Genomic DNA, 288,358 nt, shown 5'->3' with positions numbered 1-288,358 from the left:
ATATATACATCTCACTTCGTACACAAAACTGCATGCAGTTTACAAATATTGATAGTAGAATGATAGTACCGGTATCAGTACTTAGTATGGAACCACATTCTGATAGTTTAGCTTAGTCCCAAAAAAATACCAACTCAGAAACAGAAAAAAATCCCCGCGGACTTATTTGACTTGCTTGCTCTTTACATCCAAGAATATCATCCCAACCGTAATCAATGCAAGATTTACGAATGATTTCTTTTCAAAAAATCTAAGGTTAGTCATTCCTATGCGTAAGCTTCAACGGCCTTTAGTCGGCCTTTACAGTGACTGCTTTCCATACCTCTACCCAACAACAAATCCTCCGGGTAATTAGAATTGATGTTAGCCGTCTACATTATAGCCAAAATACAGTTGGATGTTCTATCTTACGATGGCAGTTCAAACTTTCTCCTTACAGTTCATGGTTTTATTGACAGAAGACTATGAAACTCTATTCATATTTTGTGCAAAGGTACCTCTAAAGTGCAAAGTAAGTCTTACGGTATATTTTAAGTGAGTGCAATAAAGTTAGGAAATATTATGGTTATTTTATTGTTAAATTCTTCTTGCAATAAATTTAGCTATATTTCATATTTTTATTTCAACAAATTTCTTGATATAGGCTGCGATGCCAATTTCCTTGGAATAGCACAAAATCTATAACAATGGGAAAGAAATTGGAAGTTATAGAGTATACTTACAACTACTACCCTGGGTTCGCCGACTGGACTTGAGGAAAACCTACCATAATGACCAACTACTTGATTCGAAGCCGGGACCTCCCAATTACAAAACCAAAGCTAACGGCTAGATTATATTTCCCATTTTAGCAGGATTTTGTGACTTATATAACTACCTTGTAAAGGTTCCTTTCGTTACTGTTACAACAAATATTCTTATTTTTACATACTATATATGTGTCAGTATGTAGATACCACTACCATTCCTTTTCTCAAAAAGTTATAATAATAAACCACAAGTTATATATTGTCCAGCTAGCCGACGCTAGCTACTATCCGAAGAGGGTTACGCCCTCTGTAGGGGAAGAGATGTGAGAAAATTTAGTATGTTGTACAGGAAGCAGTGGTGGGGATATGGGTATATCCAAAAACTTTATTTGTACACACTTTAACGGTCATTATGGCCTTTAACCATAAACATGAGATAAGGTAGGTACATAAACTTCAGTGAAGGAAGTAATAACTGCTAATGATATCATGTAAGATGATGAAATGAAGTGCAAAACTCATCACAAGACACAGGTTCTGTTAGGGGAACAAATGCAAGTTATCTTCTCGCCTAGAGGCGTCGCTAGGCATTAATGAAGACACAGGAGCCCTGCTAGTACAGAAGGTGTTACTGTGCGTATGATGGCCATATGTTAGGTAGATGAGGGGCTGTAGTGTAGGGCTCGTAGTAGACGGCGTCAGGGTGGTCTGGAGGTAGAGGGTAACGGTACAAAGTGAATAGTAATGAGAGCGGAGGGAACAGAGCAGCAACAGGGGAGGTACTTCGGGCATGGTCGGCAAAAGTTTGCTGAAGAAGTGGATGATTGTTGTGCTGGCGCTCGGTGATATATTTAGTGCGTAGTGTTTCCAGATGATATAAGATGTGCAGAAATGTAAGTCTATGATAGAGATCTTGAGTGGGACTAGGTAATTTGATACGAAAAGCGATGCGCAAGGCATGACTTTCCAGGATGAGTAATTTCTCATAGTATGAGGTCGGAGCAGATATCCAAGCTGTAAATCCGTACGTCAGAATAGGGTGGAGAAAAACTTTGTATGTACTCAGAATTGTATGAGTATGGAGCCCCCAGATAGTTATAGCAAGACTTTTCAGAAGATTGATGAGAGAGTACGCTTACTTGGAGATATCTTTCAGATGTGCTGTCCAGGAAAATGATGATCGAAGGTTACTCCTAGATATTTGGCACAGCGAGTAGGTTTTAAAGGTACATTTTGTACAGTAAGGTTCAAGAGTGTTGGGTTGCAATGTCCACGAGAGCGATGTATCGGAGCAAGAAATACAACAGATTGAGTTCTTGCTGGGTTTATTTTCAGTCTCCAGTGGGAGCACCAATCAACAAAGGTATTGATAGCATCCTGGAGAGCCAAATTGAGCTGATGAATTGTTTTTAACGTAGTAAAAAGTGCAGTGTCATCGGCATACTGAAAGAGCTTAACAGAATCTGGGATTGCTGGGAAGTCAGAAACGAATAGAATATATATCATAGGGTGACAAAGCCGATCCTTGGGAAACTCCAGAATGAAGAAAAATAGGAAATGAAAAACTAGTGTTGATACGGACGTAAGCCAGTCGACACCTAAGAAAATTAAAGATGAATCGAAGGTAAGCAATAGGCAGGCGGAGCTGTTTGAGTTTATAGATGAGAGCGGGATGCCAGACCTTGTCGAATGCCTTCTCGAGATCAAACAGAACCAAGCAGGACGGGTTGCTTGTGTTAAAGTGATTATAGATGGAATTTAAGAGGCGGAGCAATTGATCATTAATGTTGAAAGAAGGTCTGAAACCAGCTTGCTCGAATGGAATGACGTCTTGATGTGCCAGGTATGAATGAAGACGTTTGACGATGATGCGTTCCAGTATTTTACTGAAGGTCAATATTAGTTGAATAGAACGGTATGAGCAAACAGAAGCAACAGGTTTATGTGGTTTGAGGAACATAAGAGTTTTCGAAGTTTTCCAGTCAGAAGGTACAAAGCCAGTGCGAAGAATAAAGGTAAAGATGTGACAAAGCAGATATAAGACTACGTACGGACTTTCTTTAATATGTCTGTATGAAACAGAATCCATGCCAGGGCTGTATTACGTCTGTGAGCTACAACTGAATTGATGTGAGATATAGAGATCGGTGCAGTAAGAGGATTGTTTTCAGGCAGAGTATGATTAAAGTTAGGCTGGAGATGAGGAGAATCCAGATTGAGTTTGTCGACGGGATGAGAGCGATGTGGAATTTCAGGTGCGAGAGGCGTAAAGATGTCCTGGAGATATCTTGCAAATTCATTGGCCTTATCTGTATCAGTGTGCAGCGGAGTATTGTTGTCGATAAGAGGATATGTTGTGCGAGTATTTTGACCTGTAAGCTGTCGGAATCTTTTCCAATACTGAGTGGGATGTGAAAGTGAGCCGAGATTGTTGCAAGCTTTGACCCAGCATCGCAATTTGTAAGTCTTAAGATCGGTGTGCACCGTTCGTTGCTACTGCCTGTAATGATGAAGAGAGTCAAGGTTTCCAGTGGCAGCATAATCTCTATAAAACTGTGGGGACCGTTTGATCAGTTGTAAGTGTTGAGGAGGTAAAGAGGGTCGAAAATTCGAAACTGTTGACTTAGAGATATATTCGTCTGTGGCGTTATGCATAGCATTAACTAGAGAATCCAGAGTTTCAGAAAGTTCTGATTCTGTAGCTGGTGGATGTAAATGATGAAGATGATCCTGAAGATACGATCTGTAAGCTGGCCAACTTGCTTTATCGTAATGATAGACAGTATGGGGAGGAGAAGACTGAGAAGTGGTAGTTACATGGGTCTGAAAGTCTAGTTTGATTTGAGCATGATCACTACCAATGAGATCAAGAACGTTAACACAGCTACGATGTGATATGTTGCTCGAAACAATAACAATATCTGGAGTAGTGTGACTCGCGGGACGAATCGGTTTCGGAAGTGGCAGAGTCACTCCAGTATTATGAATGGTGATGTAGTTGAGGAAACGGTCCCGTTGCGTGTGTGTCAGGCTATGTAAATTCATATCTGCCATAATTACGTGGGTGCGTAAGGTATTGGAGATATACTGAAAGAAGCTGAACGGAATATCATGCCCAGGACGGATGTATATAGTTGCTACAGTCACATACAATTCCTGATAATATGATGATGTGATAAGGTATTCAGGAAGATTAGACAGAGTCAGAGTGTGACTACGAAATGGGATACAAGGTAAAAACCCAATCGCTACTCCCCCGTTGGCTCGCCTAACAGGGAAAGTTCTATCTTGGCGTAACAGTTGGAAGCGAGGTATGCGGCATGAGAGGGTGTGAGATGTGTCTCATTAAGGAAAAAGGAATTGATTTTTTCTTCGAGTAAAAGTGCTTCGAAGAGCGGCTTATGCTGTGGTAAAGAACGGATGTTTAAGAACAAAAAGGAGAGCGCCATAATGCAGAGAATGGTGAGAGGATAGCTGTTAAACCTCCGTTTCGAGTGCATTTGGGTGATAATAGACATTATTGCCAGAATATGTTGGACAGATATTGGCGTGGAAATTTGCCTTAGCCGCGATTTGAATTTGTTAGGCGATGTGATCTCGAAGGAATGGATGGATACTTTGCAGCGAGAAAGTAAGAAATGTGAGAAGCTGAGGGACAGTTACAGGTTGCTGTAAAACTGGATTGGCGGGTGGTTGGGTTTGGTCCGATATGCGTAATGGTGCCACAGTCACTGCCTTTGTTGGTTCGGGAGCTGATTTGGATCGGCATTTGTAACTGTATGTAGGGTGAGAATGATAATGACATGTGGAGCAGGTTGGAGGTGATTGTAAATTTGTACAGCTTCTTGTAGGGTGAGGGCCGGAACAATAACCACATTTGAACGAATTTTACATTGGGAAGTAGAGTGCTGACCATAGACCTGACACCGTTCACATCGAATGGGTAAAGGAGCGGATGTGTGTGATGGTTCGTCACTATGGCGTTGTTTATAAATAATGGCGCCACGGGTGAGCAATTCATCGAGAGTCTGTTGAGTGTTTGTGAGAACCCGCACCATGTAGGTCAACCCATGGTCGTTTTTGATTCGGATACAGTTTATGATATTGTGCCCTTCCAGTTTAAGTTCTTCAAAGACCTCCTCATCACTATAGATCGGATCCACCCCGCGTATAACAACAGACAATGTTGGTGATTTCCTCGGTGGTGGCGGCTGTTTCGAGCGTTGGTCGCTAATTTGTCATCGTTGATTTGAGGCCAAAGATCTCAAAACTACACTTGTTCCGTGTCGTACGGAGAAACTCTAGATCCATCGTCTTAATAATCATGCCATTCCTAGTCTAGACTATTTGAGTGACGTTCACCCGCGGTATGTATTTTGTGTTCTTTACTAATAGTAGTTTTGGATTTGAAAATTTAGGATCGAAGTTCTGAAGCAAGAAACAATGGATGGTTGGTCGACTAGGATGAGGCAGGTTTGGAAACTGACAGTCATCCTGAATGTCAATGATCATGGCGCTAAGCCAGAATGTTGCTCAATGACAGGTTGAAATTAGGGAAGGCCAAAAATTTTCGGATCCGGACCAAGTCCCGGATCTCGGATCCGAATCTCAGATACGGATCTCGGATACGAAATTCGGATTTCGGATCTGGGTCCGAATCTCGGATCTGGATCCGAAATTCGGAACTCAGACCTGGATCCGGATCTCGGATCTGGATCCGAAATTCGGATCTCGGACCTGGATCCGGATCTCGGATCTGGATCCGAAATTCGAATCTCAGATCTTGATTCGTATCCAAATCTACATCTGAAATTGTGATGATAAAATGGAATATCTAAAATTCGTTAAAACTTTTTTTTAGAATTCACTAATATAGTAGGTTGCTGTGCTTTTAAATGTTTCCATAACACGTTTGTGTTACCTTTGTTCTTTATTTTATTTTAACCTTGCAATATTTACATGTTGCACTTTCTGTCGAAGTCTCTTTAGAAAATGTTTCCCAGTTTGATTTCTTCCCATTTCACAGTATAGTGAACTGTCTGAAAACTGATGTAAATGGTAACAAATTCTTCTGTTTAGCCCCTCTTCGAAACTTAATGTTAGCTTCACATTGAAAATATTTATTTTATTCTTAGAAAATAAACTTTCTTCTTTTCTCATATACAATGAAATATCTTTTAGATAAGGCCCTTCTAATCGCAGGGATAGTAGACAAAACAAACTCTTTATTAATAGTAGTTTCTGACTCACGAGTCCAACCACCAACAAATGTAATAATGAATATCTTTCACTTCGAAGGTATATATAACAAAAAATATAGACTGGTTGGCGTGGAACAACAGTAGATTTTTAAACATACACAGGAGAATTTCTGGAGAGCGATATGGTTGTGTTCGTTGTATGACTTTATTACCTAACTTATGGCTTGCCCTTCTGAGGTCGGGAGTTTGTTGAAGGAGTAAATATAAAAGAGATTTCTGTTATTTTTTTCTTCACCCTCCTGGCTTCTTTAATCATACATTGAAGGACGTAACCAAAACATATCCATGCATCGTATCATTGAAGCGTTTTGTGTTTTGTATATTAAAGTGTTCAAAAATATTTAACACATTCGCATTTGTTCATGTAATCTCAGGTTCAATTCTCGGTGGGAACATACATGAGAAAATTGAAAGCTGAAACAATATGAAAATAGTATATAAAAGTCAGGAAATTGATATTAAAACTTTAGCTATCTATTGGGACTGTAAGGCTGTAGTTAAATTAACCCACACGTTTCGTGAAGATATATTACGTCGTTATTGTTTATTTACTATAAGCTACCAGATACATCCTCAGAGGCCATTTTACACTGTAGTAATCAACAGATGAAAACATTGGAAAAGGAATGAAAGGAAGATCTCCAGAGCCTTAGATCAAGGTACTAACCTAGCATTTGCCCAGTATAACTGAGGAACAACCCTGGAAAATCCTGTTAGGATGGCTGGTCGAATTCGAACCCGGTATTATCCAATTGCGAAGCAAGAATCCTAACAAGTAGCCTGAGCTCGCTCCGTATTATTATTATTATTATTTATTTAACGTAATGTTTTAAAATTAATGTAAATTAAACCGTACTTTCTTTATTGCTGATGTTATAGTTAACAAGCCTACATGAGACATTAGTCCCCCATTAAGAAAGAATACTAGAACTGGAATTCAGGAAGCAGGGGTGAAGAGATTAATAAGGATGAGGAAACTATGTACGATGCAAAAACTGAGTAATGATGACTTCGTCACAGATATATTCACTTACATACGTCAATTAATATTTCTCTGATACAGTGCACTCTTACTTTCTATAGTGGCAGGAAAATGGCCCGCTTTTGTAAACGAACACACTGGCGCAATGTCCATGCAAAGAAACATAGGTAAAACTAGAAAAAAGAATAGGGTAAGCGAGGGGAAAATGATAAACCGCCCTTCAACTTGAAAAAAAAAAAAACTAAAAATAACTAAACTTAAAGCTACGAAAGACGCGAGGCGAATTTTATTGAAAAGATTGTTTTTCCTTAGTGATTAGTTGTGCTAACTATGAACATGAATTAAAAAGAAAACAAGTAGCTAGCTCTGAGTTTCCCAAACTAGTTGAAAAAAAATATCGGATAAAATTTAATAATAAAGAAGCCATTTATGATAATTAAAACAAACTAAATTCTTGGCACGACAGTTCCTACCAGCTTTGGTTCCTACCAGCGGGCTTACGTTGAAAGTGGGGATGTGTAGTCGACGCATCGACACCCGAAGTCCCTAATGCCGGCTTTCTAGACTGAAGTCCGCTACCTCTTACTTAAGATAACTCCCCAATTGTCCTCACGATGCTGGGTCAACATCGAAATTGTTGAGTGCCTCTCCGGGAATTGAACCCATGATCACGGGCACCTAAGGCACGCTCTCTGTCTTCTATAGACGAAAAGCTATAGTTACCCACATTGTCTAATACAGAAATAAGTTCTGATTCTCTAATAGCTGCTGATGGTGATAGTCAAGGTTCACCGAAGCATGATCCCAAACCCAAACTGAGATATTGATGTCACTGGAATGCCTGAAAAGTCATTGTGGGTAAGTGAATTGCCCACTTGTCAGATGAAGGGCGATGGTGATGTGAAATGCGGGGCTGTCAGAGGTACTACTTATGATAATTGGATTTATAATATTCTATGTTGCCATAAACCCTCTTCAGGAACAAAACTGTTAATCTTAGCTTTGAAAATGTTACATAAGAAGTTTTATTGCTATCATTAGGTTGCATTAGGAATTATCGGATTTATTTTAACGCTTAACTTTTACATCTCTTCTGATTTACGAATATTTAAATCGCGATTATCCCCTTAAGGTCAATTAGTGATATTTTAAATCATTTCGAACCAACTTTATATATGGTTAGTCTTTTTATATGGGAATAATTGAGACCAGAAGCAGTCTACAGGCTAAGTCCAAAAGAATCTTGGCCGACCTCCTGATAAACCACGTCTTTCAGTAAGGTGAATTGTGGCAATCCGATACCCACATGAGGAAATCTTCGGTTCAGTGTGAAAGCTTCCATAAGAACCGGCACTCTAATCAGTGAAATGTGCTTTGCTAATTTTTATTCAATGTGAAAGTACCTAACTTTATTGCTAAAAAAGAAAAGGCATTTATTTCAAACAAGTCGCCATTACAGTTTTCGTATTTGAACACAACACTCATAAAAAGTCATGTTAAAGCGCAACTTGCCCCTGAAAAAGAATATTTATCTGTTTTAAGTTTCTCGTGTTCCCCAAAGTACCGGTACATGCGGAATTACTGCTCGCCTTCCGCTCGCATTACCTAGGTAAAACGGCTACGATCTTGGTACTAGCACTTGTTTCGGTGTCCAGATCTCAAATATTTATCTTTCAGCCTGATTCTATGTATGAATCCGAAATTTCAAATCTAGATAAGGGGCACCAAAATTCATAGTTTATTCTCGGTGCTCATATTGTGATTTGCTAAATAATTATTAAATCTAATTGTAAGGTATACATTTGATATTTAGAGCAGACTGAGCAAGATAACTTGTCTTAACTGTTTGTTTTCTTAACTGTCAATGAAATAGGTGTATTGAGGAATTTTAAATATTCGAGTTTTGTATTCCGGTTTCAAATATAAATATGTGTGTATTTCATCTCGGTCCTGCAACCGAGTGGGCCTAGATTCGACATTCGAATTCTCATCCGGGTCAAATCAGATTATTTTTAGTAAGGCAAGCATTTGATCTTTAGTGTAGAATGAAGGAGACAAATAGACTTGTCAATATCCGTCTTAATTTTCTGCTTTCTTCTTCAGTCAGGACTTCGTGAAATTACTTTCGGTGAATTTTTTATATTCGAGTTTATCACAATTTGGATGGGATGTGAGTTTGGATAAGAATCAAGATCTGAGATCCGGATTTCGGATGCAGATCCGAATTTCGAACCCAGATCCGAGATCTGGATCCAGATCCGAGATTTGTAATCCTGATCCAGATCCGAAATCCGAGATCCGGATCCAGATCCGAATTCCGAGAGCCGGACCCAGATCCGAAATCCGGATCCGAGATTCGAGATCCGGACCCAGATCCGAGATCCGGATCCAGATGCGAAATCCGAGATCCTGATCCAGATCCGAGATTCGAGATCCGGATCCAGATGCGATATCCGGATCCAAAGGATCCGGATCCAGCCATCCCTAGTTGGAATGCCATAATTTCCGTTCAAGTTGGTGGTGCAATATATCGAGATGAAAAGATGAAAATGAATGAATGATGAAGCTAAACTTCCAAAAATATGTACACTAATGTGTACGGTAACGCAGTCTCCACTCGGGTGAAACCCTGAATCTCTCCCACTCTCTCGTCCTTTGCTGAGATTTCCCGTACTTACGTCCTCAAATACGTAATAATCACAGCCTGGACTTGACACTGAGAACAATGCCTCCAATGGGAAAGCTGGAAACCAGCGAAGTATGATGCAGCTTACACGGTCACGGTCACGGTAATGTTGAAGTTTTGTGAAGAGTATCGGGCCGAAGCCCCTGACTCCATGAGTAAGATGAAATAAAGAAGGTATATAGATGTGCAGATGGCTTGTTGGGTATTACTATTGTTTTATTATGTCTGGAAGGCTTCATATGCAACTGTCGCAGAGGAGCTGATAATGTTATTACGAGCTAGGGAATGATATTAAATACGTGGCGTGCGATGAACATTCCGTAGAGCGCATTCTTTGCCGATGGTGGCTATAGCTGGATTAACATGTCTTGGTAATGGATGAGATGCCGTAGAACGTCTCAAACAGGGGGCAGCTCTAAATCTTCCAGAATTTGGCTGTTGCGTGTATATCTATCGTGACAAGTGATGATGCGACCGGCTCTCGTATGCACACTTTCGACTGTTTGAAGATGGCTATTAGAAGCATGTTGCCAGGCAGGGCATGCATAAGAAAGTGTGGACAGAACTATCATCTTGAATATATGCACGCGGACCTCATGAGAGATTGAACTGCAGCGAAAAATGTGGTACAGTGCCGAGATTTTCCGTAATACTAGTTGCTTTATATCTTTGATGTGTTGAGCGAACGTGAGCCCACGATCTAAAGTCACACCCAACTATTTCGCATGCGTGGCGTGAGGAATATTTGCGTTCTCACAGATTAGATTTCGAGGGGCGCGGATGCGTCTTCTACTGTGGATGACAGCGCAACTTTTGTCGTCATTTACTATAATTGTCCAACGCCTGGCCCATTCCTGAAAACTGTGTAGTTGACGTTGCATATAGATGTAGCACTGTGCAAGTGAACTACTTGTTGTGAAAAAGGCGGTATCATCGGCATAACTTGCAAAAAAGCAGTTTGGTAGAGTCGGAAGATCAGCTGTATAGAGATTATATAAAAGCGGTGAAAGTACAGCGCCTTGTCGGACACCTGCTTTAATTGACCTAGACGAGGATTTGACACCATCAACCGACACATGAAACGTTCTGCCAATGAGATAGGAACGAAGTAAATGCAGAAAACGTTCCGGAAAACATTGAGTGTGTAATCTGGTTAGCTGGATTATTATATAAGCTATACAGTCAAGGTTTTGCGGATCATTTTCTGCAGCTTCTACCCGTGGCACTAAAAATATGAGATTATTAATGAGAACGCATGAGCGATAGAATTTTTTACTTACTTAAGACTGTTGCATAGTTACAAGAGACAATTTCCGAAACCGATTTTTATTTTGTTTATGAATTACCATATACAATATTATAATTATTTGCGGTGAAAGCGGTAGCAATAACAGTTTGCTTGAAAATACGTGGGGCCATCTATTGTATAATATGAAAAATCACGATTTTGGCTGCACTCGATAAAACCAGTCGGTAAAGAATTACACATTTGCTGCGTTTGTGAAAACAACATAACATCTTATGAGAACGAGTTGATACCGCGCGTGTGTGAGACTTGCATTATATACAGAGTAGATTTATGTTTTATTAGGATAAAGGTTTACATATTTTAATTTAATACTGATACAGATTTAATTATTTTTATTTTATGCATTATAGAGAAGAATCCTTACACATGCCTTAGTTGTGGAAAAACAGAAATGTACGAACGTAGGAAAACTTGCATTAGTATCTGAAAAGATACACATAATATTGATGTTAGTGCACCTCATACCCGTGATACTTAAAATATGAAATTATATATGAGAATGTATATGCGATTTCGTTTGTAGACAGAACCATTTTTACTTATTTAAAACTGCTGTATAGTTACAAGAGAGAATTTTGGACACCAATTTTTATTTGGTTTATGAATTACCACACACAATATTATAAGTGTTCGCGGTGAAAGTGGTAGCAATACAGGGTTGCATGAAAATATGTGAAGACATCTATAGTACAATATGAAATACATGATTTGCAATGTAGATACTGCGTTTATGTACTTATTTACAGAGAATATACATAGGTATTTGGTTATAGTGTTCCGTTTACATAGAGAGAGTCTGCACTAGAAATAACCACATAATTGAAACAACACATCTTTATTTCGATTTGAATGAACACCGAATATCTATATAGGTATACAAAAATTCACATATTTCTTTACTGATATTTGGCTTTAACGATATTATTATATGTAAAAACTATGGGTTATTCATTATTTCCATTATATATTACACTAAATTAAATTAGCGGATATATATAATTACGGATCACAATTATGATATAAGAATTCACGAAGTGTATAAGATTTCGATAATAGCAGGAAATATTACAAACACTCTTGATGGTATTTTGTTTAATACGCCATTATATATAGTGTACATGTAGCTGGCACCCAATAAGCTAATATCTATAGATAATGAGCTCTGGATATTCACAATGATACGATTTAAGCGATATTTCTTATTAACAGCTAGCAAATAATTGTTTAGATCTCAATGCATTGCATTTTTCAGACACACAAATATTCTTCAAGAAACTTTAATTATGCCATTATTTCACCTAGTAATATAATGAAGAAGCATTGAAATTATTTGAAGGTGACTATCAAACTAATATAACCTCGTATATATAGACATTTCATTTACTCAAAGTCTTATTCGATTAGACATACCGGTATTGGGTATTTAATACTGACTTGTTACTGGGAAACATAGCTTATTATTTGAAACTACACATAACATTGATAGCAATGAACTTGATGCAAGCATTGATTTTTCTGTGAAATTGTTATATATTATTTTCTGGGAGTCCTATTACAGTACAACAGGTTATTGTACAGGTTCATATTTATTATTTTATGAACGGAACTAACTCCTATTTTACACATTTTCTGTTTTGTTAATACTACCCAAACACTTTAACTTGTAAATACCTTGAGTAATGCCATCGATTGTTTTTTGACACATTTTTACCTAATTATGAGACATTAATAGCCGGTAGTCAATACTGTTTGCACTCTATTTTAGTTTTAGTACGTACGGCAAATTTGGTATGACACTAATTTGATTATGGTAGGTAGTGAAGAGTTTTCATGAACGCAGTTATGAACCTTTGAGGATTTATATAACACAGAATTAGTTAACCAGACTTTTCTTTACATACATTTTACATAAAAATGTATTGAGCTATATTTTACCAGCAAACAATAAATCTAACTAATGACTGTTGATTATGATTATTAAAAGATACCCTTTATGAACATGTTATTGTATATCAGTGTGTTTTGGCAATTGCATTAAGAAAGAAATTAGACACACTAGCCCCTAACTGAAGAATGGAGCACGCATGCTTGAATAGAGTTTTGCGGCGCAAGGCATACTATGGATACATTGTTTAAACAATTTATACCCTGGCGGTACATGTCATGTTATGGATACACTGTTTAGGCAATATATAGTGTTTTACACTACAAAATGTACTTTTTTCTAGTGTTTGTATTACATTGCATACACTTGTTGATACTTCTATTATATAGGGATGCTACAAGCTGAGTAGCAACATATTTTGCGCCACATGATATAAGGAAAGTATAATTATTTAGACAAGAGATGCATTTAAACAGTACCTGAATTTACTTTTATGTATGAAATTTGGACTGTTATGGTTTTGAGGGCTAGGGATATAGAGTTGTCACTCTTTTTTTTATTAATAAAGATCTGTTATATGTAATGTTGAATATACGGTTTGATAGTACAGATACTTCTATTGGTGAGGCACACAGAACATTTTCGTTGAATAGATATGGATAATTCGAACATATTTTAATAATTAAACATTTATTTACAAGAGGAGGCATTATAGATGTGTGTTAGATATATGAACACAACTTTAATTCTCTATTATTAACAATAGTTTAAATTTATTTATTCCGGTTGAGTGAAATTAACGTTAAAAATTTCTTACCGATAAACTTAATAGGTGTAATTGGTACCCTTTGGAAACCAACATTCTTTATTTATATAGGTAAAGTTTATATATATTATGATTATTTGAAAACTGTTATTATGCTAAACAGAATAAATCCTTATTTTAAGACAATTATTGTTTTACAGACGAGTGGGTAGCAGCACAAAACGAATAATATGTTTTTACAGAAATAATTGATTCCAGATTGTTTCATCAAGAATTGAATTTTGAAATTAATGTATCAGAAGTAGACTCGATTAATAAAATTATCTAGTTTGGCGTTACAGGAATATGTTTAGGTGATACGGAGATGAATGCTGAAGGGACAACTGCCATCCGTTACAAATTAACTTCGGAATCAGCATTGATTTAAATACTGCAGACGGAACAGAAACGAATGCTTACCAACTAGTCAAGAGTAAAGGATATCCAAGTGCTTGAACAGAATTCAACAAGAAATTAGTGATAGTAATATTTACTAAATAGTAGTCTGGCTGGATAGATAATACGATGATGATTTTTTTTTGTTTTCTACAGCCTCAACACACTGCCATTGTAACCAAAATGTTTCAGCATGTCGCATTTTGACGATACAGAATGTTTTAATATGAAAATAAGAAAGTTTCTAAAATGCTCCTAAACACAAAGATGCAGTAGTGCTAGTACAACTAATGTTACTATTTATGGAATGTTATATTGTGAATATGTATACATAGAACCATGTGTTGACAACACAGTAAGTTTGTACTATGACATATACTTGGAACACGCTTTGACAAACAAGGGTCATTTTCTTTATATTTTGTATTTGCTTACAAAATATCCAACAACATACCTTCCCAACAGTAGCAAAGTTTTGATTTAGATACTGCTAAGTCATTTTATAAAATCTGACGTTGGCATAGCTTCCACGTTTAACAGCCACTAGCTTTAACTTGTGAAGGAAGTAGTTGAACTGTCAATGAACGAAGTGTAATTTTAATAACATAGAGCTTTTTAATAAGCCATCATTTGTACCATGATATATGGTTACTTTGTAGGTACCAGCATGGCTGTCCCCTGGAAGTCGTTTATTATACGTTTGAATACTTGTTATATAACACATACAGTACGATCTATTTTCTGCAGGAGAACAAGATACTGCAAATTCCTTCAGAACGGTGTTATGAAAGCCCATCCTTTAACATGACCTCCAAACACTAAAGATCTATATTATCCTTATATTTCTATGGTAGTACACATTTCTTTACATATGCCATGTTTATAGTATTTCGTGGTACCACAACTGTTTTACAACTTATCATTTCCAACAATAATGTATATGACGGGAACCTTATGTATTTTAGCTATTAATGTTGTATCGAACTGAATCATCCATTCCTCATCACTTTTACCAAATTTTATTGGAGCAGTGTAATTACACAGCGGAAAGTTATCCACTTTATATGAAAGATTAAGCTGTGGAACTAATTACAATGATCGAACTTCAAACTTAGAATTATTACGGTAGTACAATTATTACTTTAGACATATATTATAGCCATTGAATGTATAGAAAAAGTGTGCGATTATAACTTATTGAGGATGATCACATTATTACAACTACGAAGTAATAATTCAAGGATATTTAAACATGTCCCAGAAAGCGAATAGACTTATTAGCTTTACGAGTTTTTAGCTGTGCGCATTACTTGAATGTTTATTCTTATTGTACTTACCAGTACTGTATTGCATATGCTTTGAATCGTTTATAACCATTTAAAATATTTTACTAGAAAAACAACAGGTAAAAATGTATTTTGCTTGAAACAGTCATGATATTTGTTTCGATTTTTTTGAAATGGCATGCCATTTATTTTCCTGCATTGACGCAAATCATAAGGGTTGTTACTAAAGAGATTACACTTATGTTTAAGATTGGAATATATTCTTTATGATAGATTATAGGTCATGCGTTTAATTGAAATGGAGACAAAGATTGACATAGTAGGAAGCATTATATATACAATTACCACATTGAAGTAGTTTATTTATATATTTGTGGTGGCTAATATAACATTTACATTTATTTAGATTTGTGCGGTAGGAGACATTACAGCTAATTATTGCTAGCTACTAAGTTTACGATTTTACTTTGATACACTTTAGCAGTTTATACTTAGGAGTTGACATCAAGAAAGATATGGTAGAGAACTTTCATTATCGATAGATGCAGTACATTATAATTAACAATAAACATTTATATGTTATGAAATATAGGGAATTTAGTTGACATGCTAGTATGTTTTTGGTTCTAGTAAGTATTGTTTAATATATAATTCCACAGAACAGTAATTGATTGGTATATTAGTGTTATTCATATGCAATAGATGCAACATATCATATCTAGTATCAATGACTATATTATTTGAATTATGACAAGTACAAATGATAGTTGATAATTTAACTTCTATAATAAGATATGGTTTATGAATTCTTGTAGATTAATATTTGATTACTACAGAACCATTATGTATCAATATTTAATATTAAGCATCATAACAATTGACAAATATTACCATAGTCGAAATTTTAATTGGATGATTTTCGGACTGAAATGTTTAGTTTCGTAAACGTCACTTGCATTACAATATTAAATCAATAGTAATCAGTGTTAAACAAATTTTAAAAAAATGTAAAACTGAAAATAAAAAAGTGCAGATCTAAAACAAAAAGTACAACTTGAAAACCAAAAATGTAAAACTAAAAATTAAAGAGTGCAGAACTAAAATTAAAAGTGCAATTTGAAAAACCAAAAATTAAAACTAAAAATGAAAAAGTGCAGAACTAAAATTAAAAATGCAACTTGAAAAACAAAAATGTAAAACTAAAAATGAGAGAGTGTAGAACTAAAATCAGAAGAGCAACTTGAAAAACAAAATATGTAAGACTGAAAATAAAAATGGAGAAATAAAATTAAAAGTGAAACTTTGAAAAAACAATAATGTAAAATCGAAATAAAAACTGAAACAATATTCATAATGTATGTCTTGCAATGTGTGCGCATTGCAAAATTTATTTTTGAATTTTTTCCAGTTTTTATTTCGATTTTACATTGTTTTGTTTTCAAAATTTCACTTTTAGTTTTGTTCCTGCATTTCTATTTTCAGTTTTATACTTTTGTTTCTCAAGTTGCACTTTCGATTTTAGTTCTAGACTTTTCATTTTCAGTTTTGCATTTTATGTTCTTCAAGTGAGACTTAATTTTAGTTCTGCACTTTTTGATTTTCAGTTTCAATTTCTTTTCTTTTTCAAGTTGCACTTTTAATTTTACTTCTGCACTCTTTCATTTTTAGTTTTACATTTTTGTTCTTCAAGTTGTACTTTTGTTATAGTTTTGCAATTTTTTATGTTTAGTTTTACATTTTTTGTTTAAATTAGTACAATACTGATTACTATTGATTTAATATTGTAATGCAAGTAACTTTTATGAAACTAAACATTTCAGTCTGATAATCATGGAATTAAAATTTCGAATATGGTAATATTTGTCAATTGTTATGATGCTTCATATTTAATGTTGATACATAATGGTTCTGTAGTAATCAAATATTAATCCACAACAATTCGTAAACTATATATTATTATAGAATTTAAATTAGCAACTATCATGTGTATTTGTCATATTTCAAATAATATAGTTATTGATAGTAGATATGATATGCTGGATCTTTTTATATGCATAACACTAATATACCATTCAAATATTGTCCTATAATACTATGAAACATAAACTTATTAGAACCCAAAACACACTAGCATGTCAATTAAACTCTCCATATTTCATAACGTATCAATGTTTATCGTTAATTATAATGTGCTGCATCTATCGATAATAAAAATTCTCTACCATATCTTTCTTGATGTCAACTCCTAAGTATAAACTGTCAAAGTGTATCAAAGTAAAATCGTAAACTTAGTAGCTAGCAATAATTAGCTGTAATGTCTCCTACCGCACAAATCTAAATAAATGTAAATGTTATATTAGCCACCACAAATATATAAATAAACTACTTCAATGTGGTAATTGTATATATAATGCTTCCTACTATGTCAATCTTTGTCTCCATTTCAATTAAACGCATGACCTATAATCTATCATAAAGAATATATTCCAATCTTAAACATAAGTATAATCTCTTTAGTAACAACCCTTATGATTTGCGCCAATGGAGGAAAATAAATGGCATGCCATTTCAAAAAAAATCGAAACAAATATCATGACTGTTTCAAGCAAAATACATTTTTACCTGTTGTTTTTCTAGTAAAATATTTTAAATGGTTATAAACGATTCAAAGCATATGCAATACAGTACTGGTAAGTACAATAAGAATAAACATTCAAGTAATGCGCACAGCTAAAAACTCGTAAAGCTAATAAGTCTATTCGCTTTCTGGGACATGTTTAAATATCCTTGAATTATTACTTCGTAGTTGTAATAATGTGATCATCCTCAATAAGTTATAATCGCACACTTTTTCTATACATTCAATGGCTATAATATATGTCTAAAGTAATAATTGTACTACCGTAATAATTCTAAGTTTGAAGTTCGATCATTGTAATTAGTTCCACAGCTTAATCTTTCATATAAAGTGGATAACTTTCCGCTGTGTAATTACACTGCTCCAATAAAATTTGGTAAAAGTGATGAGGAATGGATGATTCAGTTCGATACAACATTAATAGCTAAAATACATAAGGTTCCAGTCATATACATTATTGTTGGAAATGATAAGTTGTAAAACAGTTGTGGTACCACGAAATACTATAAACATGGCATAACACACCGTTCTGAAGGAATTTGCAGTATCTTGTTCTCCTGCAGAAAATAGATCGTACTGTATGTGTTATATAACAAGTATTCAAACGTATAATAAACGACTTCCAGGGGACAGCCATGCTGGTACCTACAAAGTAACCATATATCATGGTACAAATGATGGCTTATTAAAAAGCTCTATGTTATTAAAATTACACTTCGTTCATTGACAGTTCAACTACTTCCTTCACAAGTTAAAGCTAGTGGCTGTTAAACGTGGAAGCTATGCCAACGTCAGATTTTATAAAATGACTTAGCAGTATCTAAATCAAAACTTTGCTACTGTTGGGGAGGTATGTTGTTGGATATTTTGTAAGCAAATACAAAATATAGAGAAAATGACCCTTGTTTGTCAAAGCATGTTCCAAGTATATGTCATAGTACAAACTTACTGTGTTGTCAACACATGGTTCTATGTATACATATTCACAATATAACATTCCATAAATAGTAACATTAGTTGTACTAGCACTACTGCATCTTTGTGTTTAGGAGCATTTTAGAAACTTTGTTATTTTCATAATATTAAAACATTCTGTATCGTCAAAATGCGACATGCTGAAACATTTTGATTACAATGACAGAGTCTTGAGGGTAAATCAATGATAGAGATCTTGAGTGGGGCTTGGTAATTTGATACGGAAAGCGATTCGCAAGGCAGGACGTTCCAGGATGTGTAATATGTCATAGTATGCCAAATATCAAGCTGGAGGTCAGACCAGATATCCAAGCTGTAAATCCTTACTTGAGAATAGGGCGGAGAAAAACTTCGTATATGTTAAGAATTGTATTACTTTTATAGCTAATGGTTTCTCTTATATATAATAATCTTTTGTATCATTAGTGTTGTGAACGCAAAAAAAATTATGTAAATCACTTAGAATTAATAGATTATATTTAATATATCCGTTCTCTATCAAAATGAATATTTTTCACCAGCATTCTGAAAGGAACGTCATTATATTTTCTGTCCCAGAGAAACGACACGGCAAATTACAGATTCAGTGTTTCTGTGATTTACTGACCATAAAATAACTACAGTCCAGGGGCGGATCCAGGACCGACTTCTGGGGAGGGCGGTGGGTTGTCATACTGCTACTTTTAAGGGTTCCAAACTTTAGGATGGGTTTTATATATATATATATATATATATATATATATATATATATATGTAATAAGAAAGTTTCCTCTTTTATGGGGGCGATCGCCCCGATCGCTCCCCTTGGATCCGCCCCTGCTACTGACAGGAATAAATATTTCACTATTATAGATAATGATGATGTTTACTGAAAAGATCTGATTTGGTCCTTCTATCATTGTATTTGGGCTGTATTTGTGACATATTTTATTGTTTCAATTAGTTATTGTCACTATAAGCTATATTGATCATTAAAATTGTAACGGATAAATTTAGCTGGACTATTATATTTTGTACCAACCTGATAAAAGCAAAGAAATGACATTTTAACTAAGAATTTCCGTACCATTTTGTACTACTTAAATAAACGAAAGAATAAATTTGGGTGCCCTACTTTTTAACACCAACGAAGAAAGGCAAAAAAGGACCATTTTAACTAGTTCAGTGTTTTATACTTCTTTGGACTATTCAAATGAAAGAATCAATTGAGGGACTTAAATTTTGACTACTCAAATAAACGAAGGAATAAATTTGAGTGTCCTATTCAATTTTGTACAAAGCAGAAAAACGTGAAGAATGAGTAAAATTTGGGTGTCCTATTTCCTTTTGTAACAAACCGAAAAAGGAATGAAATGCCATTTTAACGAACTGAGAATTTTATAAGTTTTCTGCTATTTAAATAACGAAGGAATAAATTCGTACCAATGAGCGAAAAGTGAAGAGGGGCCTTTTTAACTAGCTCGGTATTTCTGTACCATTTTCTACTACTCAAATAAACGAACGAATAAATTTGGGTGTCCTACTTTTAATATCAACGAGAAAAAGCAAAGAAGGACCATATTAACTAGATCAGCGTTTTTCCCTTTTTGTACTACTCTAATAAACAAAGGAATGAATTTGACTGACATATTTACTTTTGTACCAACGAACAAAAAGTGAAGAAGTTTCATTTTAACTGACTTAATATTTTTGCACCATTTTATACTATTCAAATAAATGAAGAAATAAATTTGGATGGAGTATTTTGTTTTGTACCAAAAAGGTCAAGCTTGCTCAGATTTTAACTAGCTGACAAACGCACCGCCACAGTGGGTGCAGTGGGTAGAGCTGCACCCACATTAATTCGATTTTCAGTTATCGTAAAATAATCCTTTCTATTTTGTATATTTCTAATTTCCTATGTTTGGATATGTTTGAGATACTTCTTAAATCTCTCATAAGTTACTTGCTATCATATCGTGTTTTCCTAGGTTAAGTAAAACTTAGAGTTTATTTTTGAGATCTTAAGCCTGAATAATCAGAGCACTCTGGGAAGAATGTTAGGATGTGTTGTCCCTCCTAGCCTGGACTCATATTTCCAAAGCCGTGGCGCCACCTATGCTAGTTGAGTACTTTATACCATTTTCTACTATTTAAATAAACAAAGAAATAAATTTGTATCAACCAGAAAAGTGGAAAAGTGCCATTTTAACTAGCTCAGAATTTCTGTACCTTCCGTACTACTCAAATAAACGAAGGAATAAGTTTGAGAGACTTATTTACTTTAGTACCAACGAGCAAAATCCGAAGATGCACCATTTAACTAGCTCAGAATTGCTGTACCATTTTATACTATTCAAATAAGCGAAGAAGTAAATTTGGATGGAGTATTTGGTACCAAAAGAAGCAAAGCTAGCTCAGACTAACTCAGATTTTAACTAGCTCAGAATTTCTGTACCTTTTTGTACTACTCCAATAAACGAAGGAATATATTTGGATGTCCTATTTAATTTTGTACCAACTCGGTCCATTTTAAAGGCGAAGGCAAAGAAGGTCCATTTTAACTAGCTCAGTATTTCTGTAACATTTGAAAAAAGGCGAAGAAGGTCCATTTTAACTAGCTCAGTATTTCTGTAACATTTGAGGTTGTTCAAATAAATGAAGGAATAAATTTGAGTGGCCTATTTTTTGTGCCAACAAGAAAGAGGACCCTTTTAACTAACTCAGCATTTCATACCTTTCTTGGGGGGATTCAAATAAACGTAGGAATAAATTAGAGTGCCCTATGTTATATTAAAAACATATTTGCGTTCAATAGACTGTACCTGAGGACGCTAATAAAAATACAAATGTTAGGTAACGCATCTGTAACGTTCCTTTTTTATTTTATTTGAAGTGCATTCATATTGAGAAGCTTAAATATCTGCAGTGAATTTTTCTTATACAGAAAATAATAGAAAAACTTAGTTTTGAGTGTTGAATAAAACTGTTCATAGCTAATAATTGGGCTCTTTTAATAGATGGTGGGTAACATGGAACTTTGAAAACTTTTATCTTCCTGGATGAGCTGATTTTTACTTTGATATGATCTCTTCTTCGTAAGTGCATCCAATTATTCTATCCTGGTTTTCCTTCTGCCTTTTCCTCTATCAACACAGTGATCCAATCGGAGTACTCAATAAAATGGCCAAGTATGCTGTTTCTTCTTTTTTCTAATATCGCCATAATTCATCGTCCTTCATTAGTTTTCTTTAGTACGTCTTCATCCCTTAGTAGCGCTAATTGCTATGGAATCTGTTCTACAGAATTAAGTTAAAATTCAATGTATGACGTTACCTTCTTTAATATTTTTTTTAATCTGTAACCAATGGCAGCTCATGTGGGTTATATCTTACGTTCAAATATTTTGTTAGTGGTCGGGAAACTTTGGACTTTAGCGTCCCCGTTGGTATTTTGTCAACCTATAACTAAACGTAAGAGTTAATTCACTAAACGCACAACCATTAATCATATAACAATGAGCCTTACTTAGTGACGGGAGAGGCAATTAAAATTTATTTAGCAATGCAACTTTGTTTAGCATTTTGGTCTATGACAATATAATTTTACCACACACGAAGTATCACAACAATGTGTTGCTTATTTAAACGGAATATTTTTCTGTTGATACAAAAGATTCGACTCTAAAAATGTACAATAATTTAATGGCCCTTCTTCGTTTAATTTGAATGGTATACAGAAAGTGAGCAAACATAGTAATATGGCTACATGTTGAATTACAAATTTGCATCACAACAATTAGTCTGCAAAACTTTATAATGGCCCTTTCTCCGGGTGATGCAAAAGTTAAGTAACATCCTCATGTCGCAAACGTCGCCAACACCTAGTGGCCCACTTGCAGCTAAATGTCGTTAGTCGATATAGTGGTGTATCGAAGGATTGCCGATAGTGTGTCACTGGCGGCAGGGTTTCTGTCGAGTCAAAAAGATATCTAAAGTCGGGGTGTTGAAGTTACAACCGCGTAGCCGCGAGGACATTTTGGTCAATGCTTCTTCGATTCGTCGCGGAGAATCGCGAAGGGATCAACACGAACTATCGCCAGTCATGTATATGGGGTTATTAAACATTATTTTCTCCTGACGAATAGTTCCTAAAGTGAGCTCCGGGGGTAAAGAATAACCGCTGCCTCTACATCATGAAGTGAAAAATATTGAGATGAGTGTATATAATTGTATGAATTTAGATGGCAACTGTCGCTGATCATTAGAAAGAGAAAATGGGGGAGAACTCTGAAATGAACTAGATAGTTGTTGTAAAAATAAAATAGATAGATTTTGTTATAAAAACTATATGGCAAACGCACTTTATCTGATACCAAACGGTTATTGTCGAATAGGCACGGTTAGAAAAGCATTCTAATGGCCAAATTAAAAAATCCTCAATGATTTATCCTTTACAAATGAGTTTTTCTTCATCGCCTTCGTGGGATAGTCGGAAGAAGAACGAGCTAGTAATCAACAAGGTTGATGTTTCGCACCTACCCCACGATGCTTTTTGTAAGGTTTTTAGACTCACCTTAATGGAAACAAATAACGCAGTCTCTGCTGCTGGTGGTATAATTTTCAAAATAGAAGTGGGACCACCCTGGATCTCGTTGCGGGGATCTGACTCAAATTCTTGACCTACCCTGACATTTCTTAATTTCTCTTGACATTGTGTTCAATTTCTTGAATTTTTCTTGACCTGTAGACATCCTGCTAAGTTACATAGGTCATTAGAACTATCAGAATTATCCGCCAAATCAACAAGCAATACATGCTCTCCATGATAATCTGAATAAGGCACTACATCTAGTGCTCTCAACGGGTGGGGTCGGGTCGGGTTGAAGACCGACCCGACCCATGACCCGAATTGAGTGACCCGACCCGACTGACCCGAACCGTGATTCGATCTGATTGACCTGACCAGATAACCCGACCTGGTTGACCCGACCCGACAAGCCGACCCGAGCTGACCCGATTGACCCAACCCGAGCTGACCCGATTGACTCGACCCGACAACCTGACCCGAGCTGACCCGATTGACTCGATCCGACAACCCGACCCGACCCGTTTGAGAACCTGTTTTACCTCGAAATGCTTAATTACAATTTTATTTACACAAAGACAATTCTAACATACAAGATGATATTAACGATGCTATTTGCATATACGAGTTACTTGTCACAAAAACTAATTACGCTAGGAAACTAAAACTATGCTCAAACTGTCTTTCTTAGCTAAGTTTTACAAGTGGTGGCAATTGAAACTCACATGAGTATATGGTAACCTCTCACCCGAAGTCCAAGGTTAATCTCTTTGCACATGGCTAAAAAAAAACATCTCTGTTGCCTCTGTTTTCACTCTCCCCCTCTGCCAACCTGAATCCCCATTATATTACCAAATTTTATCAATCTTTAATTTCAAATTAAGTGCTTTATGATTTATTTGCAATTATAAAGTCTCATTAGTTTCTATCACCGTTGTCTCTTAGGACAAGTTATTATAACAAAGGAAAAACATATTAATGGTTCCTCTTGATTACTTTTCAAGGCTTTTTCTTATAATTCACTTAAGCACTATCACTTTTTTTACAAGTTATATCTATTTATCCTTTTTTTCATAAAATCTGTTTTCAACACATTATATTATCATGCGGTATTAAAACAAATCTGGAACTTCTGATATTTATTTACCTCCATCATTCCATCCGGAAAATTAGTGTGATTTGTACACGAGGGAATGTTTTCGGGCTGCTAAAATTAAGATTACTGGTGCCATGCTATAACTTTGAGTTTCGCCTTATCTCAAGTAGATGCAGACGTGTCAGAAGGTTTGATCCTTGTAGATACACTAGTTCTAACGCTGTCCAAGATGAGGTCTGGTAACTATGACTCTCAACGAACAATATTCGAACAAATTTATCAATAATGTTTGGAGATGTGCAAAGAAAATGGTCTCGAATTCCAGAGCCGGAAACAAATAGAATATAGGGTTTCCTCGTGGAAACGAACTAGACATCCGCCATCGAAATATCACATATTCATTTTGGATGAATCTTTTCCTTCACTGGATGCAGAAAACGAATTTTCTAAAGATAATATATCTATCAAGAGACATTTTTCTCCCTACTATTGATAGACAATCTCTGATATGGAAAACCGCTTTGTTTAATGTTGCAAAATCATCAGATCAATCACCACTCTACATCCAAAAAACAAAAACTTTTTTAAATTACAACATTGTCGAGCCATTATGGAGTGATCTGCAAACATTAAAGTGAGAACTCAAAATCCTCCCAAACACAATTAATATAGCAACCCAAAAGCATATAAAGCATAACAGCAATTTACACATATGGTTTGTACCTTGAACATGATTGTGATTGTCTAAGGTCCAGAAGAAACTATTTTTAAAAGCATAATTTTAGAAAATAAAGCATAAAGCATAATTTAAAATATATAGCACGATTCTTGGAAAATTCTCTTTAACTGAAAGTTTAACATAATGTGTTAATATTTTTTAAAACCTATATTTACAATGCAAAATCATTGAGAACATAACAATGCAACAATGAAAAGCGTATTTTCATTTCTGTAAACTTTTCGGTGTAATCCTTTGATGTGGAGAAAAGAAAAAAAGTAAAAGAAGAATTTTTTCCGCCAACAATGAATAGTATGCAAGAACTCCATACTATATTGTTATGTTGACTTTTTGAACTTAAGCACTTTCTGTATTTTTTCCTGGCATCTTTTACTTTCCCTTTCTGTATATATGTACCTGTAAGGCGCACACAAATGATAGAAAAAAATTATTCGAGCAAAGCACATCTCTTTACAATGAATGAAGTACAAAGTTCTATAAATATGAGAGAAACTACTTGCAAAAAAATAACAATAAATAGATCAAGATATTTAGAATATTTAATGTATAATAAATACTATACATTATACACGATTAATGTAAAATAATTATTGAAATTAACAATAAAGCATAATTTAAAAAAAGCATAATTAAACAAGAAATAAAGCATAATGGGGGTTGCTCTAACAATTAAGTTGTATGAAGACGAGAAGAAAACCAAAGCTGATTCCTTAACGAATTTCGTTGATCTTTGTGTCTACAAAAACGCATTCCTAGAAACCTACAAGCTAGGTATCATCTCTGTGATTATATCAGTTTCTAGTGTTACATGTGAAAGGTCATTCTCTTCTTTGAAAAGATTAAAGACTTGTATACGCAAGTCAATGACTCATGATAGGTTGAAAAACTTAGTGTTACTTTTTATTGAGAAGAAAATTGCTAAATCGTTAGATCTTTAACAAGTTGTGGATATGTTTGCTGTTGCCCACACGAATAGAAAGATCCTCTTCAAGTAGAGGCATGAACCTATAAGTTATTTTCTTTACCTGTAAAAGTGTGTTTCCACTTAAGTCAACCAGCTACACATATTTTAAACGCCATGATTAAATAACTATTTACTTATATTAGAAATGAATTGCATTAATGAATCGTAGTTGTTTGAGGTACTAAATTTTTATATTGTTCCAAAGAGTAAAATCATGAACAACAAAGATGGAAACATTCACCTTGAATACACACACACACACACACACACACATATATATATATATATATATATATATATATATATATATATATATATATATATATATATATATATATATATATATATATATATAACTAACTCTATGGCTTATGGAACCCGGGGGTTCAATGCCGCGCTCACAAAAGCTCTCCACTGACTTCTATCTTTAGCTAACTGCATCCAGTTTCTACTTTGTGTTCCAATCTCTTCGAGATCCATCTTAATATTGTCCTCTTATCTGCGCCTAGGTCTTCCTAATGGTCGTTTTCCGAGTGGTCTTCCTGTCAAGACTTTGAAAGCGTTTCTACTTTCTTCCATTCTATAGCTACATGACCCGCCCACCTAAGCCTCCTAGAGTTCACGACCCTAACAATGTTGGGTAAACCATATAAATTATGTAGTTCCTCGTTATGAAGTTTCCGCCATTCCCCATTCCCATTCCTCTTGGGTCCGAATATTCGTCTCAGGATCTTGTTTTCAAATACTTTCAGTCTATGTTCTTCCCTCAGAGTAAGTGACCATGTTTCGCAGCCATACAAAACAACAGGCATGATTACTGTTTTGTATATTTTAAGCTTCAAATTTCTCGACAGAATTCGCGACGACAAGAGATTTTGAACCGAAAAGTAACACGAATTCCCTGCTTTTAGTCGACATTTAATTTCTCCGTGAATATGATTTTCCTCTGTTAATATTGATCCTAGGTATTTGAAACTATCCACTTTATCAAAAGTATTATTTAATATTTTAACGCATCCATAATTTGCTGTATTCCGGTCCCGACGCACTTCCATGTATTTAGTTTTCTCTATATAAATTGGAGTTTAGTATATAAATTTATATTGGAGATGGCCCCCTCAAAATCCTCTTGGGCCCTTCATTGCCCCCCCTGAAAAAAAACTCTAGCTACGCTACTGGACACTATGCACCAGAGATGAATTCTCTACCACTGAGCCACCGCGGCCCTGCTTGGGCTTGGTCGTCCATATCCAATATCTCTTTTGGTGTTGCTTAAACAACTTCTAGTTTTGTTCTAAATTCAGACTCCATATTGGCGTAGATATTAATATTACAGTCGATTGATAAAATCAATCTTCCACATTTAAAAATTAAAGTACACACAAGTACAAAAATAAGCATTTACCATAAAAACACTAGCTGCAAGTGTTCAAAATAGATTTATGGTTTCTATAAAATCAATAGAAAATTGCTATTTTTAATTAGGCAGCTAGTGAAAAACAGCAGCTTTCGACTCCAGCCGAGTTTAAACTCAACCTAAACTCAGTTGACCAGTGAACTGACCCGACCCGACAACCCGACCGAGCTGACCCGATTGACCCGACCCGAGTTGACCTGACCCGACCCGACCCGTAACCCGACTCGAGCTGACCCGACCCGACAACCCGACCCGAGTTGACCTGACCCGACCCGTTTGAGAGCACTAACTACATCATTAGTACTAGGTAGAATTTGTTCACATATTTTAATTAATTTCACGTATATGATCTTACATATGAAATCCATTTCTATGCTAAGAACCTGGTCATTCATTAAATCATTATAAGGTATCATTCGAAGGAGTTTCACGTCTCTACCTAATTGAGAAGTACCTAATGAATGTGATGAGTGAATTAGTGAGCTTGAAAACTGCATATTTTAGGGCTCAAATATGTTTGAAGCTAGGAATGTGAATTTTGGCAGATGAACACATCTCATATATCTGCTTAAATTCTAAACCTCATATTTCTACTTGTAACAGAATGTTTTTACGGAGCCTCGAAATCGCCGATTTTGCATATAACTCGTGTTCCTGTATAACTTCCGGCAGAGAGAGACAGTTTTCTTTGCGGAATTTAGCTGCCACACACTGCCGTATATGTTGATACAAATTAAGAAAATCATCTAATATCAATAAAATAAGTTGTGTATTTATCTTCAGCTATTTGCCATAAAGAGGTTACTTCTCGATATTGTCACTACAGCATATGATTTACGTCCTCGAAATATAATCAGAGGCGTAAAGGCGTATGCAGGTATAAACAGAGAAATTGGATCGTGGTTCCAGACAGAAAACTCACCAACCCCAAATCCTCCCAAGAAATCACGATATCATCAGGTAACTTTAAGGGAATAAATTGCGCTTTAGTAAGGAAGACAGAACTGATTTTCTTTACTTAGGTTTTCAATTCAACACTCTGAAATAGTATCGTACATGGAAGTCATGATTGCTCTCTTGCTGTCTCTCTCACTATATATATGGGGTGGTTCGCAACAAAAGAGCGCAAAATGGGGCATCTGGAGCAAAGTTATATTTTGTTAAATGGAACGATATACATTAACATGCATAATATAAAAGAGCACACGCAGAGAAACAACGTCGTTGGTCCCATATGTATACTGCACATAGGAACGAAGTTATGACCATGTAAATAGGTGTAAACAAAATAACAAGTGGCCCACTTGACCATCAGTACCACGGCATGTATGTATGAGCTCTCAGAACAAATCGGACAAGATGAAGAAAGAGCGTGATAATAGAGAAGGAAAAATAGAAGAGACATCATTAACACCATTTATGTGACAGTGCTACAGCATAATAACAATGGCCATTACAGTAAGTGGCTGAACCATTGTGTAATAAGCAATAACCTGTCAAAGTATATGTTCAAAATGGTGACCGTCAGCTACGATACAGGCATCTGAGACGTCTTACATGCCGTGGTACTGACGGTCAAGTGGGCCATTTTTTATTTTTACACCTATTCGCATGGCCATATCTTCGTTCCTATGTGCAGTACACACACGGGACCAACGGCGTTCTGTTTCTCTGCGTGTGTTCTTTTATATTATGCATGTTAATGTATATCGTTCCATTTAACAAAATATAACTTTTCTCCAATGTCCATTTGTCGCTCTTTTTCGAACCACTCCATTTTACGAGCCCCTACTGCTATTATTGTTTCTCGCAAAACTTACATTGCTAGTGTTTCTAGTTTCTTTGCTATTTCAGGTGGTACTTTTCGCTGCCTCACGCTATATATATATATATATATATATATATATATATATATATATATATATATATATATATATATATATATATATATATATGTGTGTGTGTTCCAACATAACTGGTATGCTTGAAGAAATTTTAACTTCATACACATGTTGCAGTCTGCCGGGGTAAGCTCTAGCACACCTATGGGGAGTAGGAGGGGGAATATGTATAAAAATAATAGAAAATGATTGATATTTGTGTCGAATCCATAGTTGTCGCGGTCGTTTAGATAAATAGTGTCACTTCTGATTCCGTTTAACTCACATTTAAGGTTCAATTTTCACCCAGGGGATGAAGTGGAGACGTAAACATATCAAAATCGACCAATATTAATGTCAAATCATAAGTTTTCAGTTTTCCTAAGTTACTTGGTATCAGTATTGATGCCATTTAAGTCCAAGTTCAGCCCCAGTGGTGGCAAGACCCCCTTAGTCTTGCTAGGGGAATGGCAATGGCAGGCATAAACATGATAATAACGACCGACATTGAATCCATAATTTGGGGATCGCTTAGATAAAGTGACACTCCAGCTGCCATTTAAGTTCAAGTTCATAACCAATAGTATCCCAAAGGAGTGTGTGATATTGTGACATGTAAACATAATTAAAATGGCCGATAGTAGTGTCTGGTTTCCCATGTTTATTGAGAGCAGTTCCGATTACCTTCAAGTTCAGCTTCCAGTAGGAATTAAAAAAAGCCCAGCACACCTTGGGAGAGTGGAAGTGATCGATAGAAAGTAACTGAAAACGACTGATAGTGTAGAGTACATAGTTTCGGAGTCGCTGTGACGGAGGGCAACATTTCTATGCAGTTTAAGTCAAAGTTACTACTGATGCAGTTTATTTAATTCAAAGTTACAACCCTTAGTACTACTGGTGTTGGGAAAAATGGTAACATGGAAAATCTTAAAAACGACCGAACCGAATTCAGAGTTTTCGGGGCCTCTAAGTTGATTGTCGACACTCCTTATACCATTTAAGTCTTTACGTTTAGCTCCCATTAGTACCCTGGATTGGTGGAAAGGGTTTGGCATAAAAGAAAATAAACAGTTATCAATATTAGTGTCGAATCCATAGTTCTCGATGACGTGAAGATTAATAATTACAATGCTGATAGCATTAAAGTTCAATTTCAGTTCGATCGGCATGGAGTGAGGGAAGGGGTGAAAAATGTCTCAAATGACAGATTCATAAAAGTGGTCGAATCTTGAATTCGGGTTTGTCAAGCTATTAGATTACAATTGCAATGATATTTAATGACAAGTTTAGGCATAAACGAGAATGTCGATATTTATGAAGGCGTTTCTCGCACAGCTATAAATATATGGATAAATATAAATACGTGTATAAATGTATATTCCAACGTAAGTCCGAAACTTCTGGAGCAAATTTAAACAAACGTGCTAGATGTAGGACTTCCAATCTGGAAAAAGATACTGTGGTAGTAAGACACCCAACGGATGGAAATTGGAAGGAGTGACAAATAAATATAATGCAAGATGACGAATATTAGTGTGTAGCTATAGTTTTAGGGGTACCCTCAACTGGCAGGGATCGGCAGGGATTGAGGTCAAAATGTCAAAAACTACAGAAACTTCTCTCGAATTTATAGTTTTCGGTTGTCGGAAAAGCGTTTGATCCATTCTTAACAATTTTTAGGTTTTTTGTACCTACTTCAATCTGGGCTTTTTAATTATATCAATTTGATTAAAGGCGTATTTTGTGGTTATGTAGGCAGTGGCGAAATGTGGGAAGAGGCCCGGCCTATCCATTTACTTTCAGAAATTATAATTTATAATTAATTCATTTCCTTGCACAGAGTACGATAATTTTCTAAGTTGAAAAATATTTTATTATTCGATAAAGAAATCGTGGTTAGCACCACTGCTCACAGACCAGTGTATCAGGTGGCAGTAGAATTACCACGAAGCTACTCAGAAACTCCCGCGGGAGAAAGTGTTTTTAATAACCTGCGAAAGAGACCGGCCTCAGCACTCGTCGACTTTCGTTTCTACATAAAGCGTTTCTCTCGAAACCTTCGATTTCGATTCGATATGTCAAACAAATAAAGAGCAAGTAAACGTGTGCCCCATTGCGTACCAACTTTGCTTAATTTTGCGGACTCTAGCTTAAAAGATAGAAGAAGCAATTCTAAAGGTCCTACGCCTATTACCGCAAACTAATTCCCCTTTATTCCGTTACGTTGACGCAAACTCATACGAAATAAGACTCGTGTTCATTAAAATTGAGTAGGGGCTGGGTTTTTGAGGTGTTGTGACATTTTTCTTACATTTGCAAAATGAATGAGAGAAGACGCTAGTAAATGGAAAATATAAACAATTTCTATTAAAGAGTCCTCTATGTCAGTGATCTTTGGAAAATTAATGTGTTATTAACATCATAAAATGCACTGCTCATTATTTGAAAGGTTATGATGGACACATCATAAAGACCATGATTGAGAAGATCAACTGGACTGCAGAAGTGATCATGAATGGGGCGAAAATTCTAAGGTAATGTAACTTTCATAGGTTCACTAATTTTTCTACCTATGCCATGAAGTTAATTAAGTGGCGCGTTTGGTCTTCAATCCTACAAAGAGTATTTCCCTACTTTTTAAATCGACGTGAGAACGAGACGTATAAAAGTACACTTCCAGACATTAAGTGTTATGGAGCAGATACCATGAAAGTACGCGAAAGAATGAATTTTCTGGAATGGTATAATGAACATCGCAACAACTTTAAAATGAAAGAACTGATACAGGAAAGTATTCTGTACAGAATGTAGAAGTTTTACACCAAGCATGTATTTCCTTTATGAATACATTTGAGTCAAAAGCAAATGATTTGAATGTATTACAATCGCTAGTGCATTCAACTTGGTGTATCGAAGAAACTTCTTAAAGGAAAATACTATTGATATCATACCAAAGAACTGACCTTGATGTAGATATACAATCAATTGAAGCAGTACAATGGTTGGCTTGGGAAGAAAAAAGATTCAAATTACGAATGCTGCGGGTAGTAAGGAAAAAAAGAATCGCATCAATGAAAGTGGATGGTGAATGGAAAGACGACGATAGAGGAAGATTACACAAGAAGGAATATGAAGGATGCTTTGCCCACGGTTGAATTTTTGTTACCCTAATGACCGAGATAAACCCATATAACAATGCTACAGACACCATGGAATTTTGATATGAAGCAACAAAGATTAAAAAATTAAAGGATTTTGGATGTGAAGTTCACGAAATATGGGGTTGTGATTTTTTTTAAAAGTTGGCAAGAAATGAAGAGATGAAGAAAATAGTTATAAATCATCCATACATAGAAAACACCACTGAATCCTCGTGACGCTTTCTATGGAGGACGTCTGAATGCCATACGTTTGTATCATAAAGCACAAGAATGAAGAAAAACTGTGTTACGAATATGTTAGTAGTTTGTACCCGTTCGTATGCAAAACTAAGAAATTACCAACTCGTCACTCAACTATTTGCCTGGAATTTCAAATTTTCCCAGCATTGAAGAGGTAGAAAGATTAGTTAAGCTTCTTCCTGCAAATAGTCTTTCATCCGTTTTCGCCGTACACATCAAATGACAGACTAATGTATGCACTTGTGCGTACATGTTGTGATGAATTAAACCAGTCAACTTATAATCACAGTGTTGAACGATTTTTGCATATACGTGGGTAGCAGATGAAATATGAAAAGCAATGGAAAAGGGATACAAAATAGTGGATATTCATTAGATTTGGGATTATGATGTTGTTCAATATGATGAAACAAAAAGAGACGGATTATTTGCAAACATAAATACCTTTTTGAAAGCAAAAACGGAAGAAAGTGGATGCCCATCATGGTGTGAAACAGATGAGCTAAAGGAGTACGTAAAAATGTTTATGAAAAAGAAGAAATACGTCTAGATGTACAGAAAATTAAACATAATCCAGCATTTAGGAGTATAGCGAAGCTAATGTTAAATTCATTTTGGGGAAAATTTGGCTAACGTGAGAACATGGGACATGTAAGCACTATGAATGACCCCAAAGAATTATATGATAAATTAACGTCACATGATATAGATGTTCATCAAATATTTCCAGTAAATGATGTTATTTGTATATTGGCAATATACAGACCAAGTAAACGCCGTCATAGCCGCATACACCACAGCACAAGCTAGATTGGAATTGTACAATCATTTAGAACAGCTACAAGAAAGAGTACCATATTTTGATACCGATTGAGTAATTTATACACAAAAACCTGGTGAAAGAACAATTCCAGCGTGACTTTTAGGTATGTAAAATACGAGGATTTTCATTAAATTATGCCTTTTCCAAACACTTAAATTTTGATGTGATGAAGAAAATGATAGTAGATAATGAAGTTGAGGAAGAAGAGTAGTCTCAAACCACAGAAATCAAAAATACAAATGAGAACAAAACTGCCGAAAAAAGATCATACTATCGTCAACATGCCAGAAATAATGCTGTATAAGGAGAGTTACAAAAAACGACGCAGAATTCCAAATTCGTATGATACACTACCATATGGATATACACCTTCAATCAAAAGAAGACAAACAGTAATACAGTCATTTATAAATGTATGATTGAAGAGAGAATTATCATACTCCTTAACATGGATACGACATGGAAACATCCCTTTTCATGTATTGCTGCAGGAGTAAATGGATGTGGAAATACTTCATACGATTACTTTCTGATTTATGACGTATAATTAATACATCGCTTCGTAATATTTGTTGGTACTATGAAGAGTAGCAAAATGCATAGAGAAATTTCAATGAAAGTACAATTTATTGAAGGATTACCTCGAACAAAATACTTTCTACCTAAAACTGGACCTCATCTTATTATTATTGATGATCACATGTGTGAATAGTAATATAGTTGATTTCCTTACAAAGGGCTCTCATCATAGAAATCTTACAAGGAACCCCTTGAGTGCGAGGTCGAAGGTGCAATCTCTAGTAAGGCTCATTTGAAAGTGCAGTGTGAACAATGACAGGAAAAATATTAGCGCTAATGAGTCACCATGCGTATCAGGAGGAGAACAGAAAATACGTGTCGGAAAGGTGCAGAGATCAACCTTGTGGAATGTATGTGTAATACTTCACAAAATGGACACCGTCGACATTCACGAAATGTTCAAAACAAACCATGAACTTGCACCATTAATACCGAATGAAAAAGGACGCGCCACAGTGATCACAAACGTTCGCACCATCAAGATCGAAGGCGAACTTGGGAGTTAGAAACCGTTCTGTATATTCAGCTAAGTATTCACTTTTAACGAATGCATATAGAATCATGTTGGTATAACGGAGATATGAGAACTGATGGAATGTGATGGTACCCGTTACACCAATATGATTTTATAGGCACGCGTCTTCGATATTGATAGTGTGATCATTTGTGATCACTGTGGCGCGTCATTTTTCATTCGTTGTTCATGATGGAAGTTAATGGTTTGTTTTGAACATTCCGTGAATGTCGATGATGCCCATTTTGAGAAATGTGTTACATACATCCCAAAGAAGATTGATCTTGCACCTCCCGGACACGTATTTTCTGTCGCCTTCCTGATGCACATGTTGAGCCATTAGCAGCTAATATTTTTCCTGTCATCATTTCACTACACTTTCAAATAACCCTTTCTAGAGATTGCACTTTCTACCTCGCAGTCAAGGGGTTCCTTGTTACTGTAATATTTATTACATAAAACAATTTCATCAGGGAAAAGGAAGCAGAAATATGAGTTTCAATTGTTCTTAAGTTTCAACAACGAACAAAGTTAATATATGGATATTTATTTATTTAAAACAGGATACGCCAGAAGAAATAAGGTTTCTAATATATTTCCTGATTATGTTCATCATTACGTTTGTGTTCCAACGAGATAAGAGATGATGATCATGTTGTGTTTATAATGCTAGTTTTAAACTGTGTTCCTTCATTCTATCAATATGTATCCAAGACTAAAACTATAGGGATCTTCTGCGTACGTTGTGCAAAGCAAATCCTAAACTACGTAAAGCTATAGTGGTAAATGCACTCTTCAGTGATTCGTAGTATTCGCAAATGTTGTTATGATGTATTAAAAGGTAATGTACATCTTACAAAGACCGCAGAAAGGAAGATTAAGGCGATATAAAAGGACGCTTCGATATCTTGTGAAAAAAGGAAGCTCCATCGAAAAGTAGAAGCATTTATTAGTGCAACAAGTGGATCCTTGCCGGCACTATTAGCTCCTATTTTAAGTGGTGCATTACCAAATTTACTATTCCGTTAGTGAAATAGAACATGCATAGAAATTGATTTTGGTTCCACTTGAAGTTCTTAATCGTATACAATCAACATCATCATCAGCCCTGGAGAAACGTGAATCTAGTTTGGATCAAGAAATGCAAAAAAAAAAAAAAATTATCCTAAGTGATGAATAAAAATGGAATAAATATAATACTGTTCTTCAAAAATATTTACATTTAATGAGAAAACAAGAACATGTGAAACTTTCGATTACGTCAACTAAATTAGAGAAGCCTGTAGTAGAAAAAATATTGTTATCTATACGCAAAATGTATCGTAAAAAAGAGCAGAATTACCACTACGTAGAATGATACAAGATGACAACATCACGCGGGATAATAAAGGAACTGTATACATCAAAGGTGATAAACTAGAAGGATCTCACATTGTAGATTTAATTTGTGATATGTCGCGACCATGGAAACACACAAATTCACCTGGATGGGAGAAATTTTGTAATTACTTATCTTCTAATAACACCACAAAAAAGTTACTGGAAATTCAAAATGTTTTACAACGAAACAAACCATCATCAGTAGCATCATCATCAAGGGAAAAACCTGTGAAATCATTTGTAGAAGAAGGAGCAAAAGAATAGGAAAAATATTATCTCCTATAAGTAAAAGGAAAGAGCGTGTAAACGTCCAGTATGGTCCAGATGGAAACTATAAACAAACAGTTAAACAAAATTTATTACAACCCCTCACATCCTGCTTCGTTTTCAACTGCTGAAAATTTGTGGATTGCTACAAAAAATTCCGATACGCTGTATAAGAAAATGGTTACTGAAACAATCAACATATATAGTACACAAACCAGTATGTCGTCGTATTAAGAGAGATTACTATGGAGTGATTAACATTGATGATGAGTGGGAAAGTGATATTAATAATCTTCAATGTCTTGTAGGATGCGAATTACCAGGGAGCACGAGGGGGATTTTCCCCCTCAATCTCATTTTGTTCTCCACAAAGAAGTCAGCTGAAGTATCCCCACCGGGGATGCTCGCTTTCCCCCCTAACTATCCTCAGTATAATTCCAAATTTCACTGATTTTTGTAAGTTTAATCTAGCTGTATTTCGAAGTGATCTAGTAAACCATTCAGTTCTGGTCATTTCTACTTACCACCTAATTACCCACTATTTTCAACGTTGTTTAGTTGAACTATATTATTATGACTACGGTTGTTACTTGCAACTCTGCCTTCGTACCCTTCAGTTCGTCATCGTTCGTGAATTTGAATGTACTAATTGCGTATAACAAAGCCATATACGGATTTATAAATGTTCTTAGCGGTTGGCAAAGAAGTAAACAAATAGCTTCTTGCAACACACTTGGCGAAGTTCAGACATGTCATATTCATCCTCTACATTTGTAACGATTATCATCTTATTTTAAGTTTTGTTATAACATGTTATTCATTTTCCAGTGTATTCTTTGTTAGCACATTTTCTTCATTCCCTAGTAGTTTGCGTGCATACAACTCAAAAGTTGCATTTAATTTGTAATAATTAGCGTAGTAATCACTGCCTTTTACAGTTTACGGAAATGAACTTTTGAAACTGTAAAACTCAAAATCTGAAATATAGGTATTCTCTTGCAACTATATGTTAACGTACACGCTGAGGATACGCTCCTAGTAAGCAGACGTGTAAGTGAAGGTGACTTTTAGGTGAATAAGCGCATAATTGAAGATTTGCTTCAGCATTTGCTAATACGACTGGTTCTCCATGTCATTGTCCGTGTCTGTATAAGCATTTCAACTGCAGCGGTTTTTTTAAAAAAAGTTAACCCCTTCATTTTTCCATCTTTCTTTTCGCTGCACAGTTTGCTGTCCACGCCAGTGTTGGGTAAGTTACTTGTAAAAATGTAACGCGTTACAATTTACTTTACTTTCTCCTAAAATGTAACGCGTTACTTGCCCCAAAAAGTAACTGTTACTTTCCTTCGAAACTAACGCGTTACTTTTAGATCCGAAACTTTGAATATGTGAAATTTTTTTTATTACTTCAATTTTCCATACTACTATTACTTCCGCTGTTATTATTATTATTATAGCACGTTCTGAATCTCTTTATATAAATGCAAGAACAAATTTTTACTTGATAGTTATATGAACATTTTCATATAATGTAACATTGACTAAAATGCCATACTGCATTACTCGTAGGGATGGGCACAAGCGAGTTTTCTTTGAAACTCGATTCGACTAGAAACAGACATCTTTGGCTCGAAAAGTTTCCTCCAACTCAACTCGAATTCGGGTCTAGTTTCGAGTCGAGTCGAGCCAAATCCGGTGTGTAGTTTCGAGTACTCTCTTCAAGTATCTTACATAGACAATATAATTATTATCAATGATACTACTACTGCTACTACTAATTATTATTATTATTATTATTATTATTATTATTATTAATAATAATAATAACAATAACACTGTGTTGAAAACGGCTTGGGCGTGATAACTAACATCGTGGTTGAAGGAGGAGCAATTTAGCAAAAGAGTGATAATGAAATATCTACTATTAATTGAAATCTATATATATAAAAGAGAACGTACAAAATCCTTTGTTCCCTCATCACGCTAATACGGCTGAACCAATTTCTTTTATTTTTGGGGGGTTATTAGGATTTGGACCCTAGATGGTTTTTATCATATCACTTTAATTTTTAATTACCAGTGTCTTGAGATAATTGACCATTCAAGTGTCCATAACGTACAAATCCTTTGTTATTAGTTCATCATAGGTAAAAATAAACGTATTTATATGCAACCCGCATGACCGTGTCACTCGGCGGGTTAACATAAATGACAGGCGATATACAGCGGAAAATAGCTTGAATCTTCTGTTTAAAATTTTTTAATTGATTTGCTTATTTTTACAGACACTTTTACAATATGCCAGCACCGGGATGACCGCAGCGAAGCGGGGCGGGTTAACATAAATGACAGGCGATATAATGTTAAGATTTACTGCAATCTTCTATGGTTTTTATCATATCACTTGAAAGCGAAAAAGTAAAAATTATCTAAGTAACAAAGTTTATTGCGTTCCGGGGTGACCGCAGCGAAGCGGGGTGAACGCTGCTAGTTATAAATATTTTCTAATAAAGTAAATTTTGAATAAATTATATTATTATTCTTAGTCTTTCTGTATATATTCATTTTAGAGGTAATTATCCCACATCGGACTTCCGAAGAAACTTATCGAAACAAATTTATTGATCGTGCTGATAGCGACTACTCCCAGTCACGACCCCGTTTTCAGTTTTGTTAGAAATAAGAAAAGAAAGAGTGAAAAGGAAAAGGAGGGGAAGGAAGTAGGAAGAAGAAGAAAAGCAAAGAAAAGGGAAAGGAAAGATTGAGGATTTTAAAGGAGAATGGATTACTGGATGATTTAGGAGATATAGTAATGAACTCGAATGGTTATTATCCGGTAAATCATTCCAAATACTATTACAGCGAAACCTCTCTAAAGCGGACAGCCGTGGGGAATCAAAAATTGTCCGCTATAGAGAGGTGTCTGCCTTAGAGAGGTGTCAATATTTCCTTACGTAAATTAGTAAACAATGTAATATCCAATTAGAAAAAAATATTTGCATGAATCATGTATTTACGAATATTACTAAAATGATCCAGAACCAGCATTATCCTCTGCAATTCAATAATCTATGTTCTAGACAGAGCATGGGTTGAGTTGATTTTAGTTTAGCGTCCCTTTCAGCAGCGAGGCTATATGAGACGTGGACCTACTGATTAACGTGGAATCCGAACCACATGAGCTCCCGCCGGGAATCGAACCCGGGTCTCCCACGCCAAGGGCGCGTACGCTAACCGCTTAGCCACGGAGGAGCTCTAGACAGAGCATGGAAATAAGATGTTATAGTATTCTGCACTTTACACTTATCACTACTTACTACGTTTACAGTATGTTCCTTTAATTTGGGAGTTAATTGCAGTCCAGTAGCGTCTTTTTAGACAATATGCGTACCCGAGGGCAGAAGATACTAAATTTATCTTTGTCAGAGATTCCAGAGGGACAGTAGAATAACGTGTCATCTCAGACGGCAGGCAACTGTCAATCACTTTTATGTCTAAAACAGGTTGCGTGGGAGTGAAATGCAAGCAAAGAACATAAGGGTGTTGTTAAACAGATAATGCTTCGTCTGGATTGCTGAGTAGACAGTTGAGGAGGCAAAATGTTGTCACATTGCTTCCTTGGTGACATATGTATGAATTACTAAAAATGTATTTTCACTTTATTTTTCAATTTGTTGCTTGGTGTCCGTAATACAGAGGTAAATAATACCTATAAAAGACAGAAAATACTGTCCGTGTCCGTACTAGAGAGTGTCCGTTTTAGAGAGGTATGCCAATATGATTTTTCCTATTACAGTATTTGGAGATTACAAAATATGTCCGTTACGGGAGGTGTCCGCTTTATAGAGGTGTCCGTTAGTAGAGGTTTCACTGTAGTGGAAAATCAATTTTGAAGTGATTTGGAAGAGACACATGTTCATACATACAGCCCCGACCTGAATCCAAGCAACCGCTCCGATCGATTGCCCAAACCCAGTCCAGGTGTGGAGAAAAATGGAATTTAATTCTTTGTAATTTAATCTCAAAAAATAATTGATAACTATCCAGTATCTGAACTCCATGATCTGAGATCGATCCCACATATGAATTAGCCGAAGAAAAAAATCAAAGTTATCAACTCAATATATGGATATATTGCATTAATAGGAGTTTCAATTTCTCTGAAAGAAAAATGTCGTTTTCTGGCTCATCCTGTTATTTTGGTTTCACTCCTAGAGCCGACTTTAAATTTGTTAGTAGCAGTCTTTCATGACCTCGGTTATTTACCTTAACACACATATTAAATCATGACACATATGTTATAAACGTTAATACGACAAGACAGTATAACTTAAACTAAATTCTATCATACATTCACACGCTCACTCACACAGGACAGTGTATATATCGTTAAAGAAAACCATCTAGCTACGATTTTACATAATATTTATTACATTAATGGAGGAAAAGAATAAAGAATAAACAAAAAAAAAATATTAAAAGAACAATTTCTTAGTTATGTGTCAACGGAATACATAAGTTATACGTTCATAAGTCATTTCTTGGAATTTAGCTTCATATATTTAATTACATTGACGAAAGAAAGAAAAAAAAGTTAATATAATTACATATACCACGTTTTAGGCATGCTAAATCAAATTTATACTTCACAACATAAACGAAGAAGACATTCATATTTATATTAAAAAAATTGAAGAAAGAGGAAAGCAAAAAAAAACTTTTATATATAATGAAAATCTTTATGAGTCTCTATCTCATGTCGAGGCATTAAAAAGAATATCCTTATACGTCCTGTAGCGTATATCAAACTCGAGCATTCAAGATCACTGTTAATGCACTAAAGGTAGTGTCCAACACATTTCGCTCGATTTAATTTAGTTTATATTTATACGCATATATATATTGATTTAGAATAATAATTTTTCAAGTATACACGAACTACCAGTTTGTAGCTGTATTTACGTACTGAAAATTCCACCCATCTAGGGATTTCAACAACAACATTTGGTCAGAGGAGGATTCTCCTCTTGGTCCAGTCCATTTTTGAATTCAATATTTAATAACTCCAGGTTACTAGTTAGTCATTCATCACTGGGACACATCATAACACTTTATCGTGAATTACGTATAACTTTTACGCATAGTATTCATATTTGAGATCTTTAATAGTTGGGAGGATTATGGTGATTTATATCGTGGCAAACACTGGTTAAGTTATAGGATACACACTGGAAAACAGGGGGATTCTAGGTACACTTTCAAAAAAAGAAATTTTTGGTTGATCACTAAAGGATAATTCTTGTTGATGGATTGGATTACGTTTTAGACCTGCCGTTATTTTGAAATACATACCATTGAAACTGTTTACATTACTGATCACTAGTTACATTTATTCAGAACAAAGGAAATCTTTTAAGTTCGCAGCGGTATTCTTAAAAAGAAAATTAGGCTACATCATTCCATTCGTCGGAAAACGTTACTTAAAAACCCATGACAACCAATAAACGTATGGGGCAGATGCGGTGCTCTTACATATATCCATATTATAAGTTTAACATTTTACATTTCACTTTAATATTCTATATTTCATACATATCTACATTTCGACGTGTATATATATATATATATATATATATATATATATATATATATATATATATATATATTTAATACACGCGCACACATTTAATTACATAACCCCAACAATAATTTGTCCAAGAAGGTTGCAACATTACACCAAGAAACAAAACTTCCGACATATCATAATAAAACATTATTTTCCTTTATACCGCACGTCTATTAATTTTAAATTCTCACATATTTAATTGGAGAGTAGATCAAAGAAAGAAAAAAAATTGTGAGGCAGGCACATAACACAGAACATTCTTGAATACATGAACATGTATAAACAAAACAATTTTTATCTTAACTTTGGGCCCAATATTACAACATTCACGGAAATAAAATAAATGGAAAGTGACCACTGGATCAAAAAAGAATCCCAGACGGACAATGGTGAAGGAATGAAAGTGGAAATTACGGTGTACTGAATCGTTATCCACTTCAGCGATGGGTCAAATATAATGTAAACCCAGTCCCTAACTATTTCATCAAACGAATCGTGTCCCGAGATGTCTCAGCTGGTCATTTCGGGAAAAAATTTATATTAATTCATTGATATATTATATTTTCAAAATCGGGGGGGGGGGGAGATTGAAAATTAAAAAAAAACCTTTAGAGGAGTAGAAGAATAAGTGTAAGAGAGGAGACAGAACACTACAACTACGAAAGATAAGTGGTCGACAGGGTGTCTAGCAAATTTCTCTCAGCAATTTCCTGACATTTTCCCGACCATTTCCATATTTTTTCCGACCTAAGAAAAAATCGTAAAGTTAAGAAAGGTTAAAATGTAATGAAAAAAAGTGTGCAAAATCATACCCAATCAAATACTTTCTCCTTATTCATGTATACAATGATGTAATTTAATCACGCAACTTCTTCCTTTCTTCTATAGTAGCGACTTCTTCTGATAACTGATTCACGATTTTCTGTTTCTTTGCTTCAAGTTACTTTAATCTCTGTTGTGCTCTTCTTTTTTCAGCGGCTCTGCGATTTTTTTTTCTGCCATCACTTTCCTACGATGTTCTTCGGCTTCCTTGAATCGCACGTATGCATTTCTCATTGATAGTATCATCTGGTTTGGGATAGGTAGGAACCAGCTACATTAACAGCACACACACTATACGCTGCGCCACTAAAGAAACTTCTGACAAATTTTATATTATTTTCTCGTTTACGAAAAAACTCCTTTCTAAGGCTGCATTGCCATGGGAAAGAATTAGGCACATCTTTACAATATTGCAGTGTACATCATTTGGTGTAAGACACTCATCCAAAAGTCATCAAGTCTGCGTTCACTTCTTTTTTAAGACTCCATTTTCTATCGCACATGTATCTGACCTACTAGAGCCTTGCATTCTCTGTCTGCCTTTTCTGCGTCGAATGCTGAGACAATATACTCTGCACCAAAATTTCGAACGTTGCTCTCATTTGTTCAACAGCTTCTTCCTGTGAATAGCAACGGGGAAGGGATTAAAAAACGTCAGTGCCTTTGTAAGGGAGTACTTTAGCAGAGACTTCTGCTGTAATTTGGAAACAAAAAGCTGATAGCATTCACGAACTTGTTTACAAAAACACAGTATTTTCTTTTCACTAACCTCTGTACATTTCCTTTCCGTACTAAATTAACATAGATGTTTTCATTTTTCTCCATAACATCAATCTCACCGTTTCCATCGTTTCTTTTGTAACGAAGCGTGACATCAATAATTTTAATAACTGAGTGAGGATGCCATGTGCAAATGGAGTCATAGAGGTGTCTGACTGATATTCGGTCAAGAAATATCAGAGTCCTCAGCTAGGAATTGAAAGAAAGCTAATTTTGCAATGAGCAACTTTTCGTTCAAACTTTCAGCTACTATTCTGAAGCTGCTACAGTTGAGTTCTTTGTCTGTTCCTTTAACGGTTTCAATATACTTTCTCACATCCGGTTATATTTCTTGGCTTCGCTTTGCTACTTTAGCATTTTCTATTCACCAAATGTGGCAAAATGGAAGAGGAAATAATGACGAACCTTATATTTCAGAATACTAAGCACGCCCTGCTGGTACCATTTCGAACAAGTTATACAAGGCTCTAACAAAAGAAATCAAATCCATCCAGTTTTTTTGTATGTCAGTCTTAAAACCACCGTGAACAACGTGAAGACTACACGAACCAAGTTCAAGAAGTCGCGAAGCATCTGTACAAGGGTGGCACAACGTTTCTCTTTAATTAGTCTTAAAAGTGCCAAGTTTATGTTTGGCCCATCCTTGAAACTTGCAGAAGCTTAGATGGCATAAGCAACTGCAATACTTTCTGCAAACCATACAGTACGTCTGTAGATGCACTATAGTCCATAAAAACAGAATTTAAATACAATGTTCTGACTCTGTTGTTGCTGTCGTCCCAGAAGTATACACTCACATCCATTTGAGTACTTTGCGCAACAGGATTTAAACTTTCATCAAATCCAATGACATAATGTTCGCATTCTTGCAACAAGGATTTAAGTTCATGTTGAAAATATGGACACAATCCACACACGATGATATATGACATTTTGTCCTTGTGCAATTTCATGCCACTAGCAATTGCACTGTCTGGAAACATCCTAGTAAAAAAGAACACTATTTTCAGCACTGCGTAAAAAGTTGTGATTCATCACCGCGTTTATACACCACAAAATCTCTGCCTGTGTAACATTATCCTTCACTTTATATTTGTCCAGAGTCGAAGTACTAGTGGAAGAGCATGTAAGAGGATCAATGCTGGTGCCAGGTACGTCTATGTGTGATGCTGCCATAGGAACAACTGAACTTTCTTTAGGTTTTGTTGGGAAATGATATGTCATTGCAAAAGTCTTGTTGAGTTGCTGCAAGGTTTTAACAGTTATCCGCCAGATTTTCAAAAGTATTTTTATTCTTTTTCTTCTAATTAAAAAAAAAAAACTCGAATCCTGAGATTATTATAGACAGATGTTATATTTTACGAATGGAAATTATGTTTAATAAAACAAACTTATCTGCCTCCTACATCATAGATACAACCATTTTCAATCTAACGTATACTACAAACAAATGACTGACGAGTTGCGTTCTTAATAAAAGAATGGCAAAATGCGATTTTGTGAATGATTATATTGGAATTTTCAAATCTAAGTGCGGTGACATAAAGTGTTCACATCAAGCAAATAAGCACAATAATTGCCAAAAATGTAAATTCAAATTTCCCGATTTTTTCGCGAATTCCCGACAAATTCCCGATTTCCCGACCATTTTTTTAATTTAAGACGAATTCCCGACTTTACCGATTTTCCCGACTGCTAGATACCCTGGGTCGAATTTGCGTATACAACATACTATAACCAAATATTCTCTTTTATGCCAAAAGGGGTTCGGCTTACCAAATAAATAGCCGAAAAAAGATGTCTGCAAAGTCGAGAAGAGTCTGTGTCCTCGGTGGGATTTTCGGAAAGACAAAGGCTTTAGGGAAATCCCACCACTCACCGTATCCGGTCAACGCCCTTGCAGATCCCGGAATCAACCGGAAGGTTGGAGTAAAGTGTTAACTTGGAATTTCAAAAAGAAAAAAAAAACATCCGACCTCTTAGAAGAACTAAGAAGGTTCAAGGACAGTAACGACAGTAACGAAACTAGAGTAAAAGTAATAGCTAAGATATCCCTAACTACTGATTTGCCAAAATTAAAAAAAATAAATAAACTAAATTTTGGATCGATGATTTTCAATGACCAAACATCACCGATGGCTACCCTGCGCAGACATGCCAAAGTCTGGGACGTCGTTAATTTCCATCAACTAATTAAACTGAGAAAAGAAACGAAAATACTCAAGAGGGTCATGGGTCGACGTCCGGGTACGCGATTGACCTAGATATTAATTTGATTTGCCCCGTCTGTCCTATTCACTCTACAAACATTGTATGGTAGCGTAATGTGAAGAAAAAAATCTCAGAGTCATAGGATCTTTTCTTTCATAACCGACTGAAAACATAATTCACAACAGCCCAAAACGCCAACTATTTGGTATCGTGATCAATGAGCAATTACATTTAGTTAGCCATTATATGATGCTATATCTACCCTGCTGACAGACGAAATTGTTATAAATAAATACTACTGTTATAGCATACTCAACTACGAAGCAATAATATATTCTGACATTTAACTCGCCTACCTTGTCGAGTGATGTCTCGGCGTGGGGGTCAGAACTCGAAACGATTCTCACCACGCATTTACGTTTCATCTATATATCAACATATGGCTAAAATACACTGGGCCCATGTATACACTATACGGGTGTCCTATCATCTATTCTCTTTTACTACACTACATTTATATATAACTTATTTTATCATTTTATTCATATATTTATTAATTTCTGACAACGCAGTATTCTTTTTAGACACCCTGTTTCTTCTATCTATGCCCGGACTATACATTCATTTCATCATATACTTTGAAAATCTATAAGTCGCGTCCCGACCAACACGCAAGAAACATTACTCGAACCCAAGACTTCTTTGCCACACAAACCATCCTATATCTTACTTCGCAGCTGTTTTAAAACAATTCTCTATATAGAAATATTCACAAAAAATAAAATATGCGCGATAATATTGCTGAATGTGATAACATTCTGACAGCAACAATGAAAATTATTCTTCAACTACAAGAAAAGAATTGGAATTCCATATCATAATTTCAGAACGGAAATAGCATCACATTGGCTGACTTTGGTTAAGAATCTATGCATAGTTTATTTACTTAAATATTTTCATTACTGGATTACACAGAATGTCGCAGTTTTCAGAATATTAAAGTGTCAAATCACATTATCTAACTATCTGTTCATAATTATGTTTACTCGGTTTTAATTCGAAAATAAAGGTCAATTTTGTGGAACCTAAATCACTAACTGGGTTCAATGGTAAAATATGCACGACTGATAGTACTGAATTTCGACACAAGGGCGCTAGTAACTATTTGATCGAACTGTAAACCACGAAATGTGACCTTGTACACTGAATTATTGTACCATATTACGCTCACTTTCAGATATGGATTATAATGAGTTCATTTAATGACGAAATGCGAAAATCGAATAGTAAATACCACACTGTCCATATTTAATTATCTCAAGCTCCCAATCACTCACTATCACAATTACTACTACAAGAAAATGTTTACTACATTACGAATACACACATACTACTTAAACTACAAGACATATGCTAATACATACTAATCATCACTACCATTAATTTTATTATCTATTTGACACAAATAAAACTCATCAGAGTTTACCATTTTTTTAAAAATCGGCTCTAGTTGATGTAGAGGAAGAAAATGGACAGTGAAAACTGAACCAATTGGTCCTGATTAACTCATGATATTCTGTAAGATACTGGTCAAAACGTGTCCCAAGAAACATACCAAAGCTATTAATTTAGAGGTTCCCCTCCCTAAAAGGGACGGAAACCTAGAGAATTAAATATTTAACCCATCCCTACTGGAAGCTATCTCAATTCGGGATTAAAACAGGAGCCCTTAAAGTGGACTTAAGCAATCACTCTAAATGTTACAGAGACTGCTAAACTTAGAATACTGCCATGTGGGTTAGTAAAAAAAATCACTTACTATCTGTATCAACAAATTGCTACACGGACAGGTCTTGTATTTATATGATATTGGGAGGGGTGAAAAGGATAATCACTGTATTGAAATTTCTTAGTCAAAGCAAATGAAAAGTTTATCACACCAAATTTAATGCACCTAAATGCCGAACCTGTCCACACTAATTGTTTAAGTCCAGCATGGAGTCCTGTGTTGACAGCTACATTTTACTGAATTTTAGTCTGTTTTAACTATGGAGATTTTCTAAATTTTAGCTCCTTTGCTTCCGGGTAGTGTAGTTTCGACCTTGAGATACAATTTACCTGCTTTAATCGGCTATTCTGCTACAAATCCTCTCAATTCGCTGACAGATCAGACACGCATCTTGACTATTCTGCTGGGCGATGTAGAGTCAAGACGATCGCGCCTTAATATGTAGCGTGGGTAACTGCACCAAAGTAAAGCTTTTTTGGCGGTGGAGTATTTAAAACGAATAAAAAATGGTAAAATCTGGATTGAACCGGATCTTTAGATGAACATTGGTACCAAAAGAGGGGTGAGGAGAGTCTAAAATATTATGCCAAAATTTAGATTGGTTAATTATTCTAAAACTTCCATCCAATGGTAGGCCTATATTTCCGAATAGCACTGACACCGTGAGATTTGTAATCGTCCATTTAAAATATGCATATATGAGATTTATAATTAGTTAATATATAAATAAAGATATGAATCCCCAAAATATGATTCCTAAAGATTTTTTTACCGTCTTCCATGTTAATTTGGAATAAAATAACGAACAATTAAATAACTTATATGGATCGAAAGAAATTTTTGCTAAATAGGAAGTACAGTCGGTGCAAAAATTTCTGGGACCCTCCCATCAAAATATCATTACATTAAATTGTAATGTTCCATTACAGTGTATAAACATGAAAGATAGGCGGTTTGTATTTGAATACTAAAAAACTAGTTGAATGCCAACCTCGGTAGTCGTGAAGTCTAGGAGTCAAGGACATTGTTCACGAGCTTCTGAATTTGGGTTGAGGGTCTAGGTTGAGTATTCGGGTTCGTGCTAAACATTGTTAAAAGTTATAGGGCACTGGCCAAATATATTCAAAACTGCTCTATCCGGGTTTAGAATTGTCAAGGACTCCAACAGCTCGGCTCACAGCTCATTCACTATCGACCCGAACCGAGAAGTGAGCCGAGCCAACAGCTCACCCAACCAAGTCGGCTAGAGCCCTCGGCTCAGTTTACCCGAACCGAGCAGATGGTTCATCCCAACCAAGCCAGTTCGAGTCGATGGATCACCCCAAGGAAGCCGGCTCGAACCATCGACTCAGTTGAGCCGAGCTGAGCTTGTTATAAAAAAATTCTTGTGGTCTCGTTATCGAGGCGAGACGAGATGCGAGCAATGTCTCCTCTCGTGAGCAACACTAAAAATATTCTATGTTACTGCTTAGCTTACATTTCTCATGGCTTTCGCTTTCCAGTGTAATCAGGCTATGATTTCAAAACGAGTTAAAACGAGTGAACCAGTTATCAAATTCGACTCGACTCGAAACTCGACGCCAAAAACTGTGAATCGGCTCGGAACTCAACTCGAGAATATTACTTTTGACTCAATTCGAAACTCGACTTGAATTCGAGTCGAATTTTAGCTTGACTCGCGCCCATGCCTATGAATTAGAAAAAATTGTTACTTAATATTATTATGCTAAACTAATTATATAATAATAACAACGTTAGGTAAAATTAAAAATACAGAATATAGAGAAACATTACACTACATAAAATGAAAACACATGAACAGGAGGTGAATCAAAACTTGTCAGTAACTCTGAAATCGATACATGCTTTTTAAAGCTAGTTGTTCCAAACTATAATCAACGGGACTTTAGGATGAGCAAACTGATCTAAAAGAACTCTAATATTACATACCATCAACATTACATCAATAAAATAGGCCTGCTCATCAGAACACAGTTTATTCGTATTAACCCGTTACTGTATATCGTTAGTTATGACCCCCTAGTTGTTGATAAATATTTTCCGCCGGGGCACCACTTTACTTTTTAATTCTGTCCACTATCATCTTCAGATTTTAAGAAAAGGTATTCTTTCAAATGTTCGAACAATAAAGTATTTCCGTTCTCCATCTTCATAAAAACATCAAAGTAAAATAGACTACCGGTACCATTGCACTCGTAGTTCACTCACTGAATGTATCGATTTGGAGCTGTCAAAATCTACGACAAAATCTTCCAAGTGCTTTCAATCAGTACACGTGATTTCCCTGAGGCTGTCCTCATCTTCCAAAAACAGCAAGTGGAACTGTCTGTTTCTTTGTGTGTCAGTGACTGACTGTCGGTCACTGTCATACGTAGTTCATGCTCCATTGTTCCATTCTGAGAAATTCACTTACAGGAAAGAAACATTTGTTTCCGAATTTTTTTTTTACATATATTGTAGTTACTCATCCTAAATGTAACGCGAAAAAAGTAACGCAAACTAGGTACGTTACTTAAAAATTTGTAACGCGTTACCGTTACAGTTATTTTTGAAAAAATGTAAGCGCTACTAGGAAACGTTACTTTAAAAGTAACGGGTTACGTTAATTCCCAAGACTGGTCCACGCTAATAATGTCTGAAAAACTTCAATGTAATGTTTTACTTTATTTGATTTACTAACGTAGCCCATTGTGAATCAACTCATCTGTAACAACAGTAATCAAGTGTTGACTTCCTGAGCCGCATCACGGAATCGATATTTCGAGAAAAAAAGTCGTGAAGAGCGCAGCTTTAGCGGGGAGTAGAAGCACACGCTCGAAATTTGAATCGAGGGATTTTAAATATTTGGCCTTCGATTTGATCTTGATGTCAGAAATCGGGACTAGCAACAATGTATTACTTGTTTGATATGCTAAAAAAGTATGCCTGGTTTAACTGATAATTTTAGTAGTTTTCATAAGACTGAACTAGGTTTTTTTGCAACCTGTATGTAATAACGCAGTGGAAGATTTCAATATGAGTGGAAAAATTAAGATAGGCTTGTGATCATGACTATCGCTCGGGTCAAATTATTAACTAAGTAAACCTTGGAGAGCTACTGGGACAAGAGCGAGTACAACATTAAACACGTTCAGAAAGGTTCGGTCGGTGGGGTGTGTATATGTCAGACAATATATACGTACATAGTTATTGTCAGTAGATTTATTAAATTAATAAATCTCTTATTTATAACAGATGTCATATATATATATATATATATATATATATATATATATATATATATATATATATATATATATATAGATAGATAGATAGATAGATAGATAGATAGATATAGATATATAGATAGATATGGGGGTAAGGCATTATTGTCTCATTTTGAAATTTGCACCTTCAGATTTTGTCTTGATGGCCTAATTTTATCCCCCCCAATATAGATTATCTAATTCGCATACTGGTCTCTTCATAATCTTAATGATGAGTATCGTTATATTCTTAGTGATAGATATGTTCAGTTGATATGCCTGGGCTCTGCCCATAAAATCTAAAAGTACAAATAATGTCTTAAAAGCATTAAAAGACAAAACCAATTACATTCCGAACAGACAAAGGAAGTGAGTTTACTAATAAAACATACTGAAGTACTTGAAGGAGAACAAAAAATATTACAACTAAAAATCCTGATATAAAGACTAGTATTGTAGACCGTTCTAACAGAACTCTAAAAGCAAAAAGTGTGAAAGTATTACACGAAGCATCAAACCTATTATTATGTAAATGTAATACCTATTCTTGTGAAATCATACAATGAAGGTTATCAATCAAGCATTAAAGCGTCACCTGCAAACGTTTTTCAAAATAACCTATTACAAGTATGGCATAATCAGTATGATAGTAAAATGAAAATAATAATCCGGATTTTTCAAAACATCTTAAGATTGGTGATACAGTACGAATTAGTGAAACTAATCGTACATTTGATAAACGATACATGCAAAACTGGACTTGGGAAATATTTAAGGTGAAGAAGATAATACCTATAGATCCACCTGTTTATGAAATAGACAATTTAAACAAGGAACCACTGGGTGGATTATTTTATAGAATTACAACCTGTGACGTTATCAAGAACGTTTTACATATATAAAATCATATGCACAAGAAAAGATAACGGAAAATATATTGTTCATTGGAATGGATATCGTTTCGACTCTTGGATACCTGTATCATCCCTAAAGATCAGGAAGTACAATGGAACCTGATGGAGATTTTTATGTTACGCTTCGCAGTAAGAGTTTTATGGAATATTTTCCTAATAACACCTTAACATTATACACTACTAAACCTCATCGAAGAATGGAATTTTGTGAAAAATGGGAAGTGTCTATTGTTGAGATTCATTATCCTCATTCTTATTAAATATTAATGAAAAAATAATAATTTGTTTTACAAACAGTGATGAATGGAAGTTTGTAACTATTCCTGTTATATTAGAGCTGATAAAGATAATTAATACACACAACATATTCACAAATTTACATATTTCCTACATTCGTGAAAGTAATACGTTTTGTATGACGTCTTCATAGATGTGGAAGTTGTATTATCACCAAGTGTTAGTGCGATGTTGGGATTTGATCCGAACGTTGATTTAAAGGATATGCAATACGGCCAAAGAGTTCCAAAATTACGTTTAGGACTTCCATCTACAATGTATGTATATTGTAATAAAATTCAATCCGTATTTCTTGGAGATACAATAGCAACATTATTACGTATCATAAATATGAATACTGTGAATCATACATTTGGAAGCAATGGATATAACGTATTTACCATCATTTTTCTTCTCTCTCGTGTAAATATTATTGTTATTATCGTCAATAAATAGTTTGCATTCTTCTTTGATTTAAAGAAATGTTTTATTTGTTTATCCATTTCCTACATTTTATGATCAAATATATGATCAAATATATTTTATATACATATTTTGTACCTTTTAAAAAATCGTTGCATTAAAGAATTTCATACTATTAAAAAATCCAGGACTTTTTTACTTCAATGACGTAATCATATAACTAATAATAATGAATTCAAATACTTAATAAGTCTTTCTTCCTTAAAATTATGTGAATTCAATACTATAGTTGTAGTTGTAATAACATAAGATTGTTTTAAAACAATATTAAATATTTTAAAAAGTTTTCTTTCAAAATACAAAATTGTAATATCATACTTAAGATTTCTATAATAAAGAATTCAAACACGAACTTTTTTCATTTAAAAACAACTCAAGTATGTGAATTCATTATTATAAATAAGACTTATAGTATACAAGGAAATGATAGGATTTTTCACAAAACATGAAAACAGAGCTCCTTCGTGGCTAAGCGTTTAGCGTACGTGCCTTTGGCGTGGGAGACGTGGGTTCGATTCCCGGCAGGAGCTCATGTGGTTCAGATTCCACGTTAAGTCAGTAGGTCCACGTTTCATATAGCCTCGCTGCTGAACGGGACGTTAAACTCAGAATCAACTCCACTCAAAACGTAAAAACAATAGTAAACTAGTAAAACAAAAAATCCTATCATATTTAAGGATATTAAACGAACACAAAACACAAATTTTCTTGTAAATAAAACATTTTAATTTCACTTTTTGTTCTATTAAATGCACTAAATTTATTACTACACTGATCAGTATAAATGAAAAATCCATTTTCTTCTCTACTAACAGAAGTACACATCATCAATACCTTCCAACGGTTGAGTATCGGTTTCCCCCACCATGGCTGTGTTTGTACACTATCAAATAATTCATCCCTAATTGATTCTATGAGTTTTTGTGTTTGCAGAATATTTTGATTTGCAATTTTAATCTTACACCATCAATGTTTACATAACCATTCTTATTATCAAGAGAGACACTTAGAAAACTGACGTTCATTCCATTAATAATACTCTGATCACCCACACATGTGTGAAATCCAGCAAATCCTCTACATGTAAGACTGCGATTGTACATAATTGCGAATAGCATCTGTACAAAAGTCAAATCATTCACGTAGCAGAACATTGCAAGCGTTTACTGTTTTCACAGCATGTTCAATACACGGTAAAATTTACGAGAAATAAAGCCAATTACTTGAGTTTAAGTACACATTTGTTTCGAGGAGCATGGAGTGTTTTTCTTCTCTAACATCACTAATTTTTCACCCATTAGTTTTTACACCATCAGTTCGTTATTCAGTTCAAGAGATTTTATAAATGTAATTTCCACTTAAGAATTTAAATAATCCGAAACAAACGGGGTCAAATGTACAAGTTTCTCCCATTCTGCCAAATATAACCTCAATCCAAACACAAGCCCTTTACCAATAGGAATTACTGGCTCAAATGTCACTATCCAGTCCAAAATAAATTAATTCGGTTTTCATTGAATTAAGACCATATTCAACATTTAATAAGTACTCTTTCTCAGTATCCATAGTTGATGCACAAGCACTCATGTTACTACAGTAGCTGATCAACACAGAATAACGTCACTATGCATACAGATATCTGTGCACACATGAAGGGAAGGAAGAGGAGAGTGCGGAAGAAAAGGAGGAACAATCCTGTTTCATCTTGTTTGTACATATCCCATACACTTACGAAGATGCAAACTCAGTAAAGTCAAGATCGTGCATGTTACATCCAGATAAATTAATATTGATTCCTTTATATGTTAAACATACATTTCCACTTTGCAAATGCGATAATAATGCACCGTTATCTGCTAATTTTTAGTAGACCGTCCTGGTAAAATAACTTTTTCGCCTCCTTTAAATGTCACACAGGCATTCCTTCCATATATCGCTGTAACTATCTTACAGTTTACAATACAAAATGGTACGCCAATCTCGAAATCACGCATCTTTGTAAATGGTTCCAATGATGGCATATTAAGCTTATCTAATAAATTCATTGACGATGATATCTTTAATTTGATGTATCTTCCTTCACAACAGCTGCTAACACATTGATCTACACATACACATACGTCCCGTCTATGACGTCATCATCCTATTATCCGCTACTTTTCATCACGTGATCCTACATCAGGTATACGTTCTAAAACACAGGCAAACACACACATCACGTGAATCATTACTTCCGTTAAGAGAATAGCTATGAAACGCTATATTCCCTTAGCAACAAATCTATTTCACTATGGATCATAAGGCTAAATTCGACGGAGTCACACACACACCTCTTTCACAATTATACACTAGAATTCCTAGCACGTGGGAACCGAAGGCCAAATTCGATGGAGTCGAGTAACAAATCCAGTTCCAATGGGAACTTCCGGTTTTTCGTAAATCACAGGCGTCTACGAAATGTGCGGGTCCTAACACTTAGCAACAAACTGGTCAGAACTGTCCGAAGTTCCTGGATTCTACTGGTGTTAACTAAAAATAGTAAAATTTTAACATACGACGTATCATTTCCTTGATACATGAGTATTTTATTTTTATTAGTTTATTTCTTTAAACCTGTTAATACCTATATGTCACTTTATATTATAATCTCTCTCTTTCTCACCACTCGCACACACATAGCTATATATATCCAGGAAATCTGGTGAGATAATGTATTTCCGGTGTTGGTATACACTATGTTATAGTCCCCCTATCTTTTTGATAACAGTGTATTCCGGATATAGATAATGATAAATGTTAGTTGGATGTAGTGAAAGAGGAGTATCATATAAATAATAATAAATAATACACAAGATCGGTGTCGGAAAACTCGGCGTGGCGCCGAAGCGCGAACGGAAAATATCCGCGGGCGCGTGACGTCATTGAAAATTTTTCTTTAAATATTACTGTTAAAATTTGAGTATATGGTTTTTTTAGCCATGGGCAAGCATTAGTTGGTTGAAAAACTTGTTGTGAAGTGAAAGTCTGACGATGAGAATGATACATCTTGTAAAAAGAAAACAAAGACAGAAGGCCATCCAGATTCTCCGGATTCATTATTTAATGAAACCCTATTAGAAAGATATGCAAATTAGATACTGGAGAAACTGACGGTTTACCTGATGACGAAGTGTACGAGTTTTCGGAGGATCTGTTGGAGTATGAGGCGGAATCACACGAAGCCGTGGTATCAAATGTGAATACGTCGGCACCATCACCTGTTGCATCGGAATTAGCTTGGAACTGTAAATGTCGTGAAAACTATGTGGATGTAAACTGTGTTAGGGATTGTATTGTGAAATGGATTCCCAATGGTAATGTGATATGTTATGCATGTTATTGGAATGATACATTTCAGTGGGCTCATGGTTTTATTTTGACGATGATATTTTAGGTATACGTGCATGGTCTGTGTTGGTGAGTTCTTGTGTACAGGTCGAATCGTTTTATATTTATGGATTAACTCATGCTATTGGTCCATTAACAAAAGACTATTTTAATATTACATATGGTGAACTGGGATTGATATAAATGCAATATCTCATACGCATATTACTTGAAAAAGACCGATTTAATCCTCAGTCAATGTGACTGAACTGTGTTAACAAAATGTCTTGTGAAAATAGTATGTGTATTTTGTAGATCAAATTAGTGAACTGTGTGTTTTGAAAACTATAAACATATACTTACTCTTTAATCCAATTGTAGTGCATCCTCAGAACATTGGCGATTATGCAGTGCAGTAATTATCCAATGAAATAACTTATTCATTTGTTTGACGTGTTTGAAGAAAGACATAGTAAAACCCCAAGTATAAACTTTATACGAAAGACGCGTGAATGTTTAAAGAACACTGAATTTCTGGACAAATTATTCCATTTTTTGCAACGTAAACATGAAATATCATCATGTGTTAATGAATACATTATTGACATACAGAATTTTTAAGATTTTAAAAAATGAATTTATTATTCGTGAATTTTGTTTAACTGCATGCGATGATACATGCATTGCTTAATAAAATCACCAGTTGAATATAATTTACTACCGTTAGGTTGCAAAAACAAATTGATTGGTTAACATTAAACTAATACGGACTAAGTTGGAATGATAAAATCGGTTACACTGTATCACATATAAGTAACCTTGTATATCAACTATGTAAACAAGATGCAACCCTTTATTGCAAAGGTGCAGAAAAGTCAGTTTGGATTAAAAGGATTTTTGCATTAGATAACGTTATTGATTTAGAAAATAAAATATGTCCATCATTAAACACATTGCATGCGAATATATTTAATGATTTGTGTTAGTTTCATGAACAAAATATCAAACTTAAGAAAAAATTAGGATGTGCGTTTCGTAATGCACAATTGTTGTTGCCGGAAACATGTAGGATGTACAGCATTAACTAATGCATTTGGAAGAATGTAGTTTTTTGCTGCTGTTGTAAATAGACAAGATTTAAAATTATAAATAAAAAATTTTGTTAATCTAATTTACTTGTTTTTTCTACTTTAAGATATTGGTTACATGATTATATACAATTTTATCATTTAGTTTAATTATTTTTATTGAATAAATTTAAACATGCTTCAAAACCTTTCTTGCGTACAATATGATGAATAAAGTATAAAACAAAATATCCATACAAGATTGAATTTCCATCTCGATATGCGGAACTGTTTGTATAATGTATTTTACAATTTTTATATAAAACGTTCTTATTTATTTTGCAATTGGTAATGCCAGTCTATGAAATGGCCTTTTCCATCAATGAATACACACACGCAATGTGAACCAGTAGAAGTAGAACTGTCCAAGTTCATTGCAGGTCTACCCGGTCGTTGCACATTTTTAATTATTCTATCAATTGCATTAATTCCAGTAACACTTGCACCAGTGAGTTTATCATGAAGTAACACTTATTATATAGTCCGTGTACATGAGTTTTCTTTCTTGAAACACATCACATTTTATACACACGTACGTATGTTGGGAGACAGTGACGTATATGAAATATTCTCATAAATTCAAATAACATGTTGAAAATATTATTGAGATATTTTTAAACTTACTAATAATCATCAATGGTGCTAACGCCAGGAAAATACTTTTGATACACTTCATGGTATGACACCTTGCAACTCAACAATCAGGCAGTATATTACAATATAAAATGTCTAACGCACATTTTGTACCAGTAGAACACATGTAATTTAAATGATTAGAAGTTTACACTTATACTTCTTTTAGTAAAATGATTTTAAAAAGTATTATCGGTATATTCCTATCTTTATGCATTTGAATTAGGGAATCGAACTGTGCATAATAAAGTTATAGGTTCAGTTACATTTTCAGAAAAACAAACTGACATTTACAGGTTCATCATGCACAAGGTCCCAAGTGCAATCATCTAATGTTGCTGTACGTGATAGGATAAATGCATAAAGAGTATAGCAGTGTGGATATTCTTAAGGAGTAATATTATGTGCATCATCTTTATAATATAAACTAGTACCGGAAAACAGAGTAGTAACTTATAAGGTACAAATCATTTTTAAAATCGGGGAAAGGGGATTGGGAGGAAAAGATTTTGATCCGACCTGTAGCTGCAGTTTGTTAACGTTAGTCTTGAAAATGAAATGGATTTAGTTCAGATTTTCCATTAAATGGCGAATTAGAAACGAAACCAATAACAAGGCTTTTAGGTACGCTACCCAGGAAAATATTATTAAGATTGTATGAATTAACATTTGGAGGAGTAGTATAAGATGTAGTTTGAAGTCTTGTGAGGACATTTCCTTCTTTCACGAATCATTTTAGTATTAAATTCCATTGCTAAATGGGGTGCAACATCTATACGTCGAATAGCATCTTGAAAAGCATCTTCAGTACGATGTAATTTTATACAGACCTACTTTATATGCAAGTGCTCGTGGCAATCCAGCAATATCTGTATACAGTCGACCATACATTTCAAACGATTTACTATTTTTAATATAATTAGCACGTTGAAAATTTGTATTATCAGCAGTTAATGTATCGAATTGTTTAGCAGTATCTGTAACACATACCTAATTTCAAATGTGTATTAGTAGCATCACGGGAATAATTTAATATTTTAAGGTATGCACGATAAGGATAAAATCCTGATGAAGAAGTAATTAATTTATCATTTAATGAAATGTCAATTTGACTAAATAATGAATGTAAAAAATTGTTGGTGCTACTACATCATTTTCACCTAGAGACTTACCATCGGGTTTTGTAATTTTACAACGAATATAAAGATATATATATAATTGCAATAGTGTATGAATAAATTCAACTGTTTCACCCGGAATAAAAATTCAATATGACCATCAGAAGTTAATGTGGAAATTGGACGATATAGAGAATTGATTGAAGACTCAATTGCAGTTTGTCGTTGGAGTACTAAATAAATCAAAATCATTGGTGCAACATTCTGCACTGCTTGAATTAAGTAATGCTATTATGAAATATCTCTAACACGAGTTTTCCCTTTTGCTTTTACTTTTGTTTGTGGGCTGATGTTTTGTTGTAGGTCCAAAGGAAAGAATTGGCGGAGCTTTACGTTTGCGTGCACGTCTCTTAACACTTCCAGTTAATAACTGACAAACTTTCTTAACAGCTTTTGTCTTTAACGTGTCACGACCTTCTTTTGCACGTACGCGAACAGATTCCTTAAACGGTTTATCTTCTAATACATCACCCGCTACTTGTATTCCCGTTTGTAATGCTTGACGACCTAAAGTTTTTGCACCTTGTTTACGAAATCATAATACTAAAAGAAATAAGCCTTGGAAAAAGCTACCTACACCGTGTCTCACTTGATATACAGGTCCTGAAAAGTATGGGATACCGTGTCGGTAATGTCGTATAAATTGAATGTTTTAATTAAATAAATTATATTTTATTAGGAGAGCGCTTAAAATGAAGTGTTATACTCAGTGTCCCATAACTGAATGGCAAATTTTGCCCTGCATGATCTTTTAACAGTATTGCAATAGTGTTGATTGAAAATTTTGCAAGTTGCAAATAATGAATATATTGAAATGTTAATGTTCGCACTTTACGGTATTTAATATTTGATATTGTTGCAATTCGTAATAATGGTGCTTTTGTATCATCTAAAAACTGATATTGTATGATATCAGTATAAGTAAAAATTTGATGTGGATAACCAATATCAACGTACGATTGTTTAATTCCGCGAGAATGAATAACATTTTTATGGAATGAATAACATGTCGAGGAAAACCTAATTGTAAAGCTAATGTTGATGACAATGTAACCGATACAACGCGTTCACTACAATCTACTTGCACAATAGTTAATCGAGAAAATTTTATCTTTTGATAATTTAATTCAATATGATGTACAGACGGATAATATCCACTTACAATTCTACTTTTTTGCAGTTCACCATTCTTTAGTTGATACCAAGTACTATTTTCACCATCGTTATTATAACATGTTAAATAAACATGTAATTCACTTAATCTTACATATCAATTGGTTTCTGATAATTGAATATTATTTTTTAGCGGATTTATAAAATGTAACGGATTATTTTTAGGATACAATCGGTAGTAGCATTTGAAACTAGTGTGATGTAAAAACTATCATTTATACTTTGAGAAATCATTTTCCTTTAAAGTGAAGTGTCAAGTATGAAGTTCCAATTTTAAACCGTGTTCATCTTTTAAGTTTATTTCAATCGTGTTAAAATATGATTTTTCAACTCTTACATACTGTGGCGTGTGAAATAGAAAATATTTTACATGCCCATGTTCATTATACGCACTAACTTTACGAGGTATCGGATCAATATTTTCTTGCTGTTTACACTATCAACACAAACAATAATGTTTGGTATATTATACTCTAAATTACATGGACATTTTGCGCGTGTTATTAATGGAACTTCTACATTAGAAGGTTTTACAAAAATAGTATCGTGAAGCTCGGTTGTATTTTCATTTATGAATCCAAGTAAATGCAATCCGTATGTTACGCCAATTATACATTGATCTTTTAATTTTAAAGAATTCTTAATGTTAATTTGATTTTTATTTTTATATTTTATTATGCGTACATGTTTCGGAATCATATCTAAAATAGATTGAACGGAACAATAATATCCTGCTGTTATATCAATATCACTAATTTCATCACCAATGACGCTTTGAATTACAATTCTTCGTTTTCCGGAACATTATAAATGCTAAATGGTATATTAAGTTGTGTTAGTGCAACATACCATTCAGCTTCACCTAAATGAATAGGTTGTGCAAGCTTTACTATAAGTGATGACTATTATTACTAAAAATCTCTCTACTAGCATTTGAAGGTAGAGAAACAGAAATGTTTTATTGTTGAACTCATTTTGAAGACCGAACAGAACTTGTTTTAATCCACCAATTCATACTTGACGGATAACCTAACCATTTTACATACATTATATCTTTCTTTCGTTATACGTTTTCAATTAAACATGTTTTTTAATTAAGACTTACTTTTTGTTATTCTTGGGTTCAAAATATACCTTTAATTTCTTCCTCATTCAAATATTTTAAATCACACGTAAGAGAATTTGTCGGAATACATTTATCAATGATAGAAATTTCCTGTGACCATTTTGGTAGATACGCTTTTTCAAACTTATGTTTATATTTACTAACACGTACATAATTATCAGGATGAAATTTACACGTAAATTTCTTTTTATTCATTTTATCTCCGTATAACGTATTCCAAACTTGATCTACATTAGAATCATTTACATTTGCAGGTGCCATTTTAATACTACTATGATACGTGTGCTTATATTTTTTTACAAATTGATCTAAAACATCTATATAACGATATGTATTTCTAGCAGTAAAATAACGGTACAATTTTTCTTTTAATGTACTTATAAACCGTTCTACTAATGCACATTTAATTTCCGAATGCACACTATAGTGGTTAATTTCATATTCTTTAAATAAGTTTTACATGCCGATTATAAAATTCTGTACATAAAGCAGTTTGTAGATTAAAGACGGGTAGTTTAAAACTTAAAAATTTTTGAGATTGCTTTTACCATTTCTGGCCCTGTTTTGGTTTTTAAGGGAACACCATACGCGTATCGTGAAACAATATCTATGGAACAAAATATATTTATAATTTTCACAATTTTACCATTTTCACATTTTATAATCTTTCCCATTTTTAAATATATTTGCTGCTATTAACGGAACTTCGTGATTTTTTAACTTTACTGTGTGATTTTTAGTACATGGGTAGAAATAAATTCTCGCTGTACATTAAGATCATCTAATAAACTTTAAAATTCATGAATGCCTATTGGGTTTCTAGATTATTTCCGTGTACGTACATCATTTATTAAATCTATAACATTAGAACCCGGTATTGTTTTTCCTTGAATACGTACTGTTCCGGATTGATCCCAATGAATTTTGTTGAAATTTGTTAACTGTTATAATAGATGTTTCCTTCGTTGTTTTCGGTACTGATTGTAAAATATTAGATACAAAGGGTAAAATAGAATTATTCTTTTCTTCAGTTGTTGTTTCAAGAACATCTTTTTCAATAATGCGTAATGTGATAGGATTTTGTGAAACAGTGGAATTAATATTTAAGTACTGTTGCAATGCTTGTTGATACAATTTCCATTTTTTATCAATACTAAGATCATTACGTTTTAAAACATTCATTTCTTCATCTAAACGAGCTTGATATGAATCTATTGATTTCATATTTGCATACATTGGTTGCATAGAATTTTCAGGAACTGATATCATTTTACGAAATTGCAACATAACTACCTTCCCAATAAACTACTTGCTACTGCACCAAGTAATGATTCTAAGATTAATAGTAAATTGCTCCACCTTTTTGTAATTTTCTTTTTCTTCTTAAGTGATGTGCGTTAAGCAGATAAAGCACGCAAGATCTTTTTATGTCTACGTAAACATTGCTTCTGACGCGAATTCAACGGATTTCCCTTTAATTGTATTTTAGCAACTTGTGAATTAGTACGCATTAAATCACCAGACGCATGTTAAGTCATTTGTTTTCGCTTTGCACTTTTGCATTTGCACAAAGCAAGGAGACTACCAATGTGTTGTTTCACCGTCAACATCTTGAACTAAACTAAACGTAAACTACTGAATTACTGTCCTACATTAGCATACACATGTAGTGTTTCATCAGGAAAAATATTTGTACGCAATCGTAATGCATCACTTATTTTTTGCGTTAAATCAAATAACAAATAAACGATTCACAAAACAGGTTTTACCTGTACCTGAAGAACCAGCTATTAAAATAATAGTAGGACGTCGAAACTTTAACATTCTGTTTTAAACTGAATGCATACAACAAATACTTTACTTGATATACATACTCATTCAGACCAAATAAATTAAGGAAATAAATTAAGATAATAAATAAATAAATTTTTATTAATTTACACCAATAGAATGTATTATAGTCTGCACAGCAAACGGTCCAACTAAAATTCCTTAGGAATTTTAATATGATCACATTCACAGTGTTCGGTTAAGAATGTTACTACGTTCACACAGTATGTGTTTTTATGAGTTTCTGCAAGAAACGAACAAACAAAATAATCACAACGTAACTGCTTTTATGAGCTTCTATAAGAAGCGCTCCGTTAAAGAAACTTACGAATAATTAACACATTGCCACTTACAAGTCACTAAAATTACTGTACATACTGCGCATACGTAAAATTGCTAACCATAAGGTAAATTTCGTGTCTTAAATATAGGTCCAGTATAATGTAGGTCGTCAATTGGTTTTCGTTTTTTGCTTACCTCTTGGTGAGTTTTCGTCTCTTTACGTGAAAAGATCCTGAACCCCTGTTTTCGTATAATACTATTTGGATTCTCTATAGTTGTTGAATTCATTTCACCACTGACAAGTGTATAGAAACTCTCGAAGTTTATTTTTTGAGAAGTTCTATCATTTAGTGTAATTCCACTAATTTTATGTATATATCGGAATTCCCCAGAGGCGTTTTTTAGCCTAATACTGTAATTTTTCGGCCCTAATTCAATAAATGTTACAAACTCCCACGCTTCTTGTATTTCATCAGTCAGATCACCCAAATAGTTTCCAAGTTTTAACGGAGGTTCTTTATCTTTTCTGCACGTAAACATAATACTGTCAGTGTCGTAGTAAATAGCGTCATCAGGTTCTACAGGTACAAGCAAGTCATAATTCTAGCCTGGCCCATGAGGTAATAAACTCGGCAAGTATGACGTTGGAAAATTCCAGAGGCACATTCTGTTTCCAGGTCTTTATAAGTGAGAATAATATGTTCGTCACCAACTGGAATAACACTGAAGCTCATAGCGCCGTGTTGTAAGATATCTATGGAGCTCTGCCCCACTATCAACAATCACACACTGCGTCATATCTGTACGTTATCCCCATTTTCCGTATAAGGAAATGAAGTACAACTTTCCGCATTGCCTAACTCCAGGTTTCGTCCTAATATTTTCTTTATTTTATTTGACGCATAATAATCGGCAATGTATTTTTGTCGCCAGTTTTGCACCAAGCAGGGTAGCCTGAAAATTCCTGCTTCATTTGAAGAAACGTATTCACATAGTTCCGGAATAAACTACGTGAATTCCGATCTTCAGAACGCATAAGTACCAATTCCCAGATTTCATATATTTTGACGATTTGATAACAGCTTTCAAGAGCACGTTGAAGCTCTGGTGTACAAAAAGTTCCAGTCATTGCGCGCTCAGAATCGCTATGTGTGCAATTGTGAATAATTTCTTCTTCTATACATGAGCTACAAAGTCCAAATAGTAATCGACCTTGTGCCACGTACGGGAGAACGGTAAAAAAGTTGTTTTGGAGCCAATACGGTATATTTTATAATCCCATTTGTTTTTCCCATATCTGGGAAAACGCCCCTTATGTACCTTAGGTGGTCCCACCGGAAGAGATTTCCTTGCCAACACATGGAGTATAACGATGTAATATCGTAATATTTTATCGTTTCATTGTCCGTACAATCCACATACAAACGAGACATGTACGTCCTGCGTTGTAGCAACTCTTAGGAATAAGAAAGTCCCTTGCATTAATGCAATGTTCTAAGGAACTTTTGGAATTCTACATCTGTGCGTCCTTTAGCATCTCAAGAGCACTCCGATATCTCATACAAATTCATTTTTAGAATTTCTGTGAAATATTTACGACGGAGTTCCATATGTTTGTACCTTTTTTCGAATGTGTTATATGGACCATGCGCATTATCTACTACATTACGTTTATACGGGAAAGAAACCTTACAGTCATGCTAGAAACAACCCATGAATTCAAAACAGCGTTAAGCCCTGCGTGGTATCCGTCAATATTTTACCTTCCAAAACATTGTTCTCCATTTCGTACAGCATGCTGGATTTTTATACCCAATTCGTGTTTAATATATATTCAGTTTATTTCTTTTTCACTGGTTTTTGTTTTATGCTGGAACGCAAAAGGTGGTATAACAAAGATACTTTCTTCTGGAAGATGTGATGTACGATACGTTTGCGTGGCTAAACTTGCAATCGTTGATGAAACAAGAAAACATTGTAATCTATCCGTTTTCTTTTCTATAATATTATTAAATTTAAAAGCAGTTGTAAGAATTCTCACATCGTTTTCACAGTATTCCAGCATTTACTTTTGAAAATTAAATTGCTCTCCCAATCCCACATGTTGTTTGTGCCATGCCTCCAACCCTGTTTTTCGTCAGTACTTCGCGATTCAGGGTCATAGTATTCTATTCCGGATAGGGTCCTACATAATTTTGATTCTCCAAAGTATTAGACAATTATGGGATATCCCTTTAAATTTCCAGAAAGGCCTAATGGGATATCGCTTCGGGATTTTTGACAGCTTCACCCCGAGGAAAAGGAAAGGATCTCTAAAAATCGTGGGACTCAATGCGAGATTTCAAACAGAAGATGCTATTAAAGCGCGAAGCATTATGTGCCACTACGTAAATCATAATAGAGGTCCATCTAACAAAATATGCGTAATAAACTCATCCATGGTTCTATAGGAAAACTATTACCGTTTTCATCACCCCATGTTTTGCAGGGTTCATCAATGTTTTTCTTTATGCATTCATGGCAAACATCTTTAAGGCCAACTAGGGAAACTTCATGTTCCCGCTCCCCACGTTTATTTTCCGGCTTGAGCATGGTTTCTACGTTATAAACAATATAAAGAAACCCATTGATATGAGTTGATTTCAGTTTCTCACCTAACATATGTGACCTTCCTGTACATGTTCACATGTACTACAAAAGTATTCATCACATGTATGATCCGATTTCCAGCTTAAATCATAAATTGCATTACAGTTGGTGCAAACTTTAACATATTCACACACACTTTTGCCAACTTTATTACCTTTTAAGTGATTCTCAAAACATTCACCCCTAGTAAAGTATCTGTTGCATGCATAACATTTCATTTTATATATGTTAATATCTTGTTGATGACAATGTTCACAAGATGAACACACTACTTCACAGTTGTGTACGCCTTCTTTCATCATAACCAACTAAACAATGTAAACAATACTTTCTACTTAAAAATGAAGTAATGGTTCTAATCGGTTAAAATGACCAATGGTTCCACTTTCGTCATAATAGATATAAATGGGTTTTGCCCCCTGCATATCTGCTCGTTGTACTTCTGTTTTTGGGTAACGTACTCTAAATTTCAGTAGTTTCCGGAACTTTCTCATAAATAATTTGATAGTTCGGACTCAAATGTTTTTTGAAATAATTCATCATTAAAATCACACCCATTTTTCGCTTTAAAGCTAACATCTGCACGTGTACAGAGGGCAATAGCTCTTTCTTTTAATGTGTTTCAATCTGGGTGTGTTAAATTGCTTAAATTTTGGCGGCTTTCAGTATGTTTAGCTATGCCCCAAGCAATACTCTGGCAAACAAAGTTTCTCCGTATTGATTCCCCGAAAATCTACTAAATGCTGAACTAAAAATTCGTTCAGAGGTAAATATTTGCTCAGTGAGTAATTATTACTTCTACTTTTTCCAGCACCAAACATCACGTTTACTATGTGAGAACGAAACAGGATATGTTCACCTAAAAGGAAGTCTTTATAACTATTTAACACTAGTAATGTAAGATAATATGGATTGTGCAGAAATATCTTTGCGGCGTCTCCATGGAACATACATTGCCTTGTTATCCTTACTATTCGAGGAATCAATGTACATTCCAACAAAATCATTAGGTCTCGTATCAATAAGCACATTATTTAATGCGAAGTTCATTAGGTTTCGAATAGAAACCGCGGGATTTATGATGTCTTGATTTCCCCTTGGCCTTACCGCAATTTCATGTCCCACGAAGTTAAACTTAGTGAAATTTTTCTGCAGCACTTCGAAGTTAGCTTCCCCTCTATTTTGAAGATATCTTTGTGCGCTACGTTGCACCATAGTGACAGAGCCAGACTCCCGGGGTGTGGAGACCTAATGCCATAACCCCGAGTATCGCGTGAACATTGTACACTTAATTGTTCTACTTCTTCAGCTACAACATTTACTTGATTTTGTCCAATTTTAGATAGTTCATTAAACAAGGTTTCCACATGGTCTGATGTTCCGTATTCATCACGATTCAGAACAGTGGAATTTTTATTTATATGTGTACCATCTGCCTCGTTAATTGTTCATTAAGAATTCCATCAATTAAATTAAAATGTTTTTGAAGTATATTTTCCAAGGGTTGACTTTCTTGGTGGACCGAAGTTATGGGATTCTAAACAACTGATGGCATTACATTATTAACCGAAATAAATCGCGAAACATACTTACAAAATTCAGCTATCTCCACTACATTTATCCTATTAAGTTATCCCTGATTAAATTATTTTAAGTGTACAAATTTATCATGTGACCACTGGTACACGATTTGTTCACGGAAAAAATCATGTGTGAGCAAATCAACAATATCGTCACTAGACATTACATATTGTAAGACTACCGCCTGATTGTTTTGATAAAACTGAAAAAGAGTCGAAAGCAAGGTATCATACCTTTTAGTTCCCCGTACTCCCTGGCGTTGCTTATCCATGATTCGCAACCAAGTCTCCAACACGCGTTCCTTAGTGTGCAGGTCTTGAATAACAGCACCCAGGTAAATCCCATCAATTTCATTGAGGTCGTTTACCATCGATTCACCGAGAAATTCCATCTGTAAATATACATAAAATAATTTAAGTATTTTACAAACAAAATAAATAAATGCAATATATGTAATAGAATTTTGTTGAAAAAATCATCATAGCTATGCTGTACAGATATTAAAATTCATTCATTCTTTTAAAAAATTTCTTAGTTTACATGAGCTCAATAATTAAACTTGAAAAATATGAATGAAAAATAATAATACATTTGTTCGCTAAAATCGTATACATAAATGAACTAAGTACAAATAATTTTATTTCATTCTTAATACCTTATTTCATTCTTCTTTTAATTGTTCAAAATACTTGCATACATGCAAAATCTAATAAGTATAATTTTCAAAAAAGCACTTCGTTAACATTAAATATTTCTTTCAAAATCATCGTTAATAACAATTCAATGTTAAATGATCAATTATGTATAATATAAATGTACTTACGATCTTCCAATTTAATATACTCTCTGGTGGGTCTCAAATTTTTTTCTGCCTTTGGCGCTTTCTATCACTGCCTCTTGGCTCTCTGCCGTTAAAAATCTTTATGTATGTACAACTGCAAAAATACAGTTGATATTATTACTAATTTTTATGTATTAACTCTGACAACTTGTTTTATAATACTAAAAATATTAACTTAAATTTGCACAAGCAACAAAATACGTCATGCAGCTGTCCTCACCAGCAAATATATAACATTCCCTTAATAATGCGGTATATATACACAAGATAATAAACTGCATCAAACCAGTTTCAACATGTTTTAACAGCTGTGCTAACACAAATTACTTGTTTCACTGATAAAACACTTTTTACAACAGTGGGGTAGGAAAACAAAAGGAATACCACGCCAATGAAAATACTTTACTGACAATAAGGGGAGGAATACCGCATACAATCTTTATGCCGGCAATTAAACCTTTAATAATGGTAGGGAAAACAATATTTATTCGCAATTTTTTTAATATTTTCGAAACAGTTTCTCATTATGAGCCTCTTCAGAAGAGAAAATATAAATAAGGTGAGATTCCAAAATGATTTTGACTATTATCACACATTTTAGTATTTTCGAAACAGTTTCTTTTTATGAGATTCTTTACAAGCGAAAATGTGAATAAGATGAGCTTCTACAAGAAGCGAAATGTTAAAGACAAGAAACGAATAAAATAATCTCAGCATGCCTGCTCTTAGGAGTTTATATAGTAAAATAATTTTTTGAAAAGTTCACATTCATATTGTTCAGAGCTTCTATAAGAAGCGATCCACCAAAAAATAGGAAACAAATTATTTGTAGATTCATAATCTTTTACTATTTTGGGAATAATTCCTCTGAATTTTCTTTGAAAACGATTCAATTAAAAATTGCTACGGAAGCGATCCGTCAGATAATTATATTAATTAACGAGTGGTATTTTAAACAACGAAAAAATAAATAGTGAGCTTCTATAACAAGTGATCCGTTAAAGATAAACGATAGAATACAAAAGCAAAGTATACTTGGCATATGAGGTAACTAAATTTTAAAAAATAAAACATGGGTGATTTCCACATTATGTGTCTTGTCTTACAGAGCTTACCTTACATCATGGCTAGTAGTGGTTAGTATATTGCTTGGCAATTTTAATCGGTTTATAAAAGTTGTATAACATATGTGCGGTGCATAGTATACTTAGTCCACAAAAGTTAGTAAATGTGAAAATATCCTACCTTATATATGTAGTACATGTATTGCCAATGATTTATTTACCTTATGATTCAAATTTAATAATCCCTGTAAATGTTTTAGGGCAACTCAGAAAAATACGTTGACGATGATAAACTATTGTTATCCGATAAACTAAAAGGTTAATTTTTCCGCTAGTATTAAAATTTTATCGTTTAAGATTAGAATATTTTGTTTTCTAATTTTCTAGTCTCTATGAATCTTTTCAGCATACTATGTTAATATTCTTATTATGGATGTCCAAATGAATGTGTTAACTTTCTTCCCTTATAATTTTATTGCAGGTGGCATAACTTTAAATTCCTTTCACAATAAAACGGTGAACCTTATTTTCCCTTCCCACTGCAGGGGACATAACCTTGTTTTCCTCTCCCAATGCAGTCGGCATGACTGAATTCCTCTCCCACTTAAGCGGTCTAACTTTGAATTCCTTTCCCACTGAAGTGGCATTATTCTTTTCCCTTAGAATTCTTTTTTTTGACTTTCTTCCCTTATAATGTTATTGAAAGCTCTTTTACCTTATTCTTCCCCCAGTATTCATAAGACAATTCCGTGAACTAAGAATTCTTTTCATTTTTTTTATTTTCTTTAACGTCAACAGGAATGTTGTTAGTTTTCGAAATGCCTTTCTTTTCTTTTCTCCCCTACCGGTAGCAGTTTTTTCTTTCACATCAACATAAATGTAATTTGCCTCCGGAATTTCTTTGATAACTCCACCATTGTTTTAAAATTCCTTTTATCTGCAATTCTTTAGTTTTCTTTTTACCATACCATCAATAGTCTTTTTTCTTACCGTCTTAAAATTCTTTAGAATTCTTTCCAAAAGCTATCTTAAAAATATCTCAAGGAAATATGCTGATTTTAAAGAGAAAATCTCTTAGTATGTGTACTCCATTACAAGAAAAAATAATGTTATACGTATTGTAAACGAATGTACAAGGTCTGTTTAACTAAGCGAAAACTTGTGTAACAATACTTAAAGTTAATGAGTAGTTAAAAATCTTTCAACTTGTTAGTAAAGGAATGATTTGTACATTCACACTTTTTAGTAGGATCACAACTTTAGTATTTTCTGTACGTAGTTCCTCGGAATGTTCTTTAAAAACGATCGTATAAATATTCACTCATTGAGTGTTCTCTTAAGAAAAATTAAATGAGATACCAACAGGAATCGAACCAACTAAAGTTAACAATGAGTTTCCAAAGGAATTTTAATATTCTCGCAATTATTTTTAACAATGAGTTTCCAGAAGGAAACGATCCAATGAATAAACAGAGCTTCTACAAGAACTTTAATATTCTCGCAACTATGTTGCTCGCAGAGCTTCCTATGGAAGCGAACGAATAAAATTATCGCACTGTATATGTTCTTATGAGTTTCTACAAGAAAACGAATGTGTTTGTTACAATGTAATATAGTTAACACTCTTCGTAATATTTCTATTACTTTAAAAATATTTTTTGAAAACATAGTGTCATTTCTTACATTATCAAAGCATTCTTTGCATAGAAAAACTTTGGTATCCAATTAAAGTTAATTTAATACAATTAACGTCAATACCTGATTTCTCACATGCACAATTCATACTTTTAGTAATACAGTCTTCAAACAACAAAATGTTCTCACCAAATAACACGCAGTATAAAAGCTGTCTTTTCGTTACAACTGCTGCTCTCTAGGAACAAACACGTATTTTGCCTTCTAAACAGCATCTCACTCTACCGGATATTTCAAGTTCAAATGCTGTGTAACTTATACAATCTGTTTCTTCTCTTCAGAAATATTTCGCAGGTCTTTTTGTTCATGTATAAATAATTTCTTGAAATGTAAAAAGACAATAAAAAATTAAAATAATGCATACATATGAAACAATACTAGACAACAAGTAATATATGCAAATGCAAAAGAAAATTATAAAACATGTATTATTTGCCATCATTTTACCTATTAATATTTTTTCTATATACAAATGGTGAAAAACAACACAATTATCTAAAATAATTAACTAAATAATAATTTTTGCTTTATATACAAAATTATTTAATAATAAAAGTATTTACAAACGTAAAACTGTATTACAAGGTTGTAAAAGTAAAAGTTAATGCTGTTTACCAGAAACAAATTGTTGTGCGTTGCGAAATGCTCACCCTAATTTTTTCTCAAGTTTGATATTTTGTTCATAAAACAAACACAAATCATTAAATACGTTCGCATGCAATGTGTTTAATGACGGACATTGTTTACTCTCTAAATCAATAACATAATCTAATGCAAATTTATTTTTTCTGCACCTTTACAATGAAAGGTTGCATCTTGTTTACATAGTTGATATACAAGGTTACGTATATGTGATACAATATAATATTACACGAAGTTAACATAGTTAAATGAAAGTACTAAAAATTATTCCAACTTAGTCCATGTAAGTTTAATGTTCAATTTGTTTTTGACAACCTAACGGTAGTAAATTGTATTCTACTGGTGATTTTATTAAACAATGCAAATTTACTGTATCATCGCATGTAGTTAAATAAAATTCACGAATAATAATTTGAAATCTTAAAATCTTTTATGTCAATGTATTCATTAAGACATGTTTACGTTGCAAGAAAAATGGAATAATTTGTCCAACAAATTCAGTGTTCACGCGTTTTTCCTATAAAGTTTATACTTGAGATTTCACTCTGTCTTTCTTCAAATAAATCAACAAGTTATTTCATTGGATAAACTACACTGCCTAATCGCCAATGTTCTCAGGATTCACTAGAATTGGATTAAAGAGTAAAACAAACTGCAATATTATACTGTTCATTATATCATAAATATATTCACCATCCACTAATAAAAAACATTTTGTACGTATTTACAGTCACTTCACATATGGTTTTATCAGGAGTTTAAAAAAAACGTTATCTACTCACTAAAGTGTATATGCAAATTTAACACAATATTTACACGCTCACTTCACATATGCTTTCTTTTTATCTTTATTTTCAAAAATGTCAATCAGTTCACTGATAAATTTTTCTTTTTCTTGAAGTCAGTCAAAATAAGCCTCATAAAAAATTTCTTGTGTGCAAATGGCAATTACGTGCGATTTCGCATACGTATAAAAAATTTCATCAATATCACATTCCATCAAAATCCTCACTGCTCTTTCTTCTAATTCTTCTCTCGCCATAAACAAACAGTCATGTCCCATCTGGTTCTCGACCCCTTCAGCACAAGCACTGCAAATTAAAATTTTGCCTGTCTCCCACTCTTTAATCGATTTCAGAATACACTTCACATCCACTTTATAATTAGTACAACAGCAATTCCATCTCCAAAACCTTGATGTTCTCGATAACGATGCAGATGAGGGTGGTGTCCGTGAAAAGAATTCTTCAATATCTGTTTCATCTGATGATGCATGTTCTGCTTCATCCGAAGATGACAGGTATACAACTTCTACACACTTTTCTTTCTTTTCCATTGATTCTGCGCTCTCATCATCAGAAGAGTCCAAACTGCTGGACTTCATCGGGGATTCAGTCTTCGATTTCTTCCGCGCCAATAGCAGACAAAGCAAAGTTTCTTCATCGTCGTCAAACATTATTTTTCGTATTGCTGCCATAGCGAAATACATACAAAATAGTCCTAACACCGAGTATTTATACGTTTACGTCAAAACGAAATGGCGTCCATTGAATAAACAGAGCTTCCTATGAAAGGGATCCAATTAAAATAATCACATTCCACTCAAGGTTCACAATCAATCACTTCTTATCAAAAAGAAAAAATCCTAGAATTGTAATCATGTATACGTGCCATCAAGGAAGGTCAACATTTGTGTAAACACTCATGGGCACCCCCCGCGCAGCGTTTTCCGGCACTTATCTTGTGTATAGTTTATTATTATCATTATCTATATGATACTCACTCCTCTTTCACTACATCCTGTTCCTATTTAACGTTTTCTAGTTATCTACAACATACGATTCATCCCCTCCCACTACATCCAATTAACATTTATCATTATCTATATCCGGAATACAGTGTTATCAAAAAGATAAGGGGGCCTATAACATAGTGTATACCAACGTCGGAAATACATTATCTCACCGGATTTCCTGGATATATCCTAGTCCATAACTACTCAATTCTGGCGATATCAAATATTTTTAATTGTAGAATTTACAAGCAGCAGCCTATAACACTCACTGAAGACGCATATTTGATAGGAAGTTGTGTTTGTTATTCTGTGACTATGTGGGAATCTGCAGCACCAAGCAGCATTGGAACAATACCAAATCGTGCTCTTCGCTAAAGTTCAATTGAGAAAGAACTTAAAGAAGTTTTAAATGAATTTGGAATAGAAGGTGGTAAGCTCGAAGATAGCGAAGTGGAAATAAACCTGTCAGATTTTCATGCAAAAGACAGTGATTTGAACATTTTATTTTATAATGCAAATGGAACAAATGGAAGCAGTGGTACGTTTGTTGCAGTGAATACCTTCTAATATTCTTCATGCTGGAGTGGAGTTAGTTTGCAAAACTGGCAGATAAGTAGTATCTTGTTTGCTTACGTTTTACATGTATTCCACAAGTGTAAAAACTTGATGTTTTGCAAATAGAAAAATTGCAACTTTATGTTGGGTTGGCAGCACTGCTCCTCTGATGACATCCCCTATAGTGCCCAATAAAGGTTCCTCACACTATCTATCTTTTCGTGGAAACAAAATTTAAAAGAATTTCGACATTCCAAGAATAACCGGGATGGAAAGTAAAAAAGGTTAACCCTGAATTCATTGGAATACTGAAATACCTAGGTATACCCCTCTCTTCCCCATTCCACCCCACTCTACCGTACTACCACCATAATGCATTTAGAAACAGCCTTTGTACACATACTACACTGTACTAAGTTACTACTGATTTGTATGATAGTTTTTCTGTAGAAAGAAATAAAATAAATAAGTCATAGACATAAATAAAAAAATAGTAACTTAAACAATTACACACATATAGGTGGCGACACTGTATTTAGAAACCTACTAATTATAAAGAATAAAAATGTACGATGTCAGACATCACAAGTCCATATCAGACAATATGAATTAATACCCGTGAGAAATAATGAGGTTTAAGTTGTGGGCCTTAGAGGCTACTCGTTGATTCCATGTAACCCAAAAATACCTTGGTGTTTCTACGGTTAAAACTGAAAACTAACAAAAGAGAAGGTAACGTTGAAGCAAATAATGTAGAACATCCAGAGATTTTACAAAATATTGTATCCTGTGAAGCAAAATGAAAGTTTGAACAACATTGATTTTTTCTTGGTTTGTCTAAGGTTAAATACGATCACTCATGATATCAATCGCTCTGCAGATACTAAATGATATGCTCTTGCTGACTGTTTATTCGCTTCAGAGCCATGAATTTTCTTCTACTTCTTTTTTCAGTTTGCTACACTGACATCTGTTGAATAAACGGCATTGTTGGTTGTAGCGGGTGATACTTAGGAAACATGCTACAAGACGATAAACAGGAACCAGTCAAGGTCTATTTAAATCTTTATGTTTATGAACCTTACTTTACTCTCACAGCTAATTTCGCGCGATGAATAAGTGCTAGAAATCTTTCTTATACTCACTCTGATCTTAATGTCTAGATATGACGCACTTCATGAACATAGAAAATTTAGATAGATGACCTAGGGCGCTTAACTTTCTGCAGCCTCGAATTCTGAAGAGAAGAGTTTCTAAATCCATGCTTATTACATTTTTTCTCCTCCCTAGTTTGATATCATAGCCTCATGAAGTTTAATGGACCTGTTTCTTTACAGGAAGTATACTCAGTGTTATTTAGCTCCTGAGCGAAAGTAGGTAGTATATATATATATATATATATATATATAGATAGATAGATAGATAGATAGATAGATAGACAGATACTGTATATATAGTGTGTCCATAAAGTCTGGGTACATAGGGAATTCTAATAATTTGTTTTTGTTTTTCCAGATTGAATGATGGCTCTGTCTAAAGAAGAACGAGTTGAGTTGATACTCTTAAGTGGACGAGAAGGATGGTCGTATCGCAAAATTGCGGAAGAATTTAACCTTCGACACCCTCATCGTCAACCTATTTGTTTTACAACCGTCGCGAAATTATCACCAAGTTTAAAGAAACAGGCAGTGTGTTGGACAAACCCCGTTCCGGACGACGAAACGAAAGAGACTATCTTGGCTAATGTTTATGCTAGCCCAAAGAAATCGCTTCGTCGGACATCCATGGAGTTGGGTGTTCCAAGTTCAACCATCCACAAAATCCTGGCAGAGGAGAAGTTTCATCCGTACAAGTTACAGATGACCACCACTTAAATCAAGATGACCCCGATAAACGCATGCAGATTTGTGAATGGTTTCCACATAAATTGGATGAAAATCGATCAACTATCGACCAAATATTTACCATTCGCCAAATACTCGAAAAGAAGTGGGAATACAATACCCCGGTACATCAACTATTTATTGATTTTAGAAAGGCTTACGACTCGGTTAGGAGAGAAACATTATACAACGTTCTTACAGAGCTTGGAATACCGAGAAAGCTAATTAGATTAATTAAGATATGTTTAAGTGAATCCCAAAGTAAAGTCCGGGTAGGAAAATTTTTGTCCACGAGCTTCCACGTCGAAAATGGCCTGAAACAAGGAGATGCGTTGTCGCCATTATTATTTAACTTTGTGCTGGAATACGCCATAAGGAAAATCAAAGATAGCAACCAGGGCCTAGAGTTGAACGGCATTCACCAGGTTATGGCATATGCTGATGATGTAAATTTAATAGGGGATGATAGGAGAACAGTAGAAATAAATGCAGAGATATTATTAAACGCTTGCAGGGACATGGGTTTAGAAGTAAATGCAGAGAAAACTAAATACATGGAAGTGCGTCGGGACCGTAATACGGCAACTTATGGAGGCGTTAAGATATTAAATAATGCTTTTGATAAAGTGGATACTTTCAAATATTTAGGATCAATATTAACAGACGAAAATCATATTCACGAAGAAATTAAATGTCGACTAAAAGCAGGGAATTCGTGTTACTATTCGGTTCAAAATCTCTTGTCGTCGCGAATTCTGTCGAGGAATTTGAAGCTTAAAATATATAAAACGATAATCATGCCTGTTGTTCTGTATGGTTGCGAAACATGGTCGCTTACTCTGAGGGAAGAACATAGACTGAAAGTATTTGAGAACAGGATCCTGAGAAGAATATTCGGACCCAAGAGGAACGAGAATGGGGAATGGCGGAAGCTTCATAACGAGGAACTACATAGTTTATACGGTTTACCCAACATTGTTAGGGTCGTCAAGTCTAGGAGGCTTAGGTGGGCAGGTCATGTAGCTAGAATGGAAAAAAGTAGAAACGCTTTCAAAGTCTTGACTGGTAGACCCATAGGAAAACGACCATTAGGAAGACCTAGGCGCAGATGGGAGGATAATATTAAGATGGATCTCGCAGAGATAGGAATACAAAGTAGAAACTGGATCCAATTAGCTAAGGATAGAAGTCAGTGGAGAGCTTTTGTGAACGCGGCACTGAACCTCCGGGTTCCATAGACCATAGAGTTAGTTAGTTAGTTATTGGATGAAAATATCAATTTTACTAAAGACTGTGTGTTGTCTTCTCCCCTTGATTTCTTTTTTTGGAGTATGCTGAAAAAGAAAGTTTACTCGATAATTAGAAATTTAAACCACCTGACAGAACACATTACCAGTCAGTGTGCTGAAATCGACGGCAATTCAGACCTACTCCATCGAGTTCACCTTAATATTGCAAAGCGCATCAAATTATACATTGTATAGCACGGAAATCATATTGAAAATATTATTCATTAACATTAAATTGACTAAAATGTGCTTTTCACCATGTACACAGACTTTATGGACACCCTGTACGTATCAGCGTTGTTTTTAGAATTTACGCTTTTTAGCAAATTGCGATAGAAATGTCAATTTGCATCGCTATTTGTAAATTTTGTATCGCCTTCTCTGTAGTATAATGAGTAATCATAGATTCATAAAAGAAGTCCAATAGATATGGAAGTACAGTAGAACTCCAATTATCCGAATCAATTTGGACCGGACCCCATTCGGATAATCAAAAATTCGGATAATTGGGTTTTTTTCCGAAAAAAGAGTATATTTTTATTAAGTACTATATATATACAGAGAGAGAGAGAGAGACCCTTTGGTCGGGATGTTTTTTGAGACAGATTCGTCTAGAAACCTAAGGTCTGGAGGATAACCCACTAGCTACAAACCGACAAAGGGAAGAAAAGACAGACTGGAAAACTGTTTTGTAACCCAAAGTCGAGGCATTGTTTCTTGCAGCAACCGACCATTCAAAGAAAAGTTTCTTGAAATAATAGTAATTTTTTTCAGCTTGCTCCTTATTTTAGCTTCCGTGGTAATAACGAAAGATGCAAAGATGCATCGCAATTTGTGATATACATTTTTCAATTTATATGGCATTTCCATGTTTTCGTATTGCAAACTGCGATGACATTCCACCTTAAAAAATGCTGATATATATATAATTTTCTATTATTTTACAGAATTGATGTTTTGTACAGTACTGTATTCCTAGACTGGTTATAGTTATAGCTACGATTGACTAGCATTCATATACTACAACATAGTAAGTAATAATAATAAACCCTCCAAAATAATTTCACTCCTGCTATACTTGTAAAAATATTTTAATAACACGATTACATGCATTACAAGTATAAAACATTAAAACTTCTTTCAATAGCGATTATTATAATAAAAAAGGCCTTTGGTTGTACTTTCCAATACGGAATATTTGTACGCAAAAACAAATATCTTTCACAGTATTCTATGCTAATACTATGATTAAAAATAGTAACACACTGCTTCACTTCCAACTCACTAGGGAAAGTCGCGAGTTGTTACTCTGACTTCATATCGATACTATGCTCAATCCACTCCTTTTCACATAAGCGTGTTTGAATTACGAGCGTTAAAAGTTCAAAATTGAACACATTTTGCAAAAAGTTTGAATTAACTACTTTTTGATATAGACTCTTCATTTTTGGTATCAGGGAGTTTTCTTCGGCACTCACACAGGGGTGAGGTCAAAACATACGCAATTTGTAAGATAGGAGCACATATTAGGGAGGAAGTGAAGGGCAATAGCGTCTTACAACTTGCAAATTGCCTTCTGTTTGGCACACTGGATCGATTATTACCCCTATTTGGCTGTATTGTCATACAAATTCATTTTCAGGTGGCCATCTTCAAATTGAACAATGATTTATTTCCGAAACGCTTTGCGGGCGGGCGAAATTTAATGAAGAACGTTGTGTTATTTATAATAAATCTTATGATAATCTATATTGTGATGTTCTTGCCTGCTGTAGGTAGGAGTGAGACCAATATTATCATAGAAGGCTCTGTCACCAATATGGTCTTTTGCCCGGATCAGCTGTCTGGCAAAAATTTTGCACTTTCCGCACTACAACATAGTATCATATGTGGAAAACAAAAGTCAGTTTATTGTTGAAATGAAGTTAAACCAAATAAATTATCCATCACAGGCTAACACTGACAGTGAATACGAATATCAGTTTACACCACCGGCAGTAAATTGAAAGGAATTGGCGCTTGAAACAGATCGCGCAGCGCCAGAGCAGCCGGCCGCGGAACTATCTTGAGCGGTACTCCGAACCCTGTCGGCCTATGCTTATGCATTGCGAAAGACGGTGTTTCAATACATCATCGCTTTTTTTTCCAACGTACTGAAGTGCCAATTATAGGAAAATATTGGTCAAACTTCAGGAATATTTGAAGATATTCAGCGATAAAATAGGCCGAAAAATAAATACATAAATAATAATAATAATAATAAAAAAGATTGGCGGAAATGAGCGCTTAAAGCTGTGAACAAGGTGGCTTTTTTCTATAGAAAAAACCGATGTTTGCATACATCGTCGTTAGCCGATTGTGTTTGTTTTCTGGCCACATTTATCGCCGAATATTGTAAAATAATCCCTGAAGTTTGGCCACTATTTTCCAACAATCAACATTAAAATCCGTTGAAAATTGAAAAACTAGCGATGAGATACTGAGCCACCGTCTTCCACAATGCATAAGCAGAGGCCGACTGGATTCGGCCAACCATTTCGGAGACAAATGTCGTTGTTTAATTTGAAGTTGGTCATACAGGAAAGTGACATTTGAATAACAGTACAGTCGAATAGGGGTGGGAAATACATTTTATCAGCCTATCAACCCGATGTACCAAACAGAAGGCAATCTGCAAGTTTAAGACGCTATTACCCTTCCCCTCCTTCCTAGTAAGTGCCCTCATCTTGCAAAATGCGTACGTTTTGACCTCACCACTATGTTGGGCACCCAAGGAAACCTCCGATATCAAAACTGGAACGTCTATCTCAAAAACAGTTACTTCAAACTTTTTTGCAAAATCTGTTCAATTTTGAATTTTAACGCTCGTAATTCAAAGACGCTTTCTCTGTTTGCGTAATAGTTTCATATGTAAAAAGAGTCAATTGAGCATAGTATCGATATGAAGTCACAATAAAACCTCGCGACATTCCCTAGTCAGTGAATCGCATTCAACTGCAGTGAACATCTTGATATCACAGTAGCTTAAGTCATTCAAAACAAACAATGTTCTTTACTTGAACTTACGAACTCTGGTTCACTACACTAAATTCAACTTTCACATATTTATAATAAACATTGTTCTTTACTTAAACTGACAAACTCCGTGGTCACTACACTAGATCCAACTTGTCACAGTTATTCATCTTCGTTGTTTTCATCTCTTGGATTTTTCAGCCTGAAAAACAGAACATTTATAAACAAATTAATACTTAATATACTAAGATTTCTTCATATGAAAGATATGTGTTACTCGCTATACCTTGGAAGATGATGTGAGTTATGTTTATCCAGCCCGTATTTAAGTAAGTGCTATTCTGTGCTCGAGAACAGGCCGACAGATTTTAGGGGGCGGCAAAATTTTGGATTTTTAAAATAAAATTAATGAAATCTTAAAGTTTTACGTCCCACGTTTATACCGACGAGGCTAAAGGAGACGGTGATGATGAGGATGAATGAAATGGTGGAATGAAGAAAGTGGGAGCAAACGGGAGAACCCCGAGAAAACTTACGTACGCGGTGTTTGTTCACCACAAAATTCACTTGGCGCGAGCTGGGATCGAAACAAGGACCCCATGCACCAGAGGTGAACGCTCTACCACTGAAACACCGCGACCTTCATGATTTTTTAAAAGATTCAAAATAAAGTAATAGCAACTAGCAACCCGTAGAGTCCCGCCCAAGCATGAGAAAATATGTTAATGTGTTTAATTCCCTCTAATTACAGTAGTTACTAATTAGCTACTTTATCTGATTATTTTTAAAAAGTCATCCTCTCTTACCCCCACCCAAAGGGGTGAGGATGAACTTGAACATCATGAAAACTAATACCCTTAATCTAAGCGACCTCGAAAACTATGAATTCAACACTAATATCTGTCTTTCTTTTTCGATTAATTTTAAAATCTCGCCCCTTCCCTGGGGACTGGAGTATGACCCTGAAGTTGAATTAGATTAAAACGGTCACTATTCATCTCAGCGACCTTAAAAACTATGAATTTAACTCTAATATTGGTCGTTTTCGGGAGGGGAGGAAGGGGGCAAATTTTGTCTGGGGGCAGCAAATTATTTGGAGCACATGGGTGCACAATATATAAATACGGGCCTGTGTTTATCAATTCAAAAAGTTTCTGCATATGTTATGCACGTCCGCAGGCAGTACCACAAGGCAACGATTAACAAAGCTATGACAACGATGTGCTCGCCTTAATCCTTAGATAATGAAATGAGGCTGGAATACTGGAACAAAATGGAACAATCTCAGTTCATTTCCTCAATCTTTGATATTATTGTGTGTGTGTCGCATTACATGTGGCACGTTTTCAGGCTTAACAATGCGGTAAAATACGTCTACGGTTTCTACCTAAAATTAAAATATATCTAGGACTTTCCAGAATTCTATATAAAACATCACTGTAGCGTGTACAATCGATTTCACAAATTTACTTTTGACTTATTTCAACTCTAACAAACAGAGTAAATACTAAAATTCTTGATTTCCTTAACTTTCGCATATAACAATTTCAAGTTACAGACTCTACTAGGAAGTCTCAAACAAAACATACGCTGTTTCATGAAATCTGATAAATTTTACGAAAGTTATCTTTAGCTTTATTTTAAAGGTGGGTGAGTTTTTGCCTACTGACTGATTTTTATCCGCAAGCAATTAGTCTCACTGAAAAAACCTTGGTGTTTTGCACATTATTGGTAAACATGCTTTTCAGTACGGGAGTCAATTCAGTTGCTTGACTGACTAATTTCCAAGCACTAAATATGAAATGGAAGCTTCGAAGAAAGTATAACCCCGCAATTCATCAACAGCTAACAAGATTTACGAAAGCGTTTTCTTTTATCACATTATGAAAATAACGAAATGTTCACTTTGCGGTACATTTTTATACCCGTTACCCCTTATCCTTGATGGATTTTAACCTCCATGCAATTTGCTTATTTCCAATTTTGACAAGGGTTAGTATAATGGAATAAATTTTATACAACTTCTCGTTGGAAAACAGATTTCCGAATGGATATTAAGTCGAGTGGTTATACACAGTTATGCTTGCTTCAATTACTGCTCTAGGGTTGGCCGATTTTTTTTTTTTTTTTTTTTAATTTCGATTAGTCGGGTTGTGGAAAAGTTGCCTCGTGTTAGTGGTAGTCAACACAGAAAATTAGGATTATTTGGTCAACCCTTCCTTTGCCTCATGGGACTTGAATATTTTTATAGTTATGGCTATGTAACCCACATGACACTACGAAGAAAATTGTGCTGTGTAGCTATAACCTTTGTCTCTTTTTCCGACTGAAGCATTCTGAGGCTGAAAATAAAACGGAAGAGAAAAGTGAGGTGCGATATTGTTCCTATGGGTTAAAAATTATAATCAATTAGATGAAAAAATTGTATTGGATGTTTTCAAAACATATTACAAATATACAGTAGGGTCATGTAAAATTGTTAATAAACTTTCCCTTGCAGCTCTTAGCTCGTTTCGGCACATGCACTCTGAAACTCCCCAGAACCCACCACGAGAAGGTGGCTGCAAATCGAGTTCCACCCACCTGCTTTTTTTTTATTTCCTTTTTTTTTTTTTTTTCATTTACATTTGATAGTCCTGCTTGAAGTCGAAGTTTTGCGTTTTCATTTGAGCCTAATTTTGCCCTGATAAAGCCATCTCTTCGATCCGCTCCATACACTGATGCTGATGCTTGCATAACTACTTTTATCATTCTCTCCACAGCTTGCGTATGGCACGGAAAACATCGAACTTCCTCAGAAGCTGTAGAAGCAATTCTAATATTTTCATTTATCTGGCTCGAGTAAAGTTCTCTTCTTAATGGTGGTGGCTCAGTGACGTTCGTTGAGAACCAATCGATCATCTCGTAATATTTACTTGCGTCTTTCTTAACATCGAATTCACGTAGACTTGATCTCTCTCTCTACCGAAACTTTTTTATTCTTCTCCATTCTAAAATTCGGATGTCCTGGCTTTAGTCGATGATCATTGCCAACAACAAGTTTTCCGGATGACCAAAGTAAGCGTTAGAACTAGTGTAAAATTTCCGGAAATTTTGAACCCGTTGGTAAAAAACCGTTTTTTCCGGTTTCTTTCCGGTAAATTTGGAAAAATTGGGAAAATAACAAAAATCTTTCTATTAGTTTAATTTTACTAGTAATGGAACCGTTTTTTTTTTTTTTTTTTTTCAAATGCGTGAAAGTGTAAGTTGAGAAACTTCAATATTGCGAATATTTAAAAAAGAAGCAATCGAAAATAAAACTGTTGTAATTATACTTGAAACTTAATAGTCTGCACTGATTTCCTTTATATTCTTTTTAGTCGTTTACTCGTGGTTGTGCATTAATTACAGGACTTTTAACACCTGCATTCACATCTACCATCATGAAGCGTTTCTGTTGCAACAAATAGGACTCTTGAATGAAACTAAGTTCTTAATGTGCTCTTTGTTCTGGAGAAATTTTATTAATTTTAACCAAATTACTTCTTAAAAGAGACAGCAGTAGTCAAATTTCACTAATACTCATGAACTAAAACATATAATTACTATTATTTAATACTGTAATATAGATTTTTATATAAACTTTATGCACAAAATTTTGTATGAAAACAAACACCTGTTTTCTAGTGTGACAAATTATATAAAAATGAAAGTGACTATATTTGTAACTTAACAAATTTTGAACCACCAGAGTGATCTTGATAAAATTTTTAACATAGATGGGGTTCGGCCCTAGGATGGTTTTTATCATTTCACTTTGAAGATGCAACTTGGAGGAAGGAAGGGGGATATATATTGAAAACAACCGATATTAGAGTCGAATTCATAGTTTTCGAGGTTGCTGAGATGAACATTGACACTTCCGATGACGTTTAAATCCAAATTCAGCGCCGCAACTTGGGGGAGAGAGAAGGGATAGGTACATAAAAATGATTGAAAATAGCCTATATTAGTGTCGAATCCATAGTTTTTGGGTCGCTGAGATGAAGAGTAACACTTCCGATGCTGTTTAAATCCAAATTCAGCGCCATAAGTTGGGGGTGAGGAGGGGAAAATATATAAAAATGATCGAAAATGACCGACATTAGTGTCGAATTCATAGTTTTTGGAGTTGCTGAGATGAACAGTAACACTTCCGATGCCGTTCAAATTCAAATTCAGCGCTGGAACTTGGGGGAGGGAGAAGGGATAGATACATTAAAATGATCGAAAATGGCCTCTATTAGTGTCGAATCCATAGTTTTCGGGATCTCTGAGATGAACAGTGACATTTGCTGTTTAAATCCAAATTCAGCCCCCATCAGTACTCCTAAAGGGGGAGGGTGGCATGTAATAGTAATTGAAAATGACTGATACTAGTGTCGAATTCATAGTTTTTGGGGTCCCAGTTCATTGGTGACAATTTTGGTGCCCTTTGTCAAAAATGAAACATAATTTCCCCGTACGAATTTAATTTTGCTAGTATTTAATAATAACGAACGGAAGTTTCACGTGTTAAAATCTTTAATATATTTCTCGCTGATCAAATTTACACTTGTGCGGTGCATATGTACCTGTAAATAAGATCATCTCTCTTTCAGAGTTTTTCAAAAAATATACAAATAATAAAGAGGAATTTTTACCAGAAATCAGAAAACTAAAATGTAAAATTAAAACCTTTGCTTTAAGTACTTTTCCTGCTAGCGAAATACATTGTATATACGATGCAGACAGGTTACAACAACTAAGATTAACATCAGGCGAAGAAATAGTTTTTAATTATATCTTCCGGTTTTTACCGATATTTCCGAAAGATTTTTTAATGAGGTCAAAATTTCCGGAAATTTTACACAGCACAAGTAAAATACGTATCTCCATAAATATATATATATTTGATTTTAACATACCAGTAGTAACTAAAATGATTCAGGTCCTGTTATTTTAATACTTCCCTGGCATAAAGCGGGAACTTCATAAGATTGGTTAAGAAAAATGCATCTATCTTAATTTTATTTTAGTATGTTTTGTAGCTATAACTGTATCCTATCACGGTGCTAACACTAAAGGAGTGGTACACATATATTTGTTGATAAAAATTTTCCCTGTTCTAATACAAGAAACATAAGCACTCATTGATCTTAACTGTAAACTAGTAAATATAAAATATTTTTCATTTTTAAAAGCATAATGTAGTAAAGTATTCGAAAAGTTAAATTTTCCCAAATTTTCCGTTTTTTTTCCAAGTTCGGGGAAAAAACGGTAAAAAACTGTTTTTTTACCCAAAATTTCTGTTTTTTTCCAGGCCTTCAAAACACTAGTTGGAACAAATCACAGTATAAACGATTCTTCTTAATTCCACTGGAAGAGAGGATGTAGATCGAGCAAGTTTCCACAAGTGTCGCATATTGTTGGTGAGAGAAGAATTTCACTTTATTTCAAACCAAACTCGTGCATATACTTTGCTGACATACTATGCAAGTCAACGAAGTGCTTCTTCGGGATTTGCGGTACTAATATACAATCGGAGAATGCGAGAAGCTGTCGTCAACCATCGGGACATGGCTTTTTCTTCAGAAGGTATGGCGAACAGAAACTTCTGAACCCTACTCGGCAAATGTCCCTAAGTTATTGCTGATCGTTACTGGACTGTGTATAAAATTACAATGTTTCCGACTTCTTATAAAACAATGCTTTACATATTATTATTGTCGTATACAATGTTGTAGGTAAATATATATTTTCTATTATTGCTCGGCCGATTTCAAAATTACTTGATATCAGAATACCTGATTAAAATTTTCTTTCTAATATAAACAGGTCTAAAAGAAATTGTTCACGATATACGTGAAAAACGCTACAATGTAAAGGCTGTCAACATATTTTTCACGCTATATATGAAGAACATGAAACATAAACGTACAGTTTTTTGTCTAATTGATTACAATTTTTAACCACATAGGAAAAATATCGCATCTCACTTTTCTCTTGCGATTTGTTTTCAGCCTCAGAGTGCTTCAGTGCTAAAAGGAACCAAAGATTATAGTTATGCAGCACATTTTTTTTCCTTAGTGTCCTGCGGGTTGCATAGCCGTAGCTATAAAAATATTCAAGTCCCATGAGCCAAAGGAAGGGAGTGACCAAAAGAATCCAAATTTTCTATATTGATTATCATTAACACGAAGCAACTTTTCCGCAACCGGGCCAATCGAAAAAGAAGAAAAAATCGGCCTCCTCTAATGCTCTTGTACCCTAACATTTGCTTCTCTCCACAGCTTTCTGTACTAATTATGTTGTGCATACCAGAAGTAAAGGATTATTATTCATTGTTATTTAATTTGAAGAAATACACCCTCTCATCCACAACTTAACCAATAAAACTAAGTCTTAAATCTTAGAAGGAAAGAATTTATTATTAATATTATTATTATTATTATTATTATTATTATTATTATTATTATTATTCACAAAGTCTATCTTTTAAAAAGTTGCATTTCCTTACAACTTGAGAGTCAACCCACGCAATACGCCTCCTTGAATAGCCTGACCGAAAGCACATATGTTTCATTATATCGGGTAATTTTTAGAAAAGTTGTCCATTTTTTCTTTCTTTCTTTTCCAATGAAGTCAATTTTCCTATTTGCCCTTTTCTCATTTCAAATATATGATGTTACAGTAACACTAAAGTACACAAAAGATATACATTTACAAATAAACTAAGAATTTAAATATATTACTTACACAAATATACACAATACAAAGTAAATGCGCAAACCTAACACTGAAAACACACTATGGATGAGACAAGTAATTTCGTTCCTTCTAGTGAGAACAAAAGCGCAAGGTAGCCAAAATTCCATTTTCAGTTCCAAACACCATGGCTGCTAGGTAAAGAAAATATAAGTAGTACACGACTCTCATTTATTTTCACGCAAAGCGTCTTTTTACTTCACTGAACTCTGACCTATTTAGAGTGTCTGGTTTTGGAAATTTAGACAAAAACTACGCCTGTCTTTTTTTATTATAACATTTATAGGTCAACACGAAACATAATCACTCCAGCGTATTTCTTTGAAACCCAGCGGGGACAAATGATGCCGGAAATGCGACATGCTAAACACATCCATTACGACAATACTTTAGCCAATTCATATTTCATTTGAGAGAACGTCACACTAAAACTAAACTATCTGTATGGCCTATGGAACCCGGATGTTCAATGCCGCGTTCACAAAAGCTTTCCAATAACCTTTATCCTTAGCCAATTCGATCCAGTTTTTACTTTGTATTCCTATTTCTGCGAGATTCATCTTAATATTGTTCTCCCATCAGCGCCTACATCTTCCTAATGATAGTTTTCCGATTGGTCTTCCTGTTAAGACTTTGAAAGCTTTCCTACTTTCTTCCATTCTGGCTACATGACCTCTCCACCTGAGCCTCCTGGACTTGATGACCCTAACAATGTTTGGTAAACCGTATAAATTATGTAGTTCCTCGTTATGAAATTTCCGTCATTCTCCATTCTCGTTCCTTTTGAGTCCGAATATTTGTCTCAGTATCTTGTTCTCAAATACTATCAGTTTATGTTCTTCCCTTAGAGTAAGCGACCATGTTTCGCAACCATACAGAACAACAGGCATGATTATCGTTTTATATATATTTTAAGCTTCGAATTTCTCGACAGAATTCGCGACAACAAGAGAACGTCACACTACTACACTTTAATGTTTTAAGCTGGTCAAAGCTCGTACTTTTTGTAAGGAAGATGTGGATAAGATTTCTGGAAATATATTTTATGCATCTCAAGTTAAAAGTACATATAACACACAATCTCTGCGCTTAAATCAACGTTAAACTCGACTCAACCACACCAGTGAAAAATTCTATAGAAAGAAATCAATACTATTCATCATCATATTCTAATTAAAATACGTCTGTTATTCTTAGAATTAAATAAAGAGATCACAGTGACATTGATTTACTTATTTTTTCCTCTAACAATGTGCCACCCATGTCTTCTTAAGGGGCTAGGGTAATAAAGTGGGCTCTGTAGTGAACAAACACTGTATGGGTACGTTCTCGGGTTTTTCCCGCTTCCTCCCACATATTACCCTAGACCCTTAAGAGTTTCCTCATATATCCCTAATCTTTCTAATTTCTTTCATATTTTTCTTTGCTTAACTCTTCCCTTAAAATTTACATTTAATTATGTTATTTTTCAATAAAACAATTGATATATATGAAGATAAATACTCAAATGATGACTCACCTATGAATAGTCAGGTACTTCTGTGCTGTTATAGATCCTACATCTAAAGGAGTGAAGAAGGCGTACTGGAATCCAAATTTGTCTCTCGCATGACTTAGTAGAAGGTCCATAGTCATCCTTCTGTTTACTTTGTCCTGAAAAACGAAGTATTCTTGCTTATTACAGAGAATCAAATTTGGAAACTCAGACTATATACAGAAAAGGCAAACAAAACACTTCTTACACACCATTAAACACGCTTAAATTAATTGTAAACTGAGTAATGAATTAAAACGAAGACTTTGTAGTCAACTGGTAGATACATGAAATAAAAGTGAAATACACGAAAATATCTACGAAAAGGCAACATCAGCATGTGAAAGTTCTTTGGCCTATTAATTCGAAGAAATATGGGAAAGTCATACCTTCTATGTTTTGTTTTCTTTGTGTAAGAGATAATTTCCTTTTCTAATTGTATACTTATTAGTAAAAGTAATCATCTGTACCCACTGAAGCATCCAAACGTTAAAACGGTGTAGCAACACTACGTTTCAACGACTTCCTCTCATGTTCATCAGGTATGCTTTAAAAAAAAAAAAAAAAAAAAAAAAGTTGCTACTAGTACTAGATATAATCACTATTCTCCTCCACCTACAAGACTGTGAGCCGACCTCACTGTAACTTCTTTTCGGTTAAAATTATGGGATCAATCAATTATAGAGTTGGGACTAGTGTAAAAAAACAAATGTTTTTTTCTGTAATTTTTTCAATAAAAAGCATCGTTCTTTCATGTTTTTCCAAATGTCTGTTTTTTGCTGGCAATTATTATTTATTGATTTATGTTGCAAATAAGTGAAATAATCAGGAGAACTCGAGTCCAAGCCCTCGTAACTTAGAAATCCTTTGTTTCTTTGTACCTATACGAGCAAAATTATGTGATTATTGTACATTTGATTACATTTTTTCACTAGTTACTCGGGTTGTTATAGTAGTTACAGTCTCGACCAGTAATAATCTCGTTGTTGTAAACAATAACTTCATAACAAAAATTTTCTCTTCTTTTTGCATCTTAGTTCCAACGTTGCATCTTAGTGTTGCTGAGAAATACAGGGTGTTTCAAAATGAATATCAGGGTTTTAAGACTTTGTAGAATTTATTACATTTAATGTACAATTATAAACAATACATCGATTAAAAGAGAACTCAAACATTTTTTGCTACAAGTGTTCAATGTGGGCACCATTCATCACACAGCACACATCGAGTCAATAGGCGAGAAAGGCCCATAAATTTTCCGCCTGGATATGGCATAAAACACACTCAATTTACGGGAGTCTCGTTGCAATTGTATCACATCGTAAGGATTTGCTGACCCCCAGATGCAAACATTATGAGTGTTCACATTAGCACTTATGTGAAATGTCGATTTGTCACTGAAGACGAAACGATCCAGAAAATCTTCATTTGCAAAATTGCACGTAAACCGTAGTCTGCAAGCTTTAGACCTTGTAGTAACTGCAAACGATAAGGATGTAGTTGCAAACGTCTCCTTAAAATTCTTCACACAGACGGTTGCAATGTAACTACAGATTCAGTCTTTGCAAAATTAAAACACAAAAGGCTTTCTGCCCTCAAGTCGCCATCTTTGCTACTAGCTCTTTCTAACGGCAGAGGAAACAGTGCATGTGCATGCGTGCGTGCAAAACTATTTGAGTTGCTTTTTCATTTGATATTATTTATAATTGTAAGTTAATTGTAATATATACTACAAAGTTTCAAAACCACAATATTTATTTTGAAACATCCTGCATTGCTTCAAATTATGCCATCCTATATTCATATCTTGTACGTACATATCATTACGACCGGCCCTAGGCAATTTGATACCCCTTGCAATGGCATCATTTGCCGCCTCCCCCTTTCTCCAGAAAGAACAAATCTTAAAAGCCACGGTTGAAAAATCCCTAAAAATGAATGCGGTGTCTGCATTCGAAACGTAGGATGTTAATACTTTCACCTAGGTTAGGCTTTTTTTTTCTTTCTTTTTTTTACGTGGTTGCTCAACCGCCGAACTACAATGAATCAAATGGTTGCTTTTATCCACAACGGTGTGCATCTCCAATCAGCGCTGTCTGAAAATCAGCCCAAATATAGTTAGAATTCGTAGCAGTTGAGTGGATTCTATTTATATTGTATCATATGGGACCTTTTATGCACAGTGGTTCGGATTGCGCTGAAGTCTCATTTGATTAAATGTCGTTAGAAAACGCAGCGGTTGAGTAACCGCGGGAGGGATAAAAGGGGCTACTGAGGACACTAGTCGAAATTATCACCTGCAAATATAACTATGAGCTCTACAAAGTTCATTGACATTTATTTTGAATGCATCCTCTAATATAAACGCAATGGCGCTTATTACTGCTCTTTACTTTCCTCTACGTAATGTCAGACGGACCTTCAACTATACTCCCTTCATGCATATCTCTGCATATGAACTTCTAGCAATTAGATACAATATTAAGATATATACTTCCCCACCAATTTTATCTAATGCATCTTGTCATACATTTTATCCAAATTATAGTCAGAGCACCGATCAGTTTATTAATTTCCTTACTTACCATGAAGACATCGAATTCATCCAGCATATAAAACGGGAACTCCATTACTTCCCATAATGCCATCATAAAGGCCATAGTTGAGTACGAACGTTCTCCTCCAGACAGGGACTTTGTGTCGGAATTTTGACGTTTGCTTCCGCTAACCGAGGCGACCTTTATAACCAATGTTTGCTCTTTGTGGTTCAACACTATATCACCCTGCAATGATATATTCTTGCATAAATTTACACTGAACATACAATGGTCACTTAGAAACATTTAACACTCAACACAAACGAAGGATAACTTTCTGAGATGAGGAGCGGCAGACATTCAGTCGACAGAAGTGACTGTGAAATATCTTACCAGAGGCAAGATTGGAATCCAAAGTCAAGTAGTAAGTGGAAAGTGGTCAGAGTTTACTGGAAGAAGATAAAATTAACGGAAAGGGTTTTTCAGCAAGAGAACAGGGACGGAAAGGATTAATGAAGAGAAACTTATACTGAAAATAAACAAATAAATAAATAAATACAACAATTGTTAGGAAAGTGTTAAGCCTAACTAAGAAATGTTATAACTATACACGTAAAACTTTTAGGACATACTTGCAAAATCTTCATTGGATTTCACATTGAAGTTGGTGTTAGCTTTCCTGTGTTTTTGCAGATAAAAGAACAGTGAAGAAAATAAAATCTTTCAGTTTTGTGTCCCACGATTATGCCATGCAGACTAAAGGGGACGATGTTGATAAGAATGAAGAAATAGTGAGATGAAGAAAGTGGGAGAACCCGGAAAAAACTCACGGTGTCTGTCCACCACAAAGCCCACTTGGCGCGAGTTGAAATTAACCAGACTCTCCCCCATGCACTAAAGGTGAACGCTCTACCACTGAGCTACCGGGCAGAACAGTGAACAATGTGACTTGTGACCAAAAGTAGAAACTGAATGTAAAAGCTGCAAGTGAGTATCTCCATAAATAGACGTTAACGCCGCAAGATACCTATTTGCACATAGTTACTATATTAGGCGATAGCGGTCTTTCTTATACCACCTTGAAGAAATGCGTAGTTGAATTTAGAAAAGGCAAAACCAATACTAAAGTTGGCCCCTAACATGGAATGCTCATTAAAGCAGTAACCCAGGAAACACCGATAAAATCAATGAAAGAATCACAAATAACTGTCGCTTGACCATCAAACAGACTACTGAGGCAGTGGGCTTATCAACTGAAAGTGTTGATAATTAAGGGGCTTAGAAGAATAAGGGCTCATCTCAATTCATGTGTGGTCTTTAATTCTATACAGAGTCGGTATCTTAAAATCATTCTGTTAACATGTAAAAGCTTGTAGTTCTATCTTCGCTCAATAGACAGCACCAGAGACTTTATGAAGAAGATAAGAGGCTCGTCTTACATACTTTATTTATTTTATTTTATTTATTTTGTCATTTTATTTATTGAGTTTAACGATCCATGATTATGCACCGAGGCTGCGAAAGATGATAGTGATGAGATAGATGACGATGGTAAAATGACAAAAGTTGGAGGAAACCGGAGAAGCCCGAGAAAAGCTACGCCCACCGCAAAGCCCACTTGGCGGAAGCTGAGATCGAACCAAGAACCCCATGCGCCTGAGGTGAGCGCTCTATCACTGAGTCACCGCGGCCTTATACCGTACTTGAATTATTATAGACATACTAAAACTATTTTTCTCCGAACTTAGTCTAGATGCGATGGGTCCTTATTTGTCTACTCAGCCCTTTATGCGTCACTTAGTATCTGAGAATGAGGAAAGTTTCAGCGAGATAGGTACCCAAACTTTGAACCCTTGACCAAAAGATAACTACAAGCAATTTCAAATGATAATTTTCAGCTTTTCTGAACAAATCCAAATTTCTTCGTCTCAATTTATAACAGAGGACGAGTCATGATTCCACAATTGCCAACCTGAGTCAAAACCATGTTCCAAGCAGTGGAAATACCCTTCATCCTCACTTCCAAAGAAGGTTAAATTAGTGCCCTCTGTAGGAAAGGTGATGGCTACTCTTTTATGGGATTCAGAGGGAGTAATGATGGTAGATCCTGTTCCAAAGAAGACAACAGTAACTGGAGTTAAGTATGCACATCTCCTACGAAACCTGCGTGATCATATTCAGCAAAAGTATCGTGTGAAACTAACAAAAAGCATCCTTTTCCATCAGACAACACTTCCAACCACAAGTCATGGTCACCATGGCCCTTCCACACTTTGGCTTCTTTCATCTATTTTTAAACCTCCGCCCCAAAAAGTTAGATGATGTCCGTTTTGATATTGCAGATACGATACGTTATACGTGCCGTAGATGATTTCCTGGACTGTTTTGATAAAGCCCTTTTTTCCCAGCGGATATGTGCACTTGAACTTCGATGGACCAAGTGCTTTCAATTGTGAAAGAACTATGTTGAGAAGTAATACTATACTTAAATTCTCCGCTGCATATTTGATAATTAGAGTTAGAATCTTTGTAACAATCCTCGTATATATATATATATATAAAAATTGTAAAATAAAGTACAAACTGATATATAAAATATCATATTGAATATAATCAACTTCCAGATATAAACTATGATGGCAATTTACATCGAGTTGAATACAACGAAAAGTAACAACACTAATAGTAAAATGTTGAGACTGAGGCGTGGTCTCGTAATGCAGGGATGCAAACTACTTTTGAGGTAAAAATTACTGACTTTAAATCTGAAAAATACTGAACATATACTGATCAAATACTGAAAATACTAACTCTATATATATATATATATATTTAATTGGCCACCCTACCCCCCACTGAACAGCTGTAAGTATATGTTAACTCAGTTATTAACAAATCTTGCAATATAATATGATAAAAAGTATATTAAATTCACGAGATGAAAAAATACCAAGATTGTCTTTGTAAAACTGTCAAAGCAAAACCAAGTATATAGAAAACTGAATTGCAATAAACTCATTAAAAATAATTACAGCTGATCAGGCCAATTTCCCTTGCCTCCTTTTACTCATGCAAGAACCTTATTATGATGTTCCCTTCTTTTTGGGTTTTTCTTGAAAAAGGTAGTAATTAACGAAGATTTTCGTTGTTCTACACTTTTCTGAATTTTATCAGCCTTTTGTTTCTTTTCATCAGCTTCTTTATTCACATTTGTGGCACTGTCAAGCATTACTTGTGCTACATCAGCTCCAACAAGATCTTTGTTCTTAACGGCCTCTCTCAACCGTTAACTTGCTTCTTTTCAGTAACCTGTCAGATGTTTGTGTCTTTTCTTCTTCAGCATTTAGACGCTTTAAAGTACATTCTTTTTCTTCAATTGTTTTCCTCTCAAGTTTTTTTTTTTTTTTTTTTAAAATTCTTTAGCTGCCTGCTGTTTTTCCTTTGTTTCTCTTTCCTGTTGTTGTTGTTCCTTCAATTTCCTCTGCTGCTCACAGAACTCTCTATAATTCTTGTAAGCAGTATATGCCAGATCTAAAAGCTCTTTCCATATACTATATATAAACAAGAGTGCCTTCCCATCATATATCTCATGCAGAGCTCCCTTAATATGCAAATGAGCATTGAAAAGCCTCTCTGACATGTTAGCCCTATCAGAAGTCACAATGCGTAGGGAGCTTGAAAACTCTCTTTCAACTTCAGCTGAGCCATATAAAAATGAGGGGGGCCTGCTTTCACAATTTTTAACACCGTTGGAAATTTATGTTTTCGTAAAATGTTTCTTTTGGAAAAATTGGTTCCAATAAACTTTTTTTTTTTTTTTTTTTTTTTACTAGTTGTGATCTCATCGTCTTCTAACCTTAATAGCATCCACTCGTACACAAGTATCTTCTTTGTAAGGAACAGGCAAAGCTTCAGCTATTTTGACAATTTTCTCACAATTTTCTTCCAGCTGTCCTCCTGCTTTCTTGAGGATTCAAACACTCCAGATGTTTTAACAGAGGCTTAGAAACCACAGATGACTTATTGAAAATAAGCTTACAACTAGCAACATAGTATTTTCTTGCTTGAAATTTTTGCTTAACTTTCCAAAGAGCCTAAAATTCTGACTTGATTGACTTATTTTAAAAATATTGACTTTTACTGACCAATTCACTTTCCTGCGTAATGCAGCTTTCTTAGAGGAGAGTGTGTAGTGAAAAACGGCCTATACTATGAAGGTCAATTTTGCATAATGGAATATCCACCTGCTAACTGCACCGGACTGAAGTCCCGCTTATGTTTCAAAGTCCACATTAATATTTTATTTTATGGTTTTCGATTAACGTCCCATGGTTATGCATAGTGTTGTAAAATTTCCGGAAATTTTGAACCCGTTGGTAAAAAACCGTTTTTTTACGGTTTCTTTCCGGAAAAATTGGGAAAATAACAAAAATATTTGTATTAGGTAATTTTACTAATGGTAATGAAACCGTTTTTTCTCGAACGTGTGAAAAATGTAAATTGAGAAATTTCAATGTTTCGAAAATTTCAAAAAGAAGCATTCGAAAATAAAACTGTTGTAATTATACTTGAAAATTAATAGTCTGCACTCATTTCCTTTATATGCTTTTTAGTTGTTTATTCGTGGTTGTGCATTAATTACAGGACTTGAACAGCTGCATACACATCTACCATCATGAAGCGTTTCTGTTGCAACAAATAGAGCTCTTGAATGAAACTGAGTTCTTAATGTGCTCTTTGATCTGGTGAAATTTTATTAATTTTAACCAAATTACTTCTTAAAAGAGAGAGCAGTAACAAATTTCACTAATACTCATGCACTAAAACATATAATTACTATTATGGTCTATTGAATATTCTAATATAGACTTTTATATAAACTTTATATACAAAATTTTGTATGTAAACAAATACCTGTTTTCTAGTGCGATAAATTATATATATATATACCAGTATATAAAAATGAAAGTGACTATATTTGTAACTTAACAACTCTTGGAACACCAGACCGATCTAGATAAAATTTTCAACATAGATGTGGTTTGGGCCTGGGATGTGTTTTATCATTTCACTTTAAAGATACGACTTGGGGGGAGGAAGGGGAGATATATCGAAAATGACGAATTAGTGTCGAATCCATAGTTTTCGGGGTCGCTGAGATGAACAGCAACACTTTCGTTGGCGTTTAAATCAAAATTCATCCCTTCAAATCAGGAGAAGGGGAGATATACAAAAATGATAGAAAATGATCGATATTAGTACCAAATCCATAGTTTTCGGGACCGCTGAAATGAACAGTGATACTTTCGATCAGTTTAAATCCTAATTCCGACCCCAGACTTAGGGAGAAAGACATATGTAAAATGATTCAAAATGGCCAATATTAGTGTCGAATCCATAGTTTTCGGGGACGCTGAGACGAACAGTGACATTTCCGATGCCGTTTAAATCCAAACCCATCCCCGCAATTTGGGGCGGTGCAGAGAGGATATATATATATATATAAGAATGATCGAAAATGTCCGACATTTGTGTCGAATCCATAGTTTTTGGGTCGCTGAGATGGACAGTGGCACTTCCAATGCCGTATAAATCCAAATTCAGCGCCATAAATTCAGGGAAGGTGAAGCGGGTGATATATAAAAATAATTGAAAATGGCCAATATTAATGTCGAACCCATAGTTTTTGGGGTCGCTGAAATGAGCAGTAACACTTCGGATGCCGTTTAGATACAAATTCATCCCCGCAACTTGGGAGAGAGGAGATCTATAAAAAATGATAGAAAATGACCGATATTAGTGTTGAATCCATAGTTTTTGGGGTCGCTGAGATGAACAGTAACACTTCCGGTGTTATGTAAATCCAAATTTAGCCCCATTAGTACTCCTAAACAGGGAGGGTGACATTAAAAGTAATTGAAAATGACCGATACTACTGTCGAATTCATAGTCTTTGAGGTCCCTGAGTTCATTGGTGACAGTTTTAGTGTCCCTTATGTCCAAAATGAAACGTATTCACCCGGTGCGAATACGGTTACTCTGCTTGTCTTTAATAATAACGAACGGAAGTTTCACATGTTAAATTCTTTAATATATTTCTGGCTGCTCAAATTTACGCACTTGTGCTGTGTATGTATGTAGGCTATGTGTAAGTACGATCACCTCTCATTTTGTTGTTCGAAAAATATACAACTAATAAAGAGGGATTTTTATCAGAAATCAGATAACTGAAAAAGTAAAATTAAAACCTATTGCTTTAAGTATTTTTTCTGCTAGTGAAATACATTGTACATATGCTGCAGACACTACGTTACAGCAAATCAGATTAGCATAAGGCGAAGAAATAGTTTTTAAATTATATTTTCCGGTTTTTGTCAATATTTCCGAACAAAGATTTTTTAATGGGTTCGAAATTTCCGGAAATTTTACACAGCGCAAGGAAGATACATATCTCCGTAACATATATATTTAATTTTAACATGTTAACTAAATGACCCCGTTGTGACCCCGTTGTTTTAACACTTCCCGCCATCAAGCAGGAACGTCATAAGATTGATTAAGATAATTTAAATTCGTCTATTTTAATGAATCTAACTAGGATTATATTTCCGAATCTTTTGTAGCCATAACTCCATTCTGTCATGGTGCTAACTTTAAAGGAGTGGTGCACATATATTTGTTGCCACAAATTTTCCTTATTCTAATACAAGAAACATAAATACTCAATGATCCTAACTAGTAAATATAAAATAGTTTTCGTTTTAAAAGCACAACGTAGTAAAATATTCGAAAATTTCAATTTTTCCTAAATTTTCCGTTTTTTTTTTGTTTTTTTTGCAAGCTCGGGGAAAAACGGTAAAAAAGGTTTTTTTACCCAAAATTTTCGTTTATTTTCCAGGCCTTCACAACACTAGTCATGCACCGAGGTTAAGGAACACACTGATTTATGAGAATGAACGAATTGGAGACGAAAGTGGGAAGAAAGAAGAGAACTTCGAGAAAATTGTTGCTCACGGTGTTTGTCTATCACAAAGCCTATTTGGCGCGTCCATGTTAATAGTAGGACCCATCCTTCCTAAAGTCAGTGTTACGTAAGGACGCACACCACAAAAACTTAAGTAGTACGAATATGAAATGAAAGTCAGCGAGATCCTAAATTTAAAGGTATCGTCGCGGTATTCGGCTGATAGGACAGTTAAACTGAAGGATTATCATCCACCGAATTCGACCCAGGAACCTCCTCTTTGAAGCGCAACTATAACCATTAGCCTGTCCCGTATCTTTTGGGAAGCGTGGAAAAACATGGGGAAAGGATTTTGAGGCTACTTACATAGAAAGTGTAGTTGAATGCACTATAATGAAGGGTTGTTTAATTGGAAAAGAAGATGAGAAATTCAAGCATTGTACAAGCGTGAGTGACTGTGTACGAGTATCTACAAAGTAGTCAAAAAAAAAAAAAAAAAAAAAAAAAAAAAAAAAAAAAAATCGCCCACAGAAGACGGAAGACAAATGCGTTATAGTCTAGGCATCAACTTGACAAAAGTGCTCTCCTTTTCGAGTTTAAGGGCAAATCATAACAATTTGGCATCCGATATTTTTTGAATATATACCAATCACTGATCACAAAAATGTCGGATGCCAGTCGAATTCGGAAAAATGTTTCCTATAAACGTTTTTTGTCATTTTATGCTCTTTCAAAAATGTATACTTATATTAGTGTATGACTAATAGTGCCTGAGTTATAAGCGACTTTATTCTGTCATGTGCGAAACTTATCACGGCGTAGCCCAAGAGTTACCTTTCCACAAACGGTAGATATTAGCAGCTGACGATGATTAATATTTATATATAATCTTGTCTCCCTTTAAGTGTATAATCCTGATTATGTCTGTCTATAATCTAATTACAAATATCCATTTTTAATATCAATTGAGGGGCTTTTTGGAAAATAACACTTGTCAAAACACAAAATTTCTCTGAAGAATGAAAGAGAGAGCTTTCTCTAGTACACACTATGAGAAACTCTGCAAATCTGTTTCCTTATACGTGTCTCTGATACCTTCTAAAACATGCACAAACATGCAGCTTTCTATTCATTTTTCCGAATATATATATATATAGTTTCGACAAGGGCTGTTTTTGTTACAAGTCCTTCGATTTATATACGACAATGGTACTAAGCGAAATAGAGCAGGAACCAGATTTCAAAATTGCCTTCAAGAGAGAATCATGAACAATTTGCCATCCACGTTATTTACATACTACCACCTTCCCCTCATAATACTTACTGTAACGGTAAGAAAAAAAAAAAAAAAAAAACTAAAAATAAGATATACCTAACACATTTTATAAATGATCAGTTTTTAAACTGTTAAATCTTATTTACAGAAGAAGCACTTGTCTATTAATGTGTTCAGTTTGCTATAATACAATAAATCTATAATAAGAAACATAATAGAAGGGAACCATATGCTTAAGAAATCTCAACACAAGAGAACTAATTATTTGATTTCTAGAATTAGTTCTCGATAATGTTATGTCATTCTTATATCCTAAAAAGATAAAGAAATTTGTGAGTCTTTAATGGACCATTCAGTCTTCATCACTGTTCATGAACTGATATTGAATTTTTATACTCGCTCGAACAACTACACATTGGAGTACACAAGAAATCGCGATTCTTACATTTGCATTTCAAACTTACACTCTCAAGTTTCTGACAGCCCAAAATTGTCCAAAATTGTTGTCGCACTACACTCATGTCCAAAATTGTTGTCGCACGTCTATAAGTGTGTTGTTGTAGGAATATAATTTGATAACGAATTCGCCTGGTATTTCTTATAATGTTAGTATAATCGGTAGAGACATGTTATGTGGCAAATTTCATGTTAAAAGAGCAGTAAATAAGAATAATAAAACGAAAAAAAACTTTATTGTCTATTTAGCAACATTTTGTTTTAATCATCCTAATTTTCGTATTTATAATTCTTTTCCTATGAAATTTACCACAAATATACATTTCCCGATTATACACATTGTATCAGTATTAAAAGTACCCTGCAAAGTAATTATCAAATTATATTCTTAAAAGAAGACAGTTATAAATATGCGACAATTATTTTGGACATGAGTGTGCATATCTGTGGTATGAATAATTCTTGACCGCATAGTAACGAAACTATATATAGCACTATTCTTATTCTTCTGATAGTACCCAATTGCTTATGTGTTGCTACTGTAGTACACATAAGAACATTAAAAGAAAACCACAAGCTTTATACAGCAGTAAGTGACCTTATTATCCACAAATTCAATGCAATGCATATCAGGATTGTTCTCAGTAGTGCATTTTTGTGCTTGACTATATATATATATATATATATATATATATATATATATCAGTCGTCACGACGTTGCAGCAGAATGATACTTGCATTTGGCGTTCGCTCTGCGCTCCCGTGGTTCTTTGGTCTCTTGCGCATGTCTGCTAACGTAACGGTAATTCAGAGACTGTAAGGATTGGCCGAAGCAAAGAACAGGGGTTACTTTCAAGAATCTACGGGCCGTGAGAACAGTAAATGATAGATGTCCCCCGCTAAGTCTTACAAGACAGAACAAAGAGTTTATAGCACCGTAGAAAGAAATTTATAATCTTTCTTTTCTTAAGGTTCACTTTTCAACTTTGTCCGTAAGAAAAAATATGGTGAATAAAGTTTATTACGTACAGACTATATATAGCTTTAATTAACGTCTTCCTTAGTAAAGAAAACTTAAGTCATATGTTTTGATTTCCTTTACATGCAGGTAAATTTCTCCACCTAAATAACTTATATTTATTTTATTTTAGTTTTAGTTTTTATTCTCTTTATTTCGGAAATACAACCATTAAGTGCAATTCTCTTTCACTAAAATATTTACCAGTATAGAGGGACATAGAACAAAACTATCACTGTTAACTTCCGTATGCTACATGCTTATTTGGAATTCACCTTGCAAGTCAGATATTTAAACCCCATCATTTAAACTTTTTATTTTTCGAAGGTACGTCTTTTAACACTATCCTAGTATCAAGTACGCTATATTACTGCAAGTTTTGTGTCTTTTTTTCACTTACCTTTAACTGTCGTTGAGACAAAAGCATTCGAAATATAATTTGCACTCTCACAGACAATAGTCGCTGGAGATTAAAATATATTTTTTTTCTATTTTCTAGGAGAAGCTCCAGTTTCTGTGGAAACAAGCATAGATTAAAATTGCAAGAACTAAAGCACCTATAAGCAAATTATATTATTATAAAAATAATATACGAGATACAAATGATCTATTACGAAAATTGCTTCGAAATACACAGTGTGGCCCAAAAGTAGGTATACAGAACCGTACTGATCAGCTTGTATTTTATATCATTTTTTATTTTTATCCATCAGGTAGACTTAATTTCTTTATTATTTGTTCTTAATGTGTTTTTACTTATATCTTAAGCTCGGAAAACCCGAAGTAAATAAACCCATAAATTAAAATATAATACTTGATGATGCAGGGGTATATATCTACTTTGGGCCACCCTGTATATAACTAATTATAATCCAAGCCGCGCATATTTTCTAAGTGAAACATGTATGTTACTAGATTTAAAACTCATCATTGACATATATTCTTTCATATTTTAGAGGTGTAAATAAATCTTTTTTTTTTTTTTTTTTTTACCTATATAGCACTTTGTAGCAAGTACAATCTGGAACTTCATAATAGGTACAACCTTCTCCATTTTCATCCACAACCACAACTGCAGCATAATTTTCCTCCAAAGATTATCTCAGAAAACTTATTTTCTACGAGTAAATACCAAGCTTTCACATTCATTTAATACGACGACAAAACCTTGCGTTTCTTGACTGTCAATTCCAATTTCTTTGAGAAATGTCGCGAAAACACGCGCTTTTATTTCTAAGTAATACCATACTACAACCTTTGTCCGTATAACTGAGAACCACGATGTACAAAGCAAAAATTTCAATTTACCAACTAATGATTTCTGTTTGCTTCAAAATTTTTTCTTTCTTTCTTTTTTTTTTATATAGCCAATACACCACTACTACAATGGTCTCACAGCTTCGATGTTAAAAAGGGATGATAAAAGGACGGATAGGTCATCAATTTTGAGTGGAAATAAATAAATAACATATAAGGTAATCGGAGAAATGTGAAATCATAGTTTCACGTAAGGATTAAAAAAAAAAAAAAAAAAAAAAAAAAAAAAAAAAAAAAAAAAAAAAAAAAAAAAACGGTACACACAACTTGTGTGCGAAGTTTCAATCTGATATCTTGAAAACTACAGTCGTGAAAAATTTTTGAAATCTTCCTCAAGGAAGAAGAAACAATTCACGCTCCTCCGCCCTCACTTGGAGCCGCCAAGTTGACCATGCGGTTTCAAAGCGCATCTGGGGTGTTCTTTGGTCCATCCTTGACTTGACTAATAGGAAAAACTTGGCTTAAATACCTGTTATAGAACCTAAATAAGCGGTCAGAAACGATACTACGACATGGTAACAAAAGTTACCAAAAATTCTAAAAGAGTTAATAGATAATTTATAAGCCGATATCCTTACCTGTATTCCTCCTTCAAGAGCTTTGATTTCTTTAACTATTTTTTCAAGTTTCTGTTTCTTTTGATGGAAAATTAAACCAACCCTTTCTCTCGGTCCCACATTATGTTCTACTTGCTCCAAATGCTTATGGATGTGATGTAATTCGCTCTTAATAGATTCAGGGTCCCTTAAATAATAATAATAATAATGATAATAATATTAATAACTAAAATAAAACGACGCATGCTACACACATCCTATAAAGTTTATATACTTTCTAGACAAAAAGATTAATGAAAATGTATCCATCAACTATCATGTAAGTTAAATTCTGAAAATTAAATTTTTTAACTTTCATTTTTTAAATGATAAATGAGTCTAATTTGATGTCATGTCTCGCAGGTATAATCGCAGCCGATATCAATTTATAACAGGCAACTCACGCCCATAGCTATTCTGGAAGTTTTTAAATCCTCCCCTTATTTTTTCACTGCAATTCATTTGAATCTAGACAAAATATAAAAAGCTATGAAATAAAAACACGCTTTTCTGATAGCGTTTCTTTACCTTCGTTTATCTGTCATCTCTGAACAATTTTGAAAATACTTGTAGTTAACAGACATAGTGATTCGTTTACGTCGTTATTTTAAAACACTTTTAAAAAAAAAAAAAAAAAAAAAAAAAAAAGAGAAAAAGAAAAGCAAAAAAGACTAATACTCACCGCAAAAGATATATAGCAGGATTTCTTCTACATGTACGAGGTAGCGCTTTCGGAAGAAGCTACTTCCATCTTCGGCCTGTTAAAGACTCAAAAAGGATTTAAAAACATGAAGGAAGCGTAAAAAATGGTTGAAAGGTATGTACAAAACAAATCATCTGGCAAATACTAAACACATGAGAATGGACACTCACTGTCACTGTACTGGAGTAAATGGCCGAAGAAGGAAGAAGTTTCATCCGAAAGCCCTACCTCTTACATGTAGAAGAAATTCTGCTATATATCTTTTGCGGTGAGTATTAGCCTTTTTTGCTTTTCTCATTGAATATCATCACCGCTCACAATATTGTGATATTTTCCCTGGCGTATTTCTAAAGTCTTCATTTATAGCATTCGCCTCCTTTAGCCTATAGAAGATTGACGTACATTAGTTTCATTTTTATACCTCGAGTGTCGTTTTCATCATATGCACGATCTACTTAAAACACGACACAAATAAAATATTTCGAATGACTCCACATTTAAGTTATTCAAACCAACTAGGGATCATGCATGATTACTATTGTAAAGGCCTGGGAAAAAATCCGGAAATTTTGGGTAAAAAAGTCTTTTCTACAGTTTTTCCCGAGCTTGGAAAAAAACGGAAAATTTGGGAAAAACTGAAATTTTCGAATATTTTACTATATTATACTTTAAAAATGAAAACTATTTTATATTTACTAGTTAAGATCATTGAGTACTCATGTTTCTTCTATTAGAATAGGGAAAATTTTTGGCAACAAATATATGTGCACCACTCCTTTAAAGTTAGCACCGTGACAGAATGAAGTTATGGCTACAAAAGATACTGAAATATAATCCTAGTTAGATTAATTAAAATAGACGCACTTAAATTATCTTAGCCAATCTTATGACGTTCCTGCTTGATGGCAGTGAAGTGTTAAAACAACGGGGTCACAATCATTTTAGTTAATATATTACAATTAAATATATATGTTATGGAGATATGTATCTTCCTTGTGCTGTGTAAAATTTCCGGAAATTTTGAATCCATTAAAAAATCTTTGTTCGGAAATATTGACAAAAACCGGAAAATATAATTTAAAAACTATTTCTTCGCCTTATGCTAATCTGATTTGCTGTAACGTAGTATCTGCAGCATATGTACAATGTATTTCACTAGCAGAAAAAAAAATACTTAAAGCAACAGGTTTTAATTTTACTTTTTCAGTTGTCTGATTTCTGGTAAAAATCCCTCTTTATTAGCTGTATATTTTTCGAACAACAAAATGAGAGATGATCTTATTTACACATAGTCTACATACATACACAGCACAAGTGCGTAAATTTGAGCAGCCAGAAATATATTAAAGAATTTAACATGTGAAACTTCCGTTCCTTACTATTAAAGACAAACAGAATAACCGTATTCGCACCAGGTGAATTCGTTTCATATTGGACATAAAGGGCACCAAAAATGTCACCAATGAACTTAGGGACGGCAAAAACTATGAATTCGACAGTAGTATCGGTCATTTCCAATTACTTTTAATGTCATCCTCCCCGTTTAGGAGTACTAATGGAGCTAAATTTGGATTTAAACGACATCGGAAGCGTTACTCTTCATCTCAGCGACCTCAAAAACTATGGAATATCGGTCATTTTCTATCATTTTTATATATCTCCCCTCTCCCAAGTTGCGGGGAGTAATTTGGGTTTGAACGGCATCGGAAGTGTTACTGCTCATTTCAGCGGTTCCGAAAACTATTGATTCGACACTAATATCGATCATTTTTGTATATCTACCTCTTCTCCCTCCCCCAAGTTGCGGCGATGAATTTGGATTTAGACGGCATCGGAAGTGCCACTATTCATCCCAAGACCCTAAAAACTTTGGATTCGACACTAATATCCGTCATTTTCAGTCATTTTTACATCTCTCTTCCTACCCAAGCTATGGGTCTGAATTTGGATTTAGACGGCATCGGAAGTGCCACTGTTCATCCCAATGACCCCGAAAACTACGGATTCGACACTAATATTGGTCATTTTCGAATATTTTATATATACAGGGTGTTTCAAAAGTCCCCTGACATAGAGTGACTATCTTATTATCAGATTTACAACAAAATGTAAGAGAAAAAAGCATATCCAAATATGATGTTTTCAATCTAAAATGAAGGAATTTTTAAAATCGGATGAGCCGTTTGGAGTGTACACTCTTTATGCGCCCGATGTTAAATGAAAATGCAACGTGGCCATTTATTTGGACCCACAACATAAGTGAATGAAGTTACTGTCTTTCACGCAAACATGTCGATGGCCAGCCCCCGTTTCAAACAGTAAATTCATTTACCTACGTTGTGGGTCCAGGTAAATGGCAACGTTGCATTTTCATTTAACACTGGGCGCGCAAAGAGTTTACATCCCCAACGGCTCGTCCGATTTTTAAAAAATCCTTCACTTTAGATTCAAAACATCATATTTGGAGATGGTTTTTCCTCTTACAGTTTGTTGTAACTCTGATAATAAGAGTTATCCTATGACAGGGGACTTTTGGAATACCATGTATATATCTCCTCCTCCCCGCCCCCAAGTTACGGCGCTGAGTTTGGAGTTAAACGACATCCGAAGTGTTACTCTTTATCTCAGCGAAACAAAAAATACGGATTCCACACTAATATCGGGCATTTTCGACCATATATATATATATATATATATATATATATATATATATATATATATATATATATATATATATATATATATATCTCCCCGCCTTCAAGTTGCGGGGATGAATTTGGATTTAAACGGCATCGGAAATGTCAGCGACCCCGAAATCTATGGATTCGACACTAATATAGGTCATTTATATATATGTATGTATGTATGTATGTGTGTGTGCCCCTTTCCTTCTTCCAAGTTGCATCTTCAAAGTGAAATGATAAATACCATCCCAGGTCCAAACCTCATCTATGCTGAAAATTTTATCGAGATCGATCTGGTGAAAATTTTATCGAGATCGATCTGGTGGTTCAAAAGTTGTTAAAATATAGTCACTTTCATTATTAATTTGTCGAACTAGAAAACAAGTATGTGTTTACATACAAAATTTTGCACATAAAGTTTGTACAACAGTTCTTAAATAACAGTAATTATATGTTTTAGTGCATGAGTATTAGTGAAATTTGCCTACTGCTCTCTCTCTCTTTTAAGAAGTAATTTGGTTAAAATTAATAAAATTCCACCAGATCAAAGAGCACATTAAGAACTCAGTTTCATTCAAGAAATCTATTTGTTGAAAGAGAAACGCTTCATGATAGATGTGTGTGCAACTATAAGTTCTGTAATTAATGTACAACCAAGAATAAACAGCTAAAAAACAAAGAAAATGAGTGCAGACTATTAATTTTCAAGAATAATTACAACAATTTTATTTTCGAATGCTTCTTTTTTTTAAATATTTGCAACATTGAAATTTCTCAACTTACATTTTTCACGCGTTCGAGAAAAAATGGTTCCATTACTAATAAAATTAACCTAATACAAAGATTTTTGTTTTTTTTCCCGAATTTTTCCAAATCTTCCGGAAAGAAACCGAAAAAAAACGGTTTTTTACCAACAGGTTCAAAATTTCCGGAAATTTTACAACACAAGGCATGATACACCACTAAAAATGGCAAATGATCTTTCAATCTCCTTGCAAGATTGAGAGACATATAGTGAAGAGTTTCTCTTCACAATATCTTCGGGCAGATCATTTGAGAGTGTAAATACTACATTTTAGATGTACGAGCGGAGATCCGAAAAAAACGGACTGAAAGCGCGCGGCCGTTCCTAGGCATAGTAGAGAGTTCTTCCGCTAGGTAGGTCTAGTAGAGACCTTCTCAAATCAATTGCCCAAGCGGCGTCTGCGTAGGAGATTGATGTTTGATTGTAGTGTTGTTTTTATCAACTGTTCTCGTTTGCCGTCTGCGAAATCGTTATGTGAGATTTAAAGGAACAAAAACTATATTTAAAAATTTGCTTCTTGCTTGCTACGGCAGCTTACCAAATGCTTTAACAGGCTTTTAAGATGGATGCTATGAGCCCACACAAGTTTTCCAGTGGTTTGAGCGGTTTAAACATGATGAGGTCAATGTTGAAGACCACGCTCGTTCTGAGCGCTCTTCGTCATCCCAAAACGACGAAAACATTGAAAAAAATCCTCCAAACAATCAAGAAGGATCGTTGTTTCACGATCGACGGAATTTCAGAACAGGCAGGGGTGAGCTGGAGCTCGTGCTAGCGGATTTTCACTGAGGATTTGCAAAAGAGACGCGTTGCCGCTAAGTTTGTTCCTCGCTTGCTCACACAGGATCTCGATATTTGGACTCTCATGAATAGGCTATCGTTCCCTGTGCTCCGTATTTGCCAAGCCTAGCCCCGTGAGACTTTTCTTCTATTCCCGAGATGAAAAAAATCTAAAAGAGAGGCATTTTGATGATGTGGAGGGCGTAAAAGGAGCTTAGCAGAGGACACGGACGATATCAAAGTTTAAGAGTTCCAAAGATGCTTCAAACAATGAGAAAGAAGACTGGAGAGCTGCACCACATCTAATGCAGATTACTTTGAAGGAGACTGAAAGTATTTTGTAGAAAACTTAATAAATTATTTTTTACAACAAAGGCTTCAAATATATCCATACAAACAAAGGGAAACAATATACTGTCCAATAGCAATAAATAAATATATAAATAAAACTATTTAAAAATGAAGATCTCAAAATTTGAATGTTCATAGTAACCAAAAAAGTTCTTGCCGTTCAAGAGCAGTGATAACCAAAGAGTAATACAGTGTGTTCGGGCTGCGTTCGAAAATAGACCTCACGTAAACTTTTGACACGAGATTATAGAAAAAAGTAAATCTCTATATTGTAATTGATATTACTTGTCCTTTCTGACAGCTCGCTGCGCGCACGTGGTGCTCAATGCTGTGTTGCTAGCTTTTGTGTCGAGTATTGAAACACGAAATTATTCACTGCAAGTAAATCTCAGTTTTATAAAATTAAATGACACAAAAGAGAACTAAATCCTCTCAATAACCAGCAAGTTGACATTCCACTGTGCATTTCTTTACATTCAAATTGGCAATGTGCGTAAAGGGTGGAATATTTACCATTGCAGAGCAAGAGAAATGAGCTACTATAATTGGCTGAACGTGCCGCTGCCATAAAAAGCGTTCTTCTAGCCTGATTATTGTGACCACGTGAGAAGAAAAAAACAAAGGAAATCAACTATCAGAAAGGAAAAGTTGTATCTAATGGACTGTAATATAGGCCACATTACTAAATTTATGAAAGTTTAATTAGACAGTACTTTGAGTTACATCTCTCTCCCTCCCCTTCTTCAACTCCTGCATAATGAAGAGTGACTCATCATCAACGGGACAGGTTTTGTGTATTGGGAGGTTTGGTGACGTGACTAATTCAAGCGACAGTGTAAGGAAGTTCAAAGTTGATTTATTCAAGAAAAAATGATCATTTGGTTTGTGAATGACAATGGGAAAGGAGCGTACTAATTATTTAGCGAAATTTAAACTTCAAGTTATCAGCTATGCTAAAGAACATGGAAAGCGGGTAGCGGGACGCAGATTTGATGTTGATTAAAAAAAAAAAAAAAAAAAAAAAAAAAAAAACGTTCGTCTGTGGTGTGCAAGTGAAGAGAAAATCTTAAATAGTTCGAAAAGTCGATGTTCATTTCGAGGGCAAAAGTGTAAATATCCAGATGTGGAAAAGGATTGCTTGATTTTGTAGTTCAAAACAGGAAATGTGGATTTGCAGTTACAATGAAATTATTTAAATTGAAGGCTGCAAAATAGCATGTAAAAGAAACATTTCGCCAGTGGAATTTAAAGTTTCGTGTGGGTGGGTTATGCGATGAAATGGTATTTGTTCGTCGCAAAAACTACACCTGCGCAAAAGCTGCCTCAAGCTTACGAAAACAGTTTGTTATCTTTTCAATCGTGATCTAACTTCGACGCACATTTTTTTTATGTACATTCCGAAATTAGGAATGCAGACCAAACAGCGATTACTTTGGTATGCCAAACAGCAGTACCGTAAATAATGTATGGGAACGGAGTGTGCAAATAACTTTACATACAAGTGATGCTGAAAAGCAGCGGTGCACAGTGATATTGAGCATTACAGCTGATGGAAGAAAATTACTACCGTATGTGGTTTTTAATCGGTAAGCCCTCCCCAAAGGAGAAAGCGTCCCAGCTGGTATTATTGTAAGAACTCGTGACGGTGTGTGGATGACAAAGGAACTGGTCCTAGACTGAATTTCTGCATTATGACATGACCAGGAGCTATTCTTCGATCAAAATCAATGCTTTTGTTGGATAGTTTACGCGGGTATACTGGTGACCGAGTGAAACAAAAACTGAAAGAAGGAAAGTGTGACCCAGTGATTACCTCTGGCGGCATGATAAGTGTTTTGCAGCCTTTGTATGTATCAATCATCCATTGCATCATGATGTATAAAAATTGCATCCTGAACAAAGCAACTTCGACGCCAGGAGGCTGTTTGCAACGTACGTTTGTGTCAGGAGTGTGCCGTTGGATTTTGGGTGCTTGGAGGTCAATACCGGAAGAACTTGTCATGAAAAGTTTCAAAAAACTGGAATTTCCAATAATTTTGATGAGACTGAAGATGATCTTCCTTGTAATAGTGACCCGGAGCAGCATTCTGGATCGTCTAGCAAGGGTGAAGAATCAGACGCTGGTGATGCTGAAATGGTAGGAAGTGGATGCAGGGGCGCATTCAGGACGGATTGGAAGGGGGGGGGCTGTAATACTGCTACTTAGAACTACTTTTAAGAGTTCCAAGCTCTGGAATGGGTTTTATTTATATATAAAATAAGAAAGTTTCCTCTTCTGGGGGGATTGCCCCCCCCCCTGGATCTGCCCCTGAGTGAATGTGCTTGATTTGGGCGGGTACAAACAAGCTGACTCAGTTCTGCGAACCAAAGTTACTTTACTTGTTTCAAGAACAGCTACTGTATATAAATATATCGTATATATTGCATACACTGTATAACAAAGATACTTATTCCTGTTAATAAAGGTGTTATTAAGGCTTAAATATTTGACCTTCGACCGGATGGTCAATACATTTGAGACATGTAGTACTTGATAACCTATTGTTAAATGTGGAAACACTACCTCAATATGTGGCTCCGTTAACGAGTTATTCGGGTTTAAATATTTGACCTTTGACCTCGATGGTCAGTACTTTTGGGACAGGTAGTACGGTATGAATGCGTGTGTAATTTCTGCTATGTTACATAGGGGTTAATAAAAGGTACACCCCTGCTATTGGTTCATTCTCTGCTGTGTTAAATATGAGCTGGAAAATGTGTTCAGTCTTACGTATTCTGTGCTATGCTACATAGGGGTTGACAAAAGATACAACCCTGCTATTGGTTCATTCTCTGCTGTGTTAAATAGGGGTTGAAGAAAGCAGTCGTAAAAGAGAACGAGTACACCCTTAGGCTATGTTACATAAGAATGTTGCTAAAATAGATGTTCGTAGTCTTTGTGTTCGTAGTCTTACGTAATTTCTTCTATGTTACATAGGGGTATTCGTAGTCTTATGTAATTTCTGCTATGTTAAAATAGGGGTGGAAAAATAAGTCAAATTCTTTTATTAGCTCTGCTACGTGTTCGTAGTCTTATGTAATTTCTGCTATGTTACATAGAAGTTGGAAAATGTGTTCATGGTCTTATTAGCTCTGCTATGTTAGTAGTCTCTGTGTAATTTCTGATTGGATTATGTGTTCATTGTATTGTGTAATTTCTGCTGTTAAAATAGGGGTCACAAAAGAGAACGAATACACCCCCATTATTCTCTGCTATGTGTTCATAGTCATGTATTCTCTGCTATGTTATATAGGAGTTAGAAAATAAGTTGTACTCTTTTATCAGCTCTACTATGTTAAAAAATGCTTGTACCCTTTCTCGTGTAATCTCTGCTATGTTATATAAGGGTTGATGAAAGTGCTCATAAAAGGGAACGAATACACCCTTAAAAAGGGACAATAAAAGAGAACGAGTTTTCGGGGTGTTCGATTTTCCATGGTTGGACGGTACGTGGGTCATGGTGTATCGTGCGACACTGGACTATAGAGTACTTCGGATCAGGCGGGACCTGGATTGGCCTAGTATGGTCCAGGTATGTCCCAGATCGGTAATTTTTCCACTACTAGTGTTAAGTTTACAAGTGTTTTTTGTGCCAGTCTAAGGTGTTACCGGTACCCAATGAAGATGCCAATTTTTGCGAACAAGATAAGTTTTTCTGTAACTTCTTCCATGTTGACTCTGGAATTATTACTTAAATAATCAATATTTTTCTGACCAGAATATGCACTTCTTTATTAAAATTAAATTAATTTGTAACAGTTTTCATAAGGCAACGTTATCTTCCTCAGCCGTTAATTGGCATACGTATATTCAATATGAACATACATATGCCAATTAACGTCTGAGGAAGATATCGTTACGTTATGAAAACTGTTACGAATTAATTTATTTTAATAATGAAGTACATATTCCGGTCAGAAAAATATTAATTTTAAGTTTTTCTGTTATTTTTTTCTTAAGTCTTTGATGTTTTACGAAAGTAACTGTAGTAACTTGTAATGGTAATAATTTCAACCCACAAGATACGTGGAAATGTAATTTTGAAATTAACGATTTACGATCCGAGGGGAAAAATTTTGATTATGGGCCGCACCATGATTTTTCAATCCAAAATTTAGGAAATGCGCGGCCTATATTCGCGCAAATACGGCACCTTTATAAAATTCGTTGAGTTGTGAAGCAATATATTACACACTATTACAAGACATGACACTATCATTGTCTTACATACGTAGTAACCAACTATTTTGTGACGTATTTACCGTATTAAGGGTCTTAAGTTTTATTGAAACATAACTCTTGATAATTTTTTCCAATACGTCCAGTCATACTTTTAGAAGTCTGGCTAGTGGCTACCCATCTTACATACTTAAAGTCTTGTAGTTGCCCACGGATAAAATTATATCAATGGTCTCCATGATGGAGAAATGTTTAGTTCAAGTAACAACCAAAGACTTAAATATGAAATATAAACTTTATACAACGTGTTTTAATCAATTTCTTACCCAGGAAAGAGAGTAGTAAGAATCAGAAATAATAAGGGAGGTTTAAAATAATTACTGAATTGAGGTAACCTGCAAACAGAATGTATCCTTTTTACTGTATCAACCCTTAAGCCTAAAAATTAATATGACAAACCCGCTTTTATGAGTAGCAGGTTTTTTTAAAAGGGAGCAACTATGGGTTTTCTGTTTTTCTTTTAATTAATTCAACAAAACTATGAATCAATTAATGGCTGAATAATACTACCATACCAACAACATATACAACGCTTTGAAATGCAGAGAATTATTACTTTTTTACTTTACTAGTTTAAGCTCGTAATTTGATCTATATATGCTTATTGCGTAGCATATTTCTCTGAATAAGATGAAAAATAAAAATTATTAATACTGAAAAAAAAATGGTGAAAGAGAGAACTCCTGCTTTTTAAAATTATTTATTTCTTTATTATTAGCGTTTCATGTTTACGCTCTGTAGAGTAAATGGATTGGGTGTTCGTTTGAAGTTAAACGTCCCTTTCACCACCATGGTTATATGTGATGTAGACCAGTAGTTTAACGTGGGATGAACTTCTACTGGGAGATGAACCCGAAACTTTCTCGCCAAAGACGTGTACGTTAGTCATATAATTATAATCAAACTCTGTAGGGTATATGGGAAAATAAGAAATGATCACAACAATAGCAGCCAATATAGCTTGTTATACGAATACTTCTTCCTTATCAAACAAAGGAACTCGTGACTCCGTTTTGCACTCGACAACCAACATCTCAAGGACATTTAACTAATCACGATGCAGTTTCTGAGAATTGAGAAAGTTGTGGACAATTATTTTGCCCTTAAGGTTACTCTTGGAAATGCATGAAGACGTACAAAATATTTGGAGCAATATTTTTAAATAACACTCTAAATTAGTTGGAAACATTTGCTATTTTTACACTTGTCAGCTGGTTCTCCGCCAACTATATGCTATTGACTGGCTTGCACGCTTGTTCCACACTAAGCGAGTAAAGGTAGCGCCAGCGAGCAGCTTCCTGATGTACACTGGTCTAGAACAAGAATATTTGGATGGGACAACCGCTTTTGTGAGAGTATGGAGTCTTTGGAGAACGGACGTTCAAGCATACGACGAGATGACAAAACTGTGACTCCATGACAACGACAATTATCTCAGCTTTCGGAAAAAAAATCCTCGGCATTAGTTAAAACAATTAAACGTATCATCCATGAAAATTTGAAAACAAGGAAACTGTGCACCCGTTCGATAGCGAACATTCGAAGACTCCGTCATGACATGGATTCCTCGCCAATTTCCTCAAAACTGTTATCACCAGGAAAGGAAGATGGTGTTTCAAATGAAGTCATCTTATTAAACATTCGTCGGTGTAGGTCTCGGCCTGAGAAGCCAAGATTAAAAAAGGTTCCATGTTGAATCACAAGATTTTGTTGATTGTCTGTTTTGATGCCACGGCTCTCATTTTTCATCGCATTTTAATCAGACCATCAATAGCAGCTTCTACCTAGAGTTCATGAAGTGACTCCCCTACACAGGGTGTCTACTAATATTCCAAGATGAGTTTTCGTGACTTACCAAACCATAAAATTTCGTAAAATTGAAAAACTCAGTACCTATACTCTTTAGTATTCTAAGATCTCTACTTTCAAAGGCCGTTCCTTGGAGCGATAGAAACTTGGTGTCTTTTCACAGCTGAATAAACTGGTTAGATGCGTAGATGGTTTCGGCGATGCGATAGAATTGTGCTTTGCTTGGTAGCGTATAAAGCCGACCATTGACATTTTTGGCAGTGAATTCTGACGCTTTATAGAATAGAACATTTTTCAGTCGCTACTTATATTTAAAAAAAAAAATCGTTACCCCAAACTTAAATTTCTTGACTTTCATGACCATTTTCTGAATGCATAACTTTTTCATGACTCTCGTGACCGATAGACACCCTGCTAGAGAATGACCCATGTTCGAGTCATAATTACTAACACTGTCAGGTTATATATATATGTATATGTATGTATGTGTGTGTGTGTCACTGTCATCGACTATTGTGCTAGCCATATTTGGTTCCAACGGACTATCCCTTTTTCTCAAGGTCCCGAGTCTTACCTATTATGCGCTATGGTGAGTCTAATATCTGGAATTGCGCAACGGAATTTTCGTACCGAATACAGTAAACATCCTCCCAGTAGGCTTACCATTTATGAATGGCGTTAAGTGTTTCTTAGTAAGGCATAAGAAACCCTCAGGGCGTCCCTTGTGTGTCTGATGCTGATGTAGAGGAAGAGCGGTCAAGCATTGTGAACAGTCCTACAAAATGAAACCTGTGTGCTTCTAGTGAGGTTAAAACTTATTTTGCTACAAAATGACACCAAAAACGATTTCTGTGAGTGGTCTGAATATTTTTTTTATGAATTTACAAAGTTACAGGGGTACTTTAAAAAGGATTTTACAACTATAGTGCTATAACGTAATTTATACATTCTTGTAGCGTAACGGAAGTTGTATGTGTGTGTGTTTTCTTTCTTTCTTCTATAAAACAAGTGAACGTGAAGCAACGCTCTGGTTATTGCTGTGGTGGGGGATAGAGTGGAATAGACTTCTGTTCCCTCCCCTTTCTCTTCTATGAATAGGAACTAACTAGATACCTGACTCACTGGATAGATGCTGAACTTATTTTGTCACATCTATTTAGTATTATTAAAATTAGATTTCTGGACTTTCAGCATTTATGGCTATGTTAGCCCGTCACGTGTGAGGGATGACGTCCCTCGGCGATCGCACTATCCGGGGAAAGGGAATGAAGAAAGGATTGGGGAAGGAAGGAAGTGGCTTGGGATCTGTGTGTTAAGTACCATCCCGGCATTTGCCTGGTGTGAATGAGGAAAATCTCACTCAGGATGGCTGGCTGGCGTTTTCGATCGAGTGTCCCACCGGAATCGAACCCGGGACCACTCGCACCAAAAACAGGAGCGTTAGCGACTACGATACGCGGGGTCACTACACGTCTCTTTGGTATAGTTCCTCAGGTTGGAGGAGAGAAGGGTGGCAACTAAAGGCTATTCCATTTTCCCTCGCATCACAGTAATAACCACAGTACTGCTTCACGTTCTTAGGGTCTTCACTACTGTGAAATTAAACTACCGCTAATTTTAATGTTTTTATGTATTATCTTCAAAACAAATAAAAGTATTTGAAAAGCTAAAACGTAGTGAACTAGACAATACGATTTTGCATGTGATACCGTTATCACAACTCGCCTATTTACTTTCGATTTGCAACTGTCGATAGATTTAGCATTTTTTGCGGGTTCTGTAAATAGCGGCATACCAAAAGCAGATAGGTGAATTATGGTAAAGGTATCACATCAAAATCGTATTGGGTAGTTCACTATATTTTTTGTTTTTTGAATATTTTTATTTGCCTTGATGATATTACAGAGAAACTCCAAAATTAGCGGTAGTTTAATTTCGCTGTAGTAAAGACCTTTTATTGAGAAGAGATTGGTTTACAAAAGCACAAAAACTCGTTACGCAACAAGAATGTATGATTTATGTTATAGGATTACAGTTAATTAAATACAACTTCCTTTATCATTCAATATGCAAATATTTTTGCTTTTTTTAATACGTGTTACACAACCTTTTAAGCGGGAAACTGTTAAAAGAATAATTATTAAGGAAAATAAAACATTTTAAGAATTGTTATAATGTTCAATATGATGATGCATCATGAGCACATCAGCATATCATTACTAATACCATTATTTCTAACTTTCTTGACCCAATATCCTAACCTCTTGGCTGGCTCCCCATTGTCTTAAGACGCTGTGACACCACCTAAAGACATATGCCTTGAATGAAAAAGCGAAAACGGGGCTCGACATACACACAAAGAGCACGCACGCTAACTAGGGCCTATTCAGTTACACGGAACTCTTTTTATAACATGAATAAACAAAACCTGGGTCTAGATAATTCTACAGCGGTTTCCTATATATATGTATATGTATATATATATAAACTCATACACTACCTTTTTGTAACTATTCTTTCACATAATTTTTCAGCCTCTGAAACTACTTTAGTGATCATTTCACGTTGAGATTTCATTTCTTTCTCGACTTCTTTTAATCTTTTTTCTTTGGCTGATAAATTATTTCTGGATACTTGAAGACGTTGTGAAATCACTCGAACTTCATCTCTGATTTGCTGCAGTTCATTCTAAAAATAGCAAGTTATCTATTAAAATAAATATATATATCAATCACCTTCTAAGGTTCTTTAGCACTATCCCCATTCCTTTCTTTGATTTCTATTAACAAATTAACTATAATGACCATATGACCATAATGACCAATTTTAAAAAGTATCCTGTTTAACATTTACTAAATGCAACTATTAAAATGGTCCGTAAATTTGAATGCTCAATAATTATGTTGTCAAAAATGTACCGCGAAATTCACGAAAATAATAATAATAATAATAATAATAATAATAATAATAATAATAATAATAATAATAATAATAATAATAATCTAAAAAATAATAAATTAATAAATATTGTAACTAATTTATTTAATAACATATTGTAAAACTAAATAGCGTACTTCCCAAAATTTGAAATTGTTAATTGAATCAATCGATTGTGAGCAGGTTTACACACACACACACACACACACACACACACATATATATATATATATATATATATATATATATATATACACTGTATATATATATATATATATATATATATATATATATATATATATATATATATATATATATATATTATCTCAAGACTTGATATACTGGAAATTTTATTCCAACTAAACCGATTTGAGAGAAAATAATTGAAATGCTAGGAGATAATCAGCGATGAGCCTCATGTGTTGTTTTTCGTTTTCTCGACAAGTTGAATTCTCAAACGACTGATTAAATCGTGTGTTGCACGTAGCATGTGATGAAGAACCTTGTGGAATAGATGTAAATAAAAATCCATATCAAAGTATCAGTATCAGCAAGATACAACAAAATAATATAGTAATAATTAAATAACACATCCTTTCTCTTCAATAAATGATAATGCTAAAACTAATACCATTTACTAAATAAATAAATAATAATGCTTTCTCCTTTCCCTGGTCGGCTCTTGGTCATCGCATCGGTTACCAACGTCAATGTTTTCAATTTTATCTGACTCTCAATCTTTGCTGCGTCTCAATTCAAATAGTATCCCAACTGTTGCAAAGCTGAACCACGAACTACGCACAAAAAGGGATGCAAGCCAACTATTCGATACAGGGAAAAACATAAAACTCATAAATTCATTCTATAATCTGATAGGATAGATACCGAACATTATTAACACGTTCTACACGGGCCCATATTTAGGTAAGTGCTATTCTGTACTCGAGCACAGGGGAGCAGAATTTAGGGGGCGGCAAAATTTTTGGAATTCTTTTAAGACTCACAATAAAGTAATATTTAAAGCTAGTAACCCGTAGAGTCCCGCGCAAGCGCGAGAAAATATGTTAACGTGTTTAATTCGCTCTAATTACCGTAGCTACTAATTAGCTAACTTATCTGATTAGTTTTAAAAAGTCATCCTCTCCCACCTCCACTCCAAGGGGTAAGAATGAACTTGAACATCATGAAAACTGATACCGTTAAATTTAGCGATCTCGAAAACTATGAATTCAACACTAATAGCTGTCGTTTTCTATTACAGGGCTCATAGTGGTCTGGCCTCTTGAGATTAGTTGAAAAATGACCAAAAGCATACCAAAAAAGTGACCAAAAGCACACGAAAAAGTGACCAAAATCTCATCATGCCCCTTTTTTCCTTTGTCAATTTCTCCATCACCTCTCTCTTTGTTGTTTTGTTTCAACTTTTTTTCTTTACTTCTTTTTGAGCTTTCTTCATTCTTAGGTTTTCGAAGTATGCCTTGTAGTTACGGTAAGCAGACTTAGCAGATGTAAGAAGCTTCTGAGTAAGTGGAACCAGTTCTGGCCTATGTCCGAATTTCTTCATTCCAGACATTATATATAAACTTAGCATTGAGAGTTCTCAAAGGCATGAAATATTCAAATTCATCACCTACTCTTAAGAAGAACATACAAGAAGCGTAACACAAGACGAACATGATGAACCACACACACACACACACAACGTTGAGCGGAGCGTTAACTATTACGAAAGAAAACTAAAAGACTATTATGATAGAAGAAAGAATAGACACAAAAGGGTTCTCAACCCCACCTTAAGAGCTTCCACCAACCATCTACTGTGCTTTAGAAAGAATAAATGCTGAAGTAAAAATAAAGTTGACTGTTTCACATGAAGCGGCAAGTGCTGAAGCTTTCAGAAGAGTAATGAGTAACAAGTTTCTGCCTTTTTTCATTTATTTTTATATTTTTCTTAGAAAACTGCTAATGCAAAACATAAATCACACGAAAAAGTCACTTTACCTCCTAAAAATGTAACTTTTAGTGATAAACTTTTTTAAAAATGTAACTTTTAGTTAAAAAAAAAAAAAAAGCGACTCGCAATGAGCCCTGCTATTAGTTTTAAAATCTCGCCCCTGCCCTGGGGAGTGGAGTATGACCTTGAAGTTGAATCGGATTAAAATTTACTAGTCATCTCAGCGATCCCACAAACTATGAATTCAACTCTAATATTGGTTGTCTTTGGGGCGGGGAAATTCTGTGCGGGAGCGGCAAATTATTTACAGCACAGAGGCGCGTAATATATAAATACGGGCCTGGTTCTTCAAAATAAGATAATTAATGTAACGCAGTTGGAAAAGCGTTACCTTTACAAAAGACCGACATTCAAATATCAGGGAATTTTCGGGTTTCTATGAAGCAATCTATTCTAAGGAGCCTCTTTGGACATAAAATACTATTATTCTGAAATCTTCACGTATTTGGATTCGTGTGCCTGAATATTAGGTAGTTTGATGAATACCTGCATGCTGGCATTACTTGTCAGAGTTGGAGGAGTAATATTATTTGTACATTCCCATACATATTTTATAGTATAAAAGATGTTATACTAATCACACTTCATATACTATAAATATCATGTTTACGAGGTCCGATAATAAAGTACTGAGATTTTTTTTTCTTTTTTTTTTTTTTTTAAATAGCTGATGCTGGCTAGCCTGCAGACTGAAACCGCCGTCAGCGTATGATCTTGGGCCTGCTACACTAGCACAGCACGTGGCACTCACGAAATATTATTCATTGTGGAGTTAGATGTTGAAGAGTGTGGTCATGTGTTGGACCCCCGTCACAACATTGGAAGCACGTATATTGAGCAGCGCTATGCAAACTCCTTCTGTGTGAAACTTGGTGAAACTGCCGCGGTAACGTACCAGAAGCTTCAGCAGGTCTTTGAAAATGAAGTGTTATCAATGGCACAGGTGTATCGTTGGCACAAAATGTTTGCGGAAGGCAGAACAAAAATCGAATATGAACACCGCAGTGGGCGATCCACAAGAACACGAACGGAAAAGAACACAGATAGGGTGAGGGAACCTGTGCGAGCGGATAGACGATTAACTATGAAAAAGATTGCGAATGAATTGAACATGAATCGAGAAACAGTGCGTCTGATATTAACAGAAAATTTGGGAATGCGAAAAGTGTGTGCCAAACTGGTTCCGAAAAATCTCACACAGCAACAAAAAGACGACTGTGGCGGCTGACTTGTTGGAACAAGTAGAGTCTAACCCGGATTTACTGAACAGATACCGAGACATATAAAAGTAATCTAAAATGACCGATATTAGTGTCAAATCCATAGTTTTCCCGGTCACTGAAATCAATGGTAACACTTCCATTAACGATGACTTGCAAATTTAGTTACAATTGTATGCGGGCCGGGAGTCAGTAGGGGGGAGGGGTATACCGAGACAGGTAAAAAGTAGCTCAAAATGACCGATATTAGTATTAAATCCATAGTTTTCGCGGTCGCTGAAATCAATGGTAATACTCCCACAGGCGTTGACTTCCAAATACAGCTCCGTGCGAAGCATGGGTATATTCAACTAGTTAATAATACAATAAGCTGTCTGTCTATAGCGCTTTTCAACTCGAGAACCATGATAGATAAAAACATGAAATCTTAATGTTTTAAAGCTCTAAGAGAAATGATCCAAATAGCCCGTTGCAGGTCCGTAGGTCACACCCGAGCTGAGATATGGGGTGCAAAATCTCCATAAGAATAACATGTGGCATTTTAAAAAATAATCGAGAACGATCAATATTAGAGGTGAATTCATAGTTTTTGGAGTCGCTGAGATGAATAGTGATAGTTTCAATCCAATTCAACTTCAAAGCCATACTCCACTCCCCAGGGAGGGGCGAGATTTTAAAAGTAGTCGAAAACGACACATAGTGTTGAATTCATAGTTTTCGAAATCGCTGAGTTTAACTATATCAGTTTTCAGGATGTTAAAGTTCATCCTCATCCCTTGGAGTGAGGGTGGAGGAGGATGATTTTTTTAAAATAACCAGATAAGCTAGCTAATTAGTGACTCCTATAATTAAAGCGAATTAAACATATTAACATATTTTCTCGCGCTTGCGCAGACTCTGCGGGTTGCTAGTTTTAAATATTACTTTATTTTGAATCTTTAAAAAAAAAATACAAAATTTTGCCGCCTCCTAAATTCTGCCACCCTGTGCTCGAGAACAACATAGCACTTATCTAAATACGGGCCTGAGCTGTAGGTCCACGTCTCATACAGTCTCGCTGCTGAAAGGGACGATAAACTCCAAATCCAATAATAATTACGAAAAATAGTAGTATCTTTCTTCTGATTTTCACAAAATTTTCACAAGATTTTAGAGCATCAGCTTAGAGTGTAGTTATCTATTGTCTCTAAATTTTATTTTACTCTTACATGGGCATCTATGACGTAACTAAGATATTTTAGGGGGTGGGAGGCACGGCTCTTTATTTCTGAGAATTGAAAAAACGACTAGTTTCAGTCTGTAGTCCAAAGGTATTCTAGGGAGGGTGGCCTAATCCCTTTCAGTTACCTATTTTAGGCACTGTGAACAATAGTTGGAATTCAGCCTTTAGCGTTGTAACGAACAATACAAAGATAACTTAAGACTTTATACTGTGAAAACCTGCACTGGTCGCCTCAAGGTGTTCAAAAGTCATATTATATTAAGTGTTCAGGTTACCAGTGCAATTAATTCTCACCCATTGTATCTAAATACATTTTTTTAAATAAACCTATGTTTTGATAATGCTGGTTTCCTATACAGTCGCGGAAATTCCAAGGTTCTTTTCTTCCTCTTTAATGAATCCACCTGGAAAAGTAAGCAAGATGAGTAATTTTGGAAGTTAATACTTTAAAACAAAACAGTCACCAGGAACGTTAAAATAACACTGCGAACAAACACTTCAACTACTACATACCGTGCTGTACATTGGTGTGTGTTCGTTCAGATACGAATATTTGTATTGGATGCATTTTTTCTTAAACCTATTTTAAAAATTCTAACCTGGGATGGCTGCTGGCTCTCTTCAGCACTTTCTATCTTAGCCCGTAATTCCTTGGAAGCATTTATCGACTTATCCAGTTCACACTTCGATTCACTGTACTCCGATTCCAGTTCACTCTCAATCTTCGTCATCTCTTCCAGTTCCTTGTCATGATGTTTAATTTCTTCTTCCTAATAATAATAGCGAAATGAATAAATATAATGAAGATCACTACGCAGAATTCCATTATCTCCTACCTTGAATATACTATAGCAAGCACAAGTACATATCTTCAATTACTTACGAATAACGTGGAAACAAATAGTTCATTGGGAGTGTAGTTTTATGGAGGACTACCGCCTCCCAAGCAAAAGGAAATATGTACTCAAATTGATCCATTCTTCCTGAAGTTACTAATATAATACAAAAATATGTACCATGCTTCTTCTCTCCCTCCGAACGTACAAAAATATGTTAGATTAAAAAAAATCTTCAAAATCCAGGTATATATGCAGTAACATGTTCGTGTGGTGGAATATACAGCGTGGTCCATAAAAATACTATCGTACTTTAAAGTGATATGTTGCTTTGAATAACCATATTTAAATGAAATTGATCACATTTGAAAGAAAATCTCAAATATTTTTTACTATACCTCATAGACATTGAGTGTGGGCCTCCCGTGTGTCGATGCAAATATCAAGACAAATTCTCATTCACGCCACACACGCTCCAACATACCTGATGAAATGGACTGGATGACAGCACTGATACGAACTTGCACTTCTTTCAGGTTTTGAGGCAATGGAGGAACACAGACGTGTGTGTAGGAGCCTGATGTTGAAACCTTCACCTAAAAGTCCGTTGAAACCTGCACCAGACTCTGCGTGCTGTAATATTCCAAAACACACCAACTTCGTTCTTGTGGGGTCGCCACAACTCCTTAAAACTTATTGTTTAATAACACAACACAACACAACACAACGAAAGGAAATAATTTTACGTTAGCACATTACGGCATAATAATACAGAAACATACAAGCTTTCCAAGTGACCTCTAGCACAAACAGCAACTGCCTGCTAAATATCCAACAATGAACGCATATCGACTAATCACAAAGTAAACATGAGTGAATTTACTTCTTCTGTGCTTGATTCCATCCATTATTAACATTGTTGTCCATTGTTGACATATGACCAATTCCATGTAAAATTCCATCATTATCCAAAGCGACGTAATATCACTTTAAAGTATGACAGTATTTTTATGGACACACTGTATAGACAAACAAACAAAATTACGCTTGAAGAATAAAGAAACATTTGAAGGACGTTAAACACGCCGAAAGAAAAACTTCATTATTAACATTTAAATGAGTCTAGCAAGTCAACAACAAAATTGAAACTAATCATTGATTAAAAGCTTAACGAACAATTTAGATGCTGAGGCCTTATTCATTCTTAAAAGAAGAGTTCAGCCTAGGCTTTGATGGTAGCAATCTTTCTAAGAAACTTGTTCCGATCATCAAAAAGTATATATCTAATTCTGTACAATAGTAGTGTTACTTACAGTGAAGAAACTTGAAAATTTGGCTGTTCACAGTGTAATAGGACAAGAAACGCTACATATTCTGAATTTAGGTTAAACATATATCATTAAAATAAATAAATTACGTAGGCTGAATAAAAAGTAGTGGCAATATTCTTCTTACGTCAAAAGTGTGTATCTCAGAACTACAAGATTCCCGTAGCTCATAAGAGAATGTAAGACGAAGTGTGGCGAGTGGTAATGATTTTGGGTTAATTAGTCAAAAGTAGCATTACCGGAACGTATAGGAGGAAAGTGGAAGCGTCATAACTAGGGATGGCCAAAATTTTTCGGAATCCGGATAATTTATTTTTCGGAATCCGGATAATTTATTTTCCGGAAGAGGAAATTTCACTTTCCGGTTTTTGGAAAAAATCCGGAAATCGGAAAATCCAGAATTTAGACAATTCCGGATTCCGGAATTTTTCCGATTTTACTTTCCGGATTCCGGAATTTTTCCGATTTTACTTTCCGGATTCCGGAAAGTAGAAATTCCGGAATTGGTCATCCCTAATCCTAACAACATGTTTTGGAAGACGAATAACGCTCGTGAATTAAGATTGAGGTAGCACGTGGACGCAATGCACAACCATGTTTTCAGGGACTTCATGACAACTTCTTCGCCAAATTGAAGGAACTAGGCCTACTTCGAGGGAAACACTACTACACACGAGAAGCTTATCCGTACAATATGGATGTTCCTGTGGGACGTCGACAAAGACTGAGGCGCTGACGGCCTACGACGCCTTCCACATGTGTGATAGAAGGTGATAGAGATGGGATACGGTTACATTGAAGTAATGAAACAAGTATTATTCTGTGCACAAAGCCAGGTACGAATTATGATGCTGCGACTAACTTTCATCTATCCTTTGTATTTTGATTACGTTCACATATATTTCATGTTTTCGTTTGCAACTACAGTAATATCATCTGTTAATAATGTACATTATCGTGTGTTATCGGAGTTTGTGTTGTTAGTAGGTTGAAAAAGAGCTTCATTGATGAATGTACAAATATTAAATAATTCATTTGGGGACAAAAATTGATGCTTTTTAAAAATATGTTTCTTCCTTCTTCTGTACTATCATATTATCTGCCCTCTCACGCCCTTTCAATATTAGTGAAAATTGTGTATACTTCATCTTAATCTTTATTCCTGTGCTTGATGTATAGAAGGAACACATTTCACCATTAACTAAGGTAGTCTTTAAGGTACAATCCGCGGCAAAAAACCTGCAACATGAGCATATAAGTTTATTGTGAAATGACGAAGTGTTTTGCTCCAAAATAAGTGTGCACGGTAGGAGGCCGAGGTTTATCCTGGCGTGATTCGTTCCACTTAGAGGTTATGTTCATTCCCTGTGCTGTTAGGCGTAGTTTCACAATAAACTTACATCCTCATGTTGCAGGTTTTTTGCCGCGGATTGTACATTACCATGATAAAATATTATTTCACAAATTAAGAAAATTTAAAGGCAAATTTAAAGTTGTCTTTTCAGAATTGCCAAAGCTAACTCTAATTTCGTGCATTTAAATTCATCTACATATATCTTCAAGTGAACTGATCTAATCAAGAAACTCACCAAACAAAACTGTACGTACAAGAGTACAAAATTGTTCGAAAATTGAACCATTGACTGTGAAATTCCTACTTTTTTTTTTTCAACGGATTTTTTAAGAGGCCAATTCAAACATAGTTTTGAGAATTGAGAATTTACTTTTTTTTTGTTTGTTTGTTTCTGAAAGGTCTTACTAATAGGCAGGAACTCACATACATGACGCTATATTAGGACAATACAGAAGTTACTGACGAAAGTATCAGTGAATACCGAAACAGTCTGAATTATACTCTAATTCTCTGGATGAAAGGAAAGATTTTTTTTTTATTTCAGTTATTCAATATGCATCCTATAGCATAGTGTACAAGCATAAGTCATAAATCTTGCAACATTTCCATAAGGCAAACAGAAGACGCGTGTATACGCCGTGATCGACCGTAAGTACAAGGCCAAAGAGGTACTGTGGCAAGTGAACTATTTAACACAAAAGCCACCACTCTGTCAGCATCTTCAGACAGTTTTTAGCGGTAGTGACGATAAGTGCTCAACAATGCTTGATATGTGAACTGTTATTGTATGAGTTCGAACTCCGGTATAACGCTATGCCAGCAACCCAAAACATGTCATGCGAAAGGGGAAAACGCAGTGACCCACAACACAAGAGACTCGTTGGTTCCAGAAATTTTGTGCAGGTTGCAAAAAATGTCGAAGATCAGCCAAAGTCTGGCCACCCCAGTGTAACATATTCTGAGGTCATACCACACGCCATTGACGAAAATCCATCCATCAGCACACGACGACTGTCAAACTAACTAAGCATGCCTCAGTTCACTGTAATGCGTCACCTTCACGAACTTCGGGAAAACTATCAGTAGCTGCTGCACTGTGCCCAGCTCAAACCCAGAGGAGAGTGGATATGTACCAACAACTGCTGCAAATTCCGCATGATGTTTGTTTCCTAAAATGGATTTGTCACGTGCGACGAAAAGTGGGCGTTTTGTCCGAAATCCGAATGTGCAAAAACAATGACTGAGTAAGGACCAACTTTCAGAACTGGTAGTCAAATGGGGCCGTTTGGAGAATAAAGTCCACCTATGTGTGTAGCGGGATTACAAAGGAGTAATTCACTTCCGAGTTCATTCCTAACGGTCGCACCACCAATGCCGACCTTTACTCCGAACCGTTGGAGTGAATGTATGCTGCACTATGTTGAAAAGTTCGACTCGCAAAACGCAACAAAAAATAAATGAACTTGATTGCATCGAACTAATGTCACACCCAGCATACAGTCCTAACCTTGCCCCTTTGAATTACTACGTGTTTCGATCCCTGGCGCACTATTGAAATCACGATGATTCATCAACCAGGAGGAGGTGGCTGCAGATGGTCCAACATGAGGGACTGTATCTTGAATGTTAACTTGCTTTCATTGTACTGTATTAAATATAAGTATGTTGTGTACCAGAATATTGCAAGACTTACGACTCACCCTTGTATAACTACACTCCCTTGCAGAGAATAACTTTGAAGTATTTCTGTAAATACTGTTATAGAGTAAGTTTTATAATAAAAGCTGGTAGTGGGAGTGGATTCCGGACACTCATTTATTTACCTTGCTCTACCTACAACCTATATGGGTCAGAGTTTTCCAATATTAAACTATTTTTACCAACCTGGCTTCTATTACTAGTCTGGTATCCTGAACCTTAAGTTAAAGTATCCGCCACAGTTTCTTGTAAGGTCCATCTCCCTTCTTGTCTTGTCTTGTTGACATCTGTACTCTGCACTGCGCCTTTCTTTTCGTAACCAAGACTTAACATACGGCTCAGGATTAAACATGTGTACAGTCTGCAGCAAAAAACCTGCAACATGAGCATGTAAGTTTATTGTGAAACGACGAAGTCTTTTGCTCCAAAATAAGTGTCCAGGGAAGGACGCCGAGGTTTCTCCTGGCGTGATTCATGACACTTAGACGTTATGTTGATTCCCTGCGCTGTTAGGCGTAGTTTCACAATAAAATTGCATGCTCATGTTGCAGGTTTTTTGCTGCGGACTGTACAAGGGACCCTATTAATGACACAAACATTATACTCGAAACTGTATTAATTTGTAGCGAATTTCTAAGATCGAACATTATTACGTTAATTTTACTGAAACCACGTTCACAATCTGCACTGCTAATTGCTATGGTGTTAAGAGCAGTGAAACACCTTTCTACAGTTTCAGTAACTACCCTCTTCCTGTTGCCTTATATCGCACAAAGTCGCAAAGAATATGTGAATTTAGTCCAAACCTACAAGCAAGTCCTTGATTTTTTCTCACCTTGTAGAATGTCACCGGAGTCACTGAAAACAGATTTTATTTGACTTATTAGCATGTGATTCTTGTTGTTTTCATTAATGATTCGCATTTTGAGGTTATCCAGTATGCACTGTATAAACTGACATCAGTCGACAGATGGAAAATTAATGTATTTTTTATGTTTCACGCCTTTGAAAACCCCGGTTTCAACACTTTTAAATACTTCAGCTTCACTGTCGCCTGGTGTACATTTTAAACTCTATTCTATTTATATATAGCTGTGGCCAGGGTTTGCCCAAGTGGGCCCAGCCCGAAAAAAAACACCGGGTTTTTTCGGGTTGGACCCACCTGAAAAAACCCACTTTGAAACCCACCTGGGTTTTTGACCTATTTTTTAGTATATTATTGATACAACTAAAGTGATCACATTGTAAGTGATTTTTATCAGATTTTAAACTTTCCTTGGGTGAATTAGAGGCTTTCACGTTAAGGTATAAAACAACATTGAACATAAGACTTTTATAAAGTTCTGAATGCACTAAATGAATTAAAAGAAAGAAAAAAAAACACTTTAGCTTGAGATAGTTATAGAACAAATTAATGTATGGATTATGCTTATAGCCTATTTGAAGTAAAATAAGCAATTTTGTACTTTACAAAATATTTTCCGTGAATAGTATGCTCGTCGACTTGGCGACACCGAGGGACATTATGTATATGTTTGACGGGTTTAAGGTCATAGGTGCCGATACTAATAGTACATATGTAAACACATTAGTAAAACTATTAGTATTATTTCTTGTACCTTTAGTATTAGTACCTTTGATGTAAAACACAAGGTTCTTCAACTAAAATTTGGTTTTCCTACAATAACTGTTTAATTCAGTCATTTGTTGCTAATCTTCAAATAAGCATTCTGTAGAATCAACACCAGCAATAGCGTAAAAATTCTTGTCATATTTTAAGAAGCTTGATGCTCGGGGTTCCGAAGACTATGTAACGCTTACTATTTCAAGTGCTGAGTTCAAATTTCCGTACTAGTGGAAGTTTAGATGTACACTTATGTCCAAAATTATTGTCGCATGTCTATAAATATGTTGTTGTAGGAACATAATTTGATAACGAATCCACCCGGTATTTCTTATAATGTTAGTATGTGTATAATCGGCAAAGACATGAATGTGGCACATTTCATAATTGTCAAAAGAGCAGTAAATAAGAACAATATAACGAAAATAAAACTTTCTTGTCCATTTAGCAACACTTTGTTTTACTCATTCTAATTGTCGTATTTATAATTCTTATCCTATGAAATTTACCACAAATATACATTTTCCGATTATACGCATAGTATCAGTAATAAAAATACCTGCAAAATCATTATCAAATTATATTCTTACAAGAAGACAGTTATAGACATGCGACAATCATTTTGGACATGAGTGTGCACGCCATGAAAGAAGTGCTTGGAAAATTCCCGAATTAAACGCAGAAGGATCGGAAATGAACTTCAACAATAAAACTATTTATTTTACGCTTAAGCCTGCCATAGTCCCGTAAAAAACAGGACTGTCCCGTTTTCGGGCCCGGTGTCCCGCGTCCCCGTAAATTTAGTCGGGACAGGGAAATGTCCCGTATTTTAACTCCGTTCCATTTCTACTATTAATATCAGCTTATTCGAAAAGTGAAAAACAAAAAATTCTGACATTGGCTGGGAATCCTGTAATTAGTGAATGAACAGTACGCTGTTGCATGTAACAGTTTCGAGAAAGTTCTAACACCACCCTGCTCGACTTGATAGCCAGCGAAATTTGCAATGCTACTTTTTCCATTGCACTTCATGGAAACTCGGACAAAAAAAAAAAAAAAAAAAAAGAGCTTTGAGTGTTTCTACATTTACAAACAGAGGGAAGATGACTAACCTTTTCTTCAGCAGAACATTAGATAAGTTAACAAGAATTATAATCTTATTCAGAAGTTGGGGCACAGATTTGTGCTATGGTCCACGTCTTAAAAAAATGTAAATCTGGTCCTGACAATTACACACAAGGAGAAAAATCAGCTTTTAATCAGATTAAACTGACGAACGTAATTTTGGCAGATACAGCCATGTAAATAAATATTGCTAAACGCGCGAAAAATATTGAAAGTAGATTGTATCACTGATTTAAATAATTTGCATATTGCTTTCCTGTAATTAGAATTTTTATAGCACATCTTAAGATTTTAGGCATCTTCAGTCTATACAATTGAGTGCAGAGTACGAACAGGGAAAAGTAGGTGCTGCTTAGTGAACTTTCGCCTATTATTTTATTGAAAAAATAATAATAAAATCAAATCTTTTAGTCTCACGGTTATGCCTGCTATGCTCAAGGTGACGGTGATGATGAGAAATGAATGAAATGACATAATGAAGAAAGTGGGAGGAAACGTAAGAATCTCGAGAAAACCCATACACAAGGAGTCTGTCCACCACAAAGCTCACTTGGCACGAGCTAAGATCGAATTAGGAACCCCGTGCACTAGAGGTGAACGCTCTACCACTGAGCCACCGCGGCGTATTATACTTTTGTTCATAACCAGACTACAGTTCATTGCATTGTGTTGGAAAGTTGAGGGAGGGGGGATCTGAGGTGTCCCGTATTCTCATGGAGAATATAGAGGCAGGTTTATTTACGCTAGAAGATGTTAATTTCATATAAGACATTTTAAAACATTTATTTATTGCATACAACATGAATTGTATCTTTTTTAAATTAACAGACCCCTTTTGGTATTCATATTTGGCGAACGTCAGTCAGGCTTCTGGATGACTTATCTACATTTGTTCGTTTGTCTGCCGAGCTGTTTCATGGCTATGCGGTTAGTGTTCGCGTCTTCGGCGTGGGACCTGGGTTTGCCTCCCGGAGGATGCTCATGTGGTTCGGATTCCACGTTAATCAGTAGGTCCCGTCTCATATAGCCTCACTGCTGAAAGGGACGTTAAACACAAAATCAACTCAACTCGTTTGTCTGCCTCTACCACACACACTACAGGGTACAACTTTTGACCTTTGAAGTTAAAATTTTCAGAATACAAGCACGAGACACACTAAATTTCCTGTATAGATTTTGGCGGCATACCAACGTAAAATATCAAAATGGCGGCCATTTTTTCAAAACAGCGATTATCCACGCTACGAAGCGCAATTTTCAGTCTTTTAAGTTGAGATTTTGACGGTGAAAGCACGAGATATGCTAAATTTGCTGTATAGATTTTCTCGGCGTTCGAATGTAAAATTTCAAAATGGCGGCCATTTTTTTCAAAACAGTAGTAAGTAGAAAATTGTTGCAAGTTGTGTCAATGACAATCTTGAAATATAAATCACATTTTAGCACTTTTACCCCAAAGGCGTTGAAATATTTCGAAAAAACCCGATTAAACCCGAAAAAACCCAATTAAACCCGAAAATACCCGAAAAAACCCATATGGGTCCAGGTGGGTTGGGCTTTTTCAAAAAAGCCCGGGTTTTTTCAAACCCTGGCTGTGGCACGCATTGTGACACAGCCCTTTTTATGGTGCAGTCACGCATTTGCAATAAATTTGACAGCCTTTTTGATTCATGCAGAATATCAAAGAGAAGTCCTAAAGTTTAATAAAATTGTAGCAGTTTAGTTTATCTGCTAGTTCTTGAAACTGACTTCGCTCTTTACTGCTGCGGCAGCTATTCTTAGATTCGGTAGAGCAATTTGTATATACTGCAATATATGAACTTCATACAAATCCTACGCAGAGAAAAGAAGACGCCACCCACCTTATATCTATAATGCGACCTATCTTTTAAAGTTGACTTGCAACATCATGTGCAGTGTGCACACTTTTCAAGTGCGTTCGAGATTTTTGGAGAGAGACTGTACAACTTGTACAGAGCGCTAACAAATATAGTAAAGTGATTCACACCACCACTAATAGTCTCCAGTGTATCATTTACAGCAAGTTCCAATCTATGACTAAGGCAACGCCACAACACGATTTTGGGGATTTGTTGTTGTAATCTTAATCCGACTCCAGATTTTTTCCCCGCATATAATACTAGCACCATCACCTGTAAAACCAACAATGTAGTCCTCGAGAAAATTACCATCAAAACCGTTCCTTCCGAGACATTCCATACGAATGTTGTATCTGATTTTTGATCCGGAAGTTCCAATAGTTCTAAAAAAAAAAGAACGTATAAACATAATCATTTAATGGTATGTTACTTCATGTAGTTGATTCATTAACAATAATGCCTATTACGGACTTAGCACTTTAAATTTTCTCAATAAGTTTATTTTTAATTTCAGCACTAATGTAGCGTACAATGTCCGCGCATACGACATTACTATGTAAAATTCGCTCCATATCAAGGCCAAAGGCAGCTTGAACATCTATTTGAGGGGAATGATCCAGAAACGACCTCTTCTGTAACATGGTATGCTGTTCGAAAAACTCGACACGTTGTTTCAAAGCTACATTTGCTTTCATTGTCGAAAACTTTTTCTAAGCTCTTGTTTTCAACCTCCAAGAGTATTTCTTCCGTGGTGCAGTGGGTAATACTTTTCTTGTGTTCGAAAATTTTCTTCCGTAATGAAATTTGTTGCATTTCCGTTGTAGACCCGAAAAGTTTAACACACTACCCGCAATTCACTATTGTGATAGTGATACGCTAACACTTGAATACACTTTCAAGTCCTGAACTTTATGACAACTTACACAGCCAAGAGTATTCGACACAATTAACATGGGTACTTTTCTTTAAACATTTTAACTTGGTCTTGGCTCCAACACAAAGATGCATTATTGGATTTCAACAATTGGCCATTAGTATCACTTGAACTTGCGCCAGCAGATTCCTCCTGTAGACTTCCGGAGTCTTCCTGTGAAACACCTACACCGGAGTTAATTTTTTTCGCATTACCATTGGAAGCATTGAAATAAGATTCTACTGACCGCTGGGTACGCTTCATTTCCTTTAATTAGAATAGACAATCACAACATTAAAGAAGCAAAGCAAGGCACTTGGAAACAAACTCAATCTTGCTCGCATCTACAGCCAACTGAATTAGACATGCGTAGTTCGTATCGGCAAGATGTCGAAAACAACTTGTGCGCAGGGACTATAGTAAGCTGAGAACTACGCGAACTAGAAGAACTAAAGGAGCTGTTCTCTCGAACTGGTCTTTATTCCGAACTAATTCCTTGGGAACTAGTCCCGGCAACAAACTGAATTTCCTTTCTCTAAACTAAATGAACTTAAAAGAAAAAAAAAATGAATATCCAAAAATAAAACTACAAAAGGTAAGCGGTTTGCAAGCCTTAGGCTTACTATTGTTGACCCAGCCTTTAGACTTCTGCCGCCAAACTGATTGTTGAGCAATAGTGATTACGAAGTGGAAAACAAAAAAACCCAGAGGCGGTATGCTTTCCTAAGATTTTGCTTGAGCATATCGGCGATCTAGATGTGGAAGAACACGGATGGTAGGGTTTACTTAAGCATCACATTTACAATAACATAGTGATACAACGCGGCCTTTAAGTGGATTAAAACTAGAAAATACATTATATGCCTATATGCTTTTTCGTCTCGTTTTCAAGGCTTTGTAGGCACTCTCGTCTCGTCTCTAGTATCTAGTATTTAATGATTCTTTCCAATCTCATTTCCATCTTCAAAAGCTTCTTCTGGTCTCGTCTCGTCCCGTGGTCAACACTAGTTTTCTTATAATTGTAAACTCAGAAGTCCAAACAATGTGAAAAGAATAATTTTGAATTTTGAAAAGTCCTGTCAATGCTAGGGAAGGATCCAGGTTAAACATTTTAGGCGGGCGGTACCATAGTTAGCATTTTTGAGGGGGTGGGGTGGAATTGCTCACACAAATGTTGAAAAAAACAAGAGCACAAATTCTGCCATTCAATAGGGTGATAGGGAACTGTTATTTACTTTCGAAGTACCAGCAACGAAATCTTTGATAGTACAAACATATTTGTTGACTCAATGCTAACGTTGTACTCATTTCTATTTTTACCGGTATGCCATACCGGCCGATTTTCTAACTTTCGGATGCATCCTCGGCTCATACCGGCTCACTTTAAGCACTGCTCCCTTAAATAAATAGTTTTCTAGAATAGTCTACACCATTGAAAGCACATGTATGGTTACAGCTAAGATTATAATCTTAAAAACGGCCTCCTGAATTTTAGGTGCAAATTTTGGTTTACAATTTTTTTTTTTTTTTTTAAGTGTAAATTTCAAATGTTAATGTTTATATAAACAGTACCAAAACCTATTAAGTTATATATACGGACTCAAAATTCATTCATGTATTAAAAAAAAAAGTCTGCCTAATACAAGTCTCAGAATACAATGTCATTAAAGTTACATGTCAAGAAAAATGTTAAAACATTTAACATTTCTTTTCTACCCTCAGGTTGCATCTCTGGTCACTAAGTAAATATTTGTATACAGAAAAGCAATCAACAATTCCGATTGATGATAGCCCTGACTGCCAGTTTGATGTTGCCACCTTCCCTTACTTTCTATTCAATAGCTTTAGCCTAATGAGACTATGCTAAAGCGAAAGTAATGTGATATTTCTTCAGTGTTTCTCCCAAGCCTTTGTCAGGTCTATTAAAAATATCTAAACATTTCGTCTGGATGGTTACGCAACCTGTAACGAAACCGTGTTTTGCAGTGTAATAGCATTATAGAAATGCATTATGGACAGACGGAATGTTTTTGCATTATATACGAGGCGAAGCCCGAAAATAACTTTCCCCAGGCGACTGTGCACAGAGGTGGAAATGCAAGACCAAAAATAGCATGTGACATTAAAGACAAGACGTACCTTTATTTTTCCAGATAAGTATCATACATTGAGGCATTTGTCATACCGGTCTATAAACTTCAAAATCCTTTCAGGAAAAATTCAGGGCTCTGGATACGGAAGAAGCGTCGAACAGCTTCTGTTATTTCATCGATAGTAATACACCGCTTCGCTTTGATCGTCATCCACCATCCTGACATTTTCATCTGTAGTGGCCGTGCACGTCCTTCCAGGTTTCGATGTCCAGCACTTGCTGCCACCCCTCACTGAAATGGCGACAATAACTCTGCACCATTTGTTTCGACATCATATCACAGCCATATACTTCCACGAGGCGGTTATGGATTTCTGCTCCCCATACGTCACATGCCCATTCATAGCGGACAACCACTTCCCCCTTTTACCATGACGTCAAAATGTGCCTTCTCTCCGAAACTGCCAGGCTCAGACTGATAGACCCATTTCCATTTTGCGCAGGCGCTGCGACGGCGCCATCTGCAGGATCGCGGGCGAACGATGTCTACTTGTGTTTGGGTGTGTTGCGCGTGCAACCACTGTCTTGTTTTACCCATTGATGTTCGCTTTCCTGGGGCAACTTATTTTCGGTCTGTCCCTCGTATAAGATAGGAATAAGTTGCAGCAAGAGTGTCAACACAGTCTTAGAAAATGCAACAAGGTGATGACACTGAGGTGCAAAAAGGAGCTTGCACTGAGAAAAGTACAAAAAGGTGCAACCAAAACACATTTAGTTACTAGTGATGGTTTAGGGTTTTGTTTGCAAGACAAGTTAATTTGGGCATTTTAATAGAAAAAAAAAAAAAAAAAGTGGAACATCTAAAATTGCTTACTTTACTTATAAGATTACATGTTTTTTCCAACTTACCAGTCACGTGAAATACCTATTAAGCAATGCTTACATACCGATATGTATTTTCTTAGTGTTTTAGGTCACACCCATCCTTCCTATAATTCCTTGATCTGCACTAGCATTAGTTGCTGAGGAAATATGAACAGTAACTGCGATTTGCTCAAATAGTTATAATCGTTATTTCTTTTGTTTTTATTACAAAAACTTGACAAATGTTTTCCGTGGAGTGGTGTGTTGTGGAGCAGAAACACGAACACTACGCAAAAGTGACGATAAACGACTAGTAGCTCCCGAAAAAGTGGGTATGAGAAGTATGGAGTGAGGTGAAATGGACAACCAATGAAGCAAAAACAATACTGGATATAATTAAAAGGAAAATACACTTAATTAGAACACTATTTGAGGGAATATTCTGAAGAAAGAAAAAATAACTGACTAACGATACTTAAATGGACAATTTCCACAAGATGAAAGATAAACGGAAGACTTTATTGAATGGAACGTCTTCAATTTGCGCCGATTATCGTAAATATGCTTATGATAATTACCCTTATTATTATATATTCATATAGTGTACTTACCAAACGAGACACACTGGACGGTTCAGGATCATCGGTCTCGTTCAACCTCTGAAGTTTTGATTCGATTCCTCGCAAGGTCACTCGAAACTTACTGCACTGTTTCTCCGTGTTTTCTAGCTCTTGTTTGTTCCTATCTAGATCTTTCCGAATCATTTGCAGTTGCTGGGTTATACGTATGTGACAAGTTTGTGTATCACTTAACTGATCTTGCAAAGAACTGAAATTTTTAAAAAAAGTTACAAATTAATATTCATCCTAGATAAACCAAGATGACAAAGTTTGTATCGCAGGTTAGAATATATTAAAGCTGTTAGCATATGTTCAAAAAGAGTTTTTAAACCCCATATGTGCTATTTAATACAATTTATCCTTGTCTACATGATAGCTGCTATAAACTTCTATGTAATTAAGAGCTTTCCTTTAAGTATATTCTGTACGGATCGGAAAAGGTAATCTATCAGAATACGTGAAAATCCGGTGAATGTGGTGGACGATATATTCAAACCAATCTGTACCCATTTCTGCAAGCTCTGCAAATATCCAAGGTGTTTAGAAACAACACCGACAACGTTTGGGAGATGATTCCTGACATCAAGACAAGACAAAAAGTATAGACCAACCTGGATACAGAAATGTATCCTTTCGGAGTAATAGGCTGCCGACAACATGAAAAAAAATTAACTTTAAAGGTCCATAGCTCCAAAACTATAGGACCTACTGTAGTCGGGTCAAGACTTCATTTAGGGACTAATATGTGCGCTATCCAAAAATACATGTTTTAGAACCCTAAGGTACTACGCAACAATTTTTATAGAGAGAGTTTGGTTACGGGTATATAATTTGAAGTACTCACCAACTATCTCTATAAAAAATGTTGCGAAAGTATCCTAGGATTCTGAAACATGTAATTTTGGATAGCGCACATATTAATTCCTATGTGAAGTCTTGACCCGACTACGGTAGATCCCATAGCTTTGTAGCTTTGAAGTTCATTTTCTCATGTTTTCGGCAGCCTATAACTCCGAAAGGAATCATTTGTGCCCCCAGGTTGATCTATACTTTTCCTCTTATCTTGGAGTCAGGAATCATCTCACAAACGTTGTTTTGAAACACCATGTATATACAGGGGTAGACAAAAAATCTAAAAAACACTTTATACAGGACACGTAAGTTTGGCCATCCACTGTACAACACGTGTTGCGGTTGCCGATCGTCTTTAGTTTCCAATGTGTCATGTGGACCTTCCTCTTCCGTCAGCAGTAACCAGTTCACTTGTGAGTGTTATGCTGTGAAAGTGGTGCGGTAAAATGGGCGACCTGACAGACTTCCAAAGAGGCATGATCGTTGGTGCCCGTCTGGTTGGAGCTTTAGTGACAACAGTGGCGAACATTGTGGGGGTATCGAAAGGCACTGTGTCCAATGTCACGAGGGCATACATAATTCATGGGCAAACGACGTCTGCAAAGCACAACAGAGCTCGAAAGACAATCCTGTCAGATAGGGACCGGAGGGCATTAAAACGGGCTGTAGCAACTAAAAAAAAGACCACTGCAATGAAAATTACGTCTGAACTCAATTCCGGCCTACAGAACCCGGTTTCATCGAAAACAGTGCGACAGGAAGTTCATAAAATGAAAATTCATGGCAGGGTTGCTATCGCCAAACCCCTGGTCACAGCAGTAAATGCAAAGAGGCGTATCCAGTGGTGCAAGGCCCACTCATGAGCACTGGAAACAAGTAATGTGGTCCGATGAATCAATCGTCACCTTGTTTCCAATAACCGGTCGTGTTTACGTATGGAGAACACCGTCGCAGGCCTATGATACAGACTGTCTGCTCCCAACTGTAAAGCATGGGGGTGGTTCTGTTACAGTATGGGCAGTGATATCGTGGTTTTCTGCAGGTCCCATCATAGCCCTGCATGGAATGATGAATGCTAAGGCAAATGAGGCCATTTTGGGGGACCAGGTTCTACCCATGGCCCAAATATTGTTTCCTGATGGTGATGGCATCTACCCAAGATGATTTGGCACCCTGTCACGCTGCAAAAACGGTGAAATCATGGTTTGAGGAGCATGACCAGGAGCTATCACACCTGCCCTGGGCCCCACAATCACCAGATCTGAACTTCATTGAGCCATTGTGGTTTGAGTTAGAAAGGCGTGTTCGGTCTCATTATCCTCCACCAGCATCCCTTAAGGAACTGGAGCATGTTTTCGAGGAACAATGGTACAAAGTTCCACACACCACGATTCAGCACCCGTATACGTCCATTCCATGTCGGATCCAAGCTGTTTTGGACGCAAAAGGAGGCCCCACACCATATTAGGTATGATTTTCACACTTTTGCGAACGTTTTAGATTTTTTGTCCAACCCTTGTAAATATATATGCTCTCGGTTATTCCTATGAAAAATGACTTCTCTCTGATTGGCAAATTGCAAACGCTCCGTATAAGTTCTTGTCCTTAATCGGGCATGTCTACCCGTGTTGAGTCTCGGAACAATATCCCATGTCTATGATGTACACTGTTTTCAATAAACATTAATCACCAACGGCTGCAGGCGTGCAGGAATGTTTCCTTTCTTACATATCAAAATTTCCATTTCTGAGCTCAATGAACATTTACAAACAGTACTATCTCCAAAACTGTTTTCAGAAAAAAACATCAAATAAGTATGCTTCATTTTCTCATACGGGTTGCATTATCTTCCAGTTTCCATTCTCTGTTCAGTGCTTCTGCAATGAAATGAAATCTTTCAGTTTAACGTCCTGCGATTATGCCTTTTAGGCTAAGAGTGAAGATGATAAAGGTAAGTGAATGATGATGGAAGAATTGGTGGAATGAGAGTGTGGAAGGAAACGGGAATACCCCAAGAAAACCAACGGACACGATGTTGCCTACCACAAACATACTTCGCCGGGGATCGAACTAGGAACCACATGCACTAGAGATCAGCTGTCTACTACTGAGCCACCGTGTCCCCTTCCATCCTTCTGGCGTCATACTGTCCAACACTACAAACTTTTGCTCTGACTTAATGTATACTCGTCACGTCAATCAAACGTTAAATGCGGTTAGAATTAACTTGGAAAAAAATGAACGAAGAAATGTGACTTTATCTGTTACTTACCGAATAGCTTCTTCCATACTAACTTGAAGAAATCTGGCTCTCTGCTTGTCACAAGCGTAAGATCTATAATGAGGATCCGGATAATAAATATCTCCTTTCTGTGTGATAGCTCGACTACAATTTCTCGGAACTCTGAAAAACAAAATCACAGTGACATATCATGTGAAATTTCTCGTTAACTATTTCAACTAGTGCTGTCGAATTTTTGTGACATTTGCGGATTTCGGTTTTTGAGAAAACCATTTTTTTGAAAACCGGAAACCGTAAATGTTTTCAAAACCGAAACTGCAAAAGCGGTTGGGTTGCGATATTTTAAAATCAGAAAAGTGGGGTGTTCTAAACTGCAAGTACCGACGTGAACTTGTGTGTCTGCTCGCGTAGCCTTCTGACCCGGAGTCAAATCATGTGGGACACATCCACCCAACTTGTAGTGCTTCCCAAGTTGATAGAGGTGCTGCTGAATGGTTTCTGCACTCACATTGAATGTTAGCCCCAGTTTCTCACATGTCTGTCCACTGTTCGCCTCAATTACTACCTGAAGATCTTCATTTTGTACATGTGTTGGTCTTCCGGCACGTGGTGCGTTTTTTGTGAGTGTTTCGTCACTGTTTTTAAACTTGCTAAACGACCCTTGCACTGTTTGCGTAATCACGACACCCTCACGAAAGGCCTGAGATATCTTCCGCCCGCTGCAGTGGTGTTTGACCCAAGTTTGAACTTATACAGCATACACGCCTTTATGACGCTCTGTGGAGGTTCCAAATTCACTCTGACTTACACAAGTTCACGTTGTAACTGAACTGCCACAACCAGGTAGAACGTTGGATATACCCATACCAACAACTGACCTTGGCCTTATCTCCATTCGCATTCAACTCACGGTGTGAGGGTCAATTGAAAATAGACCTCCACAAAAGCGACAGAACTTTCTTGGTTACCTTTATATATCTCACAGGACATAATATGTTTCGTATAGAGAATGTTGTGTTTTTTCATAAGATACATAGCGTCTATATTAAACTCTAAATATTAATATCTCGAGTTCCGGAAGTCGGAATGTCAAAACTCCTTCAGATTCGTGTTCCTCGTGATCTAGTTTACAAAATATATAAAAATCAGGCGGGATCTGGTTTACTTCCGTGGTCATTTTATGTTCGAATATCTCGAGTTCCGAAATTCGGAATGTGACAATTCCTTCAGATTCGTGTTCCTCGTGGTCTAATTTACAAAATATATAAAAATCAGGTGGGATCTGGTTTACTTCCGTGGTCATTTTATGTTCGAATATCTCGAGTTCCGAAATTCGGAATATCAAAATTCCTTCGGATTTGTGTTCCTCGTGGTCTAGTTTACAAAATATATAAAAATAAGGTGGGGTCCAGTTTGCTTCCGTGGTCACTTTATGATCGAATATCTCGAGCTGAGAAATTCGGAATGTCAAAATTCCTTCAGATTCGTGTTCCTCGTGGTCTAATTTACAAAATATATAAAAATTAGGTGGGATCCAGTTTGCTTCCCTGCAGCCTCTTTTCAAACGAATCTGAGTTTTCCAGAGTGTACATTTTGCTTCAAACTCAGTTCTGTCCTGGCTAACAGACGTAAATTCGCTTGAAAGAGAGTCTGCAAAGTTACACTTGAAATTGTCATTCGACATTCTTGTAGCTTATGAAGGCATTAATAATTCAAGTATGTTTGTCACAACATCTACAAATGAATATTCATTCGTATAGAACCTCCAATACATTACATTAAAAACACATGAACTACACAAAGAAAACCATTAGACATTAGAGTAGATCTCTTATTAGCAAATGGCCCTGCACACGCGCACTGCTCAGATAGCCTCAGTCTTGAGCCTGAGCGCGAGTCCAAATTTAACTCAACCGCGATTGAGATTGTCAGAGATGTAGCGGTTTACGTTGAATATACCAACACTTTATCAACTAAGTCGTCTTAAATTTTTCTCCAATCTCAAAAAGCGGGTGTTTTTTTGTGATGAAGATATGTTTAAGCGGGGGACGAATATAGAACCTGAAAATCGGGTGATACCCGCTAAAATCGGGTAATATGGCAACACTAAGCTAAATAGAAAATAAGGTATATCCCTATTTAAGATCACTACATATGCAACTCATGAAATTTAATTTGAAATCTCATCCACTTAGACTGAGATCTTTTATATTATCATTACTCTTTCCGCTTGTTTTTAAAAATAGTACTGCCAATCATTCTTTTGTTAACGAAAAACACCACTTCCCTTTCTTTTTTCTTTAAAGAAAAGAAAAGAAAAGAAAGAAAGAAATTCTAGATCGCAATACATAATTTTATTGTTGATTTGTTGCCACTCCGATAAATGTGAATGTTGTGGTTTTGCATTTGTTGATTGGTTTCTTATCGCAAATCCCAGGCACCTGCAATAGTTTAAACGTGAAGGAAACACCGATCATGTTTTATTCTATGTCTTTTTACTTCCCAGTAACGATAGCCGTGCCTTTTTGTGAGAAATTGTAACTTTTTTTTTTTTATTCTGTCAATTGTAAAAGTATACTCGACAAGAATTTCCCTACACTTCAAGACATTTTAAGAAAAAATACCTTCTTTCCCCTCTGCAAATTTTGAGCATCTGGCAACTGTGAGCCGAAGTGGGGAAAGATTCTTTGCTGTTTTGTCGTCGTTACTTGATATTAGTGCTGTCGAATTTTTGACATTTGCGGTTTTCGGTTTTTGAGAAAACAGGTTTTCAAAACCGACATTTCGGTTTTATGAAATTTCACTTTTTTCAAAAAACCGGTTTTCGACAGCACTAACCAACAATATGCCAAAAATTTCATTACAAAACAACTACAAGTTGAAATGGGACAAAATGTTACAACTTGTATGTAAATGAAATGAAATAAAATCTTTGTTTTACGTCCCACGGTTATGCTGGGTAGGCTAAAAGAGACGGTGTTCATGAGAAATGAATGAAATGATGGAATGAGGAAAGACGGAGGAAACCGAGACAACGCACGGGCATGATCTTTGTCCACCACAAGGTTTATTTGGCGCGAGCTGGGATCGAACCAGGGACCCCACGTACAGCGGTGAACACTCTACTTCTGAGTCACCGTGGCCCGTATGTAATTGAAGTATAAGTAATTTGTGTATTATCAACTAATTAGAAAATGAACTCCCTCGTGTTTAGCGGTTGGCGTATGTGTCTTTGGCGTGGGAGACCCGGGTTCAATACCCGGCAGAAGCTCATATGGTTCGGGCTCGACGTTAAGCTGTATGTCCACGTCTCATATAGCTTCGTTGGTGAAAGGGACGCTAAACACAAATTAATTAGAAGATATTACCCTAAAGCTATATATATATACTATATATAAGGTGGCTCGTAACTTTCTTCAGAATAATGCATATGTACCAAATTCTAAATGAATATGGAGAAACAGCTGTGTATTTTCTCGTGAGAGCTTTCTCAATATGTCAATCTTACTGGATGTTTTTTGACTTGAAGTTGTTGGTATCTGTACAAAACTCTGGCTACACAGATCCTATTATCTATACTTCTTCTTGTGTAAGAACAGATTTCGGTCTGTCTATTTGAAGATTAGCACTGGCTAGTGAACCTTTCACTCGCAATTATATAATCTAACTAGCCTGCCTGGATAGGAATGCAAATACAACTGTTCAGTTGGAAATTGCTCACAATCAAGGACTTAACGTAATCATGGTCATATTTTTATCATTTGTGGAAATTGTTTCGGACTGCTTTTGCAGCGTTATGGCCCAGTTCGAACACGCAAAGCAGAAGTTCCCGAATTAGACTGTTGCACCTTCAACTTTACTGCTGTAAACTCACACGGAAAGCAACATTGCACTTCTCACGGTATACTAATTACCACTATCATAATCATGCTAGCGACTACCTTCGACGGATAGAACTGCTTTGGTCACGTGAACTACATGTCACAAATGATGTGTTATGCTAATACTGTAAAGCTTATATATAAAAGCTAGACGCTTTTTTTTCAACTTACAAGCCATTATTAACACAAGGTTTCAGATCGACCCTTACAGATTGCAGCGAGATTGTATATTCTGACTACTGTCACCACTGTGTGGAACAAGCGGAAAGCCCAAGTTGATTTGTGAACCAATTTTGAGATTACAGGTCCCCAAGTTCTCAAAATTTAACAGCAATTGCGCGAGTGATACTTACGGCTGACCTAGGACATTGATTAAGATGTCATTATAAAGCTTATGAAAAGAGCTTTCACATTATACATAATACTACAGAATTATTTTTTCAAAATCTTTCGAAAAAAAATAAAATATTTGAACTTGATTTTCTCAAAAATTCTTATTTTTAAAAATTTTCAAAAATTATAAAAAATACTCATAATGTTATAAATGTACTCCGAAAGTTTCATTTTGGGATCAGCATGGGATCATTTGTTACTAGAGTTTCCACTTCCAAACGTGGAGTTGAAAATCGCGTTGATTTAGGTTCTTCAAAAGAAAAGATCACAGGAAAGCAATAAGGATGGATTAAAATCAAATTAATAACACATCCGTCTCAGGAAAGAACACTGACCACGGTTTTATTCATATTTGAGGTTCAAGTCTTCTCTAGAACTTAGTTTGGTGTGAACTTGAAAGGATTCTTCGGTTGTGACTGCATCTTCTCAGGCAAGGTATATAGTCGGCTTATGGGGTCACAGGGTGCATTTTGCATAATAAATCCAGTGCATAAATCTTAGAGATCATCTGGCTTCCCAGAATATGAAAATGGTGAAGATGAAAAAGCTGGATAGAGAAATGCCACTTTCACTTCATCCTTCCCCAAAATATATGCCAGCCAACATCTGTTGTTACTGATTACCAGGGCCATACTGCAACCCAGGGTCCCACCGGGAAAGTACTTTCTAGGAAGCCACTCACATATACGTACTGCTTCCTACCCCGACAATAAAAGGAGTCCGGGAGTATTACTCGGATCAAGTATACTGAAAATTCTTAAAATGCATATTTAAATTTTTTAAGGTACTAATTTCTCCCCTGACACTGACTGATATGACGTAATGCCCAATCCTCCAATTCTTCTCTTGCAACTGTACAATCATCTGCACAAGCTCGATTACTTCATATCTCCCCCTAAAATAACAATGCTGCACTTGTGCCATAAACCTTTTATAGGCGCCCCTGGTGCATATACAAATACATATATGAAACATCAGAAGTAATTTATACTTTGTACAAATGCAACACTTCTCCATTGTCCTGTATTAACAGCAGATTCGTAGGTACGGGCTGGGCAAGCAAGGTCGTGGGCCAAACGAGCAAGAAGAAAGAAAAAGTGTTGGAAATGAATAAACGACGCGTCGCCAGGAAAAAGTATTGGCGCCTTATTAAATCAATATTGTAGGATTGCAAAGGGATAGATTTGTTAATATATCTATTCCTCGCTTTGCACGCAACCCAAACGTTTCAATAAGTCATGACAAGCTTTTATTTATTACTTAAAGAAAGTTGTTATATATGATTTGTAAATGACGGTGTGATATAGAAGGCTGCAAGCTGCTGTTAAATAATATTAAAAATGAAGGTAAACAAGGGGAATAATAACATTTTCAAACTTAAAGCAGCGGTAGAATAGGGGCTTAAGAGGCCACAACTTAACCTAACAAATTTCGTCTTTTTCAAAGACTGATCACTACCAGTGATCTTTTCCTATTACATTGACATGAAATGCTTCCAATTTGAAGGAATTTATTGGGATGATTTCATCATCAACTACTGTGTCGCCAGGATATATATATATATATATTTTGTGTGTGTGTGTGTATAAGTATCAAGTTGTGTGATATTTTTATCTTTCTAAGACATACAATTATATATATGTCTTAGAAAGATAAAAATATCACACAACTTGATACTAACATATGTATATATATTAACATATGTGTGTATATGTTAGTGTACTTTCCATATGTTAATTAACAATAAGTAGCTTTAAATTCAGAACTTTCATTCATTAAGAAATTAAGTAATTACTATAATTTCAAACATATGTAGTAGCCAAACTACATTTGGATTTTAAAGAAATACATTAAACATATTCTTCATCTCCATCGATCAATATTCAGAAACTCGCAAAGGCTCCTTCTGAATTTACGTTACATTTCATAAAATATTTTTTACCCCAAGACAATAGAAATTAAAATGCTATTTGTGTGGTCATATATAGAATAAAATATGAAAAGTTTACAATTATTACTGGAAATTAATAATGTCACCCATTTCGAACATTTTAAAAGCACGTAGTTTCTAATGCATTAAAATTTCACTTACTATTGATACAGTGAAACCTGTAAACTTGGCCACCTTTCTAAGTTGGCCACCTGCTTATCTTGGCCTTGTTCGTCTTGAACCTGCATTTTATCATAAGACATTCGTTACTTACTACTCTATAAGTTGGCCACATGTCTATCTTGGAAGTTGGCCACACTAAAGCAATGTTTACCCTATGATGATAATGATAAATTTACCTGCCTATCTTGGCCACGAAAAATACAGTTTTATTTTTCTTAACTCTTTCGAATTCCCATATGAGAGGCAGATGTTCTGTATTTGTGACTGGACACAAAAAAGCAGAGATTCGCACGATTTGTTCCTGGAGGTCAATGACCAGAACACTACCCTCATAAAAGGGTGGTGAAGGAATATGTGAATAAGAAAAAGCATGTACAGGGATTCAGGAAATGGTTGTACGTATTTGTTCACCCTGTCTGTTTTGGTAAAACCATTAGCTATATCGGCTTCTTTCATCAGTGGGAAGCTTTAGTAATTCCGGAAAATTCTCAAGGTTAAAGCTCAATTGTCATTTATTGGCACATAACTGCATGTCAAAAGGTAGCGGAGGTTTTGAGATACGAATTCCCTCAAGATCTTCTCAAAACATCTTTTGCTGCGAGGGAAACACTACTAGCTCATTAACAAGAGGTAGTTAACTACAATATTAGAATGTGCATACCTGCCAAAAAGAATAAAGCAAATATGTCTAGAATGAACCACCATTCAGTAACAACTGAAAAGAAGTCATACAAATTGCATATGAAATTCTCAATTTATAACTTAGCTTCTCTTGTTTTCAATCTAAATCACTCAGTGTGCTATAATATCAATTTCAATAAACTGCGTACATACACTTCTATTTCTTGGTTGTTTGTGTTATTGTGTTTTCAATCCGAATATTCCAATGTACAAGACTAGTTTTCAGGAAGAGAAATGTATGCATATATATTAAACATAGTATCAAGAGCGCCGATACTGGGGGGAACCGAGGGGCCCCGGGCCCCCCAAAGCTCATGTGGCCCCTATTTTATTTATGAGTATACAATATTTGCTATAATTTGAGTGCAATTTGTCTTAAAATCTTCATATATATACCTTCTGCATCTGAATGCATCTGAATACCTTCTGCATCTAGTACTGTATATTCTTATGATTACTCTATATACATTATTTATAAGTAGATGTCGTGCCACTGCTTATTAAAATTATACATTCAAGTAATACTAGAAATCCTACTCTAAAAATACACAAATCACACTTATTTTCTGTAAGTTGGCCACCTGTCTAAGTTGGCCACTTTTCGATGGAACCGATGGTGGCCAACATAGACAGGTTTCACTGTAGTATGAAATGTAAATAGTTGTAAATTTCTATAACTGTTCTCCAATTGGATTTGTATACAACAAAAGGTAGTTTTATCGAGTTTAACAAAAGAAATATAAACCTCTTGAAGAATACTAATAATCCCTTTTGGCTGTTGCAATAGTGTTCAAGCAGTTTGATAAAAAAATATTGTAGCATAACGACTAAAGCTGTTTCTCATATATGTACATAAAAAAAAAAACTTGGTGATGTGAGTGTAGAGGAGGGGAGCGACGAATTCTACTTCGTACCGGCGCCGCGGCGCCGAAATCTCTATACAACATTCAGCGTAAGCTCTAAACTCCGATAAACAAAATATTTGTATCCTTCCGCTTGTCACAAATACGATTGGCTAGTGATGTATCACTCCCACTCCCCACGGGGAGGAGCAAATTATACACGTGGATTTTGACAATACTGTCTCGTGTTGTCCAAATGCTTACAGCAGCAGCAGAAAAGAAAGAGAAAAACTCGAAAGATTAAAAAAAAAGTATTTGAATTTCGCTGGTAAACAATTGTTGCTTAGTGAGTAAAGATTTGCCTTGTTGATGTTTCACCACACCACTCGCGGAACCGGGATTCATGCCAGCCATCTTTTAGACTTTAAAAGCAGAAAATCCGTCCACAGTTGAGTTGGCGCATAATTACTGCGCATGCTTAGTATTTATTTCCATTGTTTCATTAACCACACTCGATTGCAGTATTATTAGATAATCCGTATTATATTTTTGTCATTTATAATAATATAGAAGTTTTATATGAAGCTTCATAGTAAAAGTAATAATGCAATCACATGAACTATTTGGCAGAGGAGTACAAGCGTCGGTAGGACAACAGCAAATCAGCGAGATTTAGTTTCACGTGGCTTTGTTTATCGCAGTTTAAAGCTTATGCCGAACAATGTTTAGTTACGGCTCTGACAGCGACCATTTGAGCCCCAAAAATCTTAAAAATTACTGAAAACATTTTCACCATAAATTTTTTTTTAAAAAAGTGACATAAGTCACTCCTATATAATTCATGGACCCTTTTGAACATGTTGAGAGAGGGCTCATCATAAAAGTTTTGGTGCCCCCCTTGTATTTCCCGCTCCAGGGCCCCGATGGTCTTAATCCGGCCCTGTATATTTTATATACGGAAAGCAAGGTGGTACAAAATGCAGGGAAAGCTTCCATCGTGGCTTTATGGTTATTACGGGATTCGGATATGAGGACTTGCTGATACGCAAAGTGGACAAAAACGTGAAGGTCAATGTAAGATATTTCCACGAATCCATTCGGACACCTATCTATCGAAGACACATCCCACGCTTTTATCAGGAAATGGCGAAGGAATTAGGAATTCGTATCGTTCTCTTTGAAGACATTCCTGTGAGAAGCCTAGATGCCACCCCAGTGGAATTTTGCGCATTTCAACTGTTGAAACGACGACTTCAACATAGCCGCCGCCGTACCTTGAATAGTGTATGAAAAGTTTGCAGGAAGAAGTGGGACAGAATTCCCATGCCTGTCCAGCACCGAAGTTTGCCGCAATGGAAACTGTGATGTCGTGTGATGGTCCATAATGCTGGGGGTCCAATAGAACATGATCGGTGGTGGCGGCGCGGTATCTCTTAAGATGAATACCCGTCAAAAATGGTCGTATATAAAGCGAACAACCTTCTGTAAATTTTAAGTACTAACTAATAATCGAAATTTCATACCTAGTGGCTTCACTCATAATACTGTAAGCTTCCTCGCTTGTAGGAATAAGCAAAATGCTCTCAATACCCAACTGATCTATTAGGCAATTAGCTACAACTGGATCTTCGATGTCCAACATTTCCAACACACTCTTGTACCTATTAGATCGCACAGCAAACCTTGAGACATCATGAACCTGAAAGTAAAATGAACGTTTTAGAATTTAAAACTGTAACATTTGCACACTAGAATGTAGTGATAAAAGAATGTAATGTAACTGATATAACAATGAAAATGTTCACTCAGGGACGTGTAGTGAATATTACCGCTGTTACCGGTGGTAACAGTAAAAAAGTGTTCTTATATACCTTTACATTTCATTATCAACATGGGACAATATTTGTTTTCTCTTTTTGTCTTTTTTAAAAAGTTTGGATGGCCAAAGTCGCATATATAATGTAAACGAACGTAACAAGCCAACACCAAATAGGAACACTGTGTTGTTGATACCACGGATCTCATAGGTAATGCGAACCCCGATAGCGGTCATCCACTCCAGATGCAATCTTCAGCGCGCTAGCTGGAAGCACCCTGTGCTCTCGTATTTAGATTTTCGGAACGGCCCATATGCTACCGTTCGGCTGAGTGGAACAGGAAAAAATAGGAACGAGCCCTGTCAAAATAAGGAGAATCTAGAATTTCATCAGCGCGCATTTTCTGTTACTGTGTTTCATTTGCTTCCTTATTTCAGGGGGTGGAAACTCAGTAGTGTTTACCCTATTCATATGGTAATTTGATTGTCTTTACAGTATACAGTCTCGGGCAAATATAAGTAACAGGTACTTCATACTAATAACATTAAACACCTGCTACTGCGAGACTGTACATTCCAGAATGCGTTATTTATATGTTGACATATTATATTTACCCGACTTTATATATTAATATGTTATCTTTAAATTTGAATAATACAACGGAGAATAAGGAGAAATGAAAATGAAATCTTTCAGTTTAACGTCCCACGAATATGCTTTTTTTAGGCTAAGGGAGACGATGAGAATCAGAATATATAACACAGGCTATTGTTTAAAAAAATATATGGTTACTCTGATTGAAAACACATTTTCTCACTGATTTAATTCGAGTATTATGTGCCTTTTTAAAAATTGAAATTTTAATCCTATTCAAATAGGAAAAAAAAAAAAAAAGGGTCGTGCCTAGAAGAGCAAACATATCAGTATCTGAAGTGCGTCATAAAATACTTATCGACAACATACATTTTGTTATATGGGAAATGGTTCAAGAACAAGGAAGAACTACGTTGTTAATTAAAGAAAAGTAGAAATATTTCCCGCGCTCACCATCCATATGTGAACCTATTATTATAGGATGAATGGTAATTATGTTGATAAAAGCTGATTTTTTAAATTTATTTTTAAAATTTTTTTTCCAATAAATTTCCAACTCTAGCCGCTAGCCTATTAGTTAAATTTACACTTTGCTGCAATTTAATGTGTGGAAGAAAGGAGCGTGCAATCGTCTTTCGTACCGTGTGTGAGTGTGTGTTTAAAATACTTATGTTCGTGGGTGTTATAGTGCTTGTGCACTAAGTGTGACAGTGACTTAAGAAGAAACAAGACTAGAAAAAACTAGAAGGAACAAGACTTTTTTAAAATCCTCAATGGCATTGACTAACGAGTGCAACTGCCCTATAGAAAGTATTGTGAAACAATCTTTTGCGCGCGTTCGTTTGCGGAAAAACGTGAAACAATTTCCAGAGGCAGACCAACACCACATTTAAACAATTTAAAATCGAAAGCATCGGGGGGGGGGGGGGGGGGGGTATGTGCGTCATTTTAACGCACAATGGTATGCACAATATCCATGGCTGTCTGGGTGTTTAAAGATAATGAAACTTTTCTGTTGGCCATGCCTATTGTTTGGGAGTGACAAAAATGCATGGAACTCCCATGGCGTAGATAACATGGAAAATTTCAGAGTCATGCGAAGTCGACATGAAAATTCCAAACAACACATTGCATCCATGTGTTCCTTGGCTACTTTCGGGAAAACAAGAATTGACTTTTCATTAAGTAAAGCATTTGAACTTAACATTGCCAACTATAATGAAAATGTCAAAAGGAACAGATATGTTATGAAACGCTTAATTAGTGCCACTTGCTTCTTAGCTTTACAGGAACTACCATTCAGAGGTAACGACGAATCCTCCGCATCTACGAACAAAGGTAACTACCTAGAAGTATTAAAATCTGCTTGCAGAAACTGATGATAAATTATATAATCATTTAAAGACATCTACTGTTTTTTCAGGTACTTCAAATGTGATTCAGAACGACATAATTGATTGTATCTCTGTGCATATAATTAATGAAATTAAAAGAAAAATGACGGGTTCAAGTTTTGTTGCCTTGATTATAGACGAAACCACTGACATAACGTACAAAACACAGCTCTCAACAATTTTTCGCTATGTTACCGAGGAAGGAAATGTACAAGAGAGATTTGTAGGTTTTACGGAGATCAGTGGCGACCGCACCGCAGTTCGGCTGTCCCAAATTGTGTTTGAGTATCTAACTGATTTTCAGTGTGGGAAAAAACTTGTTGCTCAAACATACGATGGGGCTCCAGTTATGGCTGGTGACCTTGGGGGGCTGCAGGTTCTTGTTAAACAAAGATACACACAAGTGCTATTTGTTCATTGCTTTGCTCATAGGCTTAATTTAATTTTAGAAAAGTCCGTTGACAGTATAAAAGAGTGTAAGGTGTTTTTTCAAACAGTGTCGGGACTTTCTTCTTTTTACTCGAAGTCTTCAAAAAGAACAAGTGCTCTGGATTCTGTAGTTAACAAACGAATTCCAACAGCGTCAAACACAAGGTGGAACTATAAAAGTAGGATCACTGATGTGCTGTACAGCTTTAAAGATGAACTGTTAGAACTCTTTAAATCCATGATGGATAAAACCGACGAGTGGGATCCTGAAACCAGAGTTTGCGCAGCAGGATATTATCAGAACCTTCAAAGTTTCGACTTCAATTTCCTACTCCAAGTATTTTCTGTTGTATTATCAAGATCAGAAATCTTGTTCAACATCTTACAAAAGAAAATCAATGACGTAGGTTATTGCAGAAAGAAAATAAATGAGTTCGAGGAATACCTAAGATCATTAAGAGAGAGTTTCAATGATATTTGGTTGACAATGGAAAGCCTTGAAGAACCTGAAGAGGCACACTGTTCAAAGAGGCCAAGACCAAATGAAATGGGATTTAATAGAAAGGGTCGTTGCCGACGACTATATTTTGAAATTGTTGATACTCGGAAAGAACAAGTGAGCACTAAATTTTTTGATATTGAGAAATTGGAACTCCTTGCATTGCTTGACTGTGAAAACTATGAAATTTATAAAGAGACCTTTCCCGAAAAAGCATTTCAAGTTCTACTCAGTAACTATGGACATTTTTTTAATACTGTGCGTTTGAAAAACGAGCTTGTTTACATATATTCCTCACCCCAATTCAGTAATAAAGCTGTTTATGAGTTGAATGTGGAATTGCGATTGGTCGGACTTGCGCAGGCATTACCGGAAGTGACAAAATTGTGCTCTTTAATACTAACAATTCCTGCGACAAACGCTTTTGCAGAGCGTTCTTTTTCTGCTCTTCGGCGTATCCATACATACAAACGGAACACGCAAGGGCAGAGTAGAATGAGTGGACTCTCTCTCATATTAATAAAGAAAGAATTACTACGAAAACAGAAGATAAAGCCCGAGTTTTATGACGACATAATAGGTCTGTTTATGAAGAAGAATCGCCGAATTGAATTGAAGTAGCCGAGAATACCGGTGTAAGTTTTTTTAAACTTATTTATTGGTTTTAAAACTTAGCGTAGTCTTACTTAGAAAGAAACATCTTATATTGATAGTAGCATTGCCCAATCAAACAATGTGCAATCGATAGAGGAGTGAAGAAAAGTGAGAAATCCAAAGTTTTACGGGTCGACACCCAAAAACACAGGAGATACAGAGGAAAGAAGAATATAGAATCATGTGAAGATAGCAATGCAAAAGATAGTGACACAGAAAAAACTTCAAAATGATTAAAGTAATCAAAATGGTATTTACACAACAGTATAGTAAGCAAACATTGTACTCACAGACTTGCTCAAAGCATATGTAATGCAGTGTTGCCAACTGAGCACAAAATGAAGTTTTGTTAAATGGCACGGAACACAAATTATAACATGATTTGGCAACGCTACTGTCAATATACGATGTTCCCTTGTTAGTGTGTTTTACGAATTTTTACATTTTATTATTATTTTAAAAACTTACATAAAGGACCTGCCTACATTAAGGTGCAGGGTGACCAAAAAAGTCCAACATTTAAAAAGCGAATAAAGCAAAAAGTATTTCAGATAGAAACTTGTTTATTAAAAAATATAAAATGGTACTGTAAACAGTTTGTGATTTCTTTATTCTGATTTGAATTACTGTGTTCTGTTGTGTGTCGAAATTATATAACAATTGGCAATATAATTATTATCAATAGTACCCAATGAAACCTCCCATTTTTTGATCAGCTGTAGTGCTATTAGTGGAGGGGAGAGAGAAGTAGAAGTCGTCCTTCCGCTCAACACTCTCCTGCTGTTTTCAGCTGCCATTATGACTTGACTAGGAGCTCGTTGCGCGTAAGTAGTGATGCAGAACCAGCACTGAATCAAGAATTTCCGATCAGCGGGTTTTGCGTTGAAAATAAAAGCCATCTGGTCGATCGAAAAGTGGTCGTTTGCCTGAGAACGTTGAGGCTATGAGACAGTATTTAGCAGACGACGCAACTTTTTGCAACGAAACATGCTGCAGTGAAACATGGAACAATGGGATTCCTAGCGAGAGTGTAAGATGAATTTTACAAGAAGACCTGCAGTTTCACATAAACTGTTTTAAATGCCAATTTTTGTTTTTGAATCAACAAGTTTCTTTCTGCAATACTTTTTCTTTTATTATCCTTTAAAATGTGTGAGTTTTTGGGGGGTCACCCCGTATTTTCATAACATAGCAGTTTGAAAATTGATGTTTTAAATATTCGTAGTATGAAGAACGGTAACAATCATCAAAGTGCCACGCCACGCCACTGTGTTCATTTATAATTCTGTATAAATTTTATTGCATATTGCTCATCTAAATTTTCTTTAATAAATGAAATCTCGAACATTCGACAGAAGAAATATATAATGATCAATGTCTGGCTAGCTAGAACACGCAATTTTGTAAATCCCTGGAAAATTAACTTGCAGTTGCAAAGTAAGATTGTCTGAAACTGGTTTTCAGTGGATCAAGTTTAGATAATAACATTTGCAGTTTAGATTTAAAAAAAAAATAAAGAAATCACAGATAAACTTTGAGTAGAGAATAACCCAATAAGTTTTATCTAAGTGAGTAAAATTTACGTAAAATAATAATTTTCTTGAGCATAAATAATATCGTAAGAAAATGTTCACACACTACTATTATTCCAGCTACACAGAGACAGAAAGCATCAACCTTGGTTAAAAAGAAGGAGCTTTGACCATGGATACAGACAGTGGTGTTATTCTTTGTTAACAATCGGCTCTTTATATATATATATATATATATATAGGGTGTTCTAAAAATTGTGCCCACGGACCACAGACCATTATTCCACAAGTCAAAATAAAGCTAGTATATATATATATATATATATATATATATATATATATATATGTGTGTGTGTGTGTGTGTGTATATATACTACGCGACAGAACGTAACCAATTTTTTCCCAGCAAGATCTAAGGGTTCACTTGTCCCTACCATAAATTCTTCTTTGTAACTAGAATCCGGCGTTGCCGCTCCAACTCACATAGAACTTTTTTCAGTTGTTAGTATGCCTAACCCCACTACGGTTATCATAGTAGCATCGTACTGTCTTTGCTCCGTCTGGCATCCGTAGCTTTTACACTAATATAGGCTAGTATTAGCGTGATTGAAGAACATATATTTCGATTGTTAGGCTTTGCAATCAGCCCACGTCATGTGACAATATATGAAAGCTATTTTATTCTACTTGTTCAGCTTAAAATACAAATTACTTGGATGTAAATTATGTCGGGAAACATGTAAATATTATCGAATAGAGCAAAACTTCTCTACTCCCGATCTAAGCCTTTGCATTATGTTTCCTCCATAACTGACATAAAGGCAATGTTCTAAATAGAAGCGGGAGAATATGCATGATATACTCCTTTAGATCTTCCACTTCGAGCACTGCGTACAGGAATAGCAACACAGTTTAAAAGCAGAGATCTTCCTATCTCGAATATTTTCAGTACGTAACTATGGTTGTATTGCGCCATTGGTTAGGCACAATCCGTCATGAACCGTAGCTCTGGAGTCAGCCTAGCACTTCCTTATATTTCCTTCCAAATTTTCTCACCATTTCCATATACATTTATTTTATTACCAACGCTCTAGCTACACTGGAATACCACTCCCCGTGAGATCAGCGAAGTTAAGCAGTGCCAGGTCTGGTCAGGGGAAAGATAGGTGTGGCCATTCGTAGTCACCACATGGTGTTGGCGTTGCGGCGTTCACCCAGCGTCATGAGGACAATTCAGGGGAATAGAAGCAAACCCTGCTAAATCCTTTTTTCAATTTTGTCAGGGAACGAAGACAAAGTGACGCCTTTATGTTTCAGAATTGAACTTTCTTTTAGTGGTAGATTTGACTCATCTGTCACCATTAAACAAAACAAAACAAAACAACTCTGAAGCATAAGGGCGTCATTTTTTCTTCGTTTCCTGACAAAATTGAAAAATGGATTTAGCAGATTTTACTTCTATACCTCTGTATTGGAAACCCATTTGAAAGAAAAAAAGTAGCGAACTGCAGTCTATGAAGCCAGCATTAACGGCGAGGATAGCCGATCTGCTGACAAATACATCATCCCACAGGAATCAGTGACATAAGTCCAGGCCTGCTAAGGGCTGTTGTGCCAGGAATGTAATTATTACTATCATTATTGCTAATATTAGTACTGCAATCGAATAAGTACATTATTTCTCCAGTTTCATTCTAATGCGATGCATCACGTGTATAAAAACTGGACAAACTGCGAGGTAGGATAGTACACACAGGAAATTAGTAATGATAGCTTTATTACTCAGATGTAACCCGCATACATTAATAAATATGAGGAACTTTATACTTCATAGAATGTTTTTTTTACACTATTTCTTTTTTTTTAAAAAAAAGTTTAAATTGTCATTATAGTATTATTCACGAGCCTGTCGAATAATAATAATAATAATAATAATAATAATAATAATAATAATAATAATAATAATAATAATAATAATAATAATGTTGACCCAGAATACGTCACTCACTGGTATAGTTATTAGTTAAACTAATTAAACTAATATCAACGTAATTGTGAAAGTTTTGTTTTTATGGATTTATATATATATATATGATGATTAGATGTAACTTCAGTATAATCAAGTATTCCAGTTAGAAACTAAACATACTTTTAACATGATGTTTAAAGAATGGAGTTGGGAATATGCACACGGTAATATAATTTTCCCGCTTCTTCAAAGACTACGCAGAAGCATAGATGTCAATTTGGGTATGTCGTCTTGTAGGAATATCAGAGAACCCCTGATCTGTTTAACTAGTTTTGGATGCACAAAGTAAATGTTGTGTGATCTGTCAACATGTTTGAATTTTTCCGTCCGTGGTTGCAGAATTCCTTGCTAGAACAAGAAAAGAATCTTCCAGGTCCCAGCCATCAGAATGAACAAACACCGACCAAGGAGAAAGAATATTCGATCGGGAGCGGTTCGAAGATGAGAAGACAGTGTGTGTATATTGTGAGAAATGTATGCGAGTATGTGCGTGATATAGTAAAAAGTGGGGGTATTTTGCCAAGTAAAAACATAAATAAAATTACAGCAGACGCAACTGGTGTTAATATAACCACAGTGAGGAAATTTTCCACGATTCAGGATGTAAGACACCAACTAAACAAAAAAATCAATAAAATTAAGTCGCCCTTCGGTAAGATAGACGATTTTACGAGAGACAGTCCGATGAACGGTGTACGAGTTCTATATGAAAGGGGAATCACCAACAATACGCCGTTTACGGAAAGCGATGAAAGAAAAGACTGCTGGGAAGGACCATGAATTTCCATATTATGACGCGACTTTGCGAAGACTACTGCAAAGTATGGGTTTCTCACATAAAAGAGTTCTCTGTAAAACGGCTAGATCCGAGTCTGTGGAAATAGTTGCGTGGAGATTTCGTTACTTAGAAGAAATAAATAGAGTGCGTGGAGAAGGATATAGTGATGTATATTTGGACGAGTCGTGGTTCGATACGAACACATGCAAAATGAAAAACTGGAGTGATGACACAGACAATTGCACAGTTGCAACTCCTGCGTCAAAAGGAGAAAGAATTGTAATTGTTCACTGTGGTGGGCGAAATGGCTTTGTTCAAGACGCTCTTCTAGTAACACATCGAAACATGTTAAATGTCCTAGCCGACTACCATGGCACGATGACCTCACAGGTTTTCGAGTAATGGTTTGTTAATTCTGTGTTACAGAGATTGGAAGAGCCATCAGTTATAGTGATGGACAATGCCAGATACCATTCGAGAATTCTCAACCCAATCGCTAATATGTCGTGGCCAAAAGAAAAACTAATTCAGTACATGATAAATCATGGAATTAGTGTGCCTCAGCCAGTTCCAATAAAACCTCTTTTAATGAAACTTATTCGGGAGACATTACCTAGAGAATAGAAAAAAATTCGTAATTGATGAACTTGCTCTTTCGCATGAGCACATTGTTTTAAGATTACCTCCATACCATTGTGTGCTCAACCCTATAGAGCAAGTTTGATCAGAAATAAAAAGGCGTGTTGCATCTTGCAATTTAAAAGATCGTCCAGCATCAGAACTTATCTCAGTTTTGAAAAATGCAGCGTACTCTGTTACTCCTGAAAAATGGAGAAACTACATAAGACATGTCGAGGACATGGAACAAAGTTATCGTGTCTTTCAAAATGTTTTTGATGGAGACAAAGATCATGTTGTCATCGAGATAGATCAATCGTCCTCAGAAAGTGCGGATAACGAATATGAGGACATGTTTTAAACTCTTGAAGTGGTAAGTTCCAATTGTTTATTTTTTTATTTTTATGTAAGAATTTTAAAAATGATATTCAATTAGGTCTGATATAGTGCTTTATGTGAAATTGATTCTAAGTTGCATGAAGGGCATAAACAAGAAATAATAATAATAATAATAATAATAATAATAATAATAATAATAATAATAATAATAATAATAATAATAATAATAATAATAATAATAATAATAATAATATTAATAATAATAATGCTATTTATAAAAGACTAACATTAGTGCATTACGTTAACTCTTAATAGTAAATCACGTTCATGCTCATTGCAATAATATAATGCAATAATCTAGATTTGAGCATTTATATTTATGTATCCCCAAGTTCGTTGGTCGCTAATTTAAAAAAAAAGGAAAAAAAGAAAGAAAAAAGTGAATGCAAACAATTAGAGCTATAGCTCTTAAGTATGATTTTAACCTATAATTAGTGCTTGAACTTTTCGGGTAAACAGTACCCGCCCGATACCCCTTGCGTTTGGTTTACTCGATCCTTAGACCTGATAAACCCGTTTGACCCGTGTTTAGCCTGTTTGGACCGTTTGACCCGATAGACTCGTTATGAGTTCGTACATAATAATTGGAACAATTTGTGATAATAAAGTGAAACAACACACCATTTACAATCGTGACAGACTACGCTTGTTTTAATAAAAACGGGGTTATCAGGCCAACTCCATTCATACAGTTCAATCGGGCATACCTGATTTATACGGGTAAAAATACAATATCGGTTCAATGGGCGGTCCAGGATCGATTCTATTTTCCGACCATTACCGAAAATGCGCAGTAGCCCGAAACGGCTCGGACGTAAAAACTATCATATTATTATTATTATTATATTAATAGGAGAGAAAATTACTTGTTGAATGACCTGTAAGTATTTTATTTATATTTTAAATGGTTATTCTTGTTTTATGTACCTGCTTATTGGTTTGCAACACTCAGAAAGAAGAATAGTTTAAGACTTCATTGTTTACCCTGGCGACAGAGAGAGCGGCTAAGCTTTTGTAATACCGGCAACATCCAACAGGTTGACAAACCGCATGTGGCCACTAACAACTAGATGACAGTTTTACCGCTGATAAGAAAAGTTGGTTTAGCTGTGAAAACAAGTATATATTGGTATACATTTCGAGTCCTCGTCTGGAGAGACAAATTGCAATATTTGGCAACGTTGCAAATAAAGAACCACAGATTAGATCTACTAATCTATTAAATAGTTATATCGATTCTTTCCAGATGGGAGTTAAAGTCATTGATTGACACTATCATCACTTATTAGTGTAGAATCAATTCAACTGCTTGTTATATTCGTAGAGCAATGCTAATGATTCTAAATTAATCTGCGACTTTGCCACAGCGTGAAATTTTGATTCCCCGTAGCGGCTGAAGGAGGCCCCGGAGAGAATACCATCATATAACATTTTCGCTTTATTTTGGCCTATGGCCCGTGGGCGCCATTTTTAGAACACCCAATATATATATATAGATAGACCTCTTTTAGGAAGCAAACCATTCCCGGTAGACAAAACCAAAATTTTTACTGGATACCACAAGTGGACAAGTAGCAACGTACACAGAATCCTAATAATACAAAGTGGCGTGACGAAATTAGTTAGCACTGCGAATATCTTGGAAACGAATTATCCAAAATAGATGGTTGTCAAAAAGTATTGGAAAGTCCATAATCCAGCAATTTATCAACAATTATTGATAATAGTATGTACCCTCTAGTTTATTCTGGCTCTTGAAGAATTGAGCACGTTTTAGTTCATATTTCCACTGGAAATTATAATTTATATATGTATTTTCTAAGCCGTACGAACATCTCGAATTATTCCTGTTGAATATAGCAGACGGAAAAGATCTACAGTTTCAACTTAAAAGAACAAATAGCCTCTCAGGCATTAAAAATAAATAAATACACAAAAATAACTGTCTTTTATTGATTCGGTATCTCTACTAGTGACAAACGTCCTGAATCCTCGAATTAATAAAGCTAAGGTATAGAACTCATTTAATCTGCTACTTTTTATACTAGGATTTCTTTTTCTTTTTCGCTTAAAAAGGAAGTTAAGGTATTCCAGTATGTCTTGTTAGCTTTCCAGTATTCTTAGATTAATTCCAAATTAGAATGAGAATTCACATGCTTAAATATAGTTACTAGCTGAACCTGCGCTTTCTAAACAGCGTCATCATTCACATATGAGTATGAATCTCCTTGTCATTCCTCACAACATCTGTACATGTTCCTTTACAGACACAAGTGAAGGACATCTTGATAAAAACCGGCAAGGGGTATCATAAAGGAGAGACTTTTTCGTACTTTTTCAATATTTCGTACCGTTTGCAAGATTTGAGCCTACTTCCGGTTGGAGTTTATAATTTATGTATGATCAGTGTTTTCTTTCTTCTTGCATGCAGTGTCTAATAAGCAAATACATTACATACACAATTCATTATAATGTCACTGGTATATGGTGTTCATTGGGAAAAACACTCCAAACAATAAAGATTCATCTTAGACTGGAGAAATGGTTATCCTTCGTTTTTTCATTAACATTTGGCCATGAAACGCCGGAGATATATACTAACCCTGTATACAAATGTGTGGTGTTGGGATTAAAACTCGTAGGATATGATGCTTCACTTTTTAAAATTTCAATATTTCTAGAGTACCTCTAAAAATATAATAAGGAACTAACGGCCACTTTTAACTATTCAATTAGAACTGAACAATCTACACAAAATTTGCAATCGATCAGTGAAAACGGCATTTTTCTAGAGCTTTGATTTCCGCGATATCATTGTCAAAAGCAGTGGCCACAAACATATAAACCTAGCATTTTAATATATAGATATTAAACCTCAATAAATAAATAAATAAATAAATAAAGTTGATCATTAGATTTAATTTCCATATACATTGGAGAAATGTCTTTGTTGTTGTTTGTCGAAATTTACCGTCCCGTTCTAGCACCGAGGTTACGAGACATGGATTTATAGTTTAAGGTGGAGTTCGAATTGTATTGCAGTGCTCGGGAACTGAATCGGGACCACGTGCACCAAAGAAAGAAAATGTCTCTTTATAGTAAATAGTTTATTGTTGATACATTGTATTTGTAATTTGTGTCATTTCAAATATTATTAATCCAATCTATGATGATTTATCTGTGAATTTCAGCAAAATTAACTTGGAGGGGAAAAAAAGACCTCCTGATGACAAAAAGCAGGAAAAATAAAGCTGTTTCCAACAGTTTAATATTTATTATTAAAATTTACAACCTTTAAATTACAATTCTTTTTTTTTTCCTCTTATTTTTTTAAAGGACTTGTGTTAGTAAAAATATGTTTTGATTGTAATGGTATAATATATTGAGAACAAACGTAGATATCTTGTATAAATCTTTCAGCACTGGTCTAAATTCTGTAGCATCTCTTTTGTATAATAAATATATAGATACTAGCAATTTACAATCTCATTCTCTGTACTAGTAGATTGAACTAGCAGGATCAATAAAATAATTTCCCATACCAACAGCTGAAAACATTGTTAAAAGATTAGATACCCCTTGTATCTTACCTGTTCAATAAATTTACTGTTTATGATAATTGGTTTCCGATCTTGGCTGCCAACGCGTACTTCATCCAACAGTTTGTCTAAGACCACTTGATCTTCCTTGTTATCAACACAATAAGCCGAAACGAGGCCTCCAATCACTGATTCCACTGCCAGCGCCCACTCGGCATCATGAAGCTTAACAAATGAACCTAGATAATTGATGGTAACGTCAATATTACTCTTATGATTCAAGTTCTAGTTTAATGTATATGACAGAATTACAAAGAAACATTTTTATTCACTGACTGATATAATTGCAAAAACAGTGCCGTGCCGTTGGGAGGGCGAGCGGGGCGACGGCCCTGGGCGCAAAATTCGGGGGGGGGGGATGGAGAGAAAAAATTACTTGGAATATTACTAGTATGTACTTAAATCCTCTCCCTGCTTTAGGAAGTGGTCCTATAATGTTACTCATGTTAGAAAAAGGCATGTGCACATATATAAAATGGAAAAAAGTGCTCAAAATCAAGGAAAAACAGGGTTTATTTTTGAAAATATTCTTACGCATCGCGCCAACCATGATGCCGTTTCACGGCTGGTCTGTCGACTTCACTCACGTGTACGGAGGCGCCGTCGTATACTCTCGCCCTGGGCGCTGATTTTCCACGACACGGCACTGTGCAAAAACAAACCTCTCTTACTGAATTTACCCCATATCACGCCAACTGTCAGGATTATTACATTTTTTTTTTTCTTAGATAAATCTTCATATTATTCTTTCTTCATCTCACTTTACTCATACATCTCCTTCCTACAAACTATACAAACTCTGCTATTTACACAAATACAAAAACTGTTCAACGTCTAAAAGTTTATTAGTAATAATAACAAGATGGTCTACGCATGTTAAGTTCTCCTGTAACTATTAACGTATGTCTGGTGAAAGAATACGCCTCAATTTTTATCCATATGAATTTTATGTTTTTATCTCCCTTTTTACTCTGAAGCTCTCAGGGGTACACTCCCGATCACAAAAACTAGACTGCCCTCCACAATCTAAGTCCAAGAAACAAACCTAGATCCTTGCGTCACTCGGATCTGTGCTTACACACAGGGAAATCTAAGTTCCCTTCCATTTTGCCACAGAAGAACATTCGGAAATCTCTGGAAGAGTCTACAAGAGAAATAAATATTCTGGGCACTTCTGTCAAATAAATATCTAATTGGGATATAAAAAACGGTGATATAACATATAGATACGACCAAACCGTGTTACACTGGGGAACGCATGATTCAAGCCTGTAGGGAGTGCAGAATCCTACGATATTAAAATATACGAACGGAGAACTATCTGTCGTGCCTTTGTGGTTTACCGGTTAGCATTACGGATCTGTGTGTAAGTGTTCATTTTAGCACTAGTTCAAATCCTGTCTATTAAAAATTATTACATTTTCTAAAGAACCTGCTTACTACTGCAAAGAATATACATGTAAGAAAATTATAAATATACCATACACTTATGTAATACAGCACATTAAATCATATATACAGTATTTGTGCGAATATAGGCCGTATCTAAACTTCTGACACGAGATTATAGAAAAAGTAAATCTCGAATATAGGCCGCGGTGTTAAGTTTGCGAGAAATTTCAATTAGACAGTACTTTGAAATTTATTTCTCCCATAACTCTCGCATAACTAAGGGTGACTCATCTAGATGACCTTCTTTGTGATAGTGACTCTGATCAGCATTCTGGATCGTCTAGCTAGGGTAAAAATCAAACGCTGGTGCTGTTGAAATGGTGAGAAGTTATTGTGCGTAATTTGGGTGGGTACAAACAAGCTGACAGTTTTGCGAAACAAAGATTTTTTTTTTTTAAAGAACAGCTACTATATATATAAATATTCCTTATAATATATTTTATATACTGTATAACAAAGATATGTATTCCTGTAAATAGAAGTATTAATTGTACAAGTGCGTTTTTGTGCCAGTGTAAGGTTTTACCGGTACCTAATGAAGGTGGCAATTTTTGCGAACAAGGTATGTTTCTCTGCTATTTTCTTAAGTTTTTGATGGTTTACAAACGTAACTGCAGTAACTTGTAATGGTATTAATTTCAATCCACAAGATATGTATACATGCCATTTTGAAATTTATGACCTGACGGGGAAAATCTCGATTATAGGCCACACCATGATTTTTCAAGCAAAAATTTAGGGAAAAAAAGTGCGGCCTATATTCGTGCAAATACGGTATTAAACCAAATTATTTTCTTGTCTGTGATATATAATCTTGTACAAAGAAATTTAAAAAGATGCCCATTTGGGTTCAATATCACGCACAAGGCTGATATTGAAATGCTGAAAATTATATCTATTATTATAGATTATTTTAGGCACTACGAAACTTGTTAAGTTACATCTGTTAACGAAACGTTAACATTACTTGCTCTCCCTTAAATACATGTGAAAGAATAATATACTTTGATCTAAAATCCGGATATTTATCTTATTCTCTTCGACATTTTCAAGTATAAATGTATTCATTACGTAATAGAATTGGAAAATTTTGATCTATGTTCTCTGTTTTGATTATAATTAAAGCTATTTTATTATATTTAAAAAAAAATCAAATCAAATCAAGTGAAAATCCATGCATTTCATTAATCCGCGTCATTGATCGTCGGGAGTGTTTTAATTTATACTTCATCTCATACATCACTAAATTATTTCAATAATGAACAAACACATAAAATATATCTCAACAATGGAAAGATCAGTACCAGAGTGTCCACACAATTTGGCGGGAAAAAATCCCTGACTTTCCATGTCCAAAGTTCCAAATTTTCCTGACCACTGAATAATTTAAAAATAAGTAAAAAGAAAGAAACCCCAATCTCCACCTTCCTCATAACTGGCCTTGTTCTCTCTCCATTTCTGTTTCTTTCTTTTTACAATTTATTTTAATCCAAAAGAATGTCAATTTACGAACATATGCATTAGGCCGATATTATACTTACTATTTCATAAATTTAATAACTGAACAATGGACCTAAATCGATTTTTCCCTGACTTTCCCTGATCAATCTGTCACTTTCCTGACTTTCTCTGATACATTTTTACTTCCCTGACTTTCCAGAATGTGGACACCCTGAATACCTAAAATATTTAAGTTCACTGATAATTGTCTGCTTACTGATACAAACAAAGTTTGAATGTCTCTGATTGACTGGATTACTGTGATGATTTTCGCTACTAATAATACCTACATGCATTTGTTGATATATAATATATATATATATATATATATATATATATATAAAATTAGAAAAACATACCAATTGGTCCCCTAGGCATCTTTTTCAGTTGCCTTTGTGCATGGAGCTGTTTCATTTTTTGCACTAGTCTGGGAACCCAATGACCATACACTGTTAAAGCATTACTTTCTTGTGCCATTATTGCCCTCAGCTTTTGCTGCATTTTATCTGCAAATAAAATAAAAACTTAAGTTTTATCGCTTGCTATCAGTTCAAACTCTAATACACATAACACAAGAAAGAAAAAATTAAGCTTTATTGCTTGCTATCAGGTTAGGTATCTTTTTAAAATTCTAATGCATCTAACACAAGAAAGAGGAAAGTTTTGAATGGAGTTATTCTCGTAAATAACTTGTGTTCTTTATGCGAAAAGTACTGTATATAGCAACGAATTCAGTACGACCAACAAGATGAAAACAAACGTTATGAGATACATAAGAATATTGTTACTTAAGCGATTACAACTGCAAATAAGTTATAAAATCCAGGAACGCCTCAGGGGCGAAGGCATTTGAGGAAAAACAATATATTTTATCAAGAAATATCGACATAGGTCTGAAGAAAAGACTGATAACAGCATATGTATGAAGTGTGATGATGTACGGGAGTGAGGCATTGACCCTAGGAAAAGAAATACGGAAAACGGAAATCTGTGAAATTTACTGCTATAAGAGAATGCTGAAAATTACATGGACTGATAAAATATCAATGACATAGTTTGAATATGTAGTGTAAGAATGTGGAAAATGATAACAGAGAAAATAAGTATACTCAAGACGTAACGAATGATGAAACATGGCAAAATCATATTATTGACTATAGAGGTACTGGTAGTGGGAAATATTTAAAGGTTATGATTGAAATATACAGACCAAATAGCACAATATAAAGGAAAGAATAGACAGCTGCGTCAGACCAAGCCGTCCTAAGAAGCAGCTTCTACAATACATGTCACACAATCTTTCTATTTAGGTGCTTCTGAAACTTCTTAATATAACAGAAGTCCAGTTGTGATATTCTGAGATAGATAAGACTAAAACCACGATTGATATCAGAGAGAAAAATTTCATACTACTAGAAGTTGCATGTTTGAATTCATAGCTTTGTTTATTAACTTAACAATCAACTATGCTATAGATACAAAGCGAACCTTAAGGGCAACGCATTTAGCAAATACAGAATGGCATGGAAGTCATTTTACTCTCAATGTAATATTATTGTCCTCAAAAACAACGAATGTAATTTTGTGTTACTACTACAACTATTTGTGTTAATATTTCTCTACTTAGTTATCCTGGTATTTGAACTTGGTATCATAGATGTTGTGCCGGTTGATCAATACGCTAGATTATTGCAATTCACATAAGTTCATTTGGCAAGTGGTTAGTATTACTTTCTGTTTACATGATGTTAACTACGATGAAAATCTGGTGCAGAAATACTAATACATAACTAACTAACTCGATGGCCTATGGAACCCGAAGGTTCAATATAGTGTTCACAAAAGCTCTCCACTGACTTCTATCCTTAGCCAATTGGATCCGGTTTCTACTTTGTATTCCTATTTCTGCAAGATTCATCTTAATATTATCCTCCCATCTGCGCCTACGTCTTCCTAATGGTAGTTTTCTGATTAGTCTTTGAGTTAGGACTTTGAAAGCGTTCCTACCTTCTTCCATTCTGGCTACATGACCTGCCCACTAGAGCCTCCTAGATATGATGACCATAACAATGTTTGGTAAACCGTATAAATTATGTACTTCCTCGTTATGAAGTTTCCGCCATTCCCCAATCCCGTTCCTCTTGGGTCCAAATATTCGTCTCAGGATCTTGTTCTCAAATACTTTCAGTCTACATTCTTCCCTCAGAAAAAAATGAAATGAAATCTTTGAGTTTTACGTCCCACGATTATGCCGGTTAGACTAAAGGAGACGGTGATGATGAATAATGAATGAAATGGTGGAATGAAGAAAGTGGGAGGAAACGGGAGAACCCCGAGAAAACTCACGCACACGGTGTTTGTCCACCACATTCTTCCCTCAGAGTAAGCGACCATGTTTCAACTACCATAGAGAATAACAGGTATGGTTATCGTTTTATATATTTTAAGCTTCAAATTCCTAGACAGATTTCGCGACGACACGAGATTTTGAACTGAATAATAACACGAATTCCCTGCTTTTAGTCGATATTTAATTTCTTCGTGAATATGGTTTTCGTTTGTTAATCTACTTTACCAAAAGTATTATTTGATATTTTAACGCATCCATAATTTGGCGTATTACGATCCCGACGGACTTCCATGTATTTAGTTTCCTCTGCATTTACTTTTAAACCTATGTCCTTGCAAACGTTTAATAAGACCCCTGCATTTCATTCTACTGTTCTCCTATCATCCCCTATTATATTTACACCAACAGTATACGCCATAACATGGTGAATATCATTCAGCTCTAGGCTCTGGTTGCAATTTTTTTTTTTTTTTTTTTTTTAATACTGTACTTTAGGAAAAAGTTGAATAATAATGGCAACAACGCATTTCCTTGTTTCAGGCAATACTAATACACTGAAGATTAAATTTTGTAAAACAAAGGAATAATTTCAGACATCCCAAAGTTACGTAAATTCCACATAAGTAACTTCATACTTACGTAAGAAATTTACGAAATACTGTTGAACTGTACTGTTTATTAATTAGTTTCTTTATACCATCTGTGTTGTAGGAATATAAGGTCATGTAAGCTATCTATAAAGTATTTTATGTTATTGAGTTTTTGCATTGCATAATTATACAATAGTGCTTTTTCGAATTTTTTCATGTGTGTTTGCGACAGATCCTACGTAATGGTAAAAAAATTATCCGCACTAATCAATATCAACACCAAAATTTAATTAACAATCCATCGAGAAAAATTCATGACTACTAACGAAATGTGTACTCAAGTGAAAGGAAAACAAATCCTGGTGTTCTGAAAAGTAGGGCAGAAAACAACAGATTACCACTCTTCCGAACACCAGTACGTTTGCTTCTAGCAAAAGTACGTAAAACGGAGTACGATTACGTAGCCTCGAAACGAAACTATGATCTCTCTTCTCCGCTATACGTCCTGTAAGCTTCGTTCAAAAGTCAGTTTAACAATTTCATGCTGTTTGATCCAGCATGAAATTGGTTTACCACTGTTTCTTTGAACGAAGCTACTGGAGACTCTAAAGGAGAACGTAGACATTCTTCGATTTCACCAGAATTTTGACTAAATCTCTAAAAGAACAGGACAGAAATTCTGAGAAACTCTCTACAACTGTTCAGAAACTCCTTTTCTAAAGGAGAAAGAAAAAACAAGTAACAACTACTATATAGGGCGTCCCAAGAGGAAGGGACAATACTTCGGAAAATGGTAGTATGGGAGATTCTAAGCAAAAAAAGTACATATGAACACGGGTCCTAATTTCAACGAGCTACAGGTTGCGAACCATTTTTGACTTCATATTGGTCACCCTGTAGTTATTTTACAGAGGTAAGACATAGCAGATTTGAAAGATGATGATACGGCCTTTTCAACGGTATGTGGCAGTGGTGTCTTTGAAGAGAAGTTACTGAGGAATATTTGGGAATCAGTGTTGCCATCCAATTTCTTTAAATAGTTAACTTTCCCAAATTTCTCTCAATAGCTTCCTTTCCGAAGATACCACTGTCACATGTTGTATATTGGGGGGGGGGGGGAGGAAATGGATGATAGATCAGTATCTGTAATTATGTCGTAGGTTTATTTACCGACTTTCCTTTTAATGAAACACACTCACTCGAAGAGTAATCACAGGCACATACTATTCTAATTCTTAAATCCTTTTGTTGCGCTCATAACATCTCTGGCATAATAGAACACTATGTGCCCACAGATTGATTTCTTCAAGTCGACGTAAGGTTGACGATAGTTTATTGAATAGCTTGATTAAAATTAGAAAACCGTACAAACCTTTCGGGAAATATTCTAAGTTCACATATCCCTCAATCACAGTTTAAAAAATTAAAAATTGATCAGCACTTTCAATCTGACCAGAATAATTAAATATGAAATCTTTCTTATTACAATGCAAAGAAATATTGGGTTACATAGTTACCACAAATAAAATATCTTACAATACTCTAGAACTTGCACTAGAAGACACACCTCGTCGATGGAAATTCGACGTACTAGTGCGCAAGTAACTGGAAAATGCTAATAATTTTGGGTTTATGTGACGTCACCCCTATCACCCAAAGTAAAATGAAAACGAGCCGGACGTGGCAAGTTGTACTCCAGAGCGAGAGCGAGAGAGAAAGAAGCTAAAGATGAGCACGCAAAAGATGAGAACAATCACACAAAGGGAGTAGAAAAGAAGATAATACCAATTAATACATATCATGCAGACGCTAGGTAACGACAGGATTCAACCTGCTACTTACTTATAAGTTGACTTGTTTCTTTCTCTTCCACCAATAAGGTATGTTCTTCATCCTTGAACTTAAACACTGCTTCTTGTATTTGCTCTCGATGATGCTTTACAATATTTATTTGTGGAATGATCAAGTTCCGTTCTTGTTCCAGTGTTTGTTTCTTCTGCTCTCTCTCTTTTTTGCGAGCTTCAATGTCAGCAAAAGAGCTAGAAAAAATTCACACTATTAGACAAAGCTCAAAGAAAATAGCGCTTATTTACAGATTTTATTCACTACAGTGGATAAGACTATACACAAGAGTAACAACAGATGGAAAAATTTTCCAACTACGAATCCGTAACTATGATTTTGCTAAGAAATAAACACAGAAAATAAAATGGTGGAATGTAAGTAAACTAGACGACTTCGTTCTTAAAGCCTATACCATTGAAGACCAATATAGTTTACAGTACCAATTATATTTTATATACAGTAGACTCCTGAGTATCCGGCCACCGTACTATCCGTCCTAGTTTTCTTTTATCGTTATTAAATGAGGAAGGCAAGGCGTTGCATTGGCAGCATTGCCAAGGCATTGGAAGCGGACGTCTGCTACGATCCTGCTACGTGTCGTATGCAAAATATAAGTTGTGACAGGAAAAGAGCCACGTTCTGCTCCTTGTTCATTGTGTCGTCAGTGTGTAACGGATCTCAATGCAGTATGCCTGCGCGGTTCCTGATTATAACTGTACAGTACGTACAGTGTTGTATTTGTAAACCGTTCTTGGAGTATGCCTAACGTTTCTTTAAGTGTACTATAGTGAAGGTTTGAAAATAAATGATAAACGAAAAAAGGTCTATGGAGAAGAAATTACGCGTTATACAGCGACTGGACTCTGAAGTAACAGCAAAAAATATAGCTTCAGAGTTAGGAGTTTGTACTTATTTTTTTAACTTACTTTTTCTCTAATGAATTCTTGAAACATGTAGTGCAGTACATAAACATTTATAAACTACCAGCACAAAGCTAAATAAGAAGTGAGAAAATACGTACTGTAGCTATGAATTATAACAGTGAGTTTTGGTATAAAAACTTTGTCTTCTGGTATTGGTGGAGCAAAGAAATGAGTTGACAGAACTTCAGCCTATCCGGCTTTTTTGTTATCCGGCCTGTCGCTCCACCACATTAAGAGTCTTCATCCCGGCGAAATTAAAATACCGCTAATTTTACAGTAATTATGTGATATCTTCAAATAGATAAAAGATAATCGAAATGTGGAACAAAAGCGCCCTAGACAATATTATTTTACATGAGAAACAGTTATCACGACTAACTTATCTGCTTTCGATTTCGAGCCATTTTGAAAATCGGCATTTATTTTCGCGTTTCTAAACAGCTGAAAACGGAAAGCCATTAGGTGACTTGTAATAACGGTACCTCACGCAAAATAATATTGTCTAGGGCGCTCTTGTTCCATATTTCGATTATCTTTTATCTATTTGAAGATATCACATAATTACTGTAAAATTAGCGGTATTTTAATTTCGCCGGGATGAAGACTCTTAAGTCGGATACTCGGGTGTCTACTGTCCTTAGCTATGTCAATTATTTTCCGAGTTATACATTTTTGAGAATGGTTGACAGAAGATACACAAATCTAAGGAATCTCAATAATCAAAAATGTAGGATATAGGAACACACACACACACAAAATCTTTACTTCCAGAAGAGCAGAGTTCTTTTTCTTTTCTGCTGATATTAATACACTATGTCCTCTGGAATCACAGATGTAAGTGGACAAAAATTAAACTGAAAAATTACAAGTACTATGTGTACCACTGTTAGAAGACAAACAATACAATCTGTAACTTAACAGTGTAATTTTACATAAACAGAGCATAAATAAATAAATGATACGATCCAGTAAAATAAACATTATCAATTATTGGCAACGAAGAACATTTTTTAACGCCGTATAAATTTATTTTTCTCAAAAAGCACGCATTAAAACTTACCCTCAAGCATCTCATTTTATACAGTTCGATGTAATATATAGATTAATATGTGTCTCACTCTTTGGACAATATTAAACAAAAATTAAAGAGCTAAATCAAAATTATGGACTCCATCTCATTAACCATACTAAATATTGTCAGTATCATAATGTAAAAGTTACTGACAGTATACTTTAGAATCAGTTTCATCTTAGGGGTGGCTTAGCATTCGTAGCTTCTCGAAAACTATGCACAAGGATTTGCACTCACTCACATTTTGTTTCGCTTGATGAGTTCTACTAATTAGTATATGTCTCATTCGTCTGTTTTTCCCGTTCCGTTAAACGTCAACAATATCGTACGAAAATTATGACACTGCTGTATCCCAGTTTCACATACTACGAGGGAAAAGCGAAAAGTCTTTGCGCCTATTTTCGTTTTCGAGCGGCTAATACACTTTATTATAAAATCGACATATACGAGTGATACGGTAGGCTTTTCTTCGAACGGCCCCAGTGTAACTTCCGATTTCTTCCATCGCACGGCGCTGTTATCATACTGGAATGCTCAGGATGTCCACGCCATATAAGCAGTGAAGTGTTATTCGTTTTCTATGGTTCAAGGGACGCACGACCACAGATATCCGCAGAGAAACTGAGCCGGTGTATGGGGACAAATGTTTAGCCGTACGAAGTGTGCAGTGATGGTTAAAGAAGTCTGAAAATAGACGAGCAAATTACAGGACAATAAGCGATCGGGTCGAACTTGTTTCTCGCTGACACTGGAGACAACATTACGCGTGTTAACGAAATGAAGAAAGCGGATTAACGTGTTCATCTGAAGGACATAGTCAGGGAGTTTGACATTTCATATGGTCGTTTTTATAACATTGTTTACGACTCATTGGCAATACCGCAAGATGACATGTCGGCGGTATTCCTAAGCTTCTTATTGATGTCAACAAGAGCAAGTGAATGGTTTTTCACTGAATCATTTGCAGCGTTACATCAACGAGGGAAACATTTTCCTGGGCCTCTGTCACTGGCGACAAACTGTGGATACTTTACTACATATCCGAGTCAAAACAGCAGAGCATGGTGTATTTAAAACATCCCGACTCGCTAGTAATATAAAGAAATTAAGAACATTATCATCGGCTGACGAACTGATGCTCAAAGGTTTTTAAACAGTTGGGATGACTACTAGTCTACTATTAGATTTCCTGCCAAGAGGTAAAACTATCAACGCAGAACGCGTCGCATATTCTTCCATCTGCAAGCAGCCACTACGAAAAAGTATTAGGGTATTCAGGATGTTGATGATGTGCTTTTCTTTGCTCCACGAGGACGCAAAGCCGCACGTGGCGAACAAAACAATCACCAATTTTCAATCTTGATGATGGGGAATTATGGAGCATCCCTCTTACCTTGTCCACACTGATTACCGTAGTTTTGATTTATTGAAGAAGGTCCCGGTAGACAGAGGTTCACAAACGACACCGAAGCTCAGAATATTGTTCGGTTTTTTTTTTATTTTTTTATTTATTTATTTTTTTTTATTAGCCGGCCACCTTCTACGTAGTGGGCATCGAAAAATTTGTGGTACGGTGAGACAAGTGCCCCACCAGATGTAATTATGTGGAAAAAAGAAAAAGGTGTGTAGAATATTGTGAATATCTTGTTTTTCGTTTATAGTTTGTAATCTCGTAATAAATCTATAGGCTTAAAGACTTTGATTTTCCCTCGTAACTGAAACAGGTTTGATGAAGTTCCAGTGACTGTTATTAAATTTTGTTTTCCTTTCATTGTAAATCATCTGTTATTTAGTAAATTTATCTCTTGAGAAAGGATATTTTCCATCAGTGTTAAAAGTGGCAAAAGTAATTTCACTCCATAAAAAGGGCAGTATGCATGATGTAAGAAATTATCGCCCAGTCTCCATTCTTTCCACGTTTTTGAAGTCATGTAACTTACTATCACCATCACAACATGGCTTCCAAAATAAGAAAAGTATTGAAACAGCCTTGTTTGCTTACATGTCCAATACAGCTCTTCAATTAAAAAACAGCAAGTATGTTGTTGGCCTATTCATCGACTTATCCAAAGCTTTTGATACAATTGATCATGCTTTTCTTTTAAGCAAGTTGTATGCTTATGGTATTAGAGGAGTAGCTCACAACTGGTTTCTCTCTTATTTATTCAGCAGACAACAAACGGTAGAAATATCAAAATTAGCTGCAGAGAGATTTCAAACAACTTGTTCGTCTTTATCAACTGTAATCAAAGGTGTTCCTCAAGGTTCCATTTTGGGTCCTATTCTCTTCCTGATATATATATATATATTTATTTATAAATGACTTGTTAGAATATATGTATCTAGCAAAATGTATCCTATATGCTGATGACATCAGTATGATAATATCAGGAAAATCAATAGAAGTAGTTGAGAGGAAATCTGACATTTTTACGGACAAATTAGTAAAATGGTTAACAGCGAATAGGTTAATTATAAATCATGATAAATCGATTCTCTTACATTTTCATTTTCCAGGAAAACTGCGTATATCACCTAGAATAAAAATATCTTTTAACTTACTCCAATATTCTTGCATGACAAAGCTTTTACGTGTAATCATAAGTGACGATCTTTCATGGTCTGCTCATATCTCCACTTTAAACAAGAAACTAAGTAGTGTGTGTTTTGCCTTATACAAACTTCAAGGTACTGTGTCGCGAGAAGCACTTCTTAGCTTTTACTACGCCAAGTTTAATTCATTAATTAACTTCGGCATAGCTTTTACTACGCCAAGTTTAATTCATTAATTAACTTCGGCATAATACACTGGGGATCTGCTGAAAATAGTTTAAGCACTTTCCGATTGCAAAAGAAAGAGATTAGAATAATGTTTGGATTACCCACAAAATCGACATGTAAAAAGGTTTTCATAGAAGCAAAAATTTTAACACTTCCCAGCTTATACATCCATAAATCTATTCTTTTTATTGTGGAAAACAAGCATCTTTTTATCTTTAACAAGAATGTTCATTGCTATAATACAAGGCAAGGTAGTGACATTTGTAATGCATCAAAAATATGCTAATATAAGCAAAACCGTGTACACCAGGTACACCAGGTCAGATTGTATAATAAACTTCCTCTGTACTTGAAAAATATGACCAATGTTTCCATTCTTGGTAAGACGTTATATAATCTCGCTGAAAAGTGCTATTACACCATTAAAGAATATTGAAATGATTCATTAAGTGAAGAGTTGGTAACAAATACTCGTGAGTACATGCCTGGTGTGGTACAAACAGTTACTTAATTACGATGTAAATTGTCATGTTTTTATACTTAATATATCCTATTATGTGGTTTTGTATTTTAGAAAGAAGCATGATGTACACATCTGATGCTTGACAATATTTTTTTTTTCTCTGACAATTGTAATGCTTACATGAGAATTTCTCATGCTTTGTAAGCTAATGAAGCAGGCAAATAAATGAAATGAAATGAAATGCAGAAGTCAATTTATTATAAAATTTCTTTAGGTAAAGCATTTAATACGGGTATTTCAATCATTGCCTTTATAGTGTGTGAGATAATGTTAATCTTTGCAGTATGAGTTAATGACATCTATACACTTACATTCCATGTTTATGATCTACAAGCAAAAACGCACAGATGACAAATGCGTGTTTACCGATGAACAAAAAAATGTTTTAGTGTGGATCTGGGATAGACCTACGGACAGAATATTTTTAACTTACGTGACCTCTGATCGAACATGAATGCATCCAACGTTTGACCTCGAATGTCATATTTACAATATTGCAACAACTGATACAGGGGACAATATGCATCCTCTCTTATAATGAACATTAGTCACGGGGGAAACTTAAAGACTTCCACATCTTTCGCTCGAGGAGATAATTATAGATCCAATTTAACTTCAATCAGACAGTAAAAATAAGGTGGAACTCTGATAACCAACAGGCTTCTTTGCAGCTGCGAGAAAATTACTAAGAAGCTGCCTTAAATATAAAAAGGACAGGCGATTGTTAGACTTATCTTAACCTGTTGCGTATATATACGATGGACCATTCATCTTGAGAGGTCCTTGTAACTTTTAAACTAATACACAACGCTGAAACTTCGTATCATGCAAGTATCAACAGAGGGATATTGTTTGATATACTCTGCAATACAAACCGAACAGTGTTGCCAACCCAACATAAAGTCATATATATTTTTTAACACGTTAGCTGACATGTGTTTCCGATCGGACCTACTGGACTGTTCTAAGAAAATCTTCTTATAGGTCCGATCGGACCCACTGCATTGTAAACTGCTGTCTCTAGTGTTAATGAACTGTAGTGTTTCTATCACACAAAATATGGGAGAGATTTACGCTGTAAGTTTTTTTGTTAGAGGTTGCTGATTAACGCCGCTAGGGGCGCTGAATATCAAGTAACAAGTATTTGCTGTTTTTGTTGGGTCCTTCGGACACACATGTTGCTTTTTCAATGACAAGTTTAAAGTTTAATAATGGATTCATTATTTATTCTAATTTATTTTGACAAGACGCCGATGTCCCCGTCATTTGCTGAATTTTCAGAAAGATTTAGATTACTATACTGTTATTACTAGGGTAACTATAAAGCATAAAAAACAATAAAAGCATAATTGAATTTTTCATCTATGGTTGGTACCATATATATGTGATTTTGACCACTTTACATATACAAATTTTCAACCTTGTAAGCATAATAAAGCATTATTTACATAAATAAAGCATAAAGCTTAATACTTTTTATTCCAGAACCTTATGTATATGTACAATAAAGAAACATTGTTAATATATTTTGTGCCAAAGAGAAAAAGTGATCAACAATGCCGCAAACAATGGAAATCAACTGCCAATTTCCTTTTCACATAACAATGGGAAGTTCGAATTCCTCTTCTCTCCGCACCTTCCGTTCAGAAGGATTTTTTGTTTCCTCACTTTGTGTTAAAAGATAGGCAAGATTGCTTGTGCTTATTCCAAGATGCCAAAATCAAAAATATATGCAGTCTCAGAGAGTAAGAGAATTTCCGGCATTAGTGCTGTATCGCCGGACCAATTTGAAAATCGAAAAAACTACGAAAATGTACTGCATTCGGTTATATTTGGTTGGATTACATTAACTTACGTTACATTAAGAGTGCAGTTTTACGGAAAAATGAAATGAAATTTTGGAGTTTTACGTCCCACGGTTATGCCGGTTAGGCTAAAGGAGACGGTGATGATGAGAGATGAATGAAATGGTGGACTGAAGAAAGTGGGAGGAAACGGGAGAACCCCGAGAAAACCCACGCACACGGTGTTTGTCCACCACAAAGTTCACTTCGCGGGAGCAGGGTTTGAACCAGGGACCCCAAGCACCAGAGGTGAACGCTCTACCACTGAGCCACCGCGGCCTGCAGTTTTACGGATCCATAGTATTAGTAGTAGTAGTTGTAGTAGGAGGAACGGGTTAGAAGCCCCGCAGGAGTTGGTTAGGTTCTGTTCTCAACATGAAATGGGAAAATTAAAGACTTGCCCATTTTTATTTATTTTTTATTTTATTTATTTATTTATTTATTTATTTATTGTACATTTTACAATCTGTTGATCCGTAGAATAAAACAAATGTACCTCTCCGCGAAATAGTTCATCCGCTCCACATACAGTGCCGGTTACATCAAAAACAATCAATAAATACAACCACTTTCTTAACTTTTACTATTTCTCTTACTTGACTTTCACTCATTCTTCCTCACAAACTTAAATAAATTATCCATTTGACCCGGTAAATTTCCTAAACTTAGTCCAGCGATACAGCACTTAACCCGAATTCCCAACTGACCATGTCAAAATAGAAGGCGGTAATCTATTTTGTACTCTTTGTTCTGAATTCACTAAACATGAGAAATCTACTGTGCAGCTACATGTTTCTTCTTCGAAACACCGTTTAAGGAAAACTGCACAAAATGAGGTAGTATGTTATATTGATGTAATTTTTAGTAGGAAACATGAATCATTTCATATACATTTTTAATGCTTGTGTAATAAAAACGTGCAAAATAAAACAAGTATGTAATAGAAACAGGTAAAAATGAAGTATAATTCAAGGAACGGCATATTAAGACATATTTTAGGAGAAAGCATAATAAAGCATAATGTAAGGAAAAATAAAGCATAATATACAGCTGTATAAAGCATAGAGTGTGTTGCCCTAGTTATTACTAATGAGACCGAGTTAGGCGTATATGTCTTCGTTTTTTATTGCACAAAGAAACTACTATTAGCACTAAAAGCAAGACGAATACATTCACATTTTCACACAAAACAAGCTTGCACATATAATAATGAACAAATGACTTCCAAACAGAGTTGCCAGTTCAACTGTAATTTATCCCTTTGCCCATAAACAAAACAAACAAAAACACGTAGGTCCGATCAGATCCCCAACTTTCATGCCTGTGGACCCAATACATTGCCTTAGGTTATGTTTCAACATTATGTTTTTAAAAAAAATGAACAAAACAAGAATAATGTAAGTACGTACATTTGGCACTCTACCGGTCAACAAAATTCACCCCTGGCAGCTAACGCGTTAAATGGCAATATGCTAGGCTATTGCATATCTCAAATCTACATGTAAAATGAAATCTTGCAATACCACACTTATTATGCAATGTAGCAAACTTAGGACGCTACAGTATCACAAACAGAAAAAGAACCAAATTTTGGAGTTCTACAACAGCAATAATGCAAGTGACACGGGCGGAGTAATGCTCATTCAAAGTACCTTTGTGTCCTATAACATGGCCATCGTATGACGTATTTCGAAAAGTAGAAACAAAGTTACCAAGAACTGAAAATTTCATATTTTTCAAACTACTTTATTTCGAAAAAGTATTGATAAATATCACATTTTATTACGTAGATGGTTTTTAATAGACATAAAAATTATAATGCCGTTTACAACAATTTGATATCTTGAACCATTGAGAAAATATATATAAAAAAAGTTTAATTGAAGATATTCCTTAAAATTGCGGATTTGTGGAAATTTTTAAAAATAACTTTTGATTTATTTTGCTTCTATAACATTACAACAATACTTCTTGCTAGATGTACTTACAAGTTCTCGGAATTACATAGCTTAACCAGTATTTACCTATCAAATTGCTGTAAACGACATTATAAACTTGACTTCTGAAAGCCATCTATGTAATTACACGAAGTACTCTCAGCAGTTTTGGATATAAATTTTTTGAAAAAAGTCAAATTTCCAAGTCCTTGTACCTTCGTTCATATTCATTCGAAATACGTCTTATCATGATCATGGCATTAGAGACTTAAAGCACTTTGGATGTACACTGCCCCTTTCATTTCACTTGCATTATTGGTGCTATAGAGGTCTCCAAACGTAGGATAGGGCTATAGCGTTAGTAATACTGTATTGTCCTTAGTTTGCAACACTGAATAACAAATGTGACATTGAGTTTTCGTTTAATATGTAGATTTGAAATATGTAATAACGTGACGTAGTGCCATTTGTAAAAATATAACTTCATGTTGGGTTGTCACACTGTTAACCTGGTACTATCATAGAATATCTCAAACAATGTATTTCTGCCACTATTTAAATGATAAAAATTTCAGTATTTTTGTCTATTATTTTAAAAGTTTCAAAGGCGTATCACGATAAATGGTTCGCCATGTATAGAGTAGATAGTCAGAAAAGAATTCTGTCTCTCAAGTCACACGAAAGAGGGAAAAAAACATTCCCAACCCGGTTCATGTGATCTAACAGCATCGAATGATCCCGCTTTCACGTGAGGTCTGCATTCACATGGTCCACCGAAACACACCCAGTGTTTGCTAGAAAGCAATCTTGGTTTCGATACTAAGCTTACTGATTTCAGATAGAGAGGAAGAACAGTTTTATTTTTGGCAACAGGAAAACAAGTAAACGAATTCATACGCAATAGTTTTCGACTGTCTTATTACCTGATATAATAAATTTACATATGGAAATATTTATGCTCTAACTCCAGGAGTATCCATGTCCTCCAGTGCTAGGGCGCAATCTCTCCAAATTTACCGTCCTCTACATCCCTCTTAAAAAAGGAATCTACTTCACTTAGAAGCGTCTCCTTTTTAAACAAAACAAAAGTCTATCCCCGTTTATGACCTTCGGCACAAGTTCCTTTTAATCAAAGGTATTCTTTAATTTGTACTTAAAAAAAAAAAAAAAAGTTTAACATCTTACGATCATGTACCGAAATAATTAAGGAAGCTGCAGATGATTGTAATAAATGAAATAAAGAAGAAACGGAATAATCTCGAGAAAACCAATGCACATGGTGTTTATCAATTACAAAGGGCAGCTGGCGCGAGTTAGAGTCGAACTAGAAACCCCATGCATCAGAGGTGGCGCTCTACTATTAAGCCATCGTGGCCTCAAAGGAGAATGCATTCATTGCTATGACAATTATGTATTTTAAATTGTTATTTATGCTAAGTTCTCCCTTCAAATTAGTGTTCTTAAATGAATTATCACAGTATAACTGAGTTTCGATTGTGCCATTTTCAATGAAATATTAGTTCATCCCCCCATCTTCAAAACAAAATCTCAAAGGTGCATCCAAAGCCCTAAAACTTGCGTATGGGCGCCCTTGTTTTACCCATAACTAAGCTTTATCAGGGTCCGAGATGTGAACAGTGAAAAGTGATTTTAGAAATACAACCAGGATTTGTTTTAGATTTTTTTTCTCGCAGGAGAAAACCAAAATATGAAGATGCAATTGGACACTATTCGCTAAAGAATGTGCTCTGCACAAGAGTGCAATGTAATCGCAATTAGCTCCATGAGAGAGGGCGGTTTGCCATGTCCGTCAGGGTCTGACCACCCTGGAAATGCGCTAAATTGATGAACAATGAGTGAATAATGTGAATGATGATTAAAGAAAATACGTAGTTAGTAAGAGGAAAGAAATGGTCACATATACGATGTAGTCTACCAAAAACTTACATGGCATGACTCAATCAAATGAATGACACTTGGAACCTGAGATGAGCACTTCGTCATTAGGCCACTATACACACATTATGACAGGGGTAGCATTTTCGATTTCGACATCAGATGTAAATTTGGTGATTTTCACTGGCCCTGCGCACGAAGTGAGATTTCAAGCTGTCTCGTCTAGATAAGGTAACATCTGTTTCTCTTGAACGACTTCTATCACGTACAAGACTAGTCTCATGAACAATAAGATACACATACAGAAGGCACCGCGGAACCATAATCAAGCACTATGGATATCCTATTATTCTACAAATGTAAAAACACATACTTTTGTTTTAAATTTGAAATTTGTCTTATTCAAAACTAATACTAATACGAAGATACGAAATGTGTAGAAAAAAAAGTTCTAAATATATTCAATTGCCAAGACAGAGTAAAATATTTGGTTATCTTTGTGAAATAAGTATTACACAATTTCCTTCTTTCTTTTATGGAAATTAAAAAGATAGATGTTCCGAAACAGTGTTTGAGTTTTCAAACACTAAACGCCAATGAGCGGATAAATATTTTATTTTGTACTCTTCCTGAAATAAGTGTCATTATTTTCTTATCTCTCTTCACAATGAAGGTAAACAAAACCTTCGTGACTCCATTCAATACCTGTGGTTCGCCTGAAAGTAAAACGTCACACAGCAAACAAGAGCCTTCAAACACGTTTTGACAATACCGGGTTGAACATTTCTTCTCTCTTTTGTGTGATTTACTCGAAAGAGTTCTTCTTTTCGTCTCTACATTCGTATGTCACGCACGAAGTCTTTCGTTTCGTATAAGGCAACTTCTCAAAGAACCTTACTTTCTATTTTTTTCTGTTTACTACACGAGGCCGCTAAAACTAATTACTATTCCTGCGAACAATATTTTGCTTCATAATGAAATAAGTTTAGTTGTATACATTTCAAATGATTCACTTATCATCATCGGTACTTGACTATTCAGGAATTTTTATATCGGAACGTGGACTTAAATATAATGCTAAATGTTTGTAAAAAAAACTATTATAATTCGTTAACAGCAAAACACATTCGTTTAAATAACTGGATTCTTCATTCACGAACTATTTTATCGAGGATGTAAGTAGAAGGCCATGCATTGTGTGACGCGAAAGTTCATCAATTCTTCAAGTGGTTTACTAAAGCTATAAATTCACAGTGGTTTGGTGTAAATATTTCCTCCAAAACAACTGTGTGTGTGCTGTATCTTTTTTTGATTGTTAATTCTTTCTTTCTTTTCTTAAGGATTAAAAAATTTCCATTATGCGAGTCCACGAACCAATGTAAAAATTCCTTAATAGTCATATACCAATGACAACGAGGATAATCCAAACGTATACGACTAAATCAATAAAACGGGTGCTTAGTAGACTTCAAGGTTAGTATTTCATTATTAAATATGCAATTTATCAGTTCATTTGGTAAATATTTTGCCTCTTTCTGCCTCTGCGTCTCTACATTGAACTTGCACAAGTGAATGATACACTTTTCTCTCAATGAAAACTCTTCAATATATCAAACTTCGTATCTTATCTCAAACGTTCACAAAGAACATATAATCATTGTGAAGAGTTTTCCTTCCCCGATTCTTTAGGGTGGATAGATATATAACCTTCCTCAGTATATGACCTGTCATGATACCAAACATACGATCCACAAACGTTTTCAGTATTGGTGAAATCAAAAATGCATTTATATTCTTTCCACTACATCATTCATATTAGCTTCCAGCAACTGAGACTGAGCAAGCTTTTTTTTCGTCCCTTTAAGTTTACCAATTCAAATGCAGTATGTAATGATGATAAAGTTTCACTCCTAGCCTTCTAAAAAACTGACTATCGTAAGAACATGCTCTAGGTAATAAGCAGGTACCATACCAAACCTATCTCGCTCCCAAATAATTTCTGGGTGATATTGCGCCTTACAAATGGATATTGTCTTTTATACACACACCTAGGCAAAATTGAAGGGACAAAGATTGTGTGCGTGTTTTGTAAAACGAAAAATACCTAAAAATGCAGCTGGGTACGAACAAAAGAACGCTAATATAGTGTGTTAAGTCATAATGATGTGGCCAAACAGCCTGTTCGTCTGCATCACAATCAGCACAGCAGTTCAAATGGAAGATGATAGTGCACAGTGGTTGTAACGTTCCAGACCAATGGTGCTCATATAACGTCGTCAAGCTCAAAGATGATATTTACACACCCCACTAAAATTAAAGAGAGAGTGGTTAAGTGAAGACATACCACATACAAGTAGAAGTATCCAAAAGCCATGCATATTCCGAAAAGTACTCTATCATACCTTATAATTAATTTTATTGATGTTGCGAAGACCTTGCCATGTCATCTGTAAAAATGATTGCTATCTAGCATTAATTGCCACGCGTTATCCCACGTATCCGAATCTGAGATATCTTCAGAGTTTGCTGCAAACTGTCTCAAGATCTACCAGATCTGCGGTGACACATGACCTATATTTTACTCTTCACTAATTCCATTTCGGAGAAAATACTACAAGTCATTGCTTCTGAATTCCGTAGTTTTGTTTCGATTCACTCATTTATACACACAAGTGCTCTATCTAGCGTAGACAAATATTTTATCTTCTAATTCTGAGGATGTAAAGGATGTATGAGGATGTAAAGATTAAGTTTCATACCCTCAAACGCATTCTGGTTACATTTGTAACCACCAGAACAGTTACTTTGAAAACAGGCAGTACCATCTGTTGGCAAAACAGTGTAGACGTGTAGTGGTTATTTTCTGAACCAAAGGACATATCGAGAAACATCCCTATGCAGTATGGTTGAATTATTAATGTAAATAGATTTTATGATGAGTGGTTACTTAATCGACCACAAAACGTTAAAGGGTAATGTGGAAAGTAACCGTGTACCTTATGCAATCCATACCTTTCGGCGCACTAGAGCCAAAAATTTTAAATAAAAAGTTTTGCGCGTTAAAGGGTTAAGAATGATTTTTCAAACACAGTTGTAATTACTCTAGTTTTAAGTTATATCTATCTATCTATTTTACTCAACTTACACTTGTTGTAACTTATCTATTTCGGCTTTCAGCCTTGCAATGTCATCACGCTTTCTCTGAACTTTTGACTGTATATTCCGATACTCGTGAAGTTTTTGCGAATTTTTCTCTCGGGCTTCCTTCACAATTCGTTTCAATTGCTCTAAATGTTTCTCATCATTTCGAATTGTTCTTTTGTGAGCTGTAACATCTTTCTGGAATTGACTGAAAAATAAAACATTCATTAGTGTTCAATTAATGAGTAAAGCATTGAAGAAACACACCTCAAATTTTAAGAGTGTCACAGAGCCTCGTTGGGAGGTTAACACTGGTGTTATTTCTCATGAGTAGAGCCCGGATTATATGTAATATCATTTTGCCAAATATGTACATAAATATGTAAGGAAAAAAGCTAAAATTATATGTAGTGAAACATGTAACCATTCAAATATCTAATGTCAAAATGTCGCTAAAATATGTTTTGCTATATAATTTTGTTTCTTATGCAATTTGAATACTTCATATTGTATACATATACTGTATGTGTGATATTTAATTTAATTAACCAAATCTGAAAATGAACTTGCTAAGCTTTCCAATAATTAGGTCATTCATTAAACATGAAACAAAACGCAGTTCAACTCGGAAAAAAATATATATTTTGGAATATCAGTAGAGGGCATATCAAATATAATAGAAAGTTTTCTTTCTATTATTATTTACCAAAATTATTATTGCATGGATTTAGAAACATAGCACTAATATATACACACTGCACTCAGTTAAAGCAGTTTGTTGTTCATTTCTACACAACCACTTGTTGTATGACAGTTTAAGAAATGTTATAATTTTTCTAATATTCAAATACAATCCAAACACTATCTGAGGCACTTATTTAGAAAAATAATGCATCACGATATATTTTGCGACGTTTTCAAAAGGCATAGAAAAACACTTGTCTGACATTACATTTTTATAGGAAGAGAATGACCTTTCTACGTTACATGATGTCACTGGGGCGTATTTCATGAAGTGAATTTTCTCGGGGGAAATATCATGCAGATCTTCTGTAACATCTCCTCTCAAGATTTTACACACACTGAGAAATGTGACGAGCCCCGAGTTCCTTTCCAGCACCCTCTGGAACTTAGTAGCAACATTCACACCAGTTTCTCCTCGAACAACATCTAACTTCTTTCTCGCAGCCTCCAGGACACACAGGGATTCCTGAAGCAAAAGTCCAGAAGCTTCGAATTTTTTGATGCTCTCCGGAAGCCAACCAAAATTACTTGTAATGTACTCAAGCAAAGAAGACATCTTAGGATCAGAAAACGCAGCTTGCGCTTCACGTACGGAAACTGCACTGTCGGCGGGGAGAGTCTACAACGGATTTGACGCCCTCAAAATGTTCGTTGTAAAATGTCACTGCTTCTAGCCAAGTAGCCCATCTTGTTAACATCAGCTCGGGAGGGAGAGTTACACTTGGCAGACGTTCCTTGAAACAGTGGACTCTTTGGGGAGCTTCCAAAAACACCTTTTTTCCACTGGAAATAAGTTTATTCACGTCAGGGAAGTTGGTTTTTACTTCCTCTGCAACACCTTAAAATGCATGTGCAGTACAAGTGAAGTGAACTAAGTTGGGGTAGAAAATGAGTGCGTTACCTGCCTTTAATATGTATGTTGCAGAGTAGGTGTAGAAAACCAGAACTTTCCCCTCTTCAACACCACGAGACCATAGCACTTTCAGGCCATCATTTACGAACCTTGCCACAGAAAAATGATTGACACATTCAAGCTCCTTGCAATATATCAAGTAGGATTTGGAGGGCGAGTTGGGATCTAGCTTGCCAACTATTAAATTCACCAGAAAGCGTCCCAAAGCTGTGGATGGTTTTTTCCGCAGCCACCCATATATAGGAATCACCGATCTGAGCGCGAATTGCTTCGACACTTTTGTTGTAGCAAGCATGAAAGTAGTTTTTCCACAGTGTAGATTCGTCCGGGATATTTCGCTTGCAATACTTCTTCAAGAAATCACGGTATTCTGCCACTTGAAGCTTAGTCCAAGGAATGTTTGCAGCTGCCATTGCACCACACATGTCCGCGAAAAACTCATTCTCCGATTAAGATTATCCCTGTCGCATCTGCGTCAAAAGAACTTGTTTGTGAGAAGAACATTCCTCTTTCTTTCTCGTGTGAAGCGCGGTTCGTATATGTTGTTCCAATTGCGATTTCATGGAGCAACTTATTGTTTTGTCACATACTGTACAAATCACCACCTTATCATCGGTTGTAAAAGCATCATCTGCAGTAATCCACGATTTTAACTTAGATGCTAGCGATGATGCAACCGGTGCCATGACGAAATATCAATACGCAAAACCTCAATCCACGGTAAACATGTCCACAAGACAACGTTTGTTCCTATAAGAAATTTTGACAGTATGGCTACTTTTGTATCAGACAGCATGGAGGGATGAAACTGACAGGGTGACTTTCCTTGAAAGAGTGACAGAATGAACTGTCCTCAAGCAGTGAAATCTTCAATGCCAGACATCTAAAATTAGGTTTGACCTTCTAATCCTCCCCCCTCCTAAAGCTTGGAATGCAGTGCAGGACAGGGCAAATTTCTCGGAAATTCCAGGAACATTTCTGCAAGATTGTTTTGTATTCCTTTTAACATCCTGTAGCGATTTCCAATACGCTACACTATTTTTATGATATATATATATATATATATATATATATATATATATATATATATATATATATATATATATATTCAATTCTGTTGTTGTGAAGTAAATTTACTGTTTAAAAAGGGCAGAGAAAGAAATTGATTTAAGTTTTTTTTTTAAAGATTGGAATAGGATTGGCTAGGAAGGATTCGTTTTTGTTTTTCTTTGTTTTGCTCTTATTTCTGTAAAAGCTTGAAGTTGTAAGCGAAACACCTTTTCTTTTCGTTAGCTGTGTGTTTGAATGACGTAGCACGGGAAGACGGGAAAGTGAGCGACACGCCCCCTTTTGTGGCTTTGGTTGCCTCGTGCTAGCTATGCCTCGTCACTTGGTTTGAAGGTGTAATACATGGAACTAGTGGAAGAATTCCTACATGTAGCAGCTTACGGTTAAAGTCGGTGCATTCGTATTACAATTCTCCTTCCTTGTCAGTGCTGAAATCCAATATAAAGAATACCATGAATTAATTTGAATTAATTCAGTGATTGTAGAGGTTTTTTTTTTTTTTTTTTTATGTATGAAGAAGTAACTTAACGTCAGTTTGCTACAGGTTGATAGGCAAGATTGTTAGGCTATGTAGGCTATCTCAATTTAGTTGAAGTTGTATTAGGACTCCTCTTATACCGTCTTGTTGCGAGAATTTAACAAAGTTAACAATTAAAAGTGAGATTAATTAAAAAAAAAGTGAGCTTGTAAAGATTAAGTAATCTCTAAATGACTTTTTCTACTTACTTCTAAGGTTGTAAAAATTGGAATTAAACTACGCAGTGGAATGACAGAGCTAGTACGTAGAAGAGTGGCTAAACATGTTAGTGGGTGTAAATTGAATTAAGTAGTTTTCGCTAAGAGTAGTGGTTAAAGAGGTCAAAACTAAGTTAATAAACGGTAGATTTCTAATTGAATAAATTTAACGAGACTATATAGGGAGTTTTCAGAGGAGTAAGGAAATAAAATACAGTACCAGTTTGTTCGAATTGAGGCAGAAAATTACGTTAAATTTAGACTTATTAAAGCAAATTATTTAACTGTAAAATTAACACAGTAAGATTATACAGGGTGTTTAAAATTAATAAGCACTGAAATAATTAAATTTATTGCTAAAAATTGTTGCACTATAGTAGAAGAGAGGAAGGTCTTAGACTGTGGAGCCAGCCTTTGGGGTAAAAAATAATCTTTCCTTTCTGTTTCTAATTTTCCAAATGTGAAGTGGTAAGTACTTAAGAATGTATTTTTGCTATTACTTAGAAACAGTAGAAATAGTCACTGGGTGTTGAATGCACACGTTAAAAAAAAAAAAAAAAAAAACTATTAATTAAATTATACACTGAATATCTTTTGAGCCAAAATTCTCCACATCGATTCCATTTAAAGTTAATACATTTGTAACGAAGAAAGGGTGTTCGCAATTTAAGCTTATAATTCTCTATTGATCATTAAATGTTTGGTTTTATAGGCCAAATTGAATTGAGTTAAATACAGTGAGTTCCACTTTTGATACTATACAAAATCGCTGAAAGAACACTAATCGTTAGCTATTGTTATTGTTTGTCTATATTTAATTGTATATTGTACCTTAAATCTAAAAATTTTTGAAGCTAAGTAAAACTGTCCCAAAAATTTAATTTATCTGTTTAATTGCCATGTTCTTGCATTCACCAACCAGTTTTTTTTAATTGTATGAACGAGAGAGAGTAAAGTGCTATAAGATTAACTATTTGCTTTTTTTTTTTTTTTTTTTTTTTTTTTTTTTTTTTTTTTTTTTTTTTAAGGCTTTCAGGTACGCTGCTGCTGTAAATTTTCACTGGTTCAGAGTCACTCGCGATTACTTTTTGTTTTTGCTTTTTTTAAAATTATTTTTCTCAAGCCATATAGTGATTGCGATACTGAAAAGTGACGCTTCGAATTTTTTGATTAAGTTCTGTTTGATTACCTATGAGATTTTTTTTTTTTTTAATTGAAATGCTATTCCAATTCCGAACCAGCGGTTATATGGGATTAAAAATTGGATCAGTCGAGATACTTATTAATGTTTCAGTGAAGTACTTAATGCTACAATCCACAAATAGAGAATGGTCAGGAATTACAAAAAACTGCTAAAATATTTGATTTTATGTAAAATGCCTGAAAATATGTAATATTGAGTAAAATATGTAATAATATGTAAAATAAAATCTAGGTATAATGATCTTGTTCACGTGATTCGTGAGGATTTGAACTTTTTTTCGGAACTACATGCAAGGGGAAAAATGACATATAATCCGCTCTACATATGAACATAAGCTCTTTCCGTCCAAAAGTGGCATACAACTTATTCTTGGATACCTCTGAATATACAAACAATTCAATAGAAAACTTCGACAAAAATTATTCTGCCATACACCACTGACATTATTTACAAGAAAAAACAAAAACTTCAGTTTCTTACAATTAACTCATGCATGACAAATGGAGTGAAGGCCTGGGAAAAAACAGCACATTTTGGTTTAAAAAAAACGTTTTGGTTAGAAAAAATGGAAAATTTGGGAAAAATTGAAATTTTCGAATATTTTAAAACATTATGCTTTTAAGATGAAAACTACTTTATATTTATTAGTTTACAGTTAAGACCATTGAGTGATGATGTTTCTTGCATTAGAATAGGGAAATTTTGAGGCAACAAATATATGAGCACCACTTCTTTAAAGTTATCACCGTGATAGAATGAAGTTATAGCTACAAAAGATACTAGAATATACTCCTAGCTAGATTAATTAATATAGACACATTTAAACTATCTTAAGTATCTTATGAAGTTCTCGCTTTATAGCAGGAGTGTTAAAAGAACAGTGCCAAAATCATTTTTGTTAATACGGCTATATTAAAATCAAATATATGTTTTATGGAGATATATACCTTCCTTGTGCTGTGTAAAATTTCCGGAAATTTTGTACCCATTAGCAAAAATCTTATGTTCAGAAATATTGGCAAAACCCGGAAAATATATTTTAAAAACTATTTCTTCGCCTGATGCCAGTCGTATTTGCTGTAACGTGTCTGCAGCATATATACAATGAATTTCGCTAGCACGAAATATACTTGAAGCAACAAGTTTTAATTTTACTTTTTAGTTTTCTTATTTCTGACAAAAATCCCTCTTTATCATTTTTATATTTTTCAAACAACTCAAAAAGAGAGATGATCTTATTTACACATACAACACAGAAGTGCGTAAATTTCAGCAGCGAGAAATGCATTAAAGAATTTAACATGTGAAATTTTCGTTCGTTATTATAAAAGACTAGCAAAATACCCGTTCTCGCACGGGGAGAATACGTTTCATTTTGGTCATAAAGGTCACGAAAACCGTTACAAATGAACGGGGATTATGAACTCGACACTAGTATTGGTCATTTTCGATATATATATATATATATATATATATATATATATATATATATATATATATCCCGTCTCTCCCGATCCCAAGCTACGGTCCTGAATGGCACGGTAAGTATCACTGTTTATCCCAGCGACCCCAAAAACTATGGATTCCGCATTAATATCGGTCATTTTCTATATATATTGTATCTATCCATCTATCTATCTATCTATCTATCTATCTATATATATATATATATATATATATATATATATATATATATATATAAACAGGGTGTCCAATATACAATGCAACCCGGAGTTTGGAATAGTAAAACTTTTGAACCTAAAGCGATACACAAATAATGGTTATACCAAAATAAAGCTCTGTTCATGCATATTATTTTAAACTAGGAGGCAATGATTGAAGCACAGTAAGAACAACACAGTGTTGCCAGATGTAGCCGAAAGTGTAAATCAATTTTCTTGCAAAGCATGTAAATTGACTCATAACTTATACCTATGGATGTTCTGTCGTTAATTTTCAGTTTGTTTCGTTGGAGTAGCTTGGAAACTATGGAGCAGAAAAAAGAATTTTTCATTTCCACCGATAACTAATCGGGTGAGGGCTCTGTAAGGAGGAACTGGAGAAATTGTAGTTTTCATACATTAACACTCTGAATTGGCAACATTGCTGATGTTTCAGTGCATCAAAAGGTGTGTTAAGGATCTGTCTATATTATGCAATTCCTAAAAACAATTAAAAAGAAAGTTTTAAATTACCATGATAAAACTTTTACTAAGCATGAAAAAAAGTTATAATTTGTTGTACAGTGATAATCGAAAAAATCTCCCCTTTACAGTATCCTTTGCCGATTTTTATCACGACGTCTTTAAGTTTTGTCTGTAAAGGGACATGTACAGATGTGAGGAGATTCATGCTCATATGTGAATGATGCGCTGTGTAGAGAGCGCAGGTTCAGCTAGTACTAATGAAAAACGTGCAACTCTATATCGGAGAAGGGGACGACGAGTCTGATGGTTAGAACGTTGCACTCACGTCCGCATGGTCCCGGACTCGATTCCCAGCGGGTGTTTCCCAATTTTCGGCGTCCACCTAGCGTCGTGGTGCAAACTAGGGAGTCATGTGAAAACAAGACGTGACGGCCACTAGGTCTAGATAATTCCTGATACGCCTGTTAGGGACAGGGCGTTGCAGCGTGCTGACCACCTGCTCGCCGGTACGCTGAACGTGGATCAGCCGGTCGCTAGCGGATGGCGTTGGAGCAGGTTAGGCCCATAAAATGGGCTGTTTGTTTTTCTATATCGGAGAGTCTTGTCCCTCGAGCAAAACCTGAAATGACTACTGCGGACAAAAGAAATTATTGTGTAAGAAGATAAATGGTCACTAAATTTTATCAATACTAACAAAACTATCCTTTCTCATTACAGAAAGATGTAATAAATACACAACTAACTAACTAACTCTATGGCCTATGGAACCCGGAGGTTGAATGTCACGTTCACAAAAGCTCTCCACTGACTTCTATCCTTAGCTAACTGCATCCAGTTTCTACTTTGTATTCCAATCTCTGCGAGATCCATCTTAATATTGTCCTCCCATCTGCGCCTAGGTCTTCCTAATGGTCGTTTTCCGATTGGTCTTCCAGTCAAGACTTTGAAAGCGTTTCTACTTTCTTCCATTCTAGCTACATGACCCGCCCACCTAAGCCTCCTAGACTTGACGACTCTAACAATGTTTGGTAAATCATATCAATTATGTAGTTCCTCGTTATGAAGTTTGCGCCATTCCCAATAAATATACAACTGGAAATTGCAATTGAACTTGTAATCTGAATATTGTAAACATCATTCTCCTTTTCCCCTTCAAATATGAGCTTTTTAAAATGGAAAATAATGCATTTTTAATGAACAGATTGTGTGCCGCAGAGCACATCTCCAACTTAAGGAAATTCCAATATTGACCAATTTCGGAATAAAGACAGTAAAATTTGAATATTTTATATATTTCCATCTTTTCTTTCTTTGAGATGAGTTTCCAGACAGTATTTCCTTACTTGTAATTAAGAGTTTATGCACCGAATTTTGCACCTTCAACTTGAGCATGCTTACATCGGGCATTTTCTAAATAAAGATACGGAAATTTGGGTATTACAAAAAGGAGTTACTTTCCATCCTTAGAAGCGGAATTTTTACAAACGCTGCACACATTGTGATGTTTACCCCATAGGATGAGAATCCAAGTAGAGTAAGCATTACATTAGATAGTCCTTGATCGAATATTTCACCCAGAGTGTTAATGACGAAACAGGTTATTACTAGAGTAATAGCTTCTTTCACCGCTAACCACACATAGGCAAAAAATCAAACAACCTTAAACTTACGAATAGAATTAAACTTCAACACCATTTGAACTGAAAAAGAACACAATGAAAATTCGTTCATATCAATATATTTCACCATGCACACCAAAATTAAGAACACGAGGTGACAATTTAAGGGTCAGAATAATGCCAATGATACGCATAAAACAGTGATTATATTTGATACTAAGCTAGATACTTACATCTCTTCAAATGACATCAATATAAAATGTGGATACAAAAATATAAATGGATATGCAAAACTTTACATTTGTTATGTAAACTATTTGTTGCAGTGAGTAGAAAATCCATCTATTCGAAAAATGTCTTGGCGCCGAATGCCGGCTACGTCACGCAGCTTCCGCTTTGTCCCCGCTTTTCACGTGAGTCCCACCTACCAAAGTGACGTAAGCACAAGTAGGACTGTGATTGACTGCTGTTGATTGCCAAGGCCGTGGGCTGCTTCGTTTGCCTCGTTGCTGATATACATCCGTTGCGGGAACGTGCAACGATTAGTTATACTATTTGTTTAAAGGCAGTAGCCGTTTAAAATAAAAGCATTAAACTGTCTGAGCTGGGCACCCAAAAATAATGCACAAATAAGTTTATTACAATATATTTCCTTATTTTTAATTAAAAATGTATTTACCAAATTTCAAACCTCTATATTAAACGAATCCTTACCTTTATCATTTGCAAAGTAAAGGAAAGAACACTCACTCACTGTAAACACTGACTGCGGAATACAGATCAAACTAAAGGACAATAGTCTCCTGCATGAGTTGACAGTTAAAACAAGAATAAACAGGATTGAATATCATTTGATATAGCAAACAGCAAGAGCAATGAGCACTAACAGACTTTTTGTCAAGTGCATATTTTGACTTTTCTCGTCTTCTGCTGATAGTAGCATTCTTCACCAGTGCTGCTGTGGGTGATAAGACAGTGTCACAACTAGAGGAAAGAAATGAGCTTGGGAGCCTTGACTGGACTAACCAATCATCCTACTTTATATTACTTCACAACAATGAGTTTCTAGTTGAATACGTGAAGAAAACATGTCCTAGAGTATGACGTCATTCCTTAATACTTTGACACCCTTCTGCTCAAAAACACAAAACACGCTGTTGTTCTGAATTATGGTATATCAAAAGGACTAACTATTCCCAAAGTTTCAGATTTTCTTTTATCCAGGCCCATTGGAGATATAGGACAGTGAAACATGCCGAATTGGCATAATTCCTCAACTTTACGATTGTTTCTCAGGCCTTTGATAGCAGCTACAGGTTTGCAAATTTTTGTGTATAAACTTATGACCACTGACTACATGCACACACAAATTCAGACCTCTACGTCAATTGCTACCTCTTCCAAAACATGTCCTCAATGTCCAAAGATGCTGCTACTTGTAGGCCCTGATTTCACCCCTTTCAAGTGGTTTTAGGCAAAATGTTAAAAGGACAAAGTTTTAGCTCTGTACAAGTTGGAGACTTTGACAGCAATTTTGATTTCGGTAGAACCAACTCATGTGGAGATATTGAATAATCCGTAAATGCCTCAAATCGAGAAAACGCAAAATGGCGGCAACCGCTGCGTCGCTATGAGATGTTCGAAAAATCCAGTGATCGTGGTTTTGAAGTACCCTGATATAGGATAAACATTTATGAAAAAATTAGATTTTTTGGAGATGGCCGAGCGAGTACATGCTCGATTACTTAGAATGGATTGACTCTATATAGCAAGTGGATCTTTTCCCTCACAACTTCGCGCTTATTAGCATCATTATTTTGTGTATTTGTATTCATTTCATTTATATCTTTTATTATTTACCAGTTTGCGTTTTTTTCTTTTCTTTATATTATACCAGCAGAATACCATTCTTCGCACGGGGACAGTAGGTTTCATTTTGGGCATAAATGGCTGAATTTGGATTTAAACAGCATTAGAAGTGTCACTGTTCTTCTCAGCGGCCCAGAAAACTATTGATTCGACACTAATATCAGCCATTTCGATCTTAAATATCTCCCCGCTTCCCTAAGTTGCACTATCAAAGTGAAACGATGAAAACCATCCCAGGCCCGAACCTCATCTATGTTGAAAATTTGTTCGAGATCGGTCGGGTCGTTCACGAGTTATTAAGTCACAAACCTAGTGACTTTCATTTATATATATATATACAAGGTGTCACACTGCCACTTCTTCCCATGCATTAAGAACTAACTTCTATAGCTTGTCAGCTTTCCTTGGTATTTTGTCAGGTCAATTTTCCTGTAGATTTCTAGTAACTTATGAACATAGATTTTCCACTGGATTCAGGTCGGATGCTCTAGGAGCCTAGTTGACTAATTTAGGAAAAAAGTATTTCCAAAATATATCTCGATAAAGATAAATTAAAAGCCCTTTCTGTGTCTTTCGTGTGTAAAGAACGGATAGTTTTTTCTTATATATATTTTACTAACTGAAATGCATGTTCTTCGCAAGAAAAGAAGTCTATGAAGAATATTTCAAAGTTATATTTAAACCCTCCCGCCCCTTAGGATACGCATTTTAATCGACGTATAAAACTCCACGTTGACCCAAGTATTAACTAGACCCATACTCAAATGTTCATTTAAACGGTTCAACTTTTATCTCACTCTGGCTATTTTCTGAAATGGAAAATCAAAATATGGGCATAGAAACTGTCCATTTTCCCCCCAAGAAGGAAAAATTTCGAGAACGCTGGGACAGGTGTCAATTTATTTTTAATAATCAATCTATACTCTGAGTTTCATCTTCCAAACTTATGAGGCTAGTAAGATACTCTATTTTTCACATACACTTTGAATTTCTCCTCCTCCATATAAATATTGTTTAATGAAAGTGACATTATAAAATGGCGGCTCCAAAACATGCTATGATCATAAAAATTAATTTCAAGTGGTGTAGTCGTTTTCCTGTGATAGAGATAACGTTTATTTGAATATGTAAGCAAAATTATTTCAAGTTACTTCTTCTCCCTCCTAAACGCGGAATTTCCAAAAAAGGTAGGATAAGTATTCGTTTCTTTTTAAATAATGAGCTTATACATTGAGTTTCATTTCCCTAAATTGAAGGGTTCCTGTGAAATTTTATTATTATTATTATTATTATTATTATTATTATTATTTTCATTCATTTTGAAGCCCTTTCCCTTAGGATACGTATTTTACTAAAAGTGACATAACAAAACCTGGTCTGAGCCAAGTGTTAATTAAAAAAGAATATTTCAAACGTATCATTCGTTTCCCCATGATTATGAGACAATCTATGTAATTTTTTGATATATTGATAAAAGATTGGACATTGCCCTTTTTCCCATTAAAAGCCGACTTTCCGAAAACGTTGGGGGCACATGCCCGTTTTTTTTTTTTTTTTAATAAGGAGTTTATACACCAAGTTCTGTCTCCCTAACATGAAAAACTCGTGAGATAATCTACTTTTGGCACACATCGAAAGGACCTCTCACTCTTAGGACAGGCATTTTAATAAAAGTCAAATGACAGAACCTTAATCCAAGATAGGCATTACCTGCCCCCCCCCCCCAAAAAAAAAAAACTTTTGTTTGTTTGCAGGATAGTATATATTTCCCTTGTAGTAATGGAAAAATCAGTTCACGTATGGATTTGATTGGCCTTATTAAATTTTTAAAGCTGTTAATATTGTTAATATATATATTATATTTGCAACTGTAGTTTACCCAACACATAAAACAATAGTGTAAGGAAGGAAGGAATACACAAAAACTGTTATATGTTAAGTTCCACACAACGAAAAAGAAAAAAAATCACTTGAATGTTTAAATTTTATCGCAGGAGTGTACCACGTGAATATTTGGCATGATGAGTATCGTTCTTACCTACAAGTCTAGTTAATGTTCGAACATTAACTTTTCTCTTTTCGTGGAAGAAATAGCTATACAATGTGATATTATAATTTTAGATTTGGTTTCATCCTATTAGATTTTTTTTTTAAGATAATAATGTAAAGTAGCAAGTATAATTTTAGGTCAAAAGTAAAGATGTTCTAGATTTTTCTTTCATTGATAAACTATAGAAATAAGTTTACATGAAACTAAATATACATACGTAATTGAATATAAATATGTAATTGAAACGAACGTAGCGAGTTTCTACCATTTGACTCAACCAGCATTTGTATCTGTCCGTCTGTCTACTTCACTTTCGTGATAGACAAAATCTACGTTAAATATACTTGATGTAATGATTTTTCTAGACTACGCCCTATCTAGACCAGTAAACTTAACAGAAACGTCTTTGGAAAATATAAGTTATCTTTGTCCCTTGTGTATCAATATACTACAGCGCGAGCAGGACACCGGACACAAAAGTGAAATATGAGTTGCGCACTTGCACTTTTCATCGGTTGGTTCGAATTTACCGTTCCTTTTCAATACTAAACCTATGTGACGTGGGCTAATTTAAAGTGAAGTCCGAAACGTTGGAATGTGTTCAAATTGTCAAGACTCTTCCACAGACAATCGAATCGTGCGAGACTAAAGGCACGTGCGCTAGCCACCAGACCAATGGAAGGGCTGCACTTTTCGTGACTAGATTCGTGAAATACCTAGTTCTCGGAACAAGTTTTAATTAAAAATATCTATAGTAGGTGAGTTGAGTTGAGTTCAACGTCCCTTTCAGCAGCGAGGCTATATGAGACGGAACCTACTGATTAGCGTGGAATCCGAAGCACAATAAGCTCCTGCCGGGAATCGAACCCGGGTCTCCCGCGCCTAAGGCGCGTACACTAAACGTTTAGCGACGAAGGAGCTCATGTATATAATAGTGTCTCGTTAAATACACACCTACGCACATTTTCTAGTGAGATGGTGAAACGATCACACACTGAACCGGAAGAGAAGTTTTTTCTAAACCTAAACGACAAGTAAAACAGAGGAAGAAAAGGCGGATTTGGCAAATGATTCTTCAACGTAACTGTGGAACAACATACATATAATCTTAAAGCTAAAGTGATATGAAGTGAGGAAAGAATAATAAAGTCGAACTTCGTGACGTGAGCGTTTCAGTATCAACAAATTACCAGAGGAAAAAAATCACAGACGTCTAAAAGAATAATAATTATGAAAAGTAAATTATAAACGCTTTCATTAAATTCTTTTCTTAAACAGGGAGTAATAAAAGAATTAAAAGAATTATACTTCCACAGCTGTTAATCTCGGCTTGGCCCAACCCACTTGTTTACCCTCGCTGTCCTGAAAGAACGTGCAATTTAGCGCACATTCCGTAAACTTTCCTAGCTGAACGGCTTTTGTTCATTGACCTGACGTGGTAACAGTCGAATGTTTTCATGGATATGAAGTCATCAACAGCCAATAACAAGCGCGCTATCTGACGCTTTCTTCTTCTTTTAGACTATACTGCTACGTGATTGGAGGACGGTTCATAGAGTGGCACACTACAAGAAAAAACTTTGAAGCCTCGAACTTGCTCCTCTTTCTCTCTCTCTCTTTCTCTCTCTTTCTTTCTTTCTCTCTCTCTCTCTCTCTCTCTCTATATATATATATATATATATATATATATTAATATATATATATACGTGGTCAGTCAAAAAGTTAGTTGCACATCTTCATAAAAACCATTGATACAAAAATATTTTGTTCAACCTTAGTAGCAACATTGCAGACATTTATCTGCAGCTCGTCATTTAACGGCTTTGACGGGGCAGTTGTAGTTTGCTTGCTAACCTACCATGAAAATGTTTCGGCAGTTGCAAATGACGTCTAAATTGGAGGAGCATGCAATGATTATTTTTTATTTTTATTTATTTATTTTTTTTTATTTTTTATTTTTTATTTTTTTTTTTTTATTTATTTATTTATGTATTTTGTTACACAGAATCCAAATTTGGAAACCCTAAGATTCACGGTATCATTTATATTTCATACATTAATATTTAATTAGCAACCCCAAACCGTTTCTCTGGGAAAAATCCAAAAGAGGTAATTTACTCATATGGGTGAATTTTTCTCGAGTTTCGAAACCTTGTCAATTTTCTTTTATGGCCGAAACATTTGAGCGAATTTGGATACGAAGGACACACGTTTTTTACCCATAACACAAAAGGTTTCGAAACCTAGATTCTGTGTAACAAAATACATCGAATTCATACCCTGGGGTCCGGTGTACAGAACTTTTATTGTTTGTGTATGGTTGTGTAATAATAATAATAAAAGTATTTGACACTGGGCCCAAACTACTTACTGATACAAATTAACTAGTGCCATTTACGTTAGTGCGAACGCCCTAGCCGTACAGATATACCGCTTCTAGATCTATCACAGGAAAGATGAGTGACTCTTGGTACACACCAGATGGTCCCTACCAGATTGTTTTATAGCCTCTACAAGCCTAAAAAATTATCTTTTAATGTATGTTCGTTCGTCCGCCGTTCGCCCCGATATAAATGTGTTTACTTACTTAAGAGATCATAACATTCAAAGTATCAGAACCAAATTTTAATAAAATTAAGGCTTTTATAAGATCCCCTAGAAGCGTTTTTCAAACTTTCTTCCCGCACACAAAATTAATGGTAGTTTACTGAAAGATGAAAATAAAAAATACGGTTTCTCGAAAACGGCTCCAATGATTTTATTTATATTTCATACATTAATATTTAATTAGCAACCCCAAACCATTTCTCTGGGAAAAATCCGAAAGAGGTAATTTACTCATGGGGATGAATTTTTCTCGGACGATTTTCTCAGGAAATTACCCAGGCAATTTTGTTAATGTTTCATTATAACCGAACAATATGGGCTGGCATAACTCATTGATTATGAAAAATTTTACAAGGGAGGATTTGCTTTGGGGGATTTTTTCGGGCGATTTGATTTTGTTTATATTTCATAAATAAATGTTTCGTAACAACCTGATAGTATGATATAATTTATTTGCCCCTAGGGCCGCGGTGGCTGAGTAGTGGAACGTTCACCTCTGGTGCATGAGGTGCTTGGTTCGTTCCCAGCTCGCGCCAAGTGAACTTTTGTGGTGGACAAACACCGTGTGAGTGGGTTTTCTCGAGGTTCTCCCGCTTTCTTCATTCCACCATTTCATTCATTTTTCGTCATCACCGTCTCCTTTAGCCTAGCCAGCATAGCGTGGGACGTTAAAACATAAATATTTCATTTAATTTTTTATTTGTCCCGAAAAATTCCACGAGGGATTTGGGGATGTTTTCTTCGAACGAAGGTTCCGAGAAACCCTTAATAATTTTGTTCGTAAATAAATGTTGCAGTACTAACTGCAACATAACGTGATCTAACAACTGTTGTGGATGGACTGTACGTGGTGTGTTATCCAGACGGCCAACAATTGTAGAAGAAGAATTTGAAGATGATAATTATGGTAAAGGTTAGAAGTGATAACTATCAGAAGAAAGTGTAATAAAAACTGGACTTCAAATTTAAAAGGGGCTTTAAATTGGTGAATTTTCAATTGAATGATGTTTTCTAAGTGTATAGGTGTGTGTGTGTGTGATGAAGTACTTTTTTAAAGATTTTTCATGATTTCTTTTTTTAAACTTCGGGTCGTATTGTGTAGAAAGTCGTACTATAGTTAGACCAACGCAGTATTTAATTTTTCTGGTGATATTTCCGCTTGCTTTCCCGCAGCTTTGAAGATTTTCTCAACAGTCTAGGGTTATTCCATGGGAGGTGTAATGGTTCTACACAAAACTTTATTAATAGTGGAAAAATTCATATTCGAATCATATTTCATCAGAACGAAAGATTCTAAATTAAACTTAGACAAAAGTAACTTAAGTAAACAATAGAATTTTATAATAAACGAGAGCGAAGATACCTCGAAAATATAAAAACGTAAAGTACAAGTCCTGTGTAGTTCAACAGAAACCATTGTTTTTTATTATTTTTTTAGCAAGTTCTGTGTAACAAAATACATCGAATCCATAGATTTTTTTGTAATGGCTGTGTTACGTGTATCCTCACTATTCAAAATCGCTCAAGTTTTTTGCCCATAAAAAGGAATTGTCAGGTCAATCGTCATGGGGTTTTGAAATTTGGATTCTGTGTAATAAAATACATTGAATCAGTATCCTGTGGTCCAGTGCAGAGTGTGTGGCTGTTTTATTATTGAAATGAAATAAAATTTTAGTTTAATATCTCATGGAAATGTGTCCTTTAGGATAAAAGAAAATGAATGATTGTGCAATTTTTGTGCTCTCCTACCGGGAATCGAACCCAGGACGACTAGCCACTACACCAGTGTAGAGGGCATTATTATTACCATTATCGCAGTTCTCTCCGAAAGTATTTCTGGTCTCTAAACAGGAACAATACATATATAATAGACTCATGCAGTTTAATTGCGTAGTCTGAAGTTCTATTCCCAAGGAGAGAACAAAAGTTTCAGTGATGACTAAGTTTCTTTAGGAAATTGGAGTTATTTGAATCAGGATCAAATTTCTGGTCTAAAAAACAAGAACTCTGGCCTGTAAAACAAGAACTGTGGTAAAAAAAAACAAGAACTCTGGTCTTAAAAAAAAAAAAAAAAAAAACGAGAACTCTGGTCTAAAAAAACAAGAACTTTGGTCTGAAAAACAAGAAATAACGGCAAAAGGATTCGATTCGCTAACTACACATCACCCAACTAAAACCCGTCTGATCGATCATAGCCTCTCGCAAGCTGTCAAGCCCGGAAGTTTAATTATTTACTGTTTATTTGTAATTGCAATGTAAATTAATTTACTTAGTTTGCTTTGTACAAATAAGCAAATACTTACAAATCATCACATAGGTACTAGGAATCGAAAGGTAAACATACCGTTGCCTTTCTTTTGCTTCTAATTCTTCGGCTTTCAGATCTTCATGTTTCCTGCTAATATCTTCCAAATCTGTCTTCAAAACTTCATATTTTTGCTCCAAATCTTTTAGCTTATTTTCTTCCAATGCTACCTAAAATAATATCAGAAGAGAAAACTTTTACAACTTTAGTTTTCAATAATTAAATTACTAATGTTACTCTAACTCATTCGTAATACAGCTAGTTATAAAATCTTTAACAATTGCACAAGGAACTTTTATTTACAAAATAATAATAATAATAATAAAATTAATTAATTAATTAAATAAATAAATAAAATAAAATAAAACCTTAAAATCCAATTTATGTACAACCACAATAAATTAAAATTTAGAACCAATGTTACAAATAAGATTTACTTGAAAGGATTTATGGTGAAAGTCACACATAAGAGAATTCTAGAATAAAAATTATAGTTTTAAATCTAGAGGGAAAAAATCAATATTAAAACCTACGGATTATTGATCTACGCTGAATGTACGACTTGGCCGTAAAAAATATGTATACCAGTAATTTCATGTACGGTAGACTGAGGTGTGAAAAACAATTCTTCACTATAATTCTACCTGTACACTTATTCTTATACTGCTTGTAGACAATCCAAGAAAGCTTGAACAATACTCTTGTTCAAGACCATTCAAGACTATTTAATGAAACAGACGTCAGCACTGACGCCATTTTTCTCTTGAATTCAATAGTTTCGTTCAAGAAATTTCGTCCTGTTCTAAACAATCCAATTCAAGAACATTCAATAGCCAATCAGCGCTCGAGTTTGAGTGCAGCAAAATACAAAACAAGTATGATGGCGTCGTGAGACAGAGCTGCAGTTGAATAAATATCTTTCCGTTACTCTTTTCCATAATTATCTGATATTCCAAGTGTGTATTATAATAAGCAAACCTAATATTTGCAACGGAAGATACTGTTAGTATTTTTTCTTGATAATATTCACGATTTATATAGTTATAATGCTTGCATGCCCATAACTTTTGTTAAATTTTGAGGCAATGAGAAGCATAAGTATTAATTTGAGAATTTAATATACAAGAATACCGGGTGTAGATTAAGAAAGAAGAGTCCATTAAATAAAAAAAAATATACTGACTTTTCTTGATTTAATAATACTTTTTGTACTGTTATTAATCTCTGATAATATCAAATAATTGCGTACAGATTGATGATATGCTCGCAAACTGAAGTATCCTGGAAATGATTACATGTTATCCTACTGTAATCTAATTATCTTATCACGAAATCCATACGTAGTACTTGAGAAGTTATTTCTTAAGGTAGAGGTTGCTTTCACGCGTGCAGATTAATTTTACTAGTGCTTTCCCGTAAGGTACAAATGTGCATCCTAACATATGCTACATACAAGACTGTGCAAAAATAATAATAAATAAATAAATAAATAAAATCGAAATGCTATTTAACAGTGTCGGGGCAGGAGCATTGAAGGGGGTCCACGGGAGAGTAGTCCGTACGGAGCAGGCGCGTCGTCGACGGAGGTTATAGTACGGTACAAGAATAAGAATCATGTATAAATTAGAATAGTGCAACAAATCCATGACATCGTATTCACTCATTTGAACTGAACTATAGCTGTTGTAATGATTTGATACTGGTAACATTAAACGTCTAAACATAAAATACTGGTTTCCTACATTATACAGGCATGTTTCAACAGTGGAAATTATTGCGGTATCTCAATTAATTCTCCTTCATACACACTCACACATTTTAACAGTAAAATTACTATTCGTTTGACGGGTTATTCTTAACCAGTACCAAAACAGGGATATATTTGTGAAGAAAGTCTGATGCACATATGGGCGGTAAGTCCTGTAGCTGAAAAATATTATCATTGCTTCGTTTGGTTTTCTGTGATTTCAGCCTTTTCTTAAAACAGTCTTCGATGCCAAAGCATAAATAACATCAAATGGCAGTCATTGCCTCGTGATACACATAATTTTAGGAAACAGTTCGATTTTTTCTTTTTGAGTGTGGTTCTGTCATCAGCACCCATTTGAAGAATCAGATTTTTTTTTTTAAAAAAAAGCTTAGTATAGGGAACGATTTTATACCTAAGCAGCACTTTACTTTTTTAACGTCACCTAACCTAACTCGCATTTAATGTAAAAGGGGCAAACTACTTAGTGAAAATTCGATGGGATTGCTGCAAAATCAATTTGCCTGTTTTCTAAATTATTTAACATAATCTATTAAATTACAAATGCCTACAGAAAGTTACGAAAAACATGCTAATATTATAGCTATTCATGCGCAGGTCTGAACTAAATCAGTACGCAGTTTCGCTTTAATTTGTTTTCATAGTTACAGTCTCTTGTTTTGGACTGCCATCTATTAACAAGAATATAAAACAGATTCAATACCTCTATGATCGTGTAAAAGTTGATTCAAGTCCGTTCGAGACTCTTGTTCAAGTGTCTCGAACAATACTCCTTTGACCGTGTAAAGTTGAGGTATTGAATGGTCTTGTTCAAGCTTTCTTGGATCGTCTACAAGCAGCATTACAGTTTCTGTTAACCAATCACCTTAATCTTATACTCCTATTAACCAATCACCACTGGTCAGATAAAATGAAAATTACACGTTTATAGTTCCCAAAATGCATCAAATTCGACCACATGCTGCTCCACGGAACTCAGTTGAACGGAACACTGTACACTGAACAAAGCACACTACACATTCACACAAACCACACATTTATTTAGGTGTATGTGTACTGATTGTAGAAATAAAACACAAGAAGTTTAGGAAAACTAAAAATGGATCAAAATATTGCGATCTTGGCCAATAATTAGTTTTTGGATCAGGGCCCACAAAATTTCTGAACGGCACCTAAATTGCGTTTTCGTATTTTCTACGGAATAAGCACATCATACTGAGTTAACTGATAGTTTGGATTTGACTACACTATATGTAGTTCAAGTATATGTATATATATAGGATCTTTTGATTGATTAAAAAAAAAAAAAAAAACCTGAAAGACTACGATTTAGCCTATAAATGAACGAAATACAATACTTTATTCTATTATTTCTGTGCGTACGTTTATTATTGTCGAGCATCGATGACGGATGATAATGAAAATTAGTTATTTCCTGAAAGATGGGTGGTTAAAGGAAAAATTCCACTGTATTTTCAATACCATCATGACCAGAAGACATTATGATTTACCTACAAGCGGACCAGGCGTTCAGTTACAGCTGCAGAAAATTAAAGAGAATAATTTTTAAACTGATTTTTAAACATAGTTCTAAATTGATGCCATATTGAAATCCAAACAGTAATTAAGTATAAGAGGAAATTTTTGGAAGGATGAAGCTCATAGTTTATATTTTTTAAATACCATCATAGTTTTCACTGAAATGACTTACGAAAACCATAAGAAAGGAGATCAACGGACGAGGTAGGTTTGAACACCAAATCTCCTAATCACAAAACGAGAACGCTAACCGTTAATACCTACGCCGCACCGCGCAGTGGTCGAAATGACGAGAAAACGCGGCGAAACTGTTTGCGGGCGTACTTAAAGCATGCTTTTGTCAGTATGGTGTTTTTGGAAGACACGTTAGGCTATTGTTTATTGTTCTGTCGTAATGTGTACAATAAACTACCGTGTATGGATAGTGATGTGAGTTGCCTATGTAGGCGGCGAAAGAAAGCTGACATTTTCATCCGTGAGCTTTCAAAATCAGGTTTACAAATACCATCGTGGGTAGTTACGAAAAAATAGGTAATTCAGAACTTGAAGTAATGTTATTCGTATTAAAATTGCAGAATAAAGATGTCGTTACTAACAAAATAAACATGTTTTTGGACAGCAACGAAAAAATACATATACAGTAAAAATGAACGATAAAGTTAACCAAAAGTCAGTTCGTATACGAAATGTTTACAAAAATGAAAGCTATCTCGCAATACGCATATCTGAAAACAAAAAAGTAGGAATTGTCCATTCAAGCACAATAGAAGTCACACACACACACACACACAATCGATTGTGAAATTAACCACTTTCAAAAGGCTCTAGTGCCCAAACATGAGATTGGCGATGGCTATTTAAAAGTTGTAAGGTTTCGTTCGGTATATTGCTACGCTTATGCTTTTGAGGCACACTAAGTCTGAGCGTTGAAATTATCGGGTCAGACGATGTTAGAAAAATATGTAGCAAGTCTAGGTTTGTATCTTCCTTTGGCGTTTCTTGGTACCGTTTGTCGCGATACCTGCGGATGTCTTTTGTTTCGAGATTCCTGAACTTCCTCATTTAGTATCCCTATCAGGAGAGAAGCTACGGATATAGTTAACATCTCCACAATACCATTGATCACACTAATAGCCACCAAGACAACGCGAAGAAGGGGACTACTAGCAGTTCAGTTTCTATGAGTAATGTGCGACTGCCTGGACTCGTTGAAACTCGCTTCGTTTGCCAGGGGGCAGGTAAGAGCAGCTAATTCTAATAAAACTCATTAATTGAGAGAAAATATTAAAATAAAAAAGAAACCTTGGACTTTTTGGAAAATTTTAAAAGTCTGCAAATATATAAAAAGTATGAACTTTGAATATAGTGTTGTAATAATCATATGAAGTGCCTCAGAGGTCAGCTATTGACCTTAGAGAATTGCTATTGTTTTGATCAACAGTACGAATATTTTAACATTTCATAACTATCAACATATTTGTGAGTAAAAATTCCGTCATACCATCCTACACGAAAAGTATTTTTACAAGGACGGCCAATCATTTACTTTCGACAAGTGTTTTTTCATGAACGAGTGATGCCAAGATGAAACATAGGTCTGTTTCTATATACATGGACATTCACCTACTAAAAAACAATAGGATCAATCCATACGAAGTGGTCCAGAGGTGATTGCTCGACCATCTCCGAAAATTATAAAAATTTGAATGTGACGAACCTTGTGTATGAGAAGGTCAATAAGACTATTCACGTTGTCATATGTACAAGTGTTCCTGAATGGCGGCCATATTTGTTGCCGGTGGAGTTCGAATTTTTGCATTTGCAAGCGATTACGAAAACTACAATTGCTCAGGACTTACGAATCAGAAGAACTCCAAACAAAAACATATGTTTAAAGGAGAGACTGAGGTACACGGAGAATATAAAATTTTGTATCCAAATAAATATGCAAGGTTGCAAACCAATACATGAAATCACCAGAAAAAAGTACAGAAAATTATACTATCAAAGGGGCTGTATTTTGGAATGGCGTAAAGTGGGAGATTCATAGGTTTTGTGCTGAATACTATTACATGTAAAATGTCTGCAGAAATATCTACACCTTTGATACTACTGGCACCATAGATTTATGGGGTTCCGAAAGTTGAAGTTTGTGATTTTGATACCACTTTTGGGGCATATCATCTCAGGGGGGGAAAGTGCTAAAAATTGTTGCTTACGCCACAAAGTAATTCTGTATGTGAATAAACTATTGAAAAAAAAATGACTGATATTACATGGAGAAAAAAGTGAGGACATGGTAAAAACGTGAAGAAAGCACGCGCGTGACAATGGTCGTAGCTCGGAAAAATTTTAATGTTTTGATATGTTTCATGCTAGATCTCGAAAACTACGACTGGTTCTTGGAGATCTGCTCTTCAGAACCGGACATGGATCTGAAAAGCCCGGTACCGGAACTGAATCTTAGGAACCGGTTCCAGACTTGGATCCGAAAATCCGGTTCCAGAACCGCATCTTAGGAACCGGTTCCAGACGCGGATCCGAAAACCCAGTTCCGGAAACCGGACCTTATGAACTTGTTTCAGACCTGGATCCAAAAGCCCTCCAAAGACCCGTAAAGAGGCACAAAGTCACCTTCAAAACAATACAAAGAGGACCACGCGCTTGTGCCCTCTCCGCCCAGACCCGCTTGTGCCCCTAGAAAAAAATTTTGGTCTACCAGTGGGTGTTTTAGCCAAATGAGTTTGCCAGCTGTTTAGCCAATGAGTTTGACAGTTACCCACGTTGTTTAGCCAAATAAGACAGGCGGCCGCCGCCTGGGCATCTGCCTGTCGCTTTCACCATTTCATCCAGCACACTGTTCACAGCCTGCCAGCAGCTCGGGTTTAGCGGAGGGATGGCAACAAAGTTTCGGTTCCAGCAGAACCGGTTTCGCGATGAACCGGTTATTAGAGATCTGGTTTTCAGAAACAGTTCCACACCTGGATCCGAAAACCCGGTTCTACTAGGAACCGGTTCCGCCCATCCCTAATATGTATTAAACAGAAAGACCCAACAATGTTGCCAACCCAATATAGTTATATTTTTCAAATGGCACTACGTCAAATTATTACATATTTCAAATCAACGTGTTAAATATAAACTTAAAATATCACTTTTATTACTCAGTGTTGCAAACTAAGGATGTTATAGTATCACAAACATCCAAAGTTCGGAAGCCTCTAACACAAATACAGCATAACGGAGATGCACAGAATAATGCACATTGGAGTACTTTAGTGTTGGATACCTTGGCCATGGTATGACTTGTTTCGAATGAGTAGGAACGAAGTTACTAGGACTTGAAACTTTTAATTTTTTTGAAAGCCTTTATTTAAAAAAAAAATGCTGAGATAAGTATCATATCTAGTTACTTGTATGCTTTGTAGTGGTGTAAATTATTTTGCCGTTTATAGCACTTCGATACCTCAAACCGTTCCGGAGATATGGAAAACATTACTGAAGTTTGCAGCACTGCTTAAATCGTATAATTGCGAGAACTTGTTGTAATTACAGCTACTAAAAGCTATTGCTGTAATGTTAAAGAAGAGAAGGGAAACAACAATCATTTTAAATATTTTCTACAAATACGCCATTTTCAGCAGGATAGGATAGATAGGTGTAACGCAACATTGCGAACACATTAACTTCCGTAACTGTGATTGAATTTGAATGATACTTTGCTGATACATTAAGTGCCTTAATACCGCGGTCCAGTTCAACGATGAGTGTCGTGGGTGCAAGGGGAAGCTAATCCCCTTGCCATATAGACGTGGGATGATCATGGAGATAGAAAGACGGAACGAACGCCACTGCAAGTTTTGCACAACTAAACACAAACAAAAGCGGGCCTAATTGCTGAACCATGTGTAGTTTTCGAGATCTAGCATGAAACATATCAAAACATTTAAATTTTTCCGGGCTACGATCATCGTCACGCGCGTGCTTTCTTTGTGTTTTTACCACGTCCTTACTTTTTTCTCCATGTAATATCAGTCATGATTTTTTTTGCAATAGTTTATTTACATACAATATTACTTTGTGGCCTAAGCAGCAATTTTTAGCATTTTGCCCTCCTGAGATAGTACGCCCCAAACATGGCACCAATAACAAACTTCAACTTTCGAACCTCCATAAATCTATGGTGCCAGTAGTATCATAGCGTGGATGTTTCCACAGATTCTTTACATGCAGTACTATTCAGTACAAAATTTGTGAACCTCCCACTTTATGCCATTCCAAATTACAACCCGTATAATAGTGTAATTTTCTGTACTTTTTCTGATTTCATGTATTGGTTTGCAACCCTGCATATTTATTTGGATGCAAAATTTTATATTCTCCGTGTACCTCAGTCTCTCCTTTAAACATTCGTATTTGTTTGATGTTCTTCTGATTCGTAAGTCCTGAGCAACTGTAGTTTTCGTAAACGTTTGCAAATGCAAAAACTAGCACTCCACCGACAACAAAGATGGCCGTCATTCAGGAACACTTGTACATACGCCAACGTGAATGATGTTATTAACCTTCTGATAAACAAGGTTCATCACATTCCAATTTCTATAATTTTCAGAGATGGTCGAGCAATCATTTTCGTCATCTTTGGACCACTTTAGATGGATTGACCCTATAGGCGTTCATTCAGGTAATAAAGTCCATTTTTGGGATTTTGTCCAGCTTTTTTCCTATTTCGACCACTGTGCACCGCCTACCCGTTCATGCGAAAGGTTAATGATAACCACAATACATAAACGATTTTAATGCTACGAGTTTTACATTTACTCATTCGTTATAAACAAATATTTCGAAGTAGTTTTCATTTAAAATCTTTGCATACAGGGTACTTACATAATTCCGGAAATACGTAAATAAGTACGTTCCCATCTAGTCTAATAATATCTACGAAAACTGTGATGATCTGTATTGACGCGTTCCTTTAGTAAAATTTTATTAAACGTATATTTATCTTCATACTTACTATCCTTAAATTTCTGCAAACAACAACAACGTTTCTAACTTCCACAGAGAAAATATTACAGGATGTCTACTAAAATCCCAAAATGAAATTTTGTTACTTTTTCGTGACCTTTTCTTTATCAAATCATAAAATTTCGTAACATTGAAAAACTAATAACAATACCTATATTCTTTAGCACTTATCTTTATCTTATCTCTACTTTCAAAGACTGTTCCCTGGAGCGATAAAAACTTGGTGTCTTCTCACAATTGACTAAACTGATTAAATGCGTAGATGGTTTCAGCGATGCGATGCAATTTGCATCACCTGCTGAATGATGCCAGATGAAGGACAATCTCAAGGGCAAATTTGGGTGTAAATTAGGCCGAATTTGCAAGCATGTGATAGAACCGTGCTTTGCTTACGATTTGGTAGCGTCTAAAGCCGACCATAGACACTTTTGGCGGTGAATTTTGACGTTTTATAAAACAAAATTTTAAAGTCTCTACTTATATTTGTACAAAAAAAAAAAAAAAAAAAAAAAAAAAAAAAAAATCGAGACCCAAAAGCTCAATTTTGTGACTTTTTAGTGACTTTCGCGACCGACAGACACCCTGTATTAGAATTAAAACCAGTTTTTTATTTTTCATTTTAATTCTAATTCCCTTGCTTTTATTCGTTCGAAAAGCTGAAAACTTATTCCATGTAGGTTCTAAATTTGTTTGCAGCAGCATGCACCCATCCTGTCTCTTGTTTGCATAGTCCCAGATATAATACGGTTTGTTGATTAAGCATAATCAGGTCGAGATACTCGAATTCAAGAAGAGAAACTCAGAGCTAGGAAGTCAACAGTAACAATGTGCTGACCACACACGCTAAACAGTCTGATCAGCTAGAGTCCTTCATGGATCAGTGCTTTTAGCTACTGTAATTCTTCCATCGTCTCCATAGTAATTTCTGAACACAAAGCAGATGTTCCGTTTACCGTTCCAAAGCATATAAAAGCATTTTCGTTGATTTATTTCTCTCTAAGTATTTCTTCGAAGATAACAAGCTCACTCTTGACTAGTTGATCCAAGCCCTCACTGTTAATTTTACCACTTAGCTACTGAGTAAAGAAAGCTTCAGAATAGTAGAAACTAATATAATATCTCTACGAACTTACTTTAGCCCAATAGTATTCATTTTCTAACTTTTCTTGTTTCTTACGTAGTTTGTCTAGCGTCTGATGACTGTTCCACTTCTTCTCCCAAACATTAACTTCTTCTCTCGCAGCAACTAAAGTCTACAAAAATACAAAAATTGCTCTATTAGTATCATTTGCCTAAGTATCATGATGTGATACGTATAAAAATATAGAAATGAAACAAAAAAAGAAAAAAGGAGGGATACATTTCACAACAAACAGATGAAAAACACATACATGGCAAATAATAAATTATTAAAATAATTTTGTGCATGGGCTTATTAACTGCAAATTTCAAGTTTGTAGATGCAGGTACTGAATTAAAAAAAAAAAAATCATACTTGTAATATCTGTGCTATTGTGGAATTACAATGGTGACCATTAAAATTGTAACACTGAGGCCAGCACTGCCAAATATAGCAAACATACACTTTCTCATACAAGGATGAAATTACTGTATTACAGTTACAGATCTGTGTGACGGCGCCTCGAGACACGACTAGAATATACAGATTACTGTAACATTAATAACTACTGAAGCACTACAAGGTATAGAATGCTGGTTCCGACATGATGTCGAAGTTTCTTTCCCGTAGGCACGGAGGAAAAGGGGGGAAGGGAGTGTAGCATAATCCTGTTGGAAATTTACCCCATTCAGGAACTGAAAAGAGAGACCATAACAGGCTTCAACAGTGAACGTCTACTTCATACGCATTATATGCTGGAGGAACTAAATCGAACGACACTGCATACCACAACGCCCAATGCTGGACCGGAGTTCGATGCAGAATGCATGTTCCATTCAGTCTGTCACCGCGGTACCCACAAACACGGACGCGGCAATAATGTAGATTTGTTGAACAGAATGTTGTGTTGTGACATACCATACGAAAACGATGACACTGGTTACGATACAACTTCCTTTAATTCTTATGAAAATATTGTGGATAGCTCTGCGATCCGCAATAACCATAAACAAAAGTTGTGCGTCCTTTTCGTCAGTAGCGTAACGGTACTATTAAGACGCCTTAACGATCTGCTATATGCATTACAGTAATTCACTCTGTCCAGCATAACGAACAATTCCACGGACGGATAATCCACAGTCTCGATGTCAAAATTGTCCCGTGTAATGCTACTACATTACAAACTGTCTTAAATAGTTTATCATACTAAACGAGTTTAAATCTATGCTGATTATTGATTTGTTTATTGAACTATATCGGTTAATGTTCACTTTATTCTAATATTGACAATGCAATTCAGACAAGTCTGCCTTTCATCCTGAGAGAGAAAAATATTTTCTGGAAGTTAGCAGATTTTAAGATACTTAAGCTATGTTGTGAGTTTATCTGTATGCATTTTCGTCCAGATAATAATAATTCCCAGATGAAGTGGAAAACGTTCCATCGGTAAGACACAGAACAACTCTTGTAACACAAGTTTGTGTATTGAAATTAGTAGTTTTCACAAGTAATGACTACTTCATTCTATTCTGATTACATTTATTAATCTGTAACGAAATACGATACGAGATAAATTAATAAATAAATAAAAAAAAAAAAAAACCGTTACTTACCAATTAATCCTCCCTTCGAAAGCCTAAATATTTTTCAAATGTTTCGGAACTCAAGGCTGCTTTCGTCCTCAGTCGCATGGTGAAAAGGATTAAAACGGAAAGGAGATAAAAGGTATAAAACAAGGAATACATACCACTAAATAAAATAAATGTAACGTAAAGCATTGATCCTGAAATGTTACGAGCAGAGCGAAGTGCAAAAGGAATGAAATGAATCGAAGGAAGCGCGGTATTTATATTACACCACTACTGCTAGACTCAAAATATGCATCAAAGGAAGGTAATCAAATTCTATCAATGTTGCCTGTATCCAGATTCAGAGCAGGTTTGTGTTTATGAATAAAGAATAATTCTTTAATCTTCAGTTGTTTCTTTGTTTTTGCTGAACCTATTACATTAACCTGTTTTATATTATGTGTATGTTGTTTTAAATGAAGCGCCAATCTCGACATGCCCTCTCTTGTGACTTTTTTGATTGTGTAATATGTTCCTTAATTCGAGTGTTGATGTTCGTTTCGTTTGGCCTATATATGAGGAGTTCGCATGGACCGTGGTAAATACCTGACTTATTTATTGGATCAACAAAATAACTTTTAAATCCGGTGAGATGTTTTTGTAGACTTTTTGGTGGGATACTTGAAGCAGATATGTTATGCTTTTCAAAAATCCACAATTTGAATTTTGAATTTTTGTCAATAATTATGGAAAATAAGGAATTGCTATCCAGGTTTTTGCTTGTTTGGAAATGAGTGTTTTTTGGGGCTTGCAACGATCTACGTGTTTGATTAAATCGCTTTTGTAAAGTACACAACTTGTAACTTTTTTTTTTCTTTTGTCCTATTTTGTATAAAAACTGTATTTCGTCATTAAGATCTTTTGGACGATCACAAATTAGTAATGCCCTGCGAAAGAAATTCTTCCAAATATTGGCCTTGTACAGTGGTGGATGAGCTGACTGTTGATGTAAGTAGTGCTTGCATTAGGTTTTCGATATACTTTTCTTATAACTTTGTTGATAGTGTAACATTGTTCTACAGATTTTCACTTTTTTTTTCTCTCTTTCCTGAATGAAAGTACGTGTTCTTTATGGTTTTTGACCTTCTGATTACGAATCTGAAGTCAGATATGCTGTATCAGGACTGGTTGTTGAAAAATTTGTAAATAAAGATTAAAAGGCCTTTTTTTTTTTTTTTAATGTATGAATTTTAATAAATATTGTGACTTTGATGTAAAAACGAGATGTTGAAAAATATACCTGGCACATCTGGATCTCAGAAATATAAACGAAAATCTATATCTTTGTATTTCGTGGCATTTCCATTCATATTAGACTGACAAACAATGAATAGGGGCAAGGGGAAAGAAATGAAATCTTTAAGTTTTACGTCCCACTGTTATGCCGGTTAGGCTAAAGGAGACGGTGATGATGAGTAATGAATGAAATGGTGGAATGAAGAAAGTGGGAGGAAACGGGAGAACCCCGAGAAAACCCACGCACACGATGTTTGTCCACCACAAAGTTCACTTGGCTGGGGCTGGGATCGAACCCGGGACCCCAAGTATCAGACGTGAACGCTCTACCACTGAGCCACCGCGGCCCCTAATAGGGGCAAGAGGGTTTTCGCAAATTAATGAAGTACGTATATTAAGCTTGTACTAGAGTTTGTATAATATTGTATACTTACTCTTGTAAACTAATTTACTTGACGACAAAATGCGCAATTGTATAGCCCAATAGCCCACAAAGTTCACATGGCGCGAGCTGGGATCGAACCAGAGACTCCAAGCACGGGATGTGAACGCTCTACCACTGAGTCACCGCGCCCCCGGGGAGGCAGAAAAATGTTCTTGTGATCAACATAGGGTTTATCTTTCACATTCTTAATTCCGGGAGTGAGGGATGTTCGAGTAGGCCATTCTCTTTGTGTGTAGTACAGATCCCTTGCTCTACTGTCCCACTCACACAGAAAACAACAATACTTTGTATAGCCCAACTGTAACCCTAACATCAAACCAATCACCTTCAAGTCGCCACATATATTCCACTAATGCACAGCATACCTTTGTCGAAAAGGAGTTTCACATTGTGATACGTCTCCTTTAAATTAACGGAATATCCAATTGGAATGGAAGGGTACGTATTACCGTCGTGGAGGAGAACACACTTCATACTTGCTTCTGACGAGTCCAAGAATAAACGTCACTCATCGACTTTATACTTTATTTATAATGCCTGCATCAGTCCTTCCACGTCAGTACAATATATACAATCATCACTACTGCTGTAAAATTTGAGGAAGTCATGTTGTGTATGACGGTAAAATGTCACTTTCGTTTCGTTTCGAAAAAGGTTCCAACCTTGAAGTCTTGAAGCTAAGATTTCAGCTTGATGTTTGGGTAGGTTCAAGTCTCTAATAAGGTGGTTCAGTCCCTCTTGCGTTATCAAATGTAGTTCTTTGGTACGTGCACTGTATGTAGGGTCTTCACTCTCAGTATCCGTAACATCTTCACTTTCATCAACGTCACTGCTATCTACTGTCTATACGTCTGGCGACACTGGCACAGGAAAATCTTCACTATGTGGGATGGGTCTTCTAGCTGATTGTAGATTTGGGTATTGTACTGATCGTTTACCCTTGGAGGTTATTCTCTTTACAGACAAAAGTAACAGTCGTGTATATGGTCACGTGATTCAAACCATAACATTGGTGTAGCAAACGCCATACACTTGTGAGAACCACGTAACCAGCCCCTTAGATTTACAGCACAGGATTTACAACAGAATTTCCGTGCCCAGGGTTTGTCTACGTCGACTTTCGATGAAAAATACAATTCATACGCTTTTTCACAACAGGCGTTATCTTAGTGAGCTTCGGTTTTGGAGTTATCCGTCCACACACATAACAGAAGTTGTCAGGATCATTTTTACACTTCCTAGGCATTTTCAAAATTGTACCACTATAAAACATAAAACACAACATCATTTTCAAATGTTACCCAGTTTACAACAAAAGATCCACAAGTTGATTCACAAGAACACACGTTTCAATGTTGTTTATCTTCTATTAGCACAGTACGTCAAGAGAAAATGCAGCTCACCACACAAACAAGCAAAGAAGTAAACATACAATATTGATGCTCACACCGCCGTCCGATGTTGCCAGATGTAGGTGGGAAAAGTTAGTTCCGACGGTAAAGTTTCCACTTCTTCCCGCAACATTTTTTTAGCTTTCGTCTATGGCAGGGGCTGGAAGTAATATATTTTCCATTAATGATTGTCTGTATTTTATATATTGCAATGTATGAATAACGCATGCTGTGTGCAGTATATATATATAATTATTTTAAAAAAGATATTTTTAATAAAAAATCTAAATTAGTCCCAGAATGTAGAAACTTATAATCACATTTTCCGGGTTTTCCAAAAATTGAGACCTGATACGCAAAAGCTATTATTATTTTCGAATTCAGTGGGACGACAACCTTTCAGAATAGCTGATTAGTTTTCACGAAAGAAATTTGGTGTTGAACAGTGCATTTTACTTGCATCCATAGACGTTGTTGATATGTATCTGTCCATACCACTGGAACTTACTTATCAATAGCACACGATCCTGCTTATTACAAAATGGCGCATCTGCCTATGAAACTCATTTTTTATTACAGTTACTTGAGGTCTGTTTAATAACCATGTATTCCAATTTGAAAATCATTACTGCTCTCAGAATGATGGCTAAGCCATGGGCTACTATCCTCGATATTGACTATCCTCGATACACACTATCCTCGATATTGACCGATATTGTTTTAAATCAGACTGGAACTTCCACTTTACAGCAGGATACATTTAAGCACATTATATATTACCATTATGCTGGTGACATTTTGCTACTTGTATGTGACGAAAATACACTTGTAAAAATATTTGAACAATTCAACAATCAGCATCCTAGGCTGAAGTTCACCCTCGAATGTGTATCTGATAACTGTCTTCCATTTTTAGACTTACTGATTACCCGATCACACAACAAATTTATAAGAAAAGTATATCGAAAACCTAATGCACAGCACTACTTACACATCAACAGTCAGCTCATCCGCCACTGTACAAGGCCAATAATTGGAAGAATTTCTTTCGCAGAGCATTGTTAATTTGTGATCGTCCAAAAGATCTTAATGACGAAATACAATTTTTATACAAAATAGGAGCCAAAAAAAGTTACACGTTGTGTACTTTACAGAAGTGGTTTAATCAAACACGTAGATCGTTGTATGCCCCAAAAACTCTCATTTCCAAACAAGCAATAACCCTGGACAGAAATTCGTTATTTTCCACAATTATCGACAAAAATTCAACGTATTTTTGAAAAGCATAACATATCTGCTTCAAGTATCCCACCAAAAAGTCTACAAAAATATCTCACCGGACTTAAAAGTTATTTTGTTGATCCAATAAATAAGTCAGGCATTTACCACGGTCAATGCGAATGTAACTCCTCATATATAGGCCAAACGAAACGCAATATCAACACTCGAATTAAGGAACATATTACACAATCAAAAAAGTCACAAGAGGGCATGTCGAGATTGGCGCTTCATTTAAAACAACATACACGTAATATACAACAGATTAATGTAATGGGTTCAGCAAAAACAAAGAAACAACTGAAGATTAAATAATTATTCTTTATTCATAAATACAAACCTGCTTTGACTCTGGGTAGTGGCAACATTGATAGAATTTGGTTACCTACCTTTGATGTATACTTTGAATCTGACAATAATGACGTAACATAGATACCGCGCTTCCTTCGATTCACTTCACTCCTTTTGCACTTCGCTCTACTCGTAACATTTTAGGATCCATTCTTCTCGTTACATTTATTTTATTTAGTGGTATGTATCCCTTGTTTTACCTTTCATCTCCTATCCGTTTTAATACTTTTCACTTTACTTCTGAGGACGAAATCAGCTTTGAGTTCCGAAACGTTTGAAAAATATTTAGGCTTAAAAATCCAAGGGAGGATTAATTAGTAAGTAGCCAATTTTTTGTTAATTTGAATCATCCTCCCATGCGCCCATATAATTGAAAGGATATGAGTTAAATTAATATTTTAGGGTATGAGAAATATATATTATACGTAGTTCAGATCATGTTCAAATTGATTAACCAGTGCTAGGTCATAACACCAAGATCATAGTAGTGTAAAAATACGGTTTATTATATTTGTAGAGGTAGTTCACATAGTCAAGTTTATTATTACAGATATTTAAATCTGCATTCAAGTAACTTACTCTCATTCTTGCAATTAATATACACTGTTGAATATATACAGGATTTAGGATTTAGATTTCTGGGCTTTTGTTTTCTATGGCCATTTAGTCCGTCACCTATGAGGGATGACGTTCCTCGACGAGCACACTATCCGGGAAAAAGGGAAGGAAGGACGCAGCCTGGGACCTATAAGTTGGGTACCATCCTGGCATTTGCCCGATGTGAATGACGAAAACCCAGGAAAACCTCAATCAGGATGGCTGGCCTGAAAAAGCTCTTTACACTTTTTCGACCGAGTGGCCCCACTGGGAATCGAATCCCGGATCGCTCGCACCAAAGGCGTGAGCGTTAGTGACTACGCTATGCGGGGCCACTGGATATATATAGGGTTGGTAAAGGTAATATCTTAAGTTGCAAATCCTAAAGCAGCAAAGAATATCCATCTTGAAGATCGATGTAACAACGATTCCGAACTGTTCACTCCCTAGATAGAGATATGTTTCTAGATGCACATTTAGAGCATACGAAGATGTTTTCGGTGTGATGATCCATCTATAACAATTTTACTATTCGTGGATCTTCGATTTCTGTTGTTTCTAAAATCCATCTGACCAGTTTGATCTCCAAACATTATTTTTTATGTCTTCGGCTGAGTTTGATGTAACACGTTCAAAATTGCGAAGAATGATGACATCTTCCTGACTCATCAGAAGTTAAACAAAATTTACAGCATGCTGGCCTACATTTTATAAGCTGTGTTAGCATACCAAAGATGATATAACTGTCTAAAGGTTGTAGACGCTAACGTTCTAGAATTTCAAACCTCTCTCTTTCTTACGCTCTATTTCAATTAATTTCAAATTATCGCGTGTTTAACTCGATTCTGGAATTTTGAAGAAATTACTCTATGAAAATTCATAAAATCAATCTGAATTTTCGGTGTTTCTTTTAAAGTTGATCACAGGCCGGTGCGACTGAAACTGCAACTTGAATTTGAAGGATTTAATCATAACGATTTCCGAGCTTATAGTGGTCTGGTCTCTTGTAACTAGTTGAAAAGTGACCAAAAGCACACGAAAAAGTGACCAAAATCTCATTATGCCCCTTTTTTCCTTTGTCAATTTATTTCTTTGTTTTGTTTCATCTTTTCTTTACTTCTTCTTTTTGAGTTTCCTCCTTTCTTAGGTTTTCTAAGTAGGCTTTGTAGTTACGGTAAGCAGACTTAGTAGATGTAAGAAGCTTCTGAGTAAGTGGAACCAGTTCTGGTCTATTTGCGAATTTCTTCATCCCAGACATTATACATTTAACTTAGCATTGAGAATTCTCAAAGCCATGAAATATTCAAATTCATTACCTACTCGTAAGAAGAGCATACAAGAAGCATAACACAAGACGAACATGATGAACCACACAAACACACAACGTTGAGCGGAGCGTTAATTATTACGAGAGAAAACTAAAAGACTATTATGATAGAAGAAAGAATAGACACAAAGGGTTCTTAACCCCACCTTGAGGCTTAAGCATCCACCAACCATCCACTGGCTTTAGAAGGAATAAAAGCTGAAATGAGAATCAAGCTGATTGTTTCACATGTGGCAGCAAGTACTGAAGCTTTTGGAAGAGTAATGAGTAACAGGTTTCTGCCTTTTTCCATTTATTTTTATAATATATTTCTTATAAAACTGTCAATGCAAAACATAAATCCCACGAAAAAGTCACTTTACTTCCCAAGAAACGTAACTTTAGTGACAAATTTGAAAAAAAAGTAACTTTTAGTGACCAACTTGAAAAAAGTAACTTTTAATTAAAAAAAAAGTGACTCATTATGAGCCCTGCAATTGGTCAGAGTAGAAAGTTCGAGTCATACTGAATTAAGACAAAACATTTAACGTTAACATAAGATATAATAGAATATTTTATATACCTTTTTGTGTGTTTTATTATTGTATTATCCAATATTTCAAGCTCTAATGATCCTTAAATTTTTCTTAGAATCAGCCCAGATGAAGAGTTCAGAACCGTTATGAATAATAGAATAAGAAATCACAATAAAAAAGTAAATAAATTGTATTACATTTTTACATTATATTACGAGTACGTACAGTCACACTGGAAACTATATCACTTTGTAACTCAACGTTAAATTTGTATTATGGCAACCTCGACATGAATTGGGATATGAACAGTTTTATTCAAAGCGCAAACCTCAGCGACTAAATTATATAGGGTGTTACAAAAACGTGTCAATATTTTGGGAATAGATTCCTCATATCAAAATAAGAAAAAAAGTTCATATGGATCTGGGCTCAAAAGTAGCTAGTTTCGGAATTATAGGGTGCCGAAAACGTGAAACAAGTGAACTTCGAGTCAAGACATCACTGAGGAACTGGTATATGAAGTATTCAAATATCTATGTTTGAGAATGCTCCAGTACTCGCACATTTTTTAGAGAGGTAGGTTGAGTGACCAAGGAGTCGTTCCAGATCAAATCAACACAATTTCAAAACAAAATTCACCTTACTATCTCAGATTGTCATGAAAGTTTTCACAGAGATACTATTTATATAGACTAAGAAAAGTATCAAATTTCAGCTTTATATATCAACCGGTATGGTAGATAAGGCTATATAAAGTTTCAAAAATTTGCCCAAAATAGTATGTTCAATGTATTTTGAAATTGTAATTGTAGCTCTCCTAATTGAGCTAAAGAGCTGGTTAAGGTGTCATTTTACAGCATTTTTCATACTCTTTCCTGTGATGTACAACATCATATAAGCTAATGCAGAATTGTTTTTTCAAAATCAAAACCAAAATTTTACTTCAAAATTTTTCAAAAAGTACATATTTTAAAATTTTGAAATTAATTCCATGAATAAATAGTATTGTTGTAAAGCACCTGGCAAAGTATGAATTTGGGATTGTTAGAAAAAATGCAAAACTAACACTATAGTTTTCATTACTAATAAAGGTAATATTCATTGTCCGAAAACGGAGAGATTCAATTTAAAGAAATTAGAAGAGAGCCAGGTAAGAGAGAAATACCAGATTGAAGTTTCGAATAGATTCTCGGCTTTAGAAGATTCGGAATGCACTAGTGTTGAGGATACCTGGATTGAAATTAGAGATAGCATTAAAATTTCAGCAAAAGAAAAATTGGGACACGCGGAAATACGTAGGAATAAACCATGGTTCGACCAGGAATGCATAAAACTAGCAGAGAAGAGAAAACAGGCAAACTTAAGCTGGCTACAAAATCCGAATGAAATAACTACACAAAATTTCCCAGATATCAGGCAGAAAACTACCAAAACTTTCAGAACAAAGAAACGCGATTTTCTGAAAGCTAAAATTAAGGAACTTGAAGATAATAGTAATAATAAAAACATCCGGGACATGTATAAGGGAATCAACGAATTTAAGAAACGTGCTTATATATTAAAGAAATCTGACGGTACAGTTCTCACTGACACGGATAGCATCTTAAATAGATGGAAAGATTTCTTTGACGATTTGCTTAACACGCAACCAAAAACTAGTGTGCGTGGAGAAAAGGAGATACACACCACAGAACCGTATATTCCAGAACTCAACCAAAGAGAAGTAGAAGCCGCTATAAAGAAATTAAAGAAACACAAATCTCCTGGTGTAGATGAAATTCCGGCTGAGTTAATTTTAGCTGGAGGCGAAAAATTGTGGAACAAGATACACAAACTCATTCTCCTTATTTGGAACAAGGCAGAATTGCCACAAGAGTGGAAAGAATCAATCATTGTTCCAATTCACAAGAAAAGCGACAAAACTGACTGTAATAATTATCGAGGCATTTCTCTTCTGTCAACATCCTATAAAATCCTTTCAAATATTCTATTAGCAAGACTGACCCCATACGCAGATGAAATTATTGGAGATTATCAGTGCGGATTTAGACGAAATCGATCAACTATCGACCAAATTTTTACCATTCGCCAAATACTCGGAAAAAAGTGGGAATACAATACCCCGGTACATCAACTATTTATTGATTTTAGAAAGGTGTAGACTCGGTTAGGAGAGGAACATTATACAACGTTCTTACAGAACTTGGAATACCGAGAAAGCTAATTAGATTAATTAAGATATGTTTAAATGAACCCCAAAGTAAAGTCCGGGTAGGAAAATTTTTGTCCACGAGCTTTCACGTCGAAAATGGTCTGAAACAAGGAGATGCGTTATCGCCATTATTATTTAACTTCGTTCTGGAGTAAGCTATAAGGAAAATCAAAGATAGCAACCAGGGCCTAGAGTTGAACGGTATTCACCAGATTATGGCATATGCTGATGATGTAAATTTAATAGGGGATGATAGGAGAACAATAGAAAGAAATGTAGAGATCTTATTAAACGCTTGCAGGGACATGGGCTTAGAAGTAAATGCAGAGAAAACTAAATACATGGAAGTGCGTCGGGACCGGAATACAGCAAATTATGGATGCGTATTAACAGAGGAAAATCATATTCACGGAGAAATTAAATGTCGACTAAAAGCAGGGAATTCGTGTTACTATTCGGTTCAAAATCTCTTGTCGTCGTGAATTCTGTCGAGGAATTTGAAGCTTAAAATATACAAAACGATAATCATGTCTGTTGTTCTGTATGGCTGCGAAACATGGACACTTACTCTGAGGGAAGAACATAGACTGAAAGTATTTGAGAACAAGATCCTGAGACGAATATTCGGACCCAAGAGGAACGGGAATGGGGAATGGTGGAAACTTCATAACGAGGAACTACATAATTTATATGGTTTACCCAACATTGTTAGGGTCGTCAAGTCTAGGAGGCTTAGGTGGACGGGTCATGTAGCTAGAATGGAAGAAAGTAGAAACGCTTTCAAAGTCTTGACTGGAAGACCAATCGGAAAACGACCATTAGGAAGATCTAGGCGCAGATGGGAGGACAATATTAAGAGATGGATCTCGCAGAGATTTGAATACAAAGTAGAAATTGGATGTAGTTAGCTAAGGATAGAAGTCAGTGGAGAGCTTTTGTGAACGCGGCATTGAACCTCCGGGTTCCATAGGCCACAGAATTAGTTAGTTAGTTAATCCGGTACCTAGCTGGAAAATTCAAGTATGCATTTTTTTTTTTTTTTAACTTGTGGGAATAAACATGAAGAGTAGAGTAATGGGTCTAAAACAAACCAAACGAACTGAAACGAAGAAGCCTAAACAAACTGAACGAACTGAAACGAAGAAGCCTAAACAAACTGAACGAACTGAAACGAAGAAGCCTAAACAAACTGAACGAACTTAAACGGCTTTAGTAATTTTTAAAAATATAAAAGTTTAAAAGATAAATAAATATTTACTGCAAAGGAACCAATCCTATACACTTATATTTTAAAAAGTAAAATTTAAAAAATTGGCCTACTCAAAATTAAAATCCTTAAGCCGTCCCTACTAACGAAACAAATTCTATCTTATCTATCTGCTTGCCTGAATGTCTGTTTCATAGTTTTACTATGGACTCATCTATATTCTTTCTTTAAGTAATTGTTTATTTTTATTTTCACAGAAGCGTACAACTTAACATTCTTGTGTTATTACCCTACATACAGAGTATTCTTGAAAAATCAAGTGTTAGTTTTTAATTTTTTTAAAACAATGAACCCATTATCATCCCAAATTCCACTATCATCCCTATTCCTAAAAAATTGTAATAAATTTTTGTAACACCCTGTACAGGTAACAATTTATCAGATTATGTCCACAAAGGAACTACAAGTTGAAGTCAATGGATTGTTATATATATATATATATATATATATATAAAACCTATAACAGCATGTCTACGTAGCTGTGTCTAAAATTGTCCTATTTATGTATAACCGTTACTTCCAAAATGAAATTGCTAGTATTACATCCAATAATTATGCCATTGGGATAAAGGAAACGGATAAATAATGAATGTAAATGATTATGGAAAAATTGGTGGATTGAGAATGTAGGAGGAAAGGGAAGAACCACGAGAAAACCCACAGACACGATGCTGTCCACCACAAACTCACTTGATCTGAGATCGAACCAGGAATTCCTAGCATCACAGGTGAGAACTCTACCACTGAGCCATCGTGCCCCTGATACCTTTAAGTTTTGAACTAGTGTAGGCGATCAATAGTTAAAAAGGAATTGCTGGATTAAATTAAAGAATTTCTAGTAGTTTTTGTAACGCCTATGTTCTCAATTATCTCTGGCAGTCGACGGCACACGGATTGGTTACCGAAATCCTTCACACACACATACAAAAAGAATCTAATCTAACTTATTAATTTTAAATGCTTACTTCTGTTTTCTCTCTTAGTGTGTTCCTTGCACTCCTCCTATGAATGTTGACACATTTATACTCAGACTCAATCGCTTCCAACAGAGTACCTTTCATAAATAGTTTATATTTATCTCTTGGATCACTGCTGTTAAGGAAAGTTCTGACCGTATCCTGATTCAATATAGACACTGGATTATCCACTTGAATGCTGAATACGGAGAGAAGACGGTCTAATTCCTCACGCTTCGTAGATACAACATTTCCTACAAAAGAAAGAAAAGAAATGGTTTATACAGGGTTTCTACTGATCTGGAGAAATCTATTTCTCTGACTTCTCCCTGACCTTTGGTAGGAAATTCCCTGACTTTCATGAAAGGTGTCGGATGACGTTGACTTATAAGTAAGGAATAAATGACGATGAATATTTATATATGAGAAAATTTATTCTATAGAGCCAAATAATAATCAACTGCTCATACGTACATTCCACTCATCACACATAAATATCTGAGCAATGTTTCATATTGTGATCATTAATGGTTGGCTAAGCTGAAATTGGTGTACAATTAGTTAGAAAAAATATATTTTATAAAATTTCCTTGATTTCTAGCCTTTTTCCCTGACTTCCCCTAGCACGGTGACAAATTTCTGGTCGCTACGTCACTACTGATGACCAAATATTTTTTAGTTTGATGTGAACATTCTAAAAGAGTGGTAATTTCAATGGTGGTGGTGCTACTAGATTCAAACTGAAAATTCATGCCCTTTTTATAACAAAAACTGTTAAGAATATATAATCAAAACAGATAACTGATACCCCTCCAGCTCAGTTATCTGCTTAATTTGGTCGCGTACACGTGAAAAATATGACGGTATAACTGTGTATTATCATATTGTCATTAGTTGTTAAATCAGTGATTTGTATAGGCTCTACAAACAAGGATGACTATTTCAGATTCGACTTTACTCATTTCTATCATCACCAAGTTCAATTAAGGTTCAATACAGCAAAACAAATGCAACATTTTTATAATAGGTTGCATTAAAATTGTCCTGTGGCACAACTTATCCAGTTTAACCGAGGGGCGTAAGCCATTCAATGTGTTTACAACATGTAGTGTAGAATGCACCTTACTTAACTCTGATCAAAGGGAATTTGGGATTTAGATTTTTAGGCTTTCAGCATCTATGGCCATGGTAGCCCGTCACGTTTGAGGGGTGACGTTCCTCGGTGAGCACACGATCCGGGGAAAGGAAACGAAGGAAGCGGCTTGGAACCTATATGTGAGGTACCACTCCGGCATTTTCCTGGTGCGAATGAGGAAATCCTCATTCAGGATGGCTGACCTGAAAAAGTTATTTACACATTTTCGACCGAGTGTTCCCATCAGGAATCGAACCCGGGACCGCTCGCACCGTAACTCTGATCAAGTGTAGAGCTAGGATTAGGAATTAATACATTTTTGATAGCATAAAATCATTGACTAAGAAAAACGATTATGTGAATAAAATGAGTGCTATTCTAAGGAAAATGACAACGACGTATAGCTACGAGATAATCAGCTCAGAGCACACAGCTGTATGGGCTTCTGTAGCTAAAATAACTATACTCATAGCAGTTTACACCTAAAGCGCTGCTGAGTGGTCCTATGGTCACTGGCGCCGCTAAGATCTTATGATTTTTGAAACACTTTATAAACAAGTAAGTAACACACAATTTGAGTTGGTCCTCCATCCTTCCGCCTGGAATGATGTCTCTTGTGTCCAAACGGAAGTTGACAGATCTGATGGCGATATCCGATTGGAGTATCCTGTTTGATTTTCACTTCAAATCATACACAGATGAATACCTAGGACATAGAAGCATTTCTTTGATGTTCCCTTCAAAACTGCTTATTGGAAAGAATTGCTGACAAAGGTTGTGGAGGATCAATTAACTTAGTGTCCATACAAACAGAAAATGCCTCTTTTGATGTTCCATAAGGCTATTTGTTAGAAGGAATTCGATGATACGATTTACTTTGCATGGAAAACGGTGCTGCGTAAGCAATCCATGAGAAAGTTTATATAAACTACTGGAACCTTGTGATTCAGTCCCAGCCCAAGGTTGTGCTACTTCATTTTTTTATTACTGACAGTTACAAGAGTACACTTGCCTGAAAGTGATATTCAAGAAATCTGTCTGCTTCAAATTAATGTTGCACAACTAAATGTTTAATAAAACCGAATGTGCGTAACGTTAGCTTTTAGAACATTTAAACGGATTTTTTTTTTTTTTTAAATGAAACAACTTTCCATTTCGTAAATATATTTTCGGAGACACTTTGTTACAACGGTATTTTCTGAGAATTGCAACCTTCTGTGACGTGACGACTAAACAAATTAAAATGAAGATGTTTTAGTACATATCTGCGATTGAATGACGATTAGCAAGCCTATCTTCGATAAACAGTGTTTCGAGATCGATTCCTGACGGAGGTTCGAATCAGCCAATAATGAAACATTACAACAGTTTTCCATAGTTATTGGCAGTTTTTATGGTCTTTTCTGAAAAATGTAATGTATCTAAAATATAATGCAGTCTATAAACCATTACTTTAACGATAACATTTCCACAGTTTTTTCAAACTATCACTGCGTTGAAGACAAAGTCTAACTTAGGAATATATAAATGCATTCACATTGTTAATCACATGTTATCACATGTTACTGAATCAAGGGCAGAACCGCTTGAATACAAATTTATATTATGAAATTACAAGAAATCTTAATCCTTCCTCCTTCGATAAAAAAGAACACTGCAATCACAAAAATTAAACTTAGTCCTAAACCGTGCAAGGAATCATTACTAAAAAAACACATCATCATTCTGAACTTATGTCTGAAGTTAACTAGTGCTTACTCTGAAATTAAAAGTTTTAGCTTTGTAAAGCAACATAAACACGAAGTGCACAATTAAGGTTCAATCACAACGCAAATCGCAACGTATTTATATTCCAAATTAATTAGTATTTTTTCAACATTCGCAAGATTTCAAGAATTAATACTTTTTGAACACGCGCAAGAGTTCAAGAAAATCCAAATTTCTCCACGAAAGGCTAGGAAAAATTAAAAATCTATCCTTCTAGTTCCAGAATATAAGAAAATTTCAGACTTTTCAGGGTACAGATCTTATTTGTCTTTCTGACAAATAAGATCTGTACTGATGATCCATTTTTCTCTGTCATAAGAATTAATAAAAAAAAGGTAATCAAGTTACTGAATGAGGCCTTACCGTTAGCTCCTTTTATCTTGTAAGTCGAAGTAGCCGCTGCATTTAATGTTCTTACAACAGTTATTTCATCTCCATATTGGTCATGTTTGTACGGAAATCTTCCCTTATTCAGCAAGGTGATATTAATGGTAGCTGAGTTCTTGCCCTTTTTAATGAAATCTACCATAATTGAAGAAAGAGAATAAAATTATAACAAATAACAAAAACAAATCAACGACATTAAATTATTCTTATATATAATAGTGTACTTTCGTGGCTATGCTAGGAACTTTTAGATTTAGAAACAACAATAATCTGTAGTTAAACTGTGTAATCTTAATTGAATTTCAATTGAATGACCGAACATTAAGAATTGTTGGTGAATTAAGTTTGAACGAGCCTAAATTCAAATTGTTTGAACGCAGAGGTGTTAGTAGTTGGTTTTATTTTATTTACTTATTTTGTTTGTTTACCTTTTTCAGCTTATTTAACTCAATTCAAAAACTTAGGGAACACATCTTAAAGTGCAGTCGCAAGCAGCTTCCCAAACACCAAAATACATATTGAACTGTCCTTGAACACGTGATTCTAGCTTTAAGATCGAGCTTGGTAACTGGACGGAGAACACGGCAGGGTACAATTCTCGATAATTCGGATACACAATGTTACACTAGAGTATTGACTATCCGATTAAACGATCAGAACGACAACAAGAATTTGATGTCCAATTGCTGCCTGTAAAACGTGTGCGAGATTTAGTGGAAAAAAAGTCAGTTCTGTACCAAAATAAAATTTTGAACTTTTTCTAAACTGTAGGGCTACTTTTGTCTACTACCTATGTGAGGTACGCATTTGTAAGACGTGCGATACAACATATGTATAAAGTTTTGTGTTAAATGCAACTGTTTCTGTCTTTCGTATTGCTCCTATAACGCTGGTACAGTATTTTTTCGTAAATGATCGGTTATCCGAAAAATCAGTTATTCGTACACCCCCTAAGTCTTCAACTGTTTCGGATAATCGATGCTCTATTGTATTTGGAATTAATGCGTGAAAAACCATTATGAACGGATAAACCTGAGGGTACCTGTTTGCTGTTCCTGTTATACCAAAAAGATTGAATGTTAATTTTTATTTAGTAATTGCCTCATACTTCATCTTCAAAGTAGTGGAGTTGCCTTAATTACTCATTACCTTACTCATTTTTACCTTACATATTCAGGAGACCCGGATTCAATTCCTGGTGAGAACTTGGATTCCACGTTAAGCTGTAGGTTCACTTCTTATATCGCCTCGGTGCTAAACAGGAAGCTGAACTTCAAACCGACGAACCAACCACTTAATCTTGCATGTAAAATCTTTCATATTGTAGTCTTTTTGTAAAATTGATAAAACTAAAAAGACTTACTGCATTTTTTATGTATACAAATGTTATGTGCAAAAGGATGTAAATATTCTCTCGTAAGGTGAACTGTATAATTAAAAACAGTTATTTTTATACGCTACTTGGTAATACACTGTAATATATTGTACACTACATCAGCACTATGGAGAAAAGAAGTCCTCGATTGAACGTTCTAGTTATGCCCTTTAGGTTGAATTATTAACAAAAAGGAACGATTATGATGAAATTGGTAAATTGCGAATGTGGAAAGAAACTGGAGAATTCTGAGTACACTCACGGACACGATCTTATCCACCACGAACTCATATGGTCTGGAATAAAAATAAGAATCCTTCACATCAGAGGTGAACACCTACCACTGAGCCACCATGCCTTCCATCAGTATTTAGTGTGTCACTGCACACACATTAAATTATTAAATACACTACCTACTTTTATAAAGTCTATAAAACGACCGCAGTATGAAGGATTAAACATGTATGGCTGAAAATAAATTGTAGTCAACTTCGAAACGCAGACTAATATCTAATCAGACATTTTGGCATAGCAGGAACAAGCAAGCTCCAATTTATTGATTTTGTATTCCATGCTAATACTAACTAATTAATATAAACCAGTTATTTATTAAGTATATGTTGCAACAGAATAGAGCACCAGCCTATTTCATACTTTTCTTGAATGAGAAGTTTCCCAGTTCTTCATTGGCCTTGGTACTCTTATTATCGCCTACCCATCACATTGTCATAGTCACCAACAAGTCGATCTGACAATTTATATATTAATAGCGGTGTCTGTGAACAAAAAACTTCAGATCCAAATTGAAAGTGGCTATGTGACTCTTAATCTCTTGAACCACCCGACCGATCTCGATCAAATTTTTGACGTAGATGCAATTCTGGTCTGGGAGTGTTTTTAGCTAATTCCTTTGACGGTAGAACTTAGGGGAGAATTATAAAAAAAAACAAATAAATAAATACAACTTAATACTCTTGAACCAAACAACCAATCTGGATCAAATTTTCAACATAGATGAAATTCGAACCTGGGAAGTTTTTTATTATTTCATTTTAATAGTAGAACTTAGGGGAGGGGAAGGGAGGAGGGTAAATATATGAAAATGAATAAAACAACTCTTGAGCCGCCCGACCGATCTCGATCAAACTTTCAACATAGATAAGGTTCGGACCTGGGATGTTTTCATCATTTTACTTTGACGGCACAATGTAGGGGAGGGGAAGGGAGGACATATATGTTAAAAAAATAAAAAAAGCTAAAAATAAAAGTGACTGTCTTTGTGACTTCAAGGGCTACATGCACGAAATTTTCAGGAGGCAGTAGGTACCTCAATAGAAGAATATTGAAACCAAAATAAAATGTATAGGTCACCCCTGAGCTAAGATGAGGGGGTACTAACATCACAAATTTCGGGAGTGTAATGCTGCAAAATTTTTAAAAAATTTCTCCCATAGAAAATACATTGTAAATAAAATCGAATATTTTGGAAAAATAAATAAAAACTAAAAAATAATAGATTTGCGGTTATTTCATGGAAACATGTTTAAATTAAAAGAATAATTTTTAAAATCGGTTGAGTACTTTAGAAGGAGTAGTGCTTACAAGAAACTCCAAAATGAAGGACCTTTATAATAAAGCGACCAACCTCTGAGTAGTGTCACCTTATAACAATTTTTAAAATTTTGTGACATTCTTTTTCATTGTAAATTTCGTTCGCGTTTTTGCTTAATTGTGTCCTGCGCGGGTTTGCTAGTATCATGTAATTCTTTCAGAGGAATTATCACAGGCGATGTATGATGCTTAGGAAGTAACATTCCACAACAGAATACCAGAAGCGTTTCTTTCAAGAACATAAAAGCTTTCTGATTTTCGTAAGAAACACAATGGCACACACACAAGCCCATTACGCTAATCAGTACCTTCTCTAGAGCTTTCCCCCACTCCTTCTTTTTCAGAGAAAATCTAAAAAAAGCACTAAGAAGAATGCAGAAACCTAATCTCAGTGAAATAAATTTACAAATACTACTATTCTGTTTTCAACACAGAGACTTACCTTTCAAGGACGATCCTCTGTTAGTGGTAGTAGCTTTCCCACCTAAACCGACTATTACAGCCGTTAAAATTGCACTCTTTCCGCTTCCATTTCTTCCAACGATGAGATTAATTTTTGGATTGAATTGGATTTCCAGTAAGTCATGGCACATGAAATTCCGAATACTGACATTTACAATTGTTCCTGGTTTGTAATACTGCAATTTGGAATTAACATTTATTAGCATATATATATATATATATATATATATATACAAAAAAAAGTGGAATATGAACATGTTCCATTTTACATATAGACAGGACGGAAAAATTTATTAACAATGAATGTGAAGACACGGTAATTGATGGCACTTTGAGTTTCGCATTTGTCCAAGTATTTTTGGAGCCATACCATTTCACACAAAAATTCAAGAGACCGATGATGGAACTTTGTTCACTAACAAAGCATGACAGTTTTATTTTTATTTCATGCCTCATTTGAGGTTTTAATTACGATGCCAAAGACCTATTGTCTGGTTACCCAATGACAATAACTACTGATTAAAGAACATTTATGTACACAAAAATAATTCAAAGTCCCTGCCTATCTAGTAACAGATGTAAGTAGTTATGCTTATGAGTGCATGATGGAAAAATGAATAAACCGTTTGAAATGAATTTTTGATTATTTAGTAGCTACTTGCACCTCGAACTGGATTTTTATTATGCACTTTGATTAAAATGCTTATCTAAGGAGTAAGGGGGGGGGGGGGGGGAGAAAAAATTATGCTAAAAATAAAGCATCTCAGAAGCCCCTGAATTTACTTAGATGAAATTCGGAATATAAAGTCCTTATTAAGAGTGAACCGTGTCCTAGAGTTTTCGAAAATTCCTCTTCTAAGGGGACAATTTTCTTTTTAAATTTCCCACTTTGTATTCATAAAACGGCGAAAGTGAGGAATTTTCGGAAAGAGTTGGCATTTGGATTGAATTGGGAATTTTATCATTTCATTTTGATTCAAATATGCATACTAAGGAAAAGGGGAATGGGGTTCAAATATACCTTCGAAATATTTTCCATAATTCTATTTCTCCCATGTGAAGAACGAGCATTTCTCTTAGTGTTTTATAACGTCCACAGTATAAAGAATTGTTTAATCTATATTACTCTTTCTAGATTTAGTCCTGCCACCATTTCGTTAGTACAACATGTCTCAAGTCCTTTGAAAGGTCTATTTCGTATTTTTATATATATTAGTACCAAGTTGTTGTTTTGTTTCTTTCTTTAATATTTCCATTTTGGTAGCAATTGTAAATTTGTGTGTAATTTGTGAATTTGTAAATTTTGAATTAAATCTTCTGTATAATGAATAATTATGAATAATAACAGAAGTCCAACAAATACGAAAGTACTTCACAATTCCATTTATTATAAATGGAATTGTGAATTACTTTCGTATTTATTGGATAAATCTATTATTGTCTATAGTTACGCAGCAATAAAAATACAGAATTTTGGTAAATCTCAAACAGTTGGTCGGTTCATTACAAGCTTAATAAAAAGGGAAAGTAAAACGCACTTCTGCGTTTTACTAACCATATCCAAGCCCTATTCATGCTACACCATATTTCGGCTAGGTTCAATACAGTTTGAACTTGTTTCCTCTGCTGCTAATGCGCCTTTTCTTCAAGGGACTTTTTTTTAATTACTCAGAAACAATAGGATGACCCGAAACCTGAGAAGGTCTGGAGGATGACCCACTAGCAACAAACCGACAAAGGGAAGAAAAGACAAAGTGGAAAACTGTTTTGTAGCCCCAAGTCGAGGCATTTTTTCTTGCAGTAACCGACCATCAAAGAAAAGTTTCTTGAAATAATAGTAATTTTTTTTCAGCTTGATCCTTATTTTAGCTTCTGTGGTAATAATGAAAGATACATCACAATTTTGTGATACATTTCTCAATTTCTATCGCATTTCCATGACTTCTCCCTGACCTTTGGCAGGAAATTCCCTGACTTTCATGACAAGTGTCGAATGACGTTGTATAAATAAGGAATAAATACCGGTGAATATTTATATATATATTTATTTATTTATTTATTATTGCTGCCTATTACAGGAGTTTATCCCAGTTACAACAGGCTTACAAAATTAATATTACATCTACAAATGAACAATAGAAGAAAAAAATAAAAAGAAAAAAATAAATAAAAATAAAAATTAAAAAAAATATCCACAAGGAAACATCAGAACATATAATGGCAAAATGCTAAATGCATAGAGAGAGAGCACGATGTGAATAAAATACCAGAATGAGAAGATACACAAACTATAAAATCACATACGACCAAAAACAATAGAAAATACATTAGAAGTCTGATAAAATAATTTTTATGAGCACAGGATCAGTGAGATACTTCTAAAGTAGATTTATAAAGCCATCTTTTAGTGAAGGAGCAAAACAAAGTCCATAAACCAACTTATCAAAGCAATTTTTAATATATACAATATTGTTACTAAGCAAATTCAAAATAGTAACAATAGAAGAATTATTCAAATATTGAAGACTTACATTATAATCATGTTACAATTAAATTGGCTTACATAATAAGTAGATATAGAAATATCAATACTATAGATGATCTAAACGTGGTAAAATTTTTATAAGCGATCTTATGTAGGCAATACGTGGTATAGCAAAATCAATTTCAATGTTATTTTGTATTAAATTGTTAAATAATCTACACATATTTATCAAGGGTGTATTCAGATGTGCTATGGTTTTGGATCTTTTACAAATAAATGGCAATCTTTTCCTCAGACAGTTATGTGTAATATTAAAATTTAATAAATGCAAACACTCAGGACTATCAACAATTCCATTTACTAACTTAAAAAGAAATATAAGTTGAAAATACCTTCGTCTAGCAGATAATGTTCCAACATCAAATAAACTTAGAAGAGTTGCATACGATATTTTATTTTCATAAGAGTTTATTCTATAGGTTTTGTAATATAAGTATCTCAGAAACTTACTCTGAATCCGTTCAATTTTTGCAATGTACTGCATATAATACGGTGTCCAAACTATACTTGCATAATCAAGTTTGCTTCGTACTAGAAAATTGAATAACATAATAATGACATATGGATTATTAAAATCTCTAGTACTTCTTATCACAAAACCTAGAGATTTGAAAGCTTCATTGACAACCTTTTCTATATGAGCGATAAAACACAATTTAGTATTTCCAATGACACCCAATTCATTTACCTCCTGAACTCTATTAAGAATAGTGTTTGTTAGGGTATAATTGTAATGTACAGAGTTTCTGCTTTTAGAAAATGTGATTACATTACATTTATTTATATTAAAATGTAACTTATTTTCAACACTCCATAAATAGCAGTTATTCAAATCACTCTGAAGTTTTAGAACATCGTCAAGTTCTCTTATTTCCTTGTATAATTTCATATCATCCGCATATAATAAACAGTGTGAATGTTCAAGTACAGATGGTAAATCATTAACAAATAGTAGAAAGAAGAGAGGTCCAAGATTAGAGCCTTGTGGTATACCCGAATAAACATCAAACAATGGAGAACTGTGATTATTATACACAACATATTGTTTTCGACCATTTAAATAGGAAGAAATTAATGATAGTAGTTGCTTTGAAAAGCCATAATTAGATAATTTTGCAAGTAATACAGCATGATCTAGCTTATCAAAGGCCTTCGCAAAATCTGTATAAATTACATCCACAGAAAAACCATTATTAAGGGAATCCGCAATAGACTGTATAAATAGAAATAAATTGGTAACAGTCGATCTCCGTGGATAAAATCCATGTTGAAAATTAGATATGTACGGTTTGACATGATGAAATATTCTATTATAGAGAATATGCTCAAATATTTTAGCTACTGTGGAAATTAGAGATATTGGTCTATAATTTTCAATAGTCTTGGCATCTCCTTTCTTAAGTATTTGACGAATTTTACTAATCTTCCAGATTTCTGGAAATTTTGAAGTTCTTAATATCAGATTATAAATGTAATTTAATGGTTTTGTTAAAAGTTCTCCACATCCTTTCAATAAATAAGTTGGCAATAGATCGGGCCCACTTGATTTAGAAGATTTTAACTTTTTAAAAGCCTCTTTAAGTTCACATTCAGAAATGGAATTCACCGTCAGACAATACGGTATGATTGACTTGGAATGGGGGATAATATCGTAATCAGAAGGGTGAGGAGAATAAACACTTTTGAAATATTGAGCAAAGTTGTAAGCTATGTCCGCATCTGTTGTAATTACTTTACCTTTGAAAGTCATATGATTTATTTCTAAATTTTGGTTCTTCTTCTTTTTGATATAATTCCAAAAATTTTTAGGATTATCCTTCAATGCCATTTCTGACTGATTTATATATAAAGCATAAGCCCTCTTAATCAACGTTTTTGATTTTCTACGCAATTCCTTAAATTTATTTAAATTATAGTCGGAGGTTTTTATGTGTTTCCTATAATAATACTTTTCTTTCAATATATTAATAATTTCTGAAGTAAACCAACATGGATATTGATATTTCTTAGATATTTTCTTTTTTGGCACATTTCTTTCAATAATACTATTCAGAGCATCGTAAAAATAATTGACAACTTTATCAACATCATTTATATTATATAGATGCATCCAATCTTGTAGGTCAAGTTGTTTATAAAGGTTATAAAAATTGGCCTTACTAAAATTAAGCAAAATACTTGAGTTATGTTTTATGCTTGATGTGAAATTTCCAAGATTAATATTAAAATTAAGAGATGGATGATGATTATCTTCTGTTAATAATGGAAATATATTTCTAGTTAGGTTAATATCATCTCCAAAATTAGACAAAACCAAGTCCAAAGTTTTCCCGTACATATTTCTTATTAAATTATGCGATGTTAAATTATGTAAAGAAATGAAGTTCGCCAACATATTACAAACAGACCCACCCTGCAATAAATCAAAATCAGCATCCGTAATTGATGATATATTAAAATCACCAACAACAAACAAACTTTGATCATATATGTCATCAATTTCCTCTAATTTTTGAAAGAAATCATTATAGGTTCCTACTTGACTCTTCGGTGGAAAGTATACCAATACTATATAAAAATTTCTTCTAGATATTGTAACTTTTAGACAAAGTACTTCAATACAATTCACTGTTATGGATACCTCAGATACACAATAATCTCTTAAAATAGCTATGAGAACACTACCGCCATTTTTAGAGTCCTATCACACCGATAAATATTATACCTTTGGTCAATAAATTCACCATTGTATATACCCTTACACAGCCAAGTTTCAGTTAGTAATATTATGTCAAAGCTTGAAGCTGCAATATTTGTATATAGTTCTGTAAGTTTACTACGTATACCTCTAACATTCTGATAATTTAAATGTATCAAATTATGGCTTTCACTCATGTATCTATGTCAGATGTCTTACTTCCTCAACTGTGTTAAGTGTATATACAATAGTATCATCAGCTTTCTTCTTTAATCGGATATTACCAGCATAGTCTATCCACAAGTAGTCGTAATTTTTTTCTCTCTTCACTTTTCTTGCTTCACTAAAGACTATTCGCCTATGCAATGTAAGACTATGGTTAATATAGACAGGACCTCCAATAGATAAGCCGAGATCTTTACAGGATAAATTTCTTTTGACCTTCCTTTGTTTAATAAACCTATCCTTGTCAGAACGCTTAACAAATTTTAGGATGATACCTGGATTTGGCTGATTAGGTGATTTTTTTAATCTATGACAAACATCGATCATATTCTCGGTTACATCAATATTAATTGCACCACCAACCTTTTTGACTATGTCATTAACATCTTCGTTAGGTAGGAGGGGAACCCCATGAATTTCAACTGTGTTTCTCCTATTGTATTGGTCTATTTCGTCTAATTCAACTCTTAATTTATCTATTTGTTTCTTTAACAGTAAATTTTCGTTTTTCAGAACATCAATATCGTCCTTGCATTTATTCAGTTCTTCAGTTTGACTTCTTATGAGGTTGAAGTTTTCGTCTAACTTTTCGTGTACTGAATTTAAAGATTTCCCTAACTCTTCTTCAAGTTTTTTATTGGTACCCTTAATATCGTTTATTTCATTTTTAATGCTTAGTAATAACTGATACATTTGAGTTAAAGTAGGGATTTGTTCACTCACTTCAGATGGATTATCACTAACCAATGATTTTCGTCGCACTCTACTACAATCTTCACAACGCCAAATTTGGTCACTGACTTTCAGAAATTTAACATCATCCTCCTTCATATTAACACAAATTCCATGAAAGAGATTCTTGCATTCCCCGCATTGTATCTTTAAATTAGTATCTTGCCTAGATATAGACTTGGAACACTTACCACAAATCCCCATTATGTATATCTGAAGACGGAAAAAGCTTAGATATTTCCAACGCTGGCACCGGCAGAAGTAGATTTCACAGTAAGATTACACCTATTTCCAATAAGGAGTAAACTAATTCAGTCTCCTTTTGATCACTACAATGTTTATAATAAAAAATTAACTAATCGAAATATCCACGTGAGATTCACGCTGATACTTCTTTTACTATAAATAATTGTATTTTATATCATTGCTCAATAATTTTTGAATTAAAAATACAGTTGCTCAGTTCCGCTCACTTAAAATACCAAAAGATAAACTAACGTCACTGTACATAAATGTAGAGTTTCCAACACTGATTTATGCTTCGTACATCCGGGAGAGTAGATTGTAAACAAAATCTTTCTCGATAGAGCAAAGTACTTAGAAAATCACGTAAATAACTATCATTATTCTACACAAAATGAGGAAATTCTAAACTCACACTGTGCACGATATATTCACGCAACTGTAACACTACATTTTACAACTTATCAGAGACTTTTAACTTCTTTTTCCAGCGCTTTAAACGGAGCCACTTCTACACCACAACTACACCAAACGCCATCTTGGTTATATGAGATCATTTATTCCATAGAGACAAATAATAATCAATTGCTTATACGTACATTCCATTTACCACCCATAAAAATCTGAGCAACGTTCCATAATGTGATCATTAATGGTTGGCTAAGCTCAAATTGGTGTACAATTAATGTCGGAAAAAATATATTTTATAAAATTTCCCTGATTTCCAGTATTTTTCCCTGAGTTTCCCTGACCTACACCATTTTTCCTGAATTCTCTGATTTCCATGACCAGTAGGAACCCTGGTATTAAATTAAATAGGTGTAAAAGTAAAGATGTTCAAAAATTCGATGTTACAAAAAAAAAAAAAAAAAAAAAAAAAAAGTCTAGAGGGAGCGAGTACTGACACAAACGTTCCTGATAATCCGATATCTTGATCTCCCCATCCGGAAACAAATTATTAAATTATATAGGTGCATGGGAGGATGATTCAAATTTACAAAGTTACTTACCAATATATTTTCCCGTGGGAAAACTAAATATTCTTCCGATTCGGAAAATTGTTCCGATACGTCTGAGGAATATTTAGTTTTCCCACGGAAGGATGTATTGGTACTTTTTTTTTTTTAATGAAACAAATCAGTTTATTCTTGCACAGATATTTTGTTCCACCCATTATTAGGACAGTTGAATTATTGTTTAAAAAAATGTTTACCACCAAAGTAAATGTTAAAAAATGTAAGGGACATATTTTAGACTTCCAAACTACGCTACGCATAAGAATCGGAAGTCTTTTAAAATTAAGATTTTAAAAAACGAATTGCATTTTAGGTATTACAAAAAGTAAATTAATGAGAAAAGATAACTGCTCTATCTAATTTTCCTTTTTGAAGAAAGAAAAAAAAAACTTCCGTTATTTACACCTTTTTAAACTTTTCTTAAACTTATTTTTTGTTGTATCCGACAAAAAATTCAAATAGCAAATTTAATTACTGCAATAAAATATCATCGTGTAATTTTATTGTTTACTTACAAAATTATTTATTATTGTGTATACCAATCCCCTTTTTTAAATTCTCTCTTTTTGTATTTGTTGAATTGTAAAAGTTAACTATTGTAGTTAATGACACGATGGGCGGAAAGTGTTTAATAAACAGTTACTGTGCAAATATGGTGTAAGAAATGTTCGTTTCTAATCTCAAAGATTGTGATTCACGTACGATGAAATAATAAAATGCGGCCGCATCTATCGTTCTAAGTAATTCCGTAATTGGATATTTTAATTAAAACTTTCCTTGTGCGTCTTATATCTGGAGAACTACATATAGTGTAGCCAAACTCAAACTATCAGTTAACTTACTATGATGTGTTTATTCCGTAGAAAATACGAAAAATCGATTTAGGGGCCGTTCAAACATTTTGTGGGCCCTGATCCAAGATAATTTAATCAAAAATTTCCTTGTAAGCCTTATATCTGGAGAACTTGTAGCCGAAACCGAACTATCACTTAGGCCTAACTCAGTATGATGTGCTTATTCCGTAGAAAATACGAGAACTCGATTCAGGGGCATTCAAAAATTTTGTAGCCCCTGATCCAAAAACTAAATATTCGTGTCCTGAGACTGTCCTGACAAAATTGTAGCCCCTAATCGCAATCTTTTGTGCTTTTTATTATTATTATTATTATTATTATTATTATTATTATTATTATTATTATTATTATTCCCAACATTTTTTTATATGTAGTTTGAAATGTAAAGTGGTAAGCAACATATTTGATTTGAGACTTTAGTAAGTGTGGAAGTAAAAGATGATACTTTAGTTTCACGGTAACTGGGAAATTTGTTTGACATATTTTGTTTGTATCTGTAACTACACTGGTTACTTCTAATCTAATATAAATAAAATAAAGAGTTTGTTTCTCTGTGTGTGGCCTGGGGACCAGACAAGTGGACCGAGATTACGAAATTTGGGTCACGAGTCCCTTGGTCCAGGGCCCAGATCATGAAGCGGTTTTTTTTTTTAAATTTCGAACCAGGGGGGTCTCGGATTGAGGGCGTTTACCGGGACATGGAAAAGTAGTAGGAAATGACCGATATTAATGTCACATTCATAGTTTTCGCGGTCGCTGAGATCAATGGTGAAACTCCAATCGCATTAACTTCCAAATTCACCGCATTCGGCTGCGGGCCGGGGAATACCGAGACATGTAAAAATAATCCAAAAATGACCGATATTAGTGTCAAATCCATAATTTTCGCGGTCGCTGAGCTCAATGCTGACAATCTCATTAGCGATGACTTTCAAATTCAGCTACTATTGTATGCGGGCCGGGGGTGGGATCACCGAGACATGTAAAAATAATCCAAATTAACCGATATTAGTGTCAAATCCATAGTTTTCGCGGTCGCTGAGATGAATGGTGATACTCCTACAGACGTTGACTTCCAAATACAGCCCCCATGCGAAGAATGGATACTTCTGCTAGTTGACTATAAAGTAGTAAAGAATGATTTAAAAAAACTTACATATTTTAAAGGCTAATAAAACAAAAACAGTATTGCAGATAGAAACTTATTTATTCAAAAATATAAAATGGAGCTGAAAACAGTGGGTGAAACTGCAGGTCTTCTTGTAAAATTCATCTTAGACTCTCGCTAGGAAGTCAACTAGCTGCAGCACGTTTCCTTGCAGAATGTTTCGGGGACTGCATGTAATAAACTTATTTGTGCATTATTTTTGGTGTGCCCAGCTCAAACAATTTAATCATTTTATTTTAAAGTTCGCTATTCTCAAACTAATAGTGTAACTAATCGTCGTACGTTCTTGCAACGGATATATCAACAACGAGGCAGACGAAGCAGCCGACGGCCTTGGCCATCGACAGCAGCCACTCAACGAGGCAGACGAAGCAGTCGACAGCCTTGGCCATCGACAGCAGCCAATCACAGTCCTACCTGTGCTTACGTCACTTTGGTAGGTGAAACTCACGTGAGCAGCGGGGACAAAGAGGAAGCTGCGTGACGTAGCCGGCATTCGGCCCCAACACATTCTACAAGAAGAAGCATTTCACACTCACTGCGACAAACAGTTCATATAACAAATGTAAAATCTTGCATATCCATTTATATTTTTGTAAACAGAAGACATCCACATTTTCTACTGATATAATTTGTCCATGTCATTTGAGGAGATGTAAGTATAACACTCAAGATCAAATATAATCACTGTTTTATGCGTTCCATTGGCGTTATTCTGACCCGGAGATTGTCACCACGTGTTCTTCATTTTGGTGTGCATGGTGCAATATATTGGTTCTTTTTCAGTTCAAATGATGCTGAAGTTTTATTCTATTCATAAGTTTAAGGTGGTTGTTTGAATTTTTGTCTATGTGTAGTTAGCGGTGAAAGAAGCTATTCCTCTAGTGATAACTTGTTTCGTCGTTAACGCTCGGGTGAAATATTCGATCAATGACTACCTAATGTAATGCTTACTCTACTTGGATACTCATCCTATGGGGTAAACGTCACATGCAAAACAGACTGTCTCACAGCCTCAATATTCTCAACCGTACGACTACTTTTAGGTTGGCCTAATGATTTGTTTTTCAATGCTAAACTTGTTGTTCAGAAATTTTCGACCCACTGTTTCTTGTGTATCACTGCTGCTTTGGTAAAACATTTCGACTGCTTACGCGCGACGAGCTCCCGACCAAATCACAATGACGATCGAACAACAGGAGAGAGGTGAGTGGAAACAATGACTTTCCACTCCTTTCTCCCTTCCACTAAAAGTTTTATAGCCGATCAAACAAGTGGGATGTTTCATTGTGTATTATTAACAATAATTGCATTGATAATTGTTATATCATTTCAGCACACAACAGAACAGAGTAATTCAAATCAGAATAAAGAAATTACGAACTGTTTTCAACACCATTATATTTCTTAATAAACAAGTTGCTATCTGCAATACTTTTTGTTCTATTCGATTTTCAAATTTGGGAGTTTTTTTTTTTTTGGGGAGGGGGGTTATCCTGTATATTTGATTGTAGCTGTTTCGACTGCTTTACATGGGCGAATGTTTACTTTACAATCCAACCGTGTTCAGATTTAATTCCTTGGTTTTAATAAAACATTCGAATTAATATAAACGACACACACATTTTACATAATCGTCATCACATATTGAGAAACGTTATCTATCGATGAATATGTATAATATTATGTCGATTTTATCGGGAATAAAAGCTTACATAAGCCTAGAATAAGGTAAGATGATCCTTTCTATTTTGAATATATTTCTAGCTCTTATATTGACATGGAAAAAAACAATGTCAAGACAAGTCCTATTACAGGGTTTCCACTGATTTGGAAAAATCTATTTCCCTGACTCCCTAATCTTTGGCAGGAAATTCCTTGACTTTCATGACAGGTGTCAGATGACGTTGCCATATAAATAAGGAATAAATAACGGTGAATATTTATATGAGAACATTTATTTTATAGAGACATAATAATCAATTGCTCATACGTACGTACATTCCACTTACCACTCATAAAAATCTGAGCAACGTTCCATACTGTGATCATTTATAGTTGTTTAAGTGAAACTGGTGTACAATTAAAAGTATATTTTATAAAATTTCCCTGATTTCCAGCCTTTTCCTCTGAGTTTCCCTGACCAGTAGGAATCCTGTATTATATTCACATAAATTCAACTTTTATAGACTATTCAAAATTCACTAAATATTTAGGTGTTACAATAAGCAATAGACTTACATGGGATGCGCACATTACTGATCTCAATAACAAATTAAGTCGTATATATTTTGCCATTTATAGACTACATGGTTCGGTGTCAAAAGAAACTTTGCTGTTGTTGTACTATGGTAAGTTTCAATCCTTTGAACTTATGGAATAATTTTCTGGAGAGCTTCCTATTTCAGATTACTACTTTTCGTCTTTAAAATAATAATAATAATAATAATAATAATAATAATAATAATAATAATAATAAAGGCATTAAGATCTATTTTTAATCTATCACCAACAGCCTCATGAAAAAGGGTCTTTCAGTCAAATAAAATTGTAACTGCACCTTGCCTGTACATATACAATAACATCATATATGTAAAGAGAAATGAAAGTGATTTTCTTCATGTTAACGATGTACATTCATACAACACGCGACAAAAGAGTAACATATTCACAGGACACCAAAACTATGCGTGCACCGAAAGAAGTGTCCTTCCCATGTCCGCTAAGCTGTATAATAAGCTCCCGACTTATTTGAAGGATATCAAAAGCATACTGAAATTCAAAAAAGAACTGTTCAATTTTTTATGTAACAAAATGTATTATGGCATTAACGAATACTTGGGTGATAGTTTGTAAATTAATGTAATATCAATAATATTCAAATATATTTATATTATTTGACAAGTCCTATATACGGTCTCTGACCGATAATGTATGAAATGGATGAATGAAAGAATGAATGAATATACTCATGTATGATTAGGTTTACGAAATAGTGTGTGGCTGGCAAAAGAAACTACAGTGTGTCCATACAGTTGCGCAACCCAAAGTTTGATTGCGTATATTTTTTGAACCGAGAACGATAAAGACATGAGATTTGAAACAAACGTAAGCGTGTTTTATGTAGATATTTTCGAGATCATGACCAATACTGGACTTTGTAACATTTTTATGTAGTGACGAAAGAAAGTACCGAAAGTGTAAAATAAAAAAATGTACAAAATGAAGAAAATCAATATTGAGTTGCTGAAAACTGATTTCCTGCGGGTGAATCCCTGTGTATATGTGCAGTATGCATCAATATTTATCCATTGGTGCGAAAATGTGACCAAGTTGATGCAGTGTTGCCATGCAAAAAGACAATTTAATGCAAGTCCGTAAAATGGGTGTTTTTTTTTTTTGGCAGAAACGCGGACCCTGGCAACACTGTTGTAAAATTACTGCCACATGTGTGTTTTAGGTTAATTAATGATAAGCAATGAGAATTTGCACATAATTGATAATTTTAGTTTTTATGCCAGCTGGGTATTTTTTTATCGCAAATTTTTGAATAAAAACTCAAATTATTAATTATGTGGAAATTAATAACTTCTTTCGTCACTACATAAAAATGTTACAAAGTCCAACATTGGTCATGATCTCGAAAAAATCTACATAGAACACGCTTACGTTTGTTTCAAGTCTCATGTCTTTATCGTTCTTGTTTCAAAAGGTATACACAAACTTTGGGATGCCCAACTTTACGGACACACTGTACTTTTTAAAAAAATGAAGATTTGGCTAGAATTTGTTACTATTCTTCTGTTTTATTATTTACCTTTAAACAAGCGTATTCTGGGAACATCTTTAAAAATGCCTAATACATTTTACACATGAAGTTGAAACAAGCGAACAATACTTACTAAGTCTTCCCTGCTAACATCACTGGTTTCGCCTTCCACATCTGCACCATCAGAATCTTCATCATGTGACACAAACGATTCACTAAAGCCTGAATCACGTGGTCTACAACTTCGTTTTCGCTGTGATTCTGTAGGCTGGTCATCATTGTCAATATAAGAAATACTTTTCCTTTTGGATCGACGAATGTTGGGTCCCAAATTATTTTTAACAAATATGCCAGCTTTAGCTAACTTCGCCAACACTGCAAAGACAACAATAAATCAACCTTTAAAAAGTGTACACTTGTGTTTTTTAAAAGTAGGTAATCAGCAAGTTTTCGAATTGGTTTGATGTTACCATTTCATTCAGCATTGAGATGTGGGAGACCCAGGTTCGATTTCCAGTGGGAGCTCGTGTGTTCGAAACTCACGTTGAGCTGTACCTTCACGTCTCATATAGCCTCGCTGCTGAAAGAGACGCTAAAATTAAAAAAAAAAAAAAAATCAAGTCAAATAAAATTATTCAGTACTGAGGTTATGAAACGACTGTTGAATGTGGAATCCACTATGCATGAGCTATCAGAAACCAAATCTGGATCCCGGTAATGCCCAGAAATAAATAAACCACAGTTTAGTTTTTGAACGTAAGTTAAATGTATTAGTTACATCAAGAAAAGCAGCTGCCCCAAAAAGAAACTCTCACATTACTGGCAGAATTGCTAAATCTTCAGTTCTTTTATGAAGAAACTACCGTAAACAATAAACATAAACAACACGTTTAGAACAATGACCCAAAACAGGTTAAAGCGAATACCAACTAATTTTCCCTACCCAGAATAACAAACGGTGTCAGAAACTTTTTTTTTTTTTTTTTTTTTTTTTTAATACGATAATACACACCCTCTTGCTATTTAAACTCTGCTGGTCATCTGCTTCACAATGCTCACGGGTGTGACTGGATGACTATTATTACTAGACTTCAAAACTACGTTGCCACATAGACTTCAAAACCATCATATAACGTTTTCGCTTTATTTTGGCCTGTAGAATAATGCTCTATGGTCCGCGGGGGGTCATTTTTAGAGCACCCAATATATATATACCCTGGTAAAATAGAGAATTATTAATTAAAGCCATTATCAACATTCTGTAGCATATAGATCTCAATACGATCAAGTACCGGAGTGAAAAGTCAGAAAATGGTCAAAAAGTGACATAAATATCGAGACAGGCTTAAAGGACTTTTTCCCCAACCACTGCTCCTTTTCACGCCCTCAACCCTCCGTTAGTTCTCGCGAGCATGCAAGCTGTAACTGCTCTGTTTTGCCGTATCTCTGATCCACTTGTGTAGTTAAAGCCCGGCAGAAATAAGGAAAAAGCTTTCCTTCCTATTTTCAGTTAACAACAACACGAAAAATAAAGATGATTTCAATTGCGAAAAGGGAAAAAAGGAAATTAAGGCAACATTGCTTTTCAGCCAGAAGGGATCATATACCTCTGCCACGTGTCGCGAAGACTAGTAGGAAAAGGTTTAGAGGAGTGAACAGATTTTTCAGATTTCCTGGAGAAAAAAGCTCTTTATTCTGTCCCAAACTATATCACATCCTCGTACATATATGCACGGTGGACCATTTGTCTTGACACGCTCGTGTAACTTTTAAACTAGTAAATAAAAGAACACTGAGATTTTGTAGGGTACAAATATCAGCAGGAGCATTATTTTACATACTTTGCAATGTCACCAGGTCACCAGTGTTGCTAATCATACATAAACCTGTGTGTGTTCTTTTAATGACACTAAGTCAGTTTATTATATATTTCAAATCTATATGTTAAAGGAAGAAAAACATTAATTGGGTGGTCCCATGCCAAAACGGACTAACTTCATCTGTGATGAAATTGAGATACAGTGACATTTTGTGAATTCAAGAGTTTTATCATGGGAGAATGAATCAAGTTTGTAGCTTCTCTAGTTTGCTAAGCGATGAAGTAAGCTGTTTTGATGAGTGAATTATATGGCAAGTGATGAACTTTTCAGTTTTCAACAAAAATGTAACTCTATTTCAATTTCATCGAAAATGTAGTTAGTGCGTTTTGGCATGGACCACCAATTATTCAGTGTTATAAACTACGAGCGTTACAGTATCACAAACATCAAAACTTTAGTGAGATGGAAGAGGCAACGCATATTTCATATAGCAGCCTTAATATTGGACTAAGGAAGAAATTGGTCAAGTGCTATATATGGAGCACTGGACTTTATGGTTCAGAGACTTGGACATTACAGAAGTTAGAGAAGAAATATTTAGAGAGCTTCGAAATGTGGTATTAGAGGAAGATGGAGAAGATAAAATAGAGAGAAAGAGTAACAAACGAAGACGTTTTAAAACGAATAGGAGAGAAGAGGACGCTTCTAGCCAGCATCCTTCGTAGAAAGGCCAATTGGATTGGACACATCTTACGAAGAAATTGTTTTCTTCATACCGCCATAGAAGGAAAGATGGAAGGAAAGCGAGGAGTAGGGAGAAGAAGAACACAACTGATCAATGACTTGAAAATTAGAATAAAATATTGGGAGTTAAAAGAGGAAGCTGAAAATCGAGAAAAATAGAAGAAACATTTCTAGGCCCAAACTGAAAATTAAGAAGAAGAGAAGAAAAAACTCATTAGTCCCAGGACCTACCAAATCTATGATTATGATATCATCTATTTCTAATAAAAAGGAAGAAAATGAGAAGGGACTGAAAATTTAAATTCTCTCAAAGGGCATTATTTCATTACAAAAAATGTTTCGATCATACAGATGGTTTTGAATAGGCGTAAAAATCAGAATACGTTTACAGTTGTTATCTGATACTATTCCGAAGATATGCAAAACATGGGCAGATTGCTATATTGCTTAAAATAGTGTATTTGTGGGAACTTTTTTTTTAAGTTATTGCTGTTTTCGTTTGCTCTTATATCATCATTACAATAGTTTTCTTTTTCTTTCTATTTTTTTGTAGCTGTAATTACAAGTTATTGCAATTCCTTAGTTATAAGCAGTGTTGCAAACTTTTATAATGTTCACAACATTTCAGGAACGGTTTGGCGTGTCAGATTACAGTAAACACCATTACAATCTTCACTTTTATTGAAAATCACTTATGTGATTCAATATGCAGTTTATCGAAATAGAAGCCTTTGAAAAAAAATGCCAGTTTTTCAACTCTTTGTAACTATGTTTACATTTACTAGAAATCAGTCATATAATAATTATAAAGTATTCTGCCTATTGACAGGTCCTGGGACTAATGAGTTTTTTCTTCTTAATTTTCAGTTTGGGCCTAGAAATGTTTCTTCAATTTTTCTCGATTTTCAGCTTCCTCTTTTAACTCCCAATACTTTATTCTAATTTTCAAGTCATTGATCAGTTGTGTTCTTCTTCTCCCTACTACCCGCTTTCCTTCCATCTTTTCTTCTATGGCGGTATGAAGAAAACAATTTCTTCGTAAGATGTGTCCAATCCAATTGGCCTTTCTACGAAGGATTGGCCTTCTAGAAGCGTCCTCTTCTCTCCTATTCGTTTTAAAGCGTCTTCGTTTGTTACTCTTTCTCTCTATTTTATCTTCTCCATCTTCCTCCAACACCACATTTCGAAGCTCTCAAAATATTTCTTCTCTAACTTCTGTAATGTCCAAGTCTCTGAACCATAAAGTCCAGTGCTCCATATATAGCACTTGACCAATTTCTTCCTTAGTCCAATATTAAGGCTGCTAGTTATTATTGACCTCTTCTTGTTGAATGCTTCTTTGGCTATGGCAATTCTCGACCTGATTTCTCTGGTGCAGTACGTGTCTTTCGTCAAAATACTTCCCAAATATTTGAAAAGGACAACCTTTTCAAGTGTTCTTTGTTCTACTCTGATCCGTAAGAGCAAATTTCCACAGGATATTCTCATGACTTAAGATTTTTCGATGTTGATTTTATAGTTTCTCAGTGTCAACTACTTTGTCAATCATCTCCTGTAGTCCTCCTTCGGTTCTAGCTATAATAACCGTATCATCTGCATACCTGATCTTGTTAATGATCTGCCCTCCAATCTTGAAATCTCAAATTCCCGTTAATGCTTTCTTCATTAACCATTCACTGTAAATGTTGAATGATTGGGGCAACATGCTACATCCTTGTCTGACTCCTCTTCCAATCCCCACACTATTTGTTTCTTCTTCATTCAAGCGCATTTTGACTCGTTATGCCATGTACAGGTTTTGAATGAGCATTCGGTCTCTCTAGTTGACTCCTACCACTCAATAATAAGGTAGATCGGATCTGCATTAGGAATGATCAAAAATTTTCGGACCTAAACCTCAGATCCGATCTCGAATCTGGATCTGAAATCCGGATCTCAGGTCTTGATTCATATCCAAACTTACATCTGAAATTGTGATAACAAACTTTAATATCTAAAATTCGTCTTTTTTCCCCCGGATTAACTAATATAGTAGGATGTTGTGATTTTAAATGTTTCATAATACACTTGTGCTACCTTTGTTCTTTATTTTAACCTTGCAATATCCACATTGCATTTTATGTGGAAGTCTCTTTAGTAAAATGCTTCTAAATTTGACTTCTTCCCATTTCAGAATAACGCGAACTTAACCGTCTGAAAAAACTGATGTATACGGTAATAAATCTTCTATTCAGTTTCTCTTCAAAACTTAATGTTAGCTTCACGTTGAAAATAATTATTTTATTCTTAGAAAATAAACTTCACTATTTTCCCCAAATACAAATGAAAGATCTCTTAGAGAAGGCCCTTCCAATCGCAGGAATACTGAACAAAACAAACTCCTTATTTATTATAGTTTCTGACTTACTGGAATCTAACCATCAACAAATTTAATAATGTCTTTCACTTCGAAGGTAGAACAAAAAATTAGACTCGTTGGCATGGCACCAAAATAGATTTTTAAACATACACACGAGAATTTTAGGAGAGTGATATGGTTATGTGTGTATGTACACTCATGTCCAAAATGATTGTCGTATATCTATAACTGTCTTTTTGTAAGAATATAATTTGATAATGAATTTGCAGGGTACTTTTAATACTGATACTACGTGTATAATCGGGAAATGTATATTTGAGGTAAATTTCATAGGAAAAGAGTTATAAATACGAAAATTAGAATGAGTAAAATAAAATGTTGCCAGGACAAAGTTTTATTTTACGTCTTTCTAATTTCTTATTATAAGCTCTTTTGCCTATGAAATTACCTCAAATATACATTTCCCGATTATACACATTAAACATTGTAAGAAATACCCGGGTGCAAATTCATTATCAAATTATATTCTTACAAAATACATTTATAGATATACGACAATCATTTTGGACATGAGTGTACATTATGAGTTATTAATAAAAGTGTTCGTTGTATAACATTTATCACATTAAGTTATGGCTGGCCCTTCTGAGATCCGTTTTTTAAGGAGTACTGTAAACTGGGGTTCTTGGAAAAAAATTTTCTTCTTTTTCAAACTACCCTTTGTTGCTTATTGCAATTATTTTTTTTTCTTCTTGTGATGTTTTTAGAGCTTAGTTCATGTTACCTTTTTTTGCAGTCCTAACAAAATTTTACTGAGACTGAAGCCTCCTAGCAGCCAAAATTTGCTATTTCCATGTAACCCCCCTTTTGGTGCTACTTGAAAAATATAGATCTTTTCATTGTAGTAAGAGCTGTGTGAAAGATGTTGATATTTGGAAAGAACCACTTGCAAGATCACATTTTCCTGAGGAGATTGATACACAACATGCCTATGTTTCTTTCATAGTAAGGTGTTCCTAGGCTGTTTTAAATTAAAAGTTTTTTTTTTTTTTTTTTTTTTTTTGTTCACAGCCTTTTAGTTAAACACAGTAAATTGTTGAACCAATCTAAACTAACTACAGTATTAAGCTTGTCTTCCAGAAGGCTTACAGAACTAGTATTTTTTAAAATATGCTTTTATAAACGTGGTAGTTTTATAACTATGCAAGGGAAAGTTTGGCAAATGCCAATACACACATAAGCACTTAAGACTTCTTTAAGACACTACAGGGAATCTACTGAGTTTCATTTACAAAATTGCAGTATATTCCAGTTCAACTATCAGCAAAATTCCAGTACCTAATACAATGATATTTTTACAGTTCTTAAGGAACTCTTGATGATTTCAGGTTTGTACTTGTTTTACCATCAAAATAATATTTTATTTTTAATAAATTTAGATAGCCTTGATTTTTTTAAAAATACAATTATTTTTTAACACTTTTAAAGCCTCCCCCCAACTCCCTCCACTTCACCCATTGCTTTAAATGTCTAATTACAAAATGTATCCAACTCTTGCTTTGGAAACATTTACAATCTCAATGGATACAAAATTGTTTCTAAGGCTATCAAAACAATTAAAAAAAAGTATTTTTAACAAATTACCAGTTTCATGATTTGTCCAGTATGTGGATCAAAATTCCCGTATTTCCAGTATCAAAATTAAATTCCAGTATTTCCCGTATCAGTAGACACCCTGCACTACAACATGTCCTACATAATTTTATGAACTTTATGTACGTATCATTTCAGTAACTGCCTAACATTGCTTTACAAATTACCTGGTACTATTTTTACAAGTGTACATGCACGTTAACTCTTTGCAAAAATATTATATGGTACTCTTATAATAATAATGTAATACAGTATGATAAGGACAAAACATAAATGCCAAGCTATTGTACTACTGGCAGAAATTCACACATTGAAATTCTTTGTTGCAAAGTCATATGGAAAAATAACTTCGTCTCTGCAAAACTTCAATTATGTCATCATTGTTTATCCATGATCAGTATTATCATTTTTAAGAGAAATAAAAGGAAATAAAAAATGGCCACAGATTGTCCCAGAAAGGAAGCAGGAGTGTAAAACAAATTCGTCTCATTAGGGAACTTCTGAAATGAATGATATTTAGCACAGCCAGATATAAATCACTTTTCATTACGGAAACAGAAACAATTTACAGAAAATTGAAAAAAGAAAAACACTAAAAAGTATCATTTGCTGTGAAAATTTTAATACGAGTCTATAAATAAGGCACAGCAGTTATGACATTCATATTGCTTGTTTTAGGTGCCTACTTTTCATTGGTCTGGAAGAAAACGAATACCTGTCACAGTTCTCATTATTACACCATGTATTAAAAAAAAAAAAAAAAAAAAAATCAGTTTCTAAATAGCTCCAGATTTTCCAAATAACCCCAGTTTACGGTAAATAAAAAAAAAAATTTCTGTTGATTTTTCTTCACCCTCCAGGTTTCTTTAATCATACAGTGCAGGCACAGGCGGAACTAGAGGGTGGCCGGCACTCCCCAGAAGCAGACCTGCCCCCCTCCCCCTAGAATTTTTCTACTGGACGAAAATAATGTTATTAATTTATCTCAATTTACACATAATTTTAGTGATGCTTGCGTTCGACATATTTCATAGTGCATATATTCGTCCACCCATCGATTTTTTTTTTTTTTTTTTTTTTTTTTTTTTTTAATATGGTCTTGTGTCTGGATGTTAATAAAATCCCTGGACAAAGTGATAGTGGGCAGTATAGCAATCTCTCAAGTTGCACAATATGAGTTTTATTTTTATTTTATAGCTTCATTAATATAAATTACTTTTGTATTGTTTCAAGTAATTAACATTATTGATGTAGTAAGATTTTCTTGTTTATATATGTATGGTAGATTAGTCTTATTATTTTATTTATAGCATAGTAATGTTTGAATAGTTAAGATTCTCAGAGCAAATTATTAAGGTACACAAAAAACAACAGAAAGTAAAAGAAGCCGAATTGTTGAACTGCTAAACTCAAGCGATTGTTGCCTTCTACATACATGCATGTAATACCCATTCAAAAGTCACTGTTCAATACCTTTTCTGCTTTTCCCTATTATTATTATTATTATTATTATTATTATTATTATTATTATTATTATTATTATTATTATTGTTGTTATTTATGAACTGAAGTTTGTGGTTAGATTCTTAAGATATAAACTGTAACCAGGAGCGCACCCAGAAATTTTGATGCAAACTGGCGAAAGTTGGGAGGGGTACAATATTGCAAGACAAAGACACGACGTTATTTTGCACCCGAGGAAACGAAGCGGAAGTCGTGCACACCACGAACACTTTTTATACTTTGCTTTTGAGAAGTGAGTATATTAGTGCTATGCTAAAAGAAAAAAAAAAAGTATGTTCCTGATAACCTGACATTTTAGTTTCATACTGTAGAAGTTACATGGATATCACAGCAATAACAAAAGGCAGAGCGATTTTAACCGTGTAAGTCATGTCGTCTATTGGTACGGGGTGGGCATGTACCAAGGGACTTAAAATATTATACCTAGGGACAACCATAAATCTGATGATTGTTAAATTAAACAATGATAAGTACAATACAGAAACCATAGCTTGCTTCCTTATTTTCAATAGAATGAGAATTTTCGCATTGTCAAGTAACTGTAAATACAAGGAATATTTACAACAAATAATATTACAGTTTTATCACATTATTTGCTAAAATAGCATGCAGTGAGTATATGGAACTAGGCATATTGGTTAAAAAGAAATTAAAAGTTTATTAGGGCTACATCAAATAGCTATCATCATATGCAAAGTATTGTCCCTTGATACATGAAAATTTGAGTCCCTTCGTATTTGCATCTTCCTACTTATAAATAACAGTAAATTAAACGAAAGGAGTACATAATAAAGTCATCAGAATGTAGAAGCAATACATAGGCAGAGTCTTTTTGACGTATGATTAGCGTCATACTCAAGGCCTGACTACTGCAGGAAACATATGTTAGTCGAACTCAGTATGGCACTAATCACGAGTCAGAACGACTCTGCATAACGCCCATACTGTTTTACAGTTCACTTGTTTCTCTATATATGCAATTACTTTATGTTGCCAAAATGAAGTATAGAAAACTGAATTCAGTGATAGGAAGGTAAAATTGGTAGGAAATTCAGGAGGGCTGTCGGTGTCATGTCACCCAATACACTGTGTCCCTGGGACACACGATTTCCCTAATTTACCTATATTCACAGAACAGGATTTTCTTTTTATTTTAATAAGAAAGGAAAGAATACAGATATAGTATAAGATCACATCTTTAAGACACATTAATAATTTCACTGTTAAAGCAAGTATAGCTTTACTCAGAAAGTGCACAAATGTCTGTCCAGATCGGATGGACTTTCCATGAATGCGCCCCGGTACAAACAAAACACAATCATTAAAAAAATATATAAGATTTTCTGAGGGTCCGGATCCGTGGGTACCCTCTGGCTGTAACCATATTTCCCGACGGTTAATACTAACGATCCAACTATAACAGTACGCTAAGAGGCTCATATGTAATCCAGGAATAAACAAGAGTTGTCTTATGTATGCTGCAAAACGTTGAATATGTTGCTTATAAAATCACAAAAATCTGTTGCTAACTGGAATTTAAGCAATTAGGAAATATTAATATTTAAAAATATTGCAGTATATGAATGCGTAGTTTAGATTTTATATGGTTATTATTTTTTTTAAATTGTGAGGTTGTAGACAACACCCTCTTAGAATCTTTAAGGGAACTAATATTAATTTTGACTGTTTATGTAAGACATGTAGATTTTTAGTAGACATGCAAATTGTAACTTATGTAATATAAATGTGTACTTACTACCAATCTTAGAAATGTTGATTTTGATAAACATGATGCTTTCACTGCAAATTTAATATGATTGCTACTGCTGTCCCTCAAGTCCGTTACAGTCTTCTCCCGTATTGTTGACCTTCTTCTCTTCTAATTGCAGTTTTTTTTCTTTAAACATTTAAGTTGTACGGGAATTTAGCCAATTACGTTTCTCCGATTCGGTAGTTTTACATACTATTGTTATTTTTAGTTAAAAATGTTTTCTGTATAAAAATGACTGTATTTCTTTGTTCGCAAATGTTTGTGTAATTAAGCTGCAAGTAGTAAACGACAACAATTTATTGTAAAACTTAAAATGAAAAGATTTACACTTTTACTTTAAATACAGAAATGAATAAATATTAGCCCATATAAGAGTAAACTGAGAATATGATCATTAACGTTTACGAATAATGTGATTTCGCTCAGAATTGCACGGGTACAGCAGTAATAAAAAAATATGAGCTCTCATAATTAAGAGTAGATTTTAGGTAGTTATTTAGTAGCAACAGAATATAGGAAATATACAATTTTAAGCAAATTTCTGATGTAATGTAGATTTTCACTGAACTGTTAAATGACAGTATAGTGTTAGAACTAAATAACTTGAAAGATGATAATGAGTGCGGTGTAAGGGGGACTCAGAAGGAAATAATATATATATATATATATATATATATATATATATATATATATATATATATATATATATATATATATATATATAGATAGATAGATAGATAGATAGATAGATAGATAGATAACAAAGTCTTCTAAAAGATTTTTCTAATTTCAGAACTAAGGGTCCATTCATTTATCGTATTATTGATGTGTTTTGTATTTGGGCCATTCCATGTGAAATCAACCAAACCCAAAGCCTCATGGTTTCAGATTTTGATGGAACTTGGTACACATGTATGAGATATGATCATGCACCTAATTGTAGCCCTGTACCCCACGTAATTTCAGAGTACAGGGTGGTAAAAAATGGACAAAATTTGATTTTTTTGGTAACATCATGTTAGCTTCAATTGATCATATCTTCTGTAAATATTGGGCTAGAGAGAAAAATATTATACCATTTTGAAGAGGAAAGAATAAGCTACGAAACATTTATGTGGAAATCAAATATCATTTTCCTGGAAACCCCTGAGTATTTTGGGTCAGTGATATCTCAGAAAGTGCCCATTTGATATCCTTGAAATTGGGTACCAAACTAGTAATGCATGAGTGCTTAAGTGTGTCAAATGTCAACTTGGGTCAAGAATGGGTCTGGATTTTACAATGATTTTCGTGTGGCCATGTCGGGCGAGACACCTGGGTGGCAACTTGCTTATCTGTCAATACTGATGAAGTAAAGTGTAAGAAATATTTAACTACATGTATTACTGACCTGTTGGAAGTGATCAATTGTCAGTGGTGCCTGTGTTAAAGCAGTCGATTGGCTTCTTGCATCTCTTTGTTGCTGAGCGTGTATGTACAGCCACTAGCAGTTATGGGATCAACAAGAGATGGTGTCACAAGCAGGCAGTGAGAGCACATCTGGTATATCTGGATATACAAAGGAAAAGGTACTGGTCCATGAGGTCTCAGAAAAAACAACTTTGCTGTTTCATGTGTCTCGTCGACTTGCAGAACACAAGCAAGCCACCAGAAGCCACCATAGGTGCAAGTTACAAAGCCCCTGATTCTACCAATGGCAATGCCAGCTTGTGAGCCACCTGTTGCAATTGCTAACTCTTCCTTAAAGTCTGGTTTAGAAGAACATTGTCTCATTGTGACCTTTCGTAGAGACACAGGAACCACAGAATGAAATTTACGGGTTCCAGAAATGTGTCGAGCTGCATCAAATCTGTCCTTTAGGAAAGTGGCTTCTTTATGTTCCCCCTCTATGCAGTACACATACACCATTTTAGAATCCTTCCAGTTCATTCGTGGTCCAGTTGCGCAATTGGCGGAGTCATGTTCTGATTTGTGTACGGTCTTTGAAGGTTTGCTTTTGCAGCATTCCTTTTCACTGCACCTCCAATACTATCATACAATCCCTTGCCATATGATGTTGCAAAGAAATGCCATTCACATGCCACAGCATAGTCATGGAAATGTATATAGATGTTATTGAAGTTTTTCCGGTTCTTGTACTGAGATGCAGCTGCATCAGAGAAGTAATACGGTTTTGACACATTGGGAAACTTGTCTTGCAAGATTTACACCAATTATTTCTGGAACAGATGAACTGCAACAGCGTCATGTCTGAAGCATTTAGATATGATCACACTCTTATGTGCTGCAGTACACCCCGAAGATAGTAGGCTACAAATGGGTGCATAGTTGCTTGGGCATTATTCCAGTGGTATCCCTATGCATCATCCTGTAGCACAAAGGAGTAGTTCTCAGAGAAGTCACACACCACAACAAACTCTCCTGGTCTCAAGTTTTCTTTCTGTTGATTGTTGCTTTGCAATAAATGAATGTTTCTGAAGTACCTCCAGCTTATTGCAAAGACCATTTACAAACTCGTCAGTAGATTTAGTCATTGTCTCCAGTATGGTTCGATCAACTGAAACCCACTGTTTGTAGGTCACCTCTTCGATCATGTGTCCGTCCATCAAGGCCATAAGTTTTTGCTTGATGTGATTCTAGAACTTTCTACAATGTTCCAGATGATTCGAGAACCTTCCAGAATGTTCACACATTTAGGTCAATGCAATGTACTACGATTGATAATGAAATGTTTCAAAGATTTACAGGTGAAGACAGGATTACTGAATCACAGATTGCACCAGAAACATTACTGCTAGGTCAGTTACAGCTTACTTCACCAATATTGACAAACTGGCAAGTTGCCACATTGGCACCCCAAGTGTCTCTCCCGACACGGTCACACGAAAATCATTGTAGACTCCAGGCCCATTCTTGACCCAAGTTGACTTTGGCACACCTATGCCGGACATATGGGGCTACCTTGGTACCCAATTTCAAGGAAACCACATCGGCACTTTCTGAGATATAACATTTAAAATTTTCCCGGAAAATGATATTTCATTTTCAGATAAATGTTCCTGATATATCTTGTAGCCTACCCTTTCCTCTTCAAAATGGTATATAATATTTCTCTCTAGCTCAATATTTACGAGAGATATGACCAATTCATGCTAACAAGGTTCTACAAAACATCAAATTTGTTAATTTTTAGCATTCTGTACTCTGAAACTACAAGGGGTACAGGGCTAAAATTTGGTGCATGATCATCTGAGACGACGAAGTTTTTTTCCTCTGAAAATTTGGTGGATATTACATGGAATGGCCCATTTTGTATATTAAAGTGTTCAAAAATAATTTAACACATTCGCATTTTGTTCTCGTGGTCTCAGGTTTAATTCCCAGTGTGGACATACATGAGGTAATTGGGAGCTAAAACATTATGAAACTAGTATTTAAAACCAGAGAATTGATATTAAAACAAGCTATCTATTGGGACTGTAAGACTGTAGTTAAATAAACCCATATATTTCATGAAGATATAATTTATTATGTCCTTATTTACTCTAAGCTACCAGATACATCCTCAGAGGCCATTTTGCACTGGAGTAATCAACAGATGAGAAAAATGTTGGAAAAGGAAGTGAAAGGGAGGTTACCGAAGCCTTAGATCAAGGTACTAACCCAACATTTCCCTGGTGTAACTGAGGAAGAACCCTGGAAAATTCTCAGTCAGGATGGCCGGTCCCCGGATTCGAACCCAGTATTACCAGATTGCGAAGCAAGAATCCTAACAACTAGCCGAAGCTCGCTCGGTATTATTATTATTTAGCTAATAATTAACGTAATATTCTAAAATTAGTGCAAACTAAACCCTACTTTCTTTATCGCTGAAGTTATAGTTAAGAGGTCTACATGAGACATCAGTCCCCTGGTCCCGGCTATCATTAAACGGACCCTACTCAAGAGGGACTACTAAAAGTTGAATTCAGAAAGCGGGGGTGAAGAGAGTAATGAGAATGAGAATGAGGAAACTACGTACCATGCAAAACTGAGTAATTATGACTTCATTACAGATATGTTCACTTACATACGTCAATTAACATTTCTCGATATAAGACACTTACTTTCTATAGTTTCAGAAAAAGGACCACTTTTATAAACGGACACACTAAGCACGTGCCGGTGCATATGGGCGCAACGTCCGTGCAATGAAAACAGGTAAAACTAGAAAAATATAGGAAAAACGAGGAGAAAATTATAAAACCCTCCAATAAAAAAGTTAAAAATAACGAAAGGTGCGAGACGAATTTTATTGAAAAGATTGTTTTCCTTAGTGATTAGTTGTGTTAACTACGAACATGAGTTACAAAGAAAACAAGTAGCGCTGAGTTCCGCAAACCAGCTGAAAATAAAATATTGGATAAAATTTAATAACAAAATAAATAAATAAACAAATAAAAATAAAATAAAAAAATAAGATAACTAAAACAAACTAAACTCCTGGCGCGACAGTCCCTTGGGACCTGGACCTGCTAGCGGGCTTACGTTCAAAGTGGGGATATGTGATCAGCGCAACGACACCCGAAGTACCTAATTCGGCTTTCTAGACTGGAGTTTACTACCTCTTAACCGCTTTTTTTTTTTTTTTTTTTTACCAAATTATCTCTATTTAACGTGCTGAACGCTTTGCACGGATTATATTGTAACCATTACGACACCACACAGACATAGAAGTCAACGAGGCCAGTTAAGAATTCTCATGTCCAAAGCGGAATTCGAATCCATAGCACTCACAGCAAACGATCTACAACCTAATGCCGCAGACTACTCAATTATGCCTGTCGGTTTTCTTGGCTAAGCGGGAGCCTTATCTTAAATGTTGCTCCTAAATACTGACAATCTAGGTCTTACGTATCAAATACATGTGATAAAACCATACCCTCTCCGTCTTTTATAGATGAAAGGTTATAGTTACCTACATTATCTAGTAGAGGGGTACGTTCTAATTCTCTAAATAGCTGCCGATGGTGACAGTCAAGGTCCCACTTGTCAGGATGAAGGGCGCTTGCTCACGGTGTCCCCATGTCAAATACGGAGTTGTCAGAGGTACTTATTATAACTGAATTTATAATTTTCTGTGTTGTCGGAAACCCTCTTCAAGAAGATCTGTAAATCTTAGCTTTCAAAATGTTACATAAGGAGTTTTATTGCTATCTTTAGGTTGCATATAAATCTCTTCATTCCGGAATTATCGGATTTATTTTAACGCTTAACTTTCACATCTCTTCTGATTTAGAATATTTAAATCACGATTGTCCCCTTAAGATCAATTAGTGATATTTTAACTCATTTCGAACCAACCACATATATGTTTAGTCTTATTATACAGGGTGTCCGAGAAGTCCTTCCCTGATTACAGAAATTGATAACTCAGGCTAGAAATAAGATAGAAATATGAAACTGGTGTTGAATTGTTTACAAACTATAAAAGTTTTTGTCTGTGTTGGGTTTGTTCTGTTTTACCAAGTCTCAATTTTTTTTTTTTTTTTTTTGTTTTAGGTTTGTAGTACGTAAGTAAGAAGCTCAAGCCATGCCAACCAACCAGGAGAAGGCACAGTGTGTCCTGTGGTACCATGAGACACGATCACCAACCACGGTGCAAAGACAGTTCCAGACAACATTTGGGAGGACTCCACCTGATGTCAAGAGCATTAAAGCCTGGTATGATCGATGCACCACCTCATTGGGGTTTGGACGTCCGTGCCTATCTCGATAGGACATTTCCTGGGCGATGGATTGGTCGTGATGGACCAACAGCTTGGCCTCCACGCTCTCCTGACATAACCCCATTAGACTTCTTTTTATGGGGTTATGTCAAGGATGAGGTCTACCGAACACGTGTACCAGATCTTGAAACCCTGCAGCAACGAATAACCACAGTCGTGTGACAATTACGCTCACACACTTAATTAATTGTTCTTATATTCAAATTAAAACATCTTTATATGTAAATTCAATTTATTTTAAAAAGTCAAGGAAAATTTTATTTTGTTTCATTTAGCAGCCAAGCGAACCTCTTTCATTTGTCCCAGGTAAAGAAGTTTCTCTGCTTTTCAGAAAGAAAAAAAAAACATAAGACGGTAACCGCACTAATTGACCACCCACCGTTCTACCTCGCCAGTCGATGGTATTGTTACTCCAGCCATACTGTCGCACTACCTAAGTACCTCGATATCGCAAATATCACGTCACAGACACACAGGAACCAAAATTTTTTATCTACAATCTTCGCAAGTGCTTATGAAACTCTTTAACATCACGTACGAGCCCAGAACAGACGCTAGAAACCCAAGCCAAATTATCAACCGATTTTTGGGAAATGGTGTCACGAACTTAAAGCGGCGAATCAGAATCCGAAATTCAAAATTAACAAAGAGAAGAATGAAGCGTCTATTTTTTTAAAAAAATAAAGAAAGCTGGGAGAACGCCTACACGGAAGAGAGGTTACTCTAAGTCGACACTTCATCGTGAAAACATCACCAACACGCGATTCATAAGCGTACGTCAACTCATATGTACATATATATATATATATATATATATTTAAGTGTTTAAATTTCAGAAAAATGGCTAGCTAGACACCCGTTAGCAGCCAGTTACTTAAATCACGCGTTATCCACAGCAACTTCGTCGTTACAAGATTATTTATACAAATATTTAAAACATCGACAGATAATTCTTATCATCTTACGGTAACGCTACATAAATGGTGATGTTGAAGTGAGTCTGTGATTCTATATACGTTGATTTCCCGCATAAAGTGCAAAGACAGGAAAAGTAGTGCGATGTATGGCGGATATATATATAAACTGTGCGAGTGAAATCTAAGTGCAGATGGATTTGATAAGTGACGCATCGTTGCATTTCAACAACATGGAGATGAAGGACGGAGACACGGGTTCGATCCCCGATACTCGAGACAGATGCCTTGCCACAGGAAGACCCAGACGCTTCAGACAAACGAGGACCTCTTCTCCGGGAGTTGAATCCAGAGGACAGCGGGGTCTGAGAAGGGACATTAGGAAGCATTGTGACGGTCAGTTAAGTACAATGCAGTTTTCTTCTGAAGTGTGGAAATATAAGCGGAAGGACTTATTAAGGTAGGACAAAGTATTCTGCTATTTTCTTTATTGAAGAAGGACTATGGCCAATATTTCCGTGATTCGTGATCTCCATACTCACCTTTTCCTAGAAACTTCGGGACATTGTTTATTCATACGGAACTGTCCGTAAACATTTAGAGCATTTTTTTTCTTTCTTTTTAAAAGAAGTAAACATATAGCCTAATGCCTTGGTTGCATTTCCAAAATTAATTCACTGATATAGGAACTGTTAATTTCATTCTTGAATAAGTACCATAAAATTTTTGATTATTTTACTAGTGAAATTTGTATACATTGATTTGATCTTCAATCATGCATTTATTTGTAATCGTAATGTGTCAATATTTAGGTCCTTGAAGCCGTCATTATAATCATTTATATGCAATCCAGTATTTATTTATATCAAGTATGAATTATTTCTCTTTTAAACATAAATCGCGTTTAAGATGTGTGAATGTAATGTAATTTCTGTTTTGAGTAAACTATGATTTAGCGTCAAAGTCTAGTTTTTCAAATTTTAACATTTGTATAGGTTGTGTTAGGGAAATATGTGTCAGAGCGGTAAACAGGCTTAATATGATTTTATTGTAACTTGTCAATTTTTATTATACTCATTCTTAAAAGAAACAATCAATATAAAGGTTCCAAAGACGTGCTATGTTGAGTAAGTTTCAGACAAATAAGTGTAAACACTCTTATCCCGTAATATCGTTAGAGTCTCGTAAATAAGGTAAACAAATTTAAGATACTCGAGTAAATCCCTTCGGAGGTACCTATCTGAGCAACGAACGCAGATAGGGTCCATAGCTATGGAGAAACGTTTATTTGCAAAAGAAGGAATCACTGAGAAAATCAGAAAGCGTCGACAATGTAATTATTTTGATCAATTGGCCAAATTATAATAATAGTAGTACTATATATATATATATTTCTGTGTAGTGCATTTGGATATGAAATATTTGTGTAGTTAGTGTTGTGTAACGATTTTTATTGTGAATGGTATTATTTTCCAACTGATATAATATGTATACAAAGCTATGTTTGGTTTATGCAAATCTTTTAATATTGAAAATTCAGTAGAGTTCATTAGAAACAGTGCACTAAATTTTCTCAAAAGCATACTATCGCTTCTAAACTATTTCTCCAGTAAGTCTTGCAAGCAACATAAACCATTAATTCTTTCATTCCGCAATCCGATTCTTAAACTTATTTCCATTTCTTTTATTAATAAAAAGAGGAGTAACTGTGGGCAAATTACTTAATAGTCGTTTATGCCTAGGGGAAAACAATAAATCATTTTGTTAATTAATATTCAGTTTAATAGAAATTTTTGCTTGTATAACTACGTCATGGTAATTATAAAGTTTAGAATATTGTCAGTTTAGTTGAGTAGAAATAAATTCTTGCTAAATTTTACAGTCAAGATTAAATAATTTGAATATTACGTTGTACAGTGAAGAATGTGTTAAGAGAAATCATATTATTTGGTCAAAACAGTCAAAAGTCTGATTCATTTTCAGTAAAGTCAATTAATTCATTTTTTTTGTAAATCCAAATTAACTTTCTTGTTGATTTTTGTAGATATCACCTTATTTCTCGTTAAATTTATTAAAAGTCTATTTGACGTTAGAACCAAAGCATTTATGTGGTTATTATTTCAAAGATATGCCTATTTCTTTAACCGGTATTAGCATACCTAGAAGAACTGAAAAAGTTGAAATACGGTTACATTGACCATCAGAAATTTTTATCTAAATTAACTCATTTTTTTTTTAAACTTTAAATTAAACTTTCCTTGTTTGTTGCTTTTTAACTATTTTTGCTATCTCCACACACTTCGGTGACAGAGTGATAGTCAGTGTAGCCAACTGAACAAGCCATTAGCGAAAAATCTTTCTTTCAGCTTTGCAGCTTGTGAGATTTTTGCTCCGCATGTTTAAATCACTTAACTATTAACTACGCACCTGTTTTCCTAGCGCCTTGGAGACACCGTTATGGGGAAAACAGGATCGATTAGACTTAGGTCATCTTTCGTTATATATATCTTTTTTTTTTTAAATTCCTAACCATCTTAGCAAAACTGTATCTTTACCTTGGAGAACTGAAGTTCGAGCCCCGTGGAGTCAACTTCAATTCTCCAAACTCTCATTCATTTTTTTTTATTTGTGTAATAGGCAGATGAGTTGTCGCTCATCAATACCATTCACTTTTCAAGTACAAGGTCAGGTATTCATTTCTCTGATGCATATTAGGCTCATCCGTGAGTGCCTTAATTATTCATTCTAGTTCAGATTAAATATGCAAATTAGAGATAAGGAATCGAATTCCGAAAACAATACGTTTCATATTCTTCGTCGCCCAAATACGTAAGATCTGCTTATTCATAATATCACGCAGTAATTCTATTTGGCAGCCCGAGCAGAAATTTTCCTTTAATTATTAGTAATTTTCTATCGTTGCAAAACTTAGCGCCCGAGACAATAGCATTATCATTACCAAACTTGGCTTCCAATACCGGAACCCACAGTGTAACAAGAAATGGCGCAACCGAACTAGGACCAAAGTACAATGTTACAAGAAATGGCTTCCCGAACAGGAACCCGAATGCGTAGTTAATTTTATTTAGAGGACCCGAATGCGTAGTTAATTTTATTTAAAGGACACGAATGCGTAGTTAATCTCATTTGAAGGACCAACATGCGTAGTTAATTTTATTTCAGGACCGAAAAGCGTAGTAAGCGTTAAAAAAAAAAAGTAGGAAATTTAGTTTGGAGAAGCATACATAGTAAATTTCGAACAGCGAACGAAAACAGTAATCAAGTCTATTACGTAATACTAAAATTAAGAATGGGAAGCGTGATAGGAAATTAGGTAATTTTGTATTCAAAGAATCATTATTTCGAGATTACCCGTAGGGAACGATTAAGCGTTCTACTCCCCCTCGCAACCAATTTTATTTCATTTCAGCACATGCGTAAATAATAATAATAATAATAATTGTTCTTACCTCATGTTTGTTTGTTGGTTTGTGTGATTGGAAGAGAAAAGAGATACACCATTTTCTTTGTTAAAAAAAAAGAAGAAAAGAAGGAAAGAAGAAAACAAAAAGGTAATGCACCAGGTAAGCGATTAATATAAGTGAACATGCAAATTTTTGGCATATTGATGCATAAATTTAGCTAAGTTTGTTTCTAGTGAATAACATTAGTATTAACATAATTATATATTCATATATAGATATAGGTTTAGAATAGGTCAGATATAATACTTTTATTTACACATGCATTTTATTACTTACATATTATTGTGTTTTAGACATGTTATCTGTTAATTAATACACTATTTGTATATACACATAAATATCCATATGAATATAGTAAAAAAAAAAAAAAGAAAAAAAAAAAAACAAGAATGAACTAAGTTGTTGTGGAAAACGTGTGGTGATAAAGTAGCTTGGCATGCTACATTGATGAAATAGTAATATTTTTGCGTATTAAGGTGAACTTAGAGTACGAAATTTAGAGTGATTGACAGCATAGGTCAGACAATTAGAATTCATTTTAGACAAATTTTAATAAGAATTATTCTGACAATCCAGTTATTTAAGTCTACTTGCAGATGCCACAGTTGAGGCCATCTACCTTGAGGCAACGACCAAGAAACAGGATGTCTGCAATGGAAGAAGCACAACGTTGTCGCACGTGTGAACGTGACCTATGGGAACAGGATTTGGATCTCACGGATGAGGCTCGAAATTGTCCCGAATGTGGTGACCAGAGGGATACAAGTCCAGTTATGGAAAATGATGTCACTCAAGGAAGTAGAGACAACATGCAACAGCATCACGGGCCGAACAGCACTAATGTTGATTTTCAGGAATCTCTTTTATCAATGATACAAAAGTGGCTTGCAGAACGGGACCGGAAAGAGGAGGAATTTAGAGAAGAACAGAGGAAGAAAAACGAAGAATTTAGAGAAGAACAGAAGAAATTTAGAGAAGAACAGGAGAAGAAGAGAGAAGAACAGGAGAAGAAGAGAGAAGAGCAGGAGAAGAAGAGAGAAGAACAAGATAGAAAACTTGACAAGCTCATGGAAAAACAAGACCATTTGGCAGAAGACCTCTCGAGGAAACTACAGGAGCAAGCCAGGAGGCTGGACGAACACGAGAAGTCAAACAAGGAAGCGCTGGAGGACTTCAAGCGCACCATCTCCCAAAGTCTGGAGGAACAGAGAGAGCGGCAGTACAGGCAGTTGCAGGAGACAGAAGAACGTCTCACGGCACAAGCTGGCCAAATGGAAGAGAGGATGGTCAGGCAAATGGAGGAAAGGCAGGGACAGGTCCTAGAAGATATGCAGCGCATGCGGATGGACTTGGAGACGCAGACCCAAGCACAAAGGATAGAGCTGCAGACAAGGATGGAGAATATTGAACATTCCATGACTGTACGACAAGAGGAGCTAATAGAGAGCCTCACTAATCAGAGCACCAGGATTGAGGAACTCCGGCAAATCCAAGATGTCGAACGGGAGAAAGCAGGAGCTATTCAGCAGACGGTGGACCAACTGACAGCATCCCTAACGGAGAAGATGTCCGAGTTGGTAGAAAGGAGAGTTGGGGAAGCAGTAAGAAACATACCTCAACCCGCCTTCTCAGGAATGGAACCACCTCGAAGGACTCCGACACCTCCGGTTTCAAATCCAATTTTAGAAAACCTCAGTCAAGGGAATCAGGAGAGTGGAAGATCTGTGGACTCTCACGCTAGCTGCAGAAGTTTTCTTCGAGCTCCTAAAATAGATGAATTGCCATCGTTTGACCCGGACACGGATGTGGGACTGCCATCAACCTTCCTTGAGCGGTTGTTGGATGATTGCAGGCTGTACGGAATAGCGCAGGAAGAACTTCTCCACATAATTCCACGTATCCTACGTGGAGCAGCAAAGATGTGGATAGACAATCACATCCAACAGTTCAGAACATTTGAAGACTTCCGTCGTGCTTTTCTGAGGAATTTCCAAAGCGAAGCCATTATTCAGCGAAAGCTCACTCGCCTCAGAAACACACGCTATAGGGCTGATTCACGTAAGTCCCTGCGTGAATTCTTTTGGGAGCAAGTCAAGGCGTTCCGAGAACTAAGTCCTTCTATGTCGGAAGCAGAAGTTCTCTCAAACGTGAAGAACATGCTACCGTTACGTATCCAAAGGCAGCTCATCGGAGTTCAGCTGGAGGATACGGAGCAACTGTCAATGATCCTCTGGGACAGCGAGGAGCTGGACAGGATAGAGAGTTTCCAGAGAGACCGAAATGCCCAAAGGAATAACAGTGGTACGACAGGCCAACGGAGAGTACAGAATGTGCGTACGCAGTCAACGGAGGAAACCGTATATAGGGACCCCAGAAATAGGAGACAACGGCACCATCCTTATCGAAGAGAGGACAATCGATTGCGCAACACTCACCAACCATCACAGCGGACTGATGAAGACAGTTCCGGCAGCGAGAGAAGTACAGGAGCACCGACAAGAGGTCACGCGCAGCGCCGTTTCCGCCGCGATCAAAGAAACAGAGGAGACAGGCCAAGAAATGAAGAGAGACAAGTCCGACAAGTGACCACACATCGAGGGAACAGCTCGGAGCGAAGAGGTCACACCAGAGGAAACAATCGTGGGTCACGAGGGAGAGGTAGCAGTACCCCAGACAGCATCAATGCTACCAACCCACTGGTCCTGCAGGCAGAGCAGCAGCAGGAAAACTAAAAACTGACTTCAACGGTCCAGGTTCGAGTCGAGGTTACGTGACAGCTTGCTGGAAAACAGACTAAGATACACAATGGCATGAAAACTAATGGAAGCACAGAAATAGAATGATTGTAGGCAAGAAGTAAAGAAAAATTGCAAGAAGATACTGCAAGAAAAGTGTAAGTCAAGAATAAAGTACTAGCGCGAAGAAAACTTAGCAGGAAACTAATGAAAGAAATATAAGAGAATTTTGTTTATGGCATAGCTCAGTTGAATGTACTGCATCTCTTATCCAAGCGGCAAACCCTAGAAGTTAAACATAAAGAATAAGAATATCTACTATATGGAAGCATAATGCCCAGAAATGAACTTGTTTACCAGCATTTGTTTTAACTTTATTTCAGATATCGGATGTGAGGCAATCAAAATTACAGAGGAAGATTGGAAAAAGATGTTCACCAATGTGCGCAACCCAGCATTGAAACCGGCCCAGGAGATGTAATTTTTGTTATGCACGAAGAAGTGCCTGTATACGGAGCAATCGGTAGAGATGGATTCCCGATTTGAGCTCTCTGAAGTGGAGTTTTGCGTTTAGAGCAGAGACTCAACGCACCCATTCCCCTTGGTGATGATACCTGCGAGAACGCGCCGAGCCTAAGAATAGTGAGCTACGAGCTGCGAGCAGATGACAATTCCACCAAGATGTTTGCAAGTTCCAACAATTGGATGTTCGCGACATGGAACTTTGCCTTAATAATTTTACTCTCCTTATATTTTAAAGTTATGGTACTGAAGATGAATCATGGCCGAAGAATAAAAGCAAAAGTGCGAGCAGTGGCTCTGCCCTCGCACATGGAGGAATTGAAGCTCCATGCCACCCTCTGTAACCAATGCTCTCTTTCCCGATGATACAAGACGCTGAAGATTATATAATTTTGTTGTTTTGTTACCAAGGGCAGCCAGCACTTTGGAAGAAATATAAGAAGTCGTATCCCGCGCAGAGAAAATAAAGAAGAACTCCAAGAGATAATTAAGAATAAGGTCATATTATTTAAAACATGCCTCATAAGCTTGTGTCCAGCAGCTTGAACTGACCACCAACTCAATACCTGAGACCTCTCATCTAGATTGAGATTATCTCTCTCAGCATGCACGAAATTTTAACATTAGGGTTCGGATTTTTTGTGAATATTTAAATTTTCTTCTTCAACATAGATTAGGGTTAGGACTTTCATGTATTTGTACTTTTTATCAGAATTTGAACTTTTATATTTATCAAATGTTACTTCTCCTTAGATGCAGCCGTGCCTCACTCTGTTGCAGCACTTGCTACATCTTGGGAGGGGGGTATTGTGACAATTACGCTCACACACTAAAACTAATTGTTCTTATATTCAAATTAAAACATCTTTATATGTAAATTCAATTTATTTTAAAAAGTCAAGGAAAATTTTATTTTGTTTCATTTAGCAACCGAGCAACCTCTTTCATTTGTCCCAGGTAAAGAAGTTTCTCTGCTTTTCAGAAAAAAAAACATAAGACGGTAACCGCACTAATAGACCACCCACCGTTCTACCTCGCCAGTCGATGGTATTGTTACTCCAGCCATACTGTCGCACTACCTAAGTACCTCGATATCGCAAATATCACGTCACAGACACACAGGAACCAAAATTTTTTATCTACAATCTTCGCAAGTGCTTATGAAACTCTTTAACATCACGTACGAGCCCAGAACAGACGCTAGAAACCCAAGCCAAATTATCAACCGATTTTTGGGAAATGGTGTCACGAACTTAAAGCGGCGAATCAGAATCCGAAATTCAAAATTAACAAAGAGAAGAATGAAGCGTCTATTTTTTTAAAAAAATAAAGAAAGCTGGGAGAACGCCTACACGGAAGAGAGGTTACTCTAAGTCGACACTTCATCGTGAAAACATCACCAACACGCGATTCATAAGCGTACGTCAACTCATATGTACATATATATATATATATATATATATTTAAGTGTTTAAATTTCAGAAAAATGGCTAGCTAGACACCCGTTAGCAGCCAGTTACTTAAATCACGCGTTATCCACAGCAACTTCGTCGTTACAAGATTATTTATACAAATATTTAAAACATCGACAGATAATTCTTATCATCTTACGGTAACGCTACATAAATGGTGATGTTGAAGTGAGTCTGTGATTCTATATACGTTGATTTCCCGCATAAAGTGCAAAGACAGGAAAAGTAGTGCGATGTATGGCGGATATATATATAAACTGTGCGAGTGAAATCTAAGTGCAGATGGATTTGATAAGTGACGCATCGTTGCATTTCAACAACATGGAGATGAAGGACGGAGACACGGGTTCGATCCCCGATACTCGAGACAGATGCCTTGCCACAGGAAGACCCAGACGCTTCAGACAAACGAGGACCTCTTCTCCGGGAGTTGAATCCAGAGGACAGCGGGGTCTGAGAAGGGACATTAGGAAGCATTGTGACGGTCAGTTAAGTACAATGCAGTTTTCTTCTGAAGTGTGGAAATATAAGCGGAAGGACTTATTAAGGTAGGACAAAGTATTCTGCTATTTTCTTTATTGAAGAAGGACTATGGCCAATATTTCCGTGATTCGTGATCTCCATACTCACCTTTTCCTAGAAACTTCGGGACATTGTTTATTCATACGGAACTGTCCGTAAACATTTAGAGCATTTTTTTTCTTTCTTTTTAAAAGAAGTAAACATATAGCCTAATGCCTTGGTTGCATTTCCAAAATTAATTCACTGATATAGGAACTGTTAATTTCATTCTTGAATAAGTACCATAAAATTTTTGATTATTTTACTAGTGAAATTTGTATACATTGATTTGATCTTCAATCATGCATTTATTTGTAATCGTAATGTGTCAATATTTAGGTCCTTGAAGCCGTCATTATAATCATTTATATGCAATCCAGTATTTATTTATATCAAGTATGAATTATTTCTCTTTTAAACATAAATCGCGTTTAAGATGTGTGAATGTAATGTAATTTCTGTTTTGAGTAAACTATGATTTAGCGTCAAAGTCTAGTTTTTCAAATTTTAACATTTGTATAGGTTGTGTTAGGGAAATATGTGTCAGAGCGGTAAACAGGCTTAATATGATTTTATTGTAACTTGTCAATTTTTATTATACTCATTCTTAAAAGAAACAATCAATATAAAGGTTCCAAAGACGTGCTATGTTGAGTAAGTTTCAGACAAATAAGTGTAAACACTCTTATCCCGTAATATCGTTAGAGTCTCGTAAATAAGGTAAACAAATTTAAGATACTCGAGTAAATCCCTTCGGAGGTACCTATCTGAGCAACGAACGCAGATAGGGTCCATAGCTATGGAGAAACGTTTATTTGCAAAAGAAGGAATCACTGAGAAAATCAGAAAGCGTCGACAATGTAATTATTTTGATCAATTGGCCAAATTATAATAATAGTAGTACTATATATATATATATTTCTGTGTAGTGCATTTGGATATGAAATATTTGTGTAGTTAGTGTTGTGTAACGATTTTTATTGTGAATGGTATTATTTTCCAACTGATATAATATGTATACAAAGCTATGTTTGGTTTATGCAAATCTTTTAATATTGAAAATTCAGTAGAGTTCATTAGAAACAGTGCACTAAATTTTCTCAAAAGCATACTATCGCTTCTAAACTATTTCTCCAGTAAGTCTTGCAAGCAACATAAACCATTAATTCTTTCATTCCGCAATCCGATTCTTAAACTTATTTCCATTTCTTTTATTAATAAAAAGAGGAGTAACTGTGGGCAAATTACTTAATAGTCGTTTATGCCTAGGGGAAAACAATAAATCATTTTGTTAATTAATATTCAGTTTAATAGAAATTTTTGCTTGTATAACTACGTCATGGTAATTATAAAGTTTAGAATATTGTCAGTTTAGTTGAGTAGAAATAAATTCTTGCTAAATTTTACAGTCAAGATTAAATAATTTGAATATTACGTTGTACAGTGAAGAATGTGTTAAGAGAAATCATATTATTTGGTCAAAACAGTCAAAAGTCTGATTCATTTTCAGTAAAGTCAATTAATTCATTTTTTTTGTAAATCCAAATTAACTTTCTTGTTGATTTTTGTAGATATCACCTTATTTCTCGTTAAATTTATTAAAAGTCTATTTGACGTTAGAACCAAAGCATTTATGTGGTTATTATTTCAAAGATATGCCTATTTCTTTAACCGGTATTAGCATACCTAGAAGAACTGAAAAAGTTGAAATACGGTTACATTGACCATCAGAAATTTTTATCTAAATTAACTCATTTTTTTTTTAAACTTTAAATTAAACTTTCCTTGTTTGTTGCTTTTTAACTATTTTTGCTATCTCCACACACTTCGGTGACAGAGTGATAGTCAGTGTAGCCAACTGAACAAGCCATTAGCGAAAAATCTTTCTTTCAGCTTTGCAGCTTGTGAGATTTTTGCTCCGCATGTTTAAATCACTTAACTATTAACTACGCACCTGTTTTCCTAGCGCCTTGGAGACACCGTTATGGGGAAAACAGGATCGATTAGACTTAGGTCATCTTTCGTTATATATATCATTTTTTTTTTAATTCCTAACCATCTTAGCAAAACTGTATCTTTACCTTGGAGAACTGAAGTTCGAGCCCCGTGGAGTCAACTTCAATTCTCCAAACTCTCATTCATTTTTTTTTATTTGTGTAATAGGCAGATGAGTTGTCGCTCATCAATACCATTCACTTTTCAAGTACAAGGTCAGGTATTCATTTCTCTGATGCATATTAGGCTCATCCGTGAGTGCCTTAATTATTCATTCTAGTTCAGATTAAATATGCAAATTAGAGATAAGGAATCGAATTCCGAAAACAATACGTTTCATATTCTTCGTCGCCCAAATACGTAAGATCTGCTTATTCATAATATCACGCAGTAATTCTATTTGGCAGCCCGAGCAGAAATTTTCCTTTAATTATTAGTAATTTTCTATCGTTGCAAAACTTAGCGCCCGAGACAATAGCATTATCATTACCAAACTTGGCTTCCAATACCGGAACCCACAGTGTAACAAGAAATGGCGCAACCGAACTAGGACCAAAGTACAATGTTACAGTCGTTGCATCGATCCCTCCAGTGATGTTGGCTAATGTGTGGATGGAAATTGAATATCGCCTAGATGTGCTACGTGCTACCAAGGATGCTCATGTGGAAGTGTACTGATGTGACCAAAACTTTTATAGTTTGTAAACAATTCAACATCAGTTTCATATTTCTATCTTATTTCTAGCCTGAGTTATTAATTTCTGTAATCAGGGAAGGACTTCTCGGACACCCTGTATGGGAATAACTGAGACCCGAAGCAGTCTACATGCTAAGCCCAGAAGAGTCTTGGCTGACCTCCTGATAAACCACGTTTTTCTGCAAGGTGAATTGTGGCAATCCGATACCTGCATGAGGAAATGTTTCGGTTCAATGTGAAAGCTCCCATAAGAACTAGCACCCTCATCAGTGGAATACGCCTTGCTATTTTTAACTCAGATGTGAAAGTACCTGACTTTGTTAAAAATGAAAAAGGTCTTTATTTCAAACAAATCGCCACTACAGTTTTCATATTTGAACACAACAATCATGAAAATCGTGACTTACCCCTGAAAAAGAATATTTATTTTATTTGGTTTCTTGTGTTCCCCAAAGTACGTGCGGAATTAGCGCAAGTACCTTCCGTTCGCATTACATCGGCTACGATTTTAGTACTAGCATATGTTTCGGTTTTCAGATCTCATATATTTGTCTTGTATTCATCTCGATTGTATATATGAATCCGAAATTTCAAATCTAGACAAGAAGCACAAAATTCATGCTTTGTTCTCAGTACTCATATGGTGATTTACTCAGTAATTATTATATCTATTTGTAAGGTATAAATTTGCTATTTTGAGCAGACTGAGGAAAATAAACTGACGTAAAAACTAGTCAATACTTGTCTTGTCAATGAAATAGCTCTCTTGAGCAATTTTAAATATTCGAGTTTCGTATTCCAGTTTCAAGGTATTCTGATTTCAGATGATTCAAGTCCGAGATGCGAATCTCGGTCCTGGAACCAGGTCCGGACCTAGATTCGACATCCGAACTCTCATCCGGATCCAATCAGATTTTTTTTTCCAGCACGGTATGCATAGACTGAGAAAGATAAATAGATTAGTCAATATTTATCTTAATTTTCTGTTTTCTTCTTCACTATCAGGAATTTGTGAAATTGATTTTGGCAAATTTTAGATATTCAAGTTGGTTACCACAATTTGATATGTAGGTTTGGATGCGAATGAAGATCTGAGATCCGGATTTCGAATCCAGCTCCCAATTTCGGACCCAGATCCGAGATCCGGATCTGGCCACCCCTAATCTGCATTGTCCTTCTGTCTCACTTGCGTTACAGAGACCTCCAAAATTTGGATGTTTGTGATACAGTAGCGTCTTTAATTACAACACTGAATAAGAAATGCGGTATTGTAACCTTGTTTTACATGTATGGATAACCAGAGCAAGAGCGAAAACACTGTTTACGGAGAAGTGGCAACGTCGTTAAATAAGCGAATGTTGAAAACTAGTTCGGCATGACACATGTCAGAACAGAAAAAGAGGGGAGTCGTGTACGTGGAGTGTGAAGAGCAGCAGAGTGGAAAGTTTGTTGCAGAAGAAAAGACGTAAAAGATTCGTAGGTACTTGTCACAGTATGTAATGTACTTTCAGTTGAAGGTACAAGACTGAAAATATTTCGTGGAAAAGCTGTATCTGTTCGTATTTCTTTATCAGTAGTACACAAGAAAAAAGTGCTCAGACGGGAGATGGCGAGCAATGATTGAAGGATGCCTGAGGCAGGGCAAGAGTGTACGAGGCATGCGTGAACGTTCACTCTTGCCCCTTGTGGTACAGCTGGGTAAAGAAAATATAGCAGCCAACATGTAACACTGAGCAAAAGACATTTCCAAAGGTAAGACAGAAGTTGGCGGCAATAGGCTACTAACAAAACGTTTGCATTATCGTTTAGAATTACACAGCCTGAGTTGTTGAGCACATGCCATGTCCCATGGAAATGTCGACAGACAATGTTGCGCGGGAACAAAAAAGAAGCTAGGAATAGCAAATAAGCAATTGACATCAGTCATCCAATCAACCACAAAGCATCACTCGTCAAATGTACCTGTACCGGACGACATGGATATGCCCTGCCAATTCTGTGGATAACTGTTTTTCAGATACTCCAAGCGGTCAAATGTAGATTTCCTGTACCATGTGCAACGACTGGTTTCACGAACAATGTTCCAATTTTAAACAAAGGAGGTCTGTGTACGTGTGATACCACTGTGTAGGTATGTAGCACCACATGTAACATTTTTATGCTTCGTGACGCATGTTGACGAATTGATTTATTCTATTTTCATATTTTGTAATTATAACATGTATGATATAGTACCGTAACTTTTGTGCAGTTCCATTTGACACTTATCTGTTTGGTACTTTATAACTTCCTTTAGTTCCATGTAACGAGTACATATACATCTATGATTCAACGTGTTTCTTGGCGTTCATGTTTATGCTTCTATGTTTTTACTGAACAGTACACTGTTGCTCCTACCGTTGTTTACTCTTACTCTACCACATGGGACAAAAGTAGAAAATTTTTCCTTCGTCAAAACTATGTTATTCCTCTGTATCCTCTGCTTGCTTTGTCGCAATTAAACTGTATATGTTCCAACCAGCGGACGCCGCAGACCTTAAACATCACCAGGGGAATTTTTGCATCCTGTTATCTTTGCAAATTTTCTTCGACGAGCTGGAGAGTTACTGAATAACTAACGCAAGTGACGTATGCAATATAACATTAACACCACAGTTTATTATTTATTTATTTATTTACTTATTTAAAGAAATATTTATCGTAATAAATACTTATTAGAACTTCTTATTACAAAAATAATTCAATTAATTAGATACTATTTTGATCACTTAGGAGCACTATATTTCAAAATAATTCCCAACAATTCCCTGCACTTCTAAATTATATGGAGTCTTTCTGAATTATATTATACTCATTTATAAATAAAACCTTGGAAACGAGAACTGTTACCATAGCAACCAGATTATGACGTATTATCTTTTGACCCTTACTACCACCTCGAGATTTTGATTATATGTTTTAAACGTTTTAAACGCCTAATCCACAACAAAATTGATAAATACATTATATTTCTCTTTGCAGTTCACAAAACACACTATATCACAAAACTTAATAATAAAAAAGAAGAAGAAGAAGAAGAAGAAAACCAAAACTACGTTCTTCTACAGCTTGAGGCTTACGGCTTTTAGGCACATATTTACAGAGTACTGTTACACGCTTTTCCGTGGCTCATTTTGGATCCGTACAGGACTCACACCCACACGACCGGTGTTCTTCGTTGCGCCTTTTTTTTCATGGATCAGATAAGACAACAGCAAAACGACATGTTTTCTAAATAACAGGAAAGGAATTATTCAGTCCTTCATTCATCACTGACTCTAAACCCAAGCACTGGGGATGATTGAAAACCTCATATACATATATCCCATGTCCTACAAAAACCGAATATTTGTTTACGAAAGTTAGCGTAGAACCTGCTTTTGATCGGTAAAGTAAATTCATCCCTTATTTTTTACTACCTTGAATTGTATTTAGGAGAAATTATTGAAAACCTCAAAGGAAACATGCACTTTATTGTGCAAGAGATATATTTTTTTGGAATAATTTATAGATAATTTTAAATTAACTGAATCATTATTTTTCTTATAACAGTGACTTGTTTTCTCTTGATTGATTTTGGACTTGCAATTTCATTATTATTTTAGTTGAAAAATGAAATTCTACTTTTTTCAACGCTTCAAGAATAACAGGATGGCAGATATTATCCTGGAAATGCTAAACCACTAAGTTAAATTTTGATGGTTGTGGTTTCCTACGGGAAACGCATTGTAAGGAAAATGTGGTTGTACCAACCACAGAAATTAAGTCATCACCAATAGTGGATAATCAAATTAAGAAAAATAGGGAAAATAATGAAATCCGGAAAACGGATATTCTTCCTATCTCTACGTCGCTATGCCATCCTACCCAAGTTCTGATACTCAAGTTCACAACCAATCACGAATACGCATTTCAAAAGAATCAACATAAACTCCGCCTAATCATACTATTCGAATCCCCTTTGTTACCATTTATGTCAATTAACATTGTGTGACTGTATGTTCCGACCAACACCCTATCCGAAAAATATATAAGAAAATATACAAAATTCAAAAAGCCACTCTCCAACTACCAGCAGCCGAGGTTTGATCCTCGTGGGACGTCACCTTATAGGAGGTAAATATGTCTTTGACTTTGTTATTGACTAAGTTGCTATAATCGTAACTTCATTTCCCCTAGATAACATTAATCTTGTCATGACTCAAGTAATAGATTAAAAATTTTCAGAGCAATTACTTACAAAATTTCAAGATACAAAGACTAGAACAGGTGCCACTTGGCATACACATGTATTGATCTAGATGCTCTTCAATAATACCAAAGATGAGTTATATCATTTTCCCTACATCTTTTTATTTTATTTAAATTAGGTTGTTCATTTTCTGTTATCGTTTTTCGGTTTTAAATATTTTCCTTTTATTTTAATAAATTGTTAATACTATTAATCTGCACTTGTTCTGTTCTCTCTAAGCCTTAAAGACCTGAGGTAAATAAATTTTCTTTGAAACATCTCCGATCTGATATTTCTCAGGTTCGTGACTCTTGGGATTGTTCGGGGTAACGATGGCGGTCGCCTATTTTTACTTCGGACAACCTAAAAAACACGTTTCAATTGCAACAAAATCCAATATATATAAAGGTACCCAAGAAAGTTCTGTCGCTTTTTCACACCACCTTCGAACATCGATATGTCATCTAAGACTACCTGGAAGATCAAAAAGGTCCCATCAGCATCGACAACCTTCTCCCAACGGTCTGGAAGGCTATGGATTCCATCGTGATAGAACTTGATAGGCTGTGAAGCGAAGAAGGTATCAAGTGCATTTTGCATTCTATTAGGGATTTGTACTGGCGTCCTCTAACGCGATTGTCCAAGGAATGGAACAGGTGATAATCGGACGGTACAATGTCCGGGGAGTATGGCGGATGCAAGAATTTCCCATCCAAGGCATAGAATGGTGTTCCGGGTTATTCTAGCCATATGAGGCTTAACGTTGTCCTGTAACAGGAGGATTCCTTTGCAATTCAGAAGTGCTGGCTCCAGAGTTTTGCGTTTTTCTTGAACACAGCTCAACTGCTGACAGTACACAGTTGCATTGATGCTCTGACCAGCTGGTAGCAGTTCCCGATGCACGATGCCGCGAGCAGTCCACCAAACACACAGGAGGACCTTCTTTTGGTGCAGTGCTGTTTCGGCAGTTTTGGAACCAGTTCATGAGATGCTAACTAATGATGACTGCGCCGTGAAGCTACGTACAAGACCCACTTCCTGCACATGTCACCACCCTGTCCAGAAATGGTTCCTTCCTCACACGAGACAGCAAAGAAACACAGGTGTCTGCTTGCGTTGCTTTCTGGCCTAGAGTCAAATCATGTGGGATTCAACTTGTAGTGCTTCCCAAGTTAATGGAGGTGCTGCCGTGTGGTTTCTCCACTCACACTGAATGTAGTCCCAGTTCCTCACATGTTTGGCCATGTTCGCGTCAATTGCTGCCTGAAGATCTTAATTTTGTGCATGTGTTGATCTTCTGGCACGTGGTGAGTCTTCGAGTGTTTCGTCACCGTCCTTAAACTTGTTAAACCACCGCTGCGCTGTCTGCGTAGTCACGACATCCTCACTAAAGGCCTGGCATACCTTCCGCACCGCTGCAGACCCCAGTTTGAACTCGTACAGCATACGCGAACTTATGACGCTCTGTGGAGGTCCCATGTTCACTCTGTCCTTACGCAAGTTTACGGTGTAACTGAACTGCCACGACCAGGTAGTATGTTGGATATACCCATACCAACAACTGACCTTCGCCTTATCTCCATTCACATTCAACTCATGGTGTTAGGTCCAATTGAACACAGACCTTTACAAAAAGCGACAGAACTTTCTTGGTTACCTTTATATTGTAAGGATCCTCACATCACAGCATGAACACACGTTTACAGACGACACGTGCTAACGTTTATAAACAAGCAGACGATACACTGAACAGGAAAACACGAAGATCAACACGATGGGAACCGAAAGAGGACGAGCCATCTGAAGAGTGCCTATAATCGAGGAACCAAAGTAGACGGAAGTATCAGTTGACCACTATCTATAACAGCTGTGAAGATCGGACTGGACGAAGGGGCTCTACATATCCTAAAATCCCTGGAGGCTGCCTTGAAGCGAAGAGGATTCCTCAACATAAACCATACCTTACAAGGCTGCCACCGAGGACCGTAACCCGAAGTCGATACAAAACAGCCCGGTGGCTGCCATGTGCGAAGGAGTTTCCCTATGAAACGTTACTTCCTTCACCTTTGGTAATAGGGAAGATACATCAAATTTTGTAAACACAAAGACTATTTTGTATTTTTATAAAATAAATAGGTGAAGGGTTCGATTCCTGGACTATTATTGTCTCTACCTACACAAAATATTACTATATATATATATATATATTAAGGAAAGGTATCGTAGAGCACATTTTTTCATTGATGATTAACCCTTCCCTTAAATTCTTATTACCCAAAACAATGAAATGTTAGTTGTGCAGGCATTCATTTGAAGACAAAAAAAAAAAAAAAAAAAAAAAAAAAAAAAAAAAATCAAACAGGAGAGGAGCTTCTCGTGTGAGTGATTACATTTCCAGTAGATCTTTGAGCCGTCTGATACAACGTTTAGGTTTGAAAATATATTAACCATGATTACTTCATGGATATTACAGGAAAGAATTTTGCGAGGTAATGTTAAACGCAGAAAGACAAGATGATGGCATCATTCGAAAAGTGTTGGTCAGACGTAGTGAATTTTAAACTTTCAGGCGCTGATAATAGGAATAACTCTTATCTATTACACAATAGAAAATTCCCATACAGCACTTAAACAACAACTGAATGAACATGGGGTTAGTTTGGGCAAGCCTTTCATGTAAAGGGTACCCCCGTCTGTATCTTAGAATGCTATGGGAAACTGTCATTTTACAATGACGGTAACACAGATGGTGATCAGAAAAATGGAAACACCTGTAGTTGGCAACACGTTAGATGTATGGGTTGGCAGTGGTGTCGTGGCGCCCGCAGCGCCGGACCGCTGGTGGTGGTGTGTTAGGTCGGTCTCCATACTACGTCAGGCGCAGTGGAACAGCAGTGTCCAGTGGCTGCAGCAGACGGAGGTAGTGTAAAATGGGAGACCTCTCAGATTTTCAAAGAGGGCAAATTGTTGGTGCGCGGTTATGTGGAGTGAGTGTGACGGCAGTGGCTACTGTGTTAGGTGTGTCGCGTGGGACAGTGTCAAAGGTGATGACGGCCTACACAACACACGGGAAAACCACATCGGGGAAGCGGAACAGTGGGCGGAAGAAAATCATGAGTGACAGGTCACGGCGGGTATTAAAGCGCATTGTCACGCAGGACCGTCGTGCCACTGCGGAGCAAGTGACGGAGGAACTCAATCAGCACCTCCTCCACCCTGTTTCGACAATCACAGTCCGCCGCGAATTACATGACATGAACTTACGGGGTCGTGTTGCACAGGCCAAACCGCTCATCGGGAACCATAATGCTTTCGCACGCCGCAAATGGTGGCGCGACCATGCCACTTGGACCGTTGAGGACTGGAAACGTGATATGGTCGGATGAGTCATCCTTCACCCTATTCCCACCCACGGGCCGTGTTTGTGTGTGGAGAACGCCCAAAGAAGCTTATGATATGCAGTGTCTTCGCCCAACTGTGAAACATGGCGGCGGCTCAGTGATGCTGTGGGCCGCCATATCATGGTTTTCATTGGGTCCTGTGGTCACACTTAGCGGACGAATCACTGCCAACGATTATGTCGCAATTTTAGGAGACCGCTTCCATCCTATGGTCCGGATGTTGTTCCCGGACAATGACGCCATCTTCCAGGATGATAATGCACCCATTCACACAGCTGGCGTTGTTGCAGCGTGGTTTAAGGAACATCGGGATGAAGTTCAACACCTCCCCTGGCCCGCCCAATCCCCAGATCTCAACATAATTGAACATCTGTGGTCCGTCTTGGAAACACGACTCCGGCGACGATTTCCACCCCCATCCTCTCTCACAGAACTGGCCGATGCCCTGCACGAGGAATGGTGTAAAATCCCACTTGCTACCATTCACGACCTCTATGCCTCCATCTCACGTCGCATCAAGGCTGTTCTGAAGGCGAAAGGTGGCCCGACACCATATTAATCTGGTAAGATGCAATTTCGTTCAGGTGTTCCCATTTTTCTGATCACCCTCTGTATGTCGACTTCGATCTACAGCATGATGGGAGTTCCTCCCCAGTGTGTTGTAGCAGTGCGCTAGTTTCTTAACAGCGAATTATCCATTTACTGGATAGTTCAACGGTGAGTGGAACCACGATCACCACGATCACCAGGCTTCACCCCCAAAATGAACATTTTTCTTTGGGTATTGTCAAAGATAAAGTATTTTCGAGGACCCCACGCACTATTAACGACAGGACTAATTTCATAACAGAGGCGTGCCAAAAATTAATCACAACAAAAACCTCTGTGTCAAAATGTGCTTGACTGTAGAAACTAGAGTGCAGGAATATAATAGAAGAATTTTTCATATCTGCAATCTACATTTACTGAGTAAGCTTCCATTCCTAATGGACAATTGCTGTTAAGTACGATCAAAATTTCGGATTATAACATACAAACCTGACTTTGCATGATTATCTCGTACTGTACATAACTTACACACTTCTTCATATAAACTGGAACTTCTATTGAATTCTAATAAATCAACACTGAAATAAAATCTATAAAAATTTAGATCACAGAACACACACATGTTCACAACGTGAAGGTTCTAGAACACAGGCCCTCTATATAGATTAGTGGCTAGGTTGGTTCCTTTCTGTACCAAAGTTTAATATTTAATTCACATAGTATTGCCGAGCGAGCATCAGTGAGTGAAGGCGGGTTAGAGCCCCGCAGGGCACGCTGTTTTTTGTCTTTATTACAGCTGACTGGGAAGGGGGACCTGTGTTCTAGAACCTTGCTGTCACAACCTATATAAATTCAAAGATAAATCCATCAAGCATACGCTAAGAATATATTATAGAGGGTGCTGTCCCATTTTAGGCAACTATAGATTTTTGTACAAATTTACGGTCTATGTTCCGTTAAGGGAGTCCAAAACTACACTGGACCCCCTTAAGCTAAGCTAAGCTAACCTGACCTAAGCTAACCTAAACTAATAGAACATAATATACCGTTATATTATGTAATCAAACGAAAATCAATAGAAAGAAGTGGTGTCAAAGACACTGGACCCCCTTAACGGAACATTGACCAAATTGGTCATGTTAGTAATCAAATATACGGGGATCCAACTCTAACATCCCTAACAATGTTAAAAAACATAGTTCCAACTGCATGCTTTCAACAACGTTATAGTTCATAAGGAAGCACTGATGGACTGAATTCATATATCAATGCAGAATGTTCAATCATTATCTGTAACGACGAAGCTGTTTGACAAGTAAAGCATCTAATGACATGTGGAATGATTTCCCTATTACTGCTTACGCACATACCCACCATCGCTGGCGCGCCTGTTTCCTACAGACGTAACATCGCGTCGTTCGACCAGCTTTGCCCTACCCTTACTCGGTTCGATATAATTAGTGCTTCTTAATGGCCATCTAGCAGAGGTTGGTTCGGATTTCCCACTGTTGTGTTTGTGGCATATGTCCGCATGTTGTAGACTCAAGTTTACAACGTCTGCTCCAGTTGGTATTTTTACGCAGACACAGTGAGTCGGAATGGATTCATTTTTACAAATATTATCTAGGCTTACCTTAACCTAACCTAACCTAACCCTTCCCTCTACAGCTTAGTGGGATACGAACCACAGCATTTCTCTACGAGAATCGAACCCGGGTCTCCTGCGCTAACTGCTTAGCCACGAAGGAGAGATACAAAAAAAAAAGAAAAAAAGAAAAGAAAAGAAAAAAAGAAAGAAACTCCTCCAATAATGTCACAAGTGGGTCTTGACTGTCAAGTAAAAAAGTTGGTATCCCTCCTATGCACGTCCATTAACAGGTCTATTTATATTGTATTGTAACTATGTTGAAAGATTGACAGATACCTACAGTTATTGGTAGAACTAATCGGGAATTTCATATTTGTACATAGCAAATATTAATGGAATTATTTTATTACTAGGTATCTAGTAACGTACTTATTAGTAATAAACAAAGGAGACAGGAAATAATTTTGTTAATAAAAATAATGTTACCTTTTGTTTTCAAACGGATTCGCGCTAAGACCCCTTTCTTTCGCGGATTCGCGTAGCTGAATCAATTTTGCCAGATTTGAACATTAAAGGAATGGTCTAGGCATCGGGGCTTAAAAATTGAGTTCTAAGGGCAAATCGTGTAACAATTTAGCATCCGATGTTTTTGAATATATATTCATCACCAGTGATGCCAATTCAGCCTATTTTTGGCTAAATCTAGCATATTTGGAGAGGCTTTTAGCCATACAAATCTACGAAATGCTTATAGCCTTAAATATGGCTTATTTTATGAAACTCTTTTGCCATTGATGCCTTTTTATTAGCCGTTAAATTAATTCTAAAAATACTTTTTCTTTGAAAATAAAGTGTAATTTTTTTTAAAAAAATTAACTTTTTGTCATTACATATTATCGTATTAATTGATTTTTTTCTAGACAGAGGGTGTTGTATTACGCAACAAAAACACTTGTTTTTCATTCTTCTTCTCTCTCCCCACACACAGATTTAATACCATTTAACAATACTTATCGACTCAGAAAGAATTTTAATGTCGCTACCATAACGACACCGTTTGCTACTTTTTATTATTTTTTTTTTTAATTTTCGCATTTCATTGAAAGAATGAAGTTTTTTAAATATGAATCTAGTAAACTGTTTGGTTCTTCAAGCCACAGAGATTGTTTTTGTTTATTAAAGGAAACAACTATCGCCGAATATCTTTGGTACCAATAATATCTAAAGTTTTTGAGCAATGTATTAAGAATCAATTATCAAGATATTTTGAGTAAAATAAATTATTTCATAATATGCAATTTGGATTTAGACCTGGGTGTTCCACGACTAAAGCCGTGGAAAACATAGTATCAGAAGTGTTAAATAATTTGAAGAACAATCTTCATGTTGGGGTTACATTATTAGATTTGAGTAAGGCATTCGATACGGTACCGTGTCACATAATATATTAATTGGGAAGTTACACTATTATGGTATTACTGGCTTGCAATTATCTTTAATTGCATCGTATCTTAGTAATAGAAAACAAGCTATTCGAATTGGAAATGAAAAGTCAAGTTTCATGTGTGTAACAAATGGTGTTCCACAAGGTAGTGTATAGGGCCCCTTTCTTTTTCTTGTATATATAAACGATTTTCCAAGTTTTTTGCCCAATAGTTGTGTTTTATATGCTGACGATATTATTGCTGTAAATTCAGACAAAAATATAATTGATATTCAAAGTAGGAATAGCGAAATGTTAGAGTTGTCTTCTATATGGTTTAAATGTAACGGACATACAGTTAATCAGGATAAAACATAAACTATGTACATTAATCTTAGTAATTCTACGAGTCATTCAGATACACGTAAATCTGTAAAACTGTTAGGAATGTACGTCGATTCAAAGTTAAATTGGAATGAACATACAGAAAATTTATGTAGAAAGTTATCCAGGGTATTGTTTTTATTGCGTAAATTAAAAACTGTAATTAGTGAGAAATCTCTTATAACATCGTACAATGCTTTTTTTCATTCACATTTGGAGCATGGAATAATATTCTGGGGTAATTCTTCTGGTGCACAGAATGTCTTCAAATAGAAAAAAAAAAAAGCAGTAAGAATAATTAAGGGATTGCCTAAAACAGCATCATGCAAGGAAGTGTTTAAGGGAATTCAAATTATGACAGTGCCTTCTTTATTTATTTATCGATGTCTCATGTATATAAAAGAAAATTTAGATAATTTTAATCACCGAAGTGATGTTCATTCCTACAATACTAGCCATAAAGGCGACCTTAATACGTCACAAGTTAGGTTAACCACTACTCAAAAGAGTTATAAGTATACATGTATGAAATTATTTAATGTATTACCACAAAATGTACGCACAATGCCTCACGACAACTTCAAAAACTTTTGTAAATCCTTCCTTATAAGCAATTCTGTATATAGTATCTCTGAATTTGACAAAATCTGTTATCAAGAGTTGAAAGCAAGAACAATGATACATAGATAAAACTTGCCTGATAGTGTGATAAAACTTATATATATGTTATATTTGACAATGTCTATTGCAACGAATGTTGTTTAATGACAATAAAGCATATCTTATCTTATCTAAATAGGATATCTAATTAGTTTGAAGACTCTCAATGCAATCATGATGATTCGTGTCGGTGTACGAAGAAATAAGAAGTGTTTGTAAGAAGTATGACCTGCCGAAAGTACTACTGAAAGTTCGGACAAATACAGTCTATACACTACCAATCCACAATCCAACGAGGTATATGCAGTTCCAGCCCCTCGGTTAGCTGTGACGTCATCGATGATAACTTATTTCAATTCAAACGAGAATATGGTTGTTGACTTTCACAAATCGGATGAATTGTTGCTGAATTTTATTGTAATTTAAAGCCATGTATATTGCTTGTTAGTCTTCAGCGAAAAAAAAAATCAACATTTCAAATTTTACTATAACCCATTTATAATCCTACGCACAAAAAGGGGTTCAAAATCTACAATGTGAATTATAGGTTAGCAGTTCAAAATCAAGCCTTTTTTGCGTAAAAAAGCTTATTTCTGAAGACCATCTAGCCTATTTTCTTCAGAGGTTGTTGGCAACACTGTCCATCACTGATCACAAAAATGCCGAATGCAGAAAAAAATACCTCACAGAAGGGGAGAAAGCCGAAATTTTAGCCGTTTCTATTATTCACTATATCTCCGTAACCATTGGAGCTAGAGTATCCAAACTTTTTTCATTTTGTTTGTGAAAAGACTATTGCATATAGTATAGAATTATGTATAGGGCCTATAAGACAAACCAGCTGATAAGGTGATATCGAAAAAGGAGTTGTGATGTATAACACTAACATTGTTTCTTAGCCCTTTTAGGATTTATGGTATGTTTTTATACCATGTCGTAGTATCGTCTTTGACCGCTTATTCAGGTTCTATAAAAAACATTTAAGCCGGATTCTTTGTATTGATCAAGTCAGGGATGGATCAAAGAACACCCTAGACGCGCTTTAAAACTGGATGTTCAACTTGGCTAAGACACATTTCAACAATTTTTCATGCCTTTACTTTTCAAGTTCTCGAATTGAAACTTTGCATACGGATTGTATGTAACTTTGGGTACGTATTTCTCAAATTTTGGGAAGTTCCTGCGTGAAACCGGGGCCGGGACCGAGGGGCGCAAATATTCTGAGGGGTGATTTTTTTCAGAAAGATATCAGTTTTTTTTTCGATTTTTCCAATTCAGGTGGATGATATGGACATTTGAGTTATACCGTTGGAAAGGGCTCGTTATACTGAAGAAAATGGCGTTTGAAGCATGATTCTAGGCCAAATAGTAATGACGCAGTAAATTTTTATAATATGTATATATATGTGTAGGGCCTAATTTCAGACTTTCAATAATTTTTTCCGCCCTTTGTTTTCAAGATGCAAGATTGAAATTTTACACACGTATTATGTACTGTACATAACAGCGATTTTTTTTAAATCAGATTCCTACGTAAACCCAGGCCCGGGCCCGAGGGGCAAAGTGTTTTGGCAGGATTTTTCAAAAAATCAGGGGTTTTCCCGAATTATCCGGTTTAGGTGTATGATACGGACATGTGAGTGGTGCCGTTGGAAAGAGCTTGTTATACTGAAGAAAATGGCGCTTGATCCATGACTCTGGGTCATATAGTAATAACGCAGTACATTTTGAAGTGTTTATACATATATATACCAGGGGCGTAAATAAGGGCCCCGCAGACCCCACAATGCGGGGGGGGGGGGCTCAAGCCATCGGGCCCCCAAATTGTGAAGTGGGATGGAAGGGGTCCCACTCCACGCTGTCTGCGGGAGGGCCCCCCAAGCCTTTAGTTATGCCACTGACATATACAATATATATATATATATATATATATATATATATATATATATATATATATATATATATATATTCTATATATATATATATATATATATATATATATATATATATATATATATATATATATATACACGAGGAAGGTTCAATAATTATTGTCCCTGGCATATTTAAAATACTTGAGCTGGGATGGCTGATGAGGGATATTGTCTTAGATTCCTATATACTAAATTTCAGAACTATAGCTGCTATATTAATATTCTTTTTTGTCGTTTCAGGTGTGAGAGGTGGCACCTAGCTTGAAAAATGGGGAAAACCGAACAACGAGCTGTCATCAAGTACCTCCAGAAAAAGGGGTTAAGCCCAAAGGAGATTCATAATCACATGATCAGTGTGTTGGGTGGTGGGGGCTCCTTCCTACCAGGTGGTAAAGAACTGGTGCCGCGACTTCCGTTGCGGCAGGGAAAGCTGTCAACAGGCCATTGGTGCTGGTCCTCCAACAACAGCATGCACCATAGGAAACATTGATGCTGTGCATGATACGATTATAGCAGACAGACGAATCACGGTGCTACAGTTAGCAGATATCATGCACATCTCTGTAGGCTCAGTGGAAACCATTGTGCATGAGCACTTGGGGTTCAGAAAGGTGTCAGCGCGATGGGTACCCAAAATGTTATTTCGTGAAATTCAGAAAGACAAGAGTTCGATGTTCAAGGGTTCGTTTGGTGGTAATGGGGGCAGATCTGAAACAGTTCTGTGATAAATTTGTGACAGTGGATGAGACGTGGCTCCACCACTACCCCATCAGGATTCTGCCGCCTACAGTCGGACAATTTGTCCATACCAACCAGATGCCGCGGTCGAATTGCCGGCGCCGGACACCAGCGACTTTCCGCGCGATTTTCGAAGGTGACGAGCAAAAACAGAGTCGTCCACCAAAAGAAAACAGAGTTAGGCCAGTTTTAGACTAAAGCATTTATCGTAGCATTTCTCGTAGCAGATGTGCTGCCAAAAATCTCATATAATATTCTATGGCATCAAAAATATACTGTGCTCTTACACGGTAGCATTTTGATAAGCATTTTGTCGTGACGTAGCAAACAAATCACTGGAGAAGAGCGCAATTATGGCTCCAAAACTAAAAACAGATATTTCAGTCACTATTCTTCTAAAGCCCTTTTTCGCATATGGTTATGATACAAAGGGCTTTTAACGATGCAGTTATACTATACAGATCCATAGATTTTAAAATTTACAGAAGAAATTTCTAATGTTTTAATAGAGTAGTGTATAAGTAATGGAAATATGGTGTGCACTTACATTTGAGATGCGTATTTATGTGGAAATATAGAAATTAAAGTCGAACCTGAAATGCACGTAATTTTCAATAAGCTGCCATAAAATTTTGGCAAGTCTGTAATTTCCCCATTTTGTATCGAAAACAGAACCCAACCATCCCCTTCGGAGCTTCTAACCCATTCCCACTACTGCTACTACTACTACTACTACTACTGCTACCACTACTACTCCTATTCCAACAACTACTACTACCCGTTCCTACTCCTACTCCTATTCCTACTACTACTACACCTACTGCTACTGTTACTATTACTAAGTACTCCTACTACTACTACTTACTTCTACTACTATTACTCTTACTACTACTACTACTACTACTATGAATACACCTACTACTACTTACTCCTCCTCCTCCTACTACTACTACTACTACTACTTACACTATGGATCCGTATAGTAAAACTACGCGTTACCACCTGTTAAAGTGAACCTGCACCGGAGAATGCAAGAACACACCAATAAATGAAACGAGAAAGTTTTTTTAATGAATTTCTGTGTGTATCCGTATAGTGAAACTGCGCGCTTTTAACTTTGTACAAACAAGGAGGTTCCTCATATTTTTTAATCAACATAATAATAGTATTTCGACTCCAACTCATTTTTCTTTACTACAATTCAATTTCCAACACATCGCTTCCTTTTAACACACCACGGCGCTGCAATCGGAGCAGAAATGCTGGGGAAAATGCTACGAAATAGAGCAGGTCCTATCGACAAGAAATGCCATAGGATATGCCATGGCATGGGAAATGCTATAGCATTTGCTACTTTACACGGTAGGATATCGATGATACGATTTTTGCTACGAGAAATGCTACGATAAATGCTTCCGTCTAAAACTAGCCTTAGAAGGTAATTTGTTGCTTTAAAATACAAATTAGGGCTTATATTTCCCTCGTATAAAGCTTTCTCGAAACAGTCGGCACTTAGTCGGAAGACGACTGCAAAAAGACACTGCCGGCAATTTCTTGAAAAACGACGTCGACACGACGTCGGTGAAAGTTTCAATATTGCGTACCAGCGGCAACGAGTCGAATTTTGGAAAATGAATAGAGCCTGTATCTTCTTTAATGATGAAGTAAAAATTGAAACTATCACAAGGTTTTTCTTGAGGGTGGACACTAATTTCATTAAATACGTCTTGAGAAAACGGAGTGCCGGGGGAAGACTAAGGCAATTTTAGCAACCATAGCTTGGGGGAAGACTTAGGCAAGACTAATGGAAAAGGTGATGAAAATTTTGCCTTCCTGAAGAGTTGAATTCCAGTCGGCAAAGGGGCACTTTTCGGCGGCGGCAAGAGGTCGGATGCCGCCTGTGGGAGAATCGGAAAGCCGACATCGAAAAAAGGTTCTTTCGAGCAGTCGGAAAATAGCCAAAAATGAGCATTAAATGCGCCAGCGCCGTCGTCGGAAAGTGGCCTGGCTGAGCAGTCGGCAAACAGCCGTAAAGGCGCGGTAAATGCGCTGGTGCCACCGTCGAAAAGAGGACTTGCCGAGCAGTAGGCAAACAGCCATAAAGGCACAGTAAATGCGCCGGCGCCGCCGTCGAAAAGAGGCCGGCATAAGGGATCCGCAGAGGGTCGGAAAGAGGACTTTCCGATTGTTTTGTCGAC

The 288,358-nt window shown here is 35.4% G+C and overlaps 1 protein-coding gene across 4 annotated transcripts; it reads right to left on the bottom strand.

Moving 5' to 3' along the window:
* Positions 1-53,503: 53,503 nt before the first annotated feature.
* On the bottom strand, positions 53,504-281,783 carry LOC145673384 (structural maintenance of chromosomes protein 6-like). Of its 4 annotated transcripts, XR_014128748.1 has the most exons (23): positions 279,923-280,070; positions 243,327-243,568; positions 229,924-230,119; positions 226,472-226,630; positions 223,216-223,460; positions 210,017-210,136; positions 200,588-200,718; positions 183,292-183,495; positions 169,168-169,364; positions 164,745-164,891; positions 161,425-161,612; positions 148,615-148,790; positions 139,212-139,343; positions 136,079-136,295; positions 122,356-122,526; positions 116,864-117,051; positions 102,935-103,100; positions 101,440-101,553; positions 91,374-91,571; positions 88,774-88,907; positions 80,603-80,691; positions 68,534-68,645; positions 53,504-68,101 (listed from the first exon to the last, which is right to left on the bottom strand). XR_014128748.1 is itself a non-coding variant. In XM_081743032.1 (21 exons), the coding sequence occupies exons 1-21, from the start codon at positions 280,053-280,055 to the stop codon at positions 80,652-80,654; spliced, it is 3,498 nt and encodes a 1,165-aa protein (XP_081599158.1). In that variant the 5' UTR covers positions 280,056-280,070; the 3' UTR covers positions 77,997-80,651. The 4 variants fall into 4 exon arrangements, 3 of the variants coding, with proteins under 3 accessions (XP_081599159.1, XP_081599158.1, XP_081599160.1); XM_081743032.1 differs by lacking the exons at positions 53,504-68,101; positions 68,534-68,645 and having other exon boundaries at positions 77,997-80,691; XM_081743034.1 differs by lacking the exons at positions 53,504-68,101; positions 68,534-68,645; positions 279,923-280,070 and adding an exon at positions 281,508-281,783 and having other exon boundaries at positions 78,001-80,691.
* Between the last annotated feature and the right edge of the window lie 6,575 nt (positions 281,784-288,358).

The sequence above is a fragment of the Thermobia domestica genome, chromosome 16 (assembly GCF_964235325.1).
Source record: "Thermobia domestica chromosome 16, izTheDome1.hap1.1, whole genome shotgun sequence".
Taxonomy (NCBI): domain Eukaryota; kingdom Metazoa; phylum Arthropoda; class Insecta; order Zygentoma; family Lepismatidae; genus Thermobia; species Thermobia domestica.
Note: the sequence above shows the minus strand (reverse complement) of the source record. Positions and strands in the feature narration are given on the sequence as shown.

What these genes read in the sequence shown, in the direction of transcription:
- LOC145673384 (XM_081743032.1), bottom strand. Translation starts at nt 280,055, where the DNA reads ATGTGTGTGTTCTGTGATCTAAATTTTTATAGATTTTATTTCAGTGTT. An exon ending in CAGAGGATCGTCCTTGAAAG is followed by an intron (nt 226,631 to 229,923) that starts GTAAGTCTCTGT and finishes CAATTATGGTAG; the next exon opens with ATTTCATTAAAAAGGGCAAG. An exon ending in GATGCCTAGGGGACCAATTG is followed by an intron (nt 161,613 to 164,744) that starts GTATGTTTTTCT and finishes TCAATTATCTAG; the next exon opens with GTTCATTTGTTAAGCTTCAT.